Below are 288,358 nucleotides of genomic sequence, written 5' to 3' on the forward strand. Positions count from 1 at the left end.
AAATGTGATCAGAAGGATACATTTTTAGTACACTTTCCAAAAGCAAAGAATCTTTTTGTAATTTCGTTAACTGAATTCTCATTACAAAAATACAAATTCATTAAAAGAAATAGCTTGGCCTAAGCATATCTTTTTGACTTGCAGATAATTAATATCTTGTGTTTATCAATATAATAAATGGCTTTATGCAATCCAGTGCAAAATGTCCATTCCAAGAACCCATAAGTAGGGCACAACTATTAAGGCACTTTGGATGCATTCTGTTTTGTCTCTGAGACCATCTTACCCTGCATGCTCCATCTCTGCAGTTGTGATAGGCTGTCATGCTCTTGAAGTATGTCCCTAACTTCTGATTAGTTTGAACTAACTCACTGAGGGCATTCTCGGAGAAAGATCTTTGCTCTTTGATTTAAGCTTGATAAACTTTGGGAGATGATGTAAGATGTACCTGGTCAACCCAGCTATTTGATGTTAGCTTGGTATAACTGGGAAGGTCACTGGATCACCTTATTTTCATTGGGTTAGGTGGGGTTGGATATGCCTACCCTACAAATTAAGGTGTGATTTCAGGACTGGGTCGTATTGCCTATGTCTGAACCAACACATAGTAAGAGACAGTCCCTGGCCTGGAAAGTTACAGTCGAAGGCCCTGGTTCTGCAACATGCATGTGCCATGAGCAATTTTATGCATGTGAGTAGTCCCATTAAAATCAAAGAGACTATTCACATGAGTATAGTTAAACACTTGCTTAAGTAGCTGAAGGATCAGACCACACAGGATGCAACTGACTGGTAACAAGCAAACAAATGGAGTGGGGGAGGGAAGATGAGGGTAACAGTGACAGGAAGGCATGCTTATGTATACAGACTACATGCAAATCTTTCAAGTTTGAAGGTATTTTAAGATATGAATAAAAATGAGACATGTTTTAAATTAACATTGCTTGTAATGTGATAACCGTTCCGCTGCAGTGTTTGCAACCCAAATGTCTTGCACTGTTCCAGTGCCTGAAAACCAACAAGTGAAATTGACTATAAAATAGACACATCTATCTTCACTGTAAAAAATGAGCCAAGTGCAAAAATTAAAAGCTGAGTGAAGGCAATATTTAACAAACAATATAAATAGTGTAAAGTGAAATGAAATGTTAGTATGCTTTCAGTTTTAATGATCAAAGGTGATATTTACAGGTAAAGAATACTTTTAACATGACGGTAAGAAGGTGGCTGGCCCTTTAAACAAAAGGCCTCTGGGCGTACTTCCACCTGTGACTGATTATCTGGGGGACAGCTGATGCTGGGATCAAATTCTTTGGGGACAGGGATCATCTTTTTGTTCTGTTTGTACAGCATCTAGTGGAATTGGGTCCTGGTTCTTGACTAGGGCTCCTGAGCAGTGCTTAAATAATGATGGCAGCTGGGGTGTCAATCACTTTCTAGAGAAATGAAAGAGACATCACATCTGCCTGTCCTCCTGCGCGCCACCACTCCTCACTCCCCTGAGCCCAGCCCCATCAATTCTGCCCCCTCAACCTCACCTCTGCTCCTCCTGAGCTCTTGGGGTTCTCCAGTCCCCTCTCCCAGGCCTGGAGGGCTGTAGCAGGGTCCCCTCTTTCTCTTCCCAGGGCTGGTGTTTCAGGAAGGGAAAGAAGAGGCGGGAGGAGTAGAGCAGCCATCCTATTGCTCATAGGAGGGGACGAAAGGAGGGGGGAGGGCAGAGGAGAGGAGAGAGTGGAGCCATTCTGAGCTGCTGGGCTTTTTCTTCTGGCATGTCCCCCCTGTGAGAATGGTGTTACCTCCAGAGGGGAAATTGGCTGCTCTAGGCCAGGAGGCAGAGAAGTGGGGAAAACAACCAATCAGAGGAGGATTAATATAAATTGTATTTCCCCCATCTGAGAGCTGTTGCAAGCAGGCACACTTTAAACACTGCTCCTAGGTGCTACCGTGATACAAATAAATAATTATAATATAATCAATAATTAATAAGTACCAGCAAGTAGTTCAATTCTGCTGGAGAGATGCAGGGAATTGGTAGGCTCCTACAGGAGGCCCTGGGGCAAGGGAAAGAACCCAGGTTACATAGGATTCTCAGGCAGATGTCCTGTAGACTGTAATCCTGCAGGGAGCAGGCTAGGAATGAAAAAGGAGAGGAGAGGCTTGCCTAACTCCCAGACAGAAGGCCTGTAGAGAGTAATCCAATAGGGAGCAGATAGGCCCCTCCAGAAGCCCCCCAGGGGAAGGGAGATGACTGGTAAATTGAATTTGTGTTTAAATAGTTTCGTTTTGAAGAAATAAAACCAAAACCCTATAGAAAGGAGATTAGAATTCCACAGCTGGAGTGTGTTCTATGGTGCATGGGCTGATGAATTAGCCCACTGATTTACAATGACTTATCTTGACAGTGTCTCTTGGAAAAAACAAACAAGTGAATATTGCTGCTGTGTATGAAGTTTGCTTTTGTTGAAGACATACAGCCAAGTGCTACTGTCAATGGAATAATTCACAAGAACAGGGCAAATAGGATTTGGTCCATATAGTAGCAATCTGTAACTTTTGAAGAGGGGACTAAAACATAATTTCTACTAGTAAATATACACAACTTTTACCATTCTCTTTCCTTTTCACATATGTCAGCTCTATAGAACAGAACCATTCCTGAATAATGCTTGTAAACTAAATCTAATTATTGCTAAATTATAATCATAGATTCAGAACATGATGGATTTCAATCTTTGTTTCACTACACAAACATTCAGCATTGACACTGCAAACCATAAGACAAATTTAAAAGGAAAACAAAATGATTGGTCTAATTTCACAATTTTTTTCTTCAGCCAATGAGGCTTGGATAGATAATGCATAAGGCCAATTTCACTGGTATGCTCCAGCAGCTTTGGCAATACAAAGTAACTGTAAACATTACTAGAGCAGCAAAAAGCAGCCAGAGTAACTGGTGAATCTGGCCCTAAAGGTAGAGAAACTGCAATACGATCCAGTCCTGCACTCCTTACTCAAACAAAGTTCCTGCTGAAATCAATGGGAAATTTGCCAGAGAAAAAAGTGTTGAATTAAGTCATCCTTTGGAAATCTTTCAATGTAATCCCACATGGTTGTGAAGAATATATTCTGCCAGAAACTTGAAACGAACTCTTGAAGGGTTTGGAAAGGTAAAATGACATGCAATTTGTGATGGGAAAATTATCATGGGAAAGACATATGTATGATAATAGCAACAAAGAGTCCTGTGGCACCTTATAGACTAACAGATGTATTGGAGCATAAGCTTTCATGGGTGAATACCCACTTCGTCAGATGAAAGATGTATGATAATGTAATTGTTTTCCTTGATAACTGTGAACTCCATCTCTTTCAACAAATTGCTGAGGAAGAGGGGTTCTGTGCATTTTGGGAGGGGGGTCTGGCACAGAGATGGTCTTGCTCACTGTCACTAATAAAATCATTATCCTGTTTGTTCTTAGACATATTGGCAAACTCAGTTAATTTGTTTTTAAAACCAACTACCTGGAACTGAGACTTTTGTAGTGAGATAATTAGGCTGTACAAAAGACGCCCTGTATTTTCTCTTAGCCTAACAACACCAAAATAAATGTCTTGATTTCTCAATGCTACCATAACACACACACCAGCTGAACCATCAGTGCTTTTCTATGAGAAAAGGCCATAAACTCTATTAGAATGAAAGATTAGCAGTAAAAGGATGGCATAGTAGAGTTTAATGTTAGTTTTGATAGGGTAAAAATTAGAATAACATTTTTCATTTTAAATTCTATGGTGATTCATAATATAAGAGTCAGAAAAGGAAAATATGTGAGAAAAATTGCTAGGTGTCATATTAATACTAACGGCATATAAATAAAAACCTTGTGTTGCAAAAATATCATCACAGCCATAAAAACATTTAAGCTATTACATCTGAAGGTGTGTGTGTGTGGGGGGGGGGGAATCTCATATATATAAAACCTGAACCCACTATGTGAGGAGCACAGTTTTCAAGCAGACTCAGGGCTTGTCCTGACAAAACAATTAAACCTTAGTAACAAACCACGTGAGGCATTTGACATTTCCTACCTGTCAGAAAAATAAACCCAGTATGCTGAGTGAATAAAGAACCATCACACACACAAATGATCAGTTTTTCCGGGGAGGGGATTTCTAGAGCGAACTTCTTTAGGAGCAAAACCAAAACAAGTTGAGGCTAGCCAAGGATCCTGCTGTGCCAAGTGTAAACAAGAGAGAGACTTTTAAATGTGGGGTTTTAATAGTTTTATAAAGCAAAATCCACGATGCGAGAGACATGCTTTAAACTTAACCCACCGAGCGGGAGCCTCTCTCCATAGGAGGGAAACTTTGGTAAAGCTCCTTAGTGATCAGGGACGTGCAGATGGCTCCACGCCCGGGGTTCGGAGGCAGCGGGAACCCACACCCGAATCATCCACCTTCTCGCCTGCGGAGCGGCTGCCTTCCCCACCCCCACTACGGAAAGTTTAGAGGTCAATAAAAGTCTCTTACCTGTTGATTTTCAGGGCAAATGCCCTTCTGTCAGCTGCGGGTAAAGTGGCCATGCTTGACAGCGTCCCTCTGAATGTGAGATCCCTAGGAGGGGAGAGGCTGGTAATTTCCACCAAGGGCGCTTATTATGTGTATCATACCAAGGGCTAAAGAATGAGTTTCATCTGTCAGTTCTGGGTGGAAACTTCCGCATTTTACCTTCCTCACTGAAATTGGCCAAGGGGGAGGGCTCAGCTACTGACTTACCCTCCAGAGAAAAGCCTGAGCTCGAATTCCGGGGCTCCCGGGGCGCTGAAAATCAAAACACCCCGGAGCTGCCTGGGCATCCTTCCCCATCAAACCCCCCGCGGTTTGTAATTCTGACCAGGACCCAAGCCCGCTGCAATTTTATAACAGGGACTCTAATGATCCCCCGATAGGCGGCTAGAAACGCAGCCCTCACTCTGAATATAGCTTTTCACCTTGTTAGAAACCCTGCTGCGATATTTTTGACTGGTCCAGAGGGGTTCACGCAGGAAGACGGGAATTTAAATAGGCACTAAGGATGGATTAGTTCCCCCACTGTAACCGGAGAGAGATCAAAGCGTCTGTCTCCCATGCTGTTTAGAAACTTTGTTTGCTAATATTGCGGCTTCCTCTTGCACAACTGGAAGAAACGAATCTTTGCAGACTCTGAAGTAGGTTGACTCTTCTCAATAGGTGTCACTCTCGCTTGTACTGAAAGCAACTTCCAGCGACTCTGGGCTTTCAAGAAAACCATTTGATTAAAGGGACTCGTCCAGTGAGGATCTCTACGATTCAGTTCTGATCCCATCCTTCTTCCGGGGACAAAATGTTTCTATGCAGCCGCTTAAGAAAAATTATGGCTATTTCCTAAATTGTTTCCGCCATTCTTTGTACACAACCAATACAATCCTTTCTGGGTGTGAATACTTAAAGCTGAAATATGGATGATAAAATAGATCCTGTTATTAAATAAATGTATGCTCCAATGAGTGGTGGGTACAACTAAATCCTCAAAGATGATCTTTCCAATTGTGTACCAGCTGAAAGATGAACTCTCATTCTGACTTAGAGCCAGGATTACATCAACCCAAGAAATAGAGGAGGAAACATTTTTGTCCTTCCAATATGTCCCAATTTCCACTGGATGAGACGATGTTGGATCTTTATTTAAAATGCATTTTTACTGGTATAAATTTGTACATATATGTTACAGAATCAAGCTGTACTATGTGTAACAAAAAGGTGAGAGACAGAGACATATACTAGTTACCTTTGTTCAGCAAGAAGTTGGTTCTGTATAGTGGTGTAATTATATTCACTGTTGTACTTTTTGTTCCTCCTTCTTTCCCTTCATTTGGGGAGGGAGGTGTTAGCTTAAAAGGACATTTTACAGCTTTTTTATTTATTAAATTATTTTATGATGTTATTGAAGATTTACTGGCTTGTAAAGATGATAAACATTGGTGCATCTATTATGAAAAAAACAACAACAATTCCTTAAATGTACACAATTACATGGATACTACAGACGGATATGAGGGAATCAAAGTAAGTCCAGTGTTAGGCCTCCAAACTGTGACAACCTCCCATTAATTCTATATTCTGTACTGGAATGCTGGAAACAGAGCTGCCATATTATGGGCCAGATTCTGATACCCTGACTTACATCCATTCCCTTCCAGCTTCTACAGATTTCAATAGGATTCCTTGCAGAGTAAGGTGCTAGTAGCTGAAAAGGTGGCAGAATCTGGCTTTCTTGTTTAAAAGTACTTTAGAGCATTGTTAAATGAAGGGCTCATTTAAGATAATAAAGTGAAATTTGGTAGTTTCATACATATAAACCACCAGATCAAGGTGGTACAGATGGTCTTTTCAGAGTTCTTACTATATGCCTCAGGGGAAAGAAAGGCACAGCTGGAGAGTTGAGGGATTTAACAGAAAAACTAAAACCAATGAATCACAGAGTATGGACCAAATCTGGACATGTAAACAAAACACATCAGGAATCTACAGAATCAGGGAGACCTATGAGGACGGTCTTAAAAAACGAACGAAGAAAAGAGAATATGCTATATTGGAAAGAATGGATGTTAACTGGAAACCAGTTACATCACTAGGTATAAATGGAATTGGATGTTTTATCATGTGAGTCTTGTGCATATACACAAGATGTTCTTCCCACAACACATTGGCACTGAGGTTGCTTACTGGTTGGCAACTGCGGGGTTTGCTCCCCTTCTCCTGGAGCACTGAGCAAGGAATATTCTGTTAAGATCATGTGGGTCTCTCTCTCATGATTAATCTCTTCTGAAGTCAAGGAATATTGGACCTTGGTGGACCTCACTCCTTCCTATCTTTACCTATTATGTGTGTGGAGACACAGAGAAAGAGAATCGACACTGGTAATCCTGTAGAGCTATTCCAATGCACAGTGTAATTACAACTACAGTATGTGTACTACTCATAAAAATCCTTATTAAAAACACAACATTCAGCTTCGGATCAACAATTGCAATGTGTTCCAATCAGAAACATGGAAATAAATGAGAGAAATTTCATCCACCCTAATTTTATAAGTTAGAACCACATTTTTTTAAATGTCCACTAATTTTGGGTACCTAAGTTCAGACATCTAGGGCTTGATTTTCAGAACCACTGGACATCTACAGATCCCATTGATTTTAATGGGATTTGTGGGCCCTCAGCACTACTGAAAATTGGGCATCCCAAATTAGTTTAGGCTTTTGAAAATGGGGGCCTGTCTCTGATACACACCCCTGTTGATCTTGCATGGAATTGATGGAGATATAGGGTCTACTTTCCTCTCCATTATCATGTTCTTATAATATTATAACTTTAAAAAACAATACATCCCATGCTCACCTTAAGATGGAAAGCAATAGAATTGGAATTTATCTATTTTTTACATTGTGAAGATTGTGAAGACACCAAGGCCAGGGAAGAGACGTTATTGCTTTACAGTTCTCTCTTGCACACAAGGTTGGATTCTCTGGTGTGTCAAGCTCACTTTGTATCACTTATAAAGGGAGGAGCTGTGGGGGAGTGCAATTCTGCTATGCCCAATTTTCCACTGGTATAGAGTCCTTGCATAAGGTACAGCTGCTTTCTTGCAGCTTTAATTTGTGCCAGAGGCAGACAGCTATGAATCAGGGAGTTACAAACAGCTTCCTGACAGCACAGTCTCTTGACTGTGACCACATGCACTTGGGCACAGTGGAAAATCAAACCCTTGATATGCCTAAAAAGTACTGTACAGACTAGTAATACTGAATATTGTAAAACCCTCTATTTCATTATTTGTTTATGGGAGCATCCACAATGTGCTAGGTGCTTTCCAAACATTCAAGAAGCATCAGTCCCTACTCCAAGTAGCTCACAATCTAAAGACACAGAGATAAGAAAACACAATGTAATGGAACAGAAAGAACAGCAGGCAATTCCCCATTCATTCCCTAATTCATCTGTGTTAGCTGTAGTACTTTATACTGTAAAAATGTTTTCTAGTTTTTCCTTTTCTTCTTCTGCAGGACCCACAGAGGGAATTGATCCTTGCTGTTCTTTCTTTTTAAAAATCCATTTAAAAATTCCTGTTAAACTAAGTTCATTTTATTCAGTATGCTATGTATTTTTCTAGATGTATTTTCAGCATTGCTAAGTGTTCAAGAGCAGCTGAATAAATGCTTCAGACACTGTTCCACTTACAAAAAGGGGATAGGAGGGAATTGTTGAGCAAAGTTCAGCAAGTGTTTTCTCATAACAGCTCATGGACCTATACCATCCTTGCTTGTCTAATGGAGTCCCCTGAGACATAAAGTTCAAAGCTGTCCACTGCAAATTGATTTAGTTAATCAGTACTACCAGTAATAATTAAAGATATGTTTGTATATATTCTGCAGTCTATATTGCAAGTGTCTGTTTTATTGTTTGCAACAATCAAATGCACATTGCTAGGTCCTTGAGAAGCACAGGGAAATGTTTTTGAAAGTTAGAAGTATTTTACTGATTACATACAGAAAAGAATACCTATAAAAATAAAAGTCTCCAAACCACTAGAATATTTAGCAAATACACAGCATACATAATTACTGCACAGCAATCGCTGTTCTCTTTTTGGAAAAGCTGAGTAATCAACAACTTATTCCAAAAGTACATGTGAACAACAGAAGCTGCTAAACGTTTCTTTTGTCTACTTTTCCTGCACTCTTAGGTCTTGTCTGCATTGAGGAAATTTACCAAAAATGTCAAAACAGTTTTAGAACTGGTTGGAGCACCAGAGTATGGATAAAGCACTGGCTGATGGACCCATATTTAAAAATGGTCTATAGTCTTATCTATACTAGTGTTCCAACTGGTTTTAAAACTGGTTTGAATATTCTGAAAAATGTCCCCAGTGTACACAAGGCCTTAGGGCCTAATCATGATCCCATAGAAATCAATGGAAGCAGGATCTGGCCCTAAGGCAGCAATTTGGAAAGTGCCAACGAGATGCCAAGGATCAAAATGCTGATTAGAAGCTGGCGGGGGAGGGATAGCTCAGTGGTTTGAGCATTGGCCTGCTAAACCCAGGGTTGTAAGCTCAACCTTTGAGGGAGTGTGACAAACTGGGACTGTTCTTAATGTGGTCTTTGAATGCTGAGTGGGCAGTGTTGGACTGGGAAGGCAGGGGAGTGTGGCTAGGATGGTCTGCATTGGGGGATGGGAGACTGGCCGTGAGGGAGAATACCTGAGCATGTAACATGAGAACCCAGGAAGGGGTTAGAGGCCAGGTGACACCTTTGCCCGGGAAACTAAACAAAGGCTGTGGGAGGGGACGCGAGAGAGGGAGTTGCAGGAGCTGGCTGGGAGAATGGCTGGGAGGCAGATGGGGCTCTGACCTCCCAAGGGGGCTGTGGTGCCCTGGGACCCCAAGATGCACCTAATTGGGGGGGTCCTGTTGTCTGTGCCTGCAAGACCTGTCTTGGACTGTATTCCTGTCGTCTAAATAAACCTTCTGCTTTACTGGCTGGCTGAGAGTCATGGTGAATCGCAGGAAGCCGGGGGTGCAGGGCCTTGTGTCCCCCCATACTCCGTGACAGGGGGCCACTTAGGGATATGGGGCAAAAATTGGTTGGATGAGTTAATTGGGGATTGGTCCTGCTTTGAGCAGGGGGTTGGATTAGATGATCTCCTGAGGTCTCTTCCAACCCTGATATTCAATGAAATTAAGACAGGCAACATCTACAGCTGAAAACTATTCAGCCCATAGACTATACGATGTGTTTTTCAAGGTGCCATCTGGTGGTATTTTACACAATGACAGGCATTTCCATACCCCCTTTTTCCCTCAACAATCTCACAGTAAGCAGGCAATTATCACTCCTTCATTACCAGTGATATACCTGCAGAGAATCAGTTACTGTGCAAACTGCTGAGTGGCACAGTATTGGTATATGTATGATAGACAAAGCAGTGTAATATTTTATCATTAAATTTGCCTTTGCCGCTCAAAATAAAAAGGGAGGGCGGAGACTTTTTTGTGCCCTAGGTCTTTAGGCAAGAAAGGATTCTCATGCCAATCTCATCCTGTGTTAGGGCCTAATCCTGCTCTCATTGAAGTCAATGGAAGTTTTGCCAATAACTTTAATGGAAGAAAGTTTGGGTCCTTAGCACATACACTACAGTGCTTAATTTCAGATTCCAGTAATTACCTGATAGCCTGTAAGATGCATTTGTGCCAATAGGAAGATTAATTTTCCAGTTGCTCTAACAGTCCAACTGCTAGCAAACCCTCTGTCTGAGGGATTTAGTGATGTTTCACCCATCACACTAATTCAAGAAAAAGACAGAGAAATATTGAGTGGGCAGTATAATTGGACACTCTTGTTTAATATAAATACAGAAAAGTGTCAAATTTTGCTCTAATTTATATTGATATAAATCCCAATTAACTCCAGAAAGTCAGCATATTTACTCCTGACTTACATAAAGTTAACAGAGCAGAATTTAGCCCATGAACTTCAGAAAATATGTATTTTTCTAGTCATTATCAGTAACAGTAGGAAGTAGGGCTGTAAATTAATTGCAGTTAACTCACGCGATTAACTCAAAAAAATTAATAGCAATTAAAAAAATTAATTGTGATTAATCACACTGTTAAACAGTAGAATACCAATTGAAATGTATTAAATATTTTTGGATGTTTTACTACATTTTCAAATATACTGATTTCTATTACAACACAGAATACAGTGTACAGTGCTCACTTTATATTTATTTTTTATTACAAATATTTGCACTGTAAAATGATAAACAAAAGAAATAGTATTTTTCAATTAACCTCGTGCAAGTACTGTAGTGCAATCTCTTTATCCAGAAAGTGTAACTTACAAAGGCAGATTTTTTTTGTTACATAACTGCTCTCAAAAACAAAACAAAGTAAAACTTTAGAGCCTACAAGTCCACTCAGTCCTACTTCAGCCAATCGCTCAGACAACCAAGGCCTTGTCTACATTACCACTTTGTCGCTCAGGGGTGTGAAAAAACACACCCCTGAGCGCTGCAAGTTTCAGTGCTGTAAAGAGGCAGTGTAGACAGTCACAAGTGCTGGGAGCTACTCCCCTTGTGGGGGTGGGTTTTTTACAGTGCTGGGAGAGCTCTCTCCCAGTGCTGGTGCCGCGACTATACAGCCACGTTAAACATGAACATGCGCTGTGTCATCATCCCAGACTGCTATAACATGAAATTTATGGCAGAATGCGGGCAAAACAGAGCCGAAGGCATACAGTTCTCCCCCAAGGAGTTCAGTCACAAATTTAATTAACGCATAATTTTTTAACGAGCATCGAATGGTGGCCGAAGTATGAAGGGGCATATGAATGTTTAGCATATCTCGCACGTAAATACAGCTACAAAAGTGCCATATGATATGCCATATCTTTGAAAATGTAGAAAAGATCCAAAAATATTTAAATACAGGGTATTCCATTATTGTTTAACAATGTGATTAATCAAGATTAATTTTTTTAATTGCTTGAAACCCTAGCGAAGCACTAAAATCAGTGGAAATAGAGTAATAAAGAAATATACTTAGACAAGTATGTGAAACTTAAAACCATACACTTTTTTAAATTTCATTTTGGTGCTATTGCAGTTTCAGAAAGGAAACTAAGTTAATTTTAAAACCCTCTGATTTCCTTTTTCCTTTGTATGTAGACCTTACGGATAGTCACACTAACAACCAGTGGCATTTTCATGCCTCCAGGGGAAGTTGCACAAATTTAAGAGAGAAGGATAGGAGGTGTGAAAGCATTTGATTGTTACTTTTACAAAATAATAGTTTATTGAAAACTTTCTTTGGTTATCTTCATAAGAAACAAAACTCAGCAGAGGAAATATTAAAAAAATAACAACTCCTTCTCTGCTATCATCTCCTACCCCCACACATACATCCAAAACCTAAAACATTACAAATAAGCAATCTGCTCGGGCAGATCACATTAATCATTTGATTAGATATTTCATTGATAAATAAAAACAACTCTTTTTTAAAGTGCCCCCTGCTGAGGAACTGAAGACACTACAGTTAAAAAATGATAAAACAGCGTAAGAGAGCTATTAAGAAGCAAATAAAAATGGTAAAAAAGTAATAAAAAATAACATAATTATATCACATACAGTGGGTATGTCTGACCCCTTTAGGGTTTGCATTTTATACACATATTATTCCCAGGCTTCTCCCATCTGTGTACTATATTTAATAAAATGTGTGTGAATGATCTCTCAGACTCTGATCTTGCAAACATTGATGCTCATCCTTACGCATGGAGTAGTCTTACTGAGTTCAAAGGTTAATCATACGCAGTCATAGTCTATGCATAGTTTGCAAGATAAGACCTAATTTTGTATGCTCCTCTTCCCCAAAGTATATAAGCATTCATCCTGGCCAACACTTATGCACAATGAACCTTACTCACAAGTAGTTCCATGGAGTTCAAGGCTCCAATTTTGCAAACACGTGCACCCCTCTCTTCTCTAGACTAAAATATCCAACTCTTTCAATCTTTCTTCATCGGTCACGTTTTCCAAACCTTTTATCATTTTTGTTGCTGTCCTCTGGACACTTTCCAATTTGTTCACATCTTTCCTGAAGTGTTGTACCCAGAACTGAACACAATACTCCAGTTGAGGCTTTATCTGTGCTGAGTAGAGGGGAAGTATTACTTCTTGTTTCAGAGTAGCAGCCGTGTTAGTCTGTATCCACAAAAAGGACAGGAGTACTTGTGGCACCTTAGAGACTAACAAATTTATTTGAGCATAAGCTTTCATGGGCTACAGCCCACTTCATCGGATGCATAGAATGGAACATATAACAAGAGTGTATATATATATATGTATATATATATATACATACAGAGAAGATGCCATACCAGCTCTGAGAGGCTAATTAATTAAGATGACCTATTATCAGCAGGAAAAAAACTTTTGTAGTGATAATCAAGATGGTCAATTACAGACAGTTGACAAGAGGTGTAAGGATAGTTATCATAAGGAAATAGATTCAAGTAGTGTAATGACTCAGCCATTCCCAGTCTCTATTCAAGCCAGAGTTAATGGTATCTAATTTGCAAATCAATTCAAGCTCAGCAGTTTCTCTTTGGAGTCTGTTTTTGAAGTCTTTCTGTTGCAAAATTGCGACCTTCAGGTCTGTTACTGAGTGGCCAGAGAGGTTGAAATGTTCTTCTTCTGGTTTTTGAGTGTTATGATTCCTGATGTCAGATTTGTGTCCATTTATTCCTTTACTTCTTGTGTCTTGCTTGCAACATTCCTGCTAATACATACCAGAATGGCATTTGCCTTTTTTGCAGCAGCATCACACTGTTGACTCACATTCAATTTGTGAGCCACTATAACTCACAAATCCTTTTCTGCAGTACTGCTGCTTAGCCAGTTATTCTCCATGTTGTATTTGTGCATTTGATTTTTCCATCTTGAGTATAGTACTTTGCACTTATCGTCATTGAATTTCATCTTATTGATTTTAGACCAATTCTCCAAATTATCAAGATCACTCAAATTCTAATCATGTCTTCTGAAATGTTTTGTCAGCTACAAATCTTACATGAATACTCTCCACTCCATCATCCAAGTAACTTATGAAAATGTTTAATAGTGACCCAAAACAGACCCACAAGATACTCCTCCCAGGAAGACTGGGAATTATTGCACGCTCTGAGTAGTGTTTTTCAATCAGGTGTGTACCCACCTCATAGTAACTTAATCTCAAGACTATTATTTTCCTAGTTTGCTTATGAGAATGTCATGTCAGACTGTGTCAGAAGCCTTACTAAAATCAAGATATATCATATCTTCTGCTTCCCCTCATAGGCTAGGCCAGTAACCTTGTCAAAGAAGGAAATTAGATTGGTTTGGCATGTTTTATTCTTGACGATTCTATGTTGGCTATTACTTATCACCTTATTATCCTCCAGATTTGAACAAATTGATTGTTTAACAATTTGTTCCAGTATCTTTGTAGGTATCAAAGTTAGACTGTCTTATCTATAATTCCACAGGTCCTCCTGTCCCCCCTTTTTAAAGATAGGTACTATGTTTTCCCTTCTCCAGTCCTCTGGGGGACCTCTCTCATCCTCCATGAATTCTCAAAGATAATTGCCAATGATTCAGGGATTGTTTCAGCTAGTTCCTTAAGTACCGTATAGTGTATTTCATCAGACCCTACCAACTTGAATACATCTAATTTATCTACATATTCTTTATTCTGTTCTTTCCCTATTCTGGTCCAAGATACTTCTCCTTTGTTGTTAATATTAATTGTATTAAATACCTAATCGCAGTTAATCTCTTTAGTGAAAACTAAAGTAAAAAATTGAAACAATTCAGCCTTCTTTGTGTTGTCCGTTATTTGATGCTGCAAACATTATGTACGTATTTAAATTTATATGTCAGTAGTTCCTTTAACTTCAGTGGGGTTACTCATGGGTACAATTAAGCATATGCTTATATGTTTGCAGGATCGAGACCCTAATTTCCATTTTAGAGTTCACCTGCCTATCTATTGGTTTAATTAGGGTTGAATTCTATTTTCTGAAGGATAACCACTTGGCTCAAATCAACTCTTGAACCTGGCAATGTATTTGTTATTTCCAATAGCACCCACATTGTGTGTGCTGGGTGCTTTCCAAATATAGAATACACACAATTGCTGGTCTGAGAAGTTCACACTGTAGAGACATTTAAGTAAACAAAGAAAAAACAGGAACAGAAAAAAGGAGCAATAAATATATTGCAAGACTATTGTTAAGACTGTCAGAATTTTCTGTTTATAAATCAGGCATGTAAATTATAATTAACTTACTCATTTAACCAGTTTTTGTTTAGTAGGCCTGCCTACTGTGATTCTGTTATGATATGCTTTAAAAGCTTCTATATTGACTGGGCCTAACAATTTTAATTTCCTTGTTCTTTTACTTTAGAATCTCTTTAACTAGCTTCCTCAGTTTTTGTTTTTTAAGTTCCCTTTTCAAAAGTTTGTCATCACAGTGCTAGGTTTTAGTCTGACTCCTCTCTCAATGACTTTGAACTTCATTATATTGTGTCCTCTAGCAAGAGCTATTATAAGAAGTAACCTTTTCACTACTAAATTCAGCTGCTAAATTCTTCTTTCTTTCCCGTTGTTCTAACCCTGTCATCCATTTTTTAATCCCTCCACTGGCTCTCTATTCTCCACCACATCAGAGTCAAGCAATCTGTGATCACTTTCAAAGTTCTTCAGAACTACCTCTTCCTTATTTGCCCATTATCCCTTTCTCCCCAACCTATGGTGCCTGTCTCAGCAACCCATTTCTCCATCTCTCCCAGTCCCACACACTTTATTCCAAGTTGCCCCCACGCATCGACTGCCCACTCTGAGCTGATCCACAAAGGTTGAATGATGAAAAAGAACTTGTATATTATTTGATTTTGCTTAGACTTCTCTTCCCCCCACCCCCAATCTCTTTGCTTGTACACTGTATCTGTTTTCTCCATCCTTTCAGTAGTTTTTGTCTTTTTCAGATTGTATGACCTTCAGGGCAGGGACCATGTCTTCTCTGCATTTAGAAAGTTTCTAACACAATTTGAGTGCTACCACAATCTAGATAAATAACCATTAATAATGAACTCCGGCATCTTTGACCCTGCTGTTCTTTTCTAACAGTTGAAATCAAGTGTGTGTGATGTATCTGGCTTTCTAGTATGCTAAAATAAATACTTCAGCTATATTGTTTGGGGAAAGAACTTCACTTCTGCTATGTTTGCTTTAATTATCTGCACTAGTAAACATGCATGTTTTATTTATGTTCATTCTAGCTTGCTAGGGTAAATATCATGCAATACATTTGAAACTTTAATAGTCTCTGTATTCACAATGAACACTCACAGGAAAATGAGGATTTTTTTCATACTCTTATCTTGTCAACTTTTCAGTTTAGGTGTATCAAAAGTGGCAGCAGCCAGTACAGCACCACCCAAGTCAAAGACTTTCAGTACAAGGTAAGGCTCTGATGTTTGGGTATTAAATTTAGAGGCCAGCAGAAAGCCCCAAACCAAATGTTTTTATTGGATAGTTTTGTCCCAATGAAAAATAATGAACATTGTGGTCTGAAGTATTTTTAATTTATTATTTATGGGAAATGAATAGTGTAAACAGCCAATAAATTGGATTTTCACCTTCTTCCTTTCTAATAGCGGTGGGCTATCCATTGTCTTATCTAACCTGGGCAAGATTTATACAAGATGTCTCATCTCCATAAAGCAGAAACTTCAGCATTATATCCAGTCTGATTTTTGAAAGAGGATTTATGGGCTTTCACGCACTCGTTTATTCTAGCCTGCCCATTCCCAACAGCTTCCCATAGCCCGCCCCCCTTTTCCATAGGTGCTGGAACTAGGGATGCTACCGCAGCCCCTGGCTTGAAGTGGTTTGCATTATATACAGGGTTTAGTCTGGTTAAATGGCTCTCAGCACCCCCACTATAAAAATTGTTCCAGCACCCCAGCCCTTTTCGCTATGCAGAAGCTGAGAAAAATCTCTTCTAATAATATCTAAAATTGTTCTTAATCAGGCACTCATTTAAGCCTGTAATTAATACAAGGAATACAATAATAATAAATAATAATAATAATAAACACAGGCATATTGGTTCCTTCTTGGAGAAACAGACTTACTGATTTGAATCCCAGTGGTGTGCCACATAGCTTCTGATTTTGCAATCACTTCTCACATGAGTAGTCCCATTGACTATTTGGCTGAATAACAGTTGCAGGATCAGGCTCTTAATAAAGGAATAATGCTTCCTAATTTGAAGAGTTGTATAAGGCTTTGAGAGCTGGACTACCAAAAAGCAGCTCATTGGTCCTTCTGAAGCTTTTAGTACTTACCCTACAGACCAGTTTTGGGACAACCCTCCCCTCTGAATCTGACACATCAGCCGTTCTAGTTTGGAAGTAGAAACGTTCCTTCAGAAAAGTAACCAGCATGAAGGCCATATCACACAACACAATGTCTTGTCTGCTGAAAACAAGAATGTTGAAAGTTGTGTTTTACCATGAACCAACCATAAAATCCTTCAAATAGCAGAGACTGTGCACTTCTACTGTGCAATAAATGGACTTGATTCACTACTTTTTGTGGTCACAAGGAACTGCAGGTCCACAACTGGCTTCTGTCTACTGTTCCAGATTGTTTATCCAAGACCTTCGAGTCTGGCATCCAGTTAGAAGCAAAAAGTATACAGTAGTACTTCACTTAATCAGTGTTGAATAGTAATCAAAGCCAAAAAGGAAACTGCTAGTAAATAAAGGATTTGATCATTAGCTGTGGAGTTCTTATGGAGTTTCCCTTTGTACCTATAAAATCATGTATCTTAGGTATTTATGTTGAAATCCACACTGTTATGGGTATCATAACAAAGCTCACCGTATTTGAAGATTTTCAGAATAACATTTGTCTCTATGTTCCCCTTAATAAAAGTAGTAACTAAAATGTAAACAACTTTTGTAATCAAACTAGAAGCACTGATTAACAGGATAATTGATATTAAAGAAACACTTGTACAAGCCCAAATTTAACTGTATAAACCCAACTTTAATTTAGACTTCTTTTAGTCAACAGGGCAATGATTCTCATACTATGGCCATATACCACTGGGGATTCAGAGTCCTATCCTAGTTGTCAGCATAACAAAACATTTTGAAAATCAAACAGTGTTAAGTGGAGGGCTAGCAAGAGGAGGTGGGATCATGTGTGGATTTTGGGTTACAAAGTGGTGCAAAAAAACAAAAAACACTGGAGAAGCACTGTGAGAGAGAATGATGGATTTTCAACAGCTTTATTTATCAAATGACTGTGCTGGGTGCTATGTAACAATACATATAATACAGTCCTGGCCCTAGAGAGCTCATTTTATAGTATAAATAAAATAAAAGTGGAATGGGTGAGATACAAATATTGTGCGAGAGGGATAACATGGCTAACAGTATTAGGAACACAAGGTTGCATAGTTTAGTTATCTGTATAACTAAATCCCTTACAGGATTCAAGAATATATATATATATATAAATAAATGAATGCATGAACAAGAGACTGAATGGACCTGTGACACAGCACCTTTTTAGTCATCATTAGCATTCTGTGACTAAAAACAGTATCTTTACCCGAGGGCTATATGAAAGGAAGTGAGGTCTAGTAGATAGAACACTGAATAGATCTGGATTCTATTCCCAGCTCTGCCACCAGCCTGCAAGGAGGCATTAAGCAAGTCATTTCACCAGTTTGTGCCTCTGTTTTCCTACCTGCAAAGGAGTCATCCTCCTTTGGAAAGCACTTTGAGATCTAGGGATGAAAGGCGCTATAGGGCTACCAATCCTCCAGGATTGGCCTGGAATCTCCAGGAATTAAGGATTAATCTTTAATTAAAGATGTCATGTGAATAAACCTCCAGAAATACAGTCCAAACAAAATTGGCAACCCTAACAGGTAAGTATCATTAATTATTATTATACCACTAAAAAGCAGGATTTATCCTCAGCCTTCTAAGTGCATAGAGCATTTTTGATACTCCTCACTGACACTCAATCTACTGTGCCTTGAAGTGGACATTAATCCCTTGGACCAAAATATGACCCATCAGAATATAAGCAAAAATATAACCGCCCCCCACCCCAGCCCTACTTATTAGCCAAGCCAAGGTATTTCCAGCATCCCGAGTAACATGGGCAGTTCTCCGGCCGGAGTGAGCCCTTTGTATGTGGGACTAGGGCTGAAAACAGAGCTGGGTTGAGAGCGGTGCACGGATCTTCGGAGGCTTCGTTGACACTAACGCCCCCTCCCCTAGTAGCTGACCTCGCTCCAGGCCGACGCGCCTTGGGGCCAGCCCTGGCTGCAAACTGGCCCGTACAGTAGCCGTATGGCCCGCCCTAGGGTAGGACCTCCGGCAGCACGCTCAGCAGGGATCCTCACTAGCAATGGCTGGCCGCTCTAGTGGCGCCGCCCCGCGCTACACGCAGCCGCACCTGGACAAGCCGCTGCCCCCCGCCCGCGGCGGCGCGTGGCTAACTCCGCCCCCCACCCTACACACGTGGCCGACAATCACCCCGTGACTCCGATAGAGAGAACGGCAACCGAAAGGACAGGTTGCGCACGCGTGTCGGGAATCCGCGTAGTAAGGTGGGCGCATGTGCTACACAAAGGCCATGGAGCTGCGCATGCACATCTGGAGGCGGGGGGGGGGGTCACCGTGCGCATGCGCATTTGGAGTCCCGGGGGAGGGAGCGTGCAAGAGAAACAGTCTCTTCTTTAACTCTTCCTGTGCCGGGCGCCGTCGACTCGGCGGCGGTTACTGGTGCTGGTGGCGCGTCCTGACGCTGCGGCTGCGGCCCGCCATCACGTGGGCGTGACGCACCCGGAGAGGGGCGGAGAGACCGCAGGTGAGTGGGGGGCCCCTGGACTCCTGCGCTAAAGGGGTGGGGGAGGGACCGCGGAGACGCGGCCCCTTGCGGAGCAGCCCGGGAGCCGCTCCCCTTCCCCTCCCGCGCCCGGGGCGCCGCAGCGGGGGGTGGAGTGGGGTGAAGGTGCGTATTGGGGGCGTGTGTGAGCTTGTTCCCACCAGGGCTCCCCGCCTCACATTGTTTCTCTCTCCAGGGCCAGGCCGCTCTGTGGTGGCAGTGGCTGGCGATGGCCCAGGCTCCCATGGAGGAGGAGGAGTGTCCCGAGCTGATTCCCATAGAGGATCAGGAGGTTGCGGGAGAAGAGGCTGAACTCAGCCACGGCACCAAGATCCCAGTCACTATCATCACAGGCTATCTAGGTAACCAGCTCACCTAGCAGCACTAAACCTCGAGCTTCCCCTCTGGGATCTTTACAAAGCAAACCCGCCCTATTACGTGCTTTTTACCGCTGCCTTAACAGCGTTCCATACAAAACCAACATTTGCCTGGTTTTATGCATTGCACAGTGACTTCAGTTGGGTGTATGGGGTGGAATTTGACTGTTGGTATTCTTCTTGAATAGAACAATCTGTGGTATGAGGAGCAGTACTCCAAACAAACCATGCAGCCATCTTCCTGTTGTTCTGTATTTCATGACAAAAAGAGCGTATACCTACATATTTAACATCAGTTCTGATGTTCCTCTAAACTACTGTTGTCATGTTTTCAATTTACAGTACAGACTTAGTCTCATGGCACCACTATCTATAGAAAATACTTCTGTCACAATGTGCTTGCAGAATCATTTTGGAGAGTTAAATGAGCTTCTATGGTTATTCTTATAAAATAGCTCAGAAGTCCTGACCTGCACAGTTAGGGCTTGTCTACACAGCAAGTCACTGCATGGCAAGCCCAGAGTGTGAATCTACAGCCAAGCTGCCCTCTGGGACTTTCAGTGTGCTATAGGAGTGTCCACATGGGACATTACTGTGCTGCAAGCTGGTGCACATCCTGGCTTGCTGTGCAGTAATTTGCTATATAGACAAACCCTAAATTGGCTTTCTAGCCGTAGCAGTCAGTCCATTTTTTTCCATGAAAAGATGAGTGCTAAGATTACATGAGTAAGCACTCAAAATGTGATGCAAGTGTTTACATGGATGTCTTGCATGACCGATTGTGTAATTGACCAAGAGCTTTTGGCACCCTTTGAAAAAGTGTGCTGCAAAATTGTATGAATGCAGTATTGCCAACCCCAAGCGTTCAAAAATCATGAGTTAAGTCCCCAAAAACTGAGATTGTTTTAAAAATCACAGAAAGGACATTTTAAAAAAATTCTGTTTCAAGAGAGCCAATACAGAATTTTTTATTTCCCAGCTTTTAGGGAAGGGTATTGTCCGAGTCAGTGAAACTGACAGCCTTTCAGAAGTGGCAGAATCACCCGCTGCTCTGCTTCTTCACCAACCACCTTCAATATGATAATTATACTTGTTTTTTTCCCCAAAACATCGTGACCTAGAGAAGTGACAGTTGCTCCATAGTTAAGGTTGCAACTAGGTTTTTGTTTATAAGCCCAATTTTGGCGCGTCACTCTCAGATTCACAGAAACCCATCCAGGGCTCAAAACTTACATTAGATCTAGGGCTGAGGAAAAAATTGTCTGTAAAATTGAAGTGAAAATGGGTATCACAATTCCAAAAATCCATGGAAGATTTTTGCCACCTTTATAGACCCCCCCCCCCCCCAGCCCCCCACCCTCAAAAAAAGACGAAACCAACTCTACTGAACTTGCCGAGCTGAGTTCTCATGCCTAGGACTAAAATTTAGTGGCTTAGTATGAAATTATTAACATTTCTTTAGAAACAATGCTATAAAACATCTACTCCAGCAGTATTGATATAGAATAACAAATTACTACTGGGAACCTAAACTTTCATTTAAAAAAAAAAAGTTTTCAGCCCAGTTCATGGCAAAAATAGATAGAAATGTAATCTCATTGTTAAGAAGGCATATCGAATTGGGAAAGAGATAATTTTATAACAAAAGATTTGCCATGGGTGGGAAGAGACTGGTGAGCCCCTTAAGACTTGTAGGGCATGGAGGGACCTCAGTAAGGCTTCTGAGATTTATGTGAAGTGCTACAATAATCCCCTAGGTTCTCTTCCAAGTACTACAAATAATTTTTAAAAAATGAGGGGCATAATTTAATTACAAATATAAAAATAAAATGTAATGCTTCTACTGGTATAAAATCAGAGAATGAGTACTAGCACTCCATTGGGTGTTAATTTCTAAAAAGTATATTTCAGGAACACGGCGGTAACCTTGAATTTGAAAATTCTCCTTATACTTTATTTTTGATCTACTGAAATTTGTGCTGTTTTTTAGGTGCTGGGAAGACAACTCTTCTTAATTATATTTTGACAGAACAACATAACAAAAGAATAGCAGTTATTCTAAATGAGTTTGGAGAAGGTATGTAATGCTACAGAAATATTGTATAGAAACAAAAATTGGGGAATACATAAGGATTTTCCTGTTTTGTTAAGAAATGCTTTAGGAAAGTAAACTATTAAAGGCAGACAAATGGTATAATGGTGCCTGGATTGATATCTAAATTGATTGTTCCCCAAGCTAAGGCTATCAGACTGGCTTATGCAGTTTCTCAGCAGTGTAAAATTGAGACCTTGTCCTCAATAAGCTTGTACATGTGGGATCAACAGTACAATAAAAATTCAAAAGTTTGGGATGTGTCAATTCCCTTTTGTTCAAAAGAATGCTAGTAGACATTGCTGTTCAACTAACATTGAATATAAAGAACTTGCACAAGACCAAACTAAAGAGAAGATTAGTAGTGTAATAAATCAAGCTTCCCTAGCAAGAAATGTGTCAAATGACTGTAATAGAGCTTGCAACTGTTGAAGCTGGACGATGAGATTTCTTCACTTTTTCCAGTAATTTAGCGCTATTTTTTTTAAATTTTAACTGATTACTTTGCTCTGCTTTTATATGGCTGTTGATGATGAAGAAATACAGTATTGAGAACCTGTGCAATCCCCCACCCTACTATAATGATGTTGACAAGTTTCCATCTTCATTATAAAAATTCTTGCTATGGACAACTCAATTCATAATCTGTGAGTGGAGTCGAGAGAAGATTATTTCGAGTAGTAGTAGACGAAGCACTGAGTTGGGAGTTAAGAACCATGGAGTTCTAAATCTAGTACTGCCAATGACTTACTAATTGGTCTTAAGCAAGTGTCACAACCTCTCAGTTAATGTCTACAGTTTTAAAAATGTGTAAGAGTTAAGTATTAAATCATTTTTCTTTGTCTCATACATAAATTCAATTTGCATCATAAATGACTGTCATACCACTTTGAATGCCTCACCTCCATTCCGCCTATGCATTCGAATAAATGGGTAATACTTCTACTTTTGCAAGTTTATTTTTTTGTTCTTCATAGGATGATTTGGCCTGTAGACCTTAAATTTGCCTAATATAAAATGATTGCTTAAACTAAGTATAATGTCTAAAGAATTTGTCAGGAAGGTTTGATGAGAACATAGAACACACACAAAGCTCAGAAATCTACCCCGTTTGAATTTTTCTCATCTTATTTTTCAGGTATTGTTGCACGTTTGTAGGTTTATAATGTGCTACTTATGCCCTTCCTGTATTTCTAGGAAGTGCCTTGGAAAAATCCTTGGCTATAAGTCAAGGTGGAGAACTCTATGAAGAATGGCTGGAGCTCAGAAATGGTTGCCTGTGCTGTTCAGTAAAGTAAGGAATATTTTGTGGGGATGGTTTATATAAACATTAGGACATGGGTAGCCAGCCTATGGCTCCAGAGCTACATGCGGCTCTTCAGAAGTTAATATGCGGCTCCTTGTATAGGCATTGACTCCGGGGATGGAGCTACAGGCGCCACAGTGTGCTGGGGGCTGCTCACTGCTCAACCCCTGGCTCTGCCACAGGCCCTGCCCCCACTCCACCCCCTCCTCTGAGCCTACCATACCCTCGCTCTCTCACCCCACTGCAAACCTTCTGCATGCCACGTAACAGCTGATTGGGAGGTGCAGGGAGGGAGGGGGAGGTGCTGATTGGCAGGGCTGCCGGTGGGCGAGAGGCACTGGGAATGGTGGGTAGGGGGAAGCTGATGGGGGGCTACTGATTTATTACCGTGGCTCTTTGGCAATGTACATTGGTAAAATTCTGGCTCCTTCTCAGGTTCAGGTTGGCCACCCTTGCATTAGCAGTAAGCTTGGAGTTTGCTCTCTCTTGTTTAAATTTAATTTTTTCACAGTCCATCATGTATACCTGGTTATTTGATAGGCATTAGGTATATCATCTACAGTGTTTTTTGTTTGTTTGTTTGTTTGTTTGTTTTAAAAAATGCTAAATGATGTTGAACTTTTTGCTGTTCTATATATTATTTTTTAATGCCAGAATCCTTGAATTAACTTGTGTTTTCTATTTTGGTACTTTATTACTTTGTATCATAATTGTTTCACATACTTGCATCAAATGTTGACTGACTTATTGGGGTGGAAGAATAGTTAAATATCTATAAACAACTACCGAAAGACAAACTCTCACTCTCAAAAGGAATGTATGTTCTACTGATAGTATTACAGAAACTGAGCACAGTGGTTTATTAGAGGTCAATAACAACATATCAAATAGAATAACAAATTAGTACAATATGCCTTCCATAAGATATTACATGTTGTATTTTGGAAAGTAGCTCATTTGAAAGGTTTTGCTTATTAGATAAAACTATAACTAGCTGAATTGTAGAGCCCCCTTGTTTAGCCTATTATTTTTAATATATTAAGAGAGCGATCCCAGGGGTTTCTCTTGTCCCAGATGAAATTGCAAATGTTGATTCCTACCAGTCTGCAGTCACCCATGGAAACAGTTACTGAAGGTTTTATTGCCCCTAATATTTTTCTGCCCTGTGAGCCTTTATGTTCTACCTTTAACACACATGTTCCGTAATAACTTGCAGACAACAATCATGCTTAACCTCAAGAAGGTGGTGGAGGAGCTTCAAAATTGAGGGAAGACATGCCTTAGAGTTGTCAAGGAAATGAACATTATATTGATTAAATTTGCTGATGGTATGGCGGGAACTCAGTAAGGCTGGGTTTCCTCCATAAAAGCTACAAACACCAGTGAGGTTAGAGAAGTAATACTTAAAGACCTAGAACAATTTGAATTTGAAAATGCCATAACATAGCACACATAATGATGAAATTCAGTGTTGGTGCGTGGGAGGAATACAAGATAATCTATGTGAAATAGGGTTGGGAAATCAAAATACAGATACTTGATAGGCAGAAACCTGGAAATCAGTAATCCTGAAAAAGACATAGGAATGATAGTGAACCGCAAATTATGCATGAGTTTGCAGTGTGGAGGATTTTTGGTTTACATTGCTAAATGTAGTTTTGGCCATATATATATGGAGGCATCACATCAAGGAGCAGGAATAGTGACCACATCTGCAATATGCCCATCTTTTTGTTCTATTTACAGCGTCTAGCACAATGGGGCCCTGGCTCATGACTGGGGCTTGTTGGCACTACCGCAGTACTAATAATACTGTGTTCAGTTGTGGGCATCTACTGTCCAGAAACATGAAAAACCTATTGGAGAGCGTTAAGAAAATCAAAATGATCAGGGGCTGGAGGGATTGATTTGAAGAGAGTTTTAAGAGATAAGAATATATTAATATAACTTGCCGAAGATTACTGTGATGGAGACATAACTCTACAAATATTTGAAGAGAGTAAAAGTAAAGGGTGAAAAATTAAGGGTAGTATTAAATAAAGGGGTGAAATTATGGACATAAATATAGACCCCAATTAGTAAGAACTTTTTGACAGTGAGACCTGTTAGGCTGTGGAGTAGTCTCCCAGTGGAAATTGTATAAGCTTTAACACTTGGAACATTTTAAACTTGCTTGGACAAAACAGTAGAAAAGGTACTGTAAGTGACATCTTGTATTGATAGGGAGACAGACTGGATAACCTACTAGGTCTTTTCCTTTTTTAATATCTGTCACACTATGAATGCTGATGCATGTAATTAACATGTTGGCTTCTTTTCATAACACTAATTGGGATGTACAGTAACACTTTTGTTGAGTCACTAATAATACCACACCAACTCAAAGCAGCACCAGACCCTGCCAGAACAACAGATGCAAAACCTGAAGACATATTTCCACTGCTACAATGATCAACACTCCCCACAACGCACCTTTCAAGATCCATAGGTCATATGCACACCTATCACAATGTGTGGTGCACCTCATCTAGTGCACTAAATGCCCCAATAACAACTATGTGGGTGAAATCAGACAATCACTACTCTCTCAAATGAACTAACAGAGGAAAACAATAAAAGACAAGTACCACATTCTCTGCGGGTGAACACTCTTCACAAAGGGATCACTGTCTATCTGACCTATCGGTTCTCATCCTCAAAGGAAACCTGCACAACACTTTCAAAAGATGAGCCTAGGAGTTTAAATTCATAATTTTGCTAGATACTAAAAATCATGGATGGAATAGAGACACTGGATTTATGGTTTATTACAACAATTTATAACCCACTAACAAGCTTTCCCTCCCCCCAGCTGCTTCCCCTCCTCCCTTCCTTTCCCTATGACTGGAGGGGTGTTAATGGACTACTTCACCTTGAAAGTCCCTTGACATATATATTACCTAGTTATGCTAAACAATGTGTTTCACCTTGTATTTAGCTATGACACACTGAGTAAGTTTCCCAGATCTGAAGAAGAGCTCTGTGTAGTTCCAAAGCTTGTCTGTCTCACCAACAGAAGTTGGTCCAATAAAAATATATTACCAAATAGTTAAAATAAGATAGAGGTAAAGTGAATTGTCTAAGATTGCACAGTGAGTTGGCAGTTCTGAGTATAAACTACAAATTCTAACTACCAGTCCCTTGCTTTAAGGGTTAAACCACATTACCTTCCATATGAATAAAAAACATAAAACATATTCATATCTATTGTAGCTCCTGTAAAGGCTGCTCTAGTTTAAAACTTTTTTTTATTTTTATTTTTTTTTATTTTATTTTTTTACAGGGACAATGGCTTGAAGGCTATTGAGAACCTGATGCAGAAGAAGGGAAAGTTTGACTACATATTACTAGAAACTACTGGATTGGCAGATCCAGGTAGATAATTATATTTTCATGATAGCCATGGTGAATATCCTGTTTTTGTAAGAAGGTTAGAAATCATTTTTTATTTGCTTGCATGGTATGCATTTTTATTTAGAATGTGTGATAGAGTGGTGTGTGTTCACATGCTTGACTGCAATACAAATTATGAAATTGGATCAGTTAAAGATTTTGTTGCACAAACCAGAATAGAATCCAGCATTCTCTCCTGCAGCAGTATGGGTTCTGAAGGCTAACAGGAGTAAAAAAAATTATAAAGTATTTTTCAGTGTGGCTCAGAATACGCAGGCAGCAAGTATCAGACGTGGCAGTGAAAAGTGTGGTATGAAAACTGATGGCTCTGAGTAAGGAGGTGCTATTTTTATGTAACACTTTTAGACTATTATGCTTTAATTATATATATTATGTACTATGGGGATTGTGAATGATGGACTTGTATTTTGTTAAGGCACAGCACATACTGTCAAACAGGCAAATGTATTATTTAAATGTGTGAATCAGATGAATATACAGAAACTTCCAGTTCGCAGCTGGTAGCACAGAGTTAAATATTGCTGAATTTGTAGACAATCTCTCATGCTGAATGTACATATATAGTTAGTTAATTTATTTTTTCCAGTCCAGTAATAAAATGTCAACGATTCAATGGGTGCTGTTTATATTATACTATACAAAAATGACATGTATATGTTGATTTTAAAATTAAGGAAAACCATTTAAAAACAGTCTGCCCTGACCTCTGTTAATTAAAAACCTGTTGTTAGCCAAGAAAGTGAAGGAAATTCTTATTTCCCATTTAGGAAACTGACATTCTTCAGTCCAAAGCTAAATAATTGTCATGGTAAAGTAATTTTCTTTAAAAGAAAGGACATTGATTCAGCCCCTGTTACGCACACATCCTATTTCAGTCAAATTGGAAAACTATTACGGTTTTAGGGGAAAAAATCAATAGATATCAGGAAACCATTAGATCTTGTGGCCCTTGCTATATCTTGCATGAGTAATCACTGTAAACAGCTGACAGGTATTTCAGAGTTGACACAAAGTGATGCTTGGGGGACCACATCTTGTCAGTTCAGTTGGATGGCTTTAGACATTGGAATGAGTTCAGTTATCATTGTTTTTCCCTATATGTTTCATTCTTTTAGACAGCCCCTGTCACTAACTAGAGCCATGATGCTTTAAAAAATAAAATACTTTCATTGCTGTCAGCTTCTCCTCTTCATGTTGTGGCATTGTTACATGTTAAATCAGTTCATGTCAAAACAAATTATGTCGTCTTATTTATAAATATATAACATTTACCCTGAAGACACTAGGCCTCTTTTTGTAGTGGGGCTTTTCAGGAATAACCATGAATATTATACCCCTCTACCTTTTTCCTCTCAGAGCAGATATCTTTTGCGAAGGCTTTGACTTGTTAAATTTTATTGGCCGATCTTAGTCTACATGTTTTCAGGACTGCTTTTTATGCACAGGTTGAACATATTATTTCAGAGGCACATGTAATGCCTACCCTCCCACGATTATTTTTTTCTTCAAGGAAATGAAAATATTTTTGTAATTAAATAGCATCTGTTTCTTCCAAGAATCCCATAGTGCTTTACAGAGTGAGGGATCAATTTTCCACTGATTTGTGTAGTCATTGACTTCTCCAATATGAATGTGAAATGTTGCCAAGTCAGAATTCTCCACTCACACCATTGTATGCTTTGCACAGGTATAAATGACTAAACAAGGTGCTAGGCAGTAGATAATCTAGCTCTTATAGCTGTATTACACTACCTATCTCTGAAGAGCATCCTCTTCTGGGGTGGAAATACCAACCGCTAATTAGTTCCAGCGACATGATGTACACACATGTATGTGAAAGGAAATATGAAAAATGCCATATCCAACATAAACTACTGTGGGAATATAGATGAATATAAATATAAACCTGAGTCAGAATTGGGCTAGTCCACTAGTGCTAACACCTTTATTCTTACAAAAAGTACCTTAGACGTTGAATACAGCATTTTTTCATTTCAATGTTTAACCATCAGTAATGAAGCAAAATGTGTCATTGTTAAATATTGAAATTGAAGACTTCAGAAAAACTATAGTGTTTGGTATCAACTCAACAAAATATTACTAGTTCAAAGGAAAGCTTTAATCTTCAATAATTAAACATTTTGTTTAATATTGATTTTATAATTAACTGTTATAAAATCAGCTTGGAAACCAGTTCATTCTCTTCCAAAGGAGTTTCACTAATGACATTTCAGAAAGATACTTGGCTCCAGTACCAGACTCAGAAATAATACCAAATTTAATTATTTTTTAAAAATTACTAATTGTGACAACAGATTCTTATTCTATTAACTTAAATACTGTTGGTTGAGGAAGAAATGGATGCAGCTTTTCTGAAGTGTAGTCAGCCTCTGGAATTTTTTTTTGGTCAGGCCTTGTCTGTACCTGAAAAGTGCACTGGTGTAATGAAATCAATTTAAAAATGGATGTAATGAAAACTCTGCAAACGTCTAATGTAGACGCACTAAACTGGATAGTCTTGCTAAGCTTCAGTTACCAATTTAAAATACGTTGATACGAACTAGTATTACACTGGTTTAAATGCATCTAAATTGATGTTATTAAACTGCTGCACTTTTCTAGTATGGAACTCCGTATGCTGTATTGGGTTATCTTCAACTGTGTCCCACGCTGCTTTCTCACGTGAAGAACTGGGCGGGGTGTTAGGGAAGAAAGCGAGGTTCCTAGCATACTGCATTAGGAACTAGCTCCTCTCAGAAGTCCTGATCCAACCTTTTTTCCTCTCACTGTAAATCCCTCCTTTCTCTCTGCTACTACATAATGGGGGTACCAGAAACTTGGAGTAGATAAGCTCACCCAGGGATAGCAGGGGAAGAGGAAACCAATGACAGTACCCTAGAAAATGGGGTTCAGTAGATAAAGGATCAGGGAAAAGGAGCAACAAGGCAAGCTGATGCTAAATGCATGGTTGGAGAGAGGTAAGAGAGCAGAATGATGAAAGTGTAGTCAGGAGTGTGAGCAGAGAAGAGGAAGAAGTGTGAGACTGTAGAAAATAGTGTAGAGGTTGAGGAGATTGAGCACAGACCCTTACTTTGAACAAAAGGATGGATCAGTTTTAGTGAAATGGCAGGAGTGCAACGGGGGGAAAAACACAGAAGAGAACTATAAAGAATTTGGAATTAAGAAATATGGTTGCTGATGTGGTAGTCATGTTGAGGGGTTTCTTTTGTTTTTATGATGCACCTGTTAGAGCTCACACAACTTAGGTGTTATCACTGCTTTCAGGATTTACAGCAGCATCACTGCACCAAATATACGGTTGGAGAGCTAACATTTTTAATACTTGATTTCATGTTCTTCTGGCATCAGGGGGAAAGTTGAAGAGTAGCAACTGTGAACAGGTGTGATTTAAAAACTGCTTAGAGATGAGTGTTTTCTGGTACATCATCCATCTTGCAACTAAATGTCTTGCTTGTTAGGTGCTGTGGCCTCCATGTTTTGGGTTGATGCTGAACTAGGAAGTGACATATATCTTGATGGTAAGAAAAAGTGTGTGTTTATCTTCTATAATACTTGTGAGGGGTTTTCTCCCACTTTAGTGTGAGTTGTTTATTTCTTGAAAAGAAATTGTCCAAATAAGTAGTTTGATTGCAGAGGCATGAGTGAAAATTTATTTGCTATTATTTATGTAGGTGTAACCTCGTGTTCATTATTTTCTCAATGAAATATATTTAAACCTTAAAAAAAAATTTTTACTGGACTTGTGCAAACATGCCAAATTCTGAAGTCAAAGATAGTGATAACTCTTAATTACATAGGCACTACTTTTCATCATGATAAACTGTCCGTAAGCGGAAAACAGTGTGTGAGAGCAGATACCCATAACACTGTATAGAAGCATGTAAAACAGTTACTAATTATATGATTTATGGAATTTCTTCTTGCCATTACAAAATCTAGTTGTATTGGTGGAATTCACTTTCTTTGGTATCAGTTGTATCTTTGAAACTATTCCACAGTACTGGCTACTTAAAGAATTTCTGGATCTGGCTAGAGTAGGAAATTCTGAAACTTGTTACTTATCTATATATCCCATCTTTAGTTAGTTTGTTTTTTTCCTTCTCTCAATCTCTTTCTTTAGCACTCTTGGTCTCTGTACCCCTTTCTTTCTCTTGCACCAATTGGTGAGCCTCTCAAAAATATTCAGTGTGTTGTAGTCAGGCTTATTTTGTTCACATTTTTACTTATTTTCTTAACATTCTTCTTAAAAAATATATATTTCTTTTGGGCGGTCTGAGAGAGCCTGTCTGCTCAATAACATAGGCCACCAAGAACACAGTGCCTTCCATTGTCTTTTCTCTTAACTGGCTCCCCCATTGAATACTGATTCAAATGCATAGGTTTGGTCCTCTGTGGGATTGGTCCAAGTTACATGAGGGGCCACCTCACCTTCTGTTCTTGTTTACCTCCTTTGCCAGCTGTGTTCCACCACCAGACTTGAGTGACGCTTGTGTGTGGCAGGAGATGATTCTCTTGGCAAGTGGCTGTGTATCTGGAAGTTGCTCCCAGAAATGATCAGAATGACCATGCTCCTCAGTTCCTTCAGAATACTACTCCTATAACACCACCACAACACCTTTCCCCACATCCAGCCCCTGCGGACTGGAACAAGGAGAAAGATGCATCTGTATTATGTGTACACCTCACCATTTTGGTAGTCACTCACATACCACAATGGATGAGCACTATATAAGAATCTATATAATTAGGAAACAATTATAATATTTTCAACCAGATTGGTGAGCGTTTTGCAAGGTTATAAGTAACTGAAAGTGGGATTAGAATAAAAACTCTTGTGTAACCTTAACTATTGAGGTTGCTGCTGCCCCTGTAATTATTCAAGAAGCTAACATACTCTTAGTAGTTTTCAGTTTATTTCTTAATCCGTACTCTTCCTTCTAGATGACACGTACAAACTTTTTTTCCCCCAGGTATTGTGTCTGTTGTTGATGCTAAGTATGGACTGCAGGTAAGATAGTAATATTTAAAAAAATACTGTAAACCAAAACAGTACATAGAAGTAATGGTTTTTTACATGTTTTGTTTATGGATTAACTTCTAATATGCTAATTCTTGGGGTGCGTGAAGCTATGTTGCAATTGCAGTTTCATAACAAATTGCAGCATTGTTTCATCCAGATAATCGCAAGGTGTTAAAGAACCTCTTCTTTCCCTTTTAATGTAATGCTTTATAGGTGAACAAGAAATAGCGTTACACAGTAGTTCACAAGCTGTTGTCTGCAGAGCTCTTCTCTGCTGAGAACTGTTAGGTCAGGTGGTACTTGTTCCTCTTAGTCTCTAGCAATTTATACAGATACCCAGGCTCTTCATTGCAAACAGGAGCTTAGATGACTGTAAAATTGGCTGGAAAGATGAAGATTCCCTCTTTGGTCCCAACCAACAATTAGTGCTACTTTTAAAGGAAAGCGGAGCTGATCTCAGGGACTGGAAAAGGCAGTCATCAGTGGGATTAGAACTGCTATTAGAAAAAGAGTATCTAGGGGAATAGGAAGAAGGGAGCAAGGCAGTATGTACAAAGGTGAAGAGAGCCAGGACACCAGACATATATTCAGTTTAATGGAGGACCATACAGCAAGAAAGTGGAGGAGGAGAGGACCAGGTGGCAGGCAAACATGTACGTGGCGGGAGAGAGGACCAGAGGAGATAGGAAAGAGAACTGAAATGAGAACAGTAGGTACTGTGACTAATTTCAAAAAGGCTAAAACTTTTTGGATAAAGAGAGCTAAAAATACATGTTTCTAATTTTAGTCAATTAGCGTAATTGTCACAGGGATATTGTGAGACTGAGTGAAAGGAGAGGTGGCCCACAATTATAAATGAAACCAGGTGCAATTAAGATGTGATCTACACTATGAAAATGTTTGAGTTTCCCTAATTTTAACATCTAGATACTTTCTCTGTTTTTAAGCATACTTAATGTTCTAGGTAAACTGAAGGATGGTGTTTAAAGAGAAATAAAAATATTAAGAGAGAATTCTTTCATTGATATCCTTGTTTGCTCTATGCTCCTTAGGGTGTTAGGTCTACATTTTTGTGACCTTTGAGTGTTTTTATTAATATTCCAAAATCTGGTTAGAAAGGATCTAATGTGGACAAAGCATGTGTGAGGGAGACAAATATGAAACATTGAGGTAAAACAATGGAAAAAACGATGATAAAATGTACTAGCAGTAAAGTTTACAAAATTCTGGGGAAGTTTTTTTCAGTGCTTTCAAAATACAGTTGGTGAGGGAGAAATATAGAACAGTGGAATCAAAATAAAATAGCAAAGAATTGGCAAAATAGCTAGAGTACTTAAACTTTTAACACTATCTGTAAAGGATTAATTAAAGCACGCTATTTGTCATTAGTTCTATTTTCTGGATAGCTTCAAGAATAGTGAGGCATCATAAGGAGGGAAGTTGGAAACTTGTTTTAAACATTCCAAACGTTAGATAAATTTACGCAAGGGAGTTAGAGGTACCCAGAGTGGAAGTTTATAATATCTCTGATAATTCTAATAGAGAATTCTAGATGACCAGAAGCGCTTGGTCATCACATTCTGTTTCAGTAAGGCACAGTGTTCAGGACACTTTCTTTAGATTGCATTGCTTTGCATTGCAAAAGTGTTTTTATTATCCAAATAGAATAATTTAAAGCACTATAAATGTTATACATCTTCAAAAGCCTTTACGCACACCAGCCAATTCATCTTTATAACATCGCTATGAGATAAGTTTTAGTCTTTTTTTTTTTTTTTTTTTTTTTTTACTAAAGAAGAAACTGAGACAGAGAGATTGTGATTTGCCCAAGGCCATACAAGAAGTGGCAGAGCAAGGATTAGTATCTTTTGATTCCCACACTTGTTTTCAATCCATTATGCTGGACGTTTCATTACTTGCAAAATGCTGATTTTTGGTTTTCCTTTATATTGAAGCAAAACTAATTTCATTGTACAGAGCAGAGTCATGTATATCCCTGAATACTATAAGTGTTTAATTTCTGGGTTTAGTGGATGTTCTTACATTTGTTGAGTACAGTGCTAACAACAGTAAGAAGTTTTGAAATAATACATAGTAAATGTTTAACATCTGTGCTAGCCTGAAGAAACTTCTTACATTATTTAAATCAATAAACCGGTGCAAAACTGACATACTGTCAGGATAATAGAAACTTTAAATTTTCTCAGTCATACGCTAGATAAATAACTTTTGCTTTGTATAAAGAATTTGCTAACTTGTCCATTTCTTTTGGTTGCAAAGCCTGACCTCAGCAGCTACTTGTGATTCAAAGAATTCTGAAGGCAATACAAGTAATGACACTGGGATAATAGGCAGCAATTTAAGGGTGTCATGCTTCACAGACCCAACCCATCACAAGAAGAGCTAAGAAATAGTACCCTGTGGCCAGCCAGCCAAATTGAAACTGAAGTGGTAATTGATATCATGGGCTATCACTCTAATGGGATTGTCACCCAGCAATCTGAAATATTCATTTTTTAATCATGGGCAAACGATTGGACAACTTGAAATGACAGTTCTCTACTCTCAGGACCTGACACTCAGGCCACTGACATTGTTCTTTTCAGAGCTACAAATCTGACAGCATTTAATGCAATAGAATCAATGAGCAGCGAGTTACAGAGAGAAGGTCAGAAGAGAGGTTTCATTCTAGTCCTCCTGTTATTGCACAACCTGTTTAAACAATTCAGTTAGAAAACAGTTTTGACTTAAAAAGCTAGGGAAAAACATAGACTGACATTATGCAATGGGATTTTTTTAGGACCAAGTCATGTTAGATGTCTAACCAATCTATTTGAAAGAGTAGTTTCCTATTTCTTTTAAAATTGATGTGCATGCCATGGAATTTATTTCCACCTTAAATCAGCAGTTTTTTAAAACCAAATCAATTTTAAAATAGTATAATTGATTGTTGGGTCAGCTGAGAGCACAGATAATGGGATAATCACAATCCTGTGGAACTATCACAGGCTCATCAGACATGAATTCTTGTGCATCCCAATCCTTTGAAACAGAAATTATGACAGGCTTACTGAGTGATGGTGACCTACCCATGCAGACCTGGGGCAAAAGTTAAAGATATAACTTGTCACCTGATAAGCAAAATTTAATTAAAACAAAAAAGCAAAGTGGTAGATGCTAATGCATGATTTCCCCCAAACTAGTTAAATAAACCTTAGGCATCTTGCAGTTACCTCGATAACTAACTTACTATTTGTTGAAATATACATTATTACTCTTTTTATTTAGCTTTTGATCTTAAAATACCTAATTTTTCTGTGTAAGCTAATGCACAACATGGATTCTAATGCTTTTTTACCTCACAATAAACCTAAACATTTAAACAAAAACTGTCAACAGCTCAGCATTCTACAGTAATCCTACGATAATAAACAAAAGAAAAATGCTGGTAAAGAAACAGATTTGAACTTAAGGAAAGAGTGGATGTCTGTTTTTTACCATCACTTTGTTTATATAAATAATAAAGATGAGTCGAGGCATACTAATTCTCTAGATATTATCCCCCTTAATTTCTTGAATAATGTATCTAATACTGATTTTTACCTTGATTTTGATGCATGTTTAAATGGATATTTGTTATATGAATACTCTTGATGTAATAATTGTTTTTAATCTTTGTTCAGCATTTGACAGAGGAAAAACCTGATGGCCTTATCAATGAAGCAACTAGGTATCGGTATAAAAACTATTAATATAAAATTGGTAAAAGTTAGCAACTTCAGTGTGTAAAAGTTCATAGGAAGTGAAAGTCATCCCAGTGCATTTGTTCACTGTTGACTTAAGATCTAGGGACAAGGTGAGTGAGGCAATATCTTTTATTGGGCTAGCTTCTGGTGGTGAGAGACATAAGCTTTCGAGCTTACACAGAGTGTTTCCCAGATCTTGAAGAAGAGCTCTGTGTAAGCTCAAAAGCTTGTGTCTCTCACCAATGGAAGTTGGTTCAGTGAAAGATATACCTCACCCACCTTGTCTCTCTAATATTTTGGGACCAACATGGCTACAAAAACACTGCATACAGCTTAAGATCTAGTCAGTTTGTTTAAAAAACCCAAACAACCTTCCTTCCCTCTTCTCCCTCCACCCCCCCTTCGCCCCCCACCTCCCCAAAAGTAGTTTCAGGTGCTGCACCTGCACTTTAGTCCCCCTTCCAGCATCTGGATTTTACAATCCTATCTTCTTTTTTTTAAAAAAAAGTTCCGTATGAATGGCAGGGGGAACTGCCTATATTGTTAAATAGGCTATGTACAACATTTTGTCAGTTGCCCAAAGTAAACTGAAAAGTAAAGAAATAAAGAGGTTTACTTTAATAACAGCTTTAGAATTTTTTAGTGTTGCTTAATATCTTGAATTCAGACTGTAAGAGGGACTAAGTGGTTCATAGATTGCCTATCCCAAAGTACTGGGGACCTAAAAGATCTCAGTTTAATCCTCTACACTGGAGTGAGCATTGTTTTACATAGCCTCATCTGCTGTTGCTTTTTTCTTGTAACATACCAGTGCAGCTCCAGTAGTGGTGGTAACAGTTGGGACCACTAGTGTAGACAGGCCACTGGTATTTTAATCACTATCTGATCTTGACCTGCTTTGCACAGTCAATCAACATGGTTATTAAAATGCTGATGATGTGACTTTGTTAGTGATATCATCAGTAGGAAATTTGGAAGAAAAATGCTAGTGCATTCATAGTTTTTGAAGAGTAAGATACATACAGAATTTACGAGTACAGTGTTAATGAAAAAAGCTTTGTCCTTAACGCTGTAATTTAAAATAAATTGTTTTAATGCAATAATTTTACAAAGAAGTTGCAAGAAATGTTTTTAGTAGCAGAACACTCCCTGACCCTGTCAACAATGCAGTACATCAGAAAGTGTTACGTGGTCCGACTGATATATTGATTGGTCTCCTAATTCAATACAGACTTTCTTGCTTTGGTCATGATACACCCTTGTTTTTGAGGGCATGGGAAGTGTGGTAACTTTGCATTGTGGAAAATGAATGTATACATTTTAGTCTTCTTTTATTTTGTCTTCCTGTGTAGGCAGGTTGCACTAGCTGATCTAATAATCATCAATAAAACAGATTTGATTTCACAAGAAGAACTGAATAAAATAAGAACAGCTGTCAGGTATGAAACTGATAGTATGAACAGTTTATATTTATATATAGACTTCTGCTTCTTATGACTGGCACAGGGATTGGCAATTGCATGATTACCATGACACAATTATTTGCTCACAGGAGAGAGAAAGATTAAATAGTGTTCCAATACAATTAACGTACTTCCACAAATCTTGGTATTTTGCATGTGGTGATTGCTGTGCACCATTCTTATCTAGTAACTGTATAACCCCTTTTTAACTTTTCAGACTTCAGATTTTTTTATAAATACTTAAATATTTCTAAAGATACCTTTACAAATAACACTGCTCTACAACCAAAATGCTTCTGAAATAAATGTAGTCAAACTTTTCTAATTCGGGGTCACTGAGAATGAAAATGATGCTTAAAATTGTTGATTGGTTCTAGTTTTCAAGATATGCTATTGAGTCAGTATATACAACCCTTGACTTGGGAATGGTGGAGGATAAGTGAGTTATAAAGGGAAGGGATCTCAATTTAAACCAGAAATGACTAAAATACATCTTTGACTGGATCTATGAATAAATCTATGACTGGGTTTGGACAGTACTTGCTTTTGAGGCAAAACAATGAATGATGCAATCTGAAGCTGGTATTGCGTCATACATGATATGAATTGCATCATGTTATTCCTAGAAGTCATGGATGATGCAATCATAGCGAAGCTTACATCACTCTGCTGAACAAATCGCCCTATATCAGCTCTAGAAATCATACAGTGTCATGCTCTCTTATTTGTCATTGTTTGATTTTGCAAAGGGACACATTTCTGTTTAGCTAAAGTGAGCAGAGATGCCTCGTACTTGTGTGAACAGTGCAGTGCAGTGCAGATAACTTCTGCTATGTTTGTGGTGAAGTGACACAAAAGCGCAGTATAACCACTATGGTTAAGAAAGCCTATCACCTTTATTTTGGCAGCAAAATTGGAGATCAGGACAATAGGTGGGCCCCACGCAAACTGCAACACTTGTGCAACAAATCTTCGCCAGTGGTTGAACAGGAAAAGGAAATCTATGCCTTTTGCAGTGCCAATGGTTTGAAGAGAGCCAACAGATCATACCAGCAATTGTTACTTCTGCAGTTGTGCCTCCAGTTGGGAAAGGTGTGTCAAAGAAGAAAAAGTGGACTGTGCATTATCCAAACATTCCATCAGCTATACGCCCAGTACCCCATGGAGAAGGACTGCTGGTTCCTGATGCACCAGAATCATTCTCACTTGAGTCAGAAGAGGAAGAGGATGAAACTTCTGGTCCTGAACCATCAATGTCACAGGACCCACATTTTCTCCCATCCTCCTCCTCTGAACCACACCTCATAACACAAGGTGAACTGAATGACCTTGTCAGGGATTTGGAACTACCCAAGAGTAAGACAGAGCTGTTGGGCTCCAGACTATAGCAGTGGAATCTCCTGGCAGGTGATGTTAGGGTTTCCATGTTCCGTGACCATCAAAAGGATCTTGTCCCATTCTTCTTCATGGAAGGTGATCATGTAGCCTGCAACAACATCAATGGTGTGATGGCAGCCCTCAACATCATTCACGATCCAGATGAGTGGGGACAGTTTATTGATTCATCGAAGACGAGTCTTAAAGCTGTTTTACTGCATAATGGCAATGTTTTGCCATCAATTCCAGTTGGTCATGCAGTCTATATGAAGGAAACCTATGACAACATGAAACAGCTTTTGAGGTGCATGAACTATGACCAATATCAGTGGCAGCTTTGTGGCGATTTGAAGGTTGTTGCTCTCTTGCTTGGTCTGCAGACTGGATACACAAAGTACTGCTGTTTTCTCTGCAAATGGGATAGTCGTGCAAGAGATTCCCACTACATCAAGCAAGATTGGCCACTCCGACAGTCATTGGAGCCTGGGAGGAAAAGTGTTCAGCATCCACCACTTGTTGAATCAAGGAAGATTTTGTTACCACCCTTACACATCAAGCTGGGTCTGATGAAGAACTTTGTCAAGGCCATTGACAAAACACAAGCAGCTTTCAAGTACCTCCGTGGAAAATTTCCAAGGTTAAGTGAAGCTAAGATAAAGGAAGGTGTCTTTGTTGGTCCTCAGATTCGTGAACTTCTGACCATGCACTGCGTGGCAAGGAAAAGACGGCATGGAAAGCCTTCCAGTTAGTGGCAATAAATTTTCTCGGAAACAACAAGGCAGACAGCTACAGGTTGTTGGTGGAAAACCTCCTCAAGGCATACAAAAGCCTTGGTTGCAACATGTCACTAAAGATACATTTTTTGCACTCTCATCTAGATTTTTTTCCACTGAACTGCGGAGCAGTGAGCGACGAGCACGGCAAGCGATTTCACCAAGATATTGCAACAATGGAGAAACGCTATCAGGGCAAATGGAGCCCATCAATGCTTGCAGACTATTGCTGGACAGTGACAAGAGATGCTCCATTTAATGAATACAAGAGACAAGCCAAGAAGCGCCAAGTAGACACTGAATAGGACTAAACTATGTACAGAATAGTTTTTTGCCTTTTGTTTCATAATCAATTTTATTTATATAACCCTTTTGCTGATTTTTAAAGTGTTACATAAACAGGACAGGTGAAATATTATCATGTAAAGCAACCATAAACACATGAAAAAACTTAGGTTTACAATTTATGATTAAAACTCTACTATCTACACAATATACATAGACATAAAATGTAAAAGCTTAAATATCTTAGAAACAGTAGCCAATCAGTTGTTTTAATTGTCATATTTGAATTCAGCACATCAAAATACATAATAAATAGCACATTTTATCTCTGAAGCAGATGACTTCTCAAAAATTGTAGACCAGTGTAATTAATAGATATCTGGGGAGGCAGAGAGTAATTATCATTTGTGAGTAAATGAGCAAGTAACCTGGACAAGATTAGTGGTTAGAGGTGTAGGCAAAAATATCTTCTGCTGCCAGCACAATACCCCCACATCCTGTGAGAGGAACAAAAAAACACACACCAAAAACGGAGTTTGAAAAAGTCTTTTCCCATTTCACCGCTTTAACTAACAAAATGTCCTAAATAAAAGTAAAAATGTTTAGGCCCAGCAACATGTACTAAGGGGGAAATTTTGCTTGAATAAAATCTGTCCTCTGTAACAGTAGTCCTCTGTCATGGATAGTGAATCTCCTGGCAAGCTGAGAGAGAAATAAAAATGGTGATTGCTATGGGGTTGTACAACAATTTAATAACAGAGTTGGATTATTACTCAGGAGTTCCTGGTTCTCATTTCCCTGCTTAGTTCACTACGTTATGGAATTTTTAGTCACATCTAATTTCTCCTTTTTTCTCCACCCTTTTTCAGGTCAATAAATGGACTTGTCAAAATTTTAGAAACTCAAAGATCAAGGTAATATTTAGTGTTGGGCAGTATCACTTGCTGCCACTTCCTATTTTTGTTGTGACAAATTGCTGTATATTTTTTAGTTCTATTCATTTTAAAGGAAAACTATTTAAATAACTCCTTGCCTATTTTACTATCAGCGCTTTAGATTAAAACTAACCCCTTTTTTTAAAAAAGTCTTATGCTGTTTGCTTTCTCTTTACGTTTTTTCAGCTTAGAAATTGAAAATATACTATCAGTTTCCAGTTAGTCAGTTCCAGACTTCGTAAGGTTTAAATGCATATATTCAAAGAAAATTAAGAGTTTTTAGTCAACATTGGAATGCTAAAAAAATAAAATCCTTATTATACTTGTATTGGGTTTAGATTTTACAAAAACTTAATTAAATTTTGGGCTAAATTTGACCTGACAGTGGCTTTCAGTTATTGAGACTGTCTGTCTTCACTAGCAGTGCCATTGGAGGAGCATCACTGATTGGGAAAGTGCTAGGGTAGACACAGCCAAGATGGCTCTGATACATTGCAGCAGTTGGCAATCTTGCTGTAATTGAGGCTTATATGTAGAAATCTCTAGGTTATTTACATAGCTTTTCAGTGATGTGGTTCCAGTTGTCATGTGACACATCACTGAGAAGGCCTAACAGGCCAATGTTAAACTCTAATCACATGTATTGTGTAAAGCTGTTTATGCCTGTTCCAGGTTTGATTTAGTGGGACCTAGAAATAAATTGTGCCTGCAAAATTGTTTTGAAAGATATGTCAAAATAGTCACAATACAAGAAGTAAGTGGCTTTATTCTTTCTTAGTTTTGATAGGCACTCTGGTTTGAATTCCTTATTAAATGAAAAGGTTGTATTTTTTTAACAAAAGACTGTCTCTCCCACCTCACATGAAGCTCTCAGTAGAAAGTGTCTATTCTGATTCAATTATGGATTAATCGAATGGACTGAGTGAAGTTGTGACAAAAGCACGCTCTTGAAACATGCCATTTAGGGTTTAGTGACTTGTATATGAAGTACAAGTACACCTCTACCTCAATATAACGCTGTCCTCGGGAGCCAAAAAATCTTACCGCGTTATAGGTGAAACTGCGTTATATTGAACTTGCTTTGATCTGCCAAATGTTGTGTTCTATCCGGTCGCGTTATATTGGGGTAGAGATGTACCACACATTGAAGTGCTGGAATAAGGCTAGAAGCTAGTCATAAACCTTTCAAATGCAGTTAACAATAAATATTAAAAAATGCAGATGGGGACTCTACATTTCAATACAGGTCGAAATAGATTGAGCACAGATGCCTGTGGTTTTCTACTCCAAGTGTTTTCCCTACTAACACTGGCATATAGGTATTTGTGCGGTTGAATTTAACTTCTCATTATTGTTTCCTTTGTTTATAGCAATATTATGCACTAGTATAGTTTTCATCAGAAGGTGTGTGCCCATTGAAGGGCATTATTTACACTACAGTATTCCTTGAGCTCCTAAAAAAGGGCAATGTGGGTGTTGCAGCACTGGTAGCGGCTCAAGCTAGCCACCGAAACTCAGACCCAGGGTCTCAGCGGGGCTTGGGCTCAGGCAGCTAGCCCGAGCTGCCATCAGTGCCAAAATGTCCACACTGCTATTTGTAGGATGCTAGCTCAAACCGAGTTAACGTGAGTCTGTCTGCTTGCATTGGAAATCACTTCTCAGCTGCCGTGTAGACGTGATGTAGAGATGCATGCAATGTAGCATTTCATTTTTATTACAAGTAGTGTTGAAATGATCATTCTACTCTTATTAAATTAAGATTTTGAAACTACTGTATTTGAACTGTTAACAATTGCTGTTGAAATCAACTGTTGCCTTCTGTTATGTACTTTGAAAATGAGCTGGGCAAATTTTGAAATGTTATACCTAAGCATATGGGACAGAGAAAGCACTTATTGCTCTGGTGCATAACTATATTGTGCCCATCAACAGGAAGTATGGCTGGACATCTCTGACCTTTGATACAGTTGACCACCAAACTCTACTGTCCTTCCTTCACAGGTAGCATAGTTGTAGATAGAAATGCCCTGAAATGGCTTAGGTCATTCCTCTCAGAATGAACCAAAGGGGTCCTTATTGGCAACTATTCCTGCATCTCCATGACTCACTTGGTTAGTCCCACAAGTCTGTCTCTCCTTCATTCTGTTATCTATATGAAATAGTTGGGAGAGCTAGTGAGACAGCACAGGCCAACATGCCAGCAGTGGAGAGATCACACTCAGCTGTACATCCTTTTAATGTAAAGGATGCTATAATTTGCCTAGTTGAGATCAGTGCTTCTATGAAGAGGCACTGGCTGAAGCTGAACCCAGACAAAATTGAGATGATGCTGGTGAGAAGAAGAAAATGCTTTGAAGAAATCTCCATAACTACCTCATCTATTAAAGACATTTCTCATTTTATTGGTCTGAAGCTCTGGGATCCTCTTTCATTCTGCATTACATTTGGACACCCAACAGTGGCAAAAAATACGCACTTTCATCTGCGGGCATCCAAAAGATTTCACCTGATCCTGCCAGACTAATAGCTGGCCATAGACAGACCTAAGCTCAACTGCTGAAATTCTCTGTATCTACGAATGAAGTTCTACGCCTTAAAAGGGCTAGTTCAGGCTGCAGCAGCCTGCCTGCTCAGCAGCATAGGTTCCTTGCAATACATCATCCCACTCTGCACTGGCTTCCTATTGAACACAGTGCCCAGTTCAACATCATTGTACTGTTTTTCAGAGCCCTGCATAGAGTTGTTCTTTTTTTTTTTTTTTTTTTTTGGGCGATGACTTTTGTCAGTGGAACAAAGAAACTGTTGCTCAATAGGGGGAGAATTGTGGGTGTAGCAGACAGGAGCTGGCCCAAGATTGCCAGATGAAATAAGAATGACTAACCTCCCAGCATTCAGAACTAAATACTAAACATACACCTTTTCCCACACTCTCCCACGATAGTACCCTTGCTTGCACCAACAGTCTTCTCTTGTGTTCAGTAATTATTAAAACCAAAACACAAACACACACAAAACCCCCGAAGTTTGCTTCTTACTAAGAGGGAAGGGGAAGAGAGGTTATTGACATTCTTACTCATGGGAGGTGCTTAGATAAGACTCTGGTCGGTGCCAATATAGGAACATAGGTAGAAAGGCTTATTTTTTTTGATAGCACCATGGAATTTTATTAAATTTTCAGATAGTAGTGTGTCTGAGTTTATCTGATGGTCAGTGTTTGGATGCTTTACATTTCCAATAATGTTAATCTTGTTAACATGTCCATTGATTTCACTTATTTGAAATTCTGCTTGCAAGCTGTTCCTTGCTGGAAGTTTTCTGTCCTGCTGCTAAACAGTTGCACTATGAAAAGTCTTCTCTGCCGTGACTGTCATGTTAGTTTATACGGATTACCCTCATATTGTTTTTGTTTCTTTGTTCAAGTAGGAAGGTGAAATGTGTTTAAGAAGCTTCTACAACTTCACACTCCTTTCTTATTAACTTTTCAATTCTGCTGAAGAGTACTTGGAACAAGAATAAACAGTGCTACAGAGGGCCCTTAATCATAAACTCAGTTATTATGGAGAGTTTCCCATTGCTCATTTATTGCTTTTTCTGGTGATCTTAACTAAATAATTTTTGTTAAATCAGCATGTGTCTCTTTATAACAAAAAATAGTTAATAACTTCAGTGGGCTTTTTAACATTTAGGTCTAGATTTTCAACTCTTCTGTATCCACCAGCTACCATTGGCAACAGGGGAAGTTGCTGGATGCTGAGCACTCTTGAAAATCACTTCATTTACTTGTCTAAATGGGAGCTGAGTCTCTCTGAAAATCATCCCCTTTTATGGATGCTGAGTGCTTTTGTAAATCTGGCCCTTAACAATAGCTCCTTTGTTCTTATGCAGCTTTGGTTTTAAAGTTTCTGCAATATTTTGTAGACTTCTGCACCAAAACTATAGATTCCATTAACTATTGCTAGTACCGTGAATCTAGAGACAGTAACCCTGGTAATGGTGTGTGTGTTGGCATATGTGATTCTTATTGAAACAATTGGCTGTGTAGAGGAAAATGTCTATAAGAATACAATGGTGACTCCAAGTCCAGTTCGGGGGGAGAGGGGGAAATGTGTGTGTGTGGGGGGGGGGGGAGACTATCCTCATTGTTTGTACATGATTTAACGATGATGATAAACTTGGCATATTAGCTGGACAATACTAAAGTCTGGGTGTCTGTGTTTGTGCTGATCTGGTCATACTTATCGTGACATTCATACAACAGGACAAATCCTAAATTCCATGCATATACCCTGTATGCAGGGTATAAGAAGGAAAAGCAGTAGAAAGCAATCAGCCCTTTGTTGCATAGTGGCAGAGGAGATGCTCTGCAGGCACTATTGCAACATCTTTCAACTTCAAATTCCTTTATGAAGAAATAAACGTAATATATAATCTTGAAAACATTACATGGATCATATTGCCCGCTAAATAGCTTTTTAGGAGAGGGAAGTGTACCTATATTTCAGTCTTCCTCAGTTTAATCGAATGCTGAATTAGAGGAGGTTCAGAGAAGGGCCACAGGAATGATTAGGACCTGGAAAAACTCATGAAATTATATTGAAAATGTTAAGATTGCTTGTCTTAGAAAGGAGACAAATAAGAGGGGACACGATAAAAGTATTTATAGTAGTGGTAGATCAGGAGCTTCTGTCATCTTTGTCTTCTAACACAAGAAAAAGGAGATGTTGAATGAAATTAAAAGATGGCAATTTTAAAACTGATAAAATGAAACTTTTGCACACAAGGTATAATTGGTCTGTGGAACTCATAGCCACAGGACGTCATTAGAAGTTGTTGATGCCAAGAAATTAGCAAGATTTAAAAAAAATTGGACATGTGTATGGATAACAGCAAAATCCAGAGGAGTTATAGTTAATACTAACAATTTTGGAAGGGATATAAAACCTTATGCTTCAGGGCTGAAGTCAGTATCTAACTATAAAGGGTTAGAAGGAGACTTTGTGTCAGAGGCAAATTATCCCACATCTTACTGCAGGGTTCTTACACCTTCTGGTGCTGATCACATGGGATACTGGACTACACTGACTTCAGGCGTGATCCCGTATGACAACTCCTATGTTCCTAGTTAAATACTCTTCAGAGATTGACACTGTTTCTCTATCTTGCACTGTCTGTCCAAAACTTGAAATAATTACGCAGTTAGATTAACAGTAAAATTAGCTTATTAACATGGTATTTGAGAGCGCACATCCTTTAAATAAGATTTTTTTCTGTCCATTGTCAATCAATATTATGCAAGAGGAAGGAGCATTTACAATCTGCCTGAGTGTTTCTGTGACCTTTGTATGAGTTTTATGGAATACTACTGAGAACAGACAATTCAGACACAGCTGGTCATAAACTAAAGAAGAAGTTTATGTATGCTATGCATTGTACGTTAAAAATCTTTCACCCTAGAAACAGCTTTGTATACTTGTTGTTGGTGGGTGCATGTTTAATAATAATAATTGGCCAAGACCCAGAGGCCTGTGGATTTTTCCTTTTAACCATATCCTTGCTTTCCTATTTTCAATAACAAAATAACCAGGTCTGTAAAGCCAACCATTTTTCCTAGCAGTGACACCTGAACTGGAATGTATATTGTACTTTTCTGAAAAGGGGTGTGTGAGAGAGAGAGAGAGAGAGAAGACCTAGGTAGAAACACTTTTATAGTTAAGGTTGTCCAACACTGTCTGTTATAAGACCCTGTATTCAGTTGTTGTTACTTTGCCAGACTTTAACTATTTGGGCTGAAATTTTCCATGCTGGCTGTCTGGCTGAATTTGGGGGGCAGGGGGAGCAGAAATCAAAAATTTCTGCAAAAATTGTTCAGCTATTTCTCAGAATGAAGTTAGGGATAATACATTGATTTGCCCCTATTTTTACCAAACAAAAAACAAAACAAACAAACCGCTTTTGCAGCTGTGTTGTTGAGAAGCTCTAGCACCACACTTTCAAGCCAGGACTTCAAGTTTGGAAGAGGAGTTGCCTTGGCTTCATTGTGTGCCTTTTGCTGTCCTCACGAAATTCCACCCAAATTTGGCCAAGTTATGAACCTCTGAAAATCTGTTTTCACATGCTCAGGACAGATTTGTTAGTTTGGCAACTAAATTCTTCAGATTCCAATTCTAGTGAGTATGCTCTAGGCCATAGCTGCAGTCTGAGTAGGACTTTCCCTACAATTGTTCCTTCTGGCTCCACATCAGGGCTTGATGTGCTGGACACAGGAACGAAGACCTGAGGACCTGGGACATGGAGTTGAGGGGTGGAGGGGAAATGGATTGGGGTAAGAACAGGCTGGAGGAGGAGTCTGAGGCAGAAGGGGTCTGTCAAGCTTGGGGGTGGAGGAAAATAAAGGTTGAAGGGTTTGAAACCCTAGATAAACTCCCCTGAGAACCTGGAATGGAACTGAGGATTCCTGAATTTCAGCATTCCTCTGCTGTCAGCAAACAGCTTTGAAACTCATTGTTAAAATATTTGCCTCATCTCCCTTTAGTGACTGGAGCACATAGAAGATCTAAAGGTTCCAGCCCAGCAGCTGACCCATGTGGGAGTATGTTTCCACGTGATGCAGATTGTGTTTTGTTTTTAAAAAATCTGGGCAATAATATGCAAAAAGTATATGAAAAGCATGTTATGGTTGCAAAGTCAAGTCAGGCCCCTTGTTCATTTATATTATGATAAGTCTTTAATTACATGATTAAATACTATTTTTTTAAAAATGCAACAAAAGAATCATAGCAATAGCCTGCTTTAAGAGACAATTATCTTAATACCTTTACATCTGGTGAATGAAGTCATTCAAATAGCTTTGTGTCTGTCAAACATCACAAGCTGTGTTGTAGTTGAACTTTTTGCATTATTGTTTACTACTATAAAATATTTAAGTTGAGGAAAGTATGAAGACTGTGTTTTTATGTTTTGTTTTTTGTTTTTTCCCCTCCTAGAGTTGATCTCTGTGAAGTTTTAGACCTGCATGCTTTTGACAGCTTATCTGGGATAAGGTACAGTATAACTTAAAATCTTTATTTTAGCAGTTGATTACACAGGAAATCATAAGAAATGGTTGCACTAAATAGACGCTATCACTTTAAGGTTGCAACTAAGTTTCCGTTATAAACCGAATTTTGGCCTCTTGTCTAAAATTCTTAGTTGATCTTCACATTAATAACTTAGGAGTGAGGTACATTTTTTAAAAAAACATTTGAAGTGAATTGAACAAGGAGATGTTATATTTAGAGAACCCAAAAGTTGTCATCTAGAGAACCAAATGTTCTAATTCTTGACGTCTGATTTGTGTCACTACGCAAAAGAATAAATGGATACAAATCAGACGTCAAGAATTAGAACATTCAAAAACCAGTCGGAGAACACTTCAACCTCCGTGGTCACTCAATTACAGACCTCAAAGTCGCAATACTCCAACAAAAAAACTTCCAATGAGCAGTTTGCAAATTAATTCCAATTCTGCAATTTGACACAATTAAATTAGGCTTGAATAAAGACTGGGAGTGGATGGGTCATTACACAAAGTAAAAATATTTCCCCATGCTAATTTTTCCCCCCTACTGTTACTCACACCTTCTTGTCAACTGTTGGAAATGGGCCATCCTGATTATCACTACAAAAGTTTTTTTTCTCCTGCTGATAATAGCCCACCATAATTGATTGCTCTCGTTATAGTTAGTATGGCAACACCCATTTTTTCATGTTCTCCATGTGTGTGTGTATATATATGTATTTTCCTACTGTATTTTCCACTGCATGCATCCGTTGAAGTGGGTTTTAGCCCACAAAAACTTATGCTCAAGATAAATTTGTTAGTCTCTAAGGTGCCACAAGTACTTCTCAAATAAGGCTCTCAAACTACCTTAACTCTACCCCCACATAATAATGCCTACAGAAAATCAGACTATATTACCTTATCTATCCATAAAATAAAGTTTCATTTTATCAGTGCTTGCTAGATTGTCTTAATTAACTAGATTGTCTGAATCATAATTAAGGCTAAGATTTTGTCATGGATATTTTTAGAAAAAGTCACAGGTCACAGACAATAAAGAAAAATTCAGGGAAGCCCGTGACCTGTCCCTGACTTTTTTTTCTAAAAATATCCATGATAAAATGGGTAGGGACTGGGCAGCTGTGGGGTAGTTGGGGGTTCTGGGACCCCACCACCTGTGGGGTCTGAGAGCTCCAGGGTCCCCATCCTGTCACCAGCGACGGAGGGAAGCTGCAGGATCCCCTTGCCTGCTCTCCCACCCTCCCCCCGCAGCAGGGAGCTGCGGGAAACCCCCTGCAACCACCACAGTGGGGCGCTGCAGGAGTCCCCCTGCCACCATGGGGCAGGTCAGGGGTTGTAGAAGTCCCCCCCCGCGTGGTGGCAGCAGGGGGGCAGCCGGGGTCCCCCTATGCCCCTGCAGCTGGGAGCTGCAGGGTACTCCCGCTCCCCATGGCAGCTGATAGCTTAGGGACCACTAGCTTAGGGGCTGCTACCTCAGGCGGCAGGGGTACCTCACAGCTCCCTGCTGCTTCGGGAGGCGATGGGACCCTGCAGCTCCCAGCGGCCAGGTCTGAAGTCATGGATTCCGTGACTTCTGCGATGTCTGTGGGGGGAAAAAAAAACATAGCCTTAATCATAATCATATAAGGTCAAGTTGGCATCTTGCAGTGTAGCCCAGCCCAAGTAAGAGACAGCATATACCTGTGCTGCCCCAGGACAAGGCAGGGATCAAGCTGCGATACTGAGTTATGATTAAGATCCTGCGACCTACTTGCTCCATTGAGGAAGTAAAACTGCAACAGTCCTTTTCTTGACACAGCTTACTCTCACCCCACCCCTGATCAGCTGGCCAGCATGTTGTGGTGGTGGAAGCCAGGATTCAGTCCATTCCTTGCACCTGCATGGAAGGGAGGAATAGCAGCCCACTGGCAGCTGCTCTCCTTCCATGCAGGGTGTAGATCCTTATACCCATTTACTCTTTGAAGTTTCACAGCTGGGCTCAGAATTGAGCCCATTGAGTTACGCTGCGTTACAGCTTTCTCTGTGTTCTTACATTTGTTTTGGTTTTTTTTGCAAAGCACACAATCTATAATAAGACACATTAGAGCACTTGCACACAAAGAACAAAAGTGTACTGTGACAAATTACCACACTTAATATTGGAGACACATGCATGAAACTATAGAACCAGTTTCTGTGTTGTGCATTTTAGGTGAGCTACATGCAAAGTAAGGTGATGGTAAACTGACATTTGTATAGGGACAGAGTTGAGGGAGCATGGATTACTTTATTTGGGACGTTAATTCTGAATTTCCTGAGTTTCTAATGTTTGAAAGTGTGGGTTTTTGTTGTTGTTTCTTTTTACTCTAGCGTTCTTGAAAAGTAAAATGTGTACTCAAACTACTGATATAAGCCTGAACCTGAACTAAGGCTTTGTGGTAAAATCATACTGTACTTCATTTTGAATACTTCTTCTACAATTAAAATTGTGACATTTAAATCACAATTCTAACAAGCCACGTTATTTGGAAATGCATCTGAGTGATCAGCATTTGTTTTTATTTTCGTACACTGAGTTGACAAGTAATACAGTTGTACCTCTTTCCCCTGTGATACACAATATGGATGAAGACCAAAAAATGACACAAGAAAAGCAAAAGTGCAAGATGTGTAAAAATATTTTATTTATTTAACATAGTTTTCTTATACCTTTTTTGCCCCGTTCAGCACTTCTCCTTTAAATAATTTATAATAAAGTGAGAATAGACTTTACAGGTAAACTTAAATCTAAAGTGAGAGACCATTGAGGGCTCTAAGCACAGTAAATTACTGCATAAGCCTTTTCTCTGTTAGGTTAGAAAGGAGTCTGAGCCACAAAAGTCCAATTCAGATTTTGAACCCCTCCAAAATTTGGGGTTGATCTGACCCATCTCTCTTGGAGACGTAGGTTCAAATGTAGAGTCTTAGGCCGTAGTAAAATTTTATATTGTGGCCTCACGTTAATCCTTATTGGATTATCCTGCACCACAAAACATACAATTTGATGATTTGTGTTTGAAAGGACTGGGACTAAAGTAACAGAGGTGTCTCATGTTAGGAATTAATTTCATTAGCAGAGCTGGAAGGGAGCTGGCACATAGTATATCTTGTTTTAGTAAATGCTACAGGTCCTTTCTCCTGCCCCATGCCCTAATAACTTTAAAAACATGATTTAAAGTAGGGAAAGGACTACATTGATTTTTTTGCCTTGTGTTCTTAGTAATACTGTTCGGGTGACTCAGTTTGCCCTTCGTTTTGACGCAAAAGTTGGCTGAGAGTTGATTTGTTGTATTTTTAGAGTATTAAAGTGAACACTTATTTCAAAACCATTATTATTATTTGCAACAACTGTATTTTTGCTAGCTGTGTATGCATATGTTAGAACTAAGATATGTAAACTCTCCATGTATTTTTGCCATTTGAGCATAAATTTAACTTGTATAGTAGTTTAATGCTTTGATTTATTTTAAGAATGAATCCCTTTTTTAGTCTTTGTCCCTTTTGTTTTTGTTTACAGTAGCAAATGTCACTCAAGTAATCAAAAGGTCCTTTCCATTTACTGTGTTCGGGTTATGGAAACGACATTAATCACTGCCAAACATCATTTCATAGCTATAAACAAACAAGTAAAATTAAAATATTGGTACTTGATTCCTCCTTTTACATTAGATGTATTGTATAGTTGCAAAACAGAGAAAATCCTTCAAAGATTAACCAGCTGGGAAGGATTAAACTTGACACCCTCCTTATCATGACCCCTGGGGTGACTAATTCACTCCAACAGCTTGTCTACACACAAACTTTCCCCCTCCCCTCTTTTAAACTCACTCTCACCTATTTACCCCTCACTGTTCTTAAAAACCTTGCAGATGTTTTGTTTTGAAGTCTTTGGCCTCCCTGTAGGTGAATATATGCTACAATTGTTGAAGACATAATCTGCTGGAAAATGTTTATCTGCATGCTGTCTCACAGCATCACAGAGCAGTGCATTTTACAATTTCCTTCCACCCCTTGCATCTGATCAAACGTGAAGCATTCTGAAAGTGCAGGTAGATATAAATACACCTCTGCCCCATATAACGTGACCCGATGTAACATGAATTCGGATATAACGCGGTAAAGCAGTGTTCCGGTGGGGGGATGGGAGGGCTGCGCACTCCGGCGGATCAAAGTAAGTTCGATATAACGTGGTAAGATTTTTTTGGCTCCCGAGGACGGCGTTATATCGGGGTAGAGGTGAATATAGGCAATATTTTTCTTAAAATAAGATTTAGGAAAGCCAAGATGTATAAAGAAGGCACTTGGAGGAAGTATTTTTTGCCTATTAAAAATTCTGTATATATCATCAAATCATTGTTTACATGATCTGTATTAGTGATCACTGATCCAATTCTCAGTCAGAATGGTGATGGCTAAACTGTTACTTTTTTTTTTTTTTCTGGATTTTTCTGTGCCATATCTCAAAAAATTGTCTTTCATTCAATGTTGCTGCTCCAGCATGCTTGACCATACTCTGGCCATCTTTTGCGTAGATTACTGCTACCTTTTCTTCTCTAGTCTCCCTGATTCTCACATGACTCTCATCACATCTGTTCAGTGTGCTGTAATTAAAGTAATTTCCATGCCTGCTGCTATGTATTATAAAATATAAAATGTGTGTATGGGTTTATGTATCTGTATAGGTGATCAAAACACACTTTGAGATAAGTTTTATAGATGCACATTACTTTAGAATTGCATATGTATCTGAAAGTAAAACTAAGTGAAAATATTTTAAGTACAATTTTTACTGTTTCGTCCTACTTGTTAGTGTAAAATTCAATCTGTACTAGATAATGCTTCATTTATGTTTATATATTCCTTTTAGTCCTTTTGATACTTTAGTAACACAAAGTAGCTAAGTATTTGACTCTAGTACTCTAAGAGAATGCAAGGTTCAAGTTTACTTGTTTTCAGTTTGCAGAAAAAGCTGCAGCATGTGCAGACTACACACCCACACCTAGATAAGGTAATTACTAAACCTGCTACATTAAACCTTCTAACAAAATCCATTGGAGTAATTGCTGCATGTTAGGCATTGCATTCTAATCAAATGGTCTATAGTGGGTATTAACTAAGTGACAATGTATTAAGGAATCATTTGAATACATACATTGCTGTGTTTTATTATATTGGAACTAAATATATACAGTGGGCCATATTTTCAAAAGTGGCTTGCAAACAATCATGTAAATAACTTTACTCATATGAGTAGCCTCATTGAAATTAATGACTCTCATGAATAAAATTACTCATTTGCAGGACTGGGCTCTAGGTTTGTGGTAATTATTTTTCACATGCATATTTTGTGCACCCAAACAGTATTTGGGTGTATAAGTTGGGTAGTTGGACACCAAGTTATGCATGTATACATTTAGAATCTTGGTTAAAGCCAACTGACATAGTAACCCAATATGTGTAAATTTTCTTACATAGATGCTTGCAATTTGTTTTACAAGGAAAAACAGTATAATTGTGGGTCTATAACTCTGGACTAGAATCTGCCCTAATTTAGGTCTTCATCCTGCCAACACTTATGTACGTGATTATTTAACTATTATGAGTAGTTCCATTGAAGTTAATAGGATTGCTCATGGTAGTAAAACTAAGCATGTACATAATGGACTATTCACATTAGTAAAATTAAGCACATAGAGTTTGTAAGATCAAGACTTTACTTTTTGGGGTGTAAGTCAGGGCAGAATTTGACCCTCTGTCTAATACACAGTTAGAATTGTCATTGCTGCATATTTAACAATAGGAAGTGGTTCATTATTACCTCTTAGATCAGTGGTTCTCAAACTTTTGTACTGGCGACCCCTTTCACATAGCAAGCTTCTAATTGTGACCCCCCTCCCCCCCTTATAAATTAAAAACACTGTTTTATATATTTAATGCCATTATAAATGCTGGAGGCAAATCGGGGTTTGGGGTGGAGGCTGACAGCTCGCAACCCCCCATGTAATATCCTTGAGACCCCCTGAGGGGTTCCGACCCCCAGTTTGAGAAACACTGTCTTAGATTTTTCTTTTACTTGATTAATGGAAAATATAGTGTTGTTTTCTTCCTTAAACATTCCTAAACTAAAAATCAAATTGGAGGGTACAGAGGAAAAGCCCAGTTTATCACTGCTACAGAAATCAACCTATGTTTAATGTTGATTGTATTGCTTGTTAAGCACTGACAATGTGCTTGGTGATATACGGGGCAAAAGTAGCTTGCAGTGTGAGAAAGACAGGGAAAAGACAATGGAAGTCACAGAGAAGAGTGAAAGCTGAGAATTTTTTGTTTATTGGGTATGTGGACATGTCCCCCAGAGAGTCTTGTGGATATCATGGACTCCTCCAAGTAAGATCGTATAAAATATAATCGGGTTCTGAGCTAAGCATAACCCTTGAGCCTGTGCTCAAAATTAGCCACTAAAATTTATAGAAAAACTAGTCCAGAACTCCTAATTTGCACATCCTCTGCTTGTTGCATAAGGAAGCAGAGGCAGCAGACTCTTCTAGAGGGCTGCTTTCATTTCATATTGGCAGAAGAACACCTATTAAGCCGGGGTGGGCAAACTTTTTGGGCTGAGGACCACATCAGGGAATAGAAATTGTATGGCGGGCCATAAATGCTCACAAAATTTGGGTTGGGGTGCAGGCTCTGGGGTGGGGCTGGGGATGAGGAGTCTGGGGTGTAGGAGGGTGCTCTGGGCTGGGACCGAGGGGTTCGGAGGGCAGGAGGGGATCAGGGCTGGGGCAGGGTGTTGGGGTGTGAGGAGAGGCTCAGAGGTGCAGGCTCTGAGTGGCGCTTATCTCAAGCGGCTCCCAGAAGCAATGGCATGTCCCTTCTCCGGCTCCTATGCATGGAGCGACCCTTGACTGGCTAGAGCAGGGCCAAACCGTATGGTGCGGCCCCCGCCCCAGCTGGAGTTCATGGGACAGCTTAAAAGGCTTGCAGGCCAGATCTGATCCACAGGTCGTAGTTTGCCCACCGCTGTATTAAGCTGATAAAATTGGTCCTTCGTCCTTAGACTAATTGCAAAGTGCACACAGGTCCAGAAGTGGAGGATCTCTCCTTTGGCCGCTAAATGGAGCTGCAGCCTCGTACTTTCCCATTCTCCAAATTGTCTGAATTTTTGATCATCTTGTCTGGCCCCTGTCCCAGTTAGATTGGATAAAGGGGGTTCTGCTGTAATGCTTATGGACCCCACCTTCAACCATTTTCCAACATGAAGTTCCCATCTCTAATTCCCCTCTGCCTCCTGTTTCTAAACTAGTTTTCTCTCTAGCCTGCCATTTACTTCCTACTCCGTGACTCTACTACTCATTGTCTGATATAAAAACCTTATTGAAAGCTTTGTTTAAAAAAATAACTTCACTATAGGCATTAAAATTCCCTCGTCATAAGTAATACTCCCCTCTCAATATTTACTACTTATCTTCCCCCAAATTCTTCCGTACACCCTATCCCTTTCACCTACAAGTGTAGCACAAATGTTATAAAATGCTGTTCATTAATGAAATATCGTATGGGGAAAGGTAGTATTTAGCTGCCTGTTTTCATATGAAAGCTTTACAGTCCAATTTGTTAATGCTGGTAAATGTGGAAAATTGGAGGATCGTAACCATCTAAAATATACGTAGCATATTTTTAGCGTTTTTTAAAAGAAAAACTATTAATCTGTGTAAACATTATTTGTGAATTGTAGTTCTAATAAGTTCTTGTTTCCACTGTGCTGTTTACAACATTTAATGGGGTGGGGAAGACATAAACCAGATGCTTCTTCATTAAAACATATCACATGAATATACTGGTATGCCACCAGTATGAGTAACCAGGGTTACAAAATACCAGTGGATTACAAAATTCAATTTACTTGAAACCCAGGGAACAAAATCACATTATGTGTACTAAGGATATATTTATTCAAAAATATTGACTCTGGTGTCCTCTGGTTTAGTGAGGCACAAAATATTTCTTTCTGACAGGATTAAGGACACTGACACTTATATAAAATGTCTTGCTTATTTTTTTCTTTTTTTGGATTAGTTCATAAATGCATTTCAAAATGTATGCTCTGATTCTAAATAGATTTTTGCTTTAATATTCATCCTTGGACCATTTTTATCTGTTTCTTGTAAGATACTGCTGGCCATATAGGGATCACTGTATTTAAAACGTTCTTTTATTTAAATAGTGAGTAGATTTGTTTCTGTGTGAGAGCATTATAATTGTGGCATCTTCTTTCTCTGTTTGGAACTTACAAGACCCCTTGTTGCCCTAGTCTAAATTGCTCTTTTCATTTCAAGAGCACTCATTTTGTTTTGCTGCTTAAAAGGGGGAGAGTGGAACTTCCTCCATATGTAGTTTGACACTTTATTTAGAACTCAAATATGCAATGTAAATGAACAATGAAAGCACTGGTGAAGGTGGTGGGGGAGAAGGTAAATACGTTGTGGTGGAAGTTGTGATTTTAACATACGAATGCTTCATTAGACACTGAATGAGAATGCTCTCTCAAATTTGTCTTCAGTGAGCAATTCAAAACTATCCAGGATTTTTTTAAAGTAACCTTCAAATAAAAACAAAAAACCGTGAACTAATATAATCAGTAATATGGGTGACAGCCACATTTTAAAGGGGCACTGTCAAGTTAATTGAATTATATTAAGTTATAATTTGCCAAAAGATACTACAATTACCACGTTTCCTAAACCTAAGCATAAAGTTAACTGGTCTTTTTAGTAACTGTTGGCAGTCAGTGCTTTAATGGCAACCACTGCTAGATGAGGTGAGGGAAAGGAACTTTCTAAAACCTGTAATATACAACATTTTTTATGATTTTTTTTTAATATAATGAAAATCTTTGATATAAACATTTCCCAGAAGTGTTGCAGACTTCAACAGAACAGCATTGTGCTAGTGCTGGAGAACCAGAGGGTGAAATGGATTATTGGAAGCTAAAACCAGTATTCAGTTTTGCTCTCCAAGCTGAGTGAAATACAATAAATAAACAACTTGCATAAATGGTTTAAGAAAGTGTTTTAGAAATGTTTCAGGTTAATAAAAAGAGCCTTATTCAGATCTCTGTTGTCTGAATATCTCGCAGCCTGGGCTGATTGAAATGTAGGGTAGTGCATAAAAGGCAAAAAATACTTGCTTCGTGCTCGGTACCTGTATGTCAGGGCATGAGGGAAGGCTCACATAAACAAACTCCATGCCACCTCCCTCACCTGAGGCCACAATCCCAGCAGGTGGAGAGGGTAAGGCCCAACTTGGACTTCATGAAAATGTATTTAAAAGGAGAAGGGGGAAGCAACCATGGGATGAGAGCTGGCTGCAGGGATGGGGGTTTTCATGCTAGGTGGCTGTGGCGGCCCTTTTGACTGTTGGGGGTTCAGAAAGGCACTCTCCTGATGAAAGGCAGCTTCCTTATTTATGATCACTTCAAGAGTCTAGAAATCTTTCTAATAAAACTATTGCTATCCTCTTCTGCTCACCACAGATTTCAAAATATTTTGATTATGTTCTGTATTGAATTATTGTTACCCATTCTTTTTCCTGTGTCTGTAACAGGTCATCTTGTTACACATTTGTTCTGAGAGTCTAATTAGACCATCTTTTTGGGTTATTCGGTGTATTGTATTAAGAGGGAGTGGGGACACTTGCAGAGCTCTTGCCTCTGTAATTGAAGCAGTTTTTCTGTCTCATTTTCCATAGCTCACCACAGAGGAAGCCATGTTCCATGAAACCATGGAAGGTTGGTCAGATCATGACTTTCACTGGTGAACTTTAGCATTTCCCCAGAAGTTCTGAAAATTAGAGTAGTGGCATGATGTAGGGGAGGCATAAAGGCAATTGCTGTGTGAAATGGAGGCAGCCTGTTAGCAGAACCAAAGAGGTTATATCACATAGTTGAAATAGCTGATGGGTGCACTGTTCCATTGGCTGTTATTAAGACACTATGATGAACTAGAGGAATAGTTGTTTTTGCAAGTTAAACAGAAAGTGCTTGTTGCGAATATGTTAGTTAGTGTGTGTGTGTGTGTGTGTGTGTGTGTGTGAGAGAGAGAGAAATTTGTGGACTCTGGTAGTTCTGCAAAAAGGTTATACTGGGCCTAAATTTTAAAAAGGAGATCAGCAAAGTTAGTCACGTTTTGACAACACCTCATTATAGAAAACCCAGTTGTCTTAAACCTGGAAACTAAACTCAAAATATTAAAATGAGAAATAGTGGAACATCAATACTTTAACTCAGTGGTTCCCAAAGTGGGGTCCACCATGGGTTATGTGGGGGTCCGTCCCTTGAACCTGGGCCAGAACTCACTGAAACAGCATTCAGCACTTTTGCTGCACGGAGGATGCCATTGTGAGAACAAAATGGCGTTCTCCACACACTGTGAAGTCATATGCACAATGTATGGGAGGTCACACTGGCAGGGGCATTCCGGTAGTACCAATATTTGCACATTCAGGACTAAACCCCCTTATGAGCATTTAGAAGTACTCTTGCATTTCAAGACTCGCAAACCTCAGAAAGTAATAGCCCCATTTAGGGGAAACAGAAATACAGATAAAGTGACATGTATAGGTGTTGAGGGAATCCTGAGACCACTAAACTGAACTCTGTGTATTTGTATATATGTGTATTTTCGGAGGCTTCAAACCGCTCCATAGCTAAGCTTACTGAAAATAATGTTAGTTAAAATGACAATAACTGTTTTGTGACAAAAATGGACCAGTGGTTAAAAAGCGGAACCAATAAGAAGAAAAAAAGATACCTACTATTGAACAAACATGAAATCAACGAGGATCAAAGTGACAACAGAAGTGTAGCTAGTAATAAGGTAACATCATTGACAGGTCACTGGTGTGAAATGTGAAAATATAGAAGGTGACAAACTTTATGAAAGAACAAAGAAGAAGAGAAAGTATGATGAGCTTTACATTACATTTGGCTTTACCTGTGTCATACAAGAAGATATACAGTTGCCACACCGTTTGTTGTGTTACAAAATGCTTTCTAATTAGTGTTTAAAACCAGCCAAACTCTGCTGACATTTAGTTACAAAACATGTTCTGTACATAGATTAGCCTGTAGAATTTTCCAAACAAACATTAAGCAACTTATAGGCTGGAAAACAGCATGTTATTAACACAAACTATGTCAATCATAAAGCTCTCGGGGTTTCATATAAACTTAGCTATAGAATTGCTAAAGTTGGAAAACCACACACAATTGCTGAAGAACTGATTCTTCCAGCAGTGAAGGACATGGTAAACATAATGCTAGGAGAGAAGCAAGGAAAGCAATTAGAAATTATTCCCCTGTTGAACAATACAATATCTAGCAGAATACATGACATGAGTGATAATGGGGAAAAACTGGTGTTTCGCTTGCAGTTGAGTCTGTATATTGCCTTGCATATTAACAAATCAACAGATGTTGCTGGTGTTGCTAATCTTCTTGCATATGTTTGGTATATTTTTGATGAGGTGGCTGAAGACTTGATTTGTCGTCATCCTTTGCCCACGTGCATAACAGCAGAAGATATTTTTTGAATAACTTCTTCTTTTTTTTTTATGGAAGCATTGTGTTGGTCTGTGTACTGATGAAGCTCAAGCAATGGTGGGTGTATATTGAGTGGAATTGTCACTCAGGTATGTCAAGTGGCACCAAAAATGCAGTGGTACCATTCTAGCATATGTTGTGAAGCATTTGGGGGCAAAAAAATCAGCAGAATTAAAGGCAGTGTTAAATGATGTTAAAATCACGAATTTTTTAAAATCACGTACTATGAATTTGTGCATATTTAACACTCTGCAGTAACTGGGAAGTGAACACTCTTCATTACTTTTACAAACCAAAGTCCATTGGTTCTCCCCCGAAGGAAGGTATTGGCCTGTTTGTTCAGAGACGTCGTTTTCCATGGATTATCCTTTTGAATTTTCAGACAAATTGCACCTTTTAGACAATCACAGCTGGCATACTTGAAGGACATATTTTCTCAGTTAAATTAACTGAATTTAGGTCTCCAGGGAAGGAATATCAATAACCATGTTTGATGTTCAAGACTAAGGAGAAGCAATGATGATAAAGCTTCAGTTGTGGTGTCATGTGACAAATGACAATTCTGATTGTCTTTATTAGATTTAGATGAAAATCCAAAACAACATTCTTTGGCATTTGGTAAACCTCAAGGACAATTTACAAGAATATTTTCCTGTGAAGAATATTTTCCTGTGAAGAAGCCAACAATTGGAGTCAACACCTCTTTGCTAGAAAAGCAAAACCATCAAAGGATTTGAATATTGAAGACAGGAGGAACAAAAGGAATTGTTGTGTGATGGAGATTTGAAGATGGACTTTACAAAGCATTCATTGATCCAGTTTTGGCTGCAAAAGAAGTCAAAGTATCCAACACTGTCAAACATAGCTGTAGTGTTTTTTTTTTAATTCCATTTGCCGTTACCTATTTGCATGAGGGTGGTTTCTCGGCACTCGACTAATTTAAAATCAAGATATAGACACAAACTGGATACAAAGCAAGATCTTTAGGCTGAAACTTTCAAATATTATGCAAAATATATCAAAATTGTGTTCACAAAGGCAGGCCCACTCATCACACCAAGTAACACAATACGTTTCTTTTATTTCAGTTTTAAATTTAAATGAGTTTTAACAAAACTACCATAGTTTATATTTTATCAGTACTTACGATTTCTTAATGGTCATACCATGTTTGATTGATGACTGTATTTTCCATAATGTTCTATGATACCTACCTATACTTTGATATACAGTTTAATGGTTGTTATAATAAATAAACTTGTTATAATTGCAGACAGGTTACTTTGTTATTAAAATAACACTCACAAAGGAACCAAAAGTAAACGAACTAATACATAACTGCAACATGAAACTAAATGTAAAAATGAAAGGGGCCTTGGAAATTTAGTCAGATGCCAAAGGGCTCCTTTGCAGAAAAAAGTTTGGGAAACATTGCTTTAGCTCAAATCTCAATGTGACCTTGATTATTGGAGTTGCTATTGACACATCGATAATTAAAATTGTTCGGCAGAGAGTGATTGATAATTAATACTTAAACCTAAGTTACATTATGCTTAGATTTGATTTTTGTGGCCACTGCCTAAGAGTGAGTTCAAAATTTCTCTCATAATTCAGATTCATGTTCACATTAATCTGAGTGTTAAGTCTCTCTTAAAATACAATTGTATAAAAACCTAAATGAATACCTAATGGAAAAAGAGGTAAAGTCTAATACTTTCTGAATTTTATGTGGGAGGTAGCAACTTGATATTATTAAGGAAGTGATTTTTGTTTATGTAGTGTGGTACTGTTTAACCAGCAGCCCGTTTCCCACTAGGAAGCAGTATGAGTTCATTGTTGCTATCCCTATTTAGTTTAACAATGGTTTATGAAAAACTATTGAGATGTATGAGGTGTAAATGAGAGCAGGAAGTTTTCTCACAGTTGGCTACAAGTTCTTCTGGAGGAGAAAGGGTGCTTATTGACTTCATGTAGATTGTTGATAGAAGGATAGCTGCAATATGTGTGAAGCATAATAGACTTGGATCGGTCCCTCTTTTGAAGTTACCTGTGAACAAAATGTTAGCACTTGTTTGGGGGTGTGGATTGGTTTGTTTATTTTATTTTGTGAATTACTCTTTGTCATTGAGTAAACTCATAGAATTGTTGCTTTAGTCATAAAATATTTTTCTCCAAATTTTATAACCAGTTGGAGAGACAAGGTGGGTGAGGTAATTTATTTTATTAGACCAGCTTCTGTTGTTGAGAGAGACAAGCTTTCAAGTAAGCTCTGTGTAAGCTTGAAAATCCAGAAGTTGGTCGAATACAAGATATCACCTCACCCACCTTATCTCACCCCACTGAGATGGTAATTTTGTAAGTTGAACTTTAAGTAAAACATGATTCTTAATGTATTTTGAAATTATTTTCAGCAGTTCTAAAAAGGACATTGGCACATGGGTTTTTTTTTTTTTTTTTTTTTCTTGTCTATGATCAGGCTCTAAGCAGTAATCCGCTGTTCACTTTTGGGTAAAATACAGCATTTTCTGTTTTTTATTTAGGGATTTATTTATAAATCTTTATTTTTTTCATAGCATAAAAAGTATACAGCAATGACAGGATAAAGTCTGGTGCATTAAAAGAGAACCCCCTTATTGAGACACGTGTATCAGCCCAGTGAAACTGTGCTGGTGAACGGGAACAACTGTGAAGATACAAAAAAAAATACCTAAGGGAAGTAACTTTATTAAACACCTTTAAAAGATACCAGTATTAACAGCCTAGTCATATTAACAATTGTTTATAAGGACTAAATATCAATTAGTGCAAAGATTTCTACAATATGAAATGTTATGGCATCAAAATACCCAAAAGTATTGACTGTAGGGAATCATATATTCCTTAAACTGACATTATAAAAACAGCTGAATTGACCAGAGTAATATACTATATTAGAGCAGAACCAGTAGTGTGGATATTTTTTCCTTTGGGGGGTTTTGTTTATACTGCTTTATACTGTTAAGCACACAAACATTTGTTTTAAATAAGGTATTGAACTGTTTAGTTTATTCTCTAATTTAGAATAACTGAATATTAATACTTAGATCTTTCTATTTGCAGAGTATTGTTACAGTTACGTTTGAAATATTAGGAAACACAACTGAAGAAAATCTAAATGAATTTATTCAGGTGAGTGCTGCATAACTGTTACCTTAAAAATGTGTACGGCACCACTTGAGAAAATTATCACTTGTGTAAAGCTTCTGTTTTTTAAAACATATTCCTATTTGTAGAATCTTCTGTGGGAGAGGAGTGTGAAAGACAAGGCTGGTCATCCCATGGAAGTCATAAGACTCAAGGTTCAGCTTTTAAATTTACCTAACTGTTCATAACAACTTCTGTTTTTTAACTCCCTTACTCCTGTTAAGGATAAAACCATCTAGCCACATCCTTGAATGTTCATAGTTGCACCATTCCCTGGGTCACTTCATTTGAGCTAGGGGAAAGGCAATAATTTGATTTTCAGGATGCAATTCTTTCCAACCACTTCACTCCTCCCACATGGCTAGTGAGCTCTGCTGGACAGCAAATAGGGGGAGGAGACCCATACATTGTTCCCTTTACTCTCAGCCCACTTGCTCTGGATTTAGTGGGAGGAAGCCCCAAGCACCAAGGCTGGAATTATGGTCAGCCCTCCATGCAAGGGTGGGAGAATCCTTATTCCCCTGTTTTGCTACAATAGGGCTAGTCACAAGCTACTCCATAATGATCAGTTGTATAAATGTTGAGTTTTCTTTGCAGAAGCCCTTGTTGCCAGCTCTTTAATGTTATATAGTCCTTGAAATCTTACTTCTGTGTGTTGTCATTCCTCTGAAAGATCCCATCCCACCCACACCCAAAATGGCCACTTCACTTGGAAAATCTGCCTAGGGTTGTAATTATACTTCTCAACATAACTTGCAGAAATTGAAATGCACCATACAATTCAGGAAGGGGAGTTGAAGGGAGACATGTCAAAGTCAACACTTAACATTCTCTACAAACCTGAGATGATGATATTTTTAAAGAAGCAATCAATGGATATGCAAACAATAAGTGAAATTTCTCAGGAAAATATTGTCCTGTATTTGCAAAGAGTTTATAAGTAGTTTCTATTTCAGTGTACATTACCTACTCCCCTACAAACAAACAGTTGGTTAAAAAGGTGATACAGAAAATATGCACATTCAAAACTCTGTCAATGCTTTAATAGAGTACAGTAAAGAGAAAAAATATGCTCAGGTTTATTTTCTTATTGCTTAATGAGAACAGCATTTGTAATGGTGCACAGTTGAGTGACAACATAATTATTTGTACTTGATCTTTCAGTAGTGGTTATGTGTGTGTGGTCCTGCCACAAGAAAATCAGGGCACTTTTGTTTGTCTTCAATCCTCCTCCTCCTCCTCCCTAAAATCTAAAAACCCACTGATACTACTTGGAAAATATAGTCTGGGAGGAAATAATGTTGATGTTCTGCATTTTCTCCACATTTTACTATACTGAGTACTTGAATCAAAGCAAAATTTGTAAGGTAGGCCTCCGTCCTGCAACTGTCTGTGCACTAAAGCTCACTGAAATAAATGGGGCTCCATGCAGATGTATCCCAGTCAGTTGTAGGATGGGTGCCACAGTTTGTCTTTTTTTGCTTATGTCCCACCTCAAGTTATAATCCTGTTTGACACTACAGTCATCTTAACACCAGGTAATTTGTCAAACAGAGGATTAGGACTTCAGGATTTCAGATGAGGAATAAGCAGAAAGGAACTGACTGACAAGATCCTACTTTAATGCAAATGACCGTGTGTGTGTATAAATAAAAAAATTAAATTAAAACCTCTCCCATCCTCCTGAAGAGATACAGAATATATTAGATAATCAGAAATGTGTGTAACTAGAAAGTTTTACAAGGTTTTCTATGAAGTATTAATGGATCTTTCCAACCAGAGTTTTTAGCACTTAGTTGGTGATCTCATTGTGTTGGCTCTAATCACTTCATTATGCTGCTGAGCCTTTTTAAAATGTTGACAGTCACGCATTCATATATCTTTGTTTTAGAATAGTAAAAAAGCTAAGGGTGTCAATAACTTAATCATAATTATCCAGAACCAGAAAACCGTGTGTTGTACTGTCTACTTACTATGATAGGCAGTGGTGTTCTGTTCTCATTCACACATACATTCTATTAAATAAATTAGTTTTTTTTTTTAAATTGAAATACCTAGGCGAAAAATTAAAATTTAAAAATCCTGGCAACTTTCCAGTTGAATCAGAAAACATGTATTGCACTAGCTAGACTAAGTAATATAATCTGACCAGCATTTCCCTCATCTGTCCTTCCTCCTCTTATTTGTTAAGCCTATGGGTTGTATTATTGTATTCTGTTTGTACAGTGCCTAGCACAATGTGGTTCCTATTCAGATTGCAGCCTCCAGGCCAAGGGTTCTCAAACTGGGGGTCGGGACCCCTCAGGGGATCTCAAGAATATTACATGGGGGGTCGCGAGCTGTCAGCCTCCACCCGAAACCACACTTTTCCTCCAGCATTTATAATGGTGTTAAATATATAAAAATGTGTTTTTAATTTATAAGGGGGGATTGCACTCAGAGCCTTGCTATGTGAAAGGGGTCACCAATACAAAAGTTTGAGAACCACTGCTCTATGCTCTATTGTGATACTAACAATAACTGTCCTCCTGATCAGGGGTTGGTGTCTATTAAAGACAAATCTCACCAGGTGATTGTCCAAGGTGTCCATGAACTATATGATCTAGAAGAAACCACGGTAAGCTGGAAAGAGGATGATGAAAGAACAAACAGATTGGTTCTAATAGGTAAGAGGAAACTACACATTTCTTAGTTTTGCCTGTTGTGAGAAACAGCTGACCAAAGTCAGACTATAATTCTTCAACAGGTAAAACAAAGTAAATAAAATACAATTGTCCATAAATTGTATGTATATATGGAGTGTGTCATTAAAATATGTGTATGTATGTTTTATATATTATATATGTAGGATTAGCAGAATTCAGTTTTTTATAATTTTGATGGATAATATGAGTTATTTTTAAGCATTTTTAATAATTTACATTTTCATAGTGACACAAAATTACGGGTTTTAAGCCTTTTTCAGTTTTTATCAATTTTAAATTTTCACAATTGTGGGACATTATGGAGACAAGGGGGTCAGACAATATTTAATGACAGTAGAAGACAAAAAGTTAAAGCTTCATAGCAGTTAAAACACAAATTGTCAACGTCACCTGTCAAAATGTACCCAAGTAAATATCCTTAAATCAAACTCTTAAGTTCTCAAGTGGCACTCCTTTTTTTTTTTCTTTGCCTATGTGTAAAATGTGATTGACGGAAATATTTTGTTTTGTGTGTACAGTGACATTGACATTTACTGACCATTTACTGATTTAAAAAATCTAATCCTTCCAAACCTATATATGTGTGTGTGTGTGTAACTTTAAAAAAATCTAGGATTAAAAACATGCTTGTGGGAATCATTATAATAAAAGATTTGATAAGTCTCCATAAGGAAAAAGTGATACTACCTTTTAGGTGCATGTAATCTTAAAGGCTGATCTCATGTTTTCTTTCAGAAATGTTCATAATTAATGTTGAAACCACACACCTCTTAGGATTTTTAGATGTTTTTTATCTAAACTCCAGGTTGACTCTGAAGTTTTAATGAAGATTAATCCAGCATTTCTTCCCCATTTCTCTTATTTTATACTTTATTGTAGCCTATTTGGAAATCTATAGCTTAAAGTTGCAACTTAAGATCATTATAATAAGCCCGTGTTTTAACTCATTAGTATGTAACAGGTGTTTGTATACTTGTATCATTTATGTATGGATTATTTTGTGATATGCTGGAAAATATGAATTTTTGTCTCTTTACAGGCAGGAACTTGGATAAGGATATCCTTAAACAAGTATTTATAGCTACCATGACAGAGAAACAGGAAAACAGTTGACATCACACCACAAAGAAGAAGAAAAATCTGTCCTTAACACTGCAAACTTTTATAATAATGGATGACATGCAGTACAGTAGCTTCATTTTGCTCTTGCAGTTTATACAACTGTTCAGCTCTGAATTTGACGTTACTACTGTTACGAATTCCAAATCATCTATTGTTTAAATATTTGCATTTTTGTTACAGAATAAAATAGAGTAAATTAGTGTGTCTAAAATTTTGGCATGTGTTTTAAATGATGTAATAATAATATCATATGTATTCACATAAATAATTAAGTTTTTTTTTCTGATGTTTGTGTCTGGGTCATGTATTATTATGATTGAGGATATCTGGTGCACACACTATAGAAATGTAGAGCTTCCCAAAACAATTCTGAGGTTACTGCTCCATCCTGTTGGTTCTTTTAATAAAAAAATAATTAAAAACCATGATTGATTATTCCGAGTGAGGCAATCATAGTAAAAAGAGAGTCAGGTAATCATGTTGTTTAGCTCCATATTACCTTTCTCTTCCGTACCTTTTTTAGATCTAAAATAAAGATGATCAGTCACCTTTTCAAATAGCTTTTAAAATGATTGTATAAGTTAAACTAAAAATCCCTTAATGACAGATGTACAAAGTTAGGTAAAGGATAATATCGACATATACATAACTACACCCTCAATCACATTTTCATAGAATTGAGATCTGTAAATGACCTCTTAGATCTTCAAGGCTATGACCCTGTCAGTATTGGATTCTTCTATACTGGGCATTTTCTGTTGTATTATCCAAGATGTCCAATGCAATTTCTTCCCTTTTTTGTGAGATTGTAGGACTTTTTTTTTTTTTCTGGCAGTGCATATTGTTGCTGTGAAGGGAACTTAAAATAAGGTTTGTATCTATGATCTTCACAAAATTAAATTCTTCCTCCAGCTTTGTATGACTTCTAAGAAAAACTATACTTATTAGTTTCAGTGGGATTCATAAAATATAATCAGGCAGATAAATATGCAAAAGAAAATACATGCAGATGGGAATGTGTTAAAAATGTTTGTTTGTTAATTTTCAAAAGGTTACTTCTCATCCAGTAAATAGTCGGTAGAATTGAGACTTTTGCTTTAGTGCATCATTGATGCTTGGATGAATGTTAAAGCTTCTGTGATTTTCACAGAGTAATGAAATGAAAGCTTTCATGCTTCAAACTCCAAAAACAACATGCTTCTTTTTATCAGTACAGAAAAGTGTTCATTGAATTTCCTAGCAGTGAGCATTAAGACTTTTGGTAAGTCTAAAATTTTACCATTCTTGTTATACTGTATCTGTTTTCAAATTCCATGCAATTCTTTTTGTTATCTGATTTCCCCCAAGACAAATTCTGAGACTGGATAGTTCAGAGGATTTGTAATGAGATATGGAAGTTTTGGTGGCTGACAGTTGTTAAGTGGTATACGTGGAACAAATTGGTGATCTCAGTCCACTTCCTAATGGACAGCTGTCCGTATCCCCCAACAATCTTCACAAGTTGCCAAAACTGTCAGAGACCCACAGAGTCCAGAGACTGAATGGATATAGAAATTTAAAATCCCTCTGACCTGAATAAATAAATCCTGTAAGTCAGTATTAAAATACATTGAATGGCCACCATAGGGAAATTTGTGCTGCATTTTCCTGTGCTATATCTGCCTGTGGACAAATAGGATTTCAGTTTTCAATACTGTGGATGTGTGGAATCTTTCATGAACACTACATTCATTTTAGAATGAAAGTTAGGTGTTAGTCTATTTTGTTTTTAACTGAGCGTTATCTGTTGAGAGAAGTAGCCCTGTGATAATAAACAAATGTCTTCTCTCTGTGTATAATGGAATACAATAATGTTAAGGAAATAATGTTCATTTCCAAGGAATTAAGTACAGTAAGGAAAGCATTGCTTATTAATCTTTCACAGTAGCCTTCATCTGGTTGTATGGAAGAATGTGTGTCCTGTAAGAGCTCCTTGTAGCTTCAGTTGGGATGTAATCATCTCTAACATGTTCCCTTTTGCTAAATCCCTTCTACAAAATATAAAATATTAAGTTTCCAGTTATGAACTGTTTATATTGTACACTTTTTCTTACCTTGCTTTAGTTAAACTTCTGCTGCTGCTTCCTGTTGGTGGACAGCAAGTGAAATCTGACTGGATCACATCTGAACTATTAGTGGAATGGATTGATAGATTTGATGTGTGTGTACAATTTTGTTCGACAGTAGGGAAGATTGACAGTGCAATTTACATTTTTAGATGGTATTTACCAAATTGAGGCATATTTTTTTTAAATACTTAGTTGGGAGATTGGCCATGATGCAGTTTATGGAATGATACAAATATTTAAGTGAGATGTGCCTGATTGTGCAAATGAAATAGAAGATATATATAGTATTGTCCACATTTTCCCCTTGTATTCCTTGCAGCCTTGGTTTTCACCCTTTGCTTTCTTTGCCTTCAGCTACCTTACGTTATAAAGACACTCTGTCTGGTTGAGGAAGACACTAATACCTTCAGAGCCAATCAGTGCTTTTTCTTGAATTGCCCAATTCTGGATCATTCATTTTCCAATTTAGGAAAAACCTATTTGGGTTCAAACAAAAAGCACATACAATATTACTTCAGACAGCAGTCCCTGAGGAACAGGTCAACTGATGGGTGCCCTGTCCATTCCCTGTTCTACGCTGTCATCCTTTCCCTTCTTTGAATGGGGAGAGTAGCCACAAAAATCCAAGATATTAGTAGGAGAAGCTCCTACCTATTCAGATGCCTCCTTTCACAGAGCCCAGTTACATACACAACTTCAGCTAGATTGAATCTGATTACTGAGAAGATAACGGAATTAGCCTCTACAATTACATCCATTCTTAAATGTGTCCATTTGTCAGTCCTGGGTGCTGGTGGCCCACTGAAGCTGAAGAGTCAGGACTAAGCAGAACCTTGTTTTTATGCATAGCACCAGCCTTTTCAGGTTTTTTGGGGTATGATCTTCCCCCATCTCCTACCTCCACAGCCAGGAGCTGCAGCCTGTGCTCCTGCTCTCTTTTCTCCCTAACCTTGCTTGTTTTTAGTTCTCTGCTATTGGGACTCTCCTCATCCCTTGTGTCTCTCTCTCTAGAGCAGCCAAGCTAGTGTCAACCAACCAGCCCATCCTGTATGCCATCTGTCTCAGCTGGCTGCCCACATATCTCATTATGCACCCTTTCTTCCACAGAAATAGTGGCACAGAAGGCACTTTTCAGCAGGGACCACCAGATTAAGTAAAGTGGCTTGTGCAGCCTGATCTAAGCCACTTGCAGTTATTTCCATATTCCTCCACCCCTCTTGGACTGGATCTACAATTTCTGGGGTGATTGTACTTGGCTCCTCTGGTCTGCGATTTTGCTGGCCTGCCGTCAGCTGGCCTGAGGTTGCTGTAGCTAAGACCTTCTCCAATTCTTGGCATAAGGAAGGGAAAAGTTGCTCTATTCTGTCTCCCTTTCTCAGCCCCCAACTGTCAATCCCCTGCACCCTTCTACCTTTGCCCATATGACCTTGGCAAAAGCAGCTAGTGATACCCCCTTTTTACTCTTGCTTCCAAGTAAAGCAACAAGGTGCCACTGTATTTAAATGAGAGATTTATTCACAGACTGTTTGGTGTCCTTTCTACGCATCCAGCTTTATGGGCTACTTCACTCCTGCCTCTCCTCCTGTTATGTGAAAACAAAAAGGAAAGGGATTGCAAAAGTTAGGGCCCCAATTGGCTTGATGTACTGCATGGCCCCTATTTTTCGGTATGCATTTTATGTCATTAACATTCACTTAAAGTGCCTGATCTTGCAACCTACTCAGCATAAATTGGGATCAAACTGAGGTCTTAAGCGTCTGGATCTCTATTTTGGGGAGGATGGAGGCATGAGAAGAAAATGTACATATAAAGATGAATGTTATTACTGCTCAAAGAATCCTGGCTGAGCTTTTCTAAGTCTCCTTGGGAATTTAGACATGCATCTTGCATTCATTTAAATTCTTTAACTGTGCAACCTTAACTTGTCATAATGTAGAGTGGGTTGGGTTGATTTTTTTTCATTCAGTATATTGTTCAAAAAAGATTATAATAGACTGACCTCCTGTTTAATCCATACTCCTTATTCTGGGCTAATTTAGCAGGGATTCTACTGCACTGATTGAAGTCAATTGGTGTTTTCCTTGAGAGGATAAGGATCAGGAACACAAATATTACTGAAAAGACGTTATCTTCTATTTCAGGTGAAGATCCCATGATATTTTCTCTCCACTTCATTTCAAGCGTTTGTGACATAATCCTCTGATTTATGGAGTAGCCATAATGCTATGCTAGTACAGTATAATGTGAAGGTATTTAGCAGAGGGTATTGGGAAGAGATGACTTGTTAGCCCTGTAGTTACAAACAAGGAGAAGTGTTTAAATATTAGTCCCCGTCCGCTGCCCCCACAACTCTTCTTGGAACAATTTGATTCTGGGAAGGATCCTGCAATATCAAGGGACAGCTAATCGCCCTTAGTCTCCCCCTGAAACTCACCCCAGATTTCAGCCAGAGTCAAAGCGAAGTGTGCGGGTACGAAACAAGTGCAGGATTGCCTGCCAGGACACACCCCAGTGATCATGCATCTTCCCTTAGGGGGGAAAAAATAGTTAACTGTTATTTCTAGCCCAAAGCTGGGGAAGTTCAGCACCTCTACAGATAGAAGTTCCAGGGCTGCTGATCAAAACAGTCTCCTGTCTTGATAGGGGAAATTTCATTTTGCCAGGATTTGCTTAACATAATTGTTCACCTTGAAAAAAATTCTGTGGGTAAAGAAAAATCCATTTTCACTTCTTGTGCCCTCTTCCAAAAACAACCCTGGAGGGTACAGAAGACCTACATGAGTTTCACTTTGATGATCAGGTGGTAAGGAAATGTTCAGGTTTTGGAGAGCTAAAACTCTGATGTGGGTCTGGCCTCTCTAGATGGGTGAGGCAGAGCCTGTAACTGTTCAGTGAGAACAAATTTGCACTGCAGCCCTTAGAATCAATTTGTGCCTAGGTCCCAACTGTGGTGAATGTTCTCACCCCCTGGACACTGCATGGATTAGCAGTATCCCGTTCATTGGGGCTCTCCTCAGAGGGTCCAATTCTTAAGAACGGCCATACTGCATCAGACCAAAGATCCATCAAGCCCAGTATCCTGTCCTCTTGACAGTGGCAAATGGCAGGTGCCCTAAAGGGAATGAACAGACAGGTTATGAAGTGATCCATGCCCTATCACCCAATCCCATCTTCTGGCAAACAGAGGGTAGGGCCACCATTATGCCCATCCTGGCTAATAGCCATGGATGGACCTATCTTCCATGAATCTACCTAGCTCCCCTTTGAACCCTGTTATACTATGGGCGTTCACAACACCCTCTGGCAAGGAGTTCCACAGGTTGACTCTGTGTTGCGTGAAAAAATGCTTGTTTGTTTTAAACCTGCTACCTATTAATTTCATTTGATGGCCCCTTGTTCTTGTATTATGAGAAGGAGTAAATAACACTTCCTTATTTACTTTCTCTATACCGCTCATGATTTTATAGACTTCTATCATATCCCCCCTTAGTCACCTCTTTTCCAAGCTGAAAAGTCCTAGTCTTATTAATATCTCCTCATATGGAAGCTGTTCTATACATTTTTGTTGCCCTTTTCTGAACCTTTTCCAATTCCAATTCGTATGAAGATGATCCCAGAAGGGGGGTGGTTAATTATACCCTCCAGAGGGAAAGCAAGGTGCTGCCTGCTCTCTTATATCCTACTCCATTTGTTTGCTACGTTATCATAAAAAGATATGGGCAAAACTGTTTAAAGCTAGAAAATCCAGGCTGAACCCTCTGCTTTGCTGCTAAGCGATGCTCTTTTCCACTGTCATTGATTTAACAACTGCTTAGCTTTGTATAGGTGGGTGTTACTTTTGTTTTGCGAAGTTAGGGGAAGACTGGGGAGACCTACCCTTTAAGCTAGAATTACGGCTTTATTTTCTGATGATGGTAAACTGCCTGGCTGAAAAACAAAACAAATTACATTTCATTAGTGGAGGCCGTGCAGCACCCCCAGCATGGTGGTTTAAACATCCGAGCCAGCAATCGAAACATAACCAGACCGTTGTATGCAAAAAGAAGAAACCGTAAACGGTTGCTGTTTTTTTTTTTAAGAAAAGTCGGTTTGATTTAACCTCCCTCCCTTTAAAATTATTACCGATATAGCAGCAATTGCTCAGTGATGAACATGTCTTAAGACCTTTTAAAACGATCTAATGAACAACTGGAAATTTCTCCCCCATATTGTTTACATTTCTTATAAGTAATGTTATTGGGCGTGCTAACATCAAGAAAAAGCTATGGCATGCCTCACCAGCCTCATAGTAAATTCATTCTATTGTTCCTCCTTACATGTCTATATTTTCTCAGAAGAGAAGTTACTCCGTTCATATTTATGAATCACTTAGCCTGGATGAATTTATTTTCATTTTGTGTTTTGAATATTTTCCAGTCGTCTTTGTATATTACGGACATTGCTTCAGGTACAGTGAAAAAGCACTACGGTTCTTGCAAACGAGTACACAGAGATAACGCTGTGTATGTGTAAATAAAATGTAGCAGCTATTAAGGAAGACAGTAAACATTTGAATAGATATTGTGTGTGTGTTCATGGAAATTCTGGCAAGAAGAAAGTATTGAAATGCAGGCTAGCTTCTGTGTCCCCAGTAAACTTCAGTTCGCCCAGGGTTTTCCTGATATGTGAGAAGAGGGTAAAAATGTCCTTATTCTGAATTCTCTACCTCAAAACTAGGATCAGCATGCAACAGGGTTCAGAGCGGAAGACAAATACACAGAAGGAGAATTATACAGTTCTTCCTGATTTTACTTCTCTAAACCCAGTGCTGCTGTACTATTTCCTACTATTTTCATATGCAGATCTGGGAGGTAAATAGCAACCTCTACAGTTCTCACGTGCGGTGTCACTTACCATTGTCATGGCCAAATCCACCTGCAAACGAGCTGAAGTTTACAAAAGCCAAGCTGACCAACTAGGGGCCTGGGGCTGAACCTTTTGCCCCAGCTGTTTAATGCCCAGCGTAGTTTCTTTTGTGCGTGTAGCCTATTAGCAGAAGGTAGCGTCTAGCCTTCGCCACTGTAGAACAGCGGAGAGGGGAAGTGGGAATTCGTTCAGAACTGCAATAGGAAATCCTCTCCTAACCCACCAGCATCCAAACTTCATAGAAACGCCTTTCCCCAAAGTAAACTGCGCTGTTATTTGTTTACTTTATTCTCCAAATTGCTGTTCATTAGTTCAGCTCGTAAAACAAAACCGTCAAGTGTACGTTACCACGCCCGCTCTGACTGTCGCCCGGAGATAGCGCCTCATTGCTATGCATGCTCAATTTAACTGTGAGGAGGTTCAAGTATTTCACATAAAGCGTTTTCTCTCCTAATTTGAAAAGTTGACCTTTTGCGTTGTGTGCACGTGGTCATTCAGTACAAACCCTGGGCCATGTGGATCAGCTAGTAGTGCTTTTGGATGCCTTTTAGCGGGAGGAGATATAATCATTTTAACTATTTGATTGCAGATGTTTTCTGGCGTTAATAGTAGTGGTGAGGTTTCATTTTAGGAGTATCTAAGCGTTTGGTTTTTGTAAGGAGGGAAACCACACGCGCGGACTTCCAATGCCATCCCCGTTAAAATCCCCGAATCCGTAAAGATGTTAATCTCCACCTGATTACAGTTCAGTACCGCTGAGAAGCGCTGCTGGAGAGTCTGTCTTTGTGGCGTTGCTGTACAAGAAGCACAGTTCAGCAGGCAGCGCCGAGAGCGACTAGTGATTCTAGTCCATATCTTAGTGACGGAAGGGGGCGACGTTTACTATGATTATAACTTTGCTCATTCAAATTTTGACTAGCGCTAGATGTGTCTTTCCGTCGCTAAAGGCTGCAAATGCGCTTTCGCCATGGCCACCTGCCTCTCACCCGCTACAAGTGGACGGAGAGATTGCTGAAGAGCCTGAAAGTTGTAGCCCAGTGGGCCATTCCCCTCCTCCCCCCCGCCCCCCAGCTGCTTCCTGGGGCTCCGCCAGGGTCCTGCTCTCGCCCCCTGCCCGATCAATAGCAAGCACATCCCAAGGACTCAGCATCCTCCCCCTCGCTGGTGGGCAGGACCGGGGACCTCACTGCAGCTGTGAACCATTGGGCTGTAGCAGGGACCAGCCGCTCCTCTCCCCCCGCTGTCGTGGGGAGGGGTATAAGAAGGGCTCGGACGCGGCTTTCCCAGCCACAGGGCGAGGCAGCGGCCAGGGCTGCACCAGCGTCCGTGGGCGAGCGGCCCCATGAGCCGGCAGCTGGGCGTGCGGGGCTCGGATGGGGAGGACGAGGAGGAGGAGGAGATCGGCAGCGTGGGGGCCGAGGAGGTGGAAGGGGACAGGGGCGTCCAGGGGCAGCCCCGCCGGTCGGGAGAGCCCGAGGGGAAGCCGCCCTACTCCTACATCGCGCTCATCACCATGGCCATCCTGCAGAGCCCGCAGCAGAAGCTGCCGCTGAGCGGCATCTGCGCCTTCATCCGCGGCCGCTTCCCCTACTACCGGCGGCGCTTCCCCGCCTGGCAGAACAGCATCCGCCACAACCTCTCGCTCAACGACTGCTTCGTCAAGCTGCCGCGGGAGCCGGGCAGCCCGGGCAAGGGCAGCTACTGGGGCCTGGACCCGGCCTCGCAGGGCATGTTCGACAACGGCAGCTTCCTCCGCCGCAGGAAGCGCTTCAAGCGCCCCCCGCCGCCGCCACCCGCCCCGGCCCCGGCCCTGCTCTGCCCGCCCTGCGCCCTGCTGCCCCCCGAGCCTCTGCGCTACGTGCCGCCCGAGGCCGGGCTCCCGCTGCCCCCTGCCTGCCCCCTGCCGCGCCGGAGGGCGGCCGGCTGCGCCCTGCAGCTGGGGGTGCTGCTGCTGCGGGAGCAGGAGGCGGCCGGGGCACAGCAGGTGGCCGCTCCCCCAGGCCGCGGCTGCTCCTTCAGCATCGAGAGCATCCTCATGGGCAGCGAGCCGGCCCCCAGCCCGCTGCTGCGGCCGGCCGCCGCCTGGGCTTGCGGGCCCCAGCTCCTGCCCCGCGCCCCCTGCCTGCTGCCTGCCGCTCTGCTAGGCGCGGCCTCGCCGTGGGACACCGCCTCCTGCGCCCCGGGGGCCGGGAAGGGTGCCCGCCTCCTCCGGCCCAGCCCTGGTGCGGAGGCGGCGTTGCTGGGCTGCCAGCCAGTCCAGGGCCCCGCCAGGCTGCTGCCCCTTGGAGCGGCTGCGGGGGGATCGCCGGCCGCCTTCTAGCCCCAAAGGGATCCGGTCTGGCACCGCCACCCCGGTCCCAACCTCCGGCCACCCCTGCCGGGGAGGGACGTTGCGCGGACACCTTGGTCAAACAACGTCATGCTCCGATCGGAAACGGCCCGGGCACTGCCCCGTCTTTGCCGTCGGGGCGGGGGTCGGGGGACTTCTGCACTAGCCCCCCCATCCGTCTCTGGGTGGCGATTGTCCTGGAGCGCCTTACTTTATGCTGCGAGCTGAAACTGACTTTGACCCTGCTAAGTTTGCAGCAGCTCCGGCTCTGGGAGGGACAGAGTAGGTTTTTCACCCAGTTCCTGGGGTGTAGCGATCATGCAGCAAATAATCCCCTCACGGATGCGCGTTGTCTGTAAAATGTTTACAAAGCGACGGGCTTTAAATGAGGGTAGTTTTTTTAAGGAACAGGTCACCGGGCACTATCGTGAGTGTTGCTGTTTTTCTCCCTGTGCAACGTCAAAAGCGCATCCGGTCTGCATTATCTGAGTGAGAAATGAACTAAGTGGGTAACTTGTGGGATTCAAACAAAAACGTCAAACACTGGACAACTTCCACTATAATACGTTTCCTTTTCTCCTCCTTTGAACGACAAACTTTTCAAAATGCCAAGCGTACAATACTTATGTATCCTGTGTTTCCTCTTGTGACGGGTTTGCAATATAAATAGACTTGCAGCTGAATATTTATTGCCTGTGATCTGTATTTGCAGCTGCCGTGGGGAAATGTTAACATAAAAACTTGTGTATGGCCTAAATAAAAAACAATATCGTGCTTGTCCTTTTTCTGAAGTCGGTTATAGAGGATAACACAATTATGTATATGCTCATCATAATGTATATAAAATCCAGCTGGCTAACTTTCCAAACTAAAGAGACCTTTTCGCTTTCATATTTTAAGGGGGACAAAAGGGTAATTTCGAAGTCCCTTTAGGGGGTGTATTTAGTGTATTTCCGAGTGTTTCGGGTACTTAGATTTAGGGTTTATTTCGATGTTATTTGACTACACGTAAAATCAGAGGCGTTTTTCTCAAGTCCTAGTAGAAGCTAATTTAAATTGAGATCCGAATTGCCAGTAGCTTCTCTGGGAGCAGAATCGGACCCGTGCATTGGGATAACAGGTGTCACCTTCCTCCCCACAATGGGCAATGAGAGCAAGCTAGGAGGTGGAAAAGAAATGTTACTTGTTTATCTGGTTCTTAGTGGTAGGCGACTGTATTAATTGTATTTGTTTTAAATCTACCTTTACCTGTGTAATTTTCCCATCTTGGTCCCCACGGAGGGATACTATTAGAAAGAACATGCTTGCGAAGCTCACGGCTGTTTTAGGTGTCTAACCAATACAAGCGACAAAGAGTCCAGTGGCACCTTATAGACTAACAGATGTATTGGAGCATAAGCTTTCCTGGGTGAATACCCACTTCGTCAGACGCATGCCTGGCGGTTCACCCAGGAAAGCTTATGCTCCAATACATCTGTTAGTCTATAAGGTGCCACAGGGCTCTTTGTTGCCTTTTACAGATCCAGACTACCACGGCTACCCCTCTGATACTTAACCAATAGCAGGCTTGGAAGGAACGTAGTGAATGGAGCTTACGTATAAAAGGAGGGAAGAGTGCAGCAGCAGCCAAGATCTTGGGTAGGGTTTATCAGGTCCTGTAACCGGAAGGATAAACTTCGCGTGGAAGTAGTTTTTGGTAGTTTAGGTTGATGTTTAGGATCTGTTCCCTTTACGAGGTCGATCCTTGAATCTTATTTGAGCATTTGAATTTTGCCTTTGGACTAGATGCAGGATCGGCCCTGCAGTGTGTAGCAACCCTAGTTAATGGTCTGTCCTATTTCAGAGAATTTCTAACTGCCTAAGGAAAGGAAAGTTTCTTCCTCTCTGAAATAGGGCTAGCTCCTTCTTCTGAAGTCAATAGGAACAAACTCTTCCACCAGATAACTCCTTGACTTAATCAGAGCATTGATCTGTTTTTCCTTCTTCCATTGATTTTTCTGGGGGGAGTAGGAGGAAACTTCTTTTAAAAAATCTCAAACCAATTTAAACAAACGGCACTAATTGCATAAAACACTCCACTTTGTCCTGGTCATTTTTACTTTAATCCGTGAATTAAAAATATATACGCTGTATATAAACGACGAGGAAGCTGCATATTTATTTAAAACAAAATGACATTTCCTCTAAATCAGCCAAATGCACAGAGAAATCTGAACGATCCTACACTTCTAGACTCGGATAATTGTGGAGTATAAACAGCGGGTCTCTAGGCCTGACTCAAAACCCATGAGTCAAATGGAGTCTTTCTGTAGATTTCAGAGGGCTGTGGATGAGGGCAAATAGCAAAGGAAAGTGGTTCGGACTGAAGTGGTGAGGTGACTAGAGATGCAGAATTTGCTGTGCAATTTGAAACCATCAGCAGTTACTACTTTGCTTTGGCTATTTCAGTCTAGCACCGAACAGCTCTTCTCCTGCGCCTTTCTGTCCGGTGACTAGTAAATGGACAGTCAGCGAATCATTTTGACCCATCAGTTTTTTTACAGTTAAAAGATGAACCGTCTCACTCAAACTGTACACATTTGAAGTTTCACCTAAATAATTTTTTTCTTCCTTTTCAAAATCAAATATCCCCCTAGCCCGAAACCTCCTAATTAATGTTAACTCACACGGGAGGCTAGGTTAATGTATTATATCCAAAAGGCAGCGTACATTCTGACCTCCCTTGAAAATTCATCCCTAACCCACCTCCTTGTGCTTAAACTCCGCAGGGGAGGGAGGCTCTGAGATGAGGCCATGTAAAGATAAGTGCCTGTAAGGGATGGTCCGCAGGCACTGGAAAACTCGTCACACTGTTAACTTGATACTTATGGTATCTCGTCAGGTGAAACAGAAACGAATTATTATTTCATTGCTTTTATTATATGACTAGTTGGATTAATACAGAGAAGTATGTGTTATTGCTCATAATACTTTTCTTTGACTTTATATAAACATTTATCTTTAAAAAAATAAACGGAAAAAACTATATAGTACTTAAGGGTTTTCACGTTTGATGAACCCAATCAAAAGAAACCATGGTTTTCATATTCTCTTTAATCCCCAATCCCGGCATATACGAGCTGTATTCTGAATGAGACAACACCACATTATAAAGATTATGTACACGTTTGCAGTATTCCTCTTATGTATGAGTATGTGTACCATGACAAAACCTCTGCCTAGGGAAGTAACCGTTTTTAAAAATTGTAATACTTCATCATTAAAATGTGTTTCGTGTTTTTAAAATATAAAAGGCCAAAGTAGTCATCAGCGGTGTTTGAGCCCGACCCTGCAGTCCTAACTCACGCAAAACTCTTTGGACTGCAGGATCGGACCTGAAATTGCAAGAAAATAGCCTTTGGTGGAGTTAAAGACGTTTAAGAAGCGCCTCAAGGCTACATTAAGGGTATTCAAGATTATTCCAAACCCCCATCTCCAATTACACAAAACCAGCCCCGCCTCCTACCTCAAATCTCTCTCTGCGGTCAATATGATGTGATAGGCAACGCTCAGTGAAGTGAATGGAAAGAGTCTTATTGACATCAAAGGGGATGGATCAGGCCCTTACTGCGTAGGCTGGCAGCCTAAATTACTGCGTTAGCAGAGAAACACTTCAGGACGTGCTCACTGATCAGGTAAGGTCTTTTTAACTCGTGGCATCAGCTTTTCAAGAGGGGAAGAAAATGTCCACACGCACGAGGAGTGATATTTAAGGCCAGCTCCTAATTACCTAGCGAGAGACGTGACAATGTAACTTCGTACTAGGGGTTTAGCACATTGAGCGCGTGTCCATGGCGGCTGACAGTACGTGTCCGATCAGACTCAAAGGTAAGAGATTATGGGAAGCATTCTTTATAAGCAACATATTTCAGTTTGAACAATATAGATAATTCCCTTCTTACGTTTCCCAAAGCATCCGTAAATTAATTAACCTAGAGCGAAACTCCTTAAATTGGAAAATAAAGAGAGCGCATAGCTCTAACAGAAGTGACCAGCTTGAGTTTCACAGGGAAAAAAAACCGCAGGGTTTTACAAAATCCATAAAACCCGAATATAAAACAAACATGTATTTCTTCCACCTCTTAAAATTAATGATAAAATCTAGGCCCTTTCACACCAAAAAACAAAACTACTTTGTTTTGTGTCGATATACTGCTATTGCACTCAATTGGGTGAAATACTATGAAAATGCATCCATTCTCTATTTAAAATCACAAAATCCTGTATTGTAAAGGCAGCAGAAGAGTAACATGTATGTTTGAGGCTTGCATGTTGTTTGAGGGGCTTCCAACCATTTTGTTTTTTCTTGAGTTCAATGGAGCCAAGATTTCACCCCATCCTTCAAGCTGAGGGCTGTGATCCTCCTCTCTTTCCTTTGGCATATGCTGGAGGGGGCCTGAACATTTTTCTGTTGTAACGTAGACTCACAGTAGGAAAGAGGCTGAGAACCACTGCTTTAATTCATAGGCAGCATCTCTCATTTTGGATAGGCACTAAGGATTGCCTAATGTATCTTGCAGGCAAGATTCTGCTCTCACTTAACTCCGTATAAAACCTCAGTCATTCACTCGGATCTGCATAGGGAATGCGCCCATGGAGCCCTCTTTGGAGTCAATGAGATTCTATAAGTGCAGGTGGCCATGCTAGTATATCTGATTGCAGGAGTGAGGCCTAAATCAGGAATTACTCCTAAAGTCATTGCAACTACATTGGTATAAGTGAGAGTGAAATGTGAGTGAGATGAGACTCAAGCCCTGGGTATTTATTTCTCTGCAAGAGACTGCTGCAGTTTGCAACAATTTGCTCCCAAGTTTCAGCCCCCTTCAAGAGGACAGTGGATTGGTGATTCTCTTCTCTCAGCTTAGTTTCTGGCAGACTGTCTGATTTATGACTTATGCGCCACCTGAGTAGCCATTCACACTCATCTCTCTTCTCACCATCAAGTATTGTAAGCTGTTACACTTGCTTCTATTTTTTTGCCTATTTCTTATATAAAGTCCTTTAGTTGTTTCTAGTCTGGTACGTACACATAAATGAAACAGAGAGCAAGTGCAACTCTGTTGGACCCAATTGCTTCACAAATCCTTGCCTCTGGACCACAGGCATCATTTCTGGCAGAGCTGTCAAGAAGTATGAACAAAGGCCTGCTCCCAGTAAATTCACTGGACATTCTGGGTGAAGGAGTGGGCCTGTACTTACAGCTATATGAAAGTCAGTGGTCTGGAATCTGTATCTGTCACTATAGAGCAGTAAGAAAACTGTCCTGTATAAATATTTAAAGCAATGTAATGAAAATATATATTTTGATTGCTTTAAAAACACCTTCTATTGTTTTGCAAAGGAAAAATTTCCTTGTGGGCCAAATTCTGTTGTCTTAACTCAAGGAAACTGGAGATCCTACTAGTTTAACATTGAATCCTTGCCTAGATATCTACTTGTGCAAATCCAACACTATTTTTGGTGACTTCTTTCTAGCCCAGCGAGCAAGTAATGCTCATTGACTGTATCTTTTACAAAATTTAAGATATGGATTTTTTTTCAATTAAATCAAAGATGATTGTAAGCCTCTGAAAATAATGTATTCTGTTTTATTACTAAATTTTGCCCAAGGCAGAGGTTTATCTAATTTGAAAGCAGTTTGTACAGCTCAAAGTTCTTCATTCAGAGCAGGGTTGGATTAATACTACTTGTTAATAATGTGCATCATAGTAGTGTGTTATTGAGAGCAAAATAGAAAAGGGTTCTCAAAACACAACAGGTCTGTTCTTGCTCAGTGGGAGCTTTGCTATTCTCTTCAATGGGAGGAGTAGCTGACCCCAAATGAGTATTTATTCCACCTGCTATGTTGGCTTGAGATTTCCTAGCCTAACTTCACAGCAAACAAGTATTTGCTACCCTCTAGTGGTAATGTTAATTTGATGACCTGTTCAACATGGTTGTTATAATTGTCAGTAATGCTGTGACATGACATATAAGTCTTTTATGTCCTGATCCAGCAAAGCTTAACTTTAATCTTTCCACTGACTTCAGTGGGCTTTGGATCAGGCCTAAGTGCTTTGCTGAACTGAGATCTTTATGCAGAAGTCCCCACAGAAATCAGTGAGGAGTTCTACCTAAAAAGTAATGGCACAATAGGCCCAGAGACCTACAATTTTAAATGTGTGCACAGTAGAATCTTATGACTAATGGCACTTTTGTTTCTAAATCACTGCATTTGTATGTGTTAATTATATTCACAACTTTATAGTAATAAAATAAATAAGAGCATATAAACTATATATAAAATATGATAATTTTGAAGGGAATATTATTTTGATAGTGTTCATAAAAATTAAATCCTTTCCTTGATTTAGTGTTTTCTCATAGGAAATATTATTTATGACTTTATTAGCTGGCTCCTTCCCAGATAAACAACGAGGGGGGAAAATTCCATTTGGATTTTTTTAAATTTGATGTTTATCTGGGTTGTGTTTTACATCAGACAGAGGAGTATTCTGGCTTCCATCTTTTGTCTAAAGAACTTTACCAAAATCAGTTACTGCAGGACTGGATGATGACATCAAACAATGCTGAAAACTAAGCTTCAGTTCTCCCAACCCCTAATCAATGACAAGTGAGGACATATTTATAGATCATTTTAGAAAAGCAATAAATAACCAGAGTATTGTTTTTTATAGATGGTCAGGCATCATTTTTATGCAGTAATATATGTATGCACAGTGTTTCCCTTCTAAATATTATAAAATATGCAGAAACATTGGTCTGTACCTTACTTCATAAAAATTAAAAAATATTTCAAAATAGAATAGTCCCTCCAGAAGTTCCCCAGGCAATACGCTTGTTAACAAATCACTACCAGGTCAGAAGCTGTGTGTAAATAAAATCTTCATGTAACAGTCACATCCAATGCATGCAATACACAAGGGGCCAGATTCTCAGCTGCTGTAAATCAGTGTAGCTCTATGGACATTAATGGGGCTGCATCTATTTATACCAGCTGGGGAACTAGTCCACTTTCTTTAGTCATCTGTTTTCAGAAATCCTTACCCTGCATTGTTAAAAAAGTAGGTACTCCATCAAATTCTTGAAAATTGTTTGGCACCACATATATAGCAGTATAGTATAGTGTATAGTATATAGCTATATAGTAAGAGGGTTTCAACAATGCAGAGAGAAAAGCAAACCATGAACTTAATTTAAAGACTAACATGTTGCAATCTGTCAGAATACAGCTAATATTTATGAAACATGGGCTATACGCACCACCCTTCCATTATTCAGCGTAGAGTGGAAAAGATGCATACCACTCTTCTTAAAAAGGACAATGAGGGAGGGAAATGGGGCTATGCTACAATATACCTGTGCTTGAGATATACCACAATAATGAAGGGGACATGTTGATGAGCTTATCCAGTGTTTATAACTAGGTATTTTCGCACCTGGGGTGAGCAAGTGCAAACTACTTCCCCTACCTTTTTTTTTTTTTTTTTTTGGTTTGTCATTTTTCTGCCTCCCGCGACTTTGTGCCCTGGGTAGCTGCCCTACTTGCTGTGTCCTGACTACAGCCCTGAGCTTGTCAGCTGTGGGGAGCCCCTTTTTAAAAGAGTCCTGTAAAGGACAATACAAAATAGGAAACCTAGGCAAAGTAAGACTCATTTTCCTTGTGTAAATGGCTTGTCAATGTAAACTGATGCAAATAGATTGCTGAGATTAGAAAGGACATGCAGATGGGCTACAGGGAAGGCAAAACTCCCACCTATGGGTGGCGGGTGACCAGTGGGCGTGGGTAGGCTAGCCCGTCCCTTCTGCTTGGGGCCCTCCCCCTTCTCCCACCGGAGCCCCGAGCCAGTTTTGGAGCGCGCGGCTGAAAGGCCGACAGCAGAGCACGCTCCACTAGCCTCAGCCCGGGGCAAGGGCGCTGGAGTCCTCCCAAAAGTCTGGGGGGGGGCCTGCCCAAGGCAGGTGGAGGCACCCAGGCTCCCCACAGCTGCCTGTGCAGCTCTCCCCAACCCGGCTCTGGCTGGGAGGGCCCTCGGAGCTGCATCCCGACCACGATAAGAACCGGGCGGGCAGCTGTGGCGGACCCGCTACCTGCCCGTGGTGCAGGGGGCCCGAGCAGCCCCCGCTCCCCGCCTGCCCGGGGCAGATGGAGGGTCTGCAACTCTGCCCGCGCGGGGCTATTGCCATGGCCGGGCTCCACTTCCGAGGCCCCACCCTCGGCTGGAGAGGGGTCGGGGAGAGCAGTGCAGGCAGTTGTGGGGAGCTGGCGTGGGTCGCGGACCGTCCTCCTGCCCCCGGGGGCCAGGGAGCCCGGGGGGAGGGGACATGGGTCGGGGGCTGCCTTTGATACCCGCTGCCCCAAATGTGGAAGCCGCTGCAAGGGGAAGTCCCTGCTTGTGCCCCTAGGAGCGCATGGGGACTGTTCCATGTAGACTTCACACCCCCACCCCGCCTTCCAGCTGCACAAGGAGAAAGAGACGGATTACTGCCAAACTGCACTGAGTGGGAATCTTGTAGTCTGTGTTGGAACAAAAACCGCTGCTCCTGTGCGCCATTTGTGCATGGAGTTGGGACCACTTGATTTGCCTTCACGCCAGTCTCATAGTCCGTGGCTTTCGCAGCCTTCCACACCTGCCTATGCAAGGTAAGTGTGGAGACTGGCCTCTACCCACAACTTTTAGGGGATGCTCAAGCAGCCCAATGGGACTGCTCAATATACTTCCCACCCCATGCAGTTCCTACAAAGGCCTTCCAGCAGCTGGTGTTCTTTCATTTGTTAGAAAGTTTACTTAACTTCCTAAAGTACCAGTAAGTATCATTACTCCCATTTTACAGAGATGGTACCAAATTCCAATTTCAGATACACCTGCATGAATCCAGAGTGTGGAGTAACTCTGGATTTACATGGGTACAATTTAAATCAGAATCTGGCCCAGGAAACTGGATCTACAGAAAGGCTGGGAATTGCGGCCAATGGGAGCTGCAGGGACGGTGCCTGCAGACAGGGCAGCGTGCAGAGCTGCCTGGCTGTGCCTTTGCATAGGTTCTGGAGGGGGGACATGCTGCTGCTGCTGCTTCTGGGAGCTGCTTGAGGTAAGCACTGCCCAGAGCCTGCACCTCTGATCCCCTCCCAGCCCTGATTTCCCCCTCCCACTCTCCGAACCCCTCCGTCCCAGGCCGGAGCAACCTCCTGCACCCTCCAATCCCTCATCCCCACCCCAGAGCCCACCCCCAGCTGGAGCCCTTACCCCACCCCCGTGCCGCAGCCCAGAGCCACCCTGAACTCCTCATTTCTGGCCCCACCTCAGAGCCCGCACCCCCCGCCAGAGCCCTCATCTCCTCCTGCACCCCATCCGCCAATTTTGTGAGCATTCGTGGCCTGCCCTACAATTTCTATACCCAGATGTGGCCCTTGAACCAAAAAGTTTGCCCACCCCTGTACTAGTTACTGAATCAGCATGAGCTGGTCTCCGTGCTTTTCACCTCTGCACGCCAGAGGGAGCAACATAATGTGGTGGAGACAAAATGAAGCCTGTTTTTTACAGGGAGAGAAGATCAGTGCAGACATTGACATAGGCGGTGTTAAATATTCTCACTGCAGGTGGTGCTGTTTAACTACTTTCTACATTGCTTCTAGAGCTAATGATTAATGTTTAAAATGATAATATAGAACTCAGAGGATTAATCTGGTCTGTTTTGAATTTCTGGTGCCATTTGAAACTATTCCTTTTGATTAACAGAATAATTACCTTCTCATTCATTTAATACTGTTTTTTTTGAAAGGCCTGAGCTTTATGCAACATAGCCTCAGTGTTATTGCACTATTTAAATTCCTTCTGCTGTGTAATTGAAAAATATTCCAACAATAAGTATGAAGCAATAATTGCCCTTATATCATATCTGTTTCTATTAATAGCCAAAGAAGAAATCAAAGGCACTTAAAAGATTGAGACAATCATTAGCAGATACTAGAGTTTATTTTGATAAATGGGCTTTATTGCTGTTAGGGTATGAACTGTAATAGAACCATAAAATAAATTTGCTGGCTAAAGAAGGAAGTTATTAAATCTTTGTTAGGTAGATATTTTGATTAGTTGATGAAAGGTTATTTCATCCCTGATGAAAGAGAGAAGGAGGGAGGGAGGGAAACACACTAAACAAGAAAAATCGTGAATGTTTTTTCTACCAAGATAGCATAAACAAATGCCATAATAAATTACCTTTATTGTATGTGAATGACATGCTAGTATCACTTACATTAAATATTCTTATCGTCTCTTTTTATGGACTTGTGATTAATTTGAACAAGAGTGTTGTCAAGCTTAAAATGAACAACAGTATTGCCAGTGTTAGGCCTAAAACTTCCGGAAGCTTTATAGAGCAAGCTTTGCAAAATTAAGCTGCAACCTGTGGTCAAAAGACACCTGTAACCAGACAACATTTTATGCTGACTTCTATATGGTAAAATAGGTTATGCCCACGGGTATGGCTTATTAAGACCACCTTTGAAACTTGTGGTTAAGAGACGCTGCAGCCAAAGAACTGATTCCTATGTGGTTTGGACTCAGTTTGTAAATCCTACCTCAGCATTGCTTGCAGTCCTATGGATATAGGGGCTGTGAAGTAGCCACTGCTCCCATAGAGGAAAGGATCAAGGGCTGCCCAATGTGCTGCAGTGCCAGGGGACTAGCAGAATGGAGAAGTGGCCAAATCATTAGTGGTCTCAATAAGGAGAGGGGCAGAACCACTGGTATTACAGGCATGAGGAGAGGTGAAGAAGAGGCAATGAGGAATTGGGGTAAGGAGAAAAGTGGGATAGAGGGGAGAGCCACCAAGAAGTAGGTTGGGGGGGGGGGGGTGAGGAGAGGTGCAGAGCCAGGAACAGGAAGTTGAGGAGTGGGTAGTTAGAAGGGACATTTTGTGTGTGTGTGTGTGTGTGTGTGGCGGGGGTTAGTGTATAAACATCTAGACAAAAAGCAGCATACATTTAAAACAAATCATGCCAGATACTAAAGAGGCTAGTTTCAAGTGTTTGTATAACTCAGGGGTATGCTGGGCTTTTGCTTGGAATCCAATCTTAATTTTATGGTTAGCATAGCACTTATATAGCATTTTAATCCATAGATATAATCTCAAACTGTTTTGCCAAGGACACTAAATATCATTATCAGCATTTTTACAGGTGGGGAAAATGAGGCACAAAGAGGCACTATGACTTGCTCAAGGCCACCCAGCAGATTGGTGGTAGAGCTGGGGCTAGATCCTAGGTTTCCCAAGTCCCACTCTTCTGCCCTACCCGCAGTACCAAGCTGCTTCCTGTTATGTCCGTGGTTGGAAAGACCTGGAGGTCATTAATCCTGGTGCAGGGAGTAGAGGGTTACAAACAGGTGTCAGGGGGCTGTGACCCGGCCCTTTCCATCTGGCTCAATGGGAGGAGGGTTCTCGTATGGAAAAAACTGAGAATCCCTGGACTAGACAACTAACCATGGATATTTGCCTTATTCTCTAATATGTGTTTAATTTCAAGAGGATGGTGTTTCCATCTGAACATTTTAAAACTTAATATTTCTTTTGATTTCATCAAAAATACAGAGCCTACTATTGGACATACGGTAGTTGTGTACTACAGTCTCAGCCTCTGCCTTACGCGGTCACCGGTTATAATGTCTAGAAATATAGCACTCTCTTTGGTGGCCATAATTAACAAGTTTCCCTGGATCTGGCAGCTAAAAGAAACAACCAGGGCATTTATGTTCCACTACTGTGTTACCATTGTACAGCCCAAAGTGTCCAATTATCAAGCTACAGCTGAGGATATTTTTCCCCAGTTTTATTTGATATGGGATAAAAAAAATTGCAGTTTAAAAAAATTAAGCTATGCAGTGAATTATTAATTTAATGCCAGCTAGAAAGAATGAAATTTAGACCATGAAATAATATATCTGCCAAGCTTCTGACGTATACCAGTAGGAGACCATTTGGAGAAGGCCATTCAGTTGGCACCATCCATAAGGTATAGTTTGTCATAGTTATAGAGCTTGATATCATCTGAGCATAATAGCCTTGAGGGCCTGATTTTCAGAGGTGCTGAGCATCTACTGCTCCCCCTGACTTCAGCTGGAGCTGTGCTTTTTCTTGCACCTCACAAAATCAAACCTTTACTCTGTGGCTGCTTCAGTATAAGATTTTTTTTAAAAATATATCCTGTCAGAATTTCAGTGAAATGAATCACAGATCATGAATCATAAAAAATCAGGGTTGAAAGGGACCTCAGGAGGTCCAACCCCCTGCTCAAAGCAGGACCAACCCCAACTAAATCATCCCAGCCAGGGCTCCATGAGACAGAGTAGCCATAACTGGAAGTGTATAACTTCTGGATTACCGTATATGGGAAAATCTCTTGCTAAATCACCATTTGGCAACATGTCGATTCTTGGCAGCACGAATGGGTTCTCACACAGAGTGTGTCCCTGCTGCACAGGGGAGAGAGAGGGCGGAGAGTGCACATGCAATTTCACGCATGATAGTATTGGATATGTTCTACATTTGCAATTAGAAACTGGGTGTAAACTGCTTGACTTCAGTAGGAGAGATGAGTGTTCTGCCTCTCTCAGGATCATGTCCTGTCACACAAGGAGAAAACACAAGTTCCGACAAAAAATACCTACAAGGAAGACCTAGAGTGCACTCAGACTACCTGTCCTGACTCAGCTATGGAATTTAATTAGTTCATTAGTTTGAACAGATAAATATAGTTATAATGCCCCCTTCTTCCTGGTGAACAACTTGTCTGAGATCCACTTTGGATATCTGTTGTTTTTTTAATTTTATCTGGGCCTCATCCACTTTAAGCCTTAGCCACATGACTCTATTCTAACACTTTCCCACCACTTACCAGTTGTACCAGGTATAATTAATGAAGGGTCTTTATCGCATCCTGCACTTTCCAGAAGTGTTTGGAATAACTTCCATGCACAGGAAAAATCTTGCATAGAGAAGTAAATCTCAACCTAGACTTTTTTTTTTTTTTTTATAAATACTTTATACCTGTGGAACTAGTGGCGGGGAGGGCACGCTTCCCCTGCAGGTAGTGCATTTTATAGCTCTGAGACTGGTAGCTTGCACATGCCTAAGATTTTGTATACAGTTTACAGGTTATTTTAACTATTACCTGCAGTCTTTTTTTCCTAACATCTGGTAAAAAAGATTTACCAAACAGCAGAAAGAAAACCTGTATCATATAAGAGCTAAAACAATAAAACCCAAGTAATATTTACTCCAGCCCTAATGCAACAGGGCCAATGTAGGCAGACTGATGAATCTGCAGCTGTAATATGTATGTGTGCATGTCTTTTAACTTATCAGATTTCAGACCTTCCCCAGAAGTCATCATGTCCTGATCCTTTTTCCTGTCTACACAGCCATTTTGCAAATCCAGCATGTGGAATAAGTGGGTTTGAGCCTTGACATATCTGTTCTCATTCGCAATGTACTTCCTTTTCCTTCTACATAAGCAGTGAGTAACAAGTGAACCAGATTAAGAAACCTAGTGGAACATGTGGAGTAGCCAGTGGTCCACTTGATAGCTTGTTTGCACATGGGAAGCGTTGCACTAGTGACTGCTCCAAGGGAGAGGCTCCAGAGAGAGACTCCAGGGAGCAGCCTTGTATATCCCCAGGCAGGACTTTATAGAGGGCTTAATGTGGCTATATGAGACTATATTTTGTTTCCTCACCACTGTTGGCCTTTGTATGAGCAAAACTCCAAGCTCCTGTTAAGAAGATAGGAGAAATGGAATGTGACTGAGCTGCTTCTCCTGCTGGTCACACTGCTGGCAAGGCAGTTTGAGCCAGCAAGTGAGTTGCTGAATTGCCCCAGGACTAGGGTCAGAGCGAAAGTAGTTGCTTGTGTCTATGTTCAATTTTGCTTCCTCCCCACACTGGCAGGAGATGCTCAATGATGTTATTACTCATACAGGTTCTGATTCTGGCACCCTTACTCATGTTGGGTAGTCCCTTACTCCATGAGCATTCCTGAGTTGTCCTATGGAATGACCCAATGCAAATAAGAGTGTCAGAATTGGACCCTCAGTAAATATACCCAAAAATGAAAAGTTGTAGATAAAACATTAGTTCTAAGTTGCCAACAGAGTATAAGTCTTAATTTGAACCTCCTTGTTTTTAGGGGTTTGAGTAAGACATTTATCCCTCAACTTTCAAAGTTTTACAGGAGATTGTGTGGTTTAATCCTGTGCATCTCTGAATATTTAGGGCTGAATGTTATTTTCACATGTGTTTCTCTGATTTGTTTAATACTCTGGATTTTTTTGGTTGTAATTTAACATACAGTGGCAGGCATCTTTATAACCTATTTTTCATATTATACATTACTAACAGTGGCTGAAGCTTCAATGAATCCGTTGTCAATATGACAATTGAGTTCTTAAGGAATTATTGTTGTTCCAATCTGTAGCTTGGCTTTTATGAGCCAATTTGGATTCAGGTCTGTGCGAAAGTATTCCTTAATACAGTGTAATGGCTGTGTTTCAATAATTAGAAACCGACAGCTGTGGTGGAGAATGGTTCTTTTTCTGGAGGTATAACTTTGAGAAAACAACTCCACAGGGTTATAAGTCTCAGCAGATCACAAATACTTGCTCTTGATAAAGTTTTGTTGCCAGTGTTCTAATCCTTGCTCTCAGACAAAACAATGCTTAGCCTGCCTTTTCTATTCAGTTAATAATAGAGTTGGAAGAAAATGGCTTTCCTGTCCCAAGTGAATTTCAAGATTTTTGGAAATTTTTCACATCCTGAACTGGGAGGAAAAGTTGAACCCTTGAAAATTTTCACAAACTGAAAATCTGACAAAAAAAATTCTGATCAGGTCAATCAAAATGTTTTGTTTCAATAATTTCAAAACATTTCATTTTGATTTAGACCTTTTACAGTTGTCAACTTTTTAAAATATAAATTAACATACATTTCAAAACAAAAGTAATTTTACCTGTTTCAAAAAATGTGAAAAAAGAATGTTTCAACAATAAAAATCAACTTTTTTTTAAACTAAGAAATTAGTTAATACCATCCCTTTCCTGCAACCAGTTTTGGTTTCGTTAACGTTTTTCCATTAGAAAGTGTCAATTTTGTTAAAAAATTCTTGACCAGCTCCAATCAATAACCCTTTTCTCTTATTACTTACTTCCACCATTACATTAAAAAGAGAACTGTACCACTGAAGTAATTGGAAAACCCAGTTCTGTGGTGAAGTGAGAATGTGACCACAAAACATGTCACAATAAGGATTAGCTAGTTAGTGTTGTGTTAGGGAAGGGTCTGTCCATTTTTTCCATTGCAAACACACTTTGCATGAAACAATTGTAAAAATCTGCTCCAGTTTAAAATTCACGTATCAACCCAGGACTGATTTTATATTCTTTAAAAATGCAATTTGAAGGGGCAAATCCTGCCTGCTCCCCTATGGGTGCAGAGAGCCACAAGCAGTGGGATCGGTGCAGTTCTGCTGCTGGGAAGAGGGGGCAATATGTGATCCCTCCAGTGCCAAAGTAGGCCACGGCAGCCAGGAGCTAATTACAGAGTGAATCCTGCTCAGCCTCCACAATCCCAGGCTATAGTATGATCCTTATAGGTAGACTATTATTTAATTGCCAAACTCTAACAAGTGTCTATTGATCACGTGCACTCTGAGGTTTTTCAAAGGCTTATAACTTTGGTCAGATTTTACTGGGGACATGAAAAGACACATCCTTGAAATTTTGCAGGATAGTCATCCTGGTGTCAAGTCCCAGCTCCAAAGTATGGTGGAAGGGCTAGAGCAGGAGTGGGCAAACTTTCTGGCCTGAGGGCCACATCTGGGTATGGAAATTGTATGGCGGGCCATGAATGCTCACGAAATTGGGGGTTGGGATGTGGGAGGGCTTTAGCTGGGGGTACGGGCTCTGGGGTGGGGCTGGGGATAAGGGGTTCAGAGGGCAGGAGGGGGATCAGGGCTGGGGCAGGGAGTTGGGGCACGAAAAGAGGTCAGGGGGCAGGCTCCGGGCGGTGCTTACCTCAAGCAGCTCCCAGAAACAGTGGCATGTCCCCCCTCTGGCTCCTACACGGAGGTGCAGCCAGGCACCTCTGCGTGCTGCCCTGTCCACAGGTGCCGCCCCTGCAGCTCCCATTGGCTGTGGTTCCTGGCCAATGGGAGCTGTGGGGGCAGTGTGTGGAGCCCCCTGGCTGCCCCTACACGTAGGAGCCGGAGGGGGAACATGCTGCTGCTTCCGGAAGCCACGCGGAGCAGGGCAAGACCCTGACTCCACTCTCCGGCTGAAGAGCCGGAGCGGGGCAAGCCCCAGACCCCACTTCCCGGCAGGAACTTGAGGGCCAGATTAAAACACATGGAGGGCCGGATGTGGCCCCCCGGGCCGTAGTTTGCCCACACCTGGTTCAAGTCAATCTTAACTGTAGGGTACCAGCTCTGCCGAGCCTTTAATCAATGAGAATGGGTTTTACTCTTCAAAGTACTCTATACCTATGAATTCACCAATCCTCACAACATCTGTGAGAAAGTGATCTCAATTTTCTAAATGGGAAACCTCAGGCAGGTAGATCAAGTGGTTGTCCCGGTACCAAACGATTCCTCAGCAATGGAATTACTAGAAGAGAAATCCATTAAATTTCCCTGGGGTTAGTATCCTGGATCGTTGAGGAATATCAGTGCAGCAGACCTCTAAGAACTGTCCCCTTTTGAGAGAGTCCGTGTGCAAGGATGGCATTGTAGTAAAGTCACAGGCAGTGCTTAATTTGTGCCCTGTCTCCTTTAGGCTTGGCAGTTCATACCCTTGGCACCTCTGCTGCATCAACTCTCTGGGCTTGATGTGTGGAAAAAAAATTGTTTGAGCCCAGCACCTATTTAATCACAAAATAAGCAGGGGCACAGGATTTGATTTCGTGCTACTCTTACATTCTTGAATCTCCCGTAGGCTTCCTTGGAGACCCTCTATTCCCCAGTTTCCCTATCTGTATCTTCCCGAGCTCACGTGGGTCTTGTGAGATTCCCTCATTAATATTTGTGAAGCCCGTTGAGATTCTCAGATGGGAGGTGCCACAGAAGTGAAAATTCTCATTACATTATTACTGATCTGGCACCGCGCTGAAGCACTCTGTACTTGAAATCCCCAGCTGTTCAGTTGCTGCAGGCCAGCAGCCCGCCAGCTTGATTTCTGAGCCACCAGGGGTTGGGATTGCTTTGTGCAAGAAGGAGAGCTCCAGGCTGACAGTACGTGATCCCCTGGAACAAATGCGTGACGCTCAGACATCCCCCCGCCCCCGCCTCCAGTTACATCTCTGGCAAGGGAAAACAATTCTCAGCTTCTCTTTCCAGGGTTATTTTGGGCTGGGGCAAAGCTTTGGCAAGCCCCTGGTGTCCTTGTTCAAAAAGAGGAGGTAGTTCGCCGCCCAGCGCGCAGTGGAGGGAGGAGAGCGGGCGGCGAGGAGCCCCGGCGTCTCCTCTGCTCCCGGCTAAGTTTCCCGAGCAGTTTTCGAGGCGAGAGTCCGCCAAGCTCGGGCCGGGGCAGGGCGAGCCCAAGGCGGCGGGGGCGGCGCTCGCTGCCAAGTCGCTGAAGCGAGGCGAGGCAGGCGGCCGAGGGGGCTGGATTAACCCTCGGCAGCCGGTTCCGTGCAGAGGCGAGGGGAGCCGCTGGGGGGGCGGCCGCGAGGAGCCACGTTCCTGCGGCGGCGGCAGCGATGGAGGGGAGCCCCATCCCGGTGCTCACGGTGCAGACCGCCCCCTACGAGGACCAGAGGCCGACGGGCGGCGGGGGGCTGCGGCGGCCCACGGGGCTCTTCGAGGGCCAGCGCAACTACCTGCCCAACTTCGTGCAGAGCCTGCTCTCCTCCATCGACCTGCGCGACCGCCAGGGCTGCACCATGGTGGTGGGGAGCGACGGCAGGTACTTCAGCCGGACCGCCACCGAGATCGTCGTGCAGATGGCCGCGGCCAACGGGGTGAGCCAGCCGAGCTGCAGCTCCCAGCCCTCGGCACCCCCGCACTCACCGCTCGCTCGGCACCCGACACTCATTGCCCCTCTGATCCACCTGGGCCTTCAGCATCCCCCCGCATCACCTCATTGCCCCACCGTGCCCTCTGCCTTCCCCACCCAGTGCCCCTCTGCCCCCCTGGGCCCTCAGCACCCCTCTGCATCCCTTCACTGCCCCCCGTGCACTCTGCTCCCCCCCACCCAGTGCCCCCTCTGCTCCCCATGGCCCTCAGCACCCTCTCTGCATCCCCTCACTGCTCCCTGTGCCTGCTGCACCACCACCCATTTCCCCCTGCCTGCTCTCTGCAACTCCCACCCATTGCCCACTACCCTCTGCTCCCCTGGGTCCATTGTTCCTTCTGGGGCCTCAGCACCCCCACTCTCTGCATCCCCTCACCACTCCCCCTGTGCCTGCTGCACCCCCACCCATTGCCCTCTCTGTTCTCCCTGTGCACCACCCCCACCCATTGCCCCTGTGCCCTTTGCTCCCCTGAGGCCTCAGCACCCCCCTCCTTCATGCCGTCATTGCCCCCTGTGCCCTTGGCACACTCTGCCCTCAGGACCCCATTGCCCCATGCCCTGTGCCCTCTGCATCCCCCACACCCACTGTTTTCCTGTACCCACTGACCCCTTTGCTCTCTGCTCCCCTCCCCACCCAGTTCTTCCCCATTCTCCCACTGAGTCCTTGGGTCCTCTGCTTCCCACTATCCACATACTTGCTACAGCCCTGTGGCCTCTGCCTCTCCCTGCCCCAGTCCAGCCGTGTGCCATTTGCACCACCAATCATGCCCCGATCCACCCACCGCACCCTTATGCCTTCTGCTCTCCACTAGGCACTCACCCACTGCAGCCCTGTACCCTCTGCTCCCCACTATCCACCCATCCATTGAGTCCTCGTGCCCTCTGTGCCCTAATCCTGCCGTTGCAGGTCCAGTCCCTCTGTATCCCCTGCAGCTTCTGTGCTCCCTCCATTCCCTTCTGTGGCCCCTCCTGCACTCATCCACCAACAGCAAACCTATGTCCTTTGCTCCCACATCAACCCCTATGCTCTCCATTTCCCCATGTCACCTACATGCTGCAATCCCTTGCCCTCTTTGCAGCCCCAGTACCACTGTCTCTCATGTACCCACTGCACCTTTTGCATCCCCATGTCCTCTGCTTCCCCCAGCCATCTTGTGCAGTCCAGGGTACTCCACTTCCCCACCATCCACAATCCTGTGCTGTCTGCTTCCCCATCTGCCCACTGCAGCTTTGTGTCTTCCACTCCCCACCCTGCATACCCTTGTGCCCACTGCTCCCTTCATCCATTCACTGCACCCACCCATCCTTGTGGCAGTCAGGGGTGCTGGAACAACTTGTATAGTGGGGGTGCTGAGAGCCATTAAACCAAACTGTAAACTGTGTATATAATGGAAACCACTTCAAGCAGGGGGGTTGCAGCAGCATCCCTAGTACCCCTAGTTCTGGCACCTATGGTGGCAGTGTGCTGTATCATGCACACACTGTCACCAATCTATCTAATCCTTCCACTTACTGCTAGGGTTGCCAACCCTTCAGAATTGCCCTGGAGTCTCCAGGAATCAATCTTTAATTGAAGATTGTCATGTGATTAAATCTCCAGGAATACGTCCAACCAAAATTGGCAACCCTACTTACTGCACCCCCATTTTCTCTATGCCCATCCACCAAGAGCATTCCCCAACTTCACCCTTTCCACTGTCATCCCTATGCCCATCCACATAATGCATCTCTATATCTTCTTTTGCTCCTTCACACATTACAACCCCTTATTCCCACCTTCATCCATCAGCCTATTGCAGTCTCACTCTCCTTTTCCCCTCCCTGTCTGCACTCATCCATGATTTCATCCTCACCTCCCTACTCTAACCCTCCATTCTTTCCCTCTTCTTCACATGCTGTATCTGCCCATTCTCTCCCTTGTCTGCCTTGCCACCTATTGCACCCACGTTTTTCCTTTTCTGAAACCACTCTTCCCTCTTTAGCACCCCTCCACCCACTATGCTCTTCTCCCCACTACTGCACCGATGGCATCAACACTTGTTTCTCCCTATTCCATCCTTTGCCCATCCGTGGTCATCCTTCTCCCACACCCTTCACATATTACGCCCACGTTTCCTTCCTTCTTGTCAAAGATCCGAGCCATATTTCTCATCCCTCTTTTTCATGTTTAAAAGCCCCCTTTCTGCACGTCTCCTCATTATTTCTTTTTGATTTTTGTCTCAAAATGACAAAATGTAGTGTCATGACATTATGGGTTTAGCTTTAATTTTAACTTTAATTTACTACTTTAGTAACAAAGACGCAGAGACATGCCCATAAACCCATGGATCAAAGGCAGTAATTCCCTCTGGTTTACCATAGATGGTCTGATGAGCATGTATTGCTTTCTTTGTCTCTAAATGTTATGTTTTATTTTGTTGTGGATTTTAATATTTTATTTGCTGGTGATAAAACAGATTATTTAAAACTGAGAGGAAAATGTTTCAGTTGTATTTGGCTCTTCATCTTCTCAATCCAGAAGGAATTTGTATTTATTAGTATTTTAATTGTATTGTGGTAGCACTCAGTTGTGCCACTCAGAGATCAAGGCCCCATTGTGCTAGATACTGTAATATATACGATGAAAAGGTGGTCCGTGCCTCAAAGAACTTTTACTCTAATAACACAGGCAAGTGGTAATGAGAAAAAGGAGCAGTCAGAATTAGAGACATCATGTAAGAAGGGGGAAAATGCTTTTAGATGTGGGTGGTATTGAATAGATACTAAAAATGTAAAGGATTGTTACTTTCAATCCGACCTTTTCATATGCATATCTAATGCCTGAGCTGTATGCCTAATGCTGTTTGATATGCCTTTTAGGATGTGCCGTGAGACTTCAGCAGGGTAGAGATTTTTTGATGTACAACCAGGGTGATCCTGAAAATCCACAGAAGCAGTGTTATCATGCTCTTTGACTCCTTATTTTAGGCTGAGATTGGTAGGGAAGCTGAGAAATGCTTTTTGACTCTGCATGAGAAAATTGAACCCTGTGGAATGACTGAAAATTCAGTAGGTGTATATCAAGTTTGTACTTATTGCAGAATGGACATTTTTCAAGAATGCGGAAGCGAAGTAAGTTATTTTTCACAGTGATAGCACTTACATGTTTTGGCCTTGTGCTGTGTGTATATCACTATGAAAATAATTTCTTTATTGTTTTTAGACCTAAACGTATTGGAAAAAGACAAGAGTGGCAAACAAATTATTTATATTGACTAGTGCTGCAGTTGCTTGCAGTACATTCTGCTCTGCTGTCAAAAATCTCAGAGAAGCATAAGATGATCAGTTCTTCTGATGAATTCTTTCACATGTATAAATGGGTACATATATTTATTCTGGAGATATCAGTTATGTAGCCATAGTTAATGTTGCCTTGAAATTTCCACTTAAAGCAGGACTAAAATCCCTCTTTTATATTTTAATGATTTATTTGACTCTTCAAATTTGTCACAATAACTCGTTGAAAGTTTAATTTTCTATGTAATCTTTAGTAGTAATTTACTAATTTTTGCAGAGAAAACTTTATGAAAATTTTAAACCTGTTTTTCAGTCCTTTCTGTGGGTTCTTTTAACTTTGAAAGTAAACATTGTACACATTTCAAATTGTACCCAGTAATTCATCTTTACAATATCTCTGAGGTGATGTTAACAGTTAAAAGTTATTTTGGTGAAAACATATTTTAGAAATGAGATTAGCAAACATGAGCTGATAGACGAGAGAGATTTTGAAACAAACGAGTATTACATATCAAAAGCTTACTGGAGGAGGGCACAGGGTGCTGGGCAGCGAGGGACTTTGTGCAGTGGCACAGGAAGTATAGGGCATGAGCAGAACTCTGGGGAGGCATGAGGATGAAAGCATCTATGGTGGTTAGCCATGGAGGAGTGTGCAGGACAATGGAGGCAGGCTGAAGGAGGCTATGGATAGACATTTAGGATGACTGTTAGAGGAAAAGGCAGCAGAAAGTAGCTCTCAGAGGACCTGTTAGGGCTCACCAAGCAAGGGAGTCCTGGTGTTCTGAGCCGGGAGCAGGATGCCGCAGCAGGAGCTCTCCTCTCGTGTAACCTAGCTGGCCGCTATGGCCCAGATCCACAAAGGTCACCTACGTTTCATTGAAGTCAATGGACATTAGGAGCCTAAACATCTTTGTGGATCCGGGACTAGCTCCACAAACACAAGTGTGAGCCAGCTTTTGGGGGAACCAGGAGTGCAGAGGAGGTGGTGGCCATGAGGCCTAAGGGGCTGAGGAACTAGGAGGGTGGGCACCAAGAATCAGAGGAGCTGGAGGATCAGGGATTGGTGAACCAATGGTCCAGGTAGCACCAGGGGTAAGACTCCCTGTTGGCCAGATGCCTGTGTCCATAGGCGCCGACTCTGTGGGTGCTCGGGGCTGGAGCACCCACAGGGAAAAATTAGCAGGTGCTCCGCACCCACTGGCAGCCAAACTCCCCACTCCTCGCCTCCTTCTCCCCCACCCGAGCACACCGCATCCCCGCTCCTCCCCCTCCCTCCCACCCAGTGCTCTTCCCCCGCCCCCCTGCTGCCTAACAGTTGTTTGGCGGCACTTAGGACTTTCCGGGAGGGAGGAGGAGGAGCAGGGACGCAGCACGCTCAGGGGAGGAGGTGTAGAAGAGGCGGGGCAGGGGCGGGGACTTTGTGGAAGAGGTGGAATGGGGGCAGGGCAGGGCCAGGGGTGGGGGAGGATCGAGCACCCACCGGGCAGAGGGGAAGTCGGCGCCTATGCCTGTGTCCCTGCCTATGTCTCTCTGGTCTCTTCAATCTCCCTGTCACATTCCCCATTTTGCCCTCCCTTTTCCACCCCAGCACTTCTTTTGGGTCTTCACTGGCCATTCTTATGAGGTCAATTTGACAAACTTTCTGTGCTTTGTTGGGGCAGAGCTCCCCCTGCTGAATTATGGGAATTTTTGTCAGACACACAGTTTGCTCTGTTAGTGTCACTCCAAGTTGTGTTTGTCAGGGGGCAATTTTTTCCTCACAATTCCCACACAAACCCTTAGATATAAGGTTACTCTGATACATTCCCTGACAATGCAGTCATTATAACTCCAGGAGACCAACAGGTAAGGCTACACTGACATTCAAATACCTTCCTGCCTCCACACACGACTCTTCACCTCCCCAGCAAATTTACACATCCACTTCCTCTAATATCACAGAAAGCTTAATTATTACTTTAGATTTTTGAGCTAATACTAACAATATGCTGTATACTTTTACAGTGAAAATATGGCTGCTGGTAAAGTATCTTAACCTTCCTGAGGACATAGCTAATTTATCATCATATCAGCTGGGATAACTCCTTGTGTTATTAGCCATGAAAGTAGGGGAGAGAAAGGGATCACTCCTGAAAGCAGAAGAGCCCCCTCCTTGGGAGAGAAGGAATTCACTCAAAGGAGAGGCACTGGTGTTGCAGGGAGAGACATGAGCTGCCCCCACAAAGGATCAAAGGAAACCTAGGGATGCCTTGATTAAATTGTATTCAGAGCCTTTACCCAGGCCAGAGTTCCAGGAGGATGATGGCCAAATTGTGCAGTCAAACTCAGTTTGCATCTCTACCATGGAGGAGGCACAGCCAATCCTATGGTAAATCATGCCTCCGGTATGTAAAAATAATAAAATATTTTCTTTTATCAGTTTTAAATGTGTTGTCATTTAGTGGCCTGGATGCCCCCTTGTTCTTGTTTTGTGAGTCACCCAGCATTCCGTCTGTGGGTCCCACTACAGGGCAGCCACACTCTGGCTCACTCAGCATGGTAGCCAATGTATACTTCTTTTGATTCTGAATTATGTGCGACCAGAGTAGGGATGGATTAGCCAGCAGTGGCTAGCTGCTGGTTGTGCTCTTGAGCTGCATGTTGAAGGCCCATATGGGACCGGCTGGTAATCACATCCTGCAAAGATACCTGGCTGATGGGCTGGATTTTGGGAAAAGAGATCCAACAGAGCCAGGATGCTGTAATTTGGCCACAAAAGCGATTGCAGGAGCAGAGAGAATCATGTCCCACTTTCTGCACCTGCTTACTGCCTCAATAGCCATGTGAAAAACGCAGTCTTTGCAGTGCTATGAGGTAGGAGAACCACTTTTGGCATGATCTTGCTTTCCTGCTCAGCACTGCAATGATTTTGTCTTGGTGTCCTAAAGTCAGAAGGAATCAGGGTGAAAGCCCCCCCTCCCCAATCTATTGTGATGTGAACAGCTGATGGTTGGCCGATTCAGAGTATATGGTAGGTTTAAGTTTATAAATGGGATCACTTGGTCTCACTGGGCAGATAGGAACTCTCAATGGTGTTCATTTCCCCCCGTATTGCATAGCAATGTTCCACAGAGAGGGATGTACTGCCACACTTAGTAATGCTTGAGTTTAGCAGTTTAACTTGCCTGCCCGCTGCCTTGGGTATTTTCCAGTTGTCTTTTTAATACAACATTGTTTGTATTTTCCATTATATTCCATGTAAACCCTGCTGGTACTGTATAAATAATTAATACTATCTCTGCCCCTTGTTGTAGCATGCTGCTCGGCCATACAAAAACAGGGGAGGCCATAGTAAAGGATATGAAAGCAGAGATCCACAGTGTTCAGGACATAATCTACTTGCTTCATGTGTTTTCAAGCTTAATTGACTGAAGCATGTGAGAGATTACTGGGAGAATAAAAAAAAAATTAAGTGACTCCATGTTAATCTACTGTATCGTCTGAAAATGCACAGCTGCATGTGGCAGCAATGCTTAAAAGTAATCTGGCAAAATATTTGTTAGGGTAGCCATTCTTTCAGCCTTAAGTTTGCTAAAAGTCTGGTCTTTGTCTTGCTGCAGATGCTGTACACAAAATGACAGAAACTAATGTGGAATACAATACAGAATGTAGTATTATAAAGAACTTTAAATGATTGTAGTCTTGCAGCAGTTGAAATCTTTGAGTGCCAGAGGTACGCTTTTCATGCCATAGCAGTATCAAGTGATGTGAGGGGCGTATTATCTGCGCTTTAATTAGAAATGGGTAAATGAGCACCAGTTTGACTTTTCCAAACCAGATGATTAAATGTCAGGTCAATAAATCTGAGAATTGATTATTTAAAGAGAATTAAATGTCAGTTTAATGTTTGCTTCTGAACACAAAACATGCAGCATCTGTGACAAGATTGTGTGTGTGTGTGAGAGAGAAATACCTGGGTGAAGAGGCTCCATGGGGATGACTAGTTTAGTTCTTCGCAGCCTTCAGACCTTTTCACGGGGGCACTTCAGAGCTTCACACAAGGATTCAAGAGATGAGTTCTTTGCAGTGGGGATCATTATTGATACATAGCACAAATATTTAGCTATCAGAACTTGTATAGTCACTTCAACATCCTTAGTGTAGAAATGAGATCCCTGTATTCAGGGGTGCTGAGAGCCATTGAACCAACCTGTAAACCCCATATATGAAGGAAACCACTTCAAGTCAGGGGGTGCAGCACCTGTAGTTCCAAAACCCATACCTGTATTACTTCCTGAGAGCAAGGAATTTACTCAGATTAATGTTAATAATGGGAATTAAAGCATCCACTTCAATGGGAGAATAGAATCTGCAGTGTAGGTAAACAGAAATACTTATAAATGACAAAGCAGTTAAAAGATCACACTGTATAATACATTAATTGTGCATTCTGAGTCATGTTGAATGTATTTCCTTTGTTTAATATTAAAATAACTTGTTTTTGTGTACAAAAACATCAAAACACACAACTTCTTCAAGAATATAGAATTGGACATGTATGTTGATGTAATCTACTCTGATCTGCAATAGATACGCATTCATAGTTGAACACTTCCATAGATTCAGCCTTGTTCTCATGCATTTTGCAAAGTATAATTCCTGTCAACTCCCTTTGGCTTGTATATATGCAACTCTGTTTAAAAGCTGGCACACATCTCTGACAGCTGTAGTTGGAAGATTGAGTCATTGCCATAGATGGCAGCCTTTCTACAGGCTTCATTATTTTTTAAAATAAAGGGGGGGGGGGAGCTGAGATGCAAAACAGACATTTTTAATATGTTTTCCACATGCCTCTGTGTTTCTTAAAGAAATATTCATACATAAAGAGTTGTGGAGGCTAGCAGAAAGTTTGTTGCACTCTGTCAAGCAATTCTGTGTATTTTCTCAAACCCCTCAGTGTTGTTTGGCAGTTGCGGTTAAGTGACAACACCGATATAAGGATCTTGTGAGAAGTGGCATGTTTTCTAAAAGCAGCCGCACAGACAGAAAAGAAGCCATAAAAGGACAGAATCTAATTCAAAACAACTCAGAATATTTCTCTATTTCCGCTTATAATAGTTGCACAGTACTAGGTGGAATAAAGCAGTAGGAGGTGTAGCAGTAAAAATGCAGGCCTTTCCTCTCGCAAACCTGGGTCTAAAACTGGTCTGAAATATTTATTTAGATTCTGGTGGTTTCCACTTGTCTCCTGGTGGATGAAGTTTTTTGACCTGTCCATTTTCTAAGGGGGGGAAAAAAAGCATCTGTCAAAAATCAGGCCACAATAAGTGGAAGCTATTTTGCAGGGCGAAATGGCTTCCTTGTTCTGTATTCAGAGGGATTGTATTTCAGCAGTTATGCATAGGGAAAGTGGAAAGTGTTTGTGAAGCAGTTTGAAATCCCAAACTGTTGAATGAAGGAAACGATAATATAGCACCTTTCACTTGAGGATCACAGAATGCCTTAAAAGGTGGGGAAAGCACTATGTGCCCATAAAGTAGCTTTTGTCAGTTAGTGAAAAATCAGTTTCATTTCACATTGAGTGAACTAAAATGTCCAGCCTGGAAAAAATATACTTTTAGTACTGCCCCCTATAGTTTGTTAATCAGCAGTGAAGTGACAGCATTTCAAATGTTGACACTTGGAAGAAGACTGCTTTATTCTGCCATCTGAAAGAGGTTGCAGGGGAGTCCAGCAGTGATGCAGTTAATTCAAAGGCTGATAGTGTCTGAGAGAATCCCCCCAAAACAAATAGATTCATGCAACTCCAACATGCACAAATGACATTCACTGTAAGGTTTAGGAATACATAAAGTTGTGTTCTCCTACTCTCTTTCTGATAGCACAAATGACCAGCTGTGTTTATATGTAGTACTTGCACTAAATTCCATATTTGTGGAGGCTGATTTTAATTATTCAGTTTTAGGACTATGTATGGAAGGACTGATCTCATGAAGCTGGAATAGAAAGCACATTGTTCAAAACATCTATTAAGCAGATAAAAATTCAGTATCAAATATTCATATTAAATACACACATACTGCCTCCAGTATGTCTGGTTAAAAACAATTTTCTGTGGAAAAACTGGTTTTCAACAGAAGATTGGGATTTTAACTAAATGAACATTTTCACAGATTGTGTCTGCTTTCCATGGAAACTTTTGACTTTACATTGAAAAAATAAAAAACACACATTTTAGGATTTTTGTTTTGTTTGTTTGGGGACAAAAACTTTTGTTTTCATCAATATTTTCTGCAGGATTTCCCCCCCCCCCCCAACTAGTTCTAGTAGGGTAGATATGTATTTTGTTAAGAAATAAAACACTCTTTGAAGACTTTCTATAGTTAATAAACACAACTTTGAAATCTTTTTTTTTTCTTTGCCTGCCTCCCCCTCCCCCCAACAAAAACATGTACAGTCACCATGAATATCAGCAGCATAAAATTGTGGGGGGAATGTGAGGTTAATATCCCAATCAAATCTCAAAATAGAAAGATCAGTTAATCAAATGTAATGTTCTGAACAGTTTAAAAGCACAAAGCTGTGATAGACCGTGAAAAACCACTTGTAAGTTTTGGAAAAAAAGTATCTTGTGCTTAGTTTAGCTGTCAAACATTCCAATTTACATAATCTGTTTTTTGCAAAAATAATCCACAGAAGCACACATTAGGTGAGTGAATTTCTAAGCCTTATCAAAGTACAGCTGCACAGATTTTATAGAGCTGAAAGGTCCCAGCCTGTTGAACTGTGTCCAAAATGAATGGAGAGTCAGGGTTTTTCCACCTTCTACAAATAACTGACCTAGCAGCCAGTAGCAAAAGTTGAATTAGCATCCAATTATCTCTGTCACATTCCTCAGAGAGTTCAAATACTCCAAGATACAAAATTCCAGAGTGCTTGGCACTGAAAAGCTGGGGAACTTTTTTTTCCAATGTGATATATAACCAAGGATCTGTGTTGAAAGAATTTCAAGCAGGACCAGAGTACAGAAAGCAAGATTCCCTATGGAATGCAATCCAACATCTGTAATAGAAGTGACTTGCCATCCTGCTCTCTTTACTGGTGTCTGATACCGTACCATGAGTTACAATTCCCTATTGCAGCTTTAACTAATACTATTGAAAAAGAATAAAGACATGATGGTGCCCACAACTTTGATTTGAAAAGATGTGACAGCTTCATTTCCCATTTAATCATGAATTTTCCTTTAAGACGCAAGATAGAGACAGTGCTTCATATACTTTTCTCACAACCTTCTGAGATTCATTACCTAAAACCAGGGTTTGTTCAGAAGGAAAAGTCTCACTAGTACTTAGCAACCTTTACAGTGTTTTGGACTATGTCTCTCAAATGTTTTGGGGGTGAAATTCTGGTTCCAGGATTTCAACCCTAGTCTTTTGCCCATCCCGTCTGTCTACCTCTCTTTTCTTCTTTAATTTTTCATCTCTCTCTATCAGTAAGTTTTCCACCACTTCTTCCATCAGAACTTCCTGTGGAAGAATAGACTGACTGCTGGCTTGCCCCCCTTGGGGCTGGGTTTGGTGTAGCAGTTCTATGTTCTCTAGTACCCCCGCCGACCATTGCTCCAGTTCTGCGGTGGTCTCTTGTCTTGTGACTTGGCCCTGTGGCCAGGTCATGTTTAAGGCCCCATCTTTGAGGGTAATGAAAAGTCAAACGTCCAACAAATAATTCCTAGACCCTGTGTCAGGTGACTCTGGATCCAGTTGTTGTCACATCCTTCTCTCTAGGCTCGGAATTGTCCTTATCCCCTTATGTCAGGTGGCTTTACACGACTTTACCAGTGGCCCAACCCCTACATTAAGTTCTAGTCTAGGGACTCTAGGACAAATAGCCAAGATCTGCTCTATCAAATATCTTGCAGCTTCTTCCCTGGACTCCTTCCTACCATTAACCTTTCTTTAGGCCTTTTCCTCAGCTCCTTCCTGTGCTTTTTGTAACAAGCAAGCAACCGTTCCCAGGGCTTCTCCCCAGAGATCCAGTTGTGTCAGGGTCAGCCACAGGAGCTTGCTCCAATCCTGTATCTTCTCTTCTCTCTCCACTTTCTACTCCCCTGCTTCCAGCGAGTGACTGCAGAGTTCTTTAGTCTCTCACTGCAGACCCTCAAATGCCCCTTATACTTTACTATCACTGGGTTTTGCTGGCTCCCATGAGGGTCACTCCTACTCATGATGGTCACTTGGGCCCAGGATTCACTGTCCCTGGCCTACCAGGCTTCCTCCTGGCTCGGGACCCTCTGTCTTTAGCCCAAGAGAGGAAGCTCCCAGTTACCTCTCTCCTGGATCTCTCCCCGGCCTTCCCTCTGTTGCTCAGTGCTCCCTTTATTGAAAGCCCAGCTCCTCCATAGCTGGTTTGATCACCAATTATGCCTAATACTCCTCCAGTGGCCTAAATGACTCCTGTTAACCCATGGTTAACCAGTGTGAGGTTCATACACCCCATCACACCTGCCCTCTGTTCTCCACTTTCTCATTCCTCTCCATATGTGGCACTCTCAATTTTTCACCTCTAGGCACTTCTGTATAGATCTGGTTGGAAAACTGAAAAATGCAGATTCAGGAAAGGTCAGTTTTGACAAATTTCTCGACACAATTTAAAAAAAAAAAGGTTCAGAAGTGTTGAAACATACCATTTTAACATTTTTTGAATCAAAATGTTTGGTTTTCCAGTTCAACCATAAAAAGATTTTGAAATTATTAAAATGAAACTTTTCAATTGATCTGAACCAGTTTTGCCCCCCAGATTTTTGGTTCATGAACATTTTTGAAATGTTGACTTTTCATCCTAATTCAGAATGGGAAACATTTCCAAAATTCTGAAAATGTTTCATGAGATGGGAGAACTATTTCCTGCCCAGCTCTACTTCTGTACTCTCCTTCCTTCTTCAACCACTCAATCCTATTAGACCCCACATTCTCCCCTTTGTCTCTCCACAATTCTGTCTTGCATGCATGCACTGTGGACTGCCATGCGGGGAGAAGGAGCTGACCAGGGCCATGACAGTGCTTTCCGCATGGAGTGGGGGGGCAAGCTAAGGGAAGCATGTCTCCTCTTCTGTCCTTCTCTGCCTTTAGAGTGGGAGGGAAGGGGAGGAGAGGGAACAGATTTTAATATAGAGGAGACAAGATACTTCACTGTATGCTGCTGCTGCTTCCCTATGGTAGGAAAGATGGGAGCCCCAGGAACTTCAATTGCTCCTACTTCAGTCTCCTGCCTGGTGAGTCCCCATTTCAGTAGCCGATGAGGATGGGTTATCTTTACTTTCCCCAAGCCAGAGAGAAGGGGACAGGAGACAGAGGTCTCCTGCTTTTAGCAGGGGAGGGGGAGCTGTACTAACTTTTCTTTTAAAGAGACACTGACTGGCATTTTTAAAATAAGTCTGTTTAAAAAAAAAAGACAACTCAAGCCAACAACATCCCTTTAATGTTCTGCATGCAAATGCCTCATTATTTGTTTGTGACATTAACCTCTCCCACTGGTTTTATCATCTGCCCATTTCCCATTAACTAGAACTCTTTTATAAAATGCCTGTACATATATTTATGATTGATTCCTGGATTATATTTATATTGAGCTGAAACTGTAGTGTCCATCTAGGGGTGAGAATAAGGTTTTTCAAATTGTAACTTTGGGGTGGATTTTCACTTAATACTGACTGCGTTGAGTCCATGTTTAATAACTGCCCCTTGAAAAGTTGCTGTATTTTAAGAATGGACAGGAACTTCTTGTGTTCGAATATAGCTTGGGGTTCACACTTTTTTCAGCAGGACTAGCCAAAGAGTGACCCTGCAGGCCAAATGCAGGTCACAGTGTTCTACAGCCAGGGCATTGGTGTCCTTATCTTAGATATAGAGGTATGACTCACAGAGACTGTAGGCCCTAGCATGCAGTGATCTCCTTGATCCAGCTGAAAGGCCACTCTGTGAAAGGCAGTTGCTATCTGCTCTCGATTATGCTAATTAAAGCGACAGCCCTGCAATCGGATCCACACAGTTGACGTTTGCACTTGTGTGAGGCCCCATTGATTTCCATGGGGCTCTGTGTAGGTGCATAGTTCTGCCTATGTGAATCCAATAGCAGGCCTGGGGCCTAAATATCGTTCTTGGCAAATGGCCAGTGTCACGCTCCAAAGTTTGGGTGCCTCTGCTTTACTGTCTACTTTAGACCAAATCCTGCTCATTGACTTCAGTGGAGTTACTCCAGCTGCGTAACTGAAAGCAGAATTTGTCCAATAGTGTCTAAAAAGTCCAATTTGTCTATGTTTAGGTATAAGTGTGCTATCTAAATAATGAAATAGCTGGTGCAAAAATGCTTTACAATTTGTGTAAGTTAATTAAGTATGTCAGCAAATTGCACAAGTGAAGTTAATGAATTTTTACTGAGGGTTACATTTTTTATTTTTTAAGGTTAAGGTCAAATTCAGTCCTACCATATATTAATGTAAGTTGTATCTTTGTAAGAAATATTTGTTTACTAGGAGTAGCTAGTTTGACCACATATGGCTACTTCACACTATAGAATTCTAAACATTGTCTGTCATCAGCAGAGGTCTAACAGATTAACTTCCAGAATTCTTAGTTATACAGTAGTTGGTCCAGAGATAGCTTAAATACTGGCATTATAGGTCTTGGGCTTCCAGCCACGTTGGGAATTGAGCCATATTTCTATATATTATATATACATATATAGATATAATTATTTAGCAAGTTGGTAACATTCAGAGATGAAATGCCAGCATCACTCAAATGTAATTAAACTTATTTTTCTGGTTCATTTAGATTGGAAGATTGGTTATTGGCCAGAATGGCATCTTATCCACACCTGCTGTTTCATGTATTATCCGAAAGATCAAAGCAGCTGGCGGAATTATTCTAACAGCTAGTCACAGTCCTGGAGGACCTGGAGGAGAATTTGGAGTCAAGTTTAATGTTTCCAATGGAGGTAGGTGTTTTTATAACACATTACATCACTGTATCTCAGAAAGGTAGAAATAGGTTGATAAGGATAGCCAGATGGTTATAACTATTTGTTTTCCTGTTATATGGATTTTTCAGTGTTAGTAGAATGCTAAGAAGTTTTCAGTATCAGGAGAGGTTTTGTTTATATATATTTTTATATGAAAAAAAATCTAATATGCCCTGCACCTATACCTCTCAGTTAGTTCAGCTCCCTCTGAAGTCAATAGGTGTTCTATATACAGAAGGGTGCTGGATTTGTCATACTGTTTTTTAGATGATATTTAGTCTATGTCCGTGGATGTGTGATAGGTAGGGCCCTACCAAATTCATGGCCATGAAAAACGCATCACGGGCCGTGAAATTTGGTCTTTTGTGTGCTTTTACCATATATTATACAGATTTAACGGGGGAGACCAGTGTTTCTCAAATTGGGGGTCCTGACCCAAAAGGGAGTTGCAGGGAGTCACAAGGTTATTTTGGGGGGGTCACAGTATTGCTACCATTACTTCTGCGCTGCCTTCAGAACTGGGCAGCTGGAGAGCAGCAGCTGTTGGTCGGGCGCCCCGCTCTGAAGGCAGTGCCCTGCCAGCAGCACCGCAGAAGTAAGGTTGGCAATACCATACCATGCCACCCTTACTTCTGCGCTACTGCTTTCTGGGCAGCCAGAAAGTGGCAGCTGTTGACTGAGGGCCCAGCTCTGCAGGTAGCAGCGCAGAAGTAAGGGTGGCAATACTATATCCTGCCATCCTTACTTCTGTGCTGCTGCAGGCAGTGGCTCTGTCTTCAGAGCTGGGCTCCTGGGTAGCACCCGTCGCTCTCCAGCTGCCCAGCTCTGAAGGCAGCGCTGCCACCAACAGCCGCGCAGAAGTAAGGGTAGCAGTATCGCAACCCTCCTACAAGAACTTTGCAACCCTACCCCACAACTTCTTTTTGGGTCAGGACCCCTACAATTACAACACTGAAATTTCAGATTTAAATAGCTTAAATTATCAAATTTATGATTTTTAAATGCTATGACTGTGAAATTGACCAAAATGGACCGTGAATTTGGTAGGGCCCTAGTGATAGGGTGTACCAGGTCTACTCTGCCTCCTGCTGGAGGATTTGTCACCCTGGCACTCCTCCTGCTTAGAAAAGCCATTCAGTTTCGGGTACCAACAAGACTAGGTCCTAGAAGGGCTGGGAGGAGGACACAGCCAATCAGGAACTACCAGTTCAAATTAAGAAGGCTTGCATTATCAGAGGGGAAGTGGTAGGTGAATATGTGGCAGGAGATGAAAATCTCAGTCCTAAACCAAAGCCCCAGGCCTGGGTCTGGGCCTAACCATCAGACTGCATCTTCACTTAAGTGGTGCAACAGACTTGGTTTTGAAATTTTGTTTTGAAATTTAAAGGGCCAGGTGGCCAATTCTTTGAGTTTAACTTTAATTTTTTATTAGAAGACCAGTGAAAACTTGCAGCCTGAGACACCTTGCTCCAGGCGAGCTATCACCCACTTTATGGAACTTAACATTATAAAGCCCTATTCTACTCACATTTCCATCATACATATCTTGGCATTTGCTTTAAGGTTGGGAGTTTCAAAAGCACCTAAGGGACTGTGCCCTTGTCTTCCTGTATGGGAACAACTATATTGGTAGAAGCACATTTAAACCAGTATAACTGCACCCATGCAAAGGGTTGTACTGCTTTAAATACACTGGTACAGTTAATGTGACATAATTTGTGTGTAGACAAGAGATGAGACTTTAGCTAGTACAGTCAGTCTAGTCCCTCATTTTCTTAAGCATGGAAATTCATCTGTAAAGATCATATTATTACTTTGTTTTATGCTTCCATAATACATCATAACAATGATTAATAATACTTTGCACTTTATAGTGCTTTTTCATCTGAAAATCTCATGTCCTTTACAAAAGTGAATGTTGTTAGAACTGGGCAAAATTTTCAACTGAAATTTGTTGGCAAGAAATGCGGATTCGGTGACACCGAAATGATTCATGAATTTCTGTTTGTATCCAAAAAAAGAGAAAAATTCTGAAAAAGTCAAAATATTTTGTTTCAACATTTGCAAACGTTAGCATTTTGACTTTTCAATTTGAAACAACTTCTTGTTTAGTCAATTTTATTATAAACCCCCCACAACTTTTAAAAATGCTCAAGATCAGAATGAAGTGTTTGTGTCAGTTTGAATGAAACATTTAATTTGACCTGAAACACATTTTTTTTTATTTATTTATTTATTTATTTATTTATTTATTTGACTGCCAGCAAGCCAAAATATCAGATGTTTACCCAGTTCTATGTATTATCTTTATGTTGGAAGTGGAGAAACTTAGGGCTTTTCTATGCACAGTAGCTGCATCAATTGCATCACACTAAAGGTGTGATGCTAAACCAGTGCAACTTTGTGCGTAGCCATGTCTGAATCCCAGAGAGGTTAAGTAGCTTACCTAACATCAGACGTCAAGTCAGTGGGAGAGTCAGGACTAAAGCACAAAAGTCTCATGCCTTAACCACTGGACACACTATCTCAGCAAGACAGTGCGGGGAGGGATAACTCAGTGGTTTGAGCATTGGCCTGCTAAACCCAGGGGGTTGTGAGTTCAATCCTTGAGGGGGCCACTTAGGGATCTGGGGCAAAATCAGTACTTGGTCCTGCTAGTGAAGGAAGGGGGCTGGACTTGATGACCTTCAAGGTCCCCTCCAGTTCTAGGAGATAGGATATCTCCATTAATTTATAATTTAAATCCTCTCTCCCCAGAATCTGCCTGACAGATGTGTAACAGTTCAAGTTTTTTTCTTTTGCCTGCTTTGGTATTTTAAGCAAAATCCATATAGCTTATTAAGCTTTAAAAATAAAACTCTCCTCAAGAACAGATGAGTCAGACCAATTATTCTCATTAGTCAACAAGGGCATAATAAAAAGTAATAGGCTTAAGCTGCAGCTGGGAAAATATAGGTTAAGTATTAAGAAAAACTTTCTAACTATGAGAACAGTTAGGCAGGAGAGCAAGTTGCCAGGGGAGGCTGTGGGATCACTTTAGCTGGAAATATTATCACTAGACTAGACACCCATCTATCAAGGGTGATTTAGGACTAATGAAATCTGTCCTGACTCTCTGGAGGAGTTGGAATGAAATGAGCAGAGCTCTCTTCCTGGCTAAATGATTTTATTATAACAAGAAGTTAAGCAATCATTGTCTGTACTGCTACCACGATCCCTTGTACAATATTATGCATTACACCTAACTTATGTGGCATGATTGATACCCTAATTTATATGGCAAAGCTGCACTGAATTCAACAACATTACTGGGAATGGTGTGCAATTAGAAGTAAAAGAGGTGTATGAAGGTACTGAAGGAATGTCTGTAAGGGAACAGAAATAATCATTTTTCAGAGCAGAACTGTGCTTTAATATTATAAATTCATAGATTTTAAGACCATAAATGACCATTGTGATGATAAAAACTGACCTACTGCATAAGAAAATGACAGAACCTCACCTAGCAATTTCTGCATTAAGCCCATGACTTCTGTTTGAGCTATAGCATCTTTTAAAATACACCCAGTTTTCAAAACTAGCAAATCAGTTAGTATACAATTGCGATGTGAATTATATTCTTTGATTAACATGTTTACTCCAGATCAATCTGTATGTTAACAAATTAAGGAATTTTTGAATTTCTAACACAAATGTGTTTTTGTTGAACAGGTCAGAGATGTTCTGCAAGTAAACGTTTCTATAAAACTGGTGAACCAAATGCATTTTTTAAAATTTAGGCCAAAGGGCAATAAAGTTATTTAAAACTCTCAGTTATTTGAACTTTGTACATATGTCAAAATTGAACTGGGCTGGACAGAAGAAGTACATTGCACTCTGCTGTCCTGGACCTAAATGTACTTTTTACTTTTTAAACACATCTTTGCAAATTTGTAAAAATGGATAAACAATTCAGGAAATACCAGTTTTATTTTAACACGCACATTGAGATTTACTGAAGAGAGTCAATGAATGGCAGATTTCTTTAGCACTACATCCAAATTATTGTGGTTCTTCCCCTCCTCCCCCGCCCCAAAAATGATTTATTTCTATGCTGTTTTTTATTAGTAAAAAAAAAAAATCAGAAAAATATATTCTGGTTTCAGTGTTATATTTCTTACAAAAACACGGTAACTCTGTGTTTTGCTTTAAGTGGAAAAAAATCTGTATTTTACTCCAGCTGTTTTTTCTGGGCTTATTTATTTTGAGCACATCAGAGCTGTTTGCAGTTGATTACAATTGCAAATACAGAAAGAATCTGTTCTCTAAGTCAGCCATTGTCAGAAAAAAGCTTCCAGAGTAGCAGCCGTGTTAGTCTGTATCCGCAAAAAGAACAGGAGTACTTGTGGCTTCTTAATGTTTGTCTTCTAGGACCTGCCCCAGATGCCGTTTCAGACAAAATCTATCAGATCAGCAAAACCCTTGAGGAATATGCCATTTGTCCCGATCTCAGAGTTGACTTATCTCGGCTGGGAAGACAAGAATTTGATCTGGAGAACAAATTCAAACCTTTCCGAGGTACCAATCTGTGTTTTTATCCAAGCTGTATGCTAAATCCATAGATTTTGTTTATAAAAAGAGTTGCCACAGAATGACAATAATGTAAGTATTTAAACGGTGCTTAGATTATTCTTCACAATGCCTTAAAACATTAATCCTCACAACATCCTGCAGAATAGGTAAGTAAATCTTATATCTATTTTACAGATGGGGAAACTGAGGCGAAAGAGTTTGTGTATTAAAGACCCAATCCAACAAAAGACTGAAACACATGCTTAACTTCTAGTGTGAGCATCCGTTCTATTACAGTCAAACACGTGCATAAAGCAATTTGCTAGATAGGCCCCAGTTCAACAATTCTTAAGTGCCAGAGGGGCATGCTTATAACCCCAGCTAGAGTGTTGTTTGACTACACTTCCCCCTCTGAAAAGGTTCATGCCTGAGAGCTGTGGCATGCCCTCCACTCTCAGACTCCAAATATGGAGGCAGTTCAGCACCACAGGGGATCAGGTCAAAGTGTACTAGTTAATATCTAAGGCATTGATTCAGCACATGCTTAACTTTAAGCATCAGAGTAGTCCCAATGGCCTGGTTGGGTAGGATGTCCTGTTGTTAAACTGGTCTGTAAGTTATGAAGGAATGAGACATTTGGCTTGTATATGGGATACCTGTACAGCTCTGCCTGATGTGTTAAATAAGTCCCATTCCCTAGATGGGTCTTGGTCTGTCACATACAGCAGCATTTCCCAGTGGGTCATGGGAAGGTTTTAGGTGGGTGCAGGCCTAGTGCACTGGGAAGGCCCCCTTTGTGGGTGTGTTTCAGGGCAAGTCTGCTGGCACCCACACTGCAACGGCAGATTTTGTTCCCTGGGGCTGGGGCTGGCTCTGCAGTCTGGACATTGCTGCTTGGCGCACAGGCTCACAGTGCCAGTGGTACCAATTCAGATATTTCTTGGGGGAAAGGGGAGCAAATTTTCAGATTGGAATTTAAATATACAATAAAAAACAACTTGATGGACAATTTTTGATTACTTCTACATAGTACTTCAAACCAGTTAGCTTTCCAGAGTTTTACAGTTAAAAACCACAGAGCATTAGAAACCACAGAGGAATGTCTGCTGTTTCACCCACAAGCCACTATGCTCACCCCTTTCTGGGAGCCTCTTTTCTATACCCTCCCCAAAGCCCCGACTCCCTTACTCCCCTCCCAGCTGGCTTCAAGCTTCCTTGAGGGAAGGAATTTTAGGGTCTTCCCCTCTCTGCCCCATAGCCAGGCCTCCTCCCCTGTGACCCAGGGACCTCTTGGTACTAATGGGCAGAGGGCACAATAGTGCATAAGGGTTACTGGGATCCCTGGGGTCTGGGTATCTACATACTAATTCACCAAAGAGTGTCACGAAGTCTCTACTGAAAGACTGTGTCACACTGATCATCATAATAATTGGAAAATATGTATGTAGGGATAATATGTAAGGAGTTATGGATATATATACTGAAAGTTATGTTAAGGTCGGTGACTTGGGGCTGAGGTGATTAGGCAAGTTTTCTTTCAGGAAAGAGATATCTGGCTGGCTGGCTGGCTATATGTAAACTGCGTATTGTATGGTTCACAATGGATTCCCATATGCAGTCTGAGCTAAATGCTAATGAGGGGATTGTGAAATCTTTCAGAGAGGGAGTTTACAGAAAGAAATAAACCAGCAGGAGAGAGTCATAGTGAAAACTATGGATTTTTGGACTATAACTGTAGGTACCACGACTCACTCTACATCCTTCACTGAGGGGACAGGCAGGGCTTGTCTTATGAATGGAGAATCACACTGGTCTGGCTGTTTGATGCTGGGAGAGAGATTTTGAGTGAGCTACCCTTTATAAGATAGGGGAATGTCTTACTAGTTAAGTTTAGCTCTCAAAAGCGTGTATGATTTTATTTTATATGTAACCATTTATTTCCGTTAATTCTACTTGCTTTGTCTTAAATCTCTGTTCTTTGTTAAATAAACTTCTTGTTTTTACTATAAACATATCTGAGTGCTGTGTGATAAGTGGAGGCATAATCTAAAGTGACTGGTAAGCTGCGGTGTATTGTTCCCTTGGGAGCTGATCTGGGAATGCTCTGAGTGGTCCAGTGGCTCAGGGATGGGCACTCCAGGGGGATGCTTGATGGACTCTGGGATTGGTGTGTGCCTATTGCTAACCTGTACAGAGGCCAAGGCCTGCACAGGCCTGGAAGGCAGTGCTTGTGTTACCAGAGGCTAGTGCTGTTGGGAATAGACGCACAACAGGCACAGACAAGGCTTCCTCACCCTAAGGGGAGGTGTTAGGAAGGTGCCTCACAACCCTGGATACCCCCAAGCAAGCATCATAGTGGCATAGTTGACAGGATCTACCCCCTGTTTACTGATTAGCTAAGGATCATGCTCCAGGCACTTTATATACCAGATAATACAGATACTGAGAGATTCACTCATGCAAAGATTGCAAACAAATAAAGAAAAAGGTTATGGTTTCTTATTTTCAACTTGTTTATTTTGAGCAAAGGAAACAGCATAAAAGAAGGACAACCCCCCTCTTCTGCCACACAGCCAGCCCTGCTCCCCCTCCCCGCCTCCTCATCTCTGGGAGGGAGTTGCTATTGTAGTGGGCAGGAGTGTATGGACAGGGCATCTTCGTCCCAGTGGTGGCAGCACGGGCTCTGTCTTCCCCCCCCCAGCCCCGTGCTGCAGCTTCCTACCTTCCCCACCCCTCCATCACTTGCCACTGCAGAGTGAATGCAGGGCAGGCTTGATTTCAAATGTGCCCCTCCTCTGCGTTGGGCTGGGATTAGGTTTGTGAGGAGGAGGCAGCAGCAGAGGAGAAAGCGCAGGATGCTGGCCTATAATTCCTCCCACCTCTCTCCGAATTTGGACCTTGGGGAGTCACATGAAAAGACAAATTGCAGTTGGTGGGTTGCCTTTTTCTTGGTGTAGTACTTCTCTAGGAATCAATACCTTCACAGCCTTAAGACCAGTCCTGTTTAGTTTGATCCATTTTTATATATTGATGCCAACTGAAAAAGTTGTCAAAAGATATTTTGAATGTAAAACGAAGTTTTTATTTCTATGTATTGTATTTTATTGAAATACATCCACAGTAATACAGACCCTTAATACATTCTTGATCCTGCAGTTCTTAAGCAGGCAAAGCTCCACTGATTTACACGGGACTTGAGACCTGATCCAAACCCCAGTGAAATCAGTGGGAGTCTTTCAGTTGACTTAAGTGGACTTTGGATCAAGCTTTTGATTCCTAAGTGTTGCATGATCTGGTCTTGTTTAGTGTGTAATGGATTGTTTAAGTGTCTTTGGAGAGAGGTTAGTGATCAGTTTATCCATCTGTCTATGTGGTCAACTCTAGTAATTTCTTTCGCTTTATTTCCCCAGTTGAAATAGTGGATTCAGTGGACATCTACCTCAATCTGCTTCGAACTATCTTTGACTTTAACATGATCAGAAGCTTGCTGACTGGACCCAATCAGCTTAAGATAAGAATTGATGCCATGAATGGAGGTAGGATTCTGAGTTTCTGTTGTTGGCAATAAAAGTTAAAACATACCCAATACTGTAAACTATTTCAGGGTATTTTATTATGATGTAGTGCTAATATTCACTGACAGTGTATATTCCTGTTCGGAATTTGCTCTGTTGGTTTTGATGGGGGTTTTCCCTGAGTAAGGAGTGCAGGATTTGGTTGATCATTGTAGCAAAAACAGCTTGTGGAATAAATTATCAGAGTGCACGTTTAAAAAGAGAGAAATTATTAAAGGAATGTGCTCTCTTGATAATAATTGTTCATTATATTTTCTGAACAAATACGCTACATCTAAACTGTAATGTGGTTTATAAATCATTGCATATTGTGTTTAAAATTACAAGATACAGACCTTTTATGTAATTGAAGGCTATGAATAAGGAAGATATAGGTGTGTGTGTGTGTGTGTGTGTGTGTGTGTGTGTGTGTGTGTGTGTGTGAGAGAGAGAGAGAGAGAGAATGACTTTTTCATCTTCAGGTGACTATAACTCAATTCTGTTGCAGGATTTTAGTGAATTCATTGCCATCTGATAATAGGTGATTTATGTAAAACAAGTTACTGGTCTCAGGTTTTTTATGCACAGGTGTAATAAATATTATGAACATACCATTACAATTTACACTAATTTGTACTCATTGGTCGTCTCAACAGAGGCAGAAGGCTGGATATGGCAACTGAACGACCTTCTTCAGGTCAAGGTGCAGGAAAGTTTGCACTGATGTTGTTCAGTGGATAAATAAATCCCAAGATTTTCAATATGACTCCTTTTAATGAGCATTAAGCTTAAAAGATTTTGTTTTTATTTAGAAGAGAATGGTGGAGAGGAACAGTTTCAGAAGTGGCTGTGCATCATGATCACTAGCTAATAAATGCAGTTTGTATTTTTAACAGCTCCATTTTAATTTAAGATTTTTTTTTAGGGTTTAATGGTAGACGATTTGGCATTATTAATACTCAAGAGATTTTTTTAATACAAATTCCGTGGCTGAGGAATGGAGGATTATATGACTGTCACTTATGACACACATAAAATTTTAGTTACTGGTATAGATGGTCAAACTGTGCCTGATAAAAGTGCATTCACACTAGGAAAAAGTGGCTTTTTATCACATTAGCTAGCACGTGGTAACTAACGTGGTAAAATAGTGTGGACAAGGCAATTGTAATTTTAATGTTTTATCAGGTCAATGTAAATGTTCCCAATGTGTTTATTCCCTTAATATTTACCCTGACCTGATAACACATGTTAAAACTACAACTGCTTTGTCCAGCATTTTACCATGAGTTGGTTACTATGTATTAGCTAACACTATTTTTTCCTAGTGAAGACAAGGCCTAAGTATGTATGATAAATGTGTGTGGTTCCCCACATAGGGGATAAGACCCTACTACTGTTACCAGCTAACAGAGTTACTCAGTAGCGAAAGCATGGATGTCTACCATCTGAGCTAACAGAGTTCCCACTGATAACCCTGGAGGAAGGAGGGGGAATTACACAGTGTTCAGTGAAATATTTGTTTTTCTTTCAGTTGGTATGACAGAGATGTGAGTGCAATACGAATGCACTAGTTAAGTCTTCTATTAAGTTTCCATGCTGTTGTGAATATTGGAATTTGAAGTGTGTATGGTCTTGAAAATGGATGGCAAATTCCTTTTGCAGTTATGGGACCCTATGTAAGGAGAGTCCTGTGTGATGAATTAGGAGCTCCTGCAAATTCTGCAATAAACTGTATTCCTCTGGAGGATTTTGGTGGGCAACTTCCCGACCCAAACTTAACATACGCAACTACCCTGCTGGAGGCTATGAAAGGAGGAGAATACGGATTTGGAGCTGCTTTTGATGCTGATGGAGTAAGTATTTCAGCCATTCTGGGTTTTGGGTCAAGAATGTCATCTTTGCTAGTGCATCTATTAGACATTGAAGCATAATAGGCCCAATTTTTAACGCCCCTAATTTTGAGGATACAGTTATTTGCATGCACAGATGATAGCAGTTGTACCAACAAATCAAACCCAAATGATATCATTTGTGCTCTCAGTTGATTGCACCTGCAGATTTGTAGGGCAGGCTGAGGACTCGCTAAATATTTGGCCCAATTTGTCTTGGGTGTTTGCATAACTTCTCAGATAGAAAAAATGCAGCATATGTAAATGAGGGAGACTGTCTTAGTAACCGGCAACTAAATGGAGTTAATTTTGGCTGAGATTCTAAAATTCCTTTTGTGCTTCAGCTAAGTGAATTTTCTGCACGTAAGACAGGCACTGAATCACAAGCTCTGTGTGTTTTTTAAATCTTGCATTCTTGCTACCAGCAACATAAACAGCAAAGTATTACAGCAATAACTTGGTATCCTCTTAAGATGGTGTATGTGTTGTGAGAGGGGGGAAGAAAAGGACAAAGAGGCTATTGAGGTACAAAAGCCATTTACTGTTGTCAGTATTCAGTTGACTACCTGTCTCTGGCTAGTACATATCACCAGCAAAAAGATTATCTTACACTAGGGTAGCCACAAGCCCATCAAAATGCCATGTAGGAGACTGGAACCAGGGAGCATCTTGGAATTTTGATTCATTGGGCTAGAAGGAGATGTGGTTTGATAGGGAGATGATAAGCTTGCAGTGATCATGGGGATGAGTTACTCAACTTTGATTTCTCTCTGACACTTTTTGTCTTTCTTGTCTCTTCAGGACCGCTATATGATCCTAGGTCAAAATGGTTTCTTTGTGAACCCTTCTGATTCACTGGCAATTATTGCTGCCAATCTTTCTTGCATTCCATATTTCCGTCAGATGGGTGTTCGAGGGTTCGGTAGAAGCATGCCTACCAGCACAGCACTGGACAGGTAAGGGAGCAAGTTTTCTATTTATCATCATGGTCTTGACATTAGTTGTGACTTCTTCCATCTTTGATATTGTTACCCCTTTTCAAGGCAAGCAGCTAGTCAAATTTTGGAGCCCTGGGGATTTTCCAGTTAGAAGTAGAAATTGATGGAATGTGGTATTCTCTCTGGTGCCATCTTGTTTATTTACAAGGAATGTACAAAATTCTGCTTCTCTGAACATGGGAGGAACTAATACCAAAGTGTTTTAGTATATAGTCCCAAGTCTCTTTAGCCAATACACCTTGGCCAAAAACTCTCTCTTTAGAGTGACCCTGGGAAAATCTGTGCTCATCGGTTACTGCTTGTCTTTTGTGCTTTTTAGCCTCTGCCTCTCTATCTGTTCTTGTCTGCTCTCAGTTTTTGTGTGTTCTCTCCCCGACCTACCCACACACCTGCTCACAATACCAAGTGGAACCCGATGCCCACAAGGTGCTACTTTCTGGGCAAACTCTATTAGACCCTGTTTTAGGAGTGGCCCCTTAACTGTCTCTTATAACTATCTTAAATTAAGAGCATCTTTGAATGAGGATTTAATGCAACCCATAACAAATTTCACCAAGCTCATATGGCAGCCTACAAAACTGTGAAATCTTGTGATCAGGCTGTGACGGGTTGGATCACAGAAACCCCCTTGGGAGCTGCCACCCGATGTGCAAAGACTACCCCTGCTTCTGTTTTCCCTGCCAGCTCAGGACTCCAGCACCCTGTCTTGCTGAGCCAGACACTCCTGTTTGGCTCCAGACACAGATCCAGGGTCTGAATCACTTGTCCCAAAGCTACAGGATTACCTGAAAACAGCTCGCAGTAGCGTGCTTGTCTTTAGCACTCAGATGCCCAACTCCCAATGGGGTCTAAACCCAGATAAATCCGTTTTACCCTGTATAAAGCTTATGCAGGGCAAACTCATAAATTGTTCGCCCTCTATAACACTGATAGAGAGATATGCACAGTTGTTTGCTCCCCCAGGTATTAATACATACTCTGAGTAAATTACTAAATAAAAAGTGATTTTATTAAATACAGACAGTAGGATTTAAGTGGTTCAAAGTAGTAACAGACAGAACAAAGTAAGTCACCAAGCAAAATAAAATAAAATGCGCAGATCTATGCCTAATCAAACTGAATACAGATAATTTCCTCACCAGTTCCAGAGTGCTCCCTTTTACAGGCTAAGCTCCTTTTAGCCTGGGTCCAGCAATCACTCACACCCCCTGTAGTTACTGTCCTTTGTTTCAGTCTCCTTCAAGTATCCTCGGGGGGGGGGGGGGTTGAGAGGCTCCTTCTTTAGCCAGCTGAAGACAAAATGGAGGGGTCTCCCACAGGTTTAAGTAGACTCTCTCTTGTGGGTGGAGACCTCCCTCCTATGCAAAGCCCAGCTCCAAGATGGAGTTTTGGAGTCACCTGGGCAAGTCACATGCCCCTGCGTGACTCAGTCTTTGCAGGCCAACGCCATTGTCCACATGGCATCTTGCATGTCTCCAGGAAGACTTCTCATGTGGATTGGAGCATTCCAAGATGCATTGTTCCCTAAGTGTCTCCTGATCAGGTACTTAACCTGGCAAATTCCTTCCTAAAGAAGCTGACCAAATGCCTCACAAAGCTTACTTAGAAATCAGGCAAGCATACAGCCCATATTCTTAACCTCGAGTAGAAAATGATATATATGTACAAATAGGATGAATAGATATAGTAGACCATAACCCTTACGGAGATATGTTACATGGCACAGGCAGCACAAAACATATTCCAGTTATGTCATACATACATTTATAAGCACCCCCTCCCCATAAAGCCTTATGGGGTACACTGTCACACAGGCCTTCTACAATTTTTGACAACTTTTGATTGAAGTTTTTAGGGTGAACTTATTGGTAAATAATTGCTTAACTGGAGAAACCAATTTTATGGAACCTTTATTTTGCATTATGTGTTTTCCTTGTGGCCCTGTTTTTGGTCAATATCAGTGAACTGAGGATCTTTAAAAGTCTCAGTTTGAATAAACAACTAAAAATTCAGATTTGTATCCCAACCATAACTGCATTACACAATCTTTTGCCTCTGCAAAACTGGATTGGGAATTATCCAAGAACAGATTATCTCCGGATATTCCTGATTCCTCCTGCTTCTGGTTGGACTGGAAATACAGTGATACCCAGCAACTTTATGTGGTATTTTGGTGGTTCCATTTCCAAAAAACGTAAGAAAATCAAAAGTATGCAAAAATGAATACTTATTTTAAAAGTTATAAAACCTTCACATATCTCAAAATTTTGCTTCAACTTTTAAGTAGTTTAGATAAAATAATAGTCTAATTTGCCTGTCCTTCATTAGGTTGGAAACAGCACAAAACCTGAGGCAAAGCAGACTGGCAGGAAACAGGAAATAACCATTTGACCTCTTTCTGGATCAACAAGCATTTACCAGTAATTCCTGACCATAATTACTTTAGTCCATTTCCTAATAAATATTGGTTTAAGACTAAACCTGACAGCCCTGCTTATAATATTTATAAAGGTTAGAGAGAGAGAAAGATGAAGGCCTAATGCAGCACTAAGTGAACATTTTAAAAGATTATATATAATCAGTTGAGATATAGAATTTATTATTCCGACCAGCTGAAATCTGAACAGGTGGTGTCCAAACGTATATTATCCTAGGACTGATAAACAAATAAGCGGTTGTCTATACCAAATGGTGTCTAGTCAGGAAACAGTTGTTTTAAAAATGAAATATTAATAGCATGAAAAGATTAATGCCTATCCAAAAACCAAGGATAGTAATACAGTGTGGTCCCTACTCATGGGACTTCTGAAACTGACAATGGCTTTTAAAGTTGACAATTCACATGCCCTTGGTGGTTGATGGATTTTTCAGAGAAGTTTTCCCTGCTGTACGTAAATGTTGAGGCTTTAAGGAAATTATGCAGTATATTCAGGTTTCCCCCTCTCCAGCCTCAAACACACACTTCATGTAGGTCTCTGAAAATGGAATCTATCTTTATCATGAGATACTATGGTTTCAGTAAAGGAAATAGAGAAGAGTTATGTTGGACCTACAGTTCAGGATATCTAGGACATTTTAAACACATTTGCCTTCTGCCCCCCTTTCCCCCCCCCAGTAGTAGCTAAATGTATTAGAGGCTATGCATGTACTGAAGTCCACCTCAGCAACACTCACAACAGTTGACATAGATTCTTGACCATGTTTACTTGATCTATTGGTTTCCAGATGGTCTCAAGTGACTTACTGCTTAATTTGTTTCAACATTACCAGTGTTATTTTTATGGGGCTAAGGCTTATTTATAAAATAAAACAGAGTGGTTGATAATGATGGAAGTTAGTTAAGGATATACATATTTTCCCAGCCATTCCTACAAATGTTTATTAACATTAGGTCTACTTACTGCGTACATGGTGCATGTGATTTTTGTTTTTGTTTCTTTATTGTTTGTTTGCTTTTGCGTTAGGGTTGTTTTTGTTTTTCCTTGAAGACTGAAAGACTACAAGTGCTAGAAGCTGGAGTCCTCTAGTTTGCCACTTTCCATTGTGGCTTAAGACAGCCTGAATTGCTTGGTTTTTCTTACTGACTTGCTAGAGCTCTGAGATCCAGTGGCTCAATTGCCTGGATACCCAAGTCCTGACTAATGTGTGTGATTTTTTTTTAAAGGGCTACTTTAGTGAGTGCACATGTTTCAACCCTTTTCTCTAAGACTCCAAGCTAGACTTCAAAGTTGAACTGAGGTTTAATAATAAATGGTTAGTACTTTATCTACTGCAAATCACTTTTTCCGTGTGTGTGCTAAGCATGTGCATTGGAACACTGCAAGCAGAATCACAAATGCCTTTTCCAAAGAAGAGTTCCCTGAATGGATGGCCAAGCCACTGATTCCCAGTTTTACAGTGAAACTTGTCTTAAATGACCACCCAAGTTACAGCAAAAATTGGTTGTATAGAAGAGGCAATCTTTACAACATTTTAGTAAACTTGTATCTGAAATCTTTGTGCATAGTCTGAAGTGGTTTTTAAGAGTGGGGTTGCTTAAGGAAGTGTTTTTTTAATGTAGATTTCACTGTGCGCCAGATTCTGATTTCATTTATAACTGTGTAAGTTAGGAACAATTCTGTTGAAGTCAATGGAATTATACCAATATAAAATGGGTGGAAGAAAGTAGAGAATCAAGCTGTATATGTTTACAGCATCTGTACTTCCATTGTTGTGGGTTAAATGGCTAACTTGAAAGAAAAATTATAGAAACTCACCTATTGTGTAGCCTATGAATGATCATAGAACTGGAAAAGCTGTTGCCTTTTTGAAGGCAAAGTGCATTCCCTGTACAGTCACAAGAGAGAACCTAAAAATCAAAGTTCTGCAGTTCTACATAGGAATAGCAAAAAAATATGGTGTTTAATATTAATCTTTATTATCTCGGTGTATATTTATGTAAATAGAGGAGAAATTGACATTCTTAAGAAATTAATATTTTAAAAGACGAAACTTTTTGTCTATTGTGGAAGATATTTGTTCATTCTGCACAGTCTATCTTTTGTTGGTCCTTTTTATGCCTTTCTGGTGGGCTGGCCTGCCATACTCGGGGGACAGCTCTGATGGAACCACGTCGCGTATTCACTCATAAAACTGTTTGTGAGCTCATGCACTGAAAAGGAAACCTGGGGTAATTAAAGTGTATACCATGAACATTAGTGCTGGCAGAAGACGAGGAAATGATCTCATGCCTGTCCTTAGAAGACAACTCCTGTGTCATATGCTGTTAGTTACTATAAAAAATATGAATTGTTAAGGCTTAAGAGTAAAAGCTACAAGATGGCCTCGTAGGTCTTGGTTAAAATAGGTTTCCACATCTCTCCTGAAACCTCCTTGATCCAGCAAGATCAGAATTCAGTGTCCACAAAGCGAGTCTTGCGTTTGTAATTAACATACATTTTTCATCTATATTATTTGAGATCAGAGGTCCACCACAGAGAATCCTCTGTGCTAAAAACGTGATAGCATAATCACGGGTGAAAGTAACTTAAAGGATTTACCAGTATGCCGGAGTCCTGAGCGGGGGCATGGCCTAAACTGGAAGAGGCGTGGCCTCAACCAGAAGAAGCGGGGCCTTTCAATATTTAAAGGTCCTGGGGCTCCGGCTGTGGCTGGGAGCTCCAGGGCCTTTAAATCACCCCGGAGCTCCCAGCTGCAGAGGCAGCTGGGAGCCCCAGGGCTCAGGGGCGAATTAAAGGGCCTGGGGATCTAGCCACTGCAGAGCTCTGAGCCCTTTAAATCACCGCAGGAGCCCTGCAGCCACAACCCCAGGGTGGCAGGGCTCTGGTGGTAATTTAAAGGGCCCGAGACTCCGCCGCTGAGGGGAGCCCCGGGCCCTTTAAAGCACCGCCGGAGCCCTGTCGTCGCTGGGGTAGCGGTGGTAGGGCTCGGGCAGGCATTTAAAGGGCCCGGAGCTCTGGCTGCTGCAGGGAGCCCTGGGTCCTTTAAAGCACCATTGGCGCTTGGGGCTCTGGTGGCGCTTTAAAGGGCCCGGGGCTCACCACAGTGGCCAGAGCCCCTGACTCTTTAAATCACCACTGGAGCTCTGCCACCACTGCCCCAGGGTAGCAGCGGCAGGGCTCCGGCGGTGATTTAAAGGGCCCAGGGCTCCAGCCGCTGCGGGGAACCCTAGGCCCTTTAAATCCCCGCCTGAGCCTGGCTGCCGGAGCCCTGGCGGTGATTTAAAGGGCCCGGGACTCCCCGCGGCGGCTGGAGCCCTGGACCCTTTAAATCATCACTGGGGAAGCCGGTCCAGTCCGGCACGGCGTACTGGCTCTTACCAGTACCAGACTGGACTGGCTTACTTTCACCTCTGAGCATAATACATTTTCTGTGAATATTCATTCTGATTTTTTAAAGTAATCTTTGTGCCCCTCTTATGTTCACTTTTACGTAATGTAGAAAACAAACTTAGTGTGAATGCTCATGGAAAGCAAATTTTAAACTGGAACCATCTGGAAACTAATATTATTTGCTGAAATAAATCATGAATAATTTTTGGATAGTGATTTTTAACAGAAGAAATAGCAAATTTTGTTGAAGAAATTGTTATAAATTCTTCACCCTGCACTAACTGTAATTAGGGCTGTCAAGCGATTAAAAAAATGAATTGCGCAACTAAACAATAATAGAATACCATTTATTTAAATATTTTTGGATGTTTTCTACATTTTCAAATATATTGATTTAAATTACAACACAGAATACAAAGTGCACAGTGCTCACTTTATATTTTGTTTTGATTACAAGTATTTGCCCTGTAAAAAAATCAGAAGTATCATTTTTCAATTAACCTACAAGTACTGTAGTGCAATCTCTTTATCATGAAAGTTGAACTTACAAATGTAGAATTATGTAAAAAAAATAAAAAAAGTGTGGTCAGAAATAAAACAATGTAAAATTTTAGAGCCTGCAAGTCCACTCAGTTCTACTTCTTGTTCAGCCAATTGCTCAGACAAACAAGGTTGTTTACATTTGCAGGTGATAATGTTGCCTGCTTCTTGTTTACAATGTGAGAACATTCATTCTCATGGCCACTAAGTGGTAAGCCATTGTAAATTCATGTGACTCCATTAACATCAGTGGATTTATTCCCGATTTAATTTGGTATAAATGAGTTTTGAATCTGAACCTTTAATATGTGTGTAATATCTCATGGTTTTGCAGTTTCAGTATGATTGATTGGGGATATAAAAGACATAACTGAGAGGAAAGGATACTCAAGGCTAACTCAGAACTATATGCTTTCTGAGTATGGACAACTGCCAGTGCCTGAAAATGTCCTGAGGTTAAGAAGTTTGTTGTCTGAGGGAGAATTACAACCATTGTTAGCATCAGGGAAGAACACTTTAAAAAACAAGAAATCAAAGAATTTCTAATCTCTTATGTCAATCAGTAGTCTTTATTTTTGTGTGTGTTATGTACTTTGAAGCTTTAGCATTGGAAGCTCAGAAATAATTTTGAAATAAAGCATTCTTAGAAATGGGTAGGAAAATGGACACATTTGTAACACACTAACAGTGGTTGCTAATCTTTCTTGAATGCATCTGTTGCATCCATTAAAAGAGCAGAAATAGCACTTTGGAGAGGAGAAGGAACGTTAAAGGCTAACAAACAGATCTACCTGTTCTTGAACAAGTTAGTAACATTAAGTTCAGACATATGCAGCTGGGATTTAATAATAATAGAGATTCATGATTCCATGATAAATGAAATTATGTGACAAAAATATTTTCACACTATAGTTACACTGGTTGGAAAACATTAGCATTTAAAAAAGGGTTTTGCCTTTCTTCAGGAAGGTCCTAATAAGTGTAAAACCTTCTGACTTAAACATTTGTAGAATATTGTGGTCTAAATCTTTTGGATTTAGGCTGGAATAAATTTCTTTGCAACCTTATTTGGCACTGCACCTGACATTTCACTCAGCTAATTCCAAGGGGAAATTGAAAAAAAATCTTAACCTGTAACTTGGTCAACAAAAAGCATATACTTCTGGATAACTTTCTTTTAACTGGTGATTCTGCAGTAAACTCAAGCTTCCAGTCACGTTAAACATATGGCTGCATGGCAACAAAGAGCAAGAGTCCAGCCTGGAAGTCCAAATCAGATTTTGGCTTTGGAAAGCTTGTTTATGAAATGCTTACCACTTATAATCATAGTACTCTGGGGGTTTTTATTGTTTTTTCTCCCTCAATTCACTCTTCAGTTGGAAGCATCATCTTGCATTGGGAGAAGACGGTTGAGGTTTGGCAAAGGGATGCTAGCCATACTACTAGCCATTTCATATTTAAATTGGCTTGCCAGGTTATTAGTGCTATATTTCATTATTTCATTACGGCAGTGCCTGGAAGGACCACTGTAGTTAAGGTTGCCTCAGTGTTTCCTTTACTCAGGCATTTAGAAATGTTCTGAGAAGAATTTCTCTGGGTTGAAACTTGATAGAATAGAGAGCACTTTTTAATATTTTTAAAATATTCTATTATATGAAAATGTTATTAGATTGATAACCCAACATTGCCATCTCTTATCCCTATAATCAAAACAATGAATAAAACCAGAGAATAACAAATGTATTCCCTTATGTTCTGCACTGTGACTGTAATTACATATTCATTATCCTACCATCATAAACAGAAGACAGAACTGCAGCACCTCTTAAAATGATACAGTGTCTCTCCACCAGTTTTTACAGGATGGGAAGAGAGAAAGGTCTAGTTCTTGGAAATGTTATGCAGGAAGAAGTTGCAAGGTTTGATCATGGTCTGGATATGCATGTCAAGAAAGAGTGTGGAGTGAAAAAGATGATAGCCAGAGTTTGTAGCTGGGTCTGGTGGGAGCAGCAAAAGCAGCAGTGGGGAGAGTGTCCAGGTAAGAAAGAGAAGTAAGGAATAAGGGCCTGATTCTACATCCACTGAAGTTTGTGGCAAAGCTCCCAGTGACTTCAGTGGAATCAGATCCTAAGAAAGGAACTTTCTAAACTGATCCATACTACAAAAAAAGTGTGGATTTTGTTGAGGGGATGAAAGACAATTTAGGCTAATTCTTTTTTCATCATAAATGGTTTGCCCATCTATAGTAAAATGCAGCTGAATAATGAAGTAACAAAATGCTTGTTACATTGGCCAAGGAAAAGCACCAGGAGGCCTTGCAGAGCTACCCAGTTGCACTGAGGAGAGGGATGGGTGGGTGGGTGGGTGTGTATTCCTTCAATAGACCAACCATCTCTACTGTCCAGTTTATGGGAGGGGTGGAGCCATGGCGCTGTCTCCTCAGACAGGGAGAGGATCAACTCAGTAGTATTCCTGCACATCTAGACCATGGGGATTGTGATTCTTGACAGCTCTTATGGAGGCAGTGCTAACGGGTGCTGGTGGGGAGTACATAGTTCCTCTCTGTAATCACGGCTGTTCTTATGGTGCAGCCACATGAAGACCAGCCACAATTTAGCGAAAATAATTACCCTTGAACCATTCCTTTCATTTTATAAAGGCACCGTATGGTATGTGAAACATTCCAAAGGATTTAGGAAGTTAGATGCAGCCATGTCAATGTGTTCTCTTCTGTTTGCAGGGCTGGGTTGTTTAATAGTTTTTCACTGTGCATTATTAAACTTAAACAGAAGGAAGTGGTAATCCAGAGGATTTAATGTTGCTTAGGAATACGGTACTAACAAATGGAACACTGGATTACAAGAGAATTCAGTTAAGATGTTTAAATAGAGGTCCTTGACATATGTTTGGTTGAAGTGATTGTTTGAATATACTAATATGTACTTTGGGGAAAGTGTAGCAGTTGACAGGAAACATCTGCTTTAATGTGATCCAACATCAACAGGATTGTGGCAGTGTTTACCTCCTGAGACTCCATACATTGGGCTTCATTTCTCTGGCAACACTTGCCATGAGTTTGGTGTGTGTTGAGTATAAAGTGAAGGTACACCCTGTTTACCAAACCTTTATCATAACAAAGTGTATTTTAGTGTCTAATTTTTGCACAACTGGCAAATCCAAAGCAAATAGAGCACTGACATTTAGCTAATGCTCTCTGAAATGAGTACCTCCGGATAAGTGAAAGTGGTTTCTATATTAAAGAGAAAGTTGGGTAGATTTGAAAGGCAGAATAGTCTAGTAGTTACAGCAGAAGAACAAGGCTCAGGGAATTATGGTGTTTAAAGCACCATTGCAACTCTCTAGCACATTTGTAAAATGTCATATGTCTGCACACAAGTGTTTGCAATGATGCACAGAGGTTCACACTACCACTGTGATTGCATTTGCTCTGAGCAAAGCTAAGCACTGCGTGCCTCTGCAGCTGTTGTAGTGCCACTGTAGACAGCAAGAGCCAATGTGCCATTGCAATGGTGCAGCTAAGCCTCCTAGTACAATCCCACAATGTTCCTATATAATAACTTGGGCAAAAATCCATCTAGGAGTTCTTAATTACACCTACCATATGGATTTTTGCTGTCTTTTTGTACTTCTACAATGTATAGAGTCTTTATGATTCCTTTTTTCTGTATTATTTCCTGTATATTTTAAGTATTATCTAGCTTTAATTAAAGTGAAAAGCTACCCAGTATAAAGGACACTGTTGAGACTGACAATCCTAAACTCTAGCACCCTTCCCTCAGTGGCATTTGATTTTAAAATGTCCTTTATGTTGAATAATGAGTGGGCCCTTCTCAAATTAAGACTGCAAGTAGGTTAAAATCCTACTTTCCATGTGCATGACATCTGAGTAGAGATGCGAGTGTGATTTGAGTATATATGCAAGTCGGGACCTTGTTCCTGCACACACTACCAAAGAAAGATAAGTCAGTCTCACACTGTCTCTTATGTACAGTAAGTCTACTGCAGATAAATTTTTTAAGATGCCTGTCTCCAACTAAGTCAATTGTATATAGCAGAAGCACTAATGGAAATATTACTGTAAGAAAGTTGGTTAATTAGAAGGACAACTGCACCAAGCCTTCAAAAACACAGTTTAGCACATTCAAGGAATAATGTATAAAAACTGGGGCCTGTAAAACTTGATATCACAAACTTTTACATTAGCAAATGTACTACTGATGCAAACTAGGTGCTGCTATTATTTTTTTAAAGGGCACTAGAGCATTGAATTAAAAATATCTGCATAGCGTGGGTCCTATATACATCTATATATCTTATAAACAAATGTAAAATTTCATTGCACCAGCTGTCATTCACATTAAGGAGCTAATTGTTTTGGTTACACAAAAATAACCTGTCAAAGAGGATTTAAAGAGAGAGAGAATTTCATTTCAACTAATTTCTTCTCTTGCAGTGCATGTTGGTTTTGCTTAGTGGTATCTATCTGCCATTGGATGTTGTATAACATGCTGGCAACAGATCCAATTATTGTTTCATCAGTGGATGTTTCTTAAATATGCAGATAAAGTGGTAATGATCTATAAATTCTAAATGTCTCTAAGGGAGCAAATCCAACTCCTCTTTGTTGCCTTTGATACAGGATCTGATATGACTTGGTGCAGTGTGCTACATCTAGTTAGATGTTTGCCTGGATAGGCCTGCCGTGTTTTTGGCTGTCTGTCCACAGTCTCATTATCCTAACTGGTACTGTTGAACACATTCCTTCATACCATGGTCATGGCAGTGCACATTTCGGAGGCATGTGAGTTTTTTCTCCTTCCTTAAGAGATTAGTTTTCAGGCAAATACAGGAACTCCTCACTTAAAGTTGTCCCGGTTAACGTTGTTTCGATGTTAAGTTGTTAATCAATTAGGGAACATGCTCGTTTAAAGTTGTGAAATGCTCCCTTCTAACGTCATTTGGCAGCTGCCTGTTTTGTCTACTACTTGCAGGAAGAGCAGCCCGTTGCAGCTAGCTGGTGGGTGGTTGGAACCAGGGTGGACCAGCAACCCCCCTATCAGCTCCCCGCCCCCCTAAGTTTCCCTGTGCAGCAGCTGTCCCTCCCCCCACTGCCATGTGCTGCTCCTGCCCTCTGCCTTGGAGCTGCTCCCAGAGACTCCTGCTTGCTGAACGGGGGGAAGGGAGAAGAGGAGGGCTAATGTCAGTGTGTTTCCCCCTCCCCCGTGCTCCTGCACCCCGCTTGCCCCATCTTCCATAGAGCAGGGGGGATACACGATGGGAAGGGAGCTTCTAGGCAGTAGCTGCGGGTCTCAGGTCTCCGCAAGCTGATTTAATTAACAAGGCAGTGTACTTAAGCCTGGGGTCAGCTACTTAAAGGGGAAATGTGCATTTTTTCTCTCACACACAGGGTGTGTGTCTCTGTCTGCCCTCCCTCCTTTCCTGCTGCCTTGTAGAGAGTTGTGAGAGAGGGCTCAGTCAATTGCTAGTTCATTTAGCAGTAAGGCATTCCCTGGGAAATGTCCCACCCTCTGACTCCTCCACCTCAACCAAGCTTCACAATCATCATCACTGTGTACCAGTATTAAATTGTTTGTTTAAAACTTATACTGCGTGTGTGTGTGTGTGTGTGTGTATATGTATATATATAGTCTTTTGTCTGGTGAAAAAAATTTCCATGGAACCTAGCCCCCTCATTTAGATTAATTCTTATGGGGAAATTGGATTTGCTTAACATTGTTTCGCTTAAAGTCGCATTTTTCAGGAACATAACTACAACGTTAAGTGAGGAGTTCCTGTATATTAATGACCATGCCCTTTCAGTCAAGAACACTGCTTAGGTTTCAACTGCAAACTAATAGCCTGTCAGAACTGAAGAAACACATCTGTAGTGTGAGATTCCACATGGAAACAGGACTTCCCACCCTGCTTCAGAGAGAGGTGTTTTGATTTCTTTGTAATGTTGGTTTGAGTGTTAATTCAAAGCAGCTGTGATAGGCTGAGAATTCCCTGGGCAACAATTGACAATTCCCTTGTGCACTCACCCAAGCCTTATAAAACTCAGAGCAGGCAGAATTTGTTCGAGTTCTTTTGCATTTCATCATATTTTTTTCTAAATCTGTAGTCACCTATCACACATTAAAAGAGAGTGGAACAGCTTGAAGTCACAATTTTAGGGTGAGCTTTGGGTTTAATTATTTTCTGATAAATGAAGAAAAAAATAATTTGAGAGCCAACTCCACAGAAATGAATGGTATGAAAAAATAGGGTGAGTTTCCCTCTTTATATTAGTGGTTACCATCTAACCATTCAGAATAATATTCCTAGACTGCTATCCCCAACATCACAGTGGAGCGAGGAGGATCTGTCATTATGCTTGTGCAATTTAAGCTGTGCTGAGGATGAGGGTTTATTCATAACATGTTCCGGGACAGCTGTAGGAATGCCAACAAATGTATTCTTAGTCAGAGGTGAGAATGAGAGTCTTTGAACATCTTGGAAATTTCCACAAGGAGTGGATTGTGATTAGTTGTGCATCTTGGGTTCTGCAATGGCTGCACTACACAGATGCAGCTCCTAGGAAGAAAGGGGCTGAATCAAAGAGAGCATACAGCAGGATTGTATAATTTTGGATTGTGTGTGTTACTAGGGCTAAGTTTTCATTTTATTGCTGTGCAGCAGAATAAGGAAGAGTAAGTCCCTCCCCTCCCACCAACCTTCCTACTTGGGTCTGAGTTTGGTGAAACACACAGACTCCGTTATAAGCAAGAGGGGAGGAGATAGCAGAGACTTAGCTCTGCTCCCTACTTGCTGGCCAGAATAGCTGGCTGGGTGTGAGGGGGAAGTAAGCTGGGCCTTTCCAGGGACTTCAGTAAATTACTCTGTCTCTACCACGCTGCAAACCAATAGGGGAGCAGAAGAGGAACTGCTACTCTGAGGCACAATTCCTTCCTGGGCTGCGACCAGTGTGGTGCAGCCATCTGTCCCTTACTCAGAGCTGAGCCTGAAAGCTCAGTCCAGCCCAGAATGATGATGTACTATGGGTGGGCACTCCCAGCTTTCAGGACATTAGATCATGACGTGTGCTCAAAAATCTCCTGAGTTAAGAAGCAAGGAAAGGCTTGAGACACAGTAAATGTACGAGAAAACATGGACTTGATCTGCCTCAAGATTAGGTTTTGGATTTGGATAGGGTCTGCTTATACACGTTAAATTCCCATGGGAGTAGGGTGACCAGATGTCCCGATTTTATAGGGACAGTCCCGATTTTTGGGTCTTTTTCTTATATAGGCTCCTATTACCCCCCACCCCCTGTCCCGATTTTTCACACTTGCTGTCTGGTCACCCTACATGGGAGCAAGACGAGGCCCTCACTGGGACAGGAAATACAAAAAAGCTGCTTTTAAAACTAACTGTGTAAGCAGCGTGGTTTTTCTCTAAATGCATTTTCTCAACCTTTTGCATGTTGCACTATTAAATGTGCGTGTATTAAGAAACACTCCCCTTTGACCTTATCACATACATTTTTCATTGGCTGTAATTGGCTGAACCTTGTATCCATTAACTGGGAAAACCAGCATTTCACTATGTATTCTGATGAGACTGCATATGGCAGTGGACAGATAGGTAGTTAATCTATAATCTTCCTAATGCTGTACTTGTCTTATTACCTCTCAATAGATTTGTGCTACCATGAATGTACTGCAGGTGTTCCTATGGATCTACTGCCAAAAAGGCCAATAGTGGTTTAATAAAAAAAGACACAAATTAAGGAATGTAGCAGAAAAGCAAATTGATATGCCAGCCCAGCCTGTGTTTGTGAATAAAACAGGGGTTAAAACAAAGGGCCCTGCTCCTTCAAAGGCTTATTCCCTCTTACCACGGACAGCTTGCTGTCACAAGCACTAGGGTTTTCTCCAATGAACAGAACAGATGGCAGCCTAAAGAGTCTCCCACTGCGGATAAACAATAATATTTGAAGAGGTTTTGAGAATTGTCCCTAGGTCAAATTTTGCTTTATGGCCAGTTTACCCTGAAGGAAGGCTCTGTCCGTGCACATTTGCGGCACATTAGGAGCAAGAAGTTGTCTGCTGCCTCTCCTATAGGCTAAATCTGAGGAGGCCCAACAGCCACCCTGGTTGGGCTGGGGCTATGAAAGGAGTCAAGGGAGTTCTAGCAGAAGCTCTGTACTGACAAGTTGCTGGTGAGAGGCCACTTATAATGGAGAATGGGTATCTCCTTTTTTATTTGTGGTATGAACTATCCATTACACTGTTTTTATGCTAGCCTGAAAAAAAAGCTGATTCATTCTATAGTTTTGACTTCTTCATTTGTAACAAGTTACAATTAAAATCACCTCAAACTTTGTTAAACAAACTATGAATCATTTTCCTCCGTTCCTTTCCAAACTGAGAACCACCACAAGGATTCTGTTTAATTCCCACAGAAACCTGTCTGTTTCATCTCTCTCTTAAAATCCTCAGGACGTTTTCGTAAAGGAATAAACAGGCTAGTTTGATTTAAAGGCAGATAGTCCAGGTGGAACATGTAGTACAGTACGGTCTTGCTGACACTGATGATCCTGCCAGTGCTCATGTCGTTACTGTGATTTATGACAGGCTAATTTATACAAAAGCATGAAGCTGTTTGTTCAAATGGTGTCCACGTTTTTCTACCTTCTCCTCCTCCTCCTCATGTGTTTGCTTCCAAGTCTGACAGACCTCCCAGGTTTGAGAAGCTGCAGTGTGTTCTCCTGTTCTTTATCTGGGCAGCCCTTATTCTCTCTGAATCACAGCATGGACAAACAAAGATTCCATATAATTTGAGAGGTAGTGGGGCAGAAATACTGTGGAACCAAACTTTAAGTGTATATCTAAATCTATAGATTTTTTGAGGGGGGGGGTTAAGTATTCTACCCTAAAATATACTTCCGCTTAGAGCACTCTTCCTAAAGTGTTTTGGGCCACATATTATGGATTTGGTGGGATCTGTACAGAATTATTCTGCATCTTTGTCAGGATACACCTGGCCATGTTCCTTTTGGAACCAGCTGGCATCATCATGGTATGTCTAAACAAACTAATAATTGTTGGTCATACATCCATTCCCAATGTAGGATCTTTTTCCTCTGATCGCTTCCTCTGGCTAAGAATTACAAATAAAGCACCAATGGCCTTATCTGAAAAACTGATCTCCTGGAGTTAAAAGCAGAGGTTAAAGTAAAGAGGAGGAGGGGTGGAAAGGAGGGAACACAACTCTCCCTCCTCTAATAAAAGGAAGGGGGAGCGCTCCCTCTTCTCCATGGTTTGGATAACCTCATAACTCCCTGTTTTCCTTTGCCAGCACAATGAGAACTCCCCTCCTGTTTTCAGTCTACTTTAGCCAATTAGGTAGAAGAATAAAGTGCTGTCAATATAGTAATAAAATACTTTGTATTTATAGTGCACCTAGCTGCTGAGAATCTGAGGGGTTTACAGTGAGTGACTCTGGCATAGAATATAAAATGATTTGTCTGTTTGACTTTACGAGAGGTGAAAGGAATCTTCATGCACATACTGTTCTTAGCTAATGTTTTGTTTTCTTACAGTACAGATGCCCAGGTGGCCTTTGTGACCTTTCAGGAAAGCCCAGTAGAGACAATAACAAATATTTGCCAAGTTCTCAGCAGGACTAACCCCTTCACTTGAGTTAATATATTGTTGTTCTTTAGTTTCTTCTATGCGTGGATGGCTCTTGTGTGCTTTCAAGAAGCCTTGAAATAGAAATTAAAGACACCTGCCAGCTTGCCTTTAACAAAAACATTCTTCTTTGCTGTTCTCTGCTTACGTGCACTGGATCGACTCCTACACAGGAGTCCGCCATAGGAGAAAGGAGTCTGATAAGATTGCAGGAAGGTAATCCGGCGGTGTGCTGTAGATTAGCAAAGACAGCCATTTTCTAGATGTATGGGAAAGAGCCGGTCTTTGGCCATAGAGCTGAGGCAGAGTCACAGACTGTGCTCTTGGAAATGGGGCAGTTATGGAATACCTAATCTAGCTGGTCCCAGCTGCTAAAAGGGGGGGTCCACTTCTCTCTCAGAGAAATGCTGCGCAACCTAGGTGGTCTGCAGAGGTTGGAATGGGCCCAGAGCTCTTGAAGGACTTACGTTATCCTGTGATAATGTGAAATGCATTGGAAATGATGGAATTTATAAATCACAGCCATCACCTCTTCTTGTAATCCTTTCCCTTCCTGCCAGTAAGGGGTTAAAAGACCACAACTAAGGGCAGAAATAGAAGTGAATGCTGTTGAAAAGTGATTCAAATGAATGGTCCATGAATGGTATAAAATAGCCTTAAGAATTACTGCTGAACAGCTATTGTACCCAGTTGCATCCCTGCCAAACGGTCAGATTTTGCTTCACTTGTGCTATGAACTCTGTGCACTCAGACATCAGAGCCATGGTTGCTCTACGGTACATGTGTGTGCAATTTTGCGTAATAGGAACTGTGAGCTCTGAGCCAAGTGGTTTTATTGTCTGAAAGCCACAAATGCTATTAGAGGATATTTCTGCCAAAACACCTCTCTGTCTTGTTGTGTATTCCTATCAATGTTTTCTATTTGTTTTTACCAAATTAACATATACTGTGCCTTGTCTTCATCTGTGTCCTTGCTTTTGAAACCGCCATGTGCCTGTTACTGTATATGTCAACAGCTGCATATAGTGATTCTGTAAGAACATTTGTGTAGGGAATGATTAGGATTTCATAAGGCAGAGGGGCACAGGTCTGTCCTGAAGGAAATATGCCCTTGGGGAGTCGCTGCTAGCAACATTTATGAAAGAAGGGACAAAGTCATGCATTATGGGATTGAATCCTGAACCAGTGGCTAAGGCAACATGAGAATAGTGCTTAGGTGTGGCACATCCCAATGACTCCACCTTTTGGGATCCCACACACTTAACAAAACAAACCTCCAAGGAGAAAAAGCTAAATCCTGCACAAGCTGCACCTTGTGCAAAACTTTCCAATACGCTCATAACTGAGAGAAACAGATTAAAATGCTATTAGCTAACAAAATCGTTTTTGTTCTGGGTTTTCCAACTGATAAATGGCAACCCTGGAAATATAGTATTATAGAGAGGACCTCTCTTTGGTATTTTCATTTATTTGCACATTGTGCCCCAGGGAGCCTTAATTGCATTGGAGGGATGGGGAGTAATTTACTACACCCATTTAGGGATTTAGCGTACACACTCACCCTCCTGGCCTGGCCAGCCAACTCTCTCTCTGGCTCTACCTACTCCCCATCCAATTGCTCCTCAGAAGGCAGCATCTGGTCTGCAGCCCCTGTGCTCCCTTGAATGCTGGGGGCTGCAATAGTGACAAGGCTGCATTACCACATGGGAGCCTTGCCCCTTCTTACTCCCCTGCATAAAGACTAGTCACAGTCTAGCCAGCAAAAATTATGCATGATGGTGTTTGTGGAATTGGTCTTTATGCTCTAACCTCTTGATGTCTCTGCAAGATTCCCATTAATGCTTTAGGGACCTATGCATGTCCCTCCTGGAGAAAATAAGACACATTATGCCCAGCCCTCTTAATATGACTACAGTACACACAGGCATAACAAGTGACTGTATTCAAAACTGGAGGTTCACCAAATGTTTGCCTGGGAAGGCACTTTTCAGAAGCACAAAGGTGGGAATGGGAAAGGAGCAAGCTATCTTATTTTCATGAGAAGCCAAGTAGTGGTGGTTCATTTCCCAGATTCTTGAAAAAGCAGTGTTCTTTGGAGTTAGACTTTGCATTTCCCTTAGGGATTATTCATTCTTCTTTGAATCCTTGTCCAGGAGGGTCCTACTAATGGTCCGCATGTGCCTTTTGTGGTCAGGGTTGGAATCTTTTGACCTGCAGCATCCGCTGGGACTGTTGCCTGTTCCCTGCGTGTGCTTGTGCCTCTCTACACATGTGGATGGACTACAAGCTGTCAGGAACAGTATCCCTGATGAGGCCACAGCACGCCTGGTGGCTGAGCTTTGTGACTTTGTCCTCACCCACAACCACTTCAGATTTGGGGACAACTTATACCTTCAAGTCAGTGGCGCTGCTATGGGTAACCGCATGGCCCCACAGTATGCCAACATTTTTATGGCTGATTTAGAACAATGCTTCCTCAGCTCTCGTCCCCTAGTGCCCCTCCTCTACTTGCGCTACATTGATGACATCTTCATCATATGGACCCACGGAAAGGAAGCCCTTGAAGAATTCCACCTGGACTTCAACAATTTCCACCCCACCATCAACCTCAGCCTGGACCAGTCCACACAAGAGATCCACTTCCTGGACGCTACAGTGCAAACAAGTGATGATCACATAAACACCACCCTATACCGGAAACCTACTGACCGCTATACGTACCTACATGCCTCCAGCTTCCATCCAAGACACATCACACGATCCATTGTCTACAGCCAAGCCCTAAGATACAACCGAATTTGCTCCAACCCCTCAGACAGAGACAAACACCTACAAGATCTTTATCAAGCATTCTTAAAACTACAATACCCACCTGGGGAAGTGAGGAAACAGATTGACAGAGAAAGACGGGTACCCAGAAATCACCTACTACAGGACAGGCCCAACAAGGACAATAACAGAACACCACTGGCCATCACATACAGCCCCCAGCTAAAACCTCTCCAGCGCATTATCCACGATCTACAACCTATCCTGGAAAATGATCCCTCACTCTCACAGACCTTGGGAGGCAGGCCAGTCCTCTCTCACAGACAACCCCCCAACCTGAAGCAAATACTCACCAGCAACTACACACCACACCACAGAAACACCAACCCAGGAACCAATCCCTGTAGCAAACCTCGTTGCCTACTCTGTCCCCATATCTACTCTGGCGACACCATTAGAGGACCCAACCACATCAGCCTCACCTGCACATCTACTAATGTTATATATGCCGTCATGTGCCAGCAATGCCCCTCTGCCATGTACATTGGCCAAACCGGACAGTCCCTCCGCAAAAGAATAAATGGACACAAATCGGACATCAGGAATGGTAACACACAAAAGCCAGTAAGTGAACACTTCAATCTCCCTGGTCATTCTATTACAGATTTAAAAGTCACTATCATTGAACAAAAAACCTTCAGAAACAGACTTCAAAGAGAAACAGCAACATTAAAATTCATTTGTAAATTCAACACCATTAATCTGGGCTTGAATAGGGCCTGGGAGTGGCTGGCTCATTACAGAAGCAGCTTTTCCTCTCCTGGAATTGACACCTCCTCATCTATTATTGGGAGTGGACTACATCCACCCTGATTGAATTGGCCCTCTCAACACTGGTTCTCCACTTGCGAAATAACTCCCTTCTCTCCATGTGTCAGTATATAATGCCTGCATCTGTAACTTTCACTCTGTGCATCTGAAGAAGTGAGGTTTCTATCCACGAAAGCTTATGCCCAAATAAATCTGTTAGTCTTTAAGGTGCCACCAGACTCCTTGTTGTTTTTATAGGGCAGAGTGGCCCAACCACCTTTCAGTGCCCTTTCACCTCCTGTGGCAGAGAGACAGAACTCAGCAGTGCCCACCTGCTACTCCATCATGCCCTTTCATCAAATCAGTTTGTAAATATCATTCATTACCATGTTTAGTTTAGTTTAGGAACTTTTTCTGCCCTGTTGGCAGCCTCTTCTTTGTTTTTCTTTTCTTCAACATTTTTTCCCCTTCTTCTGACTACTACTCTGTGCTGAGGCACCTTCCTACCTAATAGCTGAGCCTAAATCCTCCAGCTTCAACCCATGCCTGTTGTGTGACAGATTTATTCCTTAGTTGATAGACCCAGGCAGTATCTTTTCTGTTTGTGTGAGAACCATGTTCCGGACCATAATTTCATATGCTGATTCTTCTCACAGAACTCACCACTCCCGAGATATGAAAGCTATCAGTATAGGGTACTACTACTTTGGGCCTACTTACAGCTCCAGCAATAGTGACGGACCATCTGTGATGGCAAGGCATATGCATCTACCAATATCTGAATGATTGTTTTTCCGGAGGGAAATCCTCACAGAAAGTGTCTTGCATCCCATGCACAGTCCTCAAACTGGTTCACTCTCTAGAACTGAGAGTGAATTACAGGAACTGATCCCTCTCTCTCCTTCCCAGCTCTAGAAACTGTAGGGGCTTGTCTAGATTTCAAATCGGCAACGAGATAGGAAACAATGAGCTGGCAGATCACCTCAGCAGATGGTACTCAGCCAGTCAGGAGTAGTTGCTGAAGGACTCCATTGTCAAGCTTGTATTCCACAGATGGGGCTTCCCTGTGATAGACCTGTTTGCCAACAAGAACAAAAAATGCTCTCTTCTGCTCCAGGCCAGGTACCGGCCCAGGGTACCAATATGCTTTCCTCATACAAGGTTTTCTTTCCTCCTCTCCCCCTGATGGCCAAGATCGTAAGGAAGATCAGGCAGGATTCAGCCACAGCAATACCTATAGCCCTTTATTGGCTCACAGGCCACTGCACCTGCATCCACACAGTTGTCAGTCTCTCTCTTCAATCTGTCAGACTTACTCTCCCAAAATCAGGGACAATTTCTCCACCCAGACCTCGTGTCTCTACATCTGACTGTTTGGAAGTTGGCTGGTTAAGCACAACAAACAGGGATTGTTTCATAAAAGTCCAAGAAAACCGGAGACAAAGCGGGAAACCGTCTACAAGAGCAGTCTACAGATCAAAGTGGAAGAGAGTTTCCATCTGGGCTTCACAACAAAGACTATTGGAAATTTTTCTGTGACCAAGATTCTGGACTACATCTTCCAGGTCAAGCTCTCAGGCCTCAACCTCAGCTGTACCAGGGTCCTTTTAGCTACCATTTCAGCATATCACCCTTGCATCCAAACTTACATGGTTTTCTCTCATCCCCCTATTTCCAAATCTCTCTAAAAGGTCTGGTTCAGGCCTATTTCCTCCCCTTCCCCATTTGGGAGTCCCACTGTCCTGGGATTTTAATGTAGTTCTTATGGGCCTTGTGGAACCCCATTGATTTCCATCCCTTAGTGTTCTTTCTACCATCACACTCTCAAAACTGGCTTCCTAGTAGCTATCACTTCAGCCAGGAGAGTTAACAAGATTCAAGCACTAATGGCAGACCCTGTTATACTCTTTTCCATAGGGATAAAGTTGTGCTGAGACAGCACCCTAAGTTCATCACCAAATAGTATCCGACCTTTGTTTAAACCAAACAATCAACCTCCCCGTTTTCTTCCCCAAACTACACTCAAATATGGAAAAAAACAACCCCCTTACTTTATTATTTAGACAGGACAAAGACTTGAAGGAGAGAACAGCTAGTTACCTTACAGTAACTGATTCTCCAAGACGCTTTGTCTATGTGGATCCCCCACCTGCCTCCATCCCTGCTCCTTCAGAGTCCATATCTGCTCAGATCCTGAGTTAGTGAAGGAACTGAAAAACAGTTGGGTCACTCTTCCCTATATGCCCTCAGCTGGGAGGGAGGAACAGGGATGTTTAGGGCATGGACACTATTGGTCAAAATATTCTGATCTCATGTTCATGAGGTGCATGCACACCTAGAGTGGAATCCACATGGACAAACATCTTGAGGAACCACAGTTTTTATAAGGTAAATAACTGTTCTTTTCTGGGTATGTTCACAGCATCCTGTTTTTCTATATACACTTGCACATTGTTCAAGTTTCCCTCAAATCCATTTCTACACATCAAAAATGTTTTCCCTCCCCTAAAAAAAGCAAAGCTTTTCAGCTTATCATTATTTACACAGATCTGTCTGACTTGTCATCAGATTTTTTTTCTCTCTTTCAATAAGCAATATTGTTTGTCTATGAGATGCCAGATTAGGTGATGAATTCCTTGGAAGTATGTCTTTAGCACAACATAATATTTTTTCTTAATTTTTTTTAAACATGTATTTGTTTTGTGTGTTTAATCAAATAGCTGACTTTTATTCATTGTGGCCTCGATTTCAGCAAGGTACTAAAGTGTACGTCTAACTTTAGGCATATGAGAGGACCCATTGATTTGAACGTGCTTACATACTTTGCTGAATTGGGCCCTGTCTGCTTCTTTTACCATTGGCCCTATTTTCAGTTAGAAAATTGTAAGGCGTAGGAAGAAATTAAATTTTACACAAGTTGTAAGTGCATTGCAATAGCTCTTCCACCCCTTCTTTTCTTCTTCTCTCTTCTCCCGTTTTATTAGATGGCATCCTCACATACACTCCAGCCCCTATGCCCTACATAAAAGATCTCTAGTGCTGAAAAGAAGTCCTAAAAATTTCAGGTGGAGCCAGGGGAGGATTCTCTGGTACAGGCACTGCAGAAACCAGCTGTAAGGCTACCACAGGAGAACCTGTTCATAAACTCCAGCACAGGGAATTAGCTGGGATGGGATAGGGTGGGAGAGTCAGAGAGGAAGGAATGCACTATGCAGCACCTGTGGGTATACTGGACAGTGATGCAGCCCGTAGCGCAACCCAGGGAGGCTGCCATAATTTAGAGAGCTCCCCAGGGATGTCTAAGTTATGCTGGGGGCACCTTAGCCCTGGCTGACCATACATACCTAGTCTGGACTGAGGGTTTTGTGCTATGCCTCCTAGACACATCATTGAATCTCATCCCTGGTCTCTTTTCTTATTCCTTGTTCTATCATGTCTGATTCTCCCACCTGTGCTCATATTGAATAGTGCATACATAGCAAATAATTCCATTGAAATGGATGAGGGTACCCAGGGTGTCAAAGGTTGCTCAGTGTGACTAAGGGTGGCAGAATCTGACCTTTCCTGATCAATGTGTAATATTAGTGTAAAGGGATTTGTCTGTAATTTAAAAGAATTAATCATTAAAAGAATACTATAAGTTAAAATGAACTAATTCATTTTGGTTGAATGACAAATATATTTATTACTATGCGGAGGTCATTCAAATGCTAGAAGTAATTTCCAAAAATTGTGTGTTTTTTTTGTTTGTTTGTTTTTAAATTCTTAAACACAAGTAAGTCAGCATTTAAAAAATTATATTTCTATTATGGTCGTAAACCCCCTAAACTCTGTTAGTTATGCCCATTCCCAACTCAGTTATGAGCATTTGCTCCAGGATAAAACCCGTCAAAAGGTTTCAGGCTCAGAGATTTTTTTTTTTTTTTTTTTTAAGACCCACAGCTGAGATTTTGTGTTTCCTTTGCCAGAATCCTTCAATTTGTACTATGGGCCACAACGCTTTCAAGCGGATAGCTTTATCCATGCTGTTTGCCCTTTGTCAGTGCCAGACATTATAGCCTGGTAGGTCAGTTTCCTGTTTAGAGCAAAGTTTAAGGGTACAGAGTCACATGTTTTCTTAGTGTGATGTGTTTATTTATGAAGTGTACACAGTCCTATTTCCTTGAACAGAGGTGGTCACAAACTGCATGCAGACAACTCCCTCTTCCCAAAACCTAAACTAAAGTACTAAGAGGCCACTGAGGATATGTCTACACTTCAATTAAAAACTTGCGGCTGGCCCGTGCCAGCTGTCTCAGGCTCAGGCTAAGGGGCTGTTTAATTGTGGTGCAGACGTTCGGACTTGGACTGCAGCCTGAGCTTAGGGACCCTCCCATCTCTGAGGCCTGGTCTACACTGGGGAGCGAGGGGGAATCAATACTTACCGTGGTGTCTTCACTGTGGTAAGTGGACAGCTGATGGTCTCCCATCGACTCAGCCTGCGCTTCTCGACCTGGTGGAATACCAGAGTCAACGGGAGAGCGCTCGGCGGTCAATTTATTGCGTCTAGACTAGATAAATTGACCCCCGCTGGATCAATCGCTGCCCGTCGATCCAGTGGGTAATGTAGACAAGAGAATCCTAGAGCCCAGGCTCCATCCAAGCCTGAACGTTTACACTGCAATTAAACATCTCCTTTAGTATGAGCTCATGTCAACTGGCATGAGCCAGCTGTGGGTATCCAATTGCAATGTAGACATACCCTTAGGTGCTTAGGTTTTTGAGGTTTTAGGCCTCTGTCTTTCCTGGAATCTTATTGCTTAAACACACTATTCCCTTTTCTTGCCTCAGCCCCCGGGCTTTACCTAGGGAAACCGTAGCCCAGAGCTGCTCACCTAGGACTACACTTTGAAGGTGAGCCTGGGCATCAAGCCTCTTTTTATGCAGCTGCTTTGCAATAGAAAAGAACCTTGGAAGAGGATTGACTTCTCGGACAAAGAGTGTTTGACTCTACACAATCCTCTTAACGACAGCCTAGATATGGTCAGAGTTTCTTCTTGAGTGTTTATACATGAGTGACTCATAACATGCAGGACATTATCACCTTTCACCATAACAGTAAGTTCATGTCCTTATCTGTGGCGTGTACTGTGGCAACCAAACCTGCAGTGTCTGTGAATGTGAATCCAAGGATGTCAGCTCCTTGCACTGATCTGCTTAGTTAATGTTCTTAGTGAAAATACATTTACATCCTCTATGCATTTAGGGCCTCTGCATCACTCTAGGCCTGGTTGACACCTAAAACTAAGTTGACCTAGCTACATCACTCAGGGCTGTGAAAACTTTCATTCCCTGTGTGAAATAGTAGGTCGACCTAACCCCACTGTAGATGCAGCTAGATCAATTGAAGAATTCTACCATCGACCTAGCTATCACCTCCCAAATGGGCAGATTTTTAACTACAGCGATGGAAAAATCTTCAGCACTGGAGCAAGTGTCTACATTACACCTATGCCGTTGTAGTGCTGGTAATGTAGACATACCCTTAAGTCCTATTTTGGAACTACTCATGGGAATTGTACTGGGGTTCAGTGCCCACACAAGATACCTCTGCGCCTCCTGCTCACTGTGGAAATGACCTTCATACCAGCCCTGCATAGAGGGTGGCAGTAGTGGCAGGCTAAGGGAGGAGCTGGGGGGGTCCACTTTTACGTGAATCTGTTGTTCCAGGGATACAAGGAAAATGGCGCAAAGAGGTTGCACCCGTGGCTCCAGCCTCACAAGGTATGTTTTACACTTTGAGCCAAAGGTGTAAATTCCAGCTTGAGGGGAAATGTCCATGCTAGCTCCTTGAGGCAGTTAGTTGCATGAGAGGGGCTAGCTGCCCCAAGTACATGCCTTTCATCTTTGATGGGATCGTATGCAGGGTGGCTGGCCCCTCCCACACTTGTGCCGTGGTTGCTACGCTCTGTTTTTAGTGGACTAGCTTGATCAGTGCTAACGTAAGTATGCCTCTTCAAGCTGGGAATTATGCCCCAGCTCTAGGTGTAGGCATACATGTAGGCTAGAGAAATGCCTTTGTGTGTCTGTAGCGCTGGCCCTGGGTTGGGTGGAATCAAATCTCTAGCACTCTGACAGCACTACGTGATTGTAGAGCTGAATTTACTTAGGCTTTATGCAGGTGAATTGATTTCCACCCTAAGGGACTGAGATGGAGAGGTGCCAGGTCCTGGGGATCAGGCTAGAAACTAGTTTTCCATCCCTTTACAAAGTGTGTATGGTACAGTAAAGCCTAGGTACAGGACTTGGATCAGTTTTACATGTGTTGTACTAGGATATGTTTGTAACGTATGACTGAATATGGGTGTACAGTATTTGTATGTAAGAAAATTTGGAGGCGGCCAGTGCTGGATATAGAACTATATATTCACAAAATAAGCTGTAGACCGCAGCAATGAATGTAAGTAACTCCCAAAGCCATGCCTGTATAGATTACTGAGAGTGCATTCACCAAAGTTTTTAAATTATCGTTATGATGGCAAGAAGTTTTTCAAATCTGCCATTACAGAACACAAGATAAATTTAATAAACTCGAAAGGCCCAAAGGGGGAGATTTATATTTTATTTTTTTGTTTTAGAAATGTAAAGCCAAGGGCCAAACTTTCATACAAAAGCTCATATCCTTGAAGTGTAAACAAACAAATGTTGCTTAGTGCTGGTTGCATTTGGAATGAATATGCTCCTTGTGTCTCTAATAAGTATCTTGTGTATGTTTCTGTACATTAAAAGGGCATGCATTGTTTATGAGACAGATGGGTAATGCTTATGTGGCTTTGCTTTTCTCCTGGGACTCATTTTTGGTTTATGCTATTGAAAGCTTTTACACACAGGAAAAGCCCAACTTGTAAGTGATAGGCAGGAGAAAATGTTCAAATGATAATTTGGCACAGCACTCATTTTTCCATGACTTCAGGGACCCCACTGAAGGAAAATGAATTAAAATGGTCCATGAAATAATTTAACAAAGTGACACAAAAGAAAATCCTAGAAACCTTTTTTTTTTTTTTTTTTTTTAAACAAAACAAAACACCACAAAGCTACTAATTCTCAAGTCAGTAACAAATCCTAGCCCCATAACTTGTTTCTGTAGATTTGTGCTGCTTGAAGAAATTGTTTTAGAATTGAAATTTTGAAGAAAAAAGTGCAGACAAGGTGTGACACAATGTTTCTAAACTCTTTATAACTAAACAAAGTGTCTGCTACCATTTGTTTTTTATTTAAAGTATAGGTTTCTATCTTGTATGCAACTGTTATGATATTTTTGTATGAAATATAACATGGCAGAAAACAAGATGAAAGAGAACTTGCTGTCTACCAAGTATTTCATTCTGTCCAGTGCTCCTGGAAGTCCTGCCAGTGATAGCAGTTTGCATCTTTTCTCAGTGAAATGTCCCGGTTATCTGTTCTCTGTGTTAGGACTCAGCATTCCATCACTTTTTGCTTAATAAATTAAAGGCAGGGGGGAGTATAACTGTAAAACTTGACCATATATGGGAGGGCAGACTTTGTTTAGTTCTACTCCTTTCAGTGTATACGCTTGCGGCCTTTTAAGGGAACATGCTGCATGCGGAGTGAGAATATCCAGAAGTAGAACATCCATTTCACATGATTGCTTCTGCTGCTGCTGTGTTGCTACTGCTGTGAATTTCTTACAAACCATTAGTGTTACATAGTTAATAGGGTGACCAGACAGCAAATGTGAAAAATCAGGACAGGGGGGGTGGTGGTGGGGGGTAATAGGAGCCTATATAAGAAAAATACCCCAAAATCAGGATTGTCCCTATAAAATCAGGACATCTGGTCACCCTAATAGTTAAATGAAAATAAAGACGAGAGTCAGAGGGCAAGACTCTGAAATGAGACCAAAAGAAAAGAAAGATGTTAGCTGCATAGCTCAGGGAACATACTTCCCAGAATTTTCAAAGGATCTACGGTCTGCATTTTTATGCTTAGTACTGTACCCTTGATCATGGGGCTCAATTTTGCAATCCTTGTCCCATGCTCCGAGGGATTCTAAGGACTGTAAAGCACTCATGAAAGAGTGGGAGAGGATTTGAAGTGGTCATATTGCACATAGGCTCAGCAAACATGTCAGGAAGGGTTAGCCTGATTGTGACTAGCAGTAGTGGATTGCATTGCCATGCGGGGTATCTGAGTTTGAATCTAGCCACGGCTGTTAGCTTCCTCAGATGCTCAGAAGGGGGTGAATTGCAGCTGTTTTGCTGTCCAGGGGTGAGTGAGTGTGTGTGTGTGTGTAGTCTAGTGTTTGTATCTATATTTTAAGTATTAGTGCTAACGTTTTTCAGGTTTTTTATTGTGGAGTGGCCAGAAACTAAAACTGTGTCAGAATTTGAGCCCAAGAGGTTTTACTCTTAAAAAGTATTGTGTAGGCTTCTGTAGCTTGGGCGCTAGGTATACTTCATCCTGCCTCAGTGCGGGGGGATGGAGTAGATGGCCTCTCGAGGTTCTGTCAAGCCCTACATTTCTGTGATTCTGTAATTACATTGCAAACATAGCCAGGGTGTTACTGAATCTTTCCATTTTTTCTTCTCATTGGAAATTAGTGAATACTTGAAATAGATGTAATTTTATTTGCTGTTGGGATTGAATAGAAATACATTTAATTCAATAGACTCAGGGAATTCTCTGAGCTGAAACCAATCTTTTCCTTGTACATCATTAAGCACTCATAAATTCCCACCCTACTTTGAACAGTTTGTGCATGTGCACATGCACGCACACACTGGATATGTTCCAAATTTACGTCTTTCCTGCAATGTTGTTTTATTGTTAATTTAAGTAAAAACTAAATATATCCCTCAGCCACATCTTTGTCCCGAGCTTAGTTGTTCCTTGGGCATTATTCTGCCGGGATCTTCTGTCCCTGTCCTGCATTCCCTCCATGTTAAAGAGAGACTAAAAGCTTGTCTACAGGGGGACACTCAGAAAAATTAATCCAAATTAACTAAAAGTGTGAGTTAGTCAGATTAGTTAAACCGCATTAAACCTCTGTGTGGACACACTCATTCAGAATTAAAGTATTCTTAATTTGGTTTAGTTTAATTCACTTTGGAAGTGAATTAAGATAAACTTAGTTAAGCCCACTTTAATTCTGAATGAAGGTGTCCACATAGGAGTTTAATGCAATTTAACTAATCCACTTTAAATTCCCACTTTTAGTTAATTTGGATTAATTTTTTTGAGTTTCCCCATGTAGACAAACCCTCTAAACCTTAAACCTTGGGAAGGACCTGCCTGATCTGACCTCAAAGTGAGTCAGCAAAAATAACCTTTCATCTCTGTGCTGCATTTAAGATCTTGACAGCACAGCAGGCTGACTCAATAAAGGAGCCCTGGAATCCCATGCAGGGTCCTGGAAACTGCCATCCTCATGTGAGGCGATATATTAACTCTTGACTGCTGTCTGACTGGAAGATTTTAACATTGGGGGCAAATTGGGGAGGATAGAAAACTAAGAAGTCTAACTTCACACAACACGTTATTCCTATTTTGGAATTCCACCCAAAAGCTAATTACTCTTTGTGAAGCAAATGACAATGTTTGGCTTTGGGAATATTTTTGGACATGCTTTACTTTACCTTGAAGCCTACAAACTTTTAGGATTTGTCTAGAGGAGGAAAAGAGGTAGGGGTTTGCCAATACATGTATAATATAGACCCTTTTTCCTAAGGAAGTCATTTTCCTAATCTAAAAGTGTGTTCTGAGCATCTTTAGTTAGGAGAAAGTTTTAACTTCTTCAGTCTAATGCATTTGTATCAATCTTTAGTTCATAGTAGAGAAGGCATTTGTCCTCATAAACCTTCTTGACTAAATGAGGGTTTTATTAACTGGAGATTAGGTTAAATTTAACACAGAGGCTGCCCTCTAAAATGCTAAGTACCTTCAACTACTGTTGACTTCGCTGGGAGCTGAGGGCATACAACAACATCAGGCCCGAAGCTGTACCCAGACCATGAAACTAGTCATATTGTACACTCGACCCCATGGCTCCCGGGAGTTGAACAGCACCGAAAAATGTGTTGATGAGGTGCGTGTGTACATTTGCCAGGAGCATTTTCAGGACTTCTCTCCATGTGCCTGTCAGGATATTTTTAATGTGCAGCTGACACCTGCAGGTTGAAAAAGTCAAGAGAGATAGAGACATGCAGTAAATACTTTTAAAATAATTCTTTTATTAATCCTTCTTTCTTTCCCCAAGTTAAGTAATCATTTCTGAATGGGATCAAAATTGGGTTTGTTTGACTCCATTCAGTACTTCACCTACAGTGAAAAAATCAATCTTCTGATTTACCAGATTTAGAGAATTTTATCAAGGTAAGGTCCTCCCCAGGCTTTGACTCTTATCTTTAGAGTAAACTGATACAGAGACTTTGTCAGGGATCCCAGCTGACTGATAAGAATTGACAGTGGTTTATTTTGAGAAGTCGTCAAATTTGAATGGGGCTCTAAGAACGTTAGTTTAGTGCCTGTCGTTTGTGATGTGTGAGTTATGTGTGTTCTCTACACTTTTTTTATGGCTGCATAAAGAATACTTTGGACCAGATTCTCCTCAGATGTTCACCCATAAAAATTGGGAGTCTGAAGTTTGCGAAATGATGTCAGTGCAAACCCAATGTAAATGAGAGCCTGCTCAGGCCCAGTTTTGTAGTTCTTTCCATGAAATATGATATGTTGTCTCCAAAGGGCAGCAAAGTGTGAGAGAAAGATGTCAGTTTTCATTAGCCCTTGTAAATGAAATGAGAAATACATTCAATGGAAGTTGATCTGGTTTCTCAGTTTAAGTAGGACTGTATTTGTATTTCTTACACCAGAACAAAATAATGTTGAATATGTATTTCCCATCTCCACACTTCCATTCCCCCTGCATTATGCCAGTTGCATGCCCTGTGTCTGACCATGAAACCCAAAGAAGAAGAATTTTTGACATAAGTAGATGGGTGGTTGTAAAATAAAGGGTCCAGCTAATTGCTGATGAAAGAGGACAAACAATGTTTCCACATCAGCCTGTTCCCTTTTTAGCAGCAATCAGAATTTGCCATTAAAAATCATCCTCTAGTATCAAATTTTCCAGACTAGATTCTGAACTCCATTATACCCGGGTAACTTCATCTGGCTTCAGTGACATTACCCCAGTGTAACAGAAATCAGAATTTGGGCTTTCAGCTCTGTGTAGGCATTCAAATCTCCAGGGATGCCTTCTTCTAATGAATGAATATCTTGAGCCCCTTTCTCCATCTGCCTGATATGGTTCTGTGTGTATTTAATTTAATAAAACATTTGGGGACTTATCAAGCTAGGCTGAGACAATACTAGCCCTTCTACTGTACAACTTTACAATAGGTTTTATTAATATTTTAACCGCTTTTATTATCTTCCCATGAAAAAGCAGCTTGTTTAGGTTTCATTTGTTGCAAAAGTGGAGCTGTAAAGAATATATGTAACTGTCAAATGTAAATATCACTTTTGTTTCAGAATATTTTTCTTCTGTGATTATTATTGCAGCATATTGGGTGCAGATTTAGGTTAATGTAAAATAGCCTTGATTCTTAAATGTACACTATAATTAGGGTGATAGTCTTCATACAATTTAGATCCAGTGTGTAAAGGCCCTCTCCCTCAGTTCAGCAAGAGCTAACAAATACTTCATGCAGATGTCGAAGGAAAGCTTTATAGTGGAGTCTTACTGATGTAGTGAACATTTAGGTAGAAACAAGACAAGTGAGAATGCTTGTTTGAAGTCTATCCCATTAAGTGTCTGAGAAGACATTAACCAGAATACTCCCAAGATTGTTGTATTCCTTGTAAACAGTTCATACCCACAGAGCATATACACAAGGTAAATCAAGGGTTCTGCTAGTCATGAATAGAGTGGCTTCAGCTCAAGTTGACAAGGAAAATTAACCTTGGGTATATAAAAAAAATCTAAATACAAATGTACTTGAACCTCCAAATTCAGAGCTAACTTTTGGACACAGGGAGTTGAAATGGGCCCAGTTATGGCCCCACTTCAGCAAAGTAATAAAATGCATGCCTAACTTTAAGCATGTGAGTAGTCCCATTGACTTCAATGGGACTAATCTCATGCTAAAGAACTGTGCTGAATTGGGACCTATCAGAATGTTATTTCTGATTATTTTATAGAGTAATGTATCATTATTTGATACTTTAGGTTTAAAATAGGATATTTGGACTCAAGCCACTCTAGATACTCACAGCACGAGAGCAGTTTCACCAGACAAACAAAATGGATTATCTTTATTATCTCTGCTTTGACTGACAGAAGAGGGGCTGGTTTGTAGCATTTTGCCACAGTTCAGGCTTTTAGGGTCATATGCAGCGTGTGGCATAAATGATGGTGTGTGTTACACATCAGTAAGTTGGTGCAATTTACACACCCCAGGGATAGAAGGGTAAAGTTGGAACAAGGAAAGTAACCTTCTTATGCTGTCTTATCAGTCTTTTCCTGATGTAATGTCCCACCCTTCTACCCACTCGGTATGTAAGTTACAGATGTTGATGTGTAACTTACATTGCCTTTCACTTTGGCTCTCCATCTGCATTTGTGAAAATCATCTCCAGTAGGATCAAAACTATGATTCAGGGCATATCTCTCAAGCTCCTAGTGCTGCTGTATGACACACAGACACCTCGAGTTATGAATGTGATGCAAGATATTTCCCCCCTCCTGTTTCTATCTTCTTTCTTCTGTGTGTCCCTTTTACCTCTCCCACTTTTTGGTCTGAACTTTCTCTCCTCTTCTTCCACTCTTTGTTCTATACCTTTCACCTTCCCTCTTTTGCTGCCTGTTTCCCTTACTTTCTTGCCCCCTTCCCTTCTCCTATCGCTGTAGTCATATTTCATCCCTGCATTGCCACCAGCTTACTTCACTCCCATCAGCTCTCTACTTGTAGCACATGAGCAGATAGGAACTAGAGTAGAGCAAAGAACAAGATCTGTGGTGTGGATAACACAATGGACAACGTTTGGGACATGAAGGCAGCAACATCCAACAACTAAACATATCCAGAAAAGTGTCTCCAATACACCCTACTTAAGGATGGGGGTATAAGTGTGGGGAATTTCTTCCTGACTCTCTGGTAGGTGGTCATTTTATGCCCAGAAACATCAGCTTTAGGGCCATTTCAAGCAAATTTGGGCCCCCTGTGAAACCATTCAACTGAATCCATCCAAAGGCAGGCCCCGAGATTCAGCTCGCAAATTTATCCCCACACCCCTCTGCCTTAAACTGCTGTGCTCAGCTAGCTTGAGAGGGGATTGTGGGAGACTGGTCTTCCACAGTTGGGAAGAGTGACAGAAAATGTGTCTAGAATTGGTGTGTTGATCTGTGTTTTGGGCAGGATGCTGGGGAAGCAGTGGATGAAGGTTTCCAATAAACGAAGTTGCCATATATGCCCTATGATCAAGGGGGCTGTGGTAAAGGGGGAGACAGCCTGATTCTCCAGGACACTCAACTTGTTATCTCTGAAGAGCTCTCAGAATGAAACCCAGCATTGTAGCATATAGAAGTAAACACTGCACTAACAAAGCAGCCTCCCTAGGATGGGGCAGACCCCTCCCGATGTGGGTCTGCTGGGTCTGCATGTTTGACAGCTTGTCTGAACTAGTCCATGCTTTTACCACCAGTGTTATTAGATTGCATGGCTACACATGTTATTAATGGTCATAACATTTTCTCTTTCATCGACAAGGTCCACAGATCCATTAATCAATGGGCTCTCAGTCCGCATGCAGCTGTAGAGGCAAAACCAGACCTGCCTACCTACCTGTCTAAGGGACTTATCTAGCCCTTCTTCCACTATCACTGTAGTATCTGAGGCTTCACAGTCCTTAATGTATTTCTCCTCACAACATCTGTGTTAGGTAGAGCAGTGCTATTATCCCCATTATACAGCTGGGGAACTGAGGCACACAGAAACTAAATGACTTGCCCACGGTACCACAGGAAGTCTGTGCTGGAGAATGCAATTGTAACAAAGTCTTCTAAGGTGGTGTTCTGACGACTGGGCCATCCTTCCTTTCAGTGATTGATAAGAGAGAGAGTGGCCAACTGAACCGAAGGGCCTGACAGTTTTTTGTTCTGCCTCCCTAGCTGCAGGAAGGTTTAGTAGAGCTCCTGCTGCACAGCAAAAATATTTTCAAAAAAGAAAGATTTTGGCCATGAATTTCCCTTCTCTGTTTCAGTTCCTAGTGAGGAAATTCAGGGACCCACTGATTGACTTATTTGTATCACACATGACTGCAAGGTCCCCTCCCTTTTCTCCCCATAGAAGGACCCAAGGGTAATAGGCACAGATGCTGTCTCCCAGAGGTGACCAGTAAGCCTCCTACACCTTTCTGCATCTCCCCCTGCTACCCAGAACTATCCAGAAGATCAGGAGGGACAGGGTGCTAGTAGTATTAGTGGCTCTGTACTGGCCAAGGAGGCTCTGGTTTTTTAGTCCCCTCAACGTGGGTCACTCTGACCCCCACTGTCCCCCCTTTAAGACAGTATCTGCTCTCCCAGGGACCAGTTTGTCATCCAGAGCCACAGTACCTGAGGCTACCTACCTGGCTTTTGAGTAGTCTTGCATGAGAGGGGATACTTGGAAGGCATAATAGTCACTCTTCTGGCATCTAGAAAAGCTTCCACAATTCCTTCTTACTCTGGCACTTGGTGGAAGTTCAAGCCATGGAACGAGAAATATAGTTTCTCTCCTCCTCCGTCATTTGTATTGCAGATCATGGCACTCTTGCAGGAGGGCCAGATCAAGGGTGACATAGTTTCAGTGTTAAAATGTCAAGTGGCTGCACTAAATAACATACTTTCCTCCGCAGACAAGGAGAGAGGATCTCTTTACAAGTGTTCTACAAGAATATGAAGGGTTCCCTCAGAGCTGCATCTTTACTTCATCCTCCTAAGATTAATCAAGTGCACCCATGGGACCTCAATTTGATTCTTAATGCCCTGACTCTGCATCCCTTTGAGCCCATCAGGAAGGTGTCTATGAATTTCCTCTTCATCAAGGTGTCCCTCCTGATAGCCATTGCCACCCTCCAGAATGTGTCAGAGCTTGGGGTCCTCTCTTTTGAGGAACAGTACTGCACATTCCACAGTGATATAGTGGTTCTTTGAACAGGTCCAGCCTTTGTCCCAAAAATTAACTCAGTTTTTCGCACAGACAAATCATGCTCCCCTCTTTTTGTCCAGAGCCACCACACCCAAGAGAGAAACTCGTGTGTACATTGGATGTTCATAGCACCCTCAAAAGCTACATCTGCCACATACAGGTTTTTTGTAAGTCCAACGCTCTATTCATTTTCTACCATCCAGTATCTTAAGAAAAGAGCTTCAAGATGGATGAAACGGTGCATCCAGGCACGAAGCCTACAAGCCAGAGAGTCTCTCTAGCAACCAGCATCAATGCCGTCTCATTGAGAGTGGTCACACCCTCCTGGGCAAAGAGTTCTTGTGCTCCATAGCATAATATCTGTAGGACAGCCACCTGGTCATCCATTCACACAATCTCAAAATTTTGCAAGCTGCCCACTCAAGCATCAATGAATGCTGCCTTCGGTAGGAGGATGCATCATAGTGTGGTGACCCATCAGTACTAAAGGAATTTTAAAACTCTCTCTATAGTTCTGTTTGACTTCTTGAAAGCACAGTGCTATATAATTCCCATTGGTTAACAGATCTGTGGACTTTGTAGATGAAGAGAATAGGAACACTTACATTGAGTTAGTAACAGTTTCCGTTCTCTTAAGTTGAAAGATCCAGGAGTCTGAACCTTCCTTGTTTGGAGTATTTCTTTGGCCCGTAAGATAAAAAGTCCTATTTGGTTCTTTCAAATTGATTGGAAGTCTAGGACTATAACAGGGTTTAAAAGAGAACTAGATAAATTCATGGAGGTTAAGTCCATTAATGACTATTAGCCAGGATCAGTAAGCAATGGTGTCCCTAACCTCTGTCAGAGGGTGGAGATGGATGGCAGGAGAGAGATCACTTGATCATTACCGGTTAGGTTCACTCCCTCTGGGGCACCTGGCATTGGCCACTGTCGGCAGACAGGATACTGGGCTGGATGGACCTTTGGTCTGACCCAGTATGGCCGTTCTTATGTTCTTATGATTCATGAAGCTATGCTCTGCTGTAGGAATTCAGTTTATTGCTATAGTGCTTCTAAGCTTATTAGCAAGTTTCGGTCCACAGGGGATAGTATCCTTTGCTATGGAAGCTGTCTCAACTGGCAGGCTTTTCAGTACAGCTGGCCATGCTCACCCCCGTTAGTGACTGATGGATGTAGTTCTGCCTGTGTAGCTGCATGCAGATTGATTGGTTAGCAGATGTGTATACCTTGTAACTCGGGGGAAAAAAACATTTTTGGTATGTCGAAATAAAAAAGCCACAGTTTTTGTCAGGATCACCTCCTCATAGTGATTCATTTGCAGGGGTGGAAGCAATGGAAATTTTCTCCTCTAATCATTGTGTTCTCTGGCTCTGAATGTTGAATAATTTCCTGGATAGAAAATATTTGTTTTCTTCTTCTCTGAATATTTTCCTGTTTTGCATTCTTGTTTGCTAACTCTGTTGAACACGTTATTCCCCTTTTGATGGGGATTTTGATGCTCTCTTTACTGCAGTTAAGAAACTTTTGTTTGGCTTCTTCTAGGAATTTAATATATGGCTTTTGGAGCAGTCATTTCTGTCAGCTGGCTATATGTTGCATAAAGAGACATTTCTTATTTTATGGGCTCTCACTTCACTGCCCTTTAACTCCATGAAGTGACAGTGGAAAAAGGAGAGGCTGCTCAGTTTTCACTATGCCTTTCATAATTCTGTACTTCAGCCCTTAGGGGACAGCACACAAGGATGTAGAAAATGGGACCATTTTACAGCAGATTTGAAGCTACACAACAGCTCTGAAAATAGATATTGGATGCCAAAGACGTGTTTTTATTTCTGAGGTGAACAGCAAAAGATAAAAGACTACATTGAAGAGCTTGGTACTTTTCTGGAGAAATCTGTGGTCGCTGCAAAAGTGGTATTCAAAAATGTTTATGAAAGCTCTCCAGAATTATCAGGACTTTAATTTTTTAAAATAAGTTGAGGTCCACCAATGGAAATAAATTACACTCACGAGTTCCACATTTCCTCAAACCTGTGCTGTCTAAAAGGCATATTCTCATCACAATGCACAGGGATCTAACTCCCACAGATGCTGAGAGTTACCCGTGTAAATTCCCAACCCTTTGATGAAGCTGTAGCCATGCATTATTAGCAGTGTGTCATGATCTTCCAAAGCTAATGCAGCCATTCTTAACATTGAAGCTCATCTCTTTTATTCTCCTTTTGTAGCTCTAAGGGTATGTCTACACTACGGGATTAATCCAAATTTATATAATTCGAATTTTGGAAACAGATTGTATAAAGTCGAATGTATGCAGCCACACTAAGCACATTAATTCAGCGGTGTGCGTCCATGTACCGGGGCTAGTGTTGATTTCTGGAGCGTTGCACTGTGGGTAGCTATCCCATAGTTCCCGCAGTCTCCTCTGCCCATTGGAATTCTAGGTTGAGATCCCAGTGCCTGATGGGGCCAAAAACATTGTCGCGGGCGGTTCTGGGTACATCCTCCCCCCTCTCCAGGGAAGCAATGGCAGACAACCGTTTCGCGCCTTTTTCCTGGGTGAACAGTGCAGACGCCATACCACGGCAAGCATGGAGCCCACTCAGCTCAAGACAGCAGTCATGAACATTGTAAACACCTCACGCGTTATCGTGCAGTTTATGCTGAACCAGAACCTGCAAAACCAGGCGGCGAGGAGTAGGCTACGGCAGCACAGCGGCGAGAGTGATGAGGACATGGGCATGGAATTCTATCAAACCGCAGGCCCCGGTGCTTTGGAGATCATGCTGTTAATGGGGCAGATTATAGCCGTGGAACGCAGATTCTGGGCCCAGGAAACAAGCACAGACTGGTGGGACCGCATAGTGTTGCAGGTGTGGGACGATTCCCAGTGGCTGCGAAACTTTCACATGCGTAAGGGCACTTTCATGGAACTTTGTGACTTGCTTTCCCCTGCCCTGAAGTGCCAGAATACCAAGATGAGAGCAGCCCTCACAATTGAGAGGCAAGTGGCGATAGCCCTCTGGAAGCTTGCAACGCCAGACAGCTACCAGTCAGTCGGGAATCAATTTGGAGTGGGCAAATCTACTGTGGGGGCTGCTGTGATGCAAGTAGCCAAAGCAATCACTGAGCTGCTGCTACGAAAGGTAGTGACTCTGGGAAATGTGCAGGTCATAGTGGATGGCTTTGCTGCAATGGGATTCCCTAACTGTGGTGGGGCGATAGATGGAACCCATATCCCTATCTTGGCACCGGAGCACCAGGGTACCCAGTACATAAACCACAAGGGGTACTTTTCAATGGTGCTGCAAGCACTTGTGGATCACAAGGGACGTTTCACCAACATCAACGTGGGCTGGCTGGGAAGAGTTCATGACGCTCGCATCTTCAGGAACACTCCTCTGTTTAAATGGCTGCAGCAAGGGACTTACTTCCCGGACCAGAAAATAACCGTTGGGGACATTGAAATGCCTATAGTTATCCTTGGGGTCCCAGCTTACCCCATAATGCCATGGCTCATGAAGCCATACACAGGCAGCCTGGACAGGAGTCAGGAACTGTTCAACTACAGGCTGAGCAAGTGCAGAATGGTGGTAGAATGTTCATTTGGCCGTTTAAAAGGTCGCTGGCGCTCGTTACTGACTCAGTCAGACCTCAGCCAAACCAATATCCCCATTGTTATTGCTGCTTGCTGTGCGCTCCACAATCTCTGTGAGAGTAAGGGGAGACCTTTATGGCGGGGTGGGAGGCTGAAGCAAATCGCCTGGCTGCTGATTATGCGCAGCCAAACACCAGGGCGATTAGAAGATCACACCAGGAAGCGCTGCGCATTAGTTTCATGACTGGCCAGGCTACCGTGTGAAAGTTCTGTTTGTTGAAAATCCGCTCCCTTGATTGACTCATTCCCTGTAAGCAAACCACCCTCCCCCCTTAAATCACAGCTTGCTTTAAAAGGAAATAGTCACTATCGTTTAAAAATCATGTATTCTTTATTAATTGATTATAAACATAGGGAGAGAACTGACAAGGTAACCTGGGTGAGGTTTGGGAGGAGGTTAGGAGGGAAGTAAAAGGCCACTGAAAAAATTCAATATAATGACAGCCTTTTGGTTGGGCTGTCCACTGGGGTGGAATGGGAGGGTGCACGGAGCCTCCCCCCACCCCCGCGTTCTTACACGTCTGGGTGAGGCCACTATGGAACATGGTGAGGGGGGAGGGAGGTTATACAGCAGCTGCAGCGGCACTCTGTGATCCTGCTGCTGTTCCTGAAGCTCCACCAGACGCCGGAGCATGTCCGTTTGATCATGCAGCAGCCCCAGCGTTGCAGCCTGCCACTTCTCATCCCTCATGACCTCACGTTCACTGGCATCTTTCCTGTACTTAGATACCGTGTCCTTCCACTCATTCAAATGAGCTCTTTCATTGCGGGTGCATTCCATTATTTCCGAGAACATCTCGTCTCGCGTCCTCTTCCTCCGCCGCCTTATCTGAGATAGCCTTCGGGACAGAGGAGGGAGGCTTGAAAAATTTGCAGCTGCTGGAGGGATGGAAAAAAGGAGAGAAGTTTTTAAAAAGATACATTTTACAGAACAATGCTTATACTCTTTCACGGTGAACAACACTATTCACATTACATAGCACGTGATTTCAGTACAAGGTCGCATTTTTCATCTTAATATTGAGTGCCTGTGGCTTTGGTGTTAGAGATCACAGACACAGGTCCGGGCAACATAATTCGGATTGCATGTGGCCATGGTAAGCCATTGTCTTTTGGCTTCTGCGCCATCCTTTCCCACATACCAAGCAAAGCCCGTTGACTGCTGCGGTTTTCCTGTTAACCTTCAGCAGCAGAAAACAAACTTAACCCGGCCCCCCATCCAGTTCTCTGGGATGATCGCTTTATCCCTCCCCCCACCGCGTGGCTGGTATCAGGGAAGATCCCTGCAGAAACCAAACTAACCCTCCGCCCCCCCCGCCATGAATTATCTGGGATGATCGCTGTACCCCTCCCCCCACCACGTGGCTGGTATCGGGGAAGATTCCTGCTAGCCAAAGGCGAAAAGCTCAGCGCCAATTCCCTCCTCCTCCCCCCAAGCTTGGCTAACTTCAGGGAAGGATTTCTTTTCAGCCACAGGCAAACAACCAGTAGGAATGGCCACCTCTATCCCCTTAATTAAATTCACGTATTTCAACTAGGTTACCATGAACGATATCACTCTCCTGAGGATAACACAGCGAGATAAAGAACGGATGTTGCTTGAATGCCAGCAAACACCAGGACCATACACTGCCAGGCTTTGTCATGCAATGATATCAGATTACTTGCTAATAGCATGGCGTGGTCAAGTGTCCTACCATGGAGGATGGAATAAGGCTGCACTGCCCAGAAACCTTCTGCAAAGGCTTTTGGAGTACCTCCTGGAGAGCTTCATGGAGATGTCCCTGGAGGATTTCCACTCCATCCCCAGACACGTTAACAGACTTTTCCAGTAGCTGTACTGGCCGTGAATGCATCCCAAGTCCTCAGGGCAAAGTAATCATTAAAAAACGCTTGCTTTTAAACCATGTTTTATATTTTAAAAGGTAAACTCACCTGAGGTCCCTTCCATGGGGTCATGGTCTTGGGTACTGGCTTGGGAGGGTACTTCAGTCAGGCTGAGAAAAAGATCCTGGCTGTTGGGGAGAATGGAGTGCTGTGTGCTCTCCACAAGCTCGTCATCCTCCTCCTCTTCCCCGTCCGCAGAATCCTCAGGTGTGGCTGATGAGATTACCCCCGCCTCGGAATCCACGGTCAGGGGTGGGGTAGTGGTGGCGGCCCCCCTTAGAATTGCATGCAGCTCAGTGTAGAAGCGGCATATCTGTGGCTCTGACCTGGAGCGACCATTTGCCTCTTTTGTTTTTTGATAGGCTTGTCTGAGCTCCTTGACTTTCACGCAGCACTGCTCTGAGTCCCTATTGTGGCCTCTCTCCATCATGCCCTCGGAGATTTTTTTCAAAAGTTTTGGCATTTCGAAACTTTTCAACTTTTCAAACGAAGTTCTGCTAGCACTGAATCCTCTCCCCATATAGCGATCAGATCCAGTATCTCCCGTACGGTCCATGCTGGTTCTCTTTTTCAATTATCGGCCTGCATGGTTACCTGTGCTGATGAGCTGTGTGGTCACCTGTGCTCTCCTGTGCTGGGCAAACAGGAAATGAAATTCAAATGTTCGCGGGGCTTTTCTTGTCTACCTGGCCAGTGCATCTGAGTTCAGATTGCTGTCCAGAGCGGTCACAATGGTGCACTGTGGGATAGCTCCCGGAGGCCAATACCATCGAATTGCAGCCACACTAATCCTAATTCGAAATGACAATATCGATTTTGGCGCTACTCCACTCGTCGGGGAGGAATACAGAAATCGATTTTAAGAGCCCTTTATTTAGAAAGAAATGGCTTCGTTGTGTGGACGGGTGCAGGGTTAATTCGATTTAACGCTGCTAAACGCGAATTAAATTCATAGTGTAGACCAGGCCTAAGTGTAGGGGAGATTTATTTTGAACATTATTATTATTTGTATTACAGTAACGCCTAAATGCCCATTTGGAACTGAAGCTCTATTATGCTAAGTAACATAGTGAGACAGTCTCTGTTCTGAAGAGTTTACAGTCTACATAGATTAGATGGATAACAGGTGGGAGGAAAAAAAGAGAGACAGGAAGGTGGAGTGACTTGCCCTAGGTCACGCAGAATGGCTAGGATTAGGACTCAGGGCTGCTGGCTCCCAGGCTACTTCCTTATCCAATAGCCCATATTGCCTCTAGGGTGACCAAACAGCAAGTGTGAAAAATCAGGACGGGGGTGGAGGGTAATAGGTGCCTATGTAAGAAAAAGCTCCAAAAATCGGGACTGTCCCTATAAAATCGGGACCTCTGGTCACCCTAGTTGTCTCCTTAACCTAACATTGTCTAACTCTCTCTATTCTTTAGTACAGTGGAACAGAAAAAACAAAACCTGATGTAGATTTTTATTTATACCTTTTTATCTCCTAGTGGCACCCTAGACATCTGGTTGTGACTGCTGGAAGAAATATGTCCTATTTAATCACCTACACTAATCAATTCACCATTACAGTTTAGGATCGGGGTGATCATCACAATGTAAAGCATGTCAAGAGAAGGCTAATTGATTAGAATGCTGTACTCTACATGGTTTCTATCTTCTAGAAAGAAGGGCTGAGTTTTTTCAGGGGAAATGGCTTTCTTGGTGCATTTTTGCTGTCTTGTCTTGTTTCCTGTTTGGAGGAGCCATGGGCTAGGATGCCGGCGCAGCTTAGGCCCTGATTCTGCAAGTGACTCAATGTGGACAGACCCCTGTGCCTGCATGGAGCCCCATTGATATCTGCGGGTCTCTGTGTAGGTGCCCATATGGAGTCACTTACAAGATCAGAGCTAAAGCTGCTTGCAGTTTTTCAGATGAAAAATATTTAATAAAAAAGGCCCTTTTTAAAAGTCAAAAATTTTAATGAAAAAATATTTTTCGAACTTTTCATTTTTTTTTCTGACAAAATTGTAAAATGAAAAATGGAGCCATGCTTTCAGTTTTTGTCTTTTTGGTTTTCTGATTCCTTCCTCCCTCCCTCACTGTCTTTTTCAGTGGCAAGTAGAAAAGGGAGGTGGGGAAAAAATGAAAAAGGGTTAGACAGGAAAGCCAAAAAATTAACATTTTAAAAAAAGATTGAGGCGCAAATTTGATTAAACCTTTTGTGAAAATATTAAATAAAGTAAATCCATTTCATTCTGAAACAGAATGAAAATGACTTAGATGTTTTTATATTTTTCACTATTTTTCCCCATATATCAACCTTCTGTAATTCAGGCCCTCCGAGAGTTTGCCCTTCTATTCTCTTTTAAACTATCTTTAGTTTGCTTGACTCTTGAAGGAAGGAAGAAGAGAAGGAAGAGGTCTGATGTGTTTATCTGATCGAGAAGAGAAATGTAGATTGGAATCTTTTTTAATGTTTATATTGAATTTAAAGGGAAATTTGTTAGCCCTGTTGTGGCAAGTAACATGCAAAAATGTCTATAACTAAATTAGATGAGAGAGAAGCAAATTACTTCTCTTTAGTTTGTTTACTGTGTGTGTTTGGCAGTACAAACACATCGAGTTTTGCCATTTCCTTCTGTATAGTCAGTCAGTTTCCTGACTCTTCCACAAAACAACAGAGGAGAATATTTTTTTTAAAAATAGGAAATATTATTTAAGCATAAAATCTGTCAAGGGGGTTATGGGTCATATGTATAACAGAAACGCTTTCAACTGTATTTAATTTGGCTAGATCTCAAATTAGAAGTGTCCCTTTAATTTTAATGTACAGTTTTTAAAGCGTTGCCAGATCAAAGACTCTTCTGAGAAAAACACTTATTTGAGATTTAATTCATAAATACAAAAATGAGTTTTGAATTGGAAATTTGGAAAAGTAAATGGATCTCTTTGCTAGCAAACTGGTGACAATTAACAGGTTGGAAATTTTGGGTGGGTTTGACTCAGGCCGGGTCTACACTATAAACTTATGTCAGTATAACTATGTTACTCGGGGGTGTGAAAAATCAACACCTGTCAGCGACACAGTTATACCAACATAACCCCTGGTGTCGACAGGTGGGCTACTCCTGCTGACAGAGCTACTGCCTCTCGCGGAAGTGGATTAACTATGCTGACGGGAGAAGCTCTCCTGTCAGTATAGTCAGGGCCAGCTCCAGCTTTTTTGCCGCCCCAAGCGGCGAAGCGGGGGGAAAAAAAAAAGATAAAGCCAGTCGGCGGCACTTCGGTGGCAGCTCAATCACGCCGCTCCATTCTTCGGCGGCAATTCGGTGACGAGTCTTTCGCTCCCTCTCTTCCTGTTCGGCGGCAGCTCAAAGAGGAAGAGAGGGATTGAGGGACCCACCGCCGAATTGCCGCCGAAGACCTGGACGTGCCGCCCCTTTCCATTGGCTGCCCCAAGCACCCGCTTCCTTCGCTGGTGCCTGGAGCCGGCCCTGAGTATAGTAGCATCTTCATTGAAGTGCTACAGCAGCAAGCTGCACCGGTGCATCTACACCTGCCCCTAGGGATATCAGTCCTAATTGCTTTCAATAGCACTTTTAGGCACTTTTTGAAAATTCTACCTTTTGATACTTGATTTACAGATGTGAAGAATCTATTTTTATCTCCTGCTGAAAAAAATATCCACTCCTTAAAATTTGATTGGTGTGGTTTAACAAATAATGCATCACTTTAATTTACATGTGAGTTGTAAGAGTTGGGGTATGATATAGCCACCTGTATTTCCAATTGGAGCACTGGCTGCTGTTGGATCTACTGCCCTTCAAGGGAACAGAGATATGTCAGAGGTAAAAAGCCATAGGGTTCTAGGTGGAGAGGCAAGTGTTAATGGACAGAACTCTGAATCAGCTGGGCCTTCTTGGCCTCCTAAAAAGGCACCTGGAGTAGTTATAAAGGGAGAGAAGACAGCTGCTAGGGATGGCTCAATAGACAGGCTGCTGGCCCGAGGTCAGGGACTGGCTGACTGAACTGTATTCTAGTATTCACCTTTTGGAACAAAGGAATTTAAAGACTGCTCTTTGTGCTACAAGATGGGAGGTGAAAACTGATTTTAAGTCTGTGCTTTGCCCTTCTCTTGGAGTAAGAGAGATCCACAGATTCGACTAGCTCTTCCTTTGGAGCAAGAAGGGATTTAAAGACTATATTTCCTTTTTTTGTTCAGCCTGTCTAAGGGATCTTTGTCTCTGCTTCCTGGAGAGGATCCAGGAACTGTGCCAGTGGAAAACTAGCTGAACTCCAGGGTCCTTCCTCGGGAACAGGGACTGTCTCTTTCTGTGTTTGTACTGCACCCGCCACAATGGAGTCCCCATCCCAATGGGTATCTTTGAGTGCTACTATAATATAAATATTTAATAATGAAGACTGTGGTCTGGAGGACTGAAGAGAGCTCGGGGTAGACCTGCCAGACTATTGCTTTAGTTTGGGGCTCAAGATTGGAACTCCAAAGCACTGGAAATGGCTGGAGTTCTTTTCTTTCCCTGGCATCAAGGAACTGCAAGAAGCTGACTCTGTGACAGGAATTGGAGGGTATTTATTCGATAACACATAAATGGACTTTGATCAGAGAGAGATGCCTTGTTGATTTCTTCTTTGCTATTAGCGCGACAAAGGGATTTTATGTCTAACTTTTTTATGAAAAAAGAATTGTTCTAGAGAAGAGACTCATCTTTTTGTATATGCAGCTAAACCTAGGTGAAGCTGATCATCAAGGCCTTTACACACATGCTTAACTTGACTATCATGAGCAATCCCATTAATTTCACCACTCCTGATTACAAGCTAAGCACTCATGTCGGTATTTGCAAGTTCAGGTCCTTAATGATCTTCACCTAGATATGGCTACATTTGAAAAAAGATGAATTGTCTCATCTTGGACATTGCTTCTGTGGGATTGGGACCTGAAAGCAGATGATAATGCACAAGATAAACAGTGTAGCTGTGTTTATTATTTTATTAAAATGAGCAATAAAAAGATGTAGGTTTTTTAAAAAATGGGATATACAGTTTAAGACACCAGTCCTACAAACACTCAACATGCACATAACTTTACTGACATGAGTAGGTATGGCTAGGATTAAGTGTCTCAAAGATTGACACTTAACTTTGTATGTTGAGGGTGTTTCTAGAGAGATAATGCCATGTATTTGAGCAAATCACATTGCTTGACTATCTCTCAAAGCCCATTCTTCTTCTTTAAAAAATAGTAGACATAGAAAATCCTAGACCTAAAATGAAAACAAGCAGACACAGTTAGCAATAAAGAGAGAAGCAACATTAAATTCTCATAAGTCCTCAGTTGGGTCCCAGGAGGGGAATGTATATTGTATTTTATTTGAGAAAGCTAATAAAGGAATAGTTTTATTTTTTTTTAATTTCTGGCAGCTTGAGCATTTATTTATTCGATGCGACTTATAAAATAACAAGTGCCCATCCCATGCTCCAGGCATCTCTACAAAGTGTTCACATAAGATCATACAATAAACTGCTCTGCCCATTCCTATTGTTGTGACTAGCCATTACTCCCTGCAAAAATCAGGGCACTAGTAAAGCTCCTCAGACTGAGTTTCCCACAAATACACGAATAAAGACAAGCTTTGCATTGTGTCCAGAGGGTTAACACAACCAAACCCTGGGTGAAATAAATTCCACTCAAAGGTCCTTGTGCATGATGCTCTTGCAGTCATTCCCTTTTGTTTACCTCAAAGTCCATTTCTAAATGTGTTTGAGGTATGGTAAGACCCAGAACATCACTCTCCTGTAGCAATTGATGTGAAATCTTACATCCACCTTTAAATGAATGCACAGTCTTAATCATGGTGGTTGTGTCTTTTTTTTTTTTTTTTAGGGTGGCAAAGTCACTGAAAGTCCCTGTGTATGAAACACCAACAGGCTGGAGGTTTTTCTCAAATCTGATGGATTCTGGGCGATGCTCACTTTGTGGAGAAGAAAGCTTTGGCACTGGTAAGAAATCCAGCAACAACATAGAGCCTTTACTCTGCTTATTCTCTTGTGGGATATTGGGCACAAACCTTTTCATTCAGTGATAGGAAGACTCAGCAAATTAATTCCCTCCATGATTCATGGAGCAGGTCCTCAAGGAATCAATTATGCAACATTTAGAGGAGGGGAAAGTGATCAGGAACAGTCAGCATGGATTCACGAAGGGGAAGTCGTGCATGACTAACCTAATTGCCTTCTATGATGAGATAACTGGCTCTGTGGATGAGGGGAAAGCAGTGGATGTGTTATTTCTTGACTTTAGCAAAGCTTTTGATACGGTCTCCCACAGTATTCTTGCCACCAAGTTAAAGAAGTATGGGCTGGATGAATGGACTGTAAGGTGGATAGAAAGCTGGCTAGATTGTCGGGCTCAACGGGTAGTGATCAATGGCTCCATGTCTAGTTGGCAGCCGGTTTCAAGTGGAGTGCCCCAAGGGTCGGTCCTGGGGCCGGTTTTGTTTAATATCTTTATTAATGATCTGGAGGATGGTGTGGACTGCACTCTCAGCAAATTTGCAGATGACACTAAACTAGGAGGCGTGGTAGATACACTAGAGGGTAGGGATCGGATACAGAGGGACCTAGACAAATTAGAGGATTGGGCAGAAAAAAACCTGATGAGGTTCAACAAGGACAAGTGCAGAGTCCTGCACTTAGGACGGAAGAATCCCATGCACTGCTACAGACTAGGGACCGAATGGCTAGGTAGCAGTTCTGCTGAAAAGGACCTAGGGGTCACAGTGGACGAGAAGCTGGATATGAGTCAACAGTGTGCTCTTGTTGCCAAGAAGGCTAACGGCATTTTGGGCTGTATAAGTAGGGGCATTGCCAGCAGATCGAGGAACGTGATCGTTCCCCTTTATTCGACATTGGTGAGGCCTCATCTGGAATACTGTGTCCAGTTTTGGGCCCCACACTACAAGAAGGATGTGGAAAAATTGGAAAGAGTCCAGCGGAGGGCAACAAAAATGATTAGGGGTCTGGAGCACATGACTTATGAGGAGAGGCTGAGAGAACTGGGATTGTTTAGTCTCCAGAAGAGAAGAATGAGGGGGGATTTGATAGCAGCCTTCAACTACCTGAAGGGGGGTTCCAAAGAGGATGGAGCTCGGCTGTTCTCAGTGGTGGCAGATGACAGAACAAGGAGCAATGGTCTCAAGTTGCAGTGGGGGAGGTCCAGGTTGGATATCAGGAAAAACTATTTCACTAGGAGGGTGGTGAAACACTGGAATGCGTTACCTAGGGAGTCTCCTTCCTTGGAGGTTTTTAAGGCCCGGCTTGACAAAGCCCTGGCTGGGATGATTTAGCTGGGAATTGGTCCTGCTTTGAGCAGGGGGTTGGACTAGATGACCTCTTGAGGTCCCTTCCAACTCTGATATTCTATGATTCTATGATTGACTAATGGACTCTCAAAAGTTCAAATTTGGATAGGTGACTTTTAAGATCTGGGTGCCACATAACCTTTGTATGAAATATCAGAGTTTCAGTATCAAAGACAATAGGCCAAACTTCTTCTGAGGGGCAGGGTAAGATGCCTGCCATTCCATTCTAGAACGGCACAGAACCCAGAAAAATTTCTCTTGGTCCTACTGCAAAAACAATTTTTTCCTCACTGGCTGTGCCAGCAATTTGATGGATTTTGTGCGTGTGTATATGGTCATTATGTGTATTAATTATGAGTATCTGTGCATTAAACTGAAACTGTTGCAGATGTCTCTGTTTAGGACATTGTCTGGTTTTCCAATAGTTCTAGTGACAGAAAGAACTCTGTAATAAAAGCACTTTAATGTCATCCAGTCAGTAGCCACATTTGCCCAAAGAAATTGTCCCTCCTCTGCCTCATTAGTTAATGAAGCCAGTGAGTGGCATACAAAATGCAAAGCAAATATGAATAGCCCATCAGAAACATAGGATTGCTAGCTCCAGCACATTCTGCAAACATGTGAAACATCTGTCTATGCAATCTGTAAGTTTTGTATTTAAAGGTATTTGTGGGGGTATGGAAATAACTGAATAAAGTCCACTGTGTGTTTATCTCCTCCTTATTCCTAAATGTGTTGAGGAGTGCATCTCACTGCAGTTCTTAAAAAAATCTTGACTCTGGATAACGGTTTTAGCATAGAAGTACATCTGAATAGCTAGACTGTTAGTCTGTAAGTTTAATTATTTTGTATTTTGGTAAGAATTCTAGGAAGTTCTTTGATGCTTGGAATTATTTTCTGTTATAGATTTTCATAGAAAAGCAAACACCAGGCATTCATGTGGCTGTTTTTCAAAGGGCAGTCTACACAGTCCTTGGACCTTAGAGGACTCGGAAAAGAGGGGGCATTTTAAAGGAAACTGGGAAGTTTATTTCCTTTCAGAATATGCTCTCATTTGTCTTTGCCCAAATTCTCTGGATGCTGAGGCTTCAGCTGGGTGGCCAGACCCTGAGATTTTTAAACCAGATGGCTATCTAATGTTATACCATTAATCTAGTGCTTCTCTCCCTGTTTCTAAATGTCATAGGTTCCCTCTTCCATCCAAGGTCAGTCACACTTCTGCAGCTTTCCCATGGGACTCTTGTGCCCCCCGGCCACTGATCCAGCAAAATAACCAACGCCTGAATTGATAGGAAAGCCCCATGCATAGGTAGTGGAGGGTTGACATGCTTGTGACTGGAATTTTCAAAGGAGCGTAAGAGAGTCAGGCACCCAACTGCCATGGACTTTCAATGGATCTGGGCACCCAACTGCGTTAGACTTCTTTGAAAATACTAGCCTATGTGACCAACAGGCATAGAGTTTTCCCTACCACATGCAAGTCCATCTGGAGTTAGTATAGTGGTGGTTCCACACAAGTCTGAGCCCTTACTGACTTCCAGTATCTTATCCCCTTACTTAAGTTGAAAGATATTTGAACAAATTATAGTGATAACCCTCCACCCCCTTCAGCCTTTAGAGGAGGTTTTGGAACAAACTGATAAACTAAACAGTAATAAGTCACCAAAACCAGATGGGAGGAAGGAACTCAAATGTGAAATTGCAGAACAACTAACTAGTTTTTAACCATCATTTAAATCAGCTTCTGTACCAAATGACTGGAGAATAGCTACTGTGACGCCAATTTTTAAAAAAGGCTCCATAGGTGATCCTGGCAATTATAGGCCGGTAAGCCTGACATCAGTACTGGGCAAACTGGTTGAAACTATAGTAAAGAACAAAATTGTCAGACACGTAGGTTAACGTAATTTGTTGGGGAAGAATCAGCTGTTACCATAGGTGCCAACTCCGTGGGTGCTCCGGGAAAAATTAGTGGGTGCTCCTCACCCACCAGCGGCCAAGCTCCCCACTGCCTCTGCCTCCTCCCCCCCCCGAGGATGCTGCGTCCCCACTCCTTCCCCTCCCCCTCCTCGCCGCCTAACAGCTGTTTGGCGGTGCTTAGGTCTTTCCGGGAAGGATGGGGAGGAGCGGGGACACTGCGCGGTCAGGGGAGGAGGTGGAGAAGAGGTGGGGCAGGGGCAGCGACTTGTGGGAAGGGGGTGGAATGGGGGCGGGAAGGGGGCAGGAACTTTGGAGAAGGGGTGGAATGGGGGCAGGGTGAGGGCAGTGCCGGGGCGGGAAGAGGCGGGGCAGGGGCAGGGCTAGGTGTGGGGAGGGGTCGAGCACCCACTGGGCAGAGGGGAAGTCAGTGCCTATGGCTGTTACCACTCAAGAAAGAGATCTTAGAGTCATTGTAGATAGTTCTCTGAAAACATCCACTCAAAGTGCAGCGGCAGTCAAAGAGGTGAACTGAATGTTGGGACTAATTAAGAAAGCGATAGATAATAAGACAGAAAATATCATATTGCTTCTATATAAATCCATGGTACACCCATGTCTTGAATACTGCATGCAGAATGGTTGCCCCATCTCAAAAAAGATATATTGGAATTGGAAAAGGTTGAGAAGAGGGGAACAAAAAGGATTAGGGATATGGAACAGCTTCTGTATGAGGAGAGATTAATATGACTGGGACTTTTCAGCTTGGAAAAGAGACTAATGAGGGAAATAATAGAGATCTATAAAATCGTGACTGGTGTAGAGAAAGTAAATAAGGAAGTATTATTTATTCCTTTTCATAACACAAGAACTAGGGGTCACCAAGTGAAATTAGGAGGCAGCAGGTTTCAAACAAACAAAAGGAAGTATTATTACACACAGTCAATCTGTGGAACTCCTTGCCAGAGGATGTTGTGAAGGCCAAGAGTATAGCAAAAAAGAACTAGGTAAGTTCATGGAGGATAGGTCCATCCATAGGCTATTTGGGCATAAGCTTTCATGGGTAAAAAAAACTCACTTCTTCAGATGCATCTTATGCCCAAATAAATCTGTAAGTCTTTAAGGTGCCACCGGACTCCTTGTTATTTTTGTGGATACAGACTAACATGGCTACCTCCTGATACTTGACACCATAGGCTATTAGTCAGGATGGACAGGGATGGTGTCCATAGCCTGTGTTTGCCAGAAGCTGGGAATGGGCGACAGGGGATGGATCACTTGATGATTACCTGTTCTGTTCCCTCTGGCGCACCTGACATTGGTCACTGTCGGAAGACAGGCTACTGGGCTAGATGGACTTTTGGTCTGACCCAGTATGGCTGTTCTTATGTTCAGCCTCCCTCCCACAATGAACCCTGCCAGTGTGGTTCCTGACTCATTCACGAGTGGTAAGCAGGGCCAGCTCCAGGCACCAGCTTGCCAAGCAGGTGTTTGGGGTGGCCACTTCGGAGAGGGGTGGCACATCCACCTATTCTGCAGCAATTCGCAGACGGTCCCTCACTCCTGCTCGGAGCAAAGGACCTCCCGCCGAATTGCCACCGCAGATCACGATCACGGCTTTTTTTTTTTTTTTTGTGCCACTTGGGGCGGCAAAACCCCTGAAGCTGGCCCTGGTGGTAAGGACTGCAGGCAGCAGAAACTGTTACTTTTTCATACAGAAAGGGGAAGGATTGTGGTCACTTGCCAATTTAAAGGAACAGCACCAGGAAAAATACATGATTATGCTGTAAAAAAATAAAAACCAACAACAGTATTTCCATACTACATAGCATGTAAATATGCATGACTTACCCTTGGAGACTGGGTTTTGCTAAGGACAGTGCTGGCCAATGAGTGTCCTGAGCACAGGTGGTCTGTAACCCTGCAGGTCATTAGGAAGTTCTGAGGGACACAGAAGCAGCAGAGTGTGGAATGTCAGCCCTTTCAAAGGACCCAAGTGCATGTATTCCAAGGGCTATGCCAGGGGTGGACAAACTATGTCCCGCAGGCCGGATTCGGCCCGCTGGCCATTTTAATCTGGCCCTTGAACTCCCGCTGCAGAGTGGGGTCTGGGGCTTGCCCCCCTCCGGTGCTTCAGCTTGGGAGCAGGATCAGGGGCCACTCTACGTGGCTCCCAGAAGCCGCGGCGTGGCCCTCCTCTGACTCCTATGCCCTCCAATGGCCCCTTTCGGTGCTCCAATGGGAGCTGCAGTGGCAGTGCCTACGGCCGGGGCAGCGTGCAGATCCGCCTGGCCGCGCTTCCACATAGGAGCCAGAGAAAGGATATGCCACTGCTTCTGGGAGTCGCTTGAGGTAAGCGCCGCCCTGAGCCTCCCCCTGCGCTCCTAACCCCCTGCTCCAGACCCGATCCCCCTCCTGCCCTCCAAACTTCTCAGTCCCAGTCCAGAGCACCCTCCTACGCCCCAAACCCCTCATCCCCAGCTCCAGCCTAGAGCCCGCACTCCCAGCCGGAGCCTGCACCCCTTCCCACACCTCAACCCCTTGCCCCAGCCCTGATCCCCCTCCCACCTTCTGGAACCCTTCGGTCCCAGCCCAAAGCAGCCTCCTACATTCCAAACTCCTCATCCTCAGCCCCACCCTAGAGCCTGAATCCCCAGCCAGAGCCCACACCCCACCCGCCTGCCGCAGCCCGAAGCCCCCTCTCACATCCTGAACTCCTAATTTCTGGCCCCACCTTGGAGCCCTTATCCCCAACCAGAGCCCTCACCCTCTCCCGCACCCCAATCCCAATTTTGTGAGCATTCATGGCCCGCCTTACAATTTTTATTCCCAGATGTGCCCATCAGGCCAAAAAGTTTGCCCACCCCTGGGCTATGCTGACTCTGATTGGAATATAGAGGGCATCATGTCTCTGGATTGGGCCCTCTAAGTTCCCTTTTACCCAGTCTCATGGGTGCTAGGGATGATCCTGCCCCACTGTGTGACTGTGTCTCACTGAGGGAAAGGAAGCTCGTTTGATGGTCACACACCATCAAAGACACAAAGCTTGTCTTCTCTTCTGAACCTCTGTCTTCCTTCCTTGTCTTTGGCCTCCTTCCCTGGACTTGCTTCATTATGTAGAGCAGGGGCGGCAAACTTTTTTGGCCTGAGTGCCACATCGGGTTTCCGAAATTGTATAGAGGGCCGATTAGGGGAGGCTGTGCCTCCCCAAACGGCCAGGCGTGGCCCGAACCTAGTTCCCTATCTGACCCCCCCCCCGCTTCTCGCCCCCTGACGGCCCCCCGCTGGGACTCCTGCCCCATCCAACCCACCCTGTTCCCTGACTGCCCCAACCACTGTCCCCTGACTGCCCCCAGACCTTCCACCCCTGACTGCCCCCCGCCGCCCCATCCAACCCCTCCTCTGATTCCTGACTGCCCCCCGGGACCCCTGCCCCATCCAACCATCCTGTCTCCCTGACCGCCCCCAGAACCCCTGCCCCTGATTGCCCCCCGCCGCCCCATTCAACCCCCTGTTCCCCGCCCTCTGACCGCCCTGACCCCTATCCACAACCCCGCCCCCTGACCACCACCCCATACTCCCCTGCCCTCTATCCAACCCCCCCTCCCGCTCCCTGCCCCCTTACCGCGCTGCCTGGAGCACCGGTGGCTGGCGGCGCTACAGCCACGCCACCCAGAGCAGCAGGACAGGCAGCCGTGCCGCCCGGCTGGAGCCAGCCATGCCACCACGCAGCACAGAGCACCGGCTCAGGCCGGGCTCGGCAACTGCGCTGCCCAGCAAGAGCTCGCAGCCCCGCCACCCAGAGCATTGCTCCAGTGGCGGGGCAAGCTGAGGCTGTGGGGGAAGGGGGACAGCAGTGGAGGTGCCGGGGGCTAGCCTCCCGGACCAGGAGCTCAGGGGCCGGGCAGAAGGGTCCCATGGGCCATAGTTTGCCCACCTCTGATGTAGAGCCTCAGTATGATCAGATGCTGTACTGCAGCTTTCCCCAGGTCTGTCCCTGATTTTCTCAAACCACTACTGACTCCCCTTTACCTCACAGTAGTATGTGTGCCCCAAGGTCTTTCCATATCCTTCCCTAATCCCGACTCTCCCTCTTCCCGGTACTAATCCCGTAAACTCTTGATAAATCCTCTCTGTTTCTCATGTGTAGTTGGGGGTGACATCTGTGTTAAGAGTGCACAAACTGCCTCAAGCAGTCTGTGGGATGGCTGCTGCTTGAGTTCCATAACCTGTGCATCCTGGCCTACTAACTGGAGCACCTGCAGCAGTCCTGAGCCACCACTTCATGGTGCTCAAGCCATTGGTTGCTCAGGCAACTTGGGTGCAGTCAAATACTAGCTTTGAAAGGCCCCAGGGTGCCCAGTTTCCACTTGAACTGCTAGATTGCACCCAAATGGCTCTTTGCATCAACAAAGTTCTGAAATGTTATGTCCGCATCTTTCTGCCTCAGTTTCTCCATCTGCCAATTGATTTTAATAAGTCTTACCTATCTGAACTGACATGAAACTTGTTTGTAAAACACTTTGAAATCTTCAGATGAACAGTGCTTTATAAATGCAAAGTATTTTATTAATAAGTATGTGTATTATTATACTATGAGCCTTTTCTCTTTTATGTAGTGTCCTAGACTACATTGCCCTTCACCAATTTCTGCTTGCACTGGGAATTTGAGTCTGTGTTAAGACTTTCTCCTTAATGATCTCACTGTAGAGATAGGAAACTTGGCAGTTCTTTAGGTTTCAGAATTTCATATTTAAAGGAATTTACCATCCAGTTGGCCAACACAATGACCTTGCTACTCTGTAAAAGCAAGAGGGGTTTTACAGGCCTGCATCTAAATTATCACATTTATTGTCATACTAGCCTGACAGCACTTAAAAGTGAATGGTTCTACGTCCAGGTAATACAACCCAGCTGTAGTTCCCAAATAATGCAATCCCCTGGTGTTATAACAAAAAGAGATTTCGCAGTGGCCAGTAAATAAAAGCAAATTTTCTGCTATAAAAGGACAAAAGATTTTTGAAAACATCCCATAGAGCTGTGTTTCCCAGACTTGTTTTCTGGCAGCTAATCTTGGAGTTGAACCAATGCATTAAAAACTTCTTCCATTTTTGTGGTGGTGTGGGGAGTTTGTCAGATGAGGTTAGTAATTTGTTAGTGTTATGAGTAATACCCAAGACACAGTTCAGAGAAAGGCGGCGGCAGCAGCAGCAATTCTTATCTAAATTTCATCAGCAAACTATTAATCAGAATTAGGAAATCTATGTACTTGATTTATCTTGCTTATATCCACCTTGGCAACTGCTGCATCTCATTTTCACACATTTTCATACTTCAGCTCTAAACTTCCATATGTCAGCAACCAGAGGCTTTCTGCCACAAGCTTAATAGAAAGAAAAGCTAAGAGAGGTGGAGTAGATGTTCTATTGCTATAAAAAAGACCTAAAGAGCTGTATGCAGATCTCAATTACATTAGTGTAAAACCAGAGTAATTTCATTAGCTTAAATGGTGTAACAGAGATAAGAATGTGGCCCCAAAAATCTTAAAATATCAGCATGCTGTCGACCACTGGAAGAGGAAGAGTTTGTAAGATACAAGGGAAGTGCAAACAAAATAATTTCCCATTAATGCTAATCATTTTTTTCAGTTTGATTTTGTTTTTAAAAATTGCATTTGGAGAAATAATGTCCCTGATAGCATTGACTAGCATAATTTGGGACAAAACAAGAAGATATTTATTTTCATGCATATTATCATTATCATTATTAAAATAGTGCTTCAAGCTCTTACTCCGTGTTGAGGCCCCAGACAGCTTACAATACCGGGTCTATTAAAACAGGACAATTTTTGCACCCATTGACACTCTTTGCAAGCTCATTCTGTATGTGGGATTACACTTCAGTGTAAAACTGCATGGTATTTGTACTATTTAAATTGAGTAGTTATTATTGCTTTAATTAAGCATATCAAAGGTTAGGTAAGTATAAGAGAATAGACAGACACAAATGTGTTATCTCTGCTATTAAGCTGTCCTTCCTGCCTTTCAGCCAATCTCTTCATTGAAGCACAGGCCAGACTTCACTAGTGTTTCAGGGTTTTTCAAGGAAAGAATTATACAGAATTAAACCTAGAGGCATAGTACGTTGAACTCAACAAGATGGAAGCAGCAGTACTGGTGTTACAGGCCTTGAAATAGAGCGTATACGCTGTTGTTGTGCATCTTTAATTTGATTAGGTTATAAAAGTAGTGCAGATCTCATATTCCTCCTTACCCATACACTGATCCATGGCTACTGGACAACCGATTAGCATGATGTAGAATGTGTGAACCGAAGTGTAGCCATGTGCGCTCAGTATGGCGCTCTGTCCCCTCAGTGGTGGATGGGGCACCTAGTGATGGGGACTGTGCTACAACCTATAAGAGGGGTTGGTCTATTAGCTCAGGCAGTAGGGGCTCATGTATTAAGATCTAGAGGTCCCAGCTTTGATCGGTGCCAACAATCCACCCAGGGACATTGGTGTTACAAAAGTAAAGATACCATTAGTCGAACTGAGGTGGGAAATGGCAACCGGCTTCATGCAAAACACTGCACGTTTTTCAACTAGATCAATAGGAATAATTAAGAGGTAGAAAGCCAAGAAAACCAGAGGGTATAGTAAGTTAAGTACACATTCAACTAGCAGAAGTAATGGTTTTAAAGCTGCTAAAAGAAATAAGGGCAATGAATAAAACAAACATGCATGGAAATAATAAGTCAACCTGTGGCTGACAGAAATGCTGAGGAAGGGAAAGCAGTGTTAAAAGATGAGAGAGAATGACCAACAGGCTTTGCGAGATGCCAACGATCTAGTAGGGTTTGTTTTTATTGTAAAAGAAAGTGACTCCTGCTGTGTACACAGAATTATTGTTGTACTCAGAAGAGGCTGGCATTTTTACTGGTAACTTTGGATTCTGGAGAATCTGCATTGCTTTCAGTTTTTCCGTCCATGCTTTTGCCACCACTTTTCTTTCCTCCATTCCCTTTTTGGTAGTGGCACCATGCTGTTTGTCCTCATGAAGGACATGCAAAGGTCACAGAACATGCCAAAGCTGCTACGTGGATCAGAAGAATGATACATGTATATGCTCACCCCTCTTCATGGAAATTTATGAGCTCAGGCCATGCCAACATAAGGCTTGGAACATACAGAGGCCATTCCAAAAATTCCTCTGCCCATGTTTCACTGGACCATTTTGGTTCAATAAAATGCACATGAAGTATTTGGTAAATCAAAATGCAACTCATCTTTGGTATTTAGTTCAGTTTTCATACAGATAAGATGATGTACAGAGCATTTTGCTGAATGATTTTATGATATGTGTCTAACAAATCATGCTGTGTAGAAGGTTATGTAACAAAGGAATGTATGATTTGTCACATCAGATCAGATCATTGGTGCATTTAGTTGTATACCCTGCCTCTGTTTGTTGCTAATATCGTATAAGTGTTTGTACAGCTCCCCCATAATTGTAATATCTGAAAGCCTAATACTTGATGTTTCAGTACCAGGGCTCAGCAGTCCTGTCTAGCCCATAATAACATACGTGGAGTGGAAGGTGAGGCTCCTTTCTGATCTTCTGGTGAATAGCTTATTCCTAGGCCCTACCAAATTCATGGCCATGAAAAATGCGTCACGGACTGTGAAATCTGGTCTCCCGCAGTGAAATCTGATCTCATGGGGGAGACCAGCATTTCTCAGATTGGGGGTCATGACCACAGGTGCCGACTTTCCAATGTGCCAGGGAGTGCTGTCCCTTGGCTCTGCCTCAGACCCCGCCCCCATTCCCCCCCTTCCTCCAAGGTCCTGCCCCTGGCCTGCCTCTTCCCAACCCTGCCCCGCCCCCACCTCTTCCTGCCCCATTCTGCCTCTTACCCCCAGCACGCCGCGCCCTCGCTCCTCCCTCTCTTTCCCAAAGCCTCCTGCATGCTGTGAAACAGGTGATCGCGGCGGACGGGAGGCGCAGGGAGGGAGGCGTAGGTGCTGATCAGCGGGGCCGCCGGCAGGTGTCAGACACTGAGAGGCAGGGGCAAGCTGATGGCAGGGCTGCCAGTGGGTGCTCAGCATACATCATATTTTCCCCCTGGGTGCTCCAGCGCCAGAGCATTCACACAGTCGGTGCCTATGGTCCTGACCCAAAGGGGAGTTTCGGGATGCTCACAAGGTTATTTTAGGGGGGTTGTGGTATTGCCACCCTTACTTCTGCGCTGCCTTCAGAGCTGGGCAGCCGGAGAGCGGTAGCTGTCAGCTGCCTGGTTGAAAAGGGACCCTGGTGGCTCCAGTTGGCACTGCCGACCGGGCCATTAAAAGTCCAGTTGGAGGAGCTGTGGGGTCTCAGGGCTAAGGCAAGCTCCCTGCCGACTGACTAGCTCTGCACAGCTCCCGGAAGCAGCCACCAGATCCTTGCGGCCCCTAGGCACATGGGCAGCCAAGGAGGCTCTGAGCGCTGTCCCTGCCCTGAGTGCTGGCTCTGCAGCTCCCATTGGCCGGGAACCGAGACCAATGGGAGCTGCAGGGGCAGAGCCTGTGGGCATGAGTGCAGTGCGTGGAGCCTCCCCAGCTGCCCAGGTGCCTAGGGGCTGTAGGGACCTGGTGGTTGCTTCCTGGGAGCCGTGGTAAGCGCCGTCGGGACCCCGCATCCTCCCACACACCCCAACCCCCTCACCCGGTCCTGAGCCTCCTCCTGCATCCGTGCCCCAGCCTGGAGTCCCCTCCTGCACCAAGCTCCCTCCCAGAGCCCACACACCCCCACCCCAGCCCTGAGCCCACTCCTGCATCTCAACCCCCTTGTCCCGGCCCCACCCCAGAGCCCATACCCCTAGCTGGAGCTTGCACCCCCTTCCTGCACTCTGAAACCCTTGGCCCAAGCCTGGAGCCCCCTCCTGCACCCCAAACCCTTCATCCCCGGCCCCACCCCCGAGCCTGCACCCCCAGCCGGAGTCCTTACTCCTCCCACACCCCAACCCCCTGCCCCAGCCCAGAGCCCTTTCCCACACCCTGAGCTGCTCATTTTTGGCCCCACCCAGAGCCTGTACCCCAAGCCCAGAGCCCATACTCCCCCACACCCTAACCCCCTGCCCAGCCTGGAGCCCTTTCCCACACCCCAAACCCCACATCCCCGGCTCCATCCCAGAGCCCGTATCCCCAACCCCCTGCCCCAGCCTGGTGAAAGTGAGTGAAGGTGGGGGAGAGCAAGCGACAGAGGGAGCAGGGATGGAATGAGCAGGGGAAGGGCCTTGGAGAAGGGGCGGGGTAGGGGCTGGGCAGGAGAGTTCAGTTTTATGCTATTAGAAAGTTGGCCACCCTACATGCCACTCTTACTTATGTGTTGCTTCCTTCAGAGCTGGGCAGCCAGAGCGTGGTGGATGCTGAATGCGGGACCAGCTCTGAAGGCAGCAGCACAAAAGTAAGGTTGTCAGTAACATACCATGCCATACTTACTTCTGCGCTGCTGCTGTCGGCAGCTCTGTCTTCATAGCTGGGCTCCCAGCCTGCAGCTACCACTCTACAACCCTCCTCCCACACACACACAATTCCTTTTTTCTCAGGACCCCTACAATTACAACACTGTGAAATTTCAGATTTAAAGAGCTGAAATCATGAAATTTACGATTTTTAAGATCCTATGGCCGTGAAATTGACCAAAATGGACCGTGAATTTGGTAGGGCCCTACTTATTTCCTAAGAAATTAGATTTGCTTTACTTTATTATGTAAAATTACAGGGCTACAAGTGCTCATAAAATTATCCTGCCCTATTTATTCTTCTTATTCAATATTTATATTATACAATCATAGAAAGAGAAGGCTGCAAGGGACTTTGAGAAGTCATCAAATCCAGCCCTCCTGCGCTGAGGCAGGACCGCATACACCTACACAATATTATGGGAGCACCGAGGGACTCTAACCAAGGGTCACAATTGTGTTGTAGTAGCAGCATCTCGATGCCCCAACCAAGACTGGACCCCCATTGTGCGGAGTGCACTAGTAAAAGACACTCCCAGCCCCAAAAGTTCACGTACTACATAGAGAACACAGTCAAGGGGGAGGAGAAAGGAAGTATTATTACCATTGTGCTGGACATGGTGCAAACACAAAAGTGCCCACATTCCCTGCCTGAAAGAGCTTTTAAACGCAGTTCCGTTATCTAACTCTCTGGCCTCCTATGTCAGTGAGCTTCACATACTTGACCATAATCTGTAAGAGACCGATTTTTTTTGTATCTTCTAGAAACATTAACTTTTGCTTTTATTGGCTTTTTTCATGATTTCATTTATGCAACATAGACATTACGTGAATGTAGTCATCTGTATTTAATTTCCATGTTTCTCTTTAACTATGTTAGCATTTAAGTGGCTGCAGTTAGAATCTGAAATTCACACCTCACTGAATTGAATGGGACAGGAGAGGTGTGAGTGGCCACCTCTTGTAATTGTTTTCATGTGCACAGTGCTATGTTGGCGGGAGAACTTCTCCCACCAGCATAGCTTCTGCCGCTCAGAGAGGTGCTTTTATTATTCCGATGGGAGAGCATCTTCACCAGACACGCTCCTGCAGTACAGCTGTGTCGGTACAGCTGCCCCTCTGCAGCACTGTATGTATAGACATGGCCTTAGCAGCAGTGCATCAATTTATATTGTGACAACTATATACCTTCATAATGTCGAAAAAAGACAGAAATCTTATTAAATGGAAGGACAGGATTTTACAGGATATTGCAGAAAGCAACAAAATTGCAAACTGATCTTGATATTGCAGGATTTATGTTCTGTTTGTTTTTTTTCACGCAGAGAATTTTATCCTCTCTGTTTGACTTTTGGGCTAGAGGCTTTTGCTGAATGTTTTTCAGTGGCACGGAATGTTCCTGAGGTAGATTGTCCAATCACCTGCCCTTATGGCCGTCTAATCAGGGTAGGCAGATAGACTATGCAGTGAATTCATAAAGGAGGCAGAGCTTCATGTGGATGGTGCCTGCTCTGAGCAAGCCTAGCCACTGTGCCATTAAACGTCTCAGTTGGTGCAGTGCCAGTGTAGACAGCAAGTGATGACATAACAGTTGTTATGCTGCAGTTAGTCCTAGCACCACCTTCCCCGGGCACTGCTTGGCTTTGTCGTTCTGTTCAAGTCTCTGTAGTCTATTAACATAAAGTCAAGTTTTCTGGAAGCCCTCATCTGTATAAACTGAGCAGCACGCTTCTTAGACCTCATTGCATTCTCATTCTCACCAGTATCTACGCTCTTGCAATTTCTGCATAACCTATCTGCTTTGGGTATGTATCTCAGAAGAAGCATGTTGCAGGTTGGCCCAAGGCAGATATTAGGGCAATTATGAACATCTGGGCAGACAAGGAGATGCAGTTGCAGCTGAACTCTGTAATTTGGAGTATTCTGCTTAATTACTAGGAGTTGGCTCGTCTGATCTGGCCCAGTTCTGGGAAACAGTCCCGATTATGTATATTAGGGGTTGGCAACCTGCGTCATGTGTGCCGATTTTTACTGGCACGCTGCTGCGAGCCGGAGTCCCGGCCACCGGCCTTGCTCAGCCTACTGCTGGCCTGCGTGAACAGAACCCCCGGCCAGCAGCAGGCTGAGCAGGGCCGGCAGCCAGGACTCCGGCTGTCAGGAGCCGGCAGATGGAACCCCACACCAGGAGCAGGCTGAGCCGGTCTGGGGTTCTGTCCGCCGGCCCCGCTCAGCCCGCTTCCAGTCTGGAGTTCTGGCCGCCGGCCCCTTGCCAGCCGAGGTCTCGGCTGCCGGCCCCGCTCAGCCCGCTGCTGGCCTGAGTGTATGGAACCCCGGCTGCAGCAGCTGAGCGGGGCTGGCAGCCGGGACTCCAGCTGGCAGGAGCCGGCAGACGGAACCCCAGACTGGCAGCGGGCTGAGCCGCTCAGCCCGCTGCTGGTCTGGAGTTCCAGCCGGGATCCCGGCCATTGGCCCTGCTCAGCCTGCTGCCGGCCTGGGATACCAGCCACTGGCCCCGCTCACCTCGCTGCTGGTCTGGGGTTCCAGCCGCGTGGGGTCCGGGCTTCCAGCCCTGCTCAGCTCTCCTGCCGGCCTGGGGTACCGGCAGCCAGCCCGGGGCTTGGTCCCAGCACTCTGCAGACCTTATAAAAAATTACACTACAATTAGCTTAAAAACTTTGTTTGTATATTACAGTAATCGTTAAAACATGTATAATGTTATTACATAGTTTTGATTAAACAAAGTAGTTGTACTTATGTGCCTGTGCTTAATTTGTATTTTCGATGATTTACCTTCTAAAAAAATCTTGCATGTCTCGCACCCCCAGAAAGGGCATCTCACACCCCAGAGGGTGTGTGCACCCTAGGTTAAGAACCAGTGCACTAAACTGATAAGAACTGTATTTTAATTTAATTTTAAATGAAGCTTCTTAAACATTTTAAAAACCTTGTTTACTTTACATACAATAACAGTTCAGTTATATAATATAGACTTGTAGAAAGAGACCTTTTAAAAATGTTAAAATGTATTACTGGCACGCAAAACCTTAAATTAGAGTAAATAAATGAAGACTCTGCACAACGCTTCTGAAAGGTTGCTGACCCCTGATATATATCATCCTGGACAATGATGAGCAGGAATCACAATGGTTAAGAATGTAATAGCATTTACACTCTTGGGAGCCAAGTAATTTCCCATCTTTTGTTGAATTTTAGTAATGTGGATTTTGACCTGTCTGTCTTTTAAACAATTATTTTGGCTGTCAGTCTGGAAAATGTCTGTGTTATTGTTTTACTGTATCTAAAAAAACAAACTGACATGAACTGCTCTATGCTTCTCATCTGGAACTATTGTTGGCATTTTCATTGGTGTATCTGCTAATAAATGTGCATTACTTATTTCTTTTTAGGGTCTGACCACCTCCGAGAGAAGGATGGGCTCTGGGCTGTGCTAGTCTGGCTTTCAATCATAGCAGCTCGAAAGCAGAGTGTGGAAGAGATTGTCAGAGACCACTGGACAAAATTTGGCCGCCACTACTATTGCAGGTGCAGATCATTGTTACAAAACACAGTAGGTTAGCATGTTCCTAGGACAATTCTGGGGCAAGTTTGGCTTGATTAGCTTTGTTGCTATTAATAGTGAAATGCGTTTAGCAGCACTTCAGATGTGTGCACAGAATGAAAATCTGCCATAGATTGAACAGCGTTCCTAGGGATGTTAGTGGTCTAAGTCTCAGCTTTAACTTGAACCAGACTGGCTTGAAGCATAAGTTAAAAAACCAGCGAGGTTTACTCAGCTCTTCATCTTTCAAAGATACATAAATTGAGTGCCAGGCACTCTATTGTATGTGGGCCTTTTTGACAGGACCAACGTCCTGTCCGCTCTCTATAAGGGGTGAAATTCATGGTCCTACATAAGATCTCAAAATAGGGCTTAAGTGCGACTCGTGGTGCGTAGACCTTGTGCTGGCCCTCTGTCCAGGGTGAATTTTTACCCTATGGAGATTAAGGAATCCATAAAACGTTTTGTTCCTTAGCAAAGTTCTTTCTCTACCCCTTGACTATTGACCATGCAGTGTGCCTATTGGTTGCTGCCCTGCAGCCCAGAGTTGGCTATGTATCAATGGTGTGGTATTTATATGGCGTGTAACGGATCTCTCTGTGTAAACGGGGTTGTTTGAAAGCAAGTAGTTGTTGTTGCTAATAATATCTCAAAATGTAAAAGTATATCATGTATTTTCTAAGTGGGTTCTGCTAATGCACTGAGGCAGGTGGTTGGTTATTCCAGCTGAAAATAAAAGAGGCGGGAGTGGCTTTCTGAAGGGAAAATATTCAGTGTGTGGTCTGAACAGCCCTGAGATAGAAACTCTAAGGGCAGCCAAGTCTGGGGAGAAGGCCAGAGCTGATAACCTTGTTCTCTTATTGTTAATTCCTTTGCTGCTAACGCCAGACTCCCAGCAGGAGATGACTTTTTGACTCTACACTGTCTGCAGACTTTGTGTTAATGGCCCAACAAGAGAGCACAGATGTTTCAAGGGGGAGAGGGGTTGAGGGTGGATCTGTCTTTTAAGCATGTAAATGTATTAACCACGTAGGGCACACAGTTTTCTCTTAAACTTAATTGACAGATTTGCACATTTCATGGAATGGAGGACTTAGGAGCACAAAAGTGTGTAAGTAAATGGAAGAGCTGTTTTCATTTGCACTAGGCCCTTCAGTTGCATGCCTGGTTTTCCATGTCTGCAGTAAATTACTAATTGTGAGCATCTCATGCCCTGTGAAAACAGAATCTTTCTGCTGGGTAGAGCTTACATATTTCTTCAGACTACTTTTCTTTTTATTCCTACATGCAAGATTTGATTATGAAGCATTGGAACCCAGAACAGCGTATTTCATAATGAGAGACCTGGAGGCTTTGATCATTGGCAAATCATTCAGTAATCAGCAGTTTGCTGTTGGAAACAATGTCTACCGTGTGGAAAAAACAGACAGCTTTGAATATGTGGATCCTGTAGATGGCACTGTGACCAAAAGACAGGTATGAAAGCAACAAAAGTAATCTTTTCCAAGATAATGGGGAGGTGTGTATGGGGGAGAGGGGAACCGTAATGTTTTACAACGATACACACTACTTTTATAGTTATTAACACAAGGACAAAAAAAAAACACTTTTTATTTGTAGAATCATGATTTTCTGTGGTTAGTGTAACATATTTGTTGGTACATAGCAGTACTTTTCCCCATTTAAGAATACCTGAAAGTGGAGAATACAGTTAGCTTACTCTCAGTGCACACCACTGAAATCAGTGAGGTCGCGTAGGATGTAAGCAAGGGAGAATTTTACCAACACAGTAGAGCTCAGGTAATAGCAGGTTGCCTAAGAACAAAGCATGGTATCAAGAAGAAATGAAAATCCTTCCTTTTGCTGTTTTCACTCATTCCAATTCAAACTGAAAACATCTGCTGCCTTAAACCACAGTCCAAACTAAATCTTTTGCTCTACAAAATTCATGACATGGTCAATACTATAATATATTTTTTTCCTGGTGGAAATGTGTATAAAGAGACACTGTGAATATAAAGTGTGACTCATATTTAAATATATTCTTTTTTTCATGATTTTCTCTTTCCTATATTAAAATAAATCCACATTGAGATTAATTTTTAGCAAGAGCTCTTATTCTGGGTTTTCCTCTTCCTTGTTATTTTCCCTTTTTTTCTTCAAATGTTAACCATTTTTTATGCCTAAAAATATACTGTCTCTTAATATATATAATCAGATCATCCCACACCATAGCATATATTTGTATGTGTCATACAAAATGCTGATAATCTTCTACTGCATGTATCCTGTTCAGCAACTCTTCTTGACTTGACTAGCTTGTGAAACAATCTAGCCACTGGTACTGACCCTATAACCAATGTTCTTCTCTGCTGATTGGTTTCTCGGTTCTGGACCTTTCTCACAGTCACATGTGATTGGCGCTAAACTCTTCATTTACAGCTAGACCTTTCAGGGGATTCTTTTTCCCAAAGTGTTCAGCATTGGTTTCGTGGATTTTGACAAACTAAAATGAAGGAACATTTTCATCAGATCTTTTAAAGAATATATTAACTTTTGCAACTTGTGCCAGCCTTGTGCTTTCAGTCTCCAGATACAGCATGTTAGGGTTTTTTTAATAGGGTGTAGTCAGACCCCACAATCCTTCTGTGGAAGATAATCAACCTCCAAGGATTTTGCATAGAATCTTACAGAAAATGTCCTCAAGGGGGTATTGCAAATATAGTCCAGGTACATGTTAAACCAGAGTCCAGATTGTCCTAATTATTGTGGTTTGTGAATCATCTTGACCTGACCAGGCCCTTGCAAATCCTACTCTACAGTCTGTTGAAACCATTGTCATGACATTCTGCTCAGATTCTTTATAGTTTCCATTCATTACTGAATCCAGATGATACAAGTAATCCACCTGCCATTGAACCACTCTCTTTTTGTGTATTGCTGGTGAAACAGGACACATGCCTGTTGTTGTCATATCCAAGCCCACTGGAAAATCACAGGAGTGATAAACTGGTCAACTTTGCCATTTTAAAAACTGACTTGCAATTTTCAGAGTCCTTTTTCCTCCCTTATTTTTTGTCAAAAAGTTCTGTCCTACCGTTGAAATAAGAATAAAATTGCTAATCAATTTCTTTTTAAAAAGGGCCTGATGTAAAACAAGAAAAGAAACATTACAGGTCGGACTTTGAAAATGTGTCCAAAATTGGCAAGCACATCTTTTCCACAGGAAACACCGTTAATTTATTTAGAATGTAATTTCTTCCGGACAGAGACAGTCCTTTAGTGTGTGTACCTACCAGAGTGGAGCCCAATCTCCATGAGGTCCTCTAGGCACCTCTGTAATAAAAAGTAAATAATACCATGCTACCATATGCAAATGAAATAATTGCATACATGCCATTCTGTTCATGTGCACACAAATGCTTTGTTTTGGTCCATGTTAATGAGTTTGCTTGCAAATTTTGCAGCTCTGTTTTCAGAGGCTTGTTCAAAGTTTTATTCTACAGATGTAAAAGGAAAAAAAAAATTATACAATAGAATCTCACTAATTCACATGGACAACTAGCTAACTCGTTGCTAATTACTCAGTTTTGCAAAATGGCTAGTCAGTGAACAAACACAATTAAAGCATGGATAATGCATCACAAAAATTAATTTCTTATTTTGAGACTTGTATCTTATAATAATTCACTATAATGTACTGGTAAATTAACTGTAGTATGTTTTGTAGAAATAATTGATAGCAGTAAACATTTCTATTCTGGTAGTGATTAAAGGCCCCATCCTTATTGGGGCCCCATTGTGCTGGGTGCTGCACAACCTGGCCCAGATAATGAAGTCTTGGAATAAGACCTCATTACCAGTTGTGCTCTGGTATTAAATCATTGCTGAGAAATACAAAGGCACCATTTGACAAAATCCAAATTATCCACGTTGATGAGAGGGTCCAATGTACCGTAACCTGTCGATGAAAACTCCTCATCCTTTTAATTAGAGATCTGTGAACCGACTCTGGATGTTTTCCTACCCTTGTCTTTGTTTCAGAATGGAAAAGGTTATTCATGTAGTTCAAGTTTTTTGTTTTTGAGTGTGTAGACAGGAAGCAGACATTGGAAAAGTTGGAAAAAGTTCTTTCATTCACATGCCCACAGATAAGGCCAAAATTCTTCTTTGCTCAGAATGAGATTTCAATGCTGCCTCTGAGATAAGACTTTTCCTGTCAAAATATTCAGTGAAGTCTGCTGTGCATTTGGGACATTTAAGTGTCAGTTGAGGAGCAAATAAAACCACATTAGTGCATAATACTTGGAAGTAAAACCACAGCCATTTTATATGGGTCTGACGTGTGTATGTGGCTATATATGTACTTTATTGTTACTGGGCCACCTGCTTTGCTAGTGTACCTCCATACGTATTGTACCTGTAAATAGTGCTTCAAAATGTTAAACTGAAACATACCCATAGGTTTGCACGCCTGAATCTTGCTTGTGTTATCCTTTAATTGTAAGAATTACAAGAAATACAGCAAATAATAGCACATACGTAGCAGTTTTAACCTTCAGAGTGCTTTACAAACACTAACAAATTAATGATTAATTTGACTGGAATGTAATACAAGAGCGACCATTTCTGTGAAGTCAGTTGTAATTCCATTTACACAGCAAGGCCTACCTCTGTCACATCAGCTCCAAAACCAGTGGATCAAATTCTCTGCTGGTGTATGCATTGCATTGGATGGGATACCTTCAAGGAACTCAGAGGCACTGCAGAAAGTCACGTTGACGATTCAGTTGGTTACACTGTATGCCAGCAAACAGTTGGCCCCACTGGCTTTTGGAGCTGATGTGACAGATGCAGGATTGTTTTCTGATTATTTTTTTTAAACCAGCTTTTGTAGCACAGTGTAGCACAAAGCTGCCCTTGCACCTTCATTACTTCTGTGAGCATTACAGGCTGACTGGTCCTTATCCTTATACTGCTAGAAAGTCGATCCCAGTGCTTTTAAATATCTCCTTCATTAGGAAGGATTCCCATCTGCTAATCATCATAGATAAATTTGATAGCTTTGATAGGGGCTTTCAATTATCTGAAAGGGGGTTCCAACGAAGATGGATCTAGACTGTTCTCAGTGATAGCAGATGACAGAACAAGGAGCAATGGTCTCAAGTTGCAAGGGGGGGGGAGTTAGGTTGGATATTAGGAAAAACTTTTTCACTAGGAGGTTAGTGAAGCACTGGAATGGGTTACCTAGGGAGGTGGTGGAATCTCCTTCCTTAGAGGTTTTTAAGGTAAGCCCTGGCTGGGATGATTTAGTTGGGGATTGGTCCTGCTTTGAGCAGGGGGTTGGACTAGATGACCTCCTGAGGTCCCTTCCAACCCTGATATTCTGTGATTCTACGTTATACTGTCTACAAAGTTGATTTTTTTTTCATATTTTATTAGCTTTTTAGCCATGAAACTTGTTCTTGTGGAAGAGTTTCCATGCAGCTCATATACATCCACTAGCATATTTAGGATTCCTAAAATAAATGTCCACAGACGTTCAGTGTGAAAACTACATCCATTATTCCTCCGGGAAGTTATCAACCCATCTGATTTCTCACAAGATGATACTGTTCTCATTGATGACAATAATAAATCCTTTCTTATTATAACTGAAAGTTATTTCATCTTATGGGTCTCCCAGTTTATCGTTTTTGTCCTTTTCTTCTTTTAGACTATAAATTCTACATTCTATGGGAATGTTTTCATTTTGTCTTGTATAGGATCAGGGAAATAATATATAATCAATAATAATAATAGACAATTGGATTTACAACAACATATCTGCCAGTGCACTCATGTAAGGTAGGAGAATAACATCATGCCACACAGTACTTATATTGTATGTTTATTTCATCAGTTTGTTCCCCTCCGCACTAATATTTCTCCTAATTAAAGTTCAGATTCATCAAAAAACAAAAGTCCAGTCTCCTTTAGAATTTGAGAGGCACTGCAGTCTTCAACATTTTCAAATTCATGCTTGTTCACATTTCACTTAGTAACAATTATTTGTTATTAAATATTTTCATTTATGGCATACCAGATGCAAAAGGGGCGAGGTTCTAGAAAATAAAGGGGATGTATCAAAACTGAATGGCTCTTCTATTATTTTCTGTGAGCTTGCTGAGTGAAAGCCTTGTTGGTTCTAGAACCACCCTGAACTTTTCAGGGACAGGATTGGAATCAACATTTCACAATTGGACACTCTATAAATAATGAGCCCAAAGCCTAGATGCATACCACATAAAGTCTGAAGTGTTTAGATATTGTATGGTAATTGTACAGTTTGAGGGATCATCTCTAGTTTGATGTTGAAAGTCAGTATCTAAAGGTTGTTGTTACCTTATTAAATGATTTCTCCTTGGCATGTAACCCTGTTGTTTTAAGGAGTAGACCCTGGTGTGTCTTTATAGCGTCCCTGTTTAGAGTATTCTCAGCTGTGCTGCAGGAATGCTAGCCTTCTAGAGATGTATCAGCTGTTATTCCCCCATTTGTGAGAGCCTGTGTGGTCAAGCAGCTGTCACCAGGAAATACAAAATGAGGAGGAAAATAGCTGGAAAATAGCATAGGAGGTAAATACAGGGAGATATGTGTCTGTAAGTGAGAGAGAGAATTCCAAGTACCAGAAATGCTGGTAGTATTACATTACCAGGAGGCTCTGTAGTTGGGGGAGCAGTTTGTATCAGCTTCTAAGAGAGAGTTATGGAAAGCATAAATACCGTTTCTTCCAAAGACCATGATTTAATGAGTAAATGAGTTTTCAGAGCCTCCTGTGTTAAATGAAAGTCATTCCTCAGTGCTGTTGCTGCTACACAAGATACAGTGTGCGGGGAGAGTATTTAAGCAGTCGTACTAGCCTTGTTGTGTTGGCGGTCAGTAGAGTTGGTTGAATACTGCAAAATGGAACTTGCAAACATTCCTTGGAATTAAACCTATACGTTACCTTGGATGCTGCGCATGGCCCCGTTTATTCACTTTCTGCAAATATATGTGACAATACTTTGGGGTTTTTTTGGAACCTGGAAAGTTTAAATGACAATAATGTTACACACCTTGAGCTACCCCTGTTCTGTATCTGACATTCTTCCAAAACACAGGTCCAGTTGTGCAAGGATCCCTTTAATCTATCTTCCTCCTCCTCATGGTAATAGAATTGAAGGCAACCAGCACCCACCAAAAAGCATTCAGCAGCTCACACAAATGGGACATAAATAATTTTTGTGGACACCTGGGGTGAAATCCTGGTCAAAACTCCCATTGACTTTACTGGGGCCAGGGTTTCACACCAGAACTCTACAATTGTCTTAACTAAGCAAATTCTGGAAAGAGAAACCAAATGGCTAATGTGCTACTCGCTCCTCCATTTGCCTGAAGTTCCCATGCTATTGGAAAAGCCCATTTTAAACCTTTTTTCTTAACATTACCTATTGGTGGTGTTCTGTGACATAGGTTATGCATACTGAAAATACTAGGTGAATAAACGTTTCCCAGAAATTTGAAAAACTGGACATCAATGTTTGTACTAGTAACTAAAAGGATTATTAATAGAATCACAGAAGTTAGAGATGGAAAATACCTATTAGGTCATCTAATCCAACCCTTTACTGTTGTGAGATTTATTCCTATTACATATTTTCTAGAGTTAATGACTAGTATCAACCAAACAATTCTTTATATGGTGCTAGTAATGCTTCAGCACATACCTGAACAAACAAAAAAGTTCCATTAATATTTTAGATTGTTGGAGCTCTGCTTTGTTAATATCACTGGCTTCTCAAGCAAGTCTTGGTGGAAGAGAAAGAGTCAAATGCCATTTCTCTTCTCTGAATTCTGAATGACTTACTCCCTCTTGGGCAGATGAAAAAAGGAGCTTACCCTCCACACGATGCCAGGGAGAGCAGCAGGATTAGGGGAGGAGAAAAAAACACAGTGACTTGGCAGAGAGGGGACTTAACCATCCTTTCCCCTGAGTAAACAGTATTGTTTTCAGGGCCTTTTATTCCTGTATTTTCTCTTTCCTCCGCCTCCTCTGAATGGTCTGGTCTGCAAGTTCCGACCAAAGCCTGGTCTACACTCCAGACTTGGGTTGACATAAGCTGCATTAAGTCGATCCAATAATGTATGTGTCTAAACTACCGAGTCCCTTCCGCCGACCTAAGTGGCCTGTAAAGTCAACTTCTGTACTCCACCTCCGCGAGAGGTGTAGCACTTGATTCGACATCCACAGGTCGACATGGGGATAGTGTAGACATTGTGTTGTACAATTTGAATGAATTCGCTCCAGGAGGTGTCCCACAGTGCTCCGCTATGACCGCTCTGGAGAGCACTTTCAACTCCAGTACATGTCAGCCAGGTACACAGGAAACAGCCGCTCCCCTGTTAAAGCCCTGGGAACTTTTGAATTTTAATTTCCTGTTTGATCAGCATGGAGAGCTCGCCAGCACAGCTGATCATGGAGACTCAAGGCCGCAAACACACTCCAGCATGGAGTATATAGGAGGTGGTGGATCTTATTGCTGTCTGGAGAGAAGAGTCTGTGCAGGCAGAGCTCCATCTATGCCAAGATTGCGCAGGGCATGGGGGAGAAGGGCTACACCAGGGACACACAGCAGTGCCATGTGAAAATAAAGAAGCTTTGGCAAGCATACCAGAAGACAAGGGAAGCAAACAGTCTCTCTAGTTCTGCCCCACAGACATGCTGCTTTTATGAGGAGCAGCATACGATTCTAGGCGGCGACTCCACCACTACCCCAAAATGTTCCGTGAATACCTCCCAGGAGCCCCAGGTGACCCTGAGCAACAAGGAGGACATTGTTGACGAGGAAGAGGAGGATCCATTCTCCCTGACAGCCAAGAATTGTTTTTAACCCTGGACCCCATCCCTTCACAGGATCAGTTGGCGGCAGAGCGTGATGCTGGGGAAGGCACCTTTGGTGAGTTGATGTTTGTCTCTGTCTGAGGGATTGGAGCAAATGCAGTTGTATCTTACAGCTTGGTTGTAGACAATGGATCGTGTGGTGTGTCCTGGATGGAAGCTGGAGGCATGTAGGTAGATTTGCTCCAATCCCTCAGACAGAGACAAAAACCTACAAGATCTCTATCAAGCATTCTTAAAACTACGGTACCCACTTGCTGAAGTGAAAAAACAAATTGACAAAGCCAGAAAAGTACCCAGAAGTCATCTACTACAGGACAGGCCCAACAAAGAAAATAACAGAACACCACTAGCCATCACCTTCAGCCCTCAACTAAAACCTCTCCAGTGCATCATCAAAGATCTACAACCTATCCTGAAAGACAATCCCTCACTCTCACAGATCTTGGGAAACAGACCAGTCCTTGCTTATAGACAGCCCCCCAACTTGAAGCAAATATTCATCAGCAACCACATAACACACAACCAAAACACTAACCCAGGAACCTATCCTTGTAACAAAGCCCGATGCCAACTCTGTCCATATATCTATTGAAGTGACACCATCATAGGACCTAACCACATCAGCCACGCCATCAAGGGCTCGTTCACCTGCACATCTACCAATGTGACCTATGCCATCATGTGCTAGCAATGCCCTTCTGCCATGTACATTGGCCAAACCGGACAGTCTCTACGCAAAAGAATAAATGGACACACATCTGACATCAGGAATCATAACATTCAAAAACCAATAGGAGAACACTTCAACCTCTCTGGCCACTCAGTAACAGACTTAAAGGTGGCAATTTTGCAACAGAAAAGCTTCAAAAACAGACTCCAACGAGAAACTGCTGAACTAGAATTAATTTTCAAACTAGATACCATTAACTTGGTCTTGAATAGAGACTGGGAGTGGCTCGGTCATTGCACAGATTGAATCTATTTCCCCATGTTAAGTATTCTCGCACCTTCTTGTCAACTGTCTGGAATGGGCCATCTTGATTATCACTACAAAAGTTTTTTTTTCTCCTGCTGATAATAGCTCATCTTAATTAATTAGCCTCTTAGAGTTGGTATGGCAACTTCCACCTTTTCATTTTCTCTCTGTGTGTGTGTGTGTGTGTGTGTGTGTGTGTGTGTGTGTGTGTGTGTGTATATATATATACACATATCTTCTTACTATATGTTCCATTCTATGCATCTGATGAAGTGGGCTGTAGCCCACAAAAGCTTATGCTCAAATAAATTTGTTAGACTCTAAGGTGCCACAAGTACTCCTGTTCTTTTTTCTAGGGAAAATGGGGAAATTTTCAGTGCTAGCCCTTAAGCTGCAAACAATTCACCAAGTAATCCTCCCCCGTTTGGTGAAATCTGGGTCACACAACCACGCTTTTCCAGATGTGTTGTGGTTGGAAGGAATCACTGTGTATTGCAAGCAGCATTGGAAAAAAAGGGGGTGGGGTGGCGGCTTCCTGTTTGTCTCCTTTCCCCCATAACCCAGTGTCGCTTTTGTAAAAAACAAACTATTTGGGGGGCTTTACCCTGGTGCCTGTCCTCAAGCACCATCCAGGTTGCTACAGGAAAGGGGACTTTTCTCAAGTTCCAACCTGTGATCCCAAGGATGTTTTCAGAAAAGCAGCAGCACAAGATCTCTCGCCCATGCCCCGTGGCCTTACCCACCATAACTGGAGCAGCAAACCAACTCTTGCAATAGCCAGCAGTTGTGATTACATTGTGGCTTGCAGTGAAGTGTATTGAGGGGTGTTTTAAAAAAAAAAATTAACCTGACACCAGAAACAATATGCACTGTCAATGCTACCCTTGTGCTTTACGTTCTTTGCAGCTGAAACCTTGTCCGTCGGTGCATCCTCCACACGGGACAGAGACTTTCCCAGATTAGAAGGCGGAAAAAGAAGACTCGGGCAGACATGTTTAATGAGTTAATGCGCACCTCCAAGAGTGACAAGACGGAGCTCAGAGCATGGAGGATTGCACTCTCAGAGGGCATGGACAGAGAGGACAGGAGAGCATGCAGGGAACGAGATTGTGCCACACAGGAAGAGATGCTGCGGATTATGAGGGAGCAATCAGACAGGTTGAGGCATCTGGCTGAGGTTTAAGAAAGGCAGCTGGATGTTAGAGCCCTCTGCAGCCTATCTGAACCTGCTGCCATCGTCGCCAATTTCCACATCCACTTCCCCCAAATGTCCTAGGAGGCGGGGGAGGGGGAGTTCGGTATCTCTTACACTCAGTACCGGGGAGGGTACAAGGACCAGAAGGCACCCATTCCCACACCTTTGATTGTTATTGCAGTGCATCTGTATGCAAGCTTTCCTTGTTCCTCCTCCCACCCCCATGCAGTCTTATCAGCCCTTTTGCCCTAGGTTATCTTACTTTTCTTTGCTGTCTCTCTGTGCTTGAGTGCATAATAAGACTTAACGGATTGAGGAAAAAAAGCTCTTTATTCATTCAACACACAGTGCTTGGTGGGGGTAGAGTTTACAGGGGAGAAAATGCAATGGAGGGGACAGTTTGGTAAGGAACAACACAGATATGCATCACATTACTCTGGCTCATTGCTGAAACTGGTTTTCAAAGCCTCATGGAGACAAAGAGCCCCTCGATGTGCACTTCTTATTGCCCTGGTGTCTGGCTGCTCAAAATTGGCTGCCAGGCAATCTGCCTCAACCCCCGACCTGGCAAAAACTTTTCTCCCTTTGTTTCACAGATATTATGGAGCACACAGCAGGCAGCAATAACAATGGGGATACTGCTTTGACTGAGGTCTAACCTAGTATGCAAATGTCAGTGACCTTTTAAACGTTCAAAGGCACAATCCACCACCATTCTGCACTTGCTCAGCCTATGGTTCAACCGGTCCTTACTGCTATCCAGGCTGCCGGTGTACGGCTTCATGAGCCATGGGAGCAAGGGGTAGGCTGGGTCTCCCAGGATCATGATTGGCATTTCAACATCGCCAACGGTTATTTTGTAGTCTGGAAAGAAAGTCCCTGCTTGCAGCTTTCTGAACAGACCTGTGTTCCTAAAGATGTGCACATCATGCACCTTTCCCGACCATCCCATGTTGATGTCGGTGAAACGGCCCCTGTGATCCACCCGTGCTTGCAACACTATTTAGAAGTACCCCTTTCGGTTTATGTACTCTTTGGCAAGGTGCTGTGGTGCAAAGATAGGGATATGCATTCCATCTATCACCCCACTGCTGTTAGGGAACCCCATCGCAGCAAAATCATCCACTATGTCCTGCATGTTTCCCAGAGTCACTACCCTTCTTAGCAGAAGTCTGTTAATGGCCCTGCAAACTTGGATCACAACAGATCCCACAGTAGATTTCTCCACTCCAAATTGATGCCCCACTGACCAGTAGCAGCTCTGCGGAAGCTTGCAATGCTAGACTATCGCCACTCACTTCTCCACTGTCAGAGCAGCTCTCATTTTAGTATTGCTACACTTCAGGTCTGGGGAAAGCTCTTCACACAGTTCCTGGAAAGTGGCCTTACGTATTCGAAAGTTCTGCAGCCACTGCTCGTCATCCCATAGCTGCATAACGATGCGGTCCCACCAGTCAGTGCTTGTTTCCTGGGCCCAGAAATGGCACTCAACCATGTCAAGCTGATGCATGACTATTGTCAGCAACTGTGAATTGCTCCGTTCTATGTCTTCCAGCAGGGCTGCTTGCATGGCATCACGTTGTTCCGCGTGGTGACTCCTGAATTGGCTGTGTAAATACTGCAGGATAAGGCGTGAGGTTTAATGCTCATAACAACAGCGTACAGCTGAATGGGGTACAGCTTATTGTGCTATAGTGTCTGCGCAGGTAACCCAGGCTTACAAAAAAAGGTGTGAAAAAAGCTTAGTTTGTTTGCTGTTGATTTCAGGGAGGGAAGGAGGGAGGGAAGTGCATCATGGGAGGCTAATGCCATGTTCCCATAATCACCCGCACCAATGTTTTGGTTCCACAAGGCATTGCAAGCCCAACCCAAAATTCCATTCAGCTCTGTGCACTGTGGGATAGCTACTCACAGTGCAGTGCTCCATGCGTTGATGTAAGCCCTGCTGGTGAGGATGTGCTCCGCCGACACAATGAGCGTAGTGTGGACATGCGAGATCGACTTGCTTAAATCGGAGGCTCGATGTTGACTTACATACAGGCGACTTAACTTTGTAGTGTAGACATGGCCTAAGAGAGCCCATGCTGGCCAGACAGCTTCCACTATGGCTGGAGCACACCACTGTCTTCTGCACTCTTATTCCTACCTCTGCAAGGTTATCTTTTGGGGCCACATCTGCATCTGCCCTTTCTTTGAGCCAGCATAATAAGCAGAAGAAAATGTGGGGGAAATCTGGTTTGTTTGTTTGTTTTCCCCAACCAGATTTTCAGCCTGAGTCTCCTCATACTGCTGTAAATCTGGAATACTTCAATGGAATTACACCAGTTAAAATGGCCGTGAGAAGGGAGGGAGTTTGTGTGAGTACCGCACTCAAAGAGCACGATGGTGCACAACAGGAATAATAATAATAAAAACACTTTTGGGTGAGTATAGGAAAAGAAAACCATCCTGACTCAAAAATAAAAATCAGAACCATCTGAAACTATTCTTGCCTGGAGTCTGAAATGAGCAAGGTTTATTTCAGAGAGGAAAAACATTCATATCCACATTCATATCCACATCCTGGTTTTGCCTTTCCTCAAGTTAATCTGAACAATCACTCCCACTAACGGAGAAGTTAAACAGTCTGGTGATGGACCCAGAGGGCTGATGAAAAATCGAGTTAGATACATGACGAAGACAGCAACTTTGCAATCGCTGTAGATTGGTCAAATTTTTGTCATTCTCCTTGTCGTCATCATTTTAAGTCACGGGCCAAGACTTCATTTTGCTCAGTACTGTACAAATACAGAACAAAAAAGACAGTCCCTGCCCCAAGAGCTTGCAATCTAATGATACAACATTCAGTATCGTGTGCATGATGTGTGATTAAACCCTCAGGGGTTTGTTTACTAGAATACAGTACCGTGAACTGAATGCCACAAGTAGTTAAATTAAAGATTTGCTTTTAAATACAGCCACTTTAATATTTAACTTCTCAAAGTCTTGGCAGGTATGGCTGAGAGAAGGGGTCATTGCTTAAAACATGGAGGTGCAGTAGCTGGAAATAGTTTAAAAACAGGCTGCCACAGAATTGAGAGCTGTGACAGGCATTTTCTTTTGGAGGGAAGAGTGCTTGCGAAGGAGAACTTGCGCACTTCCTGTATTCCATTTGATGTGAAAATAGTAATTGGCTCTGGCTTGGTCCACACCACCACTTATGTTGGTATAACTGCATTGCTCAAGGGTGTGGAAAATCGCCTGATCGACACAGTTACACCGACCTAATTCCTGGTGTACACAGCGCTAGACCAACAGAAGGGCTTCTCCTATTGACATAGCTACCACCTCTTAGGGAGGTGGTGTAATTATGCCGACAGGAGAAGTGCTCCTGTCAGCGTAGGTAGTGTGTTCACTAAGCCCTACAGCGGTGTAGCTACAGTGCTGTAAGTGTAGACAAACTCTCAGATACTAATTCCATCAGTATCACAACATCTTCTGAGTGGTCAGGTGATAATTTAGATAGTGTGTTATAGTGTGGTTTGCTGGCCTTGCTCTTTTGACTCTTTATCCTCAATTCTCTTTTCAATCCCTATACAAACAATGATTGGGTTTGAGGATTATGTCCTGCGCAATTGATGCACCATGATCAATAGCATATTTTCTTATAAATGATGCAAGAGCTCCTTTATCATTATTGGCCGACATTTTACTATTTACAGCATTTTGCCAGGTTAGCCACTTGTGACATAAGTTCTGGACTCAAACAGCAGATGACAAAGGCATGACTTGATTTCCTATTTGCCAATCTTTGTCTCTGATATCTTTGTCAAAATGCCACATTTGCCCTGTGCTTTGTTTTTCCCAATTATTTTTCCACCATACAGATGTACCTGTTTCAAATGCTCTCCCTGGTGAGTCCTTTCAGGCCTTAATCACAGACTACACCACTTCAGGTCTCCTTCACCACCACCGTGTTTCATTGTGTTGTTCCAACCGGATACCGCCTGTAGGGCTATTTACATGTATTTACAGTCCCCCAGGTAGTTCCCCCACTTGCTTCTGGGGAAGAGAACAGAAGTAGCAGCACCCAGGCCTGCCTACCTCTGCCTTCCTTTGGGCTCTCTGTTCAGCACTTCCTTCCGCTCAATTTGAATGCTCCCAGCTGCTGGGGTTGCCTCCCCCACAAATTAGCCCCTTGGCTGTAGCTCTACCTAGTTCATTGATCTTGCAGTTAGGTCCCAATTAACCTATATTAGTGGGGCTTTGAGTGACAGGGTGCTGAGTTCGCTCCTGACTGACTCAGCACACTCTGTTACACTCATGTAATTTTTGCATAACGGCATCAATTTTTACTCCTTCAATGTGTGTTCTGACAGTTTTCCACAGTAAGAGCTCTGGGATCCGCATTCCCTTCCTGTCTTTACTTCAAAGCGAGAGTGATTTGTTGCACAAGGGAGTCACTTAAATCTCCATGAGAACTAATGGAATGAGGCAATCCCAATCTTTTCCATTTATCACACCAAACCCAACTATCAGGATGAAATTGAGGGATATGTTGCCATTTTTAGTGTATATCACACCCTTGTCCTTGAATTTGAGATTCCTGTTGAATCAGAATGAGATCCGTGCTGTTCAAATAAGTGACAGTACGGAGAAAGCAGAGAGGGATAACATTTGCAGCTAAAGCGAACTAATCAGAATGTGTCAAGTATCAGAGGGGTAGCCGTGTTAGTCTGGATCTGTAAAAGGCGACCAAGAGTCCTGTGGCACCTTATAGACTAACAGACGTATTGGAGCATAAGCTTTCCTGGGTGAATACCCACTTCGTCGGATGCATGTGAATCAGAATGTGAGCATCCACACAGAGGTTTGATGAGCTTTAACTAATGCACTTTACATTCACACCTTTAGTTTAAAGAGGCTTAGGTGTCCCGAGTGTCCCCTTGTAGACATGCCCCGAGACACTCATAACCACGTCTTCATGCACATTCCCTGAGGGATATGAAAATATGTTATCGGTTGTGTACTCTGCTGACTCCTTTGGTTCCATGGTCCCCTAGCTTTTGCATATGCACTTTGCTTCTTCCTGACAAGTCACCTGTAGTGTTGCTACATGATGTTCCATTGGGATATCCATGTAATGATGGCACATAAGAGAAACACAGCTTCAACAAAGCAGCAGCAGCAGAAAACCAGCAGTTAAACTGTATCATTTTATTATTACAACTGCTGCTGCTGTTCTTACTGTAGCAACTAGACGCTTCCCTAGACATCGGGCCTCCATTGTGCTCAGCACAGTACATTTGTTAGTGAGAAAACCCTTGCCCTGTAGAGCTTACAGTCTAAACAGACAGTATGAAGGGTGGGGAAAAAGGAAATAGTATTATCCACATTTTACAGATGGGGCACTGAGGCTCATGGTGATTAAGTGAATTGCCTGAAGTAACACAGGAGGAGCCAAGATCTGAACCGAGATAATCCTTCCTCTCTCGCTCTCGATTTTGGATTATAATTTTGCAAAGTCATTGCTGCCACCCATATATTCCTCTTTCTTTTTGCAGGGACTGCGAATTATTTTCTCAGATGCTTCGAGGCTCATCTTCAGGCTTAGTGCTTCTAGCAGCGTGCGAGCTACCCTCAGGATCTATGCAGAAAGCTATGAAAAGGATCCCAGCAAACATGACAAGGAGTCACAGGTAAATCAATGAGCACCACTTTAAGCTTTGGAAAAACAACCAAGTGTCATTTCTCGCTGTGGTAAGGCCCCTGTATAGGCCAATGGCAGGTGCTCTCAAAGGTGTTGAATAAAATTTTAGGATTTTTCCCAATTAAAAGCAAAGCATTCTGAATGTTGTGTCCAAGCAGATACATAACCTTGGTGCTGTTCCAGGAAGTGTCAAGGAGCTTGGGTTTTGATTTGGAAAGCTTGTTCTTAAACTTTTAAGTGAACAGCTCCAGAGGTGACAATAGGAGCAGTAGAGTGACAGCAGTGACAGTGGTTCAGATTGATTATGTAAGCTAAGAAGAACGTTCTGCAACCTGCAGAAGGCAGGTGGATGCCCCTAGATCAGTGCAGGCCAACCAAGTGGAGAGGGCAAAGGGGAAGGTAGTAGTAGTAGTAGTAGTATGATACTTCTGTGAATGATTAATCTTTTAAATTAGGCAACCTATTGAAAATTACACACCAAAATCTACATTAAAAGAACATTACGGTTGCAGAGTCCAAGCACTTGCAAGTTAGGAAATCCCAGAATTAAGGGCTGCCTTTGCAACCTTCATTTGGCACCTTGTGCATATGCATTATGATACTGTCTTTAATTACCCTGTGCCAGTGCTGTCTCTCCCTCAACAACTCCTCATCCCAGAGCCTCTCCCCCGGCCCCCGCCCCTGCTCCTGGCTCCTCTTCCCCAGTCCTAGGCTTCATCCCCCCAGGCCACTCATGTCCGTTCCAATCTCCTTTTCCAGCCAGTCCCACTCTCTCCTTTAGGCCTCCTCTGCCCTGCCCCCCGAGTTACCATCCCACTCTTCCTCTGTAAGCTTCTCATCCCAGTCTCCTTGCCCAGCCAGTCCCAAGCTCCTCCACCCATTCCTGGTTTCTTGTGCCTTCTCTGACTCTGTGCTCTCCGCTCCCAGCTGCCATTCCCAGTCTTCTTATCCCAGGACCCTTGACCCAGTCTATTGCCTCTGTTCTTCCTCTTTCCCCTCTGCATTTGTGTCTGGCTGCTTCCTCCTCCTCCATGCTGCCTGGGCACTAGGGGCATGCAGAGCACGGGAGAGACCGTTTCCCTACTCTCAGTTCCATTCCCTGGCACTACAGAAGCCCCTAGCTGCAAAGAGCAGCAGTTCCAGAGAAAGTTCTCTCAGCCCCTGCAGCCATGGGCCGGAGCATGCCTAGCATGGCAAAGAATTTAGCTGCCGAACTCTAACAAGTCTCTACTGATATTTTTCAAAGGCTCTAAAGCTTCTCAACAAAGCAGCTGTGGTTTTTTTAACATGACCAAACAATGTATTGTTACCTAATCTTATTTTCAGAAACAGTTGTTTTAGCTGAAATTTGCCAACAAAAATAAAATAAAATAAATCAGCCTGAGACAGACACCTTGCATAGAAAATGTCAGTTTGGCAAAATTATAAGCAACTGAAAACAGGGTCTTATACTGGAAAGCATCAGGCACCCTTAACTAGAGATTGTGCTACCAGCTCCACCTATAATATCCAGAAGCTACTGTTGAGGTTTTATCTAAAATTTCTAAGAAATATTTTGTCCTTACTTGTCCCTGCAGGCCTCCTTGCAATCTTATGTAGGGTTGAGTGGGATTAGAATGACTTTGTCCAAGCCATATCTGTTCTCAGGGAGAGAGAGAGCAGCTTCTGTTCTTCTTCAATGTATCTGACCTCTTGACCTCTCTTTTTTTTTTTTTTAATGAATGTAAAGCATATGAAAACAGGAACTGGCAGTACTGGAGGTTGAAGTCCTGTTTATCCACAGAACAGAGGCCTGGGCGGCAATAGAGAGGACTCCCATATACTCATTACTCCCCAATGTGCTTCAGTTTTGGTCTGGAGAGACCATCCCTGTTCAGTCTCCATGCAGACTGAATCCTTGACCCTCTCTGCTGAGAGGTGTAAGGAAGATGGCACTTTACTACCAGTTGCATTGCTGAGTGAATTCGGTTATAAAGGAGACTGGCTGTCGTGCTATAAATCAAGTTGTTGAACAGGAGTATTACTGTGGCTTATTCCAGGGGTGATCAAAAAGCTAGTCTGGAATTCACACTGCCTGTTACTCCTGGGGTGGGGAAGAAAGTACTGGCTTAAAACTCACTTATAGCAGACCAGTGGAAGGTTCCCTCTATTTAATAAACTTAAAGTAACTCCTTAGATAGCATACTTCCCCTGTGACAGCAGCAGATACATTTCAGACTGGGGGTCTTCTGCCTTTTTCCCCCTCCTCCCCAAAATTGGACACTAGTGACGCTCCTTTTGCTGTGTTTATAAATAAGGCTACAGTTTAGTAATGGGTATTTTTAGTAAAAGTCTTGGACAGGTCACTGGCAATAAACAAAAATTCATGGCCCATGACCTGTCCCTGACTTGTACTGTCCATGACTTGTCCATATACCCCTGATGAAATCTTAGCTGGGGATCACGGGGTGGAAGTGCTGCTCTGGGGGTTGGGTGACTGCAGCTTAATGGTGGGAGCTAAGGGGGGTAGGAGACCGCTGCTGCAGCGGGGTAGGGGCCAGCGGCACCAGCTGCTGGGGGCCACCAAGTAGCAACTGCTCCAGCCGCCCCCGGGGCCGCCCAGCCGCCCCCGGGGCCGCCCAGCTGCCGCTGCTCCGGCCACCCCTGAGACCACTGTTCAGGCAGTCCCTGGAGCCAGCCGCACAGGTGGCTAGTCGGGTGGTCCGTGGGGCCAGCTCCCCGGGGCTGCCCAAGCAGAGGCCTGTGCTGCTGGCCCCGGGGCTGCTCCGACAGCACTGGTGTGGCTGGCTGCGGGGCCACCTGAGCCACTCCAGCAGTGGCCAGTCTGGATGTCTCCAGGGCCACCTGAGCAGCTGACCCCCAGGGTCATCTGCTTGGGTGGCCCTGGGGTCAGCCACATGGGCCGCTGCACAAGTCACGGAGATCGCGGAGAGTCACAGAATTTGTGACTTCCGTGACCTCCGTGACAGACACAGAGCCCTATTTATAAATCATTTGAAACTTAAATTTACACGATAATCAGCTCTTTGATGTAGGGACTGTCACTTACTATATGTTTGTGCAGTGTCTAACACAATGAGGCACCAAACTGTCTGAGGCCTCTAAGTGCTAATGCAATATAAATATAGTATTTAATAATAATAATAATTTTTTATTATTTATCAAGAGCAACAAAGAGTCCTGTGGTACCTTATAGACTAACAGATGTATTGGAGCATAAGCTTTCGTGGGTGAATACCCACTTCGTCAGACGCATGTTTTATTATTGTTAGTATTATTATTTATTACTGCAGGGAAAGGCAAGAGAGGCGGGAATGAACTTTAATCTTTAAAGGAAACTCCAGGTATCTTTGAGCTTCTGCTGAATTTTTGCTAGCACTCTAATCTGAGTTATAAGTGAACATTTTTTAAAAAATAATTCCTTGTCAAGTAGATTGTCTGGGGATCACTTAGCCAATGCTTCACAGTGATTCCTCACAATAAAAGTACAGTTGTGAAAAGTACAGAGTCCAAGCAACTTCTGGATTCCTTATAAGGGAGAAATTTGTAGTGGTCTGAGAGTCATCTCTTAATCATAATCAAAAAGGTGTTCTAAAGAAGAATTAAGGTTGAGAGTGTTTCATTGTAGTCCAGCTGATACCAAAAAAATCTCATTATTATACTTTGTTTACAGTTCTCTGATTTTTACCAAACGTTCCAAGAAAACTCTACCGTAGGCTGAGGTGCAGCATGTGAATTTGTCGGAAGATCTTTCATTTTGTTAAATGAAAAGGGGTTGAAAATTGGATTTATAATGAGGGAGTAGCTTTAGTCTTAACTATAGTATGGCTACTATGCCTCCATAATCATTACAGGGAATGCACATTATCAAAAGTCCCAAGAAAAAAACCATGTGCATCATGTTTTCAATATATAAAAGTTTCCAGTTTAAACAATAAAATAAAAGCTTCTTTTAATGCCATTTTATTTCTGCAAAACGTTTGTTTTAAAATAATGAATAAACAGTTTTCTCTCTCCACAGAGTTTTTTGCAAATTTTATTTCTGAAAATACATCACTATATGCTTGTGGTCATCTCAGGTTATGACATGATTTAGCCAGCCAGTGTAAATGGGTTAATAAATGTGTTTTAACTGGGGGAGAGACCTAGGGTAAAACACCATTTTGACCCCTTCCATGCTGCCCAGCCAAACTTGGTTGTAGCACAGATTGGTAACAATTGTAATTAAACTGTGTTTACACACAGGTATTAAACAATGTTGGTTGCCCTGTGTAGGCAGAGCCTAAATCAAGTGAAAATATGTCAGTGGAGGGGACAGAGCTAAGTGTTGATTTCCACTCCGGACACATCTGAGAGGTCTGCAGTGTACATTTAGCAACTTTGCAGTTTATGAAACAAGCACAAGTGTCTGACCATATTTCCTGTCTAACACATTCTGACAAAAAGAATGATTCCACCCTCCCCCCCAAAATGATTTATTCTCTAATGCTTTATAAAGTACACTAGAAAACAATAAGGAATGTTCTGCCAGTCTTCAGTGCTGAATTAAACTTTCTGACCCTCTTAATTACAAAAGGAGAAAGTGCTTCTTATAATGGAATAGCTTCTGTAACAATGAATTGTTCAATATTAACTGTTTGTTTTAAGGCAAGTAAGAGGAGAAGGGAGAGAGACACTGAGCTGGATTTAAGTTTGTGTCCTTTTAAAAAAATGTTCTAAAGTGAATGTTTAATGTTTAACAATGTTTTTACATGAATGGAAAGTCACAAATGTTCTAAGTAAAGTTAGTGTTTGTGAAAATACCAGATTGAGAGAACTGGAAATGAACGTCATCCTGACAATTCACTGGACGTGTGCCAGCATGGGGAACAGCAGTGCAGGCATCCCTGGACTACCCTGCCAATGTGTATTATCTCTGATCTAGAAGTTGATTCTGGAGGTGAGAGTAGGTCCTTTTCCATGAATATTCAATCCAATCCAGAGACTGCAAGTAATGGTGCCAGTAATGGTGACATTGACACCTCTCCACTAAAACCTGAACTGGGACTACCATCTGATTTTATACAGACCACTAAACTTGTCAGATTATAGCAATTTTTTTCCCCACTATTGATCCAGGTTGAATTTGAAAGGCAACCCTAGAGGTGAAAGAAGAAGTAGTCATCTCTCTGGTCATCCAGTCCCCTCAGTACTCATTGATAGTTGTAATGTATGCTGTTTGGTGCTGAGCAGAAAAAGAAAAGCCTTCTGCTTTTAAAGGAGTTTCATCTCATTTTGCAACTGCTGCAGTAGAATGAACTGTTGTGTACAGAGTATTTTAGTCTTGTCTTCACAGAGCTAGTTCATGTCAATATGGGTTGCCATAGGTAGGTTAGAATGCCGTCTAATGGTAGAAGGAGGCATTTAACCTAGAGCTCGTTTTTGGTGACTAGGTAATGCATTTGCAGTATATGTGAATATCCAGTAAAATAACAAAACAAAAGAACAGGTGTTTTACCTTTGTAAATTTAGGGCCAAATAGTGTCCTCACTCCTCTCTGGCGTACTGAGGACTCTGGAGCTATTGAATTAGAGGTGCTCTGAAGCATTTTGCATGTGCAGGGTGAATGCAAGTAGAATGTTTTCAACCCCCACCAACCTGACATGTCTCCTGGGGTCATGGAGCACCACCAGTTGGACTAGCCTGTCTGAAGCCCAGCACTCAAAGGAGCATTATTGTGCTAGCTTCTGTGCAGATTCATGAAGGATAGTAGAAAGAGGATCACTGTGTCACCTCCTCTCCCCTGGCACACATATGCAGGAGCAAATAGAATTTCCACCTCAATGCTATAGATAAATACTCCCTCTTTCTCCTAATCCCATGATGGAGCACACTTTCCAGTGCTGAGCTTTCCCAAAGCCAGATGCTTCACCAACTACAGTAAGACAGTATGGACTCGGAGGGTCACTGATCCTTACCTTCAACTGGTCAATGAACTCCATTTAAAGGGAGTAAATCGTTCTACTTTCAAGTAATATCCATCTTAGCAAATGAATGCTTAATAATTGTACAGCAGAACATCAGTGACCATAGGTGGAAACATTCACACCATAATAAGTAGTTAATAAATAAGGAAATCCCTTTCTCAGAGAGACAATATTGTTGTGCAGCCATGGGTAGAATCTTTTGTTACTGGTGTACTTTGCTCCCTCTAAGGGGAATAGGAATTATATGCATGCATCAAGAAGAGATGTGACAGAATTTTGGTTCTGCAGCAGCTTTTTGTTTAACCAATGTTCCCTATCTATTTCCAGTTACAGTGGAGGGATCAGCAGGAATTCAAAGGGCAAACAAGACTTTGGAGAATGTTCATTTTTGTTTTAGTTTAATTGTCTTTCTTACTTAGCCTGATTTTCATATTTATCTTTTGTGTCAATGCACTCTAGCTGAGGGAGCCAATCAGAATTCACCCTGTTGTTTGTGCCATACTTTTGTGCATTGCAAACCAAATCACAGTATTATTTATTGACTTTCTGCTGCTTGGCTGCCTACGTGGTTGAACTACTTCAGACAAAAGGGCCACATTCCTCCAATATCCCCTAATCAAGCCTTTTATTTATTTTGACATTTGAAAATGCTCAACTTTTTTCAAGAAAGTTTTTCATTGCCACATGCTTCTGCACATACAGATTCCAGCTGATTTCAGAAACAGAAGATCCAAAACACCATGAGATGATTTGCATGCCTTAACTATGAGCAAGAAGTATTGCAATCTTGTGAGAGGACTATATTCAAGGTTTTTTTTTTTCAGCTAAGTTTTACAGATCCATGATGTTCATCTAGTTTGAATAAGATTCATATAAGCATCCAAACTTTTATGTTCCCATTCAAACCAAGCTAATTTTCTAAATCTTCTGAAATTTCACTGTTTTGCTTCTCTTCTCCTTTTACATTCTCATCCCAGACAGTGCACTTTTCTTTTGATAAGCAGCATACAAATCAAGATAAAATGTGCTTATTATCAATTCCAGAAGCTGCATTAATTCTTTATAGCACATTGCTAGATACATATTACCAAGAGTCACCAAGACAGTGTGAAGGGTTTCATTTCTATCAAAAAGATGTGGAATAATGATTCCCTTAAACAAAATTACTTGTTCAGAATTCAATGTAATCTGTTATATTTCTACAGGAAACAATAATTTCTGAATCTCACTCAGGATGAAATCCACCCCAGTGCAGGTGGCCTGCAGAAAACCCTCTGCACCACGTAATCATCCCATTATATCAGAACATATACATGATAGTCAAGATTTTCAAAAATAGAAGCGTAACTTTAGGCTCCTGTTTTTGAAAATCTTGGCCACTGTTATTAGCAAACATCTGACACAGACCAACTTAATATGGCAGCTACAAATACCAACTGTTTCTTTCCAGAAGTAAAATGTATCATCTAGGAAAATTAACAGTTTTATACCCAGACTTCTGAAAAAATGTACACCTACGGTTAGAGTGGTTGCGATTAGCCCCATAGACCACAAAAATCAATTGGTATTTTCAGGGGGAGTGAGGACTCACTAAAAAGCCCCAGAAGGTTTGTTAAAATGGAACACAAAACAAGCTATGTGATTCACTCTGCAAGCGTGCTTATTCTTCAAACACAGAAAAGCAGGTGCACAGAATTGCAAGCTTTCAAGTAAGACAAGAACACAATAACTGAGTCTACATTCTACTAACAAGTGTAAACCTCAATACAGATATACTTCTGCCAACTTATTTGCTTGGCATGTTACAAAGCTTCAGACAGATCATACTAAACATGCTAAATGCATAGTCATGCACTTGATTGAAGCAAGGGATGAGTAAAATTCATTTAAAAATTGACAACATTCTTAATTCAACTGTTCTCTTTTCTATGATTTTTGCTTCCACAGTTTTTCACTATTTTGATTCAAGGAACTGTGACACAATCTCCTTCACAAACATGGATTTCAGATAGAAATCTGGCTGAGTAAAGGATTTAAGATTATGTTCCTTCGGTCATATTTCAGCCTTTTCTCCCCATTCTGGGCTCTACCTATGACCTTTGTATTTGGGACCAGTCATGTTGGCTAAGTAATGGGATGGTTCCATAGTCTCTCTGAATTGTCAATTATAATCTGTTAGTTTTTGTCCTTATTTGGTTCTAATTATTTGGTAATAGATCAATCCTGATTTTCCCTGAACCATGGATAATATTGTCCTCAGTCAATAATCTGTCAGTTCTTCTGAAATCTTTTCAATGGCTTTTTTAAATTGAGTGCCTCTTTGTAGACACCCTTGTTATGTATAATGGGTATTATGATTTGATCAAAGACCTCCTTGTGTTCAGTGCAAACTTCAGCATCCTTACAGAGAGAGAATCATCTGGAGAGTTGCACCATGTTATTGAGAATTGAGCTGGAAGAATGTTTTTGAACTTTTACACTTTACCTTCCCTTCCCCCGCCCCCCGCAAGCACTAGTTGGGATCCTTTTAAAATACACCAACCAGAAGGCTGATATTTGCAGAAGGAGTTTTTAACTTCTACAGTGTGCTTTAGTACCATTAGGTGGTGTTATTGCCTCAACAAGGAACAGAGCAACTCTATGTCAGAAATGTAGTTTGACTGCACCTGGCAAGCTCTCAGACTTTCCATTTCATTTTTGTCATCAGAGCAGATGACAAAGGACCATATCTAACTGTCCTACATTTCTCTGGATTCTCAGATAGCATTTCAGCAACTTGGACACAATATGGTATTCTGCAGTTTTCTTTCCAGATGTAGAATCAGTAGCAATACGTAGAAATGCTTTTAGCTGTTCTTGTTAACTATTATTTAGTTGTCATTTCTGATGTCTGAACAACAAATTTGTGGTCTTTTGATTCTTTAGTTTTTTCCCTAGTGTTTCTTCTGATTCTGTATTTATAGCATCTAGTAGAAGAGCTGTGAGTTTAAATCTGTCTGGAATAATATATCCATGGTGAAGTGCTTCAATCATTTCTTTACATTTCTGATTTTGTGCTACATTGAAGATGATGATGTCAGCATAAAAGAAGATTGCAACTTTCATATCAGGTTCCAGTCTTTGCCTTTCAGATGTTTTTGTGACATAATTATCAATTGACCTTTGCCACTCTTTGGAGTGTTGGAGACAAAGAGATACTGCTCCTGAATTAAGCTGATGTTGAAGAGCTCCCTGAAAGTTTGGACTTATAATATCAGCATAGCTATGTTTGACTATGACAATGACACCTGCAGTCTTTCACTTGCAAGATCATCAGAAGTCATCAGTGTTCTGCTCTTCCACTTCAATAGCATGAAACTTTGGCAATGGTACATTTGGAAGAAAATTCTTAGCTGTGCTCAGTATTATCAAGGTGCAGCTAACAGTAGGGAACTGTGAAGGACCTGATGGCTCACTGCTTTGGCGTCTTGTTCTATACAAGCCCTGGCATTGTTTAAACCAGTCTTGGGGCTGCTCTAAATTATCCAAACTGGATATGGTCCCCAAGGAGCCATTTCTTCAGCTTGGACTAGCTAGAGAACAAGAGGGCTCTGGCTATGCCCCTAACATGCCAGCTGTTTGCTATCAGGAAGATCTGTTGCCTTTCCAGCCTTTTACATTTATAGCTTCCTTTTCAAAGGTTACAGGTTCAATGATTGTACCCTTGTAGCTAGGCAAAAGAACGGTTAATAAAAGTCTGTTTTGCTCCAGTTAATAAATAGGCCATAAAAATGGTGCGATTGATAAGCAGAGCTATCAATGAACTTAAGGGTCATTAAAATCTTATTTTTAGTACAGTGTGCCCACTCAATTAGTCTGTTATACTTTTCACCAAGGTTAAATTTGTCATAACCAAATGTTTGATAAACAGGAAAAATGAAACATGCCAATACACATAAAGGTGCAAGGGATAAAACAAGAATAATGAAACGTGCTGATACCTAAAAGTCCAAGGTTCAAGATAAAAGTGAGCATGCAGTCCCTGTGAAATAAATTGGCCAAGATTGCTTCTTGGCTTACTAGCAGGAGCTAAGGAGGGGACCCCATCTTCCATGACCATTCACTCTCTCCTACTAGCTAACCAGAAGGTAACCTTTGCAATGGTGCATAAGATTTAGAATCAGAGGCACTAATTAAAAAAAACAATCCTCAGTGAGTGACCAAAATAAATTAGAGAAAATTTACTTGCTGTTTAAGCATTTTTAATTCACAGCATTAAAGACCACCTGAAGAAGAGATCTAAAGCTTGTCTCTTTCTCTCTCCAACAGAAGTTAGTCCAGTAAAAGATATTATCTTTATCTCTCTAAGCCTGCTTTCTGGCTAACTAGGAAGAAGATGTTCAAGACAAAGGCCCAGACTCTCAAAGGTATTTAGGCTCCTAACTTCTGTCGAATGGGAGTTAGGTGCCTAAATACCTTTGAGGATCTGGGCCCTGGAGACCAATTCTTTGGCTCTTATTAGCCAGCCAAGAAGCAGCCTCTGCCAAATTATTCCTTATCATTCAATAGCCATAAGCAGTGCATGCTTGCTTTTATCTAGAACCTTGGACTTTTATGTATTGACACATTCTTTTTCTTATGTTTACCAAGCAATTGGTTATGCTAAATTTAACAGAGGTGAAAAGGATAACAGATCAATTTGAGTGGGTGTAACGTCCTCAAAATAAGGTTTGGTGACCCGTATATTCACAAGTAGCTTCAGTTTCTGACTCACCTCATATTTATTGCCTATTAATAAATCATGACAGAAGGCTAATATTTACCTATCCTTTACCTAGCTACCTGGGTACAATCAGTTGGATAAGGTTTTTTAATCTAAAAGGGAAAAAATTACAGTCCATATGCAGAATCTCTTTGATTTGTTGTCACGGTTAAGAAAATTTTATTTCAAACACCAGTGTCATGCTGGTAGTGTACAGAGCATGTACAGGAAACAGTGCAGCAAAAGGTTGGATTGCTTCAAATATCTGCCAATTTTTATTCACACTACATTGTTATTTATTATGTGTATTGAAGTTGTACCTAGGAGCCACAGTTGTGGACCTGGAGCACATTGTGACAGGTGCTGTACAAATATAGAACAACATGGATCACATATATAAATGGATTTTCCAGGGACATACTTGAATTAAATGCTTTGCTACACTAACTAGGTACAGAAGAATCTGGTAGCAGCATGCAACCACAGAATTTGCATGTGTTTTTCTTGTGAAAGAGAATTCTTTCAAATAAGAACCCTACTGAGAAAAGTTCCATAGAATTTAGTAGGGGTGAAACAATGGGTTTCTATATATTTAATAAGATATAGCAGTAATTCTAAAAATTGTAGAATTTAATAGAGAATTATATCCTTTCAATTGGTGTTTTGAAGTAATCTATAAAATCATATATTAGGTATACAGTTTAATATTGAAATATATAGGATGGTTGAAAAAGTCTATACAAAGTTTTTCACTTACTATTAAATTATATGGGACTTTTCAAAAGGATTAGTGAGAGGTAGGGCATTTTCAGCTGTTTGCTCATGCTCTTATATAACTCAGCATTTTCCATGTCATTCAAATAATTTAGCTTCTGATGCCGCACTAGGTCACCTTACAGTGTGCCACATTGAGGATAGTTTGAAACAAACAAAAAAAAAAGCATTTCCAGACTACCTTCTTTTCTCTTCTATTTTAAAAATACATCTGGTGACAATGATTATAGAAGAGCTCATGAATCATGGATATGAACTCGTTAATCCTAGACCTAGACTTCTTTGGAAGTACGAAAGAGGAATCATTTGTTATGAAGTCAAATAGTAGAACTCAATTTGCATTCTAGCACTGCCCTTCCCACCCCACATACACATCCTCTTACTTCCAGCTAAGGGAAGAACAGTTAGTCTTCTGACCTTTGAGATCACCATTATTAACACTGTCCTTGCGTCAGCAGGCAGAACCTGCAGACAGCAGTGATGTCAACTCCCTCTGCTCAGTCACTGAGTACATCAACTCATTGAAGTCAACTCAATGCCTTCACCAGCCCTGAGGAGCCTGAACTCTTGTAGGTTAAGACAGCTTAGTGCTGCAGAGTAACCAAGGTCAGCCAGGTTGTTTAGAGCTTCTAGTGCACTATGAATTAAACTGCCAAACAACTTCTGCTTTTTTGGCACTTGATCTGCAAGATCAAGTCAGAATCTGCTTGTAGATGCCTGCTCATGCATATTTAGCATCATGAGATAAACACTGCAAGAGACACAGCACCAGGCAGGCTGTATACGTGTTATGTTAGCATTACAGTGGATTGAATTATAGTCTAATGTTAGTATTACAGTGTAATGTTAGTATTACATTTATTTTGGAATTGTTTATTTAGTTTATTTAGTCCATTCCTTAATTCTTCTGTCATTTGAGTAATACATCATTTGTGTGTTGATCTGGCTTCTAGCATACTGTGCGTCACAAAAACCCTAACAAACACAAAAGCAGATGTTTGAACTTATGTAAAAGAAGTTGTATTATCTGGTGTTCTTAAAAATGCTTTGAATCCCAAGGGGGATCATTCTCTCATAAGAATATAAGAATGGCCACACTGGGTCAGACCAGTGATCCATCTATCCTGTCTTCCTAATATGCCCAATGTCATAGGGAATGAACAGAACAGGGCAATTACTGAGTGATCCATCCCCTATTATCCAGTCCCGGCATCTGTCAGTCAGAGGCTGAGGGACATCTAGCGCAGCGATTCTCAAACTGTGGATCAGGACCCAAAGTGGGTCACAACCCCATTTTAATGGGGTCGCCAGGGCTGGCTTAAACTTGCTGGGACCCAGGGCTGAAGCCCGAGCCCCACTGCCCGGGGCCAAAGCCCGAGGGCTTCAGCCCTGGGCGATGGGGCTCAGGTTACAGGCCCCCTGGCTGGGGCTGAATCCGTTGGTGGTGGGGCTCAGGCTTCAGTCTCCTTCCTGGGTCAAGTAGTAATTTTTGTTGTCAGAAGGGGGTCGCGGTGCAATGAAGTGTGAGAACGCCTGGTCTAGAGCATGAGGTTGTGTCCCTGACTATCTTGGCTAATGGCCATTGATGGACCTATTCTCCATGAACTTGTCTAATTCTTTTTTGAATCCAGTTATAGTATTAGCCTTCACAATATCCCATCAACGAATTCCACTGGTGTGCGTTATGTGAAGAAGTACTTCCTTTTGCTTGTTTTAAACCTGCTGCCTATTAATTTCATTTGGTGACCTCTGTGTTATGAGAAGGAGTAAATAACTTTTCCTTATTCGCTTTCTCTGCACCAGTCATGATTTTATAGACCTCTGTCATATCCCCCCTTACTTGTTTCTTGTCCAAACTGAACAGTCCCAGTCTTTTTAATCTCACCTCATATGGAAGCAATTCAATACCCCTAATCATTTTTGTTGGCCTTCTTGCTACCTCTTGCAATTCTAATATATCTTTTTTTGAGACATGGCGACCAGAACTGCATGCAGTTGTCAAAGTGTGGGTGTGCCATGTATTTATATAATGGCATTATGATATTTACTGTGTTATCAATCACTTTCCTAGTGGTTCCTAACATTCTGTTAGCTTTTTAGACTGTTGCTGAACATTGAGCATATATTTTCAGAGAATTAGCCACAATGACTCCAAGATCTTTCTTGAGTGATAACAGCTAATTTAGACCCCCATAATTTTGCATGTATGGTTGGGATTATGTTTTTTAATGTGCATTACTTTGCACTTATTAACATTGAATTCCATCTGCCATCCAGTGTTGTGAGATCCCTTTGGGCTCTCATGGCTTCAGCTTTTCCAGAACTTTTCTGGAGACATAAATCAAAGTATGTGTTTTGATGAAATTACTTTGCCAGCATGGTCTCCTGAGGTTTACATTAGATTAGAGAGGGAATTTTAGAGCTGTGCAAAATGTTCGTTCCTAACCCAGGCAAAACTCATGTAGGTTTGGATTGCCTTACAAACGACACTCAGACCAGATTGGTCAAAAGATTCAGTAAGATTCATGCGCTTTTCAAGCTAATCTGGGATAATTATGATTTTTCATTAGAATAGCACATAATTTGTTTTTGAAGGGGACGGACGTTGCCAGCATTTGACAAACCAAGTGAAATTTTACCGCAAGGATGAGATTTCCCCCAAAGTTAAAATGGTATCAACCCATCTGGACTGAGTTCAAAGAAAATATTTGCATAAAGCCAAACCCCTGAATCTGCTGAGCTTTTAACGAGCTCTCAGGTGCAGTTTAGAATCCTGCGAAGCCCTGATTCTTTGCAAATGGATTGTCGTTTTCGGGGAAAACATAACTGGGAACATGGAGATGGAGAAAGGCAGTTGGAAGGGAGTTCTGCAAGACAGGGCAGAATAAAAATGCAGTGAGCCAGGCAGCCTCTGCAATGGATGACACATCTCTCAAGGCTCCAATACAAATCACCCACAAGCAAAGGGCACCAGGCATTGTCACTTATCAGATATGTGCATGCTTGAGATATCTATTGGTATGTCTAGTTTGGGAGAGGTGTCATTTTTTCCCCCCTGGCAATCATGGATTTAGGGATATATTCTCCAGTGGTTCTTAACTGAGCCAAACTCTCACTGAAGTTAATAGAAGGGTTGCTTGATTTACAGACTGTACAACTTCGCTGTTGCATACTGTTTTATGGATAATGCATTTCAAATAGTTTTTATTAAGTAGTTTATGTTTGTGGTGTATCCAGGCACACTTTTAATGTAATTTTGAGTTCAACTTTTACTAATAAAGCTTTATACTTTTAAAAAGTGGAAATAAATTTTGAAAACCATTTTAAATGTGGTAATCCTGTCTGACATAAGGCTTTCAGCCAAAGCAGTGAGTGGGTTGTTTTGTTTGTTTGCTTTTGTTTGGTTGCTTTATTTGTCATTTTATTGCTCATGAAGGTGATGGGCTGGTAAAACTGAGTAGGTTCGGATGATCTGTTTTTATCTTCCAGTCCTCTCCCGATTGAAAAATTCTCTCTTTTTATCTGGGAGAGGGAGGCTCTAAGAAAGCCACTTCCAGGGACTGGGCACAGTCAGAGGGAGCCCAGAGCCAATAAGAGGGGATCGATGCTTCTGTCCCCCCTGTAGCTCTCCAAGAGCCAGGGGGTCTGTGGGCATCTCTATTTCTTCCATGCTGGGACAATGCCCCTCTGCCCAAGTACATTTGTGGTGATTCTTCTCCAATGGAGGTATAGCTGTTTAGAGGAATGAGCTGTCCCTAGTTACTGAGCTTAGGAGCTGGCTTGTTTTGTTTTTTCATTTTGCAGCATTTTCCAACAAATGTTAACGTTCGTGCTCTTCATATTAATATATTGTATAAAATGTCTGAACTCTTTCCCTGTCTGTTGTTGTCTAATCATTGTGCAATTAGAAGTGGATCCACAGATAGGAAAAGAATAGTAATATCCCACTGATCACTGGCCAAGTTTCTGAATAAATGACCAGGGCCATAAACTCTGTTGAAATCAGTGGCAGCATAAACAGAGATGTTGTTATTTCATCACTCTTCCCTGATAAGATTTTCATTTTATTCGTTTTGTTTAGGCATCTGGACAAAAAAACACCCCCACTTAGCCACAAACTGTAAGCTTGTTAAAGTTATAAATAGATATCTATAAACTGAAACTGCATGGGGAATACCTTTTTAACCTATGTAGTTCAACTGCAGGTGATACTGTTTTAATCATATAAATATTTTTATGACTCCTACTAAGATACCTGCCTCAGTATCTGAATCGTGGAGTTCTTCAGATTAACAATGCAGTGTGTATGAAAATACCATTTGTTTATAGTTTCAACTCAGCTCCATAAATAATTCCAGGTTTGAGACTTCTGTATGGTTTTATATTGCATATTTCACACAGAGCTCTACATTACTTTTGGTGTGTGGTGAGGTTATCATTACAATATCTGGGGTTTGCTCTTTCTGCATAGCTTAGCTACTTTAGACCCAGTATAATGTTTCAAGTTAATACTATGTTCAACAAGGGAAAAATAAATAACAGATTTTAAAAATGTGTTCATTGACTTTTCTTCTTAACATAGCTCACTGTATTCCTTTTCTTCTAGGCTGTGCTGAGTCCTCTCATAGCCATTGCATTGAAAATATCTCAGATCCATGAGAGGACAGGGCGGAAGGGACCCACCGTCATCACCTGAATCTACAAAGGATTATTAACCCAGGGCCAAAAGAGAGAGGGCAAGGAAGAGAGATGACCTGGCTAAAACATGTTAGGTGTCTGTGCCTTGTAAGGCTTTAAAAGTTTTTTAGGGGTGGGGGTGGGAAGAAAAATTCAGTATAATGTTGATCATATTCAGTTGCATTAATCACCAAAGACAATAGTGTACTGACTTCTATGTTATAGTGACAATATCTTTTTGTCCAAAAAACAAACAAACAACCCACCAAAGAAAAAGCCCTCAACCCTTGAACGTTGCAAAATGCCAGTGTGACAGAAAGGGCTGACCTTTGTATTTTCTTTACCCTTTGAATGTTATGATAAAGTAAGAAGAATTTTGGACTTGGGAAGAAGGGGGAAATGGACTACAATGCAACCATGTGTTTTGGTGAATACAGTTTGTGGTTCTTGTCAGCTTCTTGTTGGTTTAGAAAGAAATCAACAGCATGTCTGAGGTACAGGGGCAGTATATTAGTTTTTGCAAACGGTGCATTTGCATACTCCATTTGTTCCTTTCCCATCTACACCCTTAGCCAGCTCGCAGAACCACAGCAGCAGTAGAACTGTGCACACACTCCCAATGAAAGATGCCAGTGCTTCCTCTTTTCCGGTTTAGAAGTGTAGCAGTGTGACTCATGGCTCTCTCTAGGTTTCCCTGAACTTGACTCTTCCTTTTTTTAAAGGAGGGTAATTATTTTTATTGAAGCCAAAATATGATTAATGTTTTAGTCACGGGGGCATCAGTTACCTTTTGCAATATCCCTCATGTTCATAAGCATGTCCTGCTGGTGCTTACTGGGCTTGGAGGGTAACTATTGCAAGTTCAGCATATTTTCCGTAAATGCATTATCATAGAAAGATTTTAAAATCTATCTCTTCAGATACATGCCTATGTTCCACTTGTCAGGAATAGATGTAATACAGAAGAGGGAATGAATGAAATGAAATACTTGACTGATTCACTAGTTGGGCTCAGAGTCTATTAGATTCTTTAAAGTAGAGATCATAGGATAAAGAGCCGGGGGGGAAAAAGGACTTGACATGAATCAGAGAAGCATATGTACACTTGTGAGTTTTTTTGCTTGTGAAATGCTGCTGCAGCTCTAGCTATGGTTCATTGCTTTGTACTGAACAAGAACACAAACACTTTGTGCATGTGACTTGTTTGAATGTTTTGCTTCCTTGGGAACAGCGTGTGGTCACTTGTCATATCATTTGTCGAGTTGGCTTTGTGCAATTTGACACTTTGCAGCATGTACTATTCATATTGCAACCCATCAAGATTTCAGTGCAATTTAGATAATATTGCAGTGAAGGAAATTGCTTTGGTTTCTTTTGACACTTCTGTCACAAATTGCTATGACATTTAGTATCTAATAAAGTGGATTGCTATATTTCTGTCTTAATAGCTAATTGTTGACAAAACATACTGCGCTTTCATCCAGTCTAATAAAACTGCCTTTAATAGAATTACATATCGACTTGATTCTAAATAAATAAGACACTGATGTTTCCACACAATATCTTAGTACAGTATTATTTAATATTTGTATAAGTCAAAAGAGATTCCATGATTGAATTCATTTTATAAAGGATTGTGGAAGGCATCAGAAGGTCCCTGCATCTTCACCACAATTTGGTTGTCCAAATTTAAATGTACTCTTCTTTAAAGAGGGCATGTTCATCTAGACGTAACCTACAGTGCTTCATATAGGGCAAACTCGTCCAATGTTGTTTTAGATCATTCAGACTTGTGCACCTGTGCAGATATGGCCTAAACTGTGAGAGAAATTTCCCTTCAAAATGCTGAACCACTCAGCTCGTCATATTTGGGCAAATCCTACTGAAAATGAACCAATAAAGAATTTGAAAAGTTTTTATTGTTATAAGATCTCAGATGATTAAATAATCTTTGACCTGATCACCTGGCAGAGGTGAGTTTGAATACCGATTTAGGTTTCCCATTGTTTTAGCCTCTGGAGATTGGGATTGCTGAAAACATGATGTACTGAACCCACCCGCTATGAAAGAGACGGGGGAAAGCCTCATGCTAAACTGCCACTGACCATATCCAGAAAATACTCCAGCCAGACTTCTCCGTTCTAGGAAAGGCGGGACAGCATTAGCCGCAGTAGGTAGCAGTCAGGATTTAGGAAAAAATGAAGCAGAATTGGAAAGTTCTCAAAGGGTAAATACTGGGTCTCATTTTGCATTGTGTTGTACTAGTAGTTGAGTGTAAAACTGGGGTAATGCACTTGAGAATAGGATGATCTCTGTATGTAATTAGTTATCTTGTAAAACTGTTACCATCCTCAACACAAAACCTACTCCCTCGTCCTTTGTAATACTGATTGATGAGAATGATAAAACTGATTATTAATACGATTGATATTGTCCACCCAAAAAATTGTCATCTGCAAGACGACGAGTAAAACTTTGTAAGGCTGACTCACGCTGTGTATATCTCTGTATCTGATTTCTTCAGGGAAGGACTGTGACCACAGTCTCATTAATCATGCACTTAATATACATAGATGTTTTACTTGCAAATAGTTGAGAGCTAAATGATTAGAAGCTAATGTCAGGGGAAATGTCCATCACTTCTAACAACGATGGTGTTACTCTTGGCAGGGCTGCTAGAGTGAGTGGCTTGACTAAAAAAAGGCCCGTCCCCTCCTCTACTCCTGCTGCTGGGTTAAGCGGTTAGGCTGGTCCATGGGCTGCAGCCTCTACACTGTAATGGCAGTTTGGAAATAATTGTACTAGTATTTATTTGGACAATCTTTCAGTTTCCCGAACAGGTGGGTTTGTCATACAAACAGCATGTAGTTAAAGAGCACACTCCCAGCCTGCAAGGGTGAAAAGGTGAGAGGGAGAGAGAGCTATTGTGGAAGAGAAACTCCGAGAGAATAAGGGGGAGTGGGGAGCAAGGTACCAAGGGGTCTTTGCGGAGGGGTGACCAGAACAGAGGGATGGGGTCCCAGGAACAAAGAGATGGCGGCCAGAGGAAAAAGAATGGTGGAGACTTGGGGAAGAAATGAGTTTGTGGACCCAGCTGGAAAGAGAGAGGGAAAGGTTCAAGGAAAGGAGGATAGATGGGGAAGAGACAAAAAGAAATGGAAACTAAAACAGCTAGCAAGTAGACCATGCAAAAATAGTGTGGGAGATGGAAGAAGAAAGACAGAAAGGAGTAAAAACATGGAAGGGTAGAGAGAACAAGAACTATTAACTTGTGTGCAATAGCAGGGAAAAGGCCAACTAGTAAAAACTTGTCATTATGTTCAATTATATCAAACTGTGTATAATTATGTTATTTAAGTGCCATCTATTTGTTGACATCACACATTAGTAACCTCCCTTCACTTATTGAAGATAAATAACAGGCTTAATGCTTTTTTTTTATCGTGAACTAGTGGCTTATGGTATAAAATATTTAACAATGTACATAAGGCACAAAAGCTGGCAAAGATATTTCATTTTAAAGAATACTCAGTGCTAACATGGTGGTGACAGACCAGCCCTGTATGGAGCAGTCCTAGGCTTGAGAGTGCAGAGGTGAGGAATACTCCACCCATTCCCCCAACTTTTATTCTTCAGCCATAGCTGAGGAGCTGGCCCCATATGTCCCATGCATTGCACATCACTGCACTGAAATGTCAAAAGATTTCCCTTTCAGAAAAATGCTTGGCCTCACGCCTAGGAACTACGTATCTCACCACTGAGTATAGTGATAGGACGGGCATAGTTATAGCATTATTGTTCAAGAGGCATGGGCAGAAAAGGCCTATTCCATTCTGAACCCTTGTTTTGAATTGTTCATATCTTTACGAATAAAGAAAATCCCTTTTAATCCAAAACTTCTTATGGCTGGTCATGCCAAAGGTAAATTTGTTTTGGAAAGTTTGAGCAAAATTAATTCAGCCATTTAACACTTTTCTGCTTTTAAAAGGATTGTTGACATTTATTCACTCATGCGGTCACCCACATCATTTCCATTCAGCTCCTAACTAAGCAGTGAAAGTATATACATGAAAAACAGATTGAGTCAAGCAAAATAGTCCCTCTTAACCTGGACTTGTCTTACATCCCGGTGAGCCCTCCTTCCCTCCACACCTTAACCCCTGTTACTGTCTGAAAATGCAGTGAGCAGTCCATTTGTCCGTAAAAAGCTCTGGAGCCATTAAGAGCCTACAATAGAATCACAGGTCTGGAAGGGACCTCGAGAGGTCATCTAGTGCAGTCCCCTGCATTCATGGCAGGACTAAGTATTATCTATACCATCCCTGGCAAGTGTCTGTCTAACTTGCTCTTAAAAATCCCCAATGATGGAGATTCCACAACCTCCCTAGGCAATTTATTACAGTGCTTAACTACCCTGACAGTTAGGAAGTTTTTCCTAATGTCCAACCTAAACCTCCCTTACTGCACTTTAAGCCCATTTCTTCTTGTCCTGTTCTCAGAGGTTAAGAAGAACAATTTTTCTCCCTCCTCCTTGTAACAACCTTTTATGTACTTGAAAGTTACTTGAAAAAAAAATACTTGAAAATGTCCCCTCTCAGTCTTTTCTTCTGCTGACTAAACAAACCCAATTTTTTCAATCTTCTCTCATAGGTCATGTTTTCTAGACCTTTAATCATTTTTGTTGCTCTTCTCTAGTCCAGTCCCCTGCACACAATACTTGCAATGGACTGAGGTTGGTGGGGCCACAGAAAGGCTGCCAAGATTCTTAAGCCCTTTTTGAATTTGCCCTGAAATGTTAGGGAAGAATTCAGAATCTTAGTTCTTGCCCAAAACTGTCCAAGAAACAGGGCCATAAAGCAGATGCAAGGAAAATGTCCTCTGCCTCATTACTAGTCTGCTCTATGGGTCAGGCCAACTGGTATGTCCTCCCCACCCTGTGGGGCTGTGGACTCCAAGTTTGGCTCTCTCAAAGAAGCCATTGTTTATCTGAAGCCTTGTTCACATGGAGTTTCATCTGCCTATCAAACCCTAGATCATTGGTTTTCAACCTGTAGTCCGTGGACTCCTGGGGGTCTACAGACTATGTCTAAGATTTCCAAAGGGGTCCACACCTCCATTTGACATTTTTTATGGGTTTCCAAATGAAAAAAAAAAAGGTTGAAAACCACTGTCCTAGATAAAGGATTATTGCTGTATTCAGATAAAAGAGAACTTAGAAGTCAGGCCTGTGTTAGCTGGGCACTTTGAACCAGGAACATATTCAGAAATATGTACCTTCCAGCATTCTAACCAGTCACTTTATGATCCAATGGGGTGCGGGGGGGGTTCTGTACATAAAAATGGTGCAATTCTTCAGGAGCTACAGCAGAAGTGAGTCAATAATTGAATTAGTGTGCCATTCTGAAAAGTGACACTGAAAATGGCATTTTGGGCTTCCATGTTTGTTTTTCACTGATTTCCAGATCAAATGTGCTCAATTCAAAAGTAAAAAAAAAAAAAAAGGGGGGGGGGGTCAAATCCTGACCCATTGAAGTCAATAACAATACTCCGTTGACTTCAATGGCACCAGGATTTTACTCCAGCAATTTTTCTAACTGCCAGCCCTGCATGCTCAACCTAGGGCTGAGAATCAAGCTTGAATCTTGCCTCACATTTAATGAATGTCTTCCCTCAGCAACACATATACAACCCCATTGTTGTCAGCGTCCTGCAGCATGAACATGGCTAAAAAGAAGTAAAAACATATCTTTGTCACTAAAGCCAGCTGTTCTGATTCTGAATACGTTCAGGAAGCAGGTCTCTTGAGTAAAAAGGTATCCTTTACCATGGTCACTTCTCAGAGGAAACCCTCCCTTTAACTGCTTTTGAAATAACATGTAAAGGTTCCCATTTCTCCTGTTTTTTATTCTCCCCCACTTTAGAATGTGCAGCTTTTTAATCATTTAAAAAATCTTTTTACATTGATCCAGTTTGTCTATCTCCATCTCTCCAATTACAGAGTTTTTATCCTGTTATTGTTTCTTTTGAATGTGTTTATTCTTTCTCTCCATTGTTTTTCCTTTTTTTTCTGTCCTTTCACTCTACCTCTTTTAATGTGTCATTTCCTGTATAATTATTTCCATTTTTAACCTTATGTTCCCCTCTTCCCTCTCCCCTTTTTCTGGGCACACTGTCTACCCCTCCCTACTACCTCTAACCGCGAAGGAAAACATGTCTCACCTCCCATTTCTTTGTCATTCCCCTCAGTCGCATCCTCTATTTTCCTTCTTCTCCCACCAAGGGAAAGGTATATTTCAAATCAGAATATAATCCTTGAGGAGGAAGAACTGATTTATTTTGCAGTTGATTTCCCCCATGTTTTAAGTTTCTACAATGATTTGTATCCAGGCTACTCTTGCCTCTTCTGATATGTGAGCATAAAGAAAGATTGATAAAGCATCTCATCCTGGTCCTGTTGTCGTCATAAAGGGCAAAACTCCAGTTGAACTCAGTGGTGCAGGATCAGGGCCAAATAGAGCCTTGCTTCTTTGGCACTGAGTTTGTGAACAGTGCAATGGAAGCAGCTACCCTTATAGCTATGAAGACAGTGCCTAAAGAAATGGCTCGCAGAAGGCTTTTTTCTGCAAACAATCTGTGTTATTCTTTCAGGAGCTGTGCTATGAAACTGGGGTTGCCTCATTAGTGTGCAGCAATGACTGAGCTCAGATTGGGTGTTGTACATCCATCTGGAAGTACAGAAACCTCATGTCTAATTCAGATGTGGTTTGAAAAAATTTATTGAAATAAACAGATGAATTCAATGCAATATTAAAGTATCAGCTATTAACACAAAGTAAAGCAGTTATCTCCAAACACTCATGCTAGAAAAATACTCAACTGTTACAAACAACAGAACACAAAACCCCAACTATTAGCTAATGAATTAATAGGTCTTCCAGATCAGGAAATATTAATGGAAAAACAGATGGGGACTTGCACCAAAAGATGAGATGCGAGAAAGAGATTGAAATTAATAAATAGAGGAGCATTAAGCAGCAACACTAACATTTTCCTTCCAGTGTAAAAAATAATGGCTTCTGTACATTGGTAGCCAGTGTATCAAGGTACAGTACAGTCATTTATATCTTAAGGGCGTTTTCGCGCAAGATCTTGATGAGCTGACGTGAGCAGAAAATGAAATACTGGCTATGAAAAGGAAATTAGTTTGTTGGATATTTGGTATGAAAAAATCTTTCATAAACAGATCATCTAGAGATAGTGAACAGAGTACAATGAATGTATTTGGTACTGACATTTTTGAGTGGGCATAGTGAAATATTGAAACGTGAAAACAGGCTGCTCTGATGTTGGCTTGAGCCAACAATTATGAGTTATACTTAATATCATTAGCAAACTCTTTAAAGGCCAGAGAATGCTGTTCTTGTTTTAAAATACTGGGAACCTCCTCAAACAACCTCTCTAATGCCACCTGAATGGATTGTGGTCAATGCTGTCCCCAGGCAACTGTTGCACCCGTTAGTATAATACAGTAGTATTATATAGCACTGTCCCATGTCTTTTCCAACACCACTTTGCACATTCAGTGTCTTAATCACTGACTTTGTCTCGGAATAACTGACGTGCTTTGGTCCCTCTAAAGTCCTTTCACAGTTCGTATTATTAGCAACTGACTCCTGGCATGGGTGCATGACAAGTGCCTGAAACTCCTTCTGTATTTGAGTCATGCTCGGTTGTTGGCTGCTGCTGCTGCACAGACATTTCATATGATGGTGGTTGTTCCTCCTGAAGGCTGGTTTCATCTATGAATTCCATGCTGCTTTCAGTATACAGTGGTGGAGGGATGTTGTAGAGCTCTTCCTCTCTTGCTGAAAGGGAGAGTGATATTGGGAAAGTCTGCTTTCCCGGATCCGTGCTATCTTCATAGCACGGAGGGTAGAAATCAGGCCTAAAAAATAATCACACCAAAAAGATTCACTAGTTAGAAGAGGTTTATATGAGCTGGACCTGGTTAGACATATTTGCTTTTGTCACCTTGTCACAGTTTATCTGAGGTTTAAAATATACACTGAAATCATGAAATCTGGCTAAGAAGGAATAGATCAGCTGGAAACATATGAAACAGATCTGCTGATCTAGCATCCTGTGACTTTCTCTAAAGTGTGCCATTAAAATAATTTTCAATATCAGCCTCAAAAGTGAATTTAATTGACAAGGTTTCCTGACTGTCATGCAGATATCACCCACCGATTGTCTATAGTACAGCAGCTGCCCTAAAGGGCACTTGGATTTGAAAAGGGAGTATATTTCCTGCCAAAGTTGATTGCATGGTGATTATTTTCCGCTCTCCACAAATTTTTAAGTGCTATCCATATTGTCCTGGTTATCTAACCAGGGTTTGTGATGCGATGTATTTATAGAGCTGTTACAGCACCTATTGTCAGTGTTTATGGTGGTGTTACCACAACAGACAGCAAGTGTCATTTGTATCCAAAGACCCTGTTATAAACTTTGCCAGGCCTAGGGCCGACCAGTTTAAGAAACTGTCTATTGGAAAGCATCAGACTTCACTCAGAAATAACAGAGATATTTACACTGAAACCTCAAGCATAGACCATATAGGGAATTGTGAATCATTCCAGTGTTTCGGCCTCCCTGGAAAGACTGTGCTGAGGAGCAATACCGAAACGCTGGCACAGCCACGGTTGTCGATTACGGTGATACAACTGGGCCAGCTGTGCTCCTGGAGTAATTCCACTGCAGCCAATGGAGTTGTGCCTGTTTTCCCCAGGAATTTGTCCCAGTATGTGTAATCACTAAGAATAGTTTTTCGGGAATATATCCTGTACATTGATTGTATCACCTAAACTGCTGCTGTTACTGTCCTAACTGCAATCCACTGCATATGAAACATTCAGGCTTCTGTTCTGTGCCCATACAAATAGAATAAAAAGTCTTCTACTAGCTGTAGGTTACTTTTCTTTGATATAATGCTATGTCATTTATTTCCCTTGAGGATACATTTACAAAATGCAACACGCAGTTTACCCATACATACATTGCAGTACATACCTGTCTATGGTGTTGATGTGCCTTTCTCTATGGCTGGGATTTCTCTGGAAAATATAGAACAGGTTTTTGTTTTTTCTGACTTCATGGTACGTGCTCCAGAAAATCCCAGTCACAAGGAGTAAGAACCCCAAAGGTAACAGAGAATAAGCAACGGGCAGATTATTCCCACATCTGCACAGAGAGGAGCCTGTGGAAATGCAAAAGGCTCCCATGCAAATAATTGAGAAGCCAGTTAAGAGCACAAAGATACGAAAGAGAGAGAGAAACTTTTTTGGCATCTTCATGGTTAAACACAGCATCTAGTTCTTTCTGTCTCACGCTCACACTTTCTCTCTCCGCTATGCTTCGTATCTGCATTCGTCAAGGTTTTATGCACTCCAGGATCAACTGGCCTTTGGACAATTAAGAGAAGCAGGCAGTTATACGATACTCATTAACTCATCGAAGTCACCATAATATCTTTAGGGATTAATTTATAATTATAAGGCTGCTTTAAGAGGAGGGAAAAATTCTTCCTGTGTCATTTCTTTGCCAGTGTAAGCTTTGAAAACCATTGTTGCATACTGTGCTTCTCAATGAGTTAAACATTAGGGTTTGGGTTTGAATAGAAACCACCAACCTCGCCAGCTTTGGGGCAATGCTTTCTAGCACTGAAGGTTTCTTTAAAAAAAACCAAAAAACCTTCATTGTTCCTAATTCTCTGATAAAAGCTTGAAGAAAAAATGTGTCTCTACTGATTATGAATTCTTTCTTTCACTCTTTCCAACTGAATGTTAAATAACTGTGGCATTTCTTATAACTCACTTTCTAGTTTCCACACCAGGAACATCAATGATCAATAGAAATTACACAAATTCAACAAAACAGTCTAAGGGCGGTGTAAGTTTGGTTCTTCTCCTCTTCCCCAAATTCAGCTCCATGTTGATTATTTTTTCTTTACTCTGTCTTCTTTCTCCCAGCACCAGCTATTGACTTGGAGCCTATTTTTAAAGGTATTTAGGTGCCTCAAAATGCAGATAGGCACCTAGTGGGATTTTCAAAAGCTCCTGGGCCCCTAACACCCACTGAAATCATCCAGTTGCTTTAGAAAATGCCAGTGGGCACCTATCTGCATATTTAAGCCCTCAAAATTGTTAAAAATGTCGCTCATTGTCCCTGTCCCTACAAGCATACCAGCTAATATTTAACATGGCAAAACAAACTCCATAATCAGAACTCCATTTGTTTAATAATGCCACTTTGTCTTTCAGTGGGGAGGAGAATTAACCATACCATACCAAGAAATGTAGTCAACTCTTTCCCGCTTAGTGTCTTTAATCAAAACAATGTCATTCTAAAAAGATAGGCTTTAGTTCAGCCACCGCTGGGCTCAATGCAGGAATTAGTGGGTGTAATTCTATGGCCTGTCACACTAGATGATCATATGGATCCCTTCTGGCCTTAAGTCTTCGAGAGTGATTCTTTATTCCACTACAGCTCCTGTACGCTGCTGCCATGGTATATAGGGATCATAAAAGCCTCACAAGTCCTGGCACGGGCCATGCCGGTGGGGAGAAAGGGGCATATTGGATAGAGGAGGGGCCATAGCACATGCCACTGTGACCATTCTGCACACCTCCATGGGCTGCCCAAGTAGGATGATAAATTACAGTAGCTCTTGTGGCTTCCTAAATTACTCTGGGTTGTTTTGCCGTCTGACCAGCCCAGGACCCCAAAGGCACAAAGGTCACCTTTGCCTCACTCCTTCCTGGAGACACAGCACACAATCTCACCCTGTGACTCTATTCATGTATTGCTCAGTGGTTTAATTATGATTATTTATTAGCATTGTATTTTACCTGTGTGGGCACCACCTCAAACATTTTGCTAGGGACTCTTGATAAATAATATGCTTATTTGTTTATTTTGTCACAAAGTTGCCATACATTCTGGTGAAAAATGTACTTTTCAGTCCTCTTCTGCTGTATCAGTGCATCTACTCAATGGAACCAGCCCCCAAACAAGTGGGTGCAGCAGATTTTTCTATCAACTGTGAGAAGGTGTTTTGAGGTTGGTCACCTTTTCATTTTCTGTGATACCAAAGGGACCATACAGCTAAAGTTGGCAAAAGCCTGTCTTAACAGAGCAAAGCATTCACATAAAGAGCTATTGGGGACAGTTTTTACTGCAAAGTTAACTCATGTTATAACGTGAATCTTCCTGTTAACTCAACCCCCGTCCACACACAAAAATCCCACACTCAAGTGTGGTGGCGCTATTAACTCAAGTTGGTTGGCACAATTGGCCTGCTAACATGACCACTCAGTAACATGAATGCAGGCTAGTGTCTGGAGTGCTGCCAGTCTTCCAATGCCTTCCCACAATTCCCCATAGTCATATTTTCTTGCTCTCTTCCTATTCATCTAGCCTGGATATCACCTTCACTCCCCATAGAAGAAACAAAGCAATAATTGTACAGCAAACCTCCTCCGTCACAGAACCAACAATTAACTTGCCAAAACCAAACTGATCTGTAACAATCTGGGGTGGCCAGATTCCAGATAGCAATAGCCACCTGTTTTGGAACTGTTATGGCACCCTCTCACCTGTGTGTCCTGCTGCTGAAGAGCCTGACACTTCTCCAGGAATGTGGTCTTGCTTGTACAGAAGTTCTGCGTCCACTGCTAGTCATCCCAGGTCTGCATGATAATGCAGTTCCACTATTCTGAGCTTGTGGTCCTGCTCCAGAACTGCCAGTCATTATTAGGGGGGGCTTCATCACCCACTAAAAACTTCACCCAATAAAAACTCCTCCAGTTCTGCACGCAGCTTATGTGCTCTTCTTAACAAAGCATACCACCTCTTTCCCATGATGTCAAGCCATTGCTGAAATGCCTGCCACTGCATCTCACACCCTGTATCTTCCTCCTGTTGCCAGAATGAGAGTTGCAATGGAGCCCACGTTTGGTATAGGTTCCTCCAAGTTAGATCCTCACCCTGCTACCAGTTGGGAAAAACTTGTGGAACTGATGCCAAACTAGAACTGATTCAGTTGCGGTGTCAGGCTAACACCAGTTTCGCCCATGTGCACAGACAGGACAGACAAGTGCTCCCACGTTACACTGCAAAAAATTCCTAGCATGGCTCAGTTTACTGCAATGCTAAGAACGAGGGGATGCGCCCACAGCAGACAGCACAAGTGAGTAGAGTGGCAGTGCGGACACAGGGCATTAAAGCAACTCAAGTATTATTCTGCCATGTGACTGCTCTCACTCAAGCTAAGCAAACAGAGAAATAATTCAAGTGTAGATCACACAAGCTAACTTTCCAGTAAAGATACACTGTGTTTTTCACACATTTTAATAAATATTTTAGCAAAACTTACAACGTAGAATAAAACAAATACATAAGCAGTGTTCTTGCTTGTTAATTGTTGATATAAGGATCTTAGCACAGGAATCTGAGTTATTTCCTGTGAAATAAAAATAAATTACCTTGAAATTTGAACTCAGAATTCTGCTTATCTGAAGGGAATGACACGTTATTTTTCCCACCTTTTTGATAAGAGTGAACTACTATACATTGTTCCTCTGAATGTTGCTTACATGTTTCTTGTAGTGTTCAGCTAGATATTTGCTTAGTGTAGTTGAAAGGTTTATAGTGGAACTTGCTCATAATGAACTCAGTTGCAGTGAAATTCTGCCTATAAGGAAGTGGAGTGAATTTCCTGAATGTGTATTTCAATATCCTTACATTGGCTTATAGGGACGGTTCAGTCTGCTTGAAAATTCATTTGCTAGTTCCAATCAACTCCAGTTAATATCCTTGCAGCAATTATCGCCTACCAGAAAGGTGCTAAATGATTCTTCCAAAGAGACTATCACCTCCCCTTCTTCAGCGGAGCAAAGGAAGAGATTAAGAGAAGTTGCCACTATACCATGGCAGAAGAAACCCGCAATCCTTGTCTACCTGCAATTGCACCCAGCCGAGTGTGAAAAGGAGACAGTCTTGCTACTGCTACTTTCCAGTGGAGTGAAGATGTGGCCACCTAGCCTCCCACAGAGAGTTGCCAGTGTCCCCTGCAACTGCACTTAATAGGTGAAGGGGGATGGGTGGTCTCTCACTAGGGCAGGAGAGGGCCCACCTAATGAAAGTCTGTTTATAACTGGTGGGGCAAAGCCAAGCTCACTAATAGAGGTTTTCACTGTATATAAGGGGTAATATAAATAATATCACAAAAATAACATGTCATCTCCTGCATCCCTTATCGTATGCAGTAAAATTGAATTCATTGCTCTGATTAGGTGTGGTGTTAATCAGTTCTAGGTACTAAGTGTCCTGGCATCAGATTTCAATCAGCTTTGGGTAGTGTCCCGGTATTATGGCCCATATTTTTAAATTTTCAATGGGACTTTGGCTCCTACGTGCCTAAGCCACTTTCGAAAATGGGCCTTCTCCATCTACGTCACTTTGGCCATGCAAGGCTGAGCAGTGCAACACCTAAATACCTTGCAAAATCTGGGCCTTCGTGTCCTCCCCCCCCCCCCCCAAGTAACAGTCTAGGTTATCACAAGACACAGCAGGTGGAAGAGACAAAGAGTTGAAGATGAGGAAACGTTAAAGCAAGCAAGTTCTCAAACAATAAGCAGGCAGTCTCGGCTCATTTACTACCTCATCATTTTCATCTGGCAGTGCTTCATTGGCATCATGATAGAGGTGAGTCTTAAGGTGGATAAGGTAGTGGCTTTGCCGGAATTTTCCAGGGAGTTTTCCCAGACCAATAAGGGGATGTTTGGAAACATTGCAGAGGCATTTCAGGGAGCTGAGGACTGGTGGTTGGTGAATGGTGCCGACAGCAGAAGAGTGAAAGTGGGGATTAGTGTTGCAGTAAAATAGATCAGCTAAGTAGGACAGAGCTAAATTGTGAAGGGCCTCAAAGGCTTAGAAACCACTGTTTGTCTCATTTGTGTCTAGACCAATAGCTATACAAGACTCCAAACACAGCACTGCCCCAAACTAGAAGCTAGTTCATGGCAAATAAGGTTCTAGGAACATGTCTACATAGAGGACTAGATCACAAGGGGAACATAGATGTTGCATTGTTCTGCATTGCAACACCTAACTTTTGGGTGTGCTACTGCTTAGTGCAATTTGCAGCCCCGAGTTAGGTGATGAGGCTCTTTATACAATGCACAGGGAGAGCTAGGCGCCTGAAAATGGGATTCCAAGAAGTCAGCAAAATGAGCTGGGAGCCATCTTAACTGGCCAGTAGGAAATGCTGAGAAGAGGGATGAGGCATAAGCTCCGCCCTTCTCCGGTAGCTACATGCCTAATTCTGGGCTGGAGGGAGACACCACTCTCCATTCAGGATTCATAGCTAGGAAGTCTCTCTTGGAGCTAGGTGCCTAATGCAGGTCACTCCTTTCTTGTGAAAAACCAAGGTGGAGGAGGCAGTGGTGATGCTTCCCTAATAGCTTAGGAGTTGGAGTACTCCTGTGGGAGGCCCATGTTCAACTCCCCACTCTGCCTGTTTAAAAGGAGAGATGTGACTCCAGGTCTACCAGCACCTAGGTGAGTGCCTTAACTTCTGGAGCATTGGGTATTGCAGCGTGTGTGTCTCGATCTCTACTCTTGAATATGTTCCACTTTGCACAAATTACATTTTCATTAAGCCAGAGAGGAAAAGCAAGCATGACCCTACAGCCTGCATTTATATCCCTACTGCAGAGCAGGGATTTGAACCTGGGTCTCTACCTGCCAGGTGAGTGCTCTAACCAATAGGCTATTGGTATGGGGGTTGCGGGGTATTTTCAGAGCATACCTACTAGACTGGACAAGATGGGGAGGAATGCCTAGTTTATGAATCCCACTGGGGCGTAGGTGTGTACCAGTGCACGGAACAGCTCTGCAGTGTCAGGGCTTAGAGGTTTTTGTGCATGCCCACAAACAGAAACTTTACCTGTGGAAATGTAGGTGTCTACAGGTGTCTGATTCCCCCTTTGAATCTAGCCCCCATAGCTGTATTGGGCATCTCTTGGGCCCCATAAATAGTTTCCTGGCTGCACTGGGGGGCACAATGAGGTGTCTTTGACATAATTTGACATAAAATGTGTCTCCTTCCCTCTCTCTATAACTGCTTGATGAGGCTCATGTTGAAAAATCTCCACTGTTTTATTGGTGACAAACACAAGCAACAAGAATTTCCTCACCAGGGAGCCATTGCTCCATCAAGGAAGAGCAAAGGTGAGGTCTGCACACATCTATTTTGTATTTTAAGCTGTATGTAAATGCATATTTGTTGTGGCTTCTGGGATCCTGGAAGGTTGCTAACTTGGCCTTTGGTATAGCAAAGTTGAGCATGCCTAGGCTAGTTAGACCAGCTCTGACACAGTACAAGTGGTGATCTGTGCATCAAAGGGGTATGCCACCCTGTATTATGGCTGCAGATACAGTCAGCAGACTGACTAGCTGACACCCTGAGGATGAGAGTGGAGATCAGTGAGACAATCAGGAGCTTCAAAAAACCATAATGGGGCTGTCCTAAACTGTGTAACTGTAGGTGTACCTGGCACAGTAACCATATGACATTCAGGACTGGAAAATGCTACTACTATCCCATTAACCGACATTGTTACATGCAATCTAATAATCTATTCAATCAACTTGTTCAGTTCCCTGCTAGTGCAGGATTGTTCTTTATTGTAAATTTACCTAATGTTTTGTCCAGTTTAAAATATTCCAGTATTGGTGCTTCCCCCACGTCCCATGGGACGCTTTTCCCCCCACAAGCTAATGGATTTAATAGATACTAATATGAAGCTTTTCCTGATATTCAGCCCAAACTTTCCTTTTCTAATTTGCAACCTATTCCTTTTATTATATGTCCTTTTTGCTAAATTGCTGAATAATTCCTCCTTCTCCTGGCTGTTTACAGTGTGCAGATCTTTCAGATAACGCACGGAGGTAAATACACCTATTGAATAGTTTATGACCTCTATCTATCGTTAAGATAATGACTGTAATTCAGATCATCTACAGAACTGGGTGTCCTTCCGATCACACACAATATTTGCTGCAATAATTTTGATGGTGACACCACCTTGCACTTATTGACCTGTTTGCTTTATGTGCAGGTGATAAAATTAAACAGAAATTATACCTCTGTGGATATATCATAAGTTAATTATTACAAAATTGCTATGGCGTTGTTTCTTTGATGCTACCAGTAAAAATGGTTGGTCATATTTTGCTTGTTGAAAGCAACCAGTGTTGCTTAAGAAGACTGATGCTATATGGTGAATGGAATCTCACTTTCCATCTTAATGATTTTACCCTGCCCCTTATCCTCCCCAAATCCTGTAAAAGCATCCTTTCCACTTCAGCTTTCAGTAAGGGGTCTCAGGCCAGAAGAGAATTGCTTCACCAGAATGGCAGTGAATTGCATCAGCCATTTAAAAATGAAATTTAAAATAATGGCCTGATTTCTTATTTTTCAAAATTGCTGATCACTTACAGCTCTCTCTGAAGTCCAAAAGCAGGAGGGGGAGGTGGGGTTGAATGCTCAGCCCCTCTGAAAAGTAAGCCATCAAGGTAAGAGAATTCTTCTAATTTGTATTTATTTGTTTATAACATCCTAGGGGCTGACTGAGAAAACTAAAATGAGGCAGATTAGATCCATCTAGTTGAGCAGTAGTGCACAAACCCAAATCTGGAACACTCACAATCCGGTTTAGAAAATTATTAGATGCTGCCATTGGAATGTCAGTCAGCATGGTTAGGGAGACACTGGAAAGTTCCCATCCGCCATGCAGAATATACTGGGATGCTCCTGAGCTTTGAAAAGCTCATCAGAAAGGTGGAGCATACATGGGTTTGTAACGGGAGTATCAACAGTGGCGAGATGAGGCACCACTCCTAGGACTCCTTAGTGCAATGTAAAGCAGGAGCCATCTGTAACACTGGTGCCAGTTCTGGCCAAGGCCATAAGCATCAGCTAAAAACTGACAAATTCACAGCTGGAAGTCAGATCAATTCATTTGTGTATTAGTATAGATCAAAGTGGCTGTTAAATGTTTTAGAATGTGTTTGGTGTTTAAACCTCATAAAAACTAATGAGAGGTTGCATGCATTGTTTTTATTTACCTGTATCCTGTTAGAATGTAGTAGCAAACACCTACATTGTATATACCCTATATCTAAGTGACTCACCAAACAGAAAGAAGCCTCATGTAATGCAAATGAAGGTCTGTAACAGGAAGGTGCTAATTCCTGCGCATTTCAAAGCAAGTGGACGCTGTGTGTGATGATCATAGATCAAAGACTCTAAAAGCATTCCCCTCTCCATCAAAGTAAGAGCCCAGGTGGGTAGCCAAGCTGTCAACTTGTTTTTCTGGGAGATGAAGCCATAAGTATGGTCAGAAAGGGAAAAAAATCTTATCTCTAGACTCTTTGGATTCTAATAAGGCAGAATAACCAAACAAGAAGACAGAACTCTCCAGAGGTACTCTGGGTAGCCCTAGAAGGCTTTTGGGGAAACTGGCAGATAACTACATCTCTGCTACCTTTTGAAATTATAGACTGGGACTCACCTGTGCATATATTTTTATCTGCTTGAACATCTCAATAACTCTTATTCCTTTTTCTTAGCTACAAACCTTTAGTTAGTTTATTATAGAATTGGCTATCAGTGTTGTCTTTGGTGTGAGATCTAGGATGCAAATCAACCTGCATGAGTGACTGGTCTCTTGGGACTTGGGACTAAATATTTTGTGATTTTTGGTATAAGTGACCATTTATCACACAGTCCAGCTTGCCTGCGTGGCAAGATAGACTGGAGTGTCTAAGGGAACTGTCTGTTACTCCATTATAAGACTATCATAGTACTTTGGGAGTTCACATTTGGAACTGGGTTGGTGAAATCTAACTCTAGAACATACCACCAGTTTGGGGTATCTGCCCTGCTTTTGACAGCCTGCCCTGAAGTAGGCACTCACAGTTGTGAGCTATTCCAGGCATGTTACATCTGCTTTCTACCCTCACCTGCTCCCTGGTCTCCTCTGCAAAACAAGGAAGAGCAGAAGGCACCCTCAGTTTCTCCTGTTGTCCTAAGGAGGAGAGCCCACACCTGTGAAATTGAGCAGGTTTCCCTTCCTGTTCACCTTAGGAGGTGCACAGTGCCAGGGGTCCCCTCCTGCAGAATAGTAGATGGCCTTTCAGGAGTGCGGCTGTGACTAGCAAATTACATGGTGATGCAGCAGGAAGCCAATAGGCTGGGAGTCCCATTCCTGGGAATCTCCTAAGGGCCTTAGGAAGGGCACATTGCTCCTGTGAACTTCCTTTTCCACTGGTTCAGATTTGCAGACCTTCATATTCCTGTAAACCATGGAAGTTCTGTGTCTCCTCCCAGATTAAGATCGCCACAACCTATGGACAGAGACTTACTTGAGGTCTTGGGGAAAAGTCCTTGGTTCAAAAGTAGTGCATCTTACAAAGTAGGTCTGAAGAGAACAAAGAAGAAAAGATGGGAGACTGGCATGGGATTTAAAGTTGTTTCCATTAGGGTCTGATTTTTCTTGCTTTCAGATGTTTGGGGGGAGGTTGATGTTGTTGTTTTTTAATGCTAACCTCCACTTTCCCTCCCTCCCTCTCCTTTTTTCAGTTAACCATCTCACTGGCAAAGCCTCAAGCTGTACAGTGAAGCTTGACTTTACATGCTGGATGGTCAGGCTACTTTTCTGTGCTACAAAACAGGAAAAAAGTTAGTCCTAATGAGGCTCAGGTGGGAAATAGAAAAGCTAATACTGTGTTGCAGAGTGGCACTGGCCCAGGGCCAAGGTCAAATGGCAACCTGACAAAAGCTCAAAAAGCACTTCTCTTTAGGAAGTTGGCAGTCGAGCGTTTAACAGGATGTTCCACTGGATAATTTGACAGTTGCAATTATTGCGCAATTTGTGGCTTATTTAAAAGTTCATTGAGTGTATTGCTTCCTCCTCCTCTATGGATTTAGTTTAGTAGTAACAAAGTAAGAGCATGAAGCAATCAATGCCTGGTCCTTTTGTACACAGCTGTAGTGGATTTGGGTTCTTGTATATGCAAACAATATTAAGGCCAGGTACATATTTCACAAGTAAGTTGAGTCTGACTCAACTAATTTAGTGAAACCTACTTAATGTGTGGTGCTCAGTAAACTAAGTGCTGTAAACTGAAAGTGGACTATTTCACCTCCATTAAGATATGATGACATTACAAGGCCTAGCTGATGTTTTGGAACATATGACTGGACTGTACAAAGCAAACTGTATTAAGGTTGTGCGGCCAGTAGGTGAAAGGAGTAGGGGGTGGAAGAACTCACTTGAAAATAATGCCTTACTGATTTTGTTACTTATTGAGAAATTTACAAAATAGACAGGTGAAAAAGATTTTGTCCCTGTCCCTCAAAGTTTATGGTGTAAAGAGACAAGGAGAATTGTCAACCTGAAAATTAAAAAAAACAGGAGTCAGGTTCCAAACCTCATGAGACTTTAAAAGATAATACATTCTGGATCATTTTTATTTGCCTTCTTATTTTTATGCCTTTCAGTTCATGTTTTCTAGCTTTACTTCACAAACATGAAGGCCAGAAACTTCCTTTTTTTAAAAGAACATGAAAGCTGTGATTCTTACATTATTATATGTCTCCAGGAGCTGAGGCTTTAAAAACACCAAATATCACAAGACTTGTGATTACATCACAAGAATTGGCAACACAGGACAAGCAATACGGTTCATATATTGTGTGGTAGGGATCCAGAAAGTGGCTTTATCACAAAACAATGCAGTTTTTTAAATAATGTAGGTCGCACCATTCTTTCTTTGGCAGGCTGTTAGTGCACTTTGCAGAATAAGTTATTAAAGAAGAATTTGAAAGAAAATGAGGGAGTTCCGGGCACAATAGGGAGGTCCGATTTCCATTTCTCTCTGTCAAAACACAAGTTCTAGGTTGTCATATTAAAAATAAAAATATAAAGCCATATTTTTGCCATCTACACTGATTAAGTAGTGCCTTACACTGAGTAGTTCAATTGATCTCAATGGAACTAGTTGCAGAATAAGATACTACTCAATGTGAGTAAAGGTGGGGAATCTGACCCTATAGTTTGTGACCCTATAGTTCTTTCTCTGTTTGCTTGTTTCTTAATATCACACCTATGATTATGATATTTAAATCCTGGGAATTCTTAGAAACAGGGCAAGAACTACTTTCAAACAAGAATCTAAGAATCTTGGTGGTTTGTATTGCACATGCTTCCAGTACATTGGGGGGGAAGTGTCTTATAAAAATACACCAACTACATTTCTCTTGAAAGTCACTGGTTTGAATTAAGGTGAAAAACACTGAACAAAAAGTAAAAAATGTTTGTTTAATGAGAGCCAAAATCATTAGTACCCAGACCCCACCCAGTTCAGGCTTGCCCAGAAAGAAAGGAAATCTGCATTACTTACAGACAGCAGGACATAAAAGGGTAGTGGCAGAAGCATTATCCTGTTTTGCCAAGGCATAAGGGTTTTAATAATGGATAAAATAGTGTTGATAAGAGATAGTTAAGTGTGAATGGCTACTGGGGTACAGGGATCACCACCATTTTAAAAAGTCCCTTTGCCAATAGTTGCCACACAATGGTGTCAAGAACACAATTGTTTCCCCTGTACTCTGAATAAGAAACAACTGTGTGCTATTGTTTGGCATATGTAAATACTTTTATGGCATCCACTGTGTGAGAGGTATCAGTAATCTTTCTCTGAGTCTGATTTTCAAATATATAGTCTGCTAACTTGTAAATGTTCATCCTAAAAATATCTTTGTAGCCCATCATTCTGCACCTCAAGCATTTTGTGCAATTCCATCTAATCATGTAATGATATGTAATCACGTAACTGTTAGAATGTGTTATCATGTACAATTAGGCGATTACATTGTCTAACGACATTATAAAAAACCTTGGAGGGGAAACAGCTGTGTATAAACAATAGCGTTTTTTGTTTTGAAGTTCGTATGTCAACTTTAAAAAAAAATCTGTCTTTTCAAAATCCCATCACTTAGTTTCCATTTCAGAGTAGCAGCCGTGTTAGTCTGTATCCGCAAAAAGAAGAACAGGAGTACTTGTGGCACCTTAGAGACTAACAAATTTATTAGAGCATAAGCTTTCGTGGACTACAGCCCACTTCTTCGGATGCATCCGAAGAATATTATTATGAATATTATTAATATTAATTAGTAATATTATTAATTATTATTAAGAATATTATTATATTTATTATGCTCTAATAAATTTGTTAGTCTCTAAGGTGCCACAAGTACTCCTGTTCTTTTTTAGTTTCCATTGAAAATCTTTGTCCTCACACATTAGGCTTCCTTTCCTTTTAAACTAAGATTTTAGAGTGAAATTTGTCCCTGTGCAGGTGGTCAGCACAAGGTATTTCTTAAGTGTTCCAAAATAGGGCTTAAATGGGACTTAAGTGATATGTAGGCTTCATGCTGCTGTTCTTAGGGTGGGTGACATGCACTCTATGTTCTTATCCAGTTTTCACTGTGGCAAAACTCCCACTGCCTTTAATGAGATTTTTTTTGCTGAGTCAGAACACAAAGTGCCCGATCCTGTTTCCACTGTGAGAATTTTGCTATTGACTTCAATGGCATCAGGGTCAGGCCCTAGGATTTGGCCCATGCTGTCTGAAGTGGATTAAAGTGTGTCCTTTGAGAACTGCTGGAAGATCTTATCCTGACATAACCTAAAAGGTTCTCAACTAATTGTCTGGCTACACGAGAAGGTTTAATATTAAAACACTGTTTCTCATTAGATTTGAAATAATAAAGTTAAATATTATAGCTTGGTTAACTTGGACTTCCTGATATGTTTCTGGTTTGATGTCACTCCGGTGAAGCAAAGGTGGGACACCCAAAAAAGGTTGTCAGAGTTTAATTACCTTAGATTTCAGTTTACACAGAGATTGCTCTTGGTGCTAAATATTATTGTCCATTGTCCTGGAAAAAATGCAGAGAGCCTACCTTTGTGTCAATGATTATTCTGTCACAAAGCCACTACACAGATAAGAATAACAGTTCCTAATTATAGCCACACTTGTTGGCCTAAATTTGCAAAAGTAATTGGATTTGGATACCCAACGTGAGACTATGGCAAACTGGGAAATATCTGCATTATTTTTTATGAATACAGGCTTGCTCCAGTGTGTGTTTATGTTGAGTTACTTGCTATGGGGTACGATCAAGAGAGTTTGTTAGAGGAACCAAGCAGGAAAGGTAAAACTATGGGCTAGATAAGGGATGTCCCAACAATAGACAGGTTTATAGGTACAAAGAGGTGACACCTCAACGCCAATGCTAATGACACAGCTGTTTTGCCAAGAGACAGATCAGTAAATCGTTACAGGAGCCCAGGCCAAGAAAAGGAAAGTTAGATTTAGGTGAGCTAAGAGAAGCTGCCCAGAGTGTCAGCGAAAGCTGACAGGCTGACAAGGAGACATAGAGGAAGAGAGGCAGAAATTGCAGCTGGGACAGTCAGCTTCTCGCAAGCCAGAGATAGCTGAAACTACAAAAGCTTGCAAATAAAGATTATGGACTAGGTAAAGGGAAAGATGCATGTAGACCTTTATTGTTTCTACCCTTTGCTATGAATGCTACATACATTTGTATGAATGAACAAATAAGGCTTTATTGTGAAGACCTTGTTTTTGAGTTGCTTTAACCAGTGCTGGTCACAGGTCCCTGGAGCGAGACGGCATACAGGGGCCAGACCAGTGTTGGGCCTGTTGAATTATCATAGTTGTGAATCAAAGGTCTGCCGTACAGAGATCCACTCTTAGGGTCTATTTACAAAAGGGGTGGGAGTGATTGCAGCTCATTCCCAATTTAGCTTTAACCTAGCTAGCTCAGGTACTGATAGCAGTGAAGGCATGGCAGCATGGGCTTCAGTGCAGGCTAGCTACCCAAGTCATTACCCAGGATTCCGGGCAGGCCCACAATACAGCAAGCGCTGGTATGGCATCACTATATAATGGTGACAGGGACACCTTAAAGAAGCCTGGTTTTCAAAGGGTGGATGCTAGGCACTTTCTAAAATCAGGCCCCTTTAAGGTGTCTCAAGTTTGGCACTCAAAAAGTGAGCCATCACAAGTCACCTAATGTTTGCCTTTCTACCCAAAGTTTCATTAGCCTAATATTTGTTTGCACAGAGGGACATGTAAGGCCCTGCCCACACTGGGATTAGAACCATTCTAGCTACAGCTGGATTTAACTACAGCAGTTAGCAGCTTGGTTGTAAAGGTGAGACCAAGGTATACAATTTAAATCCAGGGTTTCCGTTTGGGCCCAATCCTATCTGGCTTCCCTGACAAGTGTGAACATGGTGATGGGTTTTTGTTTTGTTTTGTTTTGTTGCTTTAGGCTAGGGTCCTACTTTGAGTTAGCAAGAGAAAAACCAGTCAAGCTAATACCTTTGCAGACCATAGACAGCCAGTATCCAGAGTGAGAGGATACTTACCCAGCTGGCTAGAGAACAGTTCAGTTTAGGGATTTTTTGATGAGTGTTTAATAGAAAGTGAAAGAAAGTGTTGTGTGCACTCAATTTTGCTTGAGTATTCATGAGGAATGCATTTGTGCTCTCACCCTGCACTGAACCCAAAGCCCTTGGAAGATTCAGAGAACGCTGTTTATATGATTACACCTGTTGTCCACATCTGACAACACTTCCTGGTTTTACAGTGGGATAGCAGTATAAGGAAGCACGGGAAACAACACAAGAAACCATTATTTTTGAGCTATTTCCTTTATATTTTCCCTTAAATTTCCTATGATTTTCCATACTTAAAAAAAAGGACAAAAATGAGAGTCTTATTGTGTCATAGGTATTGTAATGACGCTCACTCTGTAATATGGAATCACACAGTGAAATAGAGATAGCTGATGAGTATATTCCTGTATCAGGTCTCTGTCAACAAAAGCTGATTGCTGTAATTATTGTGGTTGTGTTTCTGATATTTACCTGGCCAGAGTGTCTAAGCCTTTTAATACTGCCTAAATATATACACATTATAATCGAAAGAGTCTTACTAGATCCTCTTGGAAATTTGTATTCTTGAATGTCAGAATTTTTTTCCTGAGAAATACTGTTGATATACAATGTAACATCAAGGGTATTGGAATGAATGAGGTGGGATCCTGTTGCCCAAAAAACCCCACCATCAAGCAGCACTACCAGCTTATCCTAGAGAGGCCACAGGCAGTGCCACATTCAGAAAGAGAAAGAGGCAGGTTTCTTCCTGTCCCACTCTCCCAATAGCTGGATTGCAGGTGAGTGTGGACTGAGGCATTTACTGCCTCTCTCAGTCCACACCCACCTGCAATCCAGCTAGTTGGAGAGGGGAAACCCATTACAATAAGAACAAAACACAAGAAATATCAAGTGGGTCTCTGGAAAAACTTGGCAACTGCTGAGGCATGTGCATTAAAACATGAGCAGCTGCATTCACAGGAGTCATGGCACTTCTCTAAGAAGCAAGTTGAAAATGATGGGGAGTCACAAGGATGTGAACATAGCTAGAGTGACTCTTTTCCTCTTGGGATGCCACAGTTTGGAGCAGTAAGAGCCGTGCATACCTTGAATGGGTAACTTATGCAATGATAAATAAAAGTATAGCAATAGCACCATCTAAAGGCCAGTTTACTTTAACACAACACTCATGCACAGAAATATTTCTACTAACATAGTCCAACGCTGTGCTTCACATTCCTTTGAGCATATATGTATATATTTACATGCAGTGACAGATTCACGATTATTTGGTCTAAAACTAAAATGTGTTCCTGATGCATGCTAATTAATAGCCAAGCCCAATTTTTTAGTCAAGTACCTAGCATTTTCCCACTCAGTCCCTCCAAAAGCAGTTTGTATTTCCATAGATTATTTCCTCCAGCACCCGTCTGATGTATTTTCATGGACTTAAAATGCAACATTGACATTTTTTGTATTTTTCTTTTTTGGGGTAGAAATGTTCCCCCCAAAATGTTCCTTTTTATAGTTTCCAGTGTTAGCAAGACTGCGGATCTCAAAGGTAAGGATGGATGTTTTGAGCGTGATTGACATGAGCATGTTTCCCTGCCTCAAGGTTTCCAATTAGAACTCTTTATTTGACTTTGTTTTGGAAAGATTGAGGGGCACACTACTGCGTGTTCTCTGAGAGCAGTGTAGCACATATTGTGCAGAACAGGGTCTCATACATCATTGCAATAAGTGAAAGAGTTTGGGGACTCTCAAAATTGCTCTACCTTATGCAATAGCTATTTGATAGGCTGTAAGCAATGGGTGTGTCAAGTTCTTTAACAAAATTTCCAGGTTCTCTTTCAGAATACTTATTTTATGGACCAAGAGGGTTGGGCACTGTACCGGATGTATACATCCAGACAGTCTCTGACCTAAAGAGCCCATTGGAGACAGTAGGATGGATAAGGAATGGAATAGAAAATAATGCTGAAACTGTTACAATGTGATTATTAAAATCAGCAGCATGCCCTCCCCTGGAATATTGTGCTCAGTTTTGGCCACTCCATCTCCAGAAGGATGTAGCAAAAGTAGGAGGGGTCAGAGATGGATGCAAAATGATCAGAGGCTTGGCGAGACTTCAGTTTAAGAACAGCTAGAAAAGTTTGGGACTATTTAGTGTAGAGAGAATACACAACTGACATATCACAAAGCACTGATAGGAATAAAACAGGTAAATTGGTTACTCCTTTTTACCCTATCTCATAATAAGAATGATAATTAATAATAAAAAGCCAAGGGACTTTCAAGGAAATTGAAAGTCAACAACTTTCAAATCGATAGAAGGAATTTTTTTAACACTATGCATAATTAACCTGTTGAGCTCATTGCCACAAGATACCATAGACTTCAAATGCTTAACAGGATTTTCAAAAGCATTATACATTTGCATGAATAATGTGATCAGCTAGGATGAAAATGTAATAGATATAAACATTCATGCTTCAGCGGACACTAACTGAAGTGAATTAAGAAAAAATCCTCCTTTACAGGGAGTCTGTTCTACTATTATCCATTTTAATACTCATCTCCAGTTGTTCACGGCTTTTTTCTTGCAACAAGCGTAATGTGAAGGACATGTCAGTCATAGAGTGTCCAGCTCTGAACTCACACCAGGTCCCAGGGTAGACTCTCTCAGCAAGGACTTGGAGCCTTTTCAGTATGACCCTTGCAAGCACCTTGCCGACCAGGTTGAGCAAAGATATCCTTTTGTATGTTACCATTCCTGATATGCCAGCAATGCCCCTCTGCCATGTACATTGGCCAAACCGGACAGTCTCTACGTAAAACGATAAATGGACACAAATCAGACATCAGGAATGGTAACATACAAAAGCCAGTAGGAGAACACTTCAGTCTCCCTGGACATTCAATAACAGATTTAAAAGTAGTCATTCTTCAACAAAAAAACTTCAAAAACAGACTTCAAAGAGAAACTGCAGAGCTACAATTCATTTGCAAGCTCAACACCATTAATTTGGGCTTGAAAGGGACTGGGAGTGGCTGGCTCACTACGAAAGCAATTTCCCCTCTCTTGGTATTGACATCTCCTCATCAATTATTGGGAGTGGACAACATCCACCCTGACTGAATTGGCCTTGCCAACACTGGTTCTCCACTTGTAAGGTAACTCCTTTCCCTTCATGTGCCAATATATATTTATGCCTGTATCTGTAATTTTCACTCCATGCATCTGAAGAAGTGGGTTTTTTACCCACGAAAGCTTATGCCTAAATAAATCTATTAGTCTTTAAGGTGCCACCAGACTCCTCATTGTTTTTGTGGCTACAGACTAACACAGCTACCCCTCTGATACAAGTTTGGTGTGGTAATCAGTATCAAGAAAACAGTTATGTCACAAAGTACCAACATTCCACCTAAAATCTATGTCAATAATGAAGCTCTGGATCATGTGAATCACTGCTCAGCTTAATTCTCACCAGCTTACCCTTGATAGAGAACTTGATGCTGGAATCGACCAAGCTTCTGTCACTTTTGGCAAAAACTTACCTCCCATGTCTGGAACAACAGTTTGCTAACCCTGAACACAAAGGTATCCATCTATCAGGCTTGTGTCCTGAGTACCCTCCTTTACGGCAGTGAAAGCTGGGTTACGTACTCCAAGAAGGATTGGAGATTGAACAGTTTCCATCTCCGCTGTCTTAGAAAAATTCTTGGAGTTACTTGGGACCAAGAGATCACCAACAATGAGATCCTTCAGAGACTCGGCCTACAGTCTATGCAGACTATGCTGGACGTTTGCAGGCTTCGTTGGTTGGGACATGTGGAGCGCATGCCTCAAGATCGTCTGCTGAAGGCTATGCTCTATGGCCAACTTAAGAACCACCTATCACGCAGAGGAAGGCCAAACCTCCAATACAGCAACAAGGTGAACCAAGGCCTCAAGAAATTCAGCATTCCCACTGACAACTGGGAAAATCCTGCCCACAATCGCTCAGTTTGGAGAAGCCGGGTTAAGGCTGGTATAGTCACCATGGAGAGCCATCAGAGAGCCCAGGCTGAGGCCCGCAGGCAAGTCAGGAAGCAGAATATGCTCCAACCTCCATCTGGTGACTGGATCTGTAGCCACTGTGGGAAGGTCTGTCGTTTGCACATCAGACTCCTTTCCCATACCTAAGCACCACTGATGGACTGACTTTGTCGTGTCTCCTTTCATCTGTCAAGATGTTGGATGGCCAAAAGTGTTTGAAATCTCATTTTGGATGCATTCAACCCAAATCGAATCCAGAAGTTTGAATGTTTTTCTTATCTACAGTGATTTGACTAGGGAATCCAGATGAGATTAGGCTCTCTCATGAGACTGCCAGTACTTCCTGTCAAGCATTGGAAAGGCAGCAAGACCTTTTCTCATTCTATTTTGGTACTTCTGCTTCCCAGCTAAAACTGGAAAATACAGGCACACCACTGATATTACAAATAAAAATGCAAACAAATGAAACTGTTATCATATCAATAAAAATATGAATCACATTTTGGGTGAAAATATTCAGCAGTTTGTATCTTACTCATACTTCCCTAGTCCAGAACCCTCCAAAGATCATGCATGTTTCTTGTATAGTACAGAGAGGAGGGACTGATGAAATAGTGCAGTATTTTGTGTGTGATACAGTGTTTCAAAACCGAAGATCTAGTATGCATTTGCATAACATCAGACAGCTTCTTGTTATTAATTCCATAGAAGAGTAAAACAAAATAGCAAGTGATATCATTCCGCTAACTAGGATTGCTATAACAGTAGGATTGCATACACTAAGTTGATAACCGTTGTAAACTTTAATAACATTTTATAGCAGAAATACTGATTACTTTAGAATATGAAGACAGGATTTTCAAAGAAAAAGCAGTTAATACAGATGCCCAACTTTTGCTGTAGAAATTTGTCTGAAGAAAACACAGCCTTCTTTACCCCACAAGCACACCTTTTGTACCTGCAATATTTTTTCATGTGCAGTTTTTGACCTAACCTATTGCATGTGCTTATTAAAGCTATCCTGAGAGCACATATTTAATTTCTAGAATTCCTTCCTATGTTAGCTGTAGCAATAAGATTTTTAGGCAGGTATATACTGGATTAAGTGACTTCAATGTAACTTCACTTTAAGTTGGCTAGTATGATGCAGCTTCAGGATCAAGTCCTAAATTAAAAAAAATAAAAACTTCTGCTGAATACAGTAATAACCAAGAAATTCAGAATTAAGACTCAGGACCTTTATTTTCTGGGGTAAATCAGAAGTAGTTCCATTGTAGTAAGTTATACCGATCTAAAATTGGTATAACTGAGTGGAGGAGAAGCAGGCGCTCGAGTTCCATCCTTAACTCATGCCACTTTGCTAGTTAGTGGTTCACTGAGGACTCTGGCTGATCTTGTATAGAGTACTACATGTTTACTGTGCATGAAAGTGTAGTTTTACTATAAAAAGTGTCACTGAAAATGGCACCTGCTCTCACCAGCTCTGCTCCCTCACTGTAATACAGGTGATATCTGCTTGCTTGTGAAAATCTCTTACTACTCTCAGGCCTGCAGAAGCAGCACAGAACTCTGAGCCATAACTACACATTTTAGCACCCAGGGCAAGCAAGTATATTTGCACCCCTTAGAGGTATGGGAGGGAGATGGGGTCATGTGCGATCCCACCCCCCAGATTTCAGCCTTCCATTTAGCACCGAAATTTTCAAACTGTGGGTACCCTACAGGCTATAAAGTTTGGTCTGGAGTAATGGCTTTTCCTTTTAATCCCTATGCTAGTGATGAACAGAAAAATGGAATGGAAAGATATTCACTAGCCATCATGGAATTTAAGATTAAAAAAAATACTCCAGGGAATTTTGAATTTACTGTTATATATGTAATGCCACCAGATTTTACAAATTCATTTTTCAGTTTAAAAAAGGAAATACCAATTCATAAGACATTTTGTTATTCCTCTAAAAATTAGGGATGGGATTTTCAAAATCACTTAGTTTTGATCTAACTCTGTCCCCATTAGGTCAATAATAAATATTTAGTGCCGTCCCCGTGCAATAGCAAACACATATTACTAGAAACGTAATGCATGCCACTTGGGGCAAATGGAATCATAAGAAAAATATAGATTGCAATTTTATCTGGCAGCCTGGAAGATTTGTCTCAAAGATGAAAATCAGTACAACGGATACCATGCAATGAATGGCAGAATGTATGTTCCAGAACATTAGGGTTGGATATAAGTGGCTGGTGCAGGTCGATGCTTAGGAGGCTGAACAAGAAGCTATGAAATGAATTGGAAGGGGGGCTCCCATTCACTGCAGTAGGCTTTGGATCAGTCTTTAGCTGAGCATCTGCTTAGCCAACTGTACTACTTTTTGTACAACTCCATATGCAGGGAGATACTTCTTGGTCAATAGGTCACCTGTCGTTTTTTCTGTAAATTAGAGTCTTGGATGTTATAAACCTGTCTTTTGAGGAAGGGGCTAACATTAAATAAAGGAGTCACTCTAAAATCTTCACATGTCATCTCTACAGGTATGTCTACACAGCAAAAAAAGACCCATGGCAGCGAGTCTCAAAGCCCAGGTCAACTGAGTCTGGCTCACAGAGCTTGCACTGCAGGACTAAAAACAGGCATGTCGAAGTTCGGGAGTGGGCAGGAGCCTGGGTTCCGAGACCCTCCCCCTTCGCTGGGTGTCAGCCTGCACATCTAGACTGCTATTTTTAGCCTTGCAGCGTGAGCCGCAATTGACCCAAACTCTGAGACTCGCTGCCATGGGTCTTTTTTTGCTGTGTAGGTATACCCAAGGTCGGACTATCTCTGAGCAGGAGAATATGGAATATTGTCTTTCAAATAATTAATATAGCAAAAAACCCATAAAGAAAAAAAACCAAACCCACCTATAATTCCCCCTTCCCTTATTTCCCTCCACACCCTCCCCAAAGAAACCCTCCAGCCTACCCAGTGGGAAGCAATTCAATTTATCTTCCTGTTTCTACCTGAGTCATGCTGGATCTGAAGGTAATACACTTAACAAAACCTGCTTTGATTCCATAAATTGAATCAGACATCTTTTTGGCAGTGAAATATCTCATTCAGCATGCAGTGAGGCATGTCTAGCTGGGAGCCTTCAGGCTACAAGTTAAATGTTGAAACAACATCATGTTAAGCAAGTAATTATAAACTTCCATTGGGACCTTTCCCGCTCATAAGGTAGGGAGTGTAGCTACTAGAGTCATGCAGTAGGAAAATGCTAGGTTTGAAATAAGCAGGTACTGGTTATTCCTGGGTGGCATTTTATAAATGACACATTGCACTTACACAATATAACATTTTTCTCCTGAGGTTAATAACACCTAATAATCATCCTACCATCCAGCTCCTGCATGGCTCTTTTCATCCAGAGATCTCAATGTGCTTTATGAACATGGATGGGTGTCATTGCACGCATCTTACAGGCAAGGAAGATGCTGAGATCATTAAGATGCCCCATCTACCACCCTAAACCCAACCCTGGCTCTCTTTTACTTCTGCTTTTGCATCTGTTCTGCTGTTTCTGGAGCAAGTCCTGCAACAATGCAGCCTTTCTCCACAATAACTGTTCTCTCCTCCCACAAGTCACTTAAGCCCACATTTTTAAAGTCTCCACTAATTTGGAGCACCCAGTTTAAGACACCCACTTTTTCTCTGCCCCTCTTGCTTCTTCCCCAATAAAAATGACTGAGGATGCTGGAGTGGGACAATGCTGGGGAAGCAGGGGGAGAATGAGTTGTGATCCTCCAGGTTCTGCCACTGATAATCTGCCTCTTTTGGGGGCTGCTGGCCAGGCTGTTGCCCAAAAATGGGGGTGGGCCAGGGTGACTCCTTTTAGATCATCCTTGCTAAGTCTGTAGTACAGCCTCTCCTCTTATTGCAGCAACCCATATGTCAGGCAGCCACCCATATACCTATAACCCTTCTCTGTCTGTAGAGTCACTCAACCAGATGGAATGCATGTGAATATGGCCCCCTCATACTAATAGGCCGTAGGGAGTCTCTATCCTCCCTCGTTTCCCTGCCAAGCATGGAGCTTGGGCACTTTTCTTTAGAGATTACTTCTAGGCACTTACTTCCTCTCTCCCACTGTGCTTCATGCCCCACTACAAGGCTTCCAAAGCATGTAATTTTCTTCCTCCCCCTTGCTGCTGGTGACATCTCTCCTAAACAAGCCCTACTCTTCCTTCCCTCTTTTATATTCCTTCCCCTCCACCTCTAATCCCACCAACCCTGTTCTGGTCCCTTTGGAATGCTTGTGCTCTCTGCCAGCAAACTTAATGTGGTCCACAAGCTCCTAATTTCTCATTAACTTTCTCCAAAACCTAGCAGCAGCAGTCTTATTCCTCCCCCTCCTGCTGCTCCCTTCCCTGCCATTTTGTGTCCCCCCTCTTCCTTCTCTTTTGAAACCCATTCTATTTATTTTTTCTTTCCTCTTCCCTTCAGGGTTTCTCTTATTTACCATTAATGACTATATATGTGTAGGTTGATGAGGTTAAATCATTTCTACGTGTATATAGTGGCCACAATAAAACACTTTCATAATATAGAAAAATAAACATCAGGCATGTTGATTAATCCGTAGGGATGGAATAACTAGAAACCATTTAACTCGGGTAAGATATTTCAGTCTAGAATTCACCTGTGAGTTTCAGCACAGGTAAAAAAGTGCTCTAATGCTAATGAATTATTTCCAGGGTAAGAGCAGAGTAAAGGAGCCCTGAACTTTCACAGCAGCTCAGCTTTAGTCCCCGGTCCCGCAAACACACTCAACTCTAAAACACCTATTGAACTACTCACACACAAAATGTTAAACACAAGCTTATGTTTGCAGAATCAGGGCCAATATTAGTAAGCACTGCCCCTGTGTGATGATCATAGGTAGGTTCTATCTGGGATTCACTCACTATTCCCTTGAATACCCAGCTTGATACTTTCCTGCAATATTCCTATTTCCTGATAACATTCCACTATAATAACATTACACCCTGAAATGTGGGACTGGTAGTACCAAGGCAGAGCAGACACTCCATTAGAATTGAGACTTTTGCTTCATATTTAAAATGGTAATTGAATGGAATAAAATCCTATAGCACAATCATTTTCCCAAAACTGATTTATTTCTATGCCATGCATGCATCAAAAAAATAGGGAGACTGAAAAGGAGTGTGTTTTCTTTATGCCTGCAAACATCACTCATATCTGGCAACAATCACTTGTGTACTTTCACATAAAGCTCAAACCAAAAATTATCTAATTATAAATTGCATCATGCTAGAAACATAGGTAGGACATGAAGGGACTTATTTTAAGTTCCTATTTTCAGGCACTTATACCTTTAAAAAATTTCAGTACAAGAGTGATCCTGTACACCATTTTCTACTAAATGTACATTCTGCTAAGTGTTGAAGTTATGTAACATGTATTTTTAAATTGTGTCAAGGGTGCATAAAGTATATAAATATGCACCCTTTTTAATGTGTATAAATCTAAATACATTCCAATATGCAAATATATGAAGCTCCATGTGTGTCCATATGTGAGGAGCTGTGTTTATTTCAATTATTACAGGCATAAAAATTATCTCTCCCCCCCTCCCCAGCTGTTCTTAGACTTTTTTGGTACCTTATCTATACACAAAGTTTTTTTATAATATATCAGCATGCATCAGTTCTTCCCCTTTAATTATCTGCCCTATACTTTGCAGGCACACTTTTATATAATGGGCTCACTGTCTCCTGGAGGGAAGCCTGGATTGTATCTAATTGTTATAAGGAGCAGAGATAGCTCTGCCTTGTTCTAGATTTTTAAGATAAGGAAAACTGCTGGCATAAAATCTTTTTAAATTGGTTTTAGATGATTTAGTAAGAAATCTTCCTGTTAATGTTTATTATGAGTCCCATTTTATATCAGTGTGATGGGTGTACCTGAATGGGTTACTGTGGGCTCAGGAAGCTGATAAATGCACCAGGCTGCACGTGGAGAGTGAGGCTTAACTGATCATGGAGTCCAGCTGGGCAGGAGCAGACTGTATAAAAAGAGGAAGCTGGTAGCAGAAGGGTGCTGTGATGGGGCTGGAGAAGTGAGTGAGCTGGCAGGCTGGAGCTGGTGTTGAAGATGGTGAGACTGGGCTGTAGGAGTCAGTTGGGTCCAGGGCTGCAGCTGGCTGCCAGTTGAAAGGAAGATGAACATTGAAACTGACAAAGAGGAGAGGCTGGGAGGGGAGAGAAAGTTGTCTGAGGATGATATCAAAAAGAGTATAGGTGAAGTAATGTTTGTTAAATGGCTACTTGGTAGAAGAGAAAGGAAATAACTGGCCATCTACAGCTGGATGCATAACACTTAAAGGTGGGACACTTCCAGATAGGATCCAAATGTGGTATCAATCTTTCTGGGTTAAACCATATTTTCCCCTCCCTATCTGCACCCCACAAGATGCTATAATTGTCAAAGGTTTGGACATGTGGTACCTATTTGTAAGGGAACAATGAGGTGCAGTAAACATATAGCAGGAACAGAACCTAAATGTAGCAATAGGGAAAGCACAGTACAGCGTATAAAGGATATGCAGTAGTAGAACAGGCTACAGAAATACAAATATTAAAATTATTCCAAAAGAGTCATATGTGGAGGCTACTCAGTGCACAAAATAGAAAAAGAAAAACACAAGTAAGAGAGCAGATGTACAGGGCAGCATAACACATCTCTGGTCAGGGAGGAGAATATGAGAGGAATGGGAGCTGGTATATTGCTTGTAGGTAAAGAGAAATTTATAGAGTTCATTATAGAAGTAATTAACTGCACCTTGCAGCTCAGGGAAAAAATCTGAAAGGATTAAAATCATAGCAAAAACAGCCAAAAAAAAAAAAAAAAAAAAACCCTAAAGATAGACAAACTCTCGACAGACTGCATTCACATGATTTTAAATGAAGGCAATAATACAGCTTAAATAACATGGTCTTAATGATCATTAGCTAGAATGTGCATAATAATGCTTAATAATGCATGTACAGGAATTTAAGAAAGCCACCTTTGAAATGGAAAAATAGCCTGATGTAATGTGTCTCCAAGAAACATGTCTAACAAGTCTGTATATGATGTATTCCAGATGGATCTGGTAAACAAGGGTCATTTGTATATTTATAAAACAGGGACTCAAAATGGATGTGCAAAAACTAAGTTTTGAATATACTGTTACTGAGATTCTCATGCAGAAAAAAATTCATATATGGATTTATAATGTTTATAATCCATGTAAAATAGTTATTTTAGAAATAGAAAAATAGTTAATAATGTCAAAAAGCCAGTCATAATTTGGGGAGACTTGAATAGCCATAATGAGCTATGGGGAAGTAAGAAAACTGACCTAAATGGTAAATGCTTAGAACAATTTATTGATATGCATAACCTGGTAATATTGAATACAGGAGCACTTACTAGATTTAATTCAGTGGATGGATCCTTTTCTGTTTTGGATCTGGGGATTGTAACTAATATAGCTAGTAAATGCAGCAGGGGAAGTCATAAAGAAGATGGAAAGGGATGTAATCATTGCCCTATGCTTATTGAGTACTAAGACCAAGATAATGTCAAAAACACAAAAAAGTGTTCCTAACTGGGATTTTCAAAAAGCTGATTTGGGGCATTTTCAAGGTTAAAACTGATAAATATTTATATAGTAACTGTACAAGTGACAGCCTAGGAAAATTCTCTAACAATGTAATAAAAGGAACTATACAAGCAGATGATCTGGCCATCTACAAAATGTCACATTGCCCCTGGCTTAGAAATCCAGTTCTCTGGTGGCCCGAGGATTGGAAATTAGCAATCAAGGAAAGAAATAAGGCATACAAGAAAGCAAAACACACAATGAATAGTTAAGATGTAATGAATTATAAAAGATGTAAGGTAGTGGCACAAACAATTATCAAAAAGACCAAAATAAGAAAGTTTGTTCAATTTCCCACAGAAATTTCTCCAAGATTCAAAGCATTCAGAAACATGCAAGTAAATTCACAGAATGAATGGAATCTGAAGTAAAAGTACATGTATGCCTCGTCTTATTGTCAACAATGAAATTGAGATAAATCTTCAACTTAGGAAAGGCAGACATTTTAGCAAAAAAATTCCAAAAGGTCAGTAGTGATACAATTCAAAAACAATGAGCTTTGTGGGAGGGGGAAAATGGAGGCTTATGGAGGATAACTGTGAACTATTAAATGGCTGGAGAACATATACTGATGATGTGTTAAACAAAAATGTTGTTATGGAGGAGTTTATTGCAGCCATTTAGAAAAAGGAAAAATACAGCTCCAGGTAATGATAGTATAAGTAATAAAATGCTTCAACACTTGTCAGAAGAGTCTAAAGAATCTATTATGGTTATGTGGGGAAAAAGGACTGCTGCCAATAGAATGGAAATATGCATTGGTGATACCAATTAGGAAATCAGACAAGGTACATAGAAGACTTAATGCTTATATGCCTATTGTCCTTATATCAAGTGTGGAAAAAATAAATAAATATAAGACTAGTGGAATACTTGAAGAATAATGATTTTATAACTGAGGTACAAAGTGGTTTCAGAAAAGGAAGATGCACAGTTGACCATATAGTGAGATTAGAAACTGAGATCCAAAAAAGCATAAGAACTAAGAACTTTATGATCATCTTCCTGGACATTGAAAAAGCATATGACATGCTATGTAGGGAAGGCCTCCCACGTAAACTAGTCAATATTGGAATAAAAGGGAGACTGTTTTGGTGGATAAGGGACTTTTTAAGTGACAGAATAATACAAATCAAAGTGAGAACAGCTTTATCAAAAACCCACAAGGGAGTATTATCTGCCCTATTTCGTTTTCCGTTATGATCAATGACCTCCCAGAAAGTGTGCTGACAGGAATAGGTATTTCCCTTTTTTGCAGATGACTATGCTTTATGGACTAAGGATAAAAGACTTAGAGTAGCTGTGGAAAAGACAAGGAGGAACTCCAGAGAATTTCCAAGTGGGGAAAATGATTGAGGATTTAAATTCTCACTTGCAAAAACATAAGGAATGCTTTTAACCAGGAAGAAAATTAGGGAAGAATGGGACTTATTTCTTTATGGTGAAAAAATTCAGCTAGTTCAAAAGTTGATGTTCCTTGATGATAAACTAATGTAGAAAGGTCACAGATAATATCATACGAAAGTGTAAAAGTAGGATGAACTTACTTAAAGGTGTAGCTGGAAACAAATAGGGTGCAGGTATGAATGATGATGAATACAGCAGTGATTAAACCCAGTTTTAGACTATGGTTGCCAAGCTTTTGGTTCAGCCTCAAAAACATCTCTTAGAAACTTGGACCTGCTCCAGATCCAAGCTCTGCAATTGGCATGTGGCACAATGAGAACACCAGTATGCGTGCTGCAAATAGCCAGCAGAGAAGCACCTATAAAACTAAAGATGAAACTGTTAGATCTAATCTTTTGGGCAAAAGTAAAAAAGGGAATCACGAAAATAGAAGTACACCACAGATTTATGAGGACTACTGGGAGGTTAGAAACAAAATGTTATGGATTGCCATAGGTTTCCTCCAAAAATGGGTAAAGGAGGTACGTAAAAAAGAAAAATTGAGAGAACTAAAAATTTGTAGTCATGGGAAATCAAATTACAGCTGGACAGTTATTCCCCATTTTGTGTATTTGGGATTGTATGAAAAAAATGAGGGAAGGAAAAACACATTATGACATTTCTGAATTTATTTATGCAAAATTGAGCCACCTTTGTCAAGTCTATACAGAGGGATCAAAATATGACAGCACAGGTGCAGCTTTGTGTGTTCCTAATCTTAGAATCCAGAAATTAAAAATACTATCAAATTATATGACCATTCTGACAGCTGAACTAATGGGATAATGTTGGCACTAACCTGGATAAGAGATGTGTGACTGGCTGCAGCTGTAATTTTATCTGATTCCTTGTCAAGCATTATGACAATCAGAACAGGGATTCTGAAAAGCAGAAATGACATAATTGAAATAATGTTCCTAACTACGGAAATAATGCAAGCAGGTATCTGTATAACAATAGCATGGATTTTGGCACATATCAGAATACCTGGAAATGAGATGCCTGACAGAGCAGCAAAACATGCTCTAAAAATGGGGAGGTGGACATTAAGATACCTGTAAGCAGACCAGAATTTAAAAGTGAGGTCATGAAGGAGCTTGCAAGGAATAGCAAGAGCTATGGACTAAAGAAACAAAAGAGCAAAGGTTCTAGGATGTATGCTCAAAAACCAAAGATAATATTGTACTTCCTCGTCATGACAGAGAAGTGAAGTAGTGCACATTTTTAGAGGGTTAACATTGGGCCTTAAATGATAAGTTAAACTTATTAAAAAGACATAAAGACAGGCTGTGTAATGTGTGAAAAACTAAAACTGTTGATCATGTTCTATGACATTCTAGGGCAGTGGTAGGCAACCTATGGCACGTGTGCCAAAGGCGGCATGTGAGCTGATTTTCAGTGGCACTCACACTACCTGGGTCCTGGCCATCAGTCCGTGGGGCTCTACATCTTCATTTAAAATTAAATTAAACTTCTTAAATATTTTAAAAACCTTATTTACTTTACATGCAACAATAGTTTAGTTATATATTATAGACTTACAGAAAGAGACCTTCAAAAAACGTTAAAATGTATTACTGGCATGTGAAACCTTAAATCAGAGTGAATAAATGAAGACTTGGCACACCACTTCTGAAAGGTTGCCGACCCCTGTTCTAGGGTAATATTCTATGGAAGGTAAGTTTCTTTATGAAAAATTGTGAGCTTGGAAGAAAAGATTTTTCCCTAAAGGAACTAATGAGAATTGAATAGAAAAAGCCTCGTTTTGTTTCTGTCAGGATACTAGACTGAATGAAAGAATAAATATACAAAAAATAAAATCTTGCCTAAAAATGAATGAAGGAAGTGGTGGCCGTAGCTTCGCATGATGAGCCTGCTGTGCCAAAAAACAAACCAAGACAAAAAAGGGGGCTGTTGGGAGAGGGAGCAATTAGAGAGTGGAGAGACCAGCAGGCTGACAGGGAGTTGGGAGCAGGATCTTCTCCTAAGCAGAAAGTCTGAAAAGAGGCTAAGGAAGAGACAAAACAGACTCCAGAGGCAAGACCTGATAAAAAGAGCAGGATCTAGACTTCCAGGGAGAGAGACCTGGGAGATGTTCAGTTAAGGAACAAAGCAGAGGAAACAGAGTAGCTGAAAGGTATGAAAGGCAAAGCCTGAGGAGGATGAGAATTGGTTTGAGTTTATACATTTGATTTGGGCTTGTTAAGGGGATCCCAGGGAAGGGCCCTGAGACAAGGAGGAACGTAGAGGCTGTGGGGAAAAGGCCTGAGAGAGGCTGAGCAGGAAGAAGCTCTGGGAAGCAGTAGCAAAAAGTTGAATGAATCAGTCCTTGGCTGCTCTTTATGGGGTTCTTGGGCTGGAACCCAGTGTAATGGGAGGGCCTGGGTTCCCCTCCCATCCGCTAATATGGTGGCATGAGGCCAGAGAAGGTCACAAAGCCATTGGAGAGCCCTGAGGACCAGGAGTAAGGACCAAGGGACCCAGAGTTGGGACTGAAGACCTGAGACAAGATCTTGGATGCTGATTTGTTAGACTTGTTACACCAGAAGGAGTGGACTACATTGTGACCTGGCTGAAGGACTGAGTTATGCCAAGAGACCGGGCCACTGCAGTGCCCAAGCAACCATCAGCAGTGGCCTTCAGATGGAGGGAGAACTGCCATGCCCAACCACAAGGAGGTGCTCTAGCACTGAGTGCCCCTTTAACAATCATCTTATCCAAGCCCATAGTTCTGCTGCTTGAATAATATTCCTTAAGGTTCAAGTGGTGCTAAGCCCTCCCTCCAGTACTTGTCTAGATATATATAAATGTATTAACCCTGGCTATCTTGCTGCTCCAAATAAAATGTTAAAGGATTGCAATTCTAACACCTTAGTAGGCATTTCTATTGGAAGTGTGTGACACTGTCTGGAATCTGGGGGACACTTCAGGATATTATGAACACCAATATTGTAAAATTACAATGAGTTGTGCCAGATATGCCATGTAAGATATCTGTGGAAATGTTATGATTTGGCAAGTATGATAGTATCACCTTTGTATTATGAGGTACAGATATACCCTACACATCTGTAATTCAAAACTTGTGCTATGCTTTTGGGTGACACCCCTAGACAGATTGGCATTAGCACTGCCTAGCCTTTTTGATGGCCCATTAAGGACCATCTGCTATACAATTGACCCATTGAGAGAATCCAAGGATACACCTTATTACTCAGCAAGGCATGCAGAGGCATGGAGTGAGCTCTGGGCAGCTTGTGTTTGGGACACAAGGAGTAAAAGCCACATGGCAAAAGACTATAAAAGGCAGCTGCATCTTCTCCATTTTGGTCTTCAGTCCTGCTTGCTTCTTGTCTTCATTCCTGCTTTTTACCTCTGGAGTAACTTTTCTACAAATTAAGCTCTGAACAAAGGACTGAATGACCCATCCAAGCTGTGGATGTGTTCCAGAGGGACTTTCAAGCAGCAAACTCACCAATACTGCTAGGAACCTGATATATGGACTATGAAGTCTTTGTATGTATGTGACTGTTTTACCATTTAACAACTCTCTTATTCTTTCTTTCTTTCTTTATGATAAACCTTTAGTTTTAGACACTAAAGGATTGGCTGGCAGCGTGGTATTCTGGGTAAGAGTCAAACCTATACTGACCTGGTAATGTGGCTGGCCCTTTGGTGTCAGAAGAACATTTTGTATATGTGAGCAGAGTTTTTTAAATAACTTCTTGCTGTGCTGGACCTAGGTGCTGATTGGGAGCCAGAGACTGGAATGCAATAAAGGGGGCTGTGTGATTTCTTTCTTTTGTTTCTTGATAACCAGTGTGGGGGATCAGAAGCACAGTTTGTGACTGTGTGGGGAGTTTAACTTCTATGTTACTCCCAAGACTGGTGAGTATCTGCTCTCCCTTTGCAGCCTGCCCTGACCTTGGCATTTCCACTGAGGGCTACTCCAGACACACCTGGTCACATAGTGTTTAAAATAACTTAATCTTCAGGAAAAGGGTCATGTTTACCACTGTGATTCTATCAAGCCATGATATTATTAGCTTAAATTCATGCAACAGAGATACATAATTTGCACTGCATGACTTTTTTCTGGATGCCAGGTAATAAACACCCCCTAAGTGTTTATCAAGTTTTTTGACTAATGGAGTCAAATTGATTTTCCTTTATTGATCTGTGGATATTTTGTGGTGTTTCTAAATGCTAATAACTGGGATTTGGTTTAATTGACTCCAGTCTGGGAGTTCTCAGAATGCCGGTAACTATTTTAATACCATGAAGCATTGAAGTAAGGCGATCAGCAGTAGTTGTTAAAACATGCTCCACATAAAGGGCACTGTTGTTCTCTAAGCCTCTTGTATTTATACTGGATTTATTTTTGAGTGTGTGTACAAACATCTCTAGGGCCATTACAAATAAAAAGGGTGATGACGGCATCTCTGCTGGGTGCTTATCTGACAGCTAATAAGTTCCAAGTAGCTGTTCAAAACTTTGACCCTTGTGGGTTTTAAAAAGAAATTCCATCCATCTTATACAATAATACCCTGCCCCCACATTATCCAGCACTCTTCTTAAGCAGATCCGTTCCACCTGATCCTAGGCATTCTCTCATTCAGGTCACAGTCACATAACAGGTGTATCTTTTGCCTGGGCCACATGGATCATTCCCACAACTGTGAATTTTTCATTCATTGTCAAACTTGAAAAAACCTTCTCTGGTCTCTCAATAAATAGTGGCAATAGAGATATTTGCCTATTAATCTTGATCAATATCTTTGCATCAATGTTATTAGGGTAACATGCCTAGAAGAGGCACAAATGATTTTGTCTTTGTTGGGTTTCAAAGTCAGTGAACTAGTGGCTTCTACCATCAGTTTTGAAATTTGAGAGGATTCTAGGAAACCGTTAAACAAATTTGCAAGTGTCGGAGCCAGATCCTCTGCTAAAATTTAATAATATTCACATGAGAATCTGTCAGGGCCCTGGCAACTTGCTTACAGGCCTTGGTTTGTTTGCGTTAATAATCTCTTCTATATCAATACATCAATCAAAGCTTTTCCCTTGGAGCTTTGTGACAGTTGGTAAATTCGCACTTGTAGTATTCCCCTCTTTCATGATAACACCGCAGTGCCAACAAAAAACTGCACTTTACCTATGAGTAAAACTTATGTCAATTTCTTTCTTTCTGAACCCCCATCTGCTCTGGGAACCCTTCCACTTGTGATCAGATGCCTTGCTGCATTTTGGTTTGTGATCTACTTGCTTGTTCATCTGTACAGTGAAAGCTCTTCGGAGCAGGGTTTTGTTAACTGCTTGGCATGCTTGCTTTATTGGAAAGTGCAGTGTACACACTTATGGTGCTAGTAATAACATCTTGTTCTTTCTCACACTGAAGACAGTAAAATGCCCAAAGTTGGCAAATATCCTCTTGAGCTGCTCTATTTATTTCCCAGCAATCATGTCTTTCTCCTCTCCTATCTCTTCCAGTTTTTCTCCAGTCAAGATGGGGGTCATCATGAGGCTGAATCTGTTGGTAAGTTTTACTCAAGGCAGGCGAGGTGATGCTAATTATTACAGTATCCAACATTTCCCTTTGTAGCAGTAAGCACCGCCAGTTAACTGACAGTCTTTCAAGTGCAGCAAGTTCTGCAAGGTGTCCCCACAACTCACTGCGGCAGGGTGCCTGTATTTTGTTTTCTCAACACAGGAGGAAATAGTCTTAAATCGCAAAAATCAATTCCTCACACAAGGCTTGATCCTGCCCCTGCTCAACTCAATGGAAAAAAACTAGTGACTTTAATGGAGCAGGATTAAGCCCACAGTGCGTCATTTACTGCTTTGAACTGAATTAGTTAACAGTGTGTGAAACAATCTGCTTTTCATTTATACCTTATGTTTTTGTTGCACCAGAGAACCATTTTCAGTAATCATGCAGTAGTAAAAGAGGGGAGGAACTATCAAGACTTTAAATCAGTTATCAGAACTGTAGCAATTATGAAAAAGATTGCTTGCTTTAGTTTTATAATCTGGATACATTTTTCAACTGCTTTGTTTTAGATGGTCTATTATTTAGTGATACTTTGTCTCATTTAATTGCATTGCTTATAATAAACAGAGGAAAGGAATAACCAGCTAGAAGTGTCAAAAGGCATATAGGGTACTAGTAATCTTTAAGGGCAAAAGTCATATTTAGATTAAACTACTTAATGAAACATTTCATGTGAGTGCGCAACAGTCTGCTATATGTTATACTGAAAGAAATACATATTATATACTGAAGTGCATAAGGCACATACTGTATTTAAATATATACTATGTAATTAAACACAGGTATAGTCAACTGAAAGAGACAGCATATTCTAAGGTGAAAATTCACACTGTGTACATCAAATAGACTAAGAAATGTCAGCAGTGACATAACAAAATGTAAACTCCAGCCCATCGTATTTCTATATCAATGGAAGTTGTCCTAAATTACATTATTGAGCTAGGAAAAACTTCATAGTAAAAGAATCTCACGGATTACAGGTTTAATGATAGCTATGGAATAATGGTAAGGCACTGGAAATCTGAGACTTTCCAAAATGGACAATTTCCATACGAGATGCAGCCTCTTATGTGAAAAGACTATTCAGAGACACCGTCATGCCATACTTATTTTTGTGACAGACATGGAGATACACCAATACTACATAGGCATCATTAGTGTAGGCTCAGATTCTAATCTAGCTGTAGTCCAGTGCCTTCACTCAGATAATTATTTCCAAAGGCAAGAATAAGATATAGGGGCAGTGAGTAGAGTATGCACTAAAATTTGCTGCCCATAAGCCCTTTCCCCTCCCTGGAATGCTACCGCCATAGCTCTGATTGTGGAAGACCTGTGAAGAGTGAGTTCCACAGGCCTGAATCACCATTGTTACTCCAGTTAAGATTAGTGTCATTTTGAAAATCAAGCTACTCACAGAGGTACCTAAACAAGGATTTAGGAGCCTAATTTTAAGCAGCCAAACTGTAAAAACTTAGTCTATATAACAAACACAATTTGTTCTAAGACAGAAGCGTTCACTTGCACAGTAGCTACTCTGATGACTGTAGCTTTAACACAATTGTTTGACATGAACCCTTATTTTTTCATGTTTTGAGTGACTTGAAATCCAGTAATTCATAGATTTTAAAGCCAGAAGGGACTATTATGATCATCTAGTCTGATTTTCTTCATAACACAGGCCAAAGAATCTCCCAGTAATCTCTATGGTAAACTATAGATTAGAGTGATGTTACTGATAACTAAATGTACTGTGAAATATACCATACTACTGACACACTACAGCAGGGGTCGGCAACCTATGGCACGCGTGCCAATTTTTAATGGCACGCTGCTGCCTGCCCAAGACCTGAGGACACGTAGCCAGTGAGGGGCAGAACCTGCGCCGCCCCAGAGAGGAGCCGCCTCAGCGGCCTGCCCGTAGGCTCCCGCGTCCCCTCACTCAGCAAGGAGCCCGCTCACCTGGGCTGCCTTGGTATAGCTGGCCATGGTGGATTGGCGGCGCGCCGGGGGAGCGGGTTCGCTGCCGGACCCGGTCCCGACTCTCGGCGGCAGTAAGCGCCGGCTGCTGAGCATCCCCGGGAGGAGGCACCCGGCCGCAGCCATGGATCGGTACTTGCTGGGAGGAGTGGAGAGCCCTGCGGCCTGGCGGCGCTGAGTGCACAGCAGGTGCGGGCGAGCGGGAAACGGTGGTGGCCAGAGAGCCCTGGGACGAGGAGCTTGCATACCGCGGGGTCATGCGCCACCCGGAGCGGCTCCTCCAGACACAGCCAGAGGGGACTCTCTCGCCAGGGGGCGCTAGTTGCACTCGTGCGGTGTGCCGCGTGGCCCCGAGTAGGTGAACCAGCTGGGGGCCGCAGGAGTGGGGGAAGCCCTCTGCCGTGACCCCCCCCCGCACCCCCCGCCCTGTGCCCTGAGCCCCCCCACACCCACCCCCAGCCCCCTGCCCCAAGCCCCGAAACCCCCCCCCCCACCCCCCCCAGCCCCCTGCCCTGCCCCCCCCCCACACTCAACCCTCTGCCCTGAGCCCCACAGCCTCGCACGTCCCCCAGGCCCATGCCCTGAGCCCTGTACCCCACTCAAACACACCCAACCCTCTGCTTGACTCCTTCACCTCACCCCCACGACCCCAGCCATGACTCTGGCAACCCCACACATACCCAGCACCCCCCCCGCCCTGACACCTGCACCCCCTCACATGCCCACAGCCCTCTGCCCTGACTCTTGCCCCCCCACATACCCAGCGCCCCCACACCCTATGCACCCCCTACATCCCCACCCCCACCCTGAGCACCAAATGGGAGCTCCTGCACACGCGCACACACCCCACATTCCCACCTGCGCCCCTCGCACCAAATGGGAGCTACCCAGGTAAGTGCCCCACACCCAAATTTCCTGCCCCAACCCTGAGCTCCCTCCCTCATTCTAGCTCCTGGCCAGACCCTTCACCCACAGCCCTGTGCTCAGTGCATTTCCACCCTCAGCTCAGTGCAGAGAGAGGAAGAGAATGGGCCAGAACCAGGGAGAAGGTAGGTACCCACTGTATGTGGGCAGGGCTGGGACCCCAGACCGGCAGTGGGCTGAGTGGGCCGGTAGCGTAAGATCAACATTTTAATTTAATTTTAAATGAAGCTTCTTAAACATTTTGAAAACCTTGTTTATTTTACAATACAACAATAGTTTAGTTATATAATATATAGACTTAGAGAGAGAGACCTTCTAAAAAACATTAAAATGTATTACCGGCACGCGAAACCTTAAATCACAGTGAATAAACGAAGACTCGGCACACCACTTCTGAAAGGTTGCCGACCCCTGCACTACAGAAATAGTCAGGACTGCTTACTCTGTGCACCTGCTGAGGGTAGTATAAGGCCCAAATTGAGTTATTTACCCTTTGGAATGTGAACTATGTGATTCAGACAGTGGATATCACGCTGTGAGGGAACAGAACAATCGTGTGTCTTATCTTCCTTGCCATATCTCGTGCCCACGCTTTTCTAACTGCCACATGTAATTAGCTGTTGGGGTGTGCACAGGTATAAACAAGGTCAGAACTTGATCCATTAAGTTCACTTTCAATAAACAATGCCCATCACACAGCTGGTGCTGGCTGTTAATCATAGCAGAGAGGCCAAGGATTAAGGGGCATGGAGGTTGAACTACCACAAATTCCCTCTAGGTTTGAGGCACACTGGTGCAGAATGTGGCATTTAAGCATTTGATGATGCCTGTGCTTTAACTTTTCTGTGGATAAATAGAAGACTTCAGCCTCCAGGACTGAGGACACCAGCTCATTTTATGCTGGTGAGGTGACCAAACAACCATCACATGGTAACAACTTTGGTCTATTGCTCCTGTGAAGCGGTTTCCATTTATTTATGAATGAAATTGAAACTTCCTGAGCACTTAAAATGAAAGCTGAGTTTACAAAGCCTGCAAAGATTTAACTGCTGACTAAATAATATGTCTGTCACAGATGGGGGTGGGGAGGGGAAGTATTCAAATCTATAAATGTAATCAACTCATTTATTTTTGGATCCAAGACTTTCCAGCAGTGTCATAAATCTGTTGCTGGATCTTGCATTTGGATCTCTGATTTAGCTGAAAAAAATGTGTACAATCTCAGGTACCCAGACATGTTATTGGCTGACTATACAGCAGATGAGGCTCACGAGTACAAGTTGTTCCAGGAAACTCAATTGTAATTCATACTCACTAAAGCCTATATTTTCCTCTAGGTATATGCAAAGAACCCCCACTAACTTTGAGCTTGATTCTACTTCCACTCAAATCAGTGACAGTTCTGCCACTGACTTTAATGGGAGCAAGATCTAGCCCCTTAATATGGGTTACACATTATACATCAAGAGAAGAACACTTTTGTCATTTCCAGATCTTACTTTCCTAGCTGGTAGCATGGAAATAACTTACCTGTTTTGCAACAAATGCCTATTTTATTACAGTGGTCCATGCCAGGTGCTTCAGAGGGAATTAACAAAGCAGGGCTATTTTGAGTGATCCATCCCGTCATCCAGTCCCAGTTTCTGGCCGTTGGAGGTTTAGGGACACCTGGAGCATGGGGTTGCATCTCTGACCATCTTTGCTAACAAAGTTTCCTCCAGGAACTCATCTAATTCTTTTTTTAACCCAGTTATATTTAATAACTATGCATAAAATACACCACAGATAAGGACACTTTACCAATAATATTTTGGCTATGACTGTGAAACTGAGAAGTTTTTGACAAAGACACAACAACAATCTCAAATGTAGGCTTATTTAAAAGCAACACTTGTTTAAACAAAATATGCATAATAAAATTATAGTTCTCCCATGATAATCCCTTATCTCTGGAAAATGGGTTTTCCCTTAGCTCAATTACTAGTAGGAGTTTTTATTAATTTCCTGTGCCAAAGGATTATTATGAAATCATACTTGATGGAAGGCTTAAAAATCATGGGTTTTTTTCAAAAATACACTTTGGGTTCTTTTATTTGCCTTCTGGCTTTTGAACCTTCAGGATGCACTTGGATCACTTTGTCAGCCATAAGGGCTAGAAACGTCGTGGTTTTTTGGTTTGTTTGTTGTTTTTAATGAAAACTCAGCTTCTCATGTAATCATTTGTGTCTAGGAGCTGGGGATTTTAAGTAAAATATCAAATGTTGTCAGAGTTGGCAATACTGTTTCTAATAAAAGTAGGAAATAATACTAATGTGGCTTATGGTTGACAATGTCCCTTTAAGAGGAGAGATTAAAATATTAGGAGGAAATGCTGCCGAGGACAAAGATGTTCAAACAAGGGAGCTAGCATTAGAGAACTCCTGGTCATTGTTTATTTTTGCTGTTGAATATGGCTCCACCCATAAAGCATATTTGATTATTGAGGTTCTAAGGCAAACAAATACTCTGGCACATGTTAAACAAAGAAGACTGTGCGTGTATGTGATGTCAGAAGATTCAGCAACAGATGAATGGAAACATACAAAAAAAAATCCCCAACTTTTGTGAGATTTTATTGGTACAAATCAAATCAAAATAAGTCATAGAAAGCCAGGTAAATATTTGGAGATAAAAATAGAAACAAAACTAAAATTGATAAGAATATAAATGTCAACTAAAAGGCAATGAAAGCAAAGAATAGAAAAATGAGTGAGATATGGAAGTGATCTAAAACATGTAAAACATTAGTGACGCACAGAGGAAACAAACAATAAAACCCATCTGAACTTTCAAGGGTTCGTAGTGTGTCTTTAGATTTATACCTACTGTGAATTAAATAGCCCTTGTTGTGCAAGTTTTTGTGTGGATGAGTGTGTGTATGATTTTGTTGCAAAGACTTGTCTTCCACTTGCAGTAACTACAAAGATGGATTCATCTCATTATTTTATGTTTCATGCAAATCATGGTTAAATTTTACAAGTGAAAGGTGAAGAATTTATAGGGCTGGGAGACAGGAAGTTCAAAGTTTAATATTTCAACAATACTAGTTTAGCCCCTTTGCACATATGCAGTATTTTCATGACTGTTTATGCAGATAAATCAGTGGTTCATGTTCTGAGCCTTGTTGAACCACTCCCTAGGGAGCTTAACATCAATGGAACTATTCACCTGTGTTAAGTTAAATGTGTGTATATACAGGCTTGTCTCCACAGTGCACTAGTGTGCACCAGCTGGGTGTAAATTATAGTGCAGGACAGTGTGTTAGGTGCTAACTATCCACATGGACCCTGCTGACATGCACTAAAAATTCTTTAGTGAGTGTTGACGTAGTTCTGTTCAAAATAGGACTATAGCATGGCGCGCTATGAAAATTTTAGTGCATGCCAGCAGGGCCCACGTGGACAGTTAGTGTGCGACATGTTAGCACATACTGGAATTTACATCCCAGCTGGTGTGCACTAACACACCTTGTAGACAAGCCCTAAGTCTTTGCAAGATTGGGACCTTAGTCTGATCTTGCTCTCATTCAATTCAATGGCAAAACACACTTTGACTTCACTAGTGCAGGATCAAGCCCATAATTATTTAATCAATTTGGTTTAATTAAAATGAAGAAGGGTCACATGCCTTATTGAGGACCATGTATGTGCTCAGGCTCTATTCATGAAAAGTGATGCACATGGGTGGGGCTTATCGCCTTGAGGCGTTCCTTAGCATATCTCTACACGGAAACTAGGTACCCGCGGCTTCCCCATAATAGCCAACTCAGGCTCACGATGCTTGGGCTGTGGGGCTAAATTCCCTCTAAGCTGCATGCCCGTGCAGCTGCTGATTAATGCCCGCGCAGGCACTCAGGGCTGTGGCAGGGAGAGATGCCTCTCCTGAAGCCCCGCACCTGCCGTTGCACCCCTCAGACCCAGAGCCCGTGCCCCAAGCCAGAGCCCTCACTCCCCTGCACCCCCAACCCTCTGTCCCAGCCCTAAGCCCCCTCCCACACTTGGAACCTCTCGGTCCCACCCCCACCACATGAATTTTATGTGCACCAATATGGAGGTGATATGTCACACATCACCTTCATGTTGGTGCACATAACAAAATTAATTCCGCACATGGGTGGGGAAAATTAGAGGGAACAGTGCTGCGCTGTATTTCATTGCTGTGTAGATTTCTGGGCTTGGGCTGCAGCCTGTGTGCTAGGACCCTGCGGGGTGGGAGGGTCCCAGAGCTTGGGCTCCAGCCTGAGCCTGGAGGTCACACTGCAATGAAACAGCCACGCAGCCCGAGCCCTGTGATGAGCCCAAGTTGGCAGGCACAGGCCAGCCAAAGGTTTTAATTTACTGTGTAGACATACCCCCGGAAGTCAATGGGGCTCTACAAAGTTTCAGGGATCCACCCACATAGATCCAGTTAGAAGGTTAGAGGCTACATTTAAGGTTCAGCTGCTTTTAAACTGACTGCAATAAATTATTAAAGCAGAAAAACAGTGCGTTTTCCCCCATGCTCACAAAACTCTGCACTTACTGTGAATTTTGCTCAAATTTTACAGCGGGGAAAAAAAGAATATTCTTAGACTGGGCGTGTGAAGTTTCAACTCCAAAAGGGCTTTTGTGAGATATTTAAGAGTAACCAAAAGAAGATATTTATAATAGAATACTCTTCTCATCTATAACATCCACTACACACTGTTTCGGAAGCCAACAGCCCTGATCCAGCAAACACCAGTTGCAAGAAGACTCCTCTTCCCCCACCCTATTGAAGTCTATAGGGCTCCATGTGGGCACAGGCAGAGTCAATGGCTGGATCAAAGCCTCATAGTTTCCTCACCAAGAGGAGGAGGAGAAAAAATGCACACATATAAGAAAGGGAGAGGAGGGGATATGAGAAGGTATTTTCTCACTAGTCACCCTGTGTTTTCAAGTGTGCTCCCTTTTATACAGTTTTGACTGCAGACATTATTCCATGTTCTTTCCTCTTGGTGGTGCAGCATGCTCAGTGTGAAGGAAGGTTAATTGTACAGCATGACTTCTTATTTTCCCAGAGATATTCGAAAGCATGAGGACAAGCAAGAATAATCAGTGATTTTGATTATTCAGTGACCATCCTGCCTTTTCCCTCTCACTCACACCTCCAAAGGAAATGACAAGAAGCGTATTTGAAATCTCTACCATACTTTTTTCCAAAGGCACCTAAAAGGCATAAGTGCCCAAATCCCACTGAAATCCAATGGGAGTTGAGTGCCTAACTTCCTTAACCCCTTTTTAAAATCCCAGCCTATATAAACATAAATAAATATCTTCGATTTTAAGTCACAAGCAAATTAGGTTCAATCAATATTCAGAATATAAAAACATCAAAGCAGGGAAACTGAGTTAAGGCTAATGTTTTTTCTTAGCTATATACAGCCGGGGAGGGTCTGAAGTGAAGGGTGATGAAGAAAATTTGATCCTTCGCTCCAGATAACTTTACTGATTTCATGAATTTAAGCTGGACCCAAAATGTGGTTTGAATGATAGCACTTTCATAGGTGTGCTATTTTATATCAATACAAATGCAATTGGTTACATAATGATAGAAGAGGCGTACTTGTGGCACCTTAGAGACTAACAAATTTATTAGAGCATAAGCTTTCGTGAACTACAGCCCACTTCTTTGGGCTGTAGTCCATGAAAGCTTATGCTCTAATAAATTTGTTAGTCTCTAAGATATGCATCCGAAGAAGTGGACTGTAGTCCACGAAAGCTTATGCTCTAATAAATTTGTTAGCCTCTAAGTACTCCTGTTCTTTTTGCGGATACAGACTAACATGGCCGCTACTCTGAAACCTGTCATAATGATAGAAGAAAATAGAAGTGTTGCTATCCCCTCTTGAAGCTATTAAACTTTGAAACTCAGGAGCCTGTAGCCAAAACATACAGGTTAACAACAACTCTTTCTACCTGATTTAGGCCTTGATCCTGCCATGACTTCCATGCAGTTGGTCATAGCTCAGCACGGATTCCCATTAACTTCACTGGGGGCTCTGCTTCAACACAAAGGTCTGACTATGTAGAGCTCGCTGCAGGACTGGGGCCTAAGAAAGGGCTTTTGGGGGGCATGAGATGGACGTGTAATTCCTTAACAATACCTTCTTAACACCATTAGTGGGGAGAGGAATGTTGACTGGACGGCAGGGGGTGAGAGTGGTTCAGACACATGCTTGGCAGGAGGGGAGCCTCAATCCATTCATTCCCTGCTTAGCAGTGCCTGGGTAAAGGAGATGGGGACAGCTGATAGGCAAGAAGAAGATGGGGCACAAGCAGCAGTCAATTTGAACTAATCCCAGGCTTCTCTCCAGTAAACTGCTCTGCCCTCACTCCCTGTGGCTGTAGATTAGGAACTGTGCTGCTTATGATGCTGCAGATCTGACCAATCACCTGTTTTTAGGGGGTCAGGAAGGAATTTTCCCATTGGGCTAAATTGGCATGTAGCCTGGTTAGGTTTTTTGGCCTTCCTCACAGCCTCCCAGTAACACACTTGGGTTAGAAGCAAGAGGATTTGAGATTCGTATAATGCTGTTATGATTGCTGACTCACTGAAATTTACAGCCGTTGTCTAGTCTAGGTAAAGGCTAAAAGGCCCAACTCCCAGCAGTAAATGAGACCAAGGATCGTGCAGTTGAACTTTGCACTTATGAGGTAGAGAAGCTTCAGGTCTTTGCAGACTACGGTTCACCTCATCCAGCCTTGTGCCCTCTGTCACTCCCCGCTCACATATGTGGGGGTGGGGTGGGTAGAGGTTTCATAACTGAACTGAGTCCATGGGATAGACAGGAAGGGTCTACCCCGAGTTGTTGTTCGGTTCATGGTCAAAACCTTGTTACCTGCACTTGAACCAATTAAATGCCTGGTATGTGAGAGCTGGGGCAGGCAATGTAGTGCTCCTCTCAAGTTATAATTAATGAAGTTGCAGTCTGCTGTTTAAACCCATTCCACGAGTCCATCAATCATTTGTCTCTTTGTCCAGGTCAATGAAAGGCTTTTCAGATGTATGTTTATTATTGGATATGTCCTGAGGAAGACTGATATAGCTAGATTCTCCAAAAATTCTCCAGAGTATTATTATAGCTATTGAAAATGGAAGGGAGGAAAATCTTTTGAAAATTTTGCAGGTTTTTTTTGGACATTTTACGTCAATACTTTGATCTCTTCTAAATTTTCCAACCAGGAAAGACTCAAAATTAGCTTCCATTTACTGATATAACATCCTTGGGCCTGTTCATGAGCCCTGTGGCTTATAGCAATCCTCTCAGTGCTCATATCCTCCTGTGGATTAAAAAAGCATTTTTAAAATCACCACTACACCATATGTCCGACATGTCACAGTTCAGGACAACTGTGCCTGTATTCCCCTTCCTTGGTCGACCCAGGGCACCCATTCAAGGTTTCTGGCTCACCTCTCTGGGGGAGACCCAGGTCTCTCTCCCTCATGACCAGGATTTTTCCAGACTTCATAGTTCCCAGCCTAAACTGTGATATCCCCATCAAGCCAGTCTGCCTAAACAGACCAGTGTCTGCACTTTGCTTTCTCTCAGAAGGCTATGAACAGCTGAAATTGCCCTCAGTTGTAAGTTACAACAGAGCTCTTTTTAAGCAAGCACATTTATGCTTAAGGTGAAAGCATTACAGAGAAAACATTAAAAACAATTAAAGAACCTATATGCAAGCTAAAAAGCTTACCAGCGATCACCCCCAACTTCAGCCTCAGGCTCTGGTAGGAGTCAGTCCTTCAAAACCCACAACTGAGTTTTCCCTGTGATACAAGTTCATAACAGTCTCAGATTCAGAACCAGAACAACCATGAATAGTTCAGTCTCTCCTTTATACAGCTTGGGCCTTTGATCTTGGCCTTATGTAACAGGTGATCTGCAGACAAAGGGCCACTCCTCAGGGTGTAGCTTCAAAAGGCTGAGTTTTTGCCTAAATGGAGATGTGGAATTTGCATTCACCACCACCTGAATATTTCGCAGAAAATTCACTGCACACGTATTATCCCAAAAGTTCATTCTTGTCTGGCACATTGTTCAATATAGTCTTTTGATCATCTAGGCCTTATATCACATCTCCCCCAAAGAGAGGTTACATACAATCCCGGCCCACAGTAACACACAAACTTTATATTTAGTACAATAGACCCCCAAAGACACTTAATTAATTCAATAATGTTTTTCAAAGCTATTGCAGGAAATTGTCATATCTGTCACACCACTTTTTCCAAGGGCCTCTGAAATTTATGCATATAAAACTTACATATAAATGTTTGTACATGTAAAAGCCAGATAAAATATTTCCATAATACAGGAAGATATCACACAATTACAATAGCAGTGTGACTTTAAGTACCATTAGAAACTCACAAAATCAAGGTTGTGAAAAGGAGAGGCCCTTAGCCTGCATTGTGATGCACATGGGCAAAGGTCCACACCAGGGCCGGCTCCAGGATTTTGGCCGCCCCAAGCAGCCAAAAAAAAAAATCCGCAATCGTGATCTGCGGCGGCAATTCGGCGGGAGGTCCTTCGCTCTGAGCGGGAGTGAGGAACCGTCCGCCGAATTGCCGCCCAATAGCTGGATGTGCCACCCCTCTCCGGAGTGGCTGCCTCAAGCACCTGCTTGCCAGGCTGGTGCCTGGAGCCGGCCCTGGTCCACACCCCTATATATCACATTGTAAGATCAGGGATTTACTTTGTAAACCAGAATGCAGGAAATCACTGAATGCTCACTGCTTCTATGGTTAGATTTCCTGACCTCTGTCACTGAGTAAAACATCCTTGACTCAGGTAAGTTTAGATGATTTTTTTAAGAGGGAGAGAACAAATGTCTAGACAGAAGGGTTTAAAAACAAAATTGGTTCTTTTCTCACTGGGTAAAATGTCTTATCCTGTGAAAGGGTTTACAAGGTCCTCACGTGCCAATCGAGGGGATGCCCTCTGCCCCAGTGGTGCCTCTAAGAGGAGCCAGACAATAGTGTGGGGGTTTCACAGGGGCTAATTCCAAGCCAGGATTCACAGACAACTCAGAGAGATGCCATCATAATGGAGTTAGTTGGTTGCAGCTGAGCTTGTTTAGATTCTGCCCCTTGAAAAGAAGGTGTGGCTTTCAGAGGGAAGAAGAACAAAGATTGTGTTGTATGGCTGAAAGCCAGTACTGAGAATTATGGGAAAATATAGGTGCTATCCTGTCACATTGCACTTTTTGTTTGTATAATTTTGTATTTCAAACTATATAGAAGAAGTGCAATTAAGGACAAAAGTTGGTCCAGTAAAAGATACTATTTCCATACACCTTGTCTTTCTAACATCCTGGGACAACAACACTGGAAACAATAATATTAAAGTCCACTTGTGTTAGATTAATATAGTTTATTATGCATGCTAGTGTATGGGCATTATTAGTAAATAAGTAACATTCTTATAAAGCCAAGCTTCAGTGTAAATTCCACAATCTAGCTTAAGGATATATGCAAAAGGCTTTATTATTATATAATGAGTTAATTGGTTCAAGGAGTTCAGTTACGTTACTTCTAAAAAAAGTAGAACTAGGAGAATGCTGTATAAAGATGTGCTATGAATATTTGTTCAAGTCTTTAAACACATTTACTTCAGCCAAGTTTTGTGTTAATTTTTTACCAAGATTCACCTGAGTTCTTTGAACAGGAGAAATGCTCATGGAAAGCATATTTTGAACTTGCTTTCTTTGAACATCATCCCCAGAAAGTGGTTATGGGATATATACTCATATAATTAAGGCACAGAATCGATACCATCTAACTTATATGGCCAATCATGAGTAAGCAACATAGCTCAGATTTCACATAGCTAGCTGTACACATGAAAAAGTTTTGATATATTTGAGAATTACACTCTGTGCTTTTTTTCTGCAGTACACCTATGAGATGAAATTAATTGATTAAATTATTCTTTATGAATTATTTGATCACGTCTAGAAAGAGTAACTCCATAAACATAATAAACTAATCATAACAGAATCAAAATTAAGTATTAGCAACCAGTAAAATAAGTCAAGTAGGGTATCCCTGTCTAGTACGTGAGAACTCGGAGAAATAAAAAGGAAAATATTCTTCTCTTGGTATTATCCCTTACTGGTGTTTGGAACCTTCCCAAAGCAATAGCACAAAAGCTAGCAAGGAATTAATGGCCGCTAGCTATCTGACAACCACTTCACTACAAGATAATGGACAAAAAAGTTTCCATTACTTATACAGTAGTTACACAGCATAATATTTGGCAAAGGTGAGAAGTGCTGTTTAATATCTCCCCTCTATACAGTTACAGAAGATTCTGTTCCTTTACCTTAGGAAACTGTTATTGTACTAGTGGAATGGATCCCGAAGGACTTAGGTTTCCTTGCTTTAAACATAGATTATTCGGACTTTCCATAGTTCACCTTGATATAGTAGCTCTTGATACTCTATTACCTTGAATATGTCTTCTGTACAGCACAAAGAGCCTGAAATTGCTCCCACTGGAGTCAGTGAGACTTTCAAAATTGAATTCAATTGAAGCAGGATTGGTTGCAAACAGAATTCAACGTTCTGCAGAACTTGAAGACACTGCTGGATACAGTGTCATTGTTCTCAGCTATGAAGAGACTGGCATCTGCACCTTGATAATATTGTCCACTGTTATAAGCATATTTTCCATTCAAGTGCTCAAACAGGCCATCCAGAATTGCAAAGTGCTGGACTGACAGCAGACCAAGTTACCCATCTGTAGGCCTTGAAAAATAGTTACTTTGGTTACGTGCATATCCAAGCCAGCCCTACGGACATGGCCTAGATCAGCCAGTTGTCTTCAAAATATAGGAAATAGTGACCTAGTTATATATTGAGAACTTCCTGTCCCAGGGCTGACATCAGCACCATCAAATATATGTATACTTTTACTCTACAGTTAAGCCAAAAAGAAAGCTTATACTGGAATTGCTGACACAAGGTCCTCTTGATGCCAAAAGGCAGAGGGGAAAGGGGTGCATATGAGATCCCAGGGTCTGATATCTGCATACTAGTCCATCAGAGAATGTCATTAAAGTCTCTAATAAAAGCCTGTGTCACAGGGGTTATAATTATTGTGAAATGTTTATGCAGCAAATATGTGAAGAGTTATGTGTATATATATTAAAAATTTGTTCTCTGGGTTTGTGAGTGAAGACAGGTCACCAAAAGGCAATTCACCTACTCTTGACAGGCCGGGGGAAGAGATGCTTGTCTCACTCTGGCTGGTCATGTGGAAATAAAATATTGTATGTTTCACAATGGATGCCCATTTACAGTTTGAGCAAAATGCTAATCAACAAATTGCCAGGGCTGGAGGAAAAAACAAAACCAGCAGGGTCAGGATTATCCTGTTTGGGAGTGAGACAATTAACTTTTGAAACTATATCTGGAGTGCTGATGATTCCCCAGATATTCTGTCAATCTGTAAGGACAAGCAGCCAGACAGCTTGATCTTATGGGAAGGGATCTCAGTCAAATGCTGTGAAAAGGACTTGTGGTAACCTATCTTGTTTGTTAAGTTAAGGCTCTAGAAAGCACGTTATGATCTTGTTTTATATGTAACCATTTGTTTCCAATAGTCTTACTTTCTATCTCTTGAATCTCTGTTCATTGATAATAAATTTATACTAGTTTTCATTATACACCTCTACCTCGATATAATGCTGTCCTTGGGAGCCAAAAAATCTTACCGCGTTATAGGTGAAACCGCGTTATATTGAACTTGCTTTGATCCACCGGAGTGCACAGTCCAGCCCCCCCAGAGCGCTGCTTTACTGCGTTATATCCAAATTCATGTTATATCAGGTCGTGTTATATCGAGGTAGCGGTGTATATGCAGTGTGTTAAGTAGAGTGATGATCCTGCGTTGAATCTTGCAAGCTGCTGTACACTATTCCTTTGGGAGTAGCGAATCTGAACGTTCTGTGAGTGATCAGTGGAATGGGGGCTGAGCACTCCAGAGGGATGCTCAGGAGTTGGCATGTGCCTGTCACTAACCCATACAGGGAGAGCAAGTCCTGCAGAGGCACAAATGGGAGGGCTTGTGTTGACAGAGGCTGGTAGAGTCAGGCAGGACTGGCTCCAGGGTTTTTGCAGCCCCAAGCGGTGGAAAAAAAAAAAAAAAGCTGCAATCGCAATTGCGATCGGCAGCACTCCGGCGGCAGCTCCACCGTGCTGTTTTCTTCTTCGGTGGGAATTCGGTGGCAGGTGCTTCCCTCCGAGAGGGATCCAACGGCGAATTGCCGCCGAACGGCCTGATGTGCCGCCCCTTCCCCTTGGCCCCCCCAAGCACCTGCTTGCTGGGCTGGTGCCTGGAGCCGGCCCTGGAGTCAGGGAGCTGATCCACAGCTGGCACAGTGCTAAAGGCAGCTGGTAGTGAGGTGCCATACAACTCTGGGTACCCCTGGGAAGCATCACATCAGCAGCTTAAGCATGTATGTTCCTTTCTTCAGAAGGGGGTCAAGAACTGATTCCCTTGGCTGAGCTCACATTGATCTGAGTTGTGCTTGAAGATAGTGGAAAATGTTCAACAAGTATCATCGTCTTAGTTAAGAAAAACTAACCCTGCAAATAGTCAGCATAAAGCAAGGAAATCCCTTAAGAACAGTGTCTAGTTTTATAAAAGCAGCCAGTGGGGCCAGGGGAGAGTCTAGGCTCAACAAACCAAGGCCCCATTGGCTCCAATGAAACAAATTTAGTCCATTCCACCAAGTGTATGTTTCCTCTGATGAGAAATAACTTCGAGGGCTTGTCTACACTTACTGGAGGATCGATGCTGCAGCGATCGATGCATCAGCGGTCGATTTAGCGGGTCTAGTGAAGACCTACTAAATCAACTGCCAAGCGTTCTCCCATCAACTTCTGTACTCTACCAGATCAAGAAGAGTAAGGGGAGTCGATGGGTTGCATAATGCGGACCCTGTGGTAAGTAGATCTAAGGTACATTGATTTGAGTTACGCTATTCATGTAACTCAAATTGCATAAAGGAGGGTGTAATGGGGTCACATGCACCTCAGACTTTCAAAAGGCATGTGCCTGTACACTCTCTTGGTTTGTGGAGGGTCCTCAAGTGACTCAGTCCTCCAACTTAGTCACACACAGTCTGTATGTCAGGGGTTCTCAAACTGGGGGTCAGGACCCCTCAGGGGGTTGCAAGGTTATTACATGGGGGGTTGTAAGCTCTTAGCCTCCACCCCAAACCCTGCTTTACATTCAGCATTTATAATGGTGTTAAATATATAAAAAAGTGTTTTTAATTTATAAGGGGGGTTGCACTCAGAGGCTTGCTATGTGAAAGGAGTCACCAATACAAAAGTTTGAGAACTAGTGCTGTATGTGAAATAAAACCCCCTTCCAGGGAAACAGTCTGACAGGAGGGCCCTATCTCAGTACCCCTGGGTTTGACTTTCTTTCCCTGTAGCCCTGCCTAGGCTCAGGCCCTTTAACTAGTTCTGGCCCTGATATGGAGTCATAGCCCCAGGGCTTCCTTCCTGGAGATGCTATCTTCCTGAAGCCCTCCCAGGGCTCAGTTTTTACTCAGGACCAGCAGTAAGAAAAGAGCTCCTTCTTGCTCCCCCAGTCCCTGCCAGTACTGAGCTATCCATGGTCCTACTGCTCTTTCAGCCAGCCAGGAACACAATTCTCTCTCCTCCAGCTCCCAGCAGCAACTGATCTCATGCTGGCCCCGCAGCTCTTCTTATACTAGTCTGCTGGGCCCTGACTGGCTGCTCCCTGCAGCCCCTTTCCAATTCGCTGTGTCCCCTACAGCCACTGTAGGCAGGTTGGAGAAACCTCTCCACTGCCCTTTTCTAGGACTGGGGGTGGCAGGGCTGCAAGGCCTCCAGCAGGGGGCCTGGGGGCCTGGTTCACCCCACCACACAGGGTAATGTAATTAATGTAAATCAACATGAATTAATGGAAAATAGATTGTATCAAACTAGATATCTGTTTTTGATGAGATTACAAATTTGGTTGATAAAGGTAATTGTATTGATGTAATATACTTAGATTTCTGTAAGGCATTTGACTTAGTACCTCATGACACTTTGATTAAAAAATAGATTGACATAAAATTATCCTAGCGCACATACAGGTTAATATTTTTGAAAGTTTGAGGGGAAATGGTTGAGATATTTTTTAGTATGAGGAGAGTGAGGTAAAATAATTTTCCATTATTTAAAAATAAAAAGGCTTTGGGAAGAGCCATACAGCTGCGTGTTGAAGGGTGAAATCTGGCATGGAAATGCACTATAGAATAACTTTCTAAAAATTAAGATTATTTCAGGGGTTTAGAGCCTCTTGTGCCAAACTAGGAATAGCACCCCCACCCCCTGAAACAGAGTGCCCTTGGATTTTCACTGGTATCAGCAGAAAGCAACCTCATGGCTATTCCTGTGGGGAAGGGGATGTCACGCCAGGGCTCCCCGAATGGAGGACACCAACCCAAATGCTGCATTAATGGAGTGGAAAAAAAGGGGCTTCACCTCTACTATCCCCTGAAAGCACTATTAATCCCTGCAAACAATGCAACCATGTGGGGGTGAAAGGCATCCTCCAGATGCCTGAGCTCCCCATCACTCCTGCTGAGGCAGACAGGATCACATCAGCTTCTTCCTCCTACTACAGGATGATTCTCTGGAGCGCCACAAGCAGGAAGAGTTGTCTGCCCTGCTTCCCCCGTCCCAGTCTCCTACAATGTTATCAAGAGTTCTTTTGATCATGAGTGTTTTTGTTTTTTTACAGCACCAGTTATTGGAATAAAAAGATTGCATTCATCTCAGCTTTATTTAAACAAAGTAACTTCCTAGCTTTCTGTTGGGGAGTAAAGCTTGTAAATGTGGAGTGAGTGCATCCTAGTGGTTCACAAAGAAAATAACTTATGTAAAATGATTTTTTTAACCTAGTCTCATGATGATGTTTTGGTGATTTGACTCCTGATTTTTGAATGCTTGCTGTTGGCTATACTGCAGACTTTTGGTGGAATATGAAACAAATTTGCCACTCTGAGGGGACTGCAAAAGGAGGGGTGCAGGGCAAGCAGGTGGCAGCTCTTCTTCCTGTCCATGGTGTTTTGAGGACAGTGGTACTACTAACAGGAGAAGCAGGGTAGGCCTCCCTGCCTCTACAGGAAACAAGGGGAGATGAGAGGCCCAGAAGCTACTGCCACTAGCTGTCTATCTCCCTAGACTGACCTAAGGAGGCTTTGAACTGGATAACTAGTCCACTGGATAAACCTAGGCTGCAACTTCTCTCTCTTGCCTGTCACTGTGAGCATTACTGAAGATAAAGACCCCAATGAAAGGAACAACCAGAAATGAAAGCAGGACTTTGAAATGATACAAGGTCTTCCACACAAACATACTTTGTATAGTTCCCTTTGCACTTTCTGTAATTCCTCATGCATGAGTCAGCATATCTGATGTCACTAATTTACAGTAGTAAATACTGAGATAACATTATCTAGTTTGTGCGGTCTGAGCATGAGTCCATTCAACAAGGAATAAAAATGGGCCCAGACCTCCCGAGAGGGATCTTCCATCTAGAGCTTCTTGAATTATGGTTGCTTACACTCAAAGGGTAATGTAGCATTCATTGTTCATGCTCCAGTGACATGACATAATAGCTCATTTTATGGTGATAAGCTGAGCCCTCTAAGGAATCCAGATGTTTCCTTGATCACCGCACTGGTTGGTGCAAGCTCCTCCCACCCCGCCCATCCTATTTAACAGGAAATCTTCATACCTGGTTTCTTTAACTTCCTTCATACATGCATCATTCTGGGCATTGCCTTTTTGCCTCCTCTGTCCCACAAATGGATACCCCTATGTGGTATGGCAGAATCATTTGAGATAGGTGAAGGATGTGGTGGAGAAGTTCATGGATGGAATTTGAGCCTTGTAAGAGTGGATAGGGCTCACCTGAATGACTTTGCTGTGAGCTAGTTATGCTTCAGGGTGTACCTCTTTGCTGAATACACTTCTCCCCAAAAAGTAGCTTTCTTTGAAGGTATCACCTCAGAATATACATATGCTTTTAGTTTTGAGAGACATTCCCTTTCTTTTGGAATGAAAGAAATCTAAAATGGCTCCTGAACTTCTCTGAGTTTGGGAACATACCCATACAGCAAACATTCACACAAGTATAGAGTTTTAATCTGGTTTTACAGACAGGTCATGAAATCATGGGAAGAAGTATAGTTCTTCCTTCTAAAAATAAACTAATAATTATTTACTATTTGTATTACTGTATGTGAGCATTTTTATAATGTTGCACTTCCATAATGGTTTGCACACCAAAGCACTGCACAAACATTAATTAAACCTCAATTCTTTGCATTGCTAGCTCTAATGGGTGAACAGAGAGTTTAAAGGGCTTCCCCAAAGCCATTAATATAAGTCATTGTCTCAGGGAGTTCCTGGATTCCAGTCCCATGGTCAATCCACTAAATCAGTAGTGTGCAAATTGGGGTGGGGGGTGTACCCCCTGGGGGGACATAAGAGCTTCTCTCACTGGGGCATAAAGAAACTGGGATCCTGCAGGTCCCACATGACCCCCTGCCATAATAGCAGGAGTGGAATAAAAATAGAATGAGTATTGTAGGGCAGGAGGAGAGCAGGATTAAAAAAAATAGTCCTGCCATGCCACAAGCAACATGAACGGTTCACACAGCTGCCGCTGCTCTCTAGCCACCCAGTTCTGAAGGTAGCACCATCACCCGCAGCAGCGCAGCTGCAAGGGTGGCAATGGGGCACAATGGGGGTGAGGGTGGGGGTGTGACTAGAAGAGTTTCCATACCACTACACTAGATCATACTGTAATATGAACAGACCACAAGGGCCTAACATATAGTACATGAAATATCCTATTGCATTTAAAATTATATTTATTATTAATATCTGTACAACAGGAACATCTAGAGTCCTCTATTTGTGCTAGCAGCTGTACAAACACAGAAGGAAAAGACAATTCCCTGCCCCCAAAGAGCTTACAATCTAAGCATAAGAGGAGGTGGAGACAACAAAGCGCCTGGAGAGGGTGCCATATTCTACATCAGCTGCGTGATGCAGGGATGAGAGGTTTGTGTTAAACACCTGCCATCCTGGCGCTGTGAAGTTACGCACCTGCTGCGTGTATCTCCTCCCAGCAACGTGCTCCCCTCTCCCCCAAACATTCCTTCCTTCCTTCCAGGCCACAAGTGCGGGAACCTTGCGGAACTTCCCCCCCCCGGGTGCAGGCGTGCAACTGTGGCCTGGCCAGGGGCACCCTGCCCCTCCTCGCGCAGCCCGGCAGCCGCCAAGCAGCCCCACTCCCCCTGAGGGCTGGCGAAGGGTAAGTGGGGAGGAGATGAAGCCCGGCGCTCAATGCGAGTCGGGCGGGGGAGGAGGAAGGGGAAGAGCCTGGGCTGCTGCCGGGCGGGGCCTCAGCCGGCGGCGCAGCCCTGTGTCTGGGAGGCGCGCAGAGCACCAGGGCTGGAGGGGAGGGAGGCCGGGCTGGCTCGGTGCGTAACTTCACCCAGCCTGCCAGGAGCAGGAGCAGGAGGACGGCGGGATCTTACCGCTGCCCAGGGACGGGACCGATCTCTCCACGCCGGGCCGGCGGGCTGAAGCCCAGCCCGGAGAGAGAGGGCGGCAGAGCCGAGCCGGAGGCTGCAGCTTGCCACGGCTGGGCGCGCTGAGCGCTCCGACAGCCCCGGAACTCACCGCGGGGGTGCAACTGGACTGGAACGCGGAGCCCCCGGGCCAGAGGCAAGTGCGCGCGGCTCGCCCCCTGCGGACCGGCCTGGCTGCTCCCTCCGGGGGCGGTGCGGTGCGGGGCTGTGACAGCTGCTCCTTCAGGGACCCGGGCTCCTCCGCCCCTTCCCAGGCCGGGTCCTCCGGGAGGGACCCCTAGGCAGTAGCCTGGCTAGGGGCGGGTGGCAGCGGGAGAACTGTGCGGGCACCGCCGCTCCCGGGGACTGGGCAGTAAGGGGCTGTCCGGGCACCGAAGGGAGCTGGCACCCGGGGTGAAGAAGAGGGATGGTGTCAGTGGGAGGGGACTGGGGTGGCTGCTGGTGGGGAAGAGGGTGGTGGCGTGCAACAGCAGGATTGCATGGGCCCCTGTATGTCGCCGGGGAGGCTCCGTCCAACTCCTTTTACTGCTAGCTGTGGATCCGGATTGAACAAGTGGGGTGGTGGTGTAACGACATCAAATGCTGCAAAGCCTTTCCCCACCCCACGCCTTTCAGACTGATACTGAGCCCTGCGCTGGTTAACCGGGGGAAGGGAGATGGAAAATGTACAAATTGTTCCGCTGTTTCAGTTACAAAGGCAGGTTTGTTTATTTGCTATCCTTGCAGGTGCTAATCCGTCTCTGCTGTTGCCTTGTGGTTGACGGGGTGGATTGTCACCTGGTTCTAGGAAGTTGTTTAGATGGTTAGCTACCTTGTTCCGTGTCAGACAGTAAAATCAATGCTCTGGAACAAGAATAATACTCCATTAACACTCTTACACAAGTTACAATTTGTACTGCTACTTTCAACAAAACAAGCACAAACCCCTTCATATTGAGGCCCTAAGTGCCTCAAACACTATAATGCTGCTAGGTCATTGTAAACCTCAAGGTATTTAAGGATTTGTGTTTTCCAGAATTTTGCCTTCTGGTAATTGAAACATACTAACATGGAGAGAGCAACAATTAGCTCTTTACTTCAGTTTTGTAATCACAGCAGAAAATTATCTTCCCTAATCTCAACCTTTGCTGTAGCAGTCTGGTAAAAGGACAGACATCTTCATTAAAATGTAACACTATATAGAAGATTGGTTTACATAGAAAATCTCTATTAAACAATCTAAGTAGGGGAATCACAAGTGAGGTAATAATGATTTATTTGGCTTAATATAAATCTGAAATAATTTCAATGTGTACTGAGAAAATACTCTCGTGAACAAGAGAATGTATACTAATTATATACCCACACCTTAATGAATCCATGCATAGATTATAGGGCTGGTAGCCTGATGATAATTGCAGTAAGATTTGATATATGCATGGAGGTCTGGTCCTAAAATATTATGTCTTCTTTGAAAAGAATGCCACTACAGTCTAATCTACATATATCTCCGAACTTTACAAACTTTGTATAAGTCTATAACAATTTTTGTTAAATTTCAGGGGTTGGAGAAGTCAAGGCTTTTACATGAATTACGTCCTGATGCTGCAGACTTAACTTAAACTGAAACTCAGTGAGACTACACACATGCTTAAAATTAAGCATATGCATAAATCTTCATAGGATAGGGGTTATGGTGTGAATCTGTGTTGATTAGTTATTTCAGTGTTTGGAAGAGTTGAGACGGACTAAGGCAATTGTGTTAGATGGATTTAAGACTTTAAATTTGCTGAATAACGTCCTGAAACAGGAAACAGTCTCATAAATATAGCAGACCTATCTTGGAGTATCACTGGGTGGTTTACCTAAAACAGCAGTGCTTCCTGGAACCAGCTGATGCACTGTTTAAGTAGTCAATATCAATCTGGAGTGTACTTAGAGTTTTTCCTCTTCACCATATGAAAAACAAACCTACGTGTATTTGCTCTGCTTATTACTGCTTCAAAAATCTATAAATATGTCGCATTAGGTCTCCTAAAGAAAATGTCAGTAGTGGTTGGCTCATGTCACTTTTAAAAGGATGTTGCTGGAGGTGAAGAAACAGAGTTCTCCTTTTCAGAGACAAAACAAACTACATGTTTCTGTAAATGTTTTATGCTGATCTTCAATAATGCAGGAAGGACTCAATTCAAAGCAGAATTTGAGGGTTTTTTTTCTCTTAAACTTAATTTAAAGAATATTGGCTGTTGAGAGAATTTGAGTTTAACATAATGGTAAAAGAATTCTGAAGAATACTTCAAGAACTTTAGTTTGTGACCTAGACAGAAATTTTCAGAGCACAAAATACATGTACTGCTGACATGGTAGCCATAGTGGCTGCTTTGGCATTTTCAGCATTTTTCAAACATATTCTTCCTCAATACGTTCAACTTTCATGGGGTTTTTGGTCCATAAATCTTTGTGTCATAGGCACCTGAAAAATATAATTCAGGAAGAACTGTCTACAGCTAATGGAAAAGGTCTGAATAGAGAAACATTGTTTTCCAAATCTGCTTTTATAATTAAAAACCCCAGAAAAAGCTCATACATGGCAAGTAGTTACTAAGCATAAAGCATTTAGAAACATTTTTCTTTACTCTAATTTTGATTCCCATCCCACATTTTTCTACCATGCCCTCTCATTACATAAGTGGAGAATCAACAAGTTTGGGAAATGATCCTTCATCTGTTGAAGCCAATGGGATTTTTGCCATTGGTTTCTTGTTGATGCAGGATTATGTCTGTGACTTTGTTATAGCAAAGTATTTAAGCCTGCACTTAAGTCTCATTGAAGTAAATGGGACTTAAGCATGTGATTAAAATTGTGTGAAATGTATGAATTATGTTTTTCTCGTATCTAATACCCAAATAAATTAACCAACGCATCTGATTTTTTTGACACCAGCAGAATTGACCAGAAGTTCTAAAAGTACCTTTTTGGTGGTTTGTTTAGAGTTTGTTTATATAGTACTAATAGCTCATTATCTCATGCAGCTCCATTACATTAATATCCATTCTCTGGTTATGCATCATACAAAAAGCAATGGATGTTAAGTCTCTTGGCTCTGCTCAAAGAATTCAGGGAAGAACCTGGTGTGTTCGGCAACATTCCCTCTTTTAGTGCTTGATCAGTTCCTTCAAGGCACTGAGTCCTTCAACTGTTTTGTTTCAGTGAGAGATAGTGCTGCACAGCTCCCACAAAGTGCTGAGCATGTTGCAGGATTGGGAGCTGCTACTGAGTGCATAATAGTTGTTTTATTTGCCTACTGCAGTCACTGTACTGCCAGTGTTTTAACTTATGACTTTGTAAAGTGCTTTAAGATATTTTGAGTACAGAAGGAGCTGTGTAAACCTTTGTTACCCTTAGTGGCTAGTTGGCACCAAAGTTTAAACATATGTAGGCCAAAGAAGCTAAAGTTTTTAACTAAAAAATATTCAGTAATGGCATTTAGAAGTATAGAAATAAGTAGTTAAGGGAAGGTAGATGTATATTCAAATACAACCTCAGTTCCAACCATCACTTACAATACATAAATCTGCACTTATGAAATATTGTATATTCCAAAACCAACTTTAAATCTGTCCTTCAATCCTTGCCCAGCATGAACCTATGAAACAGAGAAAGTCTTTTATACCTACTCACACCGGGTTATATACATTTTGAACATGAGCTGCATAGCTTCTCAAATCACCACTGTATAGCCCATAGACTCACTCACAGGCTGTCTTCTGTTATATCTGCTCATTTTGGGCTGGGGTACTAACACTTCAATTCTTACTCTCCCTATACAGACTTGGCCCTCTTCCCCCATTCCAGCTTCTGTCTATGGTCAAGAGACTACACATCTCATCTTCATCACATACTTTACAATCCAGAAACAGAAGTCTTCCCCCATTCCCTCTGAGGCAGAAAGCTTGAACTACCCCATCTGCCCTCCCTATGTGAACTGGAAATTCCATTCTACCTTCCCTATTCATCCTCCCAATGTGAGTCAAAGAACCATACCATCCTCCTGTAGGCCGCACATTTCCCAATTCCAATCCACTTTACATGTATGTCACAGACGGTCAGACCGCAGTGTAATTTATTCATCAAATCAGGCTAGTGTTATTAATTTTATACTAAGGAGGGGAAAGAGCAGCCAACATATGTGCTGAGAGTATTGTTTTAATTTGCGGTAAATGGTGTGGAAAAATGGCACAGTTGGAGTCATTGTAAGTATTCCTCTTTATCCCCCATTACTCACCTACCAACATCAGGGGTGTGTGTGTGTGTGTATGTGTGTGTGTGTATATATATATATATATATATATATATATTTTTTTTAAATGTGCAGTGTGAGATTTTTCCATACAAGTCCCTCCCTCCCCCCAAAACCTGCAACACAAGAACATTAAATCTGCAAAGTTAAGTACTCAACTCCTACTCTGACATTTATCAGCACACCCTTAACTCTGTCATATTGTGTATATACAGTTTGCTATATCTTGTATTACAGAATCATAGACCATATTTTCTACAGGACACCTGCCTTACTCATTGTATGAGATGGATGGTTCTTAATGAATGTTGCAGCTTTCTTTTTATTTTGTAACAAATCTTTGAGGCAGGATTGTATTCACAATTCTACTGAGAACCTCATGCCAGTTTCCCTTCAAGCTGGTTTAACCCCAGTACTTTGGCTCTCTGGTATGAGAGGTATAGGGAGTGACATTCAGTTTTTTCTCTTGCTGAGTTGGGTTTAATGAGAAATCTCTGACTACTGGAATGAGTCCACAAAATGCCACACTCTCCTAACATTTGACATTTTGTTATACTTGTGTACACTCTCCCATTATAATTAGATACAATAACTTCGCTTAACTACAAGCTTCCCCCCCCCACCCTCAATTATAGTTAACACATTAGTTTTCAAAAAGAGAGGTTTCTTTTTAGAAAGTTTGAAGGGGCAGTAATAACTTATCAGGGACCCAAAGAAAATGTGGACAGTCATCAGTTTTAATTGGGGTAGCTTTTAAAAGTAATGTTAGAGAGAACAAGAAAAAAGTAATTTTCCTTCGGAGTAAATCTGACCATTTTCATGCCAAGCCAGTTTTCCTAGCCAGAGTTGCAAGGAGGCTAAAAATTTGTCTCAAAATTCTGTTTGTTGCTTTTTTTAGGGTCTGAGCCAAACCCCATTGAAGCCAATGCGAGTCTTTCCATTGAAATCAATGTGCTTTGGATCAGGCTGTTAAGGTAATAACTTTCTAGCTGTGAAAGGGGCTATAGCTATTAATTTATTCATGCATAGTCAAACCTTCTGTTTTTAATTTGTATAACCAGCCAAAGTTTTTTTGTCTCTTGTCAAGATTTTCCATGTCCAAGAGTGAATAAAAAGAAAGTTTATCCAATGTCAGTGTGGAATAAAATTTGTTAGCACTTAAAGTAAGGCTTGTTGATGTTTCCTCTCAGATATGGTGATATGCATATCCTTTGGTGTAAGTGCTGTCAAAGATTTGGCATAAAAACAATGTAGTAGTACAGTAGCCATATAAACAAATGGTTTAATAGCATTAGAGCTCCTGAAAGAACATCAGAACCATCCTAAGTGGACAGAAGCCAATAATAATGAGCTTTATTTTTTATAGTTGCCTCGTTAGGTTTTAAATTTTTTAAAAAGCCCATTTCAGGAGTAACAGTTCAGTATAGGGCTTAATAATAATCTATATTGACAAACAAATCTATAAAAATCAAAGGCATGGGTACAATTTTCAAAAAGCTCCAAAGTCCCATGGGACTTACAGGGTACTTTTTTTGAAAGCATCTGTCTTAATATTTTATTCCCTAACTCCAAGATAAGGATTAATCTGAACAAACAGATCTCCATGTCTGTAAAGCAACTTTTTTGTCAGCAAGTACACATCATAGGTCATACTTTCAAAAAGAGACAGAACACAGGAATTGTGCAAAAGGTGGGTGCACTCATTTTGTAAATTTAAAATTCTTCATTTGCATATAATGTTCATTACCTGCATGTGCAAATTCTTGTATTTGTGTGCACAAGCTTGTTTGCATAAGCAGTTATTTGGTATGTGTTTACAAATGCAGTTTCATTTGTGTAAATATAGGAATTTTGCATAGTTCACCTATTACATAGTTTTGAAAATGGGCTGTGTGGCTGATTGCTTTGGCTTTTTCCAGATGACTAACCGGGGGTGGATGGATGGAAGGAAGGAATTCAACTTCTCACCCCAGGGACAGGCTGCAATGCAGTCCTTCTGTAGCTGATCTCAGCCTCTGGGTTAGAATAAAGATGGCTGCCCTTCTACACCCACTGTATGGTAGTTCATAGTCAGTGGATCCACCTTGGTGTATGCTGATTAGAATCTCTGCTTCTTCTGCCTGTGGCCCCTTCTATGCCTGCCTATGGCCCCTTCTAAGCCAGCCTATTCAGGGGTGAGATGGGGTCTGCTCTGTGATTTGTAGGCAGGAGTGAAGGTTCTCTCTTATGCAGCCACTCAGCCTGTTAACTCCCCCCTCCCCTCCCCCCCACGTGCTATGTAAGACTTGGAAGCACAGAAATGCTGCTTTACAGTCTTTCTCACACTCACCTGTGGTAAACTGGCTTTCAGGTAGTTGAAAGTTACTTAGGGCAGGTCTTCACTACGGGGGGGAGGGTCGATTTAAGATACGCAGATTCAGCTACGCGAATAGCGTAGCTGAATTCAACCTATTGGAGCCGACTTATCCCGCTGTGAGGACGGCGGCAAAATCGACTTCCGCGGCTCCCCGTTGACGGCGCTTACTCCCACCTCCTCTGGTGGAGTAAGAGCATCGATTTGGGGATCGATTGTCTCATCCCAACGAGACGCGATAATTCGATCCCTGAGAGATCGATTTCTACCTGCCGATTCAGGTGGATAGTGTAGACCTAGCCTTAGGCTCTGATCCTGCAAAGACTTACGCATGTGGTTAGCTTTACATATGTAAGCAATCCCATTGCAGTCAAACTCTTGTATGTAAATCTTTGCAGGATCTGGACCTCGTTCCCCAATTCTGGAAAAACTCAAGCATGTGCTTAACTTTATGCACTGTGAATGGTCCCACAGAAGTCAACGCAGCTACTCAGTCCACAAAGATAAGTATGTATCTCTTTGCAGGACTGGAGTTTTATGAGTTTATTGCTTATTACGTGCATACTAATCCAGATTTTTTTCTGACATACACACATGCTATTTTACAAAAAGAAATCCCCAGAAATGTTGTTTTGTTTTCCCCCTGACAAAAGAACTTGGCGGCGGGGGGGAAGAGATCAGTCCAACCAAATTTAGTCAGTTTATTCAAAACAGAAAGAAAAGAACTATTCTAGAAGATGTTTTGGCTATGAAATAGGAAACCTTTTCATGGAAGACCTCAGCTTCTGATTTTGTTTTGTTTTTAATAGAAGCATGATAATGCAACAAATACCCTTCAATAAAATAATTTGTGTGTTTTATCTGTTGCCAGATTTTATTGACTATTTTTAGTTTTATTGCGCTGGGAAACTGAATCTAACAATCCCTTTAATGGTGAAAAAGAAAATAACAAAGATTAGTGGGTATTTCTCAGGAGCTGTGGAAAACCAGACTTGGATTTTGTTTCATGCTTCAGGGCTCAAGCTAGTTTGACTATTGGAGACCAGGATGGGACCTAATGAGGGGGGGCAGATTATCCCACATCTGCTTTCTACAAGGTTCTTACAGCTTTCACTGAAGCATCTGGTGCTGGCAACTGTCAGAGACGGGATACTGGACTAGATGAACCATGGTGGGTCTGATACGGTTTGACAATTCTTATGATAGCTTATAAATTTCTAAACCTACAGTAGAAAACTAGAGGGAGATCACCGTGTTGAACAGGTGCCTTGAAATATGCTCTTTCGTTTCTCTTTTGGGATTGAAGTGCAAATAGCAGAATAAAAAACAGAGGAAAAAATACAAGAAGTTTCTTTAAAAGACTGAAGTTTTGTATAGTTTTAAAGAAAATGTAAATTTTGGACTTAAATATAATTAGTTTTAGATGATGCCATACATTTAGCAGAAACTTCATCTATATTACATATTCAGAGACAAGGCAACATTATTTTAGTGCTTTTAGGGCTATATAATAAAGCAATTGTAGTTCCACATAACTCAGAGGGATATTTTTAACAGAATCCAAGTGTTGAATTTTTATTCATGCTATTCATGTAGGTGTACATAAAAAAAAAAAATTACATTTCCCTTCATTTTCTTTTTGCTTAAGATTTGGCTTTCCCAAGCTGGAAATCAAAAGACCAATAGCTCAGAGCTATAAATAATTTAGGTTGAGATAGCTCTTGTAACTTTTACATAATCGAAATGCTTTGTGAAGGTTGTGTTTGCATTCAGAACTCACATTATTTAGTTTTCTACTTAAACAGAGCAATGTGAGGAGCTCTTCTATTGTTAGCCAAAAAAGGATTTAATGAAGTACTGGATATTCTTTTGGTATGTTGTCTTTTGTTGTGCACTGTAGTTAATTCATAGGGTTTTGGAAACAGGGACAGACAAATAATTGTTTTGACCTGTCCATGGAGAAATACTGTCCAATCTATTTAGTGTCTGATGTACTTTTAAGGTGCTCACATGCAGCAATGAAGGGAATCCTACAAGTGCCTAGATAGATTAATATTTGGTAAGATTTTGTGATGATGTGCATGTGTTCAATGTTTATAAGGCTTCCTCGTCTTTTGGTCAGTGAAACATCTGGGATTAAAGTCTCTTTAATAAAACAAACTGTACAAATCCATGTTCAGAGGGTTGGTTTCATGGTTATCATTTTGCCCACCATGAGTTACTTTCATGGTGAAAGTAAGGGTAAAACTCCGACTCTTGTACTGCAGAAACACAGGTCACTACCACTTGAATTCAAGTAGCTTCATTAGCTGTTAGTATTTGACAAGTTCAGCTGCTATTTATAGAATAATTTACAAAAACAATCCAAACGACTTATAGAATAATCAATTTGACTAACTTTGTATTTTTCAAATAAAGTACATTCATATTTTTTCCATTGCTTTCGCAGCTCTAGCTTGTAGTAGACAGTCTGACACCTAGTTTAACAGTTCTGATTATAGAGTCCATTTTATATATGCACACTGGGAAGACTGGTACGTTTCCTTTATGTATGGTGGGTAATAATTAAGTTTGTAGCTCTGAGAAGGGAAGTCCTTATCTTAGCTACAAGTTTGGTAAATGTACATTAATGGGACATTCTTAACCACACCAATGATCTGAGATGTGATTGGGGAATGACATCTTCTCTAGAAAGAGAGATGGTTTCTAGCCACTCCTGACAAAGATCCGTGGGTACTAGATTATGTTGGATATCTTTGAAATCTGACTTCTGGAACAGTAAGGTTGCAACTGAGCACATCTTACATGTTCCCTGAGGCTTTCAGTTGACTTAGAAAAGCCTGTGTAACATTTCAATGTACCAAGCTTTCTTCTGCTCCATATGCTTTAACTGACATCAGGCTATAACTGCTCCACAGGGCTGAAAACATACGCACCATGTAGATCTTTGGATGGGTGTCCCTATCATGCTTCTGTCCACTACCAAGCCACTATATACCAGGGGTGGGCAAACTTTTTGGCCTGAGGGCTGCATTGGGTTTCATAAATTGTATGGAGGGCGGGTTAGGGGAAGGTGTTGTGGCCCGGCCCCCATCTCCTATCTGCCCCCCTGGGACTCCTGCCCCATCCAACCCCCCTGTTCCCTGATGGCCCCCCTGCGACCCCTGCCCCATCCACACACTCCCACTCCCTGTCTCTTGACAGCCCCTGGACCCTCGCTGCCCCATCCAACCCCTCCTCTCATTCCTGATGGGGGGGCTCCCCCGCAACCCCTGCCCCAGCCAACCCCCCTTCTCCCTGCCCCCTGTCGCCCCAGCCAACCCCCCCCTTCCTGATTGCCCCCTGGAACCCCTGTCCCCATTCAACCCCCTGTTCCCCCAAGACTGCCTCGACCCCTATCCACACTCCCGCCCCCTGACCACCACCCCGAACTCCCCTGCCCTCTATCCAACCCCCCCACTCCCTGCCTCCTTACCACACTGCCTGGAGCGCTGGTGGCACTCCAGCCGCGCTGCCCGGCCGGAGCCGGATCACGCCGCCGCCGCCACCACGCAACACAGAGACCAGGTTAGGCCCGGCTCTGCAGCTGCGCTGCCCCAGGAGCTCACAGCCCCGCCGCCCAGAGCATTGCGCTGATAGCCAAGCGAGCTGAGGCTGTGGGGGAGGGGGAACAGTAGGGGAAGGGCCAGGGGCTAGCTTCCTGGGCCAGGAGCTCGGGGGCTGGGCAGGACGGTCCCGCGGGCCGGATGTGGCCCGCGGGCCGTAGTTTGCCCACCTCTGTTATATATGCCTGCTTCCCCAGTGGTGAGTAGAGGAGTGGTGTAACCCTAACCCCTACATCAGTTCTATATCACAGGAGTGATACTGACTGCATGGTAATCTTCCATGGACTTGTTAAGATGGGTTTAGGGCCAAAGTGTAGCTGTAATGAAACAAAGCAGCCATGCTTTGCCAGAGAATCTGACCCCTTATCTTTTGTTGCTAGCATTTGTGAACTGAGTTTTTTTTTTTTTTTTTAACAGCTGCCTCACCTTTCTGAGCGCTCACTCATTTACTATTAAACAGACATGAGCATCTGCATAATTATCGTTAACTGTAGTCACCTTTAGCACAAGTCTGTGGAATCCTTCCCAGCTCCTCCCAACTTACAAGTTAGTTCCAAAGAGTTCATGTAATTCAGCATTGCTTTTTACGTCCTGTATCACTTTAATCATGGGAAAAAAAATAAAACAAAAAAAAAAAACAGTTACAAGGCACATGGTAATCCATAATAAAAGATTGCAAAAACCTAAAACATCTTTTTTGTTTTGGTTTGGTTTTTTTGGTGTGGCCACATCAGTGGGGCGGTTTCCTTT

At 41.8% G+C, this 288,358-nt stretch overlaps 6 protein-coding genes and 1 long non-coding RNA gene across 8 annotated transcripts in view; 4 read left to right on the top strand and 3 right to left on the bottom strand.

Annotated features, from left to right (window-relative positions):
* Positions 1-4,682, bottom strand: part of DOCK8 (dedicator of cytokinesis 8) — a 127,368-nt gene extending 122,686 nt beyond the window's left edge. Inside the window, exon 1 of the mRNA XM_034774195.1 lies at positions 4,531-4,682. Within this exon, the coding sequence (XP_034630086.1) occupies positions 4,531-4,583 (53 nt within the window). The 5' untranslated portion in view covers positions 4,584-4,682. The remainder of the gene's footprint in view (positions 1-4,530) is intronic.
* A 15,000-nt stretch (positions 4,683-19,682) lies between these two features.
* CBWD3 (COBW domain containing 3) lies at positions 19,683-66,365 on the top strand. The gene is given in 16 exon segments (XM_034773541.1): positions 19,683-19,902; positions 21,908-21,994; positions 23,207-23,303; positions 26,638-26,729; positions 30,248-30,307; positions 31,760-31,797; positions 35,493-35,539; positions 36,908-36,994; positions 40,323-40,367; positions 47,372-47,428; positions 52,423-52,474; positions 62,168-62,236; positions 62,341-62,406; positions 64,788-64,917; positions 65,996-66,048; positions 66,051-66,365. Coding segments are annotated over 16 exon segments (1,197 nt in total). The 5' UTR covers positions 19,683-19,769; the 3' UTR covers positions 66,135-66,365.
* Positions 66,366-70,190: 3,825 nt separating this feature from the next.
* LOC117879621 lies at positions 70,191-74,136 on the bottom strand. 2 transcript variants are annotated; one of them, XR_004646333.1, is made up of 4 exons: positions 73,080-74,136; positions 71,151-71,298; positions 70,621-70,714; positions 70,191-70,476 (listed from the first exon to the last, which is right to left on the bottom strand). It is a non-coding gene; the product is annotated as an uncharacterized LOC117879621 (long non-coding RNA). The 2 variants fall into 2 exon arrangements; XR_004646334.1 differs by lacking the exon at positions 73,080-74,136 and adding an exon at positions 72,063-72,996.
* Positions 74,137-74,351: 215 nt separating this feature from the next.
* LOC117879619 (forkhead box protein D4-like) lies at positions 74,352-76,197 on the top strand. Its single transcript, XM_034774892.1, has one exon. It carries the CDS (start codon positions 74,434-74,436, stop codon positions 75,409-75,411), a length of 978 nt encoding a protein of 325 aa, XP_034630783.1. The 5' UTR covers positions 74,352-74,433; the 3' UTR covers positions 75,412-76,197.
* Positions 76,198-92,680: 16,483 nt separating this feature from the next.
* PGM5 (phosphoglucomutase 5) lies at positions 92,681-215,952 on the top strand. Its single transcript, XM_034773922.1, has 11 exons — positions 92,681-93,464; positions 107,608-107,770; positions 112,205-112,351; positions 115,756-115,881; positions 117,565-117,755; positions 118,593-118,747; positions 165,049-165,164; positions 181,354-181,489; positions 182,798-182,981; positions 198,140-198,274; positions 214,373-215,952. The coding sequence occupies exons 1-11, from the start codon at positions 93,204-93,206 to the stop codon at positions 214,460-214,462; spliced, it is 1,704 nt and encodes a 567-aa protein (XP_034629813.1). The 5' UTR covers positions 92,681-93,203; the 3' UTR covers positions 214,463-215,952.
* Positions 215,953-221,888: 5,936 nt separating this feature from the next.
* On the bottom strand, positions 221,889-223,837 carry TMEM252 (transmembrane protein 252). The gene is given in 3 exon segments (XM_034774904.1): positions 221,889-222,131; positions 222,133-222,388; positions 223,513-223,837. Coding segments are annotated over 3 exon segments (798 nt in total). The 5' UTR covers positions 223,812-223,837.
* Positions 223,838-277,198: 53,361 nt separating this feature from the next.
* PIP5K1B (phosphatidylinositol-4-phosphate 5-kinase type 1 beta) overlaps positions 277,199-288,358 on the top strand; it is a 166,826-nt gene continuing 155,666 nt past the window's right edge. Inside the window, exon 1 of the mRNA XM_034773731.1 lies at positions 277,199-277,506. The gene's annotated coding sequence lies outside the window, so the exon portion shown is untranslated. The remainder of the gene's footprint in view (positions 277,507-288,358) is intronic.

The sequence above is a fragment of the Trachemys scripta genome, chromosome 6 (genome assembly GCF_013100865.1).
Source record: "Trachemys scripta elegans isolate TJP31775 chromosome 6, CAS_Tse_1.0, whole genome shotgun sequence".
Lineage (NCBI taxonomy): Eukaryota > Metazoa > Chordata > Testudines > Emydidae > Trachemys > Trachemys scripta.

What these genes read in the sequence shown, in the direction of transcription:
- LOC117879619 (XM_034774892.1), top strand. Translation starts at nt 74,434, where the DNA reads ATGAGCCGGCAGCTGGGCGTGCGGGGCTCGGATGGGGAGGACGAGGAG.
- PGM5 (XM_034773922.1), top strand. Translation starts at nt 93,204, where the DNA reads ATGGAGGGGAGCCCCATCCCGGTGCTCACGGTGCAGACCGCCCCCTAC. An exon ending in GTTTAATGTTTCCAATGGAG is followed by an intron (nt 107,771 to 112,204) that starts GTAGGTGTTTTT and finishes TTTGTCTTCTAG; the next exon opens with GACCTGCCCCAGATGCCGTT. An exon ending in ACCAGCACAGCACTGGACAG is followed by an intron (nt 118,748 to 165,048) that starts GTAAGGGAGCAA and finishes TTTTTTTTTTAG; the next exon opens with GGTGGCAAAGTCACTGAAAG.